This window comes from Molothrus ater, chromosome 19, assembly GCF_012460135.2.
Source record: "Molothrus ater isolate BHLD 08-10-18 breed brown headed cowbird chromosome 19, BPBGC_Mater_1.1, whole genome shotgun sequence".
Taxonomy (NCBI): domain Eukaryota; kingdom Metazoa; phylum Chordata; class Aves; order Passeriformes; family Icteridae; genus Molothrus; species Molothrus ater.
This window is the reverse complement of record NC_050496.2, coordinates 938,784-1,222,581: the sequence shown is the minus strand read 5'-3', so window position 1 is coordinate 1,222,581 and position 283,798 is coordinate 938,784. Positions and strand designations below refer to the sequence as shown.

The following is a 283,798-nucleotide window of genomic DNA, read 5'->3' as shown; positions in this document are numbered from 1 at the left end:
TAGAGACACTGAGCTGGTTTGGTGGAGGCAGCATGGCTCCTGAGCCTGGCCTCTCGTAATGGGAGAAGTTCAAAGGGAAAGGAGAAGCCCAGAAGCATCCAGAGGATGTCAGTGGCCAGGCAGCCTCTGTGCTCCCACAGAGCCAATGTCTTCATAAAATAGACTCAGAGAGGAAAACACAGCAGAAAAACCCAATTATCAAACTGCAAACCACAGCCAGAGCTCCAGACTGGAGCTTTCCCAGTGCATGGAAATGAAACAAAAGGAAAAAGGCTTTGTACAGGTACAGGCACCCAGAGACACACACCTGGCCTGGGTTTGGGTCTGCATCATGGGACCATTGACCCTGCACAAGGACAAGATCCAGGTGTTGTCCCTGCTCAGGAGTGACCCCAAACCCAGCCAGGTGCAGGGTTGGTGTGAAACAGAACCAGTCCTAGGAACTTGTCTGAGGTCACAGGGGAGGTGCCCCTGCCCGTGGCAGGGGGTGGAACGAGAGGATCTTTAAGGTTCCTTCCAACCCCGTCCATTCTGTGATTCTGGGATTTTATGGCTGCACCTTTTTTGGTTTTTGTTAGTTCAGTCTGACCTGTATTCTGTGCAGTGAGAGGGACAGGGCACTTCAGAGGAGAGCCTCAGAAACCACCAGGATTAAACAACTCAAAGCAGGGCAAAGAGCAGCTGAAAGGCACCCGAGTGAGTCTGAGCAGAGCGAAAAAAGACAGAGCATAAAAACACATCAATGCAAAGAGACTGGAAGCAGGAGCAGCATCCAAGGAAGAAAAGCTCCTGCAGAGTCCCTGTGGCCAGGAGTGTTCACAGCACTCCCTCCCTGCCCTGGGGACCACGGGGTTTGATCCTTTGGCTCCAGCAGCAGAGAGCAGAGCTGAAGGAGCTGCCTGTGATCCCTGTCTCAAACACCAGGGCTGGAGAGAGGCACTGCTCACAACCTTCCCAGCTGAAAGCAGCTCCCTCTAGCAGCCCCTCAGCGAGCACAGGGCCCTGGGCTGTGGGGGATGCAGCCTGAGGAACACAAACCCTGCTGCATTTCGAGCTGTGTTTCTCACACAGAGCAGCAGCTCCTTGGATCTGGGAGCAGACACATCCATTGCCTCTGGTCCCTGCTGGAGTTCAGAGCCAAGGAGCAGAAACAAGCAGGAGTGGATCAATTAAACTCTGGTCTCTACATGGGCAAAGGATGTTCATTTCTAAAAGCTGGCAGTTATCACTCCCAGAGCAGGAGATGCAGGGGCTGAAGGGAAGAGCAGCACGGACCCCTTCCCTCTTTGCAGCAGCACAGATGCTGTGGGAGGAGGGTGAAGTGAAGCACAGCACGGAGCCTGTTTCCCTTCTCCCCTCCCCACCCCTCAGCCACGCTCCATGCAGGGCCAGATAAGGCCTCTCAGCAGCACACAGAGCTGCTTTGCTGGGAAAAATCCCTGTGCAGCTTCCCAGGAGAGCAGCTGGGCTCCCGCCAGTGCCCCAGGGCCAGCTCTGCCCCCGTGTCCCTCTGGCCCCAGCTGACCAGTGGGATGCACTGGGGATGCTTCAGTCCAGTTCCAATCTCTGCATCCCCAGCTCAGTGGCTGCTGCTGAGGCTAAGCAGGGGTCGTGGAGCAGGGCTGCATCTGTGAATTATTTGTGTTCAGTAGTGTGGGGATGCAGGGTCGTGGCCATGGAGTGAGAACACTCTGTGTCACCCCTTTGTGCTGCGGAAAAACTCACCCAGCTTTGAAAGAACCAGCTGATATTCCCTGCTCAGAGATTCCCTAACTCACCCCCAGACCGAAAGTAAAACAAATGCCTCTAAAATTTCACTTAAGAAATGCTGAAGAAAAGAAAACAATCCTGGCAATGAGACAAAACCAAACCATTCTCAGCAATGCACGAGGGAGCATCAGCACACACAAAACTGCTGGGTGTGAGTCTCAGAAACCAGCCCCAGCTTCCACCTGGAGCCCAGCAAAGTTCTGGCTGTGTAACCCCCAAAGCAAGAGGCAGTTCTGTACAGCCAGGCTCAAAGATCCTACACTTGCCAAAAAAATAAAAAAATAAAATTCAGTTCCATTGAAAACATTACAAGCGTTTCTGGACAATAGGAATATTTCAGCTCCTGGTTTTCAAAGCACTTCCACTTAACTGCTGTTAGAAAGGCCTGAATCAGTGCTTGTGAGCCCAGAATCACAGCAGTGCCTTGCTTTAAAGGGACGTGGCAGTGCCTGGAAACTGGAGCTGATTCCAGCTCGGAGCTGCACACGCACAGCCAGCCCTTCACTGGCAGCTCTCCTGGGGATCTGCAAACCCTCCTTCCACCAAAAGACATTGCAGGAGCCCTGCCTCCCTCAAAATGTTCTCTCTCAGTGAGTTCAGGAGGATTTTCTATACCAGCTGGATGAGGAATGGGCAGAGGGATAACATCCACACACGGCACTGCTCTGTGAGCATTTACAAGGCAATAAAATTTCCAGTGTGATCCTGCTCGTGGGGAGGTGCAGGGAAGTTCTCACTGATCTTCCCTGCCTGTGGGATACGAGCCCAAGAGGCTTTTTCCAGCCCCTGTAGCAAGTTGTGCTCATGCTGCTGCTCTGCTCCTCCCAGAGGATGCACACTGAGGTTTGATGCACTCGCCACCACTACAGAGAATTATTGTGGATGTCACACTTCACTCCAGCCGACACGACCTCAAACAGACAGAAATATCTGACCCCAACCTGCTTTCCTCCTTCCCTGTTCCTCCCCAGCAGCTGTCAGAGACAAAGACAAACCATTCCTCTCCTGGTATTTACATTCTGCTGAGAGCACCCAGAGCATTCAGCCCAGTGCAGGAGATGCGCTTCAAAATATTTAAACCCTCGTGTGATGTTGATCAAGTTCAGGTAACACAGCTCTGAAAGGTATAATCTTTTACCAGCTACCATATTATAGAAGTCAATCAACTCCTTAAAATGCTCTGGAAGTCAAGCTTCCTGAGCACTCAATCTGCCATTCATACTTCTACACACAGGTGAATCATTTCAGCAGAACTTATCTAAATAAAGCAAAGCAAGCATCAAAGAAATGAAAACATCAGGAAGAATCCAGACAAGTCTGGCAACACTGGCTCTGATTTCCAAGGGTGAAGGATCCAACCCTGCAGAAGGCTGGAGCTGGAGCAGAAGTAACATATGGACATCCAACCCAGATTTCCAAATTTAGTGTGAAGATAAGGCCCGGGCAAAGTTGCCTTGAAGCCAGAAGAGCTGGGCAGCTGGGGAACCATCCCTTCATTAACAAAACACGATTTTCTGGCTAAGCCACTTGCAGGACCCCTGCCTCTACACAGCTGTGTGTAGTTTTTAACACTGTGGAGTTAAATTCTTGCAGGGACCAGGGGCAGGTGGGATTTGGAATGGAATATGAGGGCCAGACCCTCAGCAAATGTAAACCTCACCCTCACAGTGTGTCCTCACTGCAGGGAGGAGTCTAAATAAAAAACATAACCCCAAATAAATAAAAACTGCGTCACTCATCTCTTTTTCCTCCTAAAAAACTAATATTTCTCCCCCGAGTCTCTGTTGGTTGCAGCCGAAGTTCAGCCTTAAAAATATGGTCGATGATTTCAGGAGTTCTGATTAAAAATCTTCACTAAAATCATTTTTAGCAGGCATTATCTGCTAGAGTTGAGGACTTTCCCCCTGATGCCAGCACTGCTCTTTTAAAGAAGCCTCTCACCAGTTTTTATGTTCAGACACAGGCAGCTCTCGCATTCGCGGCACGCAAGCAGCACTCATCATTTGGAGGGACTTTTTCATCATAAAATAAAAATGAACTGAGAGAGAACACGCATTTGTCCAGGAGGAGGATTGCTACAGCCACCCGAGCTTTTGCTGTGCAGCAGGATCGTGTGTGCCACAGAAAGCTCCTGTCCTTACAGCAACGAGGGGGCAGCGAGCCCGCAGGGATGGGCAGGGACGGGCTGAGACTGAGACCAGAGGGATCTAAGAGGGACCGAGTGGAAAAGGGAAAGGACAGAGCTCTGCCACCACCAGAGCGTCCCCACACAGCCCCAGCGGCCCCGGGGGGAAGGCACCACTAGGGGGGCTCTGATCCATCCCCTCTGCACATCCCAAACTTCCCCCGGGGGTTCTGATCCCTCCCCATCCCCTCTGCATATCCCAAACTTCCCCCGGGGGTTCTGATCCCTCCCCATCCCCTCTGCACATCCGAAACTTCCCCCGGGGGTTCTGATCCCTCCCCATCCCCTCTGCACATCCCAAACTTCCCCCTGGCTGGGCAGGACAGGGCAGGACAGGACAGGGCAGGGCAGGACAGGGCAGGGCAGGGAAGGGCAGGGCAGGGCAGGGCAGGACAGGACAGGGCAGGACAGGGCAGGGCAGGACAGAACCCGCGGGGTCAGAGTGGCTCTGCTGTGCTGGGGGAGCTCTGGGGAGGCTGGAGGGGAGATGGGGGGTCTGGGGGCTGCTGAGGATCCCGGGGGTAGGGAGGGAGTGCCGGGGGCAGGAGGGGGTGCCGGGGGCGGCTCCGCGTGGAGCTCCGGGACGGACTCTGGACAGAGCGGAGAGCGGGGCAGCGCGGGGCTGTCCGGGAACACTCCGGGAATTATCCGGGAGCTGTCCGGGAACACTCCGGGAATTATTCGGGAGCCGTCCGGGAACAGCCCGGGAATTATCGGGGCGCTGTCCCGGAGCTCTCCGTGCATTATCCAGAGCTCTCCCGGAGCTGTCCCGGAGCTCTCCCGGAGCTGTCCCGGAGCTGTCCCGGAGCTCTCCCGGAGCTCTCCCGGAGCTGTCCCGGAGCTCTCCCGGAGCTCTCCCGGAGCTGTCCCGGAGCTCTCCCGGAGCTCTCCCGGAGCTGTCCGCGGAGCCGGTGCTGAAGGCGCGGCAGGAGAGCACAAACGCGGCCGCGGGAGGAGCCACGGGGCACCAGGACGGGCCCCGGGGTGGGCAGTGGGATGGCCAGAGGGGTGCGGGTGGCCCTGGTGGCACCGTGGGGAGGAGGAACTCCAGGGCAGAGGACGGGAAGGGAAAATCCTTTGTCCAAGGGAACCCTTGACAGCCCTCGCAAAGGGAAAACCCTCGGATAAATGACTCAAGGGGGACCCACCGAAGCGGCAGCACAAAGGGAAATCGTTTGGCCGGGCGGCACAGCCGTCAGAGAGCCATGGCACTGGGGAAACCCTTGGAAGGGCTGGCGGGGGAAACTCATGGAGAGCCAGAGCAAAGCGCAGAGACCCGAGTGGGTGCTTCACAGGGAGACTCCTCGGGCAGAGAGCTCGGCAGGAGAACCCCTGGGCAGCAGTGTAAAAACCGAGCCCTTGGACAGCAAAACCAAAGGGGGAATCCCCGGAGGAGCCATGCCCCGGGAAACTCTCGGGAGGCTGCACAGCTGGGAACTCAGAGAGCCCTCGGGTGGGCAGCTCCAGGGTTTCTAGCTTGACAGCACGCTGTCTTCCAGGGCGAGTGGCCGCAATTTCTCACTAGAGAAACCCTGAGCAGACTCTGCCAAGGGGGAGGCTCAGCGAGGGGGAGCAGGGGAAGGAGTGAATGCTCGCGAAAGTACCTGTGAATGTTCATCTCCCGGGGCGGGCGCCGCGCCTTGTCGTAGGCCACCTTGGCAAAGACGCCGGCGATGAGCACGAAGGCGATGGCCCCGCACGAGATGTACACGGTGGCGTTGGTGCTGTCCTTGTCCGGGTCGTACTTGTTGGCGTCCCCGTCGCCGCCGTCGCCGCCGTCGGCGGGCAGGGCGCCGCTGGCCGTGGTGGGGTGGGCCCACTCGGGGCTCTTGTAGTTGCGGCACAGGCTCTGGTTGAGCTTCTCGGCGCGCTTGTTGCAGCAGAAGCGGTAGAAGCAGGTGCCGCAGCAGTAGCGGAAGCCCGTCAGGCTGTTGTTGCACTCGAACTCCTTGTCCCACTGCCCGCTCACGTCGTAGTACCCCCAGCACGTCTCGTGGGCCGGGGCCGAGCCCCCGCCTCCGGGGGCCGCCTTGCCGCCCCCCGCGCCCTTGCCGCGCCCGGGCAGCGCCGTGGGGGCGGCGGCCCCCGGGCCCGCCAGCGTCTGGTTCAGGAGCTCCCTGCCCGGCTTCGGGGTCCGCCGCGCCGCCGCCGCCCCCTGGGTCCGGTTGCCCTTGGCGCGGGGGGGCCCGGCCGCCTGCGCGGGCAGCGGCAGCAGCGGCAGCAGGGCCAGGAGCTGCAGGGAGAGCAGGAGCAGCGGCAGCAGCAGCAGGTGCCGCGGCCCCATGGCGAGGGGCGAGGCGCGGGGGGCTCGGGGGGCGGGCAGGGGCGGGGGGGGGCTCAGCGGCGCTGCCCCATGGAGCGGGGCGGGCGCGGGGGGCGCGGCCGGGGGTCCCGCTCTCGGCTCCTCAGCGGCGGCCGCCCGGCGCCGGGCGCTTCACGCTCATGCCGGCGGGCGGCGGAGCCCGGCGGAGCGCGGCTGGAGGCGGCGGGGTCCCGGCGCTGCTCCGGAGAGGGGCTGCGAGAGACGGGGAGAGGGTGAGAGCTCGGCGCGCCCCGCGCAGCCCGGCCCGCCCCCGCCCGCCCGCCCCGTGCCCACGGCCTTACCATGCCGGAGCGAGCGGGACTGCAGCGGGGCCGCGGGGCTGCCCGCGCTCCCAGCCCAGCCGGGGGCGGAGCGGAGCCGAGCCGAGCCGAGCCGGGAGCCGGGGAAGGACCGCCCACCGCTGCCGGGCCGCTCCTGACATCACCGGGACCGCGCCGCGCTCCGCCGGCACCCCGGCACCGCTCCGCCCGCAGCCCGGCACCGCTCCGCCCGCACGGGCAGCGCCCGCAGCCCGCAGCGCCCGCCCGGGGCAGCGCCCGAGCGAGGGGCGATCCGCAGGGAGACGGGAAGGGGCTGGGGCCGGCGGTACGGGTAGGGGTGTGAGAGGGGTGTGAGAGCTGGTGCGCGTCCCCCGGGATGTGGTCCTGGCGGGAATGCGGTGAGTGACACTGGAGCTGTCCCCCGGGATGTGGTCCTGGTAGGAATGTGGTGGGTGACACTGGAGCTGTCCCCTGGGATGTGGTCCTGGTAGGAATGTGGTGGGTGACACTGGAGCTGTCCCCCGGGGGATGTGGTCCTGGTGGGAATACGATGAGTGACACTGGAGCTGTCCCCCGGGATGTGGTCCTGGCAGGGATGTGGTCCCTAAAGGTGTGTGTGAGGTGAGGACCCCCTACCTGTCCGCGGAGGTGTGGTCCCTGTGGTCCCTGCGGGAATGTGGTCCCTGTAGGTGTGTGTGACCCTGTCCCTGTGCCGGGGCAGTGCCCACAGCAGAGCCTGGTGCTGGGCACACCTTGTCCCCAGGGCTGTCCAGCCGTGCTGCCCCCCAGGCCATGCTGTCCCCTGTGCCCTGCCAGCCCTGCACAGGACAAGCCTCTCCCAGGCTTCCCAGGACTGCTGCTCCAGCCTGGAGCTGTTGGCACCTCCCTGGGAAGGTGCACTGGGCCCTGCTGGGTGCCAGCCCCTGCTCCCTGATGTGCTCGGTGTGGACAGAGAGCAGCACTCCCATCCCAGCCCCACACACTCCCCACTCCTTCCAGCTCTTCCCGCTCCAGGAGAGCTCTGGGGTGCTGCAGGGGAGGGCTGGCCCTGCCCTGGGCTACCCAGTGACCCGGGCACAGCCACCACAGGTTTGTTCTGACCAAGATCCCTTCAGGCACAGCAGCTTTCACTGCTGTGAGCCACGCAGGCAGAATTCCCTCAAAGCCCTGGTGCTTCCTCCGTGTCCCCCTGCAAACCCTACTAAAGCCTCCACAAACATTTCCTGAAGGAGCCAAGGTGCTGGCAGCTCTGAGGACACACAGAGGACAGCGAGGAATCCCAGCAAGGAGCAGCACATGGAGCTGGGAGCTGAGGGGATCCCTGCAGCTGCAGACAGGCAGTTTTCAGGAGAGCAGTGCAGGAGGAAGGGAGAACCACCCCTAAAAATCCCTTCTTGCACCCTGTGGGAATCATCTCCTCAAGCTACCGAGGTGTGAGTGCCCACAGCTCCTTTGATAACTCCCTTAGGAGAGCCCACAGGCTGTGGGGCTGGCAAAGAAAGCTTTGGCTGTGCCATCTGAAGCTGCTCTGGTGCTGGGGAGCACCTGGGGAATTGGAAAATCCCTTCATTGCTTGCTCACAGAAGGAAGGGCTGCTCCCCTTCCGTGGCTGCTGAGAACTGCGGGTGAGGGAGGTGCCCAGGTGAATCCACACCATGGGCAGTGGCAAAGGGAGGCAGCCCGAAGCCAGCGTGGCCACCCAGGGTGAGTCTGAGCTGGTTTGATTAATTCATGCACCCCTCTGAACCCCAACACCCTGAGCCCAGCTCCTCCGGGGATAATTCCCCTGGCATGAGTGACTCCAAACCCTGACACCAAAGGCTGCAAAGCAGATTTGACTGATGCAGGGAGGCCATCTCCAAACTGAGAACCTTCCACGAGTCCTCATCCAATTCACCACAGAAACATCCTCAGCCCTGGGTTGCCTTGGAACTCTGTCTGTGCTTCTGCAAGGCTTTGCAGAGTGTGGGAGGCACCCAGATGGAACAACGCAGCTCCTTCCCTCACCTGGCTGACCCCTGCACACAGGAGTGGGGTCTCTGCAGTGGGGTCTGCTCAGGGGAGAGAGCTGCCACTCAAAAACTCAGCATCCTGATGCAGGCAGTCCTTGGGGGACAGATCCAATGGTTTGAGGCAGAAACAAGTGGCAGAGCTCTGTCCTTACACCAAACATTACAAGGGCACAGGCAGTGCCTGGTGAAACACTGAGGGTCAGGTTTTCTGCCCCATATTTGGGGGTATTTGGGGGCTGAGATTGGCTTTTCCCCCATGCCTGAACCAGCTGAGCCTTGGACTCCTGGTGCTCCTCTGTGCCACCACAGCTTTATCACACCGAGGGGACGATGAAACCCCACCCAGATGCCTCTGCCTCCTCCTGCTGCTCAATTTATCAACGCCAGAGCAAGCTAAAGAAGGACAGAGCTTCCCGGGATGCCCGGTATAATCCCACTGCCTTGCCTGGGGCCAAAATACCAGAGAGAAGAAGCTGAAGCAAATGTGAAAAGAAGGAAAGAGTCCCTATAGAGCAGCGTCGGATTTCTGGGACCTGCCCGGGGTTTGGAGCCGCGTTTCTGGCTGTGGGAGGGAAGGACAGAGGTTGAGATGCTTGTGGGTGAAATGCCTGCGCTGCACCCCCCCCAAGCCGTGTGACAGCGGCTCGGTGACAGCTCCGTCCCCACCTGCTGTCACTCCAAAACCTCCCGCACTTCCTCTTTCATCTCCCGTCCCATCCTGCCCGGGTTGTTTTCGGCAGCCTGACTGTTCCAGAGCTGTTTTCGTGTTTCTCTCCTCTGCCGGCTGCTTTCATCTCCGAGCCGGAGCAGCCGCGGCTGCAGGCGGGGAAGGGAAGCGCAGGTCCACGAAGTCCCGGAATGCGATTCCTCCCCAGCACCCCTCCCTCAGCGCCCTGTCCCGCCCCTCCTCGGCCTCGGGTGACTTTGAGAGGAGTTTCTGACGACTCCGATGTGCTCAAAAGCTGATTCCTCCTCGCCAGGGGATTCAGCTGTGACCGTGAATCTTCATTAAAATGAGCCCAGCACTTCGGACCTAATTTTTCTTCTAAAATTAATGTAGCTACAAAAAGCTCCTGATAGGAGTTTGGGGGGTTATTTCTGCGGAGCTGGGTTCCTTCTTGCCTCAGTAGGGATGGGTGGATCCCGGGTTTGTTGCAGGAGGGAGGCTGCTTGTTCCAGGTGCCGAACAGGCTGAGCAGCAAGCAGGGAAATGCCAGGGGGACAAGCAGGCACAGGGGTGGCAGAGCCTCACACAGGCAGGGCCAGACGTGCTCAGCCTCTCCCGCAGCTCCTGAGCAGCTGCCTCAAAGGACAGGACAAGAAACCAGAGCCAGACAGGGACACCTCACCAGCTTTTCATGGTTGGGTTGTTCTCTGCTGCCTGAGAGGATGCTGTGGTTTGTGTGGTTTTGTACAATTGGAGGAGCTGGGATTCTCCTCCCCCATGGGAATGCCTCATTTCTCTCTCCCTGTTCCCACAGCCCAGTGCAGTGGCTGTCCCAGCTCTGTCCTGAGCTGTCACCTGCCCCTGGCTCCTGTTCTGCCTCACCCAGGGGCAGGGGGCTGCCAGGCTGTGCCCACCTGTGCAGGAAAGGTGCCACCAGCCCACCTGGGAGAGGTGCAGGGACTTCCCTGAGGTGTCCCCAGCGTTGGGGACAGGCATGGCAGCACTGCCCTCCCTTCAAACGGGGCCATCTGCAAGCAGAAGATGAAGAAACTTCTACAGCAAATGAGAAGTTCCTCATTATTTATCCAGCTCTGCTCATGGAGAAGCCTTTAGAAAGTGCTTTTACCACTGCAATGCTGCAAAACCCCAAATTTTCCTAATACCCAACCTAAATTTCCCTTTTTTTTTAGTTTGAAGCCATTCCCCCTTGTCCTGTCAGTCCAGCCTTATAAATCACCTCTCCATTTTTCTTGCTGGCTCCTTCCTGATATTAAAATCAGAAAAAAAAAAAAAAAAAGCCAGAAAATCCAGCACAGGGGAAACCCTCCAAACATTCTCTGCAAACTGTGGCACCCCTGGGGATGCAGGGAGAAAGAGGGGATTGGAGAGACCTCAGTGGGTTTCTCGTGCACTGTTTTCCTGTGTGATGGCTCCTCCAGGCCTGCCAGTCTGGCAAAGATCCTTTGATCTGCTTTGCTTCCTCCTTTGCCACCGCAAATGTGGGGCTTCTCCAGGGTTCCTCGGCAGCACACACCTGAGGGCTCACACCATAAAGATGGTAAAGACACAGGAGTTTTCCAGCAGAGCTCCTCCCTCAGCCCCCGTGCCAGGCAGGCAGATTTGGCCAGGAAACAAAGGAGTCCCTCAGGCATGGCAGGGATTTCAGAGAGGGCCACATCCACTCCCAGGCTCCCTGAGTCCCTCTGTTTCCCTTTACAGGGGAATTTTAAACCTTTTCTAAAGCCCCAGGGACGAGCCAGTTCTTCCCAGCAGCTCACGGGCCAGGTGAATGACTGGAAAAGGGGAGGACTCAGAAGTCCCTTGAATAGAGCTGAGAGCTCTCTGAAATCAAGATATTTTTCAAGGCTGAGAGGGAGACCAAAGAAAGCAGAACCCCAGGCTTGCACAATCGAGAAAAGAGTGTGGGATGGAGCACGGTGTGCACGGCAGGCCAGAGCAATCCCTGCCAGGGGCAGGAACAATCGCAGATCCTGAGCAGGGGGCAGTGGGAGGAACAGCTCTGGGGCTGAGGCAGGCTCTGCTCAGGCAGGGTGCCCTTGGCTTAATGGGGATTATTTTCCTTAGGTCTTTGTGCTGCTGCCAATTCACTCCCCTGAGCAGACAAAGGAGAACTTCAGGAGCCCAATTGCTGCTGCCTGCAGCCAGCACAGCGCCCAGGAGAGGAGAAAGGAGCATCCCAGATGGGCAAGGAGCAGCTTCTGCCAGGGCTCCTGGCCCTGTGCACTCCAAACTTCTTCAGAAAACGGGGAAATTACAGGAGAAATGATCATAAATTATCATAAAACCATGGGATGGTTTGGATTGGAAGAGATGTTAAAGCACATCTCACAAGCAGCACACAGTGGGTAAAGGGGGGGACACCAAGTGACACCAGTGACACCAAGTGACACCAGTGACACCCAGCTGGGCAAGGAGCAGCTTCTGCCAGGACTCCTGGCCTTGTGCACTCCAAACTTCTTCAGAAAATGGGGAAATTACAGGAGAAATTATCATAAATTATGATAAATTATCATAAAACCACGGGATGGTTTGGGTTGGAAGGGACATTAAAGCCCATCCCATGAGCAGCACACAGTGGGTAAAGGGGGGGACACCAGTGACACCAAGTGACACCAAGTGACACCAGTGACACCAGTGACACCAGTGACACCAGCGACACCCAGCTGGGCAAGGAGCAGGTTCTGCCAGGGCTCCTGGCCCTGTGCACTCCAAACTTCAGAAAATGGGGCAATTACAGCAGAAATTATCATAAAACCATGGGATGGTTTGGGTTGGGAGGGACATTAAACCCACCCCACGAGCAGCACACAGTGGGTGAAGGGGGGACACCGAGTGACAGCCCCAAATCCAGAGCTGGAGGCCCAGCACCCCCAGCATGTGAAGGATTTTCTTTGCAGGGCTGTGTGCAGGTGGCATTGCAAGCACCCCTCCCTCCAGCAGCTCCCTGGTTCCCTCTGCAAGGCCTTCCACAGGATTTCTCCTGTTTCTCCTGGCAGCGGGGAAGGAGGTGCTGGGACCCCAGGCTGCTCTCCCTGTGCCTGGGAAACCATTAGCAAACATGCCTGGCTCTGAGACTTCCCATCCCGTTCTTATTAATTCTCCCTTTGCAATAATCCTCAATATGCTTCGTTTACATTCAACGAGCAAGAGGGGAGCACTGCCTTAGTTAATTTAACTCCCACAAATTCCCATCTCTGCTGGGGAGAGATTGTGCTTCCTAGCAGATAAAGCAGCTTCTTCATATTTCAAAAGGTTAGAGATTAGATCTGCTTACTGCTATGCTTTTATTAAAATTCCTATTTACATTTTTTTCCCCACCTTGATACAATTACAGAAAAGGCAGAGAGGAAACGTTTGAGCCAGAGCAATCCCTGAGCACTGGAATATCCCTGGGTGTCCATGGGTGTGGCAGGGGAGAGCCCTGTTTGCTGTCCCTGCAGGTGGACAGCTCCTCCTCCTCATCCTCCTCTTCCTCCTGCTCCACGTGCTGGGGGGTCAGAAGTAGCACAAAACCCGACCACAAAGCCTGACTGAATTCCTCAGGCCTGTAGCAAGAGGGAAGTTGAACAAGAAGGCTCCAGGGTGTCATTACTGTGACCTTTCAGGACCTGAAGGGACTCCAGGAGAGCTGGAGAGGGACTGGAGACAAGGGATGGAGGGACAGGAGCCAGGGAATGGCTTCAGAATGACACAGGGCAGGCATGGATGGGATCTTGGGGATTGGGAATTGTGCCCTGGCAGGGTGGGCAGGAGCTGGGATGGAATTCCCAGAGCAGCTGGGGCTGCCCATGGATCCCAAGGCCAGGCTGGACACTGGGGCTGGGAGCACCTGGGACAGGGGAAGGTGTCCCTGGGGCAGGGGAAGGTGTCCCTGGGGCAGGGGAAGGTGTCCCTGGGGAAATGGAAGGTGTCCCTGGGGCAGGGGAAGGTGTCCTTGGGACAGGGGGAGGTGTCCCTGACCAGGGCAGGGGTGAGGTGAGATGATTGAGATGATTGAGATGATTGAGATGAGATGAGATGAGATGAGATGAGATGAGATGAGATGAGATGAGATGAGATATGAGGTGAGATGAGATGAGATATGAGGAGAGGCTCTGATGCCCTGGACAGGTCCTGCTGTCAGTGAGCAGTGACACCAGCCCTGGCTGTCCAACAGCAGCTCAGGTTTCTCCCCACCACCTGTTAACCCCCAGGACCGAGGGAATCCATCAGGAGAAAAGTGGGTGCTTGGCACAGACATTTTCTGAGGTGTCCTGAGGTTTGCTCTGCCATGCAGAGCCAGCAGGAAAACAAAACCACCTGAGCGTGGCAGGCTCCAAAAAGAAGCATTTATTGAATGCTGTGTTGGTGGGGAACTCGAGCCACAGGAAATATAGACAGGTTTAAAAGGCTGTCAGACAAATCCACCCCAAATAACACCCCCAGGGCTCTCAGACACTGCTGCAGCTCCTGTCTGAGGAGATCTCTGAGGCTCAGCCTGCCTGGAGCCTGCAGGCACATGAGGAGCTGTGGATCCCTGCTCTCCTCCTCCTCTTTCCCTAAGAACTGCAGCTGCAGGATGTAGAAATCCCAGGGTTTCCTTGGGCCCAGGGCTCTCCAGGCCTCAAGGCCAGGGCGTTTTGTGCTCCAGAGGCAGGACAGGTACATCCAGGGGTTTGCAGGATTCCTTTCCTCCTGTGACATGAGGGACATCGAGCTTTGAAAGGGGCAGGAACCACCTGAGAGCTGAGTTGGGACCTCTTTTCTGTGAATTCTGTGCTTCTGTGATCCTGTGAATTCTGTGAATTCTGTGATTTTGTGAATTCTGTGATCCTGCAAATTCTGTGAATTCTGTGATCCTGTGAATTCTGTGAATTCTGTGAATTCTGTGAATTCTGTGATTCTGTGAATTCTGTGATCCTGTGAATTCTGTGAATTCAGTGAATTCTGTGAATTCTGTGATTCTGTGAATTCTGTGATCCTGTGCATTCTGTGAATTCTGTGATTTTGTGCATTCTGTGGCTCTGTGCTCAGTCCCTGGGCCCCGCTGGCCCTGCCCTCCCTCTCTGAGCAGCATCAACCCACAGCCAGACCCTGAGGCAGCCAACACCGCCTGCACTGAGGGCTTAGCAGGAGCATCTCTGAGCTGGGGGTGCTCCCTGGGGCGAGCAGGGGCTGGGCACAAGAGCCCATCTGGCAAAGCCTGGCCCAGGTGAGCTCAGCTTTGCAGTGAGGTGCCAGTGGAGACAATCCCAGGCCTGACAAACCCAGGACAGAGCACAGTGCAGGAAAACTGAGGCACTGGCAGCTCTGAGGTGTTGATGTAACACCAGAGTGGAGCTCGTGAGTATTTCTGCCCTTGTGCTGCTTGATTTAATTACCAGAGAACGGAAAATGTGGCTCGAGAGGGGTAATTACAGAATGAGGGTGAATTGCTTGGGGGTAAAAAACATAAAATATTCCCCAGGGAGTTCTGGGGAGCCCTGTGTGATGCCAGGGCTGCTCCACCATGAAGGAGAGGGGTAATTACAGAGTGAGGGCTGATTGCTCGGGGGTAAAAACATAAAATATTCCCCAGGGAGTTCTGGGGAGCCCTGTGTGATGCCCAGCAGTGCCAGGGCTGCGCCCACCAGGCTGGGCTGAGCAGCCAAAAGGCTCCTTCACCCCAGGTCTCACCATTTTTCCCACTCTGTCACCTGCAGGATGAAGCTGTGACCTCTGCTGACAAATCCCGTTCCAGTGTCCCCCTGAGGCCCTGCTGGGGGACACTGCCCACTCCTGGGGCTTTCAGCCAGCAGGGAAAAGAGGCTGTTGGTAAATGTTACAAAACACAAGAGCCATTGGAGTAAATCTTTGCTGTGCTGGAGTGATCAGCTGTGGGACGAGTTCCAGGGACAAAATGCCACCAGCACAGGCAATGTGTTTCTGCTCTTCTCGGAAGAGCAAGCACGGAGCTCTCTTCCCACCCCAAAAATAACCAGCTGGATTTTTCAGGATGCACAAGCAATGGGTCTTTTCTGGCTTTACTAACCCCAGGATAACCATGGTCTCCAGATCTTCATTTTTCTCCAGCAAAGCCACCAAAAACCCACAGATGTTTAAAGTCCTCCCTTAAACTGCCAGGACATTCTTTGTGCTCCACCCTTTCCCCACCTCATTCCCTGCCCTCCTTTTATTTTCCTATTTATTAATTAACAAACAGGATTCATTATTTAATCAATTTATTAGGATTTTAAAAACTTTATTAATAAAATAATACTTATATTATTTATATTAAATAATAATATAAAACCACAACATAGAAATATAATATTAAAATAAATCTAAACATAAATATGCTATTTATATTAATAATTTTTATTGATCTAAATATTAATAATAAAATATAATATAAACACAACAATATAATATAAAACACAACATGATATAATATTAAAATAAATCTAAACATAACTATAAATATACTATTTATATTAATACATTTTATTGATCTAAATATTAATAATAAAATATAAATCATAAGGATTTTATTATTTAATTATTATCTATTACTTTATTTTCCTATTTACGTTTTTAGGAGACGCCTGAAACTCCCCGGGCTGCTCTGGGGCGCAGCAGAGGTGGTAGTTTGGTTCATGAATCCCATTTGCCGGCAGTGGCGTGCCAGCAGCCTGTCCCCAGCTCTGTGTCACAGCTGCTGTGGCCCTGGGCTGCAGGGACACGTGGAGAGGGGCAGGTGTGGCAGCACAACCCCAGTGCTGCTGCTGCTGCTGGGGGGAAAGGGCACAGGGGAGGCAGGGCTGGGGCAATGAAACCTCTTCTTCCTCTTTTTCCTCTTTTTCCTCTTTTCCCTCTTCTTCCTCTTCTTCCTCTTTTTCCACTCTGCGTTGCATACAAGATAAATAATAAAAGAAAAATAAAGATAATAATAAAAAAAAAAGATAATAAAGATAATAATAACAAAAAAAAAGGCCTCAGAAAATACGGATTAGGCTCCAGCATCTCCCCACATGCCCTGCCCCTGTTCCAGCCCTCGACATTCAGCCATTAATGAGTCCTTGTTGTTATTATTTACTCATCAGGCCTTTATTAGTGACACGCAGCCCGGTTCTCTCACACTTGCTTTGTTCTTTGGTGAGATTTGATGGGGCTGTTGGTTCCCTTGTTTACAGCCCTGCTGTAATCCCGGCCCCTCCCTCGGTGTTTAGTGAAGGGATTTACTCCAAATTGTTCGCCGGGATTTTCTCCTCCAGCTGAGGGATAAGAAGGGTTTGGAGCTGTTTCATTCCAGTCGTTCGTACTAATTGATATTTTAGATCAAATGGAGGAGACTTCACTGGCCTAAGTGGCTGTTAGTGAGTCAGCGGCTCCTCTTGGAGGAATGGAACCCATGGATTTTGTCACAGACACAAAAAGGGACGTTTTGAGTTCAAACAACAAATCCTCAGTGCAGCCATGAGCCCCAGGGAGATGGGGGTGAGCTCTTACACCCCTGTGGGAGACACCAGCCCTCCCTGGGCTCCCAGCAGTGTGCCGAGGTCACTGTCCCCAGGTGATGATGTCCCCAGAGGTGTCACCGTCCAGGAGTCCTCGGCAGCTCCCAGGAAATCCAACAGAAGCTGAACCACACACAGCAAAAAAAGGATCAACCCCTGCTCCTCTGGGCTCCACAGCAAAGCCAAACATTCCCCTGGGCACAGCATCCCAGTGGGATTGTCCTGTGAGCACAGCATCCCAGTGGGACTGTCCCCTTCCCCTGGGCACAGCAACCCACTGGGACTGTCCTGTGAGCACAGCATCCCACTGGGACTGTCCTCTGGGCACAGCATCCCACTGGGACTGTCCCCTCCCTGGGCACGGCATCCCACTGGGACTGTCCCCTCCCTGAGCACAGCATCCCACTGGGACTGTCCCCTCCCTGGGTACAGCATCCCACTGGGACTGTCCTGTGAGCACAGCATCCCAGTGGGACTGTCCCCTCCCTGGGCACAGCATCCCACTGGGACTGTCCTGTGAGCACAGCATCCCACTGGGACTGTCCCCTCCCCTGAGCACAGCATCCCACTGGGACTGTCCCCTTCCCCTGGGCACAGCATCCCACTGGGACTGTCCCCTCACCTGGGCACAGCATCCCACTGGGACTGTCCCCTCCCCTGGGCACAGCATCCCACTGGGACTGTCCCCTTCCCCTGGGCACAGCATCCCACTGGGACTGTCCCCTTCCCCTGAGCACAGCATCCCACTGGGACTGTCCCCTCCCTGAGCACAGCATCCCACAGGGACTGTCCCCTCCCCTGAGCCAGCACAGCTGCACTCCCCCTCCCTGCACCCTGCAGCTCGTGGCTCCCCCAGCTCTGGACATGGAAGGACACCTCTGGACAGATGTCACCCCAGGCTCTGGACAGATGTCACCCCAGGCTCTGGACACCTGCAGCCAAGTGCCAGCCCAGGCCTGGAATAAGGAGTGGACCCAGCCAAGTGACAGAGGCAGTGCCAGCCCAGAGCAGGGCTCCGTGTGCTGCTGAGTAAATGCCTGCACTAAGAATAGCTCCTTCCAGCCTTGCTGCTCACCCACCTTATCCTGCTCCAATTACCTGCCTTAATTTACTCCAGCTGTTCCTCCAGAGCTCCATGATCTATTTTCCACCCCCTCCTGGTTCCTGCCTGATTTCCCTGTGTATTTTACCATTCCCCACTGGTTCGTGGCTGGAAGTGCCTCTCCTGGCAGGAAGGCTGCTCCCAGCCTCGCTGTGTTCCTGTCCCTCCCGCTCTCAGCAGGCTCTGCAGCACATCCAGCTGCTGGCAGCATCCCTGCACAGGGCATTCATGCCAGGGAGCACTTGTTTCTGAATGAAACTTCTTGTCCTGAGCCGTTCCTGTCTCTCTCAGCAGACGGGTTTGAGGAGGAAAGCCGCAGTCTGAGCTCCTGGTGCTCCGCTGGAAGCCTGGCTCAGCTGTTATTTCCCAAATCAGGGGAATTTCTCCTCTCCCAGTCCAGTCTGGGTGGGAATCCTTGTTCCCACAGCAGGGCCATGGCACCGTGGCTGTCACTTGGAGGGGCAAGGCCAGCCAATGGTGCTGTTCCCTAATTTTATCTTTGGAGAAGGAAAAAACAGTGATGGGGACAGATTTTGGTAGAGCTGGAGCTGCAGAGCTGCTCTGCTCCAGGGATGAATCCCAGCACGGATCTGATCTCCTGCCCCCTCCACAAACCCTTCACTGCCAGGCCCAGGAGCAGGAGGAGATAAAACAATGAGATTGCAGCTGGGAGAGGCTGAGAGAAGGGTGGGAGCAGGAGGGGATGGAGTGGGATTGGGTGGAGCAGATGGGATGAGGGTGGGGTGCAATCCCGTGGGAAAGGGATGGGATGGGATTGGGTGGGACAGGAGCAGAGTAGAACATATGAGAGTGAGAGTGGGAGGGACGGGGAGGGAGCAGGTGGCAGCAGGATGGGACTGGGTGTGACTGGGTGAGATGGGAATGGGACTGGTTGGGATCAGAGTGGGATGAGATCAGGGATGGGACTGGCGTGAGATAGGGTGGGATCAGGGGCGATGGTTGGGATCAGGGATGGGATCAAGGGTGATGGGATGGGATCAGAGATGGGATCAGGGATGGGATCAGAGATGGGATCAGGGGTGATGGTTTGGGATCAGGGATGGGATCGGTGGGGATCAGGGATGGGATCGGGGCGATGGTTGGGGTCAGGGATGGGATCAGGGATGGGATCGGGGCGATGGTTGGGGTCAGGGATGGGTCAGGGAGGATGGGTTGGGATCCGGGTTGGGATGGGCGCTCCCGGAGCAGCGCCCGGAGGCGGCGGCCCGCGGCCAGCACCGCTAGGGGGCAGTAACGCACTGCCCGCGGCACCGGGCGGCACCGAACAGCACCGAACGGCACTGACTGGGACCGAACGGCGCCGAACGGGACCGACCGGGACCGACCGGGACCGAACGGCACTGACTGGGACCGACCGGCACCGACCGGCACCGACCGGGACCGAACGGCGCCGAACGGGACCGACCGGGACCGACCGGGACCGAACGGCACCGACCGGGACTGAACGGCACCGAACGGCACCGAACGGCACTGCCCAGCTGGCACGGGCAGATGCAGAAATCTTTATTCCTTCAACGGCATCTGCTCCACCTCAGAGCCCAACTCCCCGGGCGGTGCAACAGCTCCTCCTCCACAAGGAGACTCTGGGCTCGTGTTGATCCAGAGCACGGAGAAATGGGAATTTCTGACGCAAACCGGGTTATTTGGGACCGTCCTACCCAGCTCTGCAGGCTGGAGACGCGGCTCGCTGCAGAGCTGGCAGCTCCCTGACAAGCAGCCAAGGGATTACTGCTTCCCTTCCTGCTGAAGCTCCCGGGGCTTTGCTCCCTCTCCATCCCTCCTCTCGGGAGTGCACACACTCCGTGCCTTTCATCTGCTGCTGGCAGGGTGCTCCAGGTGCCTGGAGAACAGCAGGGAGGGCTTGGGAATGGGTCCCACGTGGGCAGGGCCCTCCTTGTCCATCCCACTGCCCACCCCTCTGCCCCCATACAGGGAATCATCCCCAGCCTGCCGGGGCTGTTCTCCTTGGGAATGCTCCTTTCCCTCAGCTGGATGAGGTGTGCTCCCATCCTGTCCTTGGGCTGAGGCTCTGGCACCTGCCCAGGAAGGCACAGCCACGGCTGCAGGTGGAGGGAACTGTGGGTTCCAAGCTGGAGGAAAGCCCTCCCAAACCCTGGCGCTCAGGGCGCTGCAAACGGAGCAGAACCGCCTTGGGTGGATGAGGACACTGAGCCAAAGGGGTCCAAAGTCCTCCTGGAGGCTCTGCCTGCAGGCTCCTGCTCGGGGACACCCTCTCTGAGCCATCTGGATTAAAGCTCTGCACGAGCCCTGAGCCAGAAGGAAAAGGACATTTCCTCCTCATGGCAGCAGAGCCAGCAGTGGTCCCAGCCCTGCACTGACCTTGTCCTGTGCCTCCCATCACTCCCAGACCTGTGCCCCACACAGAAAGGCAGAGCTGGTGCTTTGTCACAGCCATTCCACACCTGCGAAGAGGTGACGAGGGCCTGGTGACCCCCTCAGCACCTGGGTCAGCTCCTCACTGAAATCAGGGCACGGAGGCACGAGCAGAGGTTTCAACAAACAAGAATTTCAATCTGAGGGAAAAGGGTGGGCAGCAGGGAGGGGAGGGGAGGGGAGATTCTGCCCCACCTGCACTGACCCCACCTGCAGAGCTGCCCCAGCACAGGCAGGAGCTGGAGCTGCTGCAGAGCCCAGGGAGGCTCCAGGATGATGCCAGGGATGGAGCAGCTCTGCTGGCAGGAGAGGCTGGCACAGCTGGCATTGCTCACCTGGGCAGGGGAAGCTTTGGGGTGAGCTCAGGGTGGCCTTGCAGGGCCTGAAGGAGCTGCAGGAAAGATGGAGAGAGAGAATTGCCAAGGGCTGAGGACAGGACCCAGAGAATGGCTTCAGAGTGACCCAGGGCAGGGCTGGATGGGAGATTGGGAATGAGGAATTGTTCCCTGGCAGGGATGGATGGGCTATTGGGAATTGGGAATTGTGCCCTGGCAGGGATGGATGGGATATTGAGAATGGGGAATTGCTCCCTGTGAGGGTGGGCAGGCCCTGGCACAGGTGCCCAGAGCAGCTGGGGCTGCCCCTGGATCCCTGGCAGTGCCCAAGGCCAGGCTGGACAGGGCTGGGAGCACCTGGGACAGGGGAAGGTGTCCCTGGGGCAGTGGGAGGTGTCCCTGCCATGCCTTTAAGGACAATCTTTAATGTCCCTTCCCACCCAGGACATTCAGAGATTTATGTATTCATGTTCAGTGAAAGCCCCACAGCAGCAGCAGCAGCTCAGGGGGCTCGTGCCCTGCAGGGGAGGCCTGGGGGCTCCCTCCTGGTGCCCCTGGCCTGGGATGTGCTCTGGGAGAGCATCACAAGGAGCTTTGGGAGCCTGCACAGCTTTGGGAGCGAGCAAAGGAATCCCAGCCTGAGCTAATCCAGCCTCTGGTCAATATTGGAGTTTTGCTCAGCAGGTATTTTAAACCCCCACACTCCAAATATTCACTTCCCAAACCTTAAAGACTTTAAAACGACAGGAAAATACACTTACCTGGGGAAAAGAGCCACGAGAAAGGTCACTGGTGTTTAAAAGGCACCAGTCACTGTTTTGTTTAACTCTTAAAGGATCGTTTATGAACACACTGGAGGAACCTGGATTTGCCAGGGCTTGTTTGCTTACACAAAGGATTTTCTGTGGATTCCTCCAGCTGCACAGGCTTTAACCTGTTCCTGCCTGGGCTCTGGCTGTCCAGCCTTCACCAAAGGCTCCAGCCACAGACTCACCCATTTTTCCTGGCTTTTCCAGGCTCTGAGCCTGCTGGTGGGGAGGAATTCTCAGTGCTGCAGGGCACAGAAGAGCAGATCCTGTTTCTGGAAGGACACCAGAACAGTGGCTTGTGTCTCACTGGGATTAAAAACGTCAATTTTACAATAATCCATGAAGAAAACAGCCTTTTTTAACTTCTAGCTTTCCTGGATTTTTCCTTCTGTGCTCCTTAGGGTGCAGTGCCACTTCCCCAAAGCTCCCGTCACCCCTGAGGGTGCTCAGAGCTCTGCAGCCACCACTCCCAGGTGCTGGCCACATCTGCCAGCCTGCCCTGGGCACTGTCACTCGTGGGTGACTGCATCCCTGCCCGAGCAGCCAGGCAGAGCATTTCCACATCAGCAGCTGCACTGCCAGCACAGCCACAGCCACTGCACGCCTTGCCTGGGCTCTGGGACACAGGGATGTGTCCTTTCTTCATGGCAGGGGCATTTCCTGCTGTTCTTGTGAGGGACATGTCCTTTCTTCATGGCAGGGACATTTCCTGCTCTTCTTGTGAGGGACATGTCCTTTCTTCATGGCAGGGACATTTCTTGCTCTTCTTGTGAGGGACATGTCCTTTCTTCATGTAAGGAACATTTCCTTCTCTTTGTGTGAGGGACATTTCCCTCTCCTCGTGTCAGGGACATTTCCTTTCTTCATGGCAGGGACATATCCTGCTGTTCTTGTGAGGGACATTTCCTGCTCCTTATGTGAGGGACGTGTCCTTTCTTCATGGCAGGGACATTTCCTGCTCCTTGTGTGAGGGACATTTCCTTCTCTTCATGGCAGGGACATTTCCTGCTGTTCTTGTGTGAGGGACATGTCCTTTCTTCATGTAAGGAACATTTCCTTCTCCTTGTGTCAGGGACATTTCCTTTCTTCATGTGACAGACATTGCCTTTCTTCATGTGAGGGACATTTCCTTTCTTCATGTGAGGGACATGTCCTTCTCTTTATGTGAGGAATGTTTTCTTTTCTTTGTGCCAGGGACATCTCCTGCTCTTCCTGCAAGGGACATTTCCCTCTCTTTGTGTTCCTTTCTTCATGGCAGGGACATTTCCTTCTCCTCATGTCAGGGCTATTTCCCTCTCCTCATGGAGAGCAGAGAAAGGACTGCCTGGACCAAAGCACCTTTCCTTTTCCCTTTCCCTTTTCCCCTTTCCCCTTTCCCCTTTCCCTTTTCCCTTTTCCCTTTTCCCTTTTCCCTTTTCCCTTTTCCTTTTCCCTTTTCCCTTTCCCTTTCCCTTTCCCCTTTTCCCTTTCCCCTTTCCCCTTTTCCCTTTCCCCTTTTCCCTTTCCCCTTTCCCCTTTCCCTTTTCCCTTTTCCCTTTTCCCTTTTCCCTTTTCCCTTTTCCCTTTTCCCTTTCCCTTTTCCCTTTTCCCTTTTCCCTTTTCCCTTTCCCTTTTCCCTTTTCCCTTTCCCTTTTCCCTTTTCCCTTTTCCCTTTTCCCTCTCCCCTTTCCCTTTTCCCTTTTCCCTTTTCCCTTTTCCCTTTTCCCTTTCCCTTTTCCCTTTTCCCTTTTCCCTTTTCCCTTTCCCTTTTCCCTTTCCCTTCCCTCCCCAGCCTCCCTTCCAGCCCATGTTTGCCCCCAAGGGCCTGGGATAAAGGCTCAGCCCATCAGGCTGGGCTCCTCCTGGGGCTGGGGGCAGTGCCAGGGGCTTTGTGCCAGGCTTCAGCTCCTTTGTCATCCTTGGAAAACTCTGGGAGAAGCAGTAATCAGTGCCCAGGAGAATGAGGAATGGGCTGGGCCAGGCCAGGAGAATCAGAAATGAGAATGAGGAATGGGCTGGGCCAGGTGAGGCAATTTCTGCTGGGATTCTGGGCTATGAATGGGAGCTCTCTCCACCCCTTAGCAAAGCACGAGGGGTGCACAAATATTTCCACTTTTCATCCCAGAGGCAGCTTTTCCTCTCCTTTAGTGGAGCTTTGGGGTGAGCTCAGGGTGGCCTTGCAGGGCCTGAAGGAGCTGCAGGAAAGATGGAGAGAGAGAATTGCCAAGGGCTGGGTTAGGGTTAGGGCCCAGAGAATGGCTTCAGAGTGACCCAGGGCAGGGCTGGATGGGAGATTGGGAATGGGGAATTGTTCCCTGGCAGGGCTGGATGGGATATTGGGAATGAGGAATTGTGCCCTGGCAGGGCTGGATGGGATATTGGAAATTGGGAATTGGGAATTGTGCCCTGGCAGGGCTGGATGGGATATTGGAAATTGAGAATTGGGAATTGTTCCCTGGCAGGGTGGGCAGCCCTGGCACAGCTGTGGCTGCCCCTGCATCCCTGGCAGTGCCATCATAACCCAGAGTCCAGGCTGGGGATGCTGTTCCTTGGGGATTTGGCTCCTGGTGCTGACGCTGCTCCTGCACCACCCAGCAGAGCCCTGAGCTGGAAATGTCAATATTCCCTGGAAGATTGGGAATTTCAGAGCTTCCCATGGCACAGCCCGGCCCTCAGCTCCCTCCTCCTCCTCCTCCTCTGCCACTCTTGGATCTTTGGGCTGAAATTTTCCACCTCGGGGTTCTGGCAGAGGCTGAAGCATTCTTCTGTGTCTCATCCACACAACTCTGCTATTTCTGAGCCTGAGCTGGAGACAAAAGGCCTCATTTTGATAAGACAAGGAACACTGGAGACTCATTCTTTGAATAATTCCAGCTCTTCTGTGCTTTGGAGCACAGAAATTTCACAGGAAGCTGAGATCTTTCTTTCATTTTTTTCTATGAGAGGAAAGCGTTGAGCTGAGTGTTCTCCAAGGAGCTGCTGTTTTGCAGCTGGACCTTCCCTGCCTGGAGGCAAACACACACACACCTCTGGTAGTGCCCAGCATATTCATTCCCCTCCTGCTCCTCCCTGAATTCATGCAGCACACCCTTCCTGCATTTGATGATCCCTGGGGTTTTTCCAGCTCCAGCAGGAGAGTGTGGGGCTCTTTTCTGCTCCCTGAATTGGATCCCTGCTGCTCAGGGTGCAGGAGCCTGAAAGGAAGGAGGGAATCCTGTCCCTGGTGGAGAGGAGAGCAGATTTGGGGTTTTTAACCAAAACAGGATGCAGGGAGTGAGGGCAGGGGGAGCCAGGGGAGCTCTGACTGCAGCTCCTCTGCTGAGGGACAGGATGAGGTGACAGAGTCAGGGGGAGCCCCTGGTTGGCAGTGCCAGCCCTGGGACCAGGCTGAGCAGGGATGGAGCAGCAGGGAGGTGGGAAATGCTCTGGATTTACAGCCCTTGGCTCCAGGCCCCAGCTCTGCCCTTCCCCAGGAGCTGGGGGACAGGACAGGGACCCCAGGGACACCAGAGACACCAGGGACATCAGAGACACCAGGGACATCAGAGACACCAGGGACCCCTGGGACCCCAGGGACACCAGGGACCCCAGGGACACCAGAGACACCAGGGACCACAGGGACACCAGGGACATCAGAGACACCAGGGACCTCAGGGACCTCAGGGACATCAGGGACCCCAGGGACTCCAGAGACACCAGGGACCACAGGGACCCCAGGGACACCAGGGGCATCAGGGACCTCAGGGACATCAGGGACACCAGGGACACCAGGGACACCGGAGACCCCAGGGACCCCAGGGACCCCAGGGACATCAGGGACCTCAGGGACATCAGGGACCACAGGGACATCAGGGACACCAGGGACCCCAGGGACCCCAGGGACATCAGGGACCACAGGGACCCCAGGGACCCCAGGGACCCCAGAGACATCAGGGACCCCAGGGACACCAGGGACACCAGGGACATCAGGGACACCAGAGCTTCTGAGGACATCTCTGAAGGGGAGAGAATCAGGGCAGCAGTGCCTCCACAGCTCTGAGGAGGTGCAGACTCCCCAAAGTGTGGGAAGCCTGGCTGGATCTGCAGAGACTGAGGTGCCCAACGCCTGGGGAATGCTCAGGAAGCAGGGGAGGTGCCCAGGGATGTCTGTAGGAAATATCCCCCATCCCTGGGTGTCACAGCCCTGATCCTGGCGCTGCCAGCCCAGCAGAGCACACCCCAGCACATGCCACACCTCAGGCTCCTCATTCCTTGGCCGCTGTCCCTGATCCCAGCAGGGCTCTGTGGCTCCCAAAGAGATGCTCAAACAGCATTTCCCTGTCCCCGTGCTGGGCTGACAGGTGGCACCCCCCTGTCCTGTCCCTGCTCCAATCCCTGCCCCTGCCCTTGTTCTGGCCCTGTCCTGTCCCAATCCCTGTCCCTGTCCTTGTCCTGTCCCTGCTCCAATCCCTGTCCCTGCCCTTGTCCTGTCCCTGCCCTTGTCCTGTCCCTGCCCTTGTTCTGTCCCTGTCCTGTCCCAATCCCTGTCCCTGTCCTTGTTCTGTCCCTGTTCCAATCCCTGTCCCTGCCCTTGTTCTGTCCCTGTCCAGTCCCAATCCCTCTCTCTGTCCCTCTCCCTGTCCCTCTCTTGTCCCTGTCCCTTTCCTGTCCCAATCTCTGTCCCTGTCCCCATCCCTCTCCCTGTCCCTGTCCTTGTCCCTGTCCCTGTCCTTGTTCTGTCCCTGTCCTTGTTCTGTCCCTGTCCCCATCCCATCCCTGTCCCTTTCCTATCCCTGTCCTGTCCTTCTCCCTGTCCCTGTTATTGTCCCTGTCCCCATCCCTGTCCCTTTCCTGTCCCAATCCCTGTCCCTGTCCCTCTCCTGTCCCTGTCCCCCTCCTGTCCTAATCTCTGTCCCTGTCCCCATCCCATCCCTGTCCCTTTCCTATCCCTGTCATTGTCCCTGTCCCTGTCCCTTTCCTGTCCCAATTCCTGTCCTGTCCCATCCCTCTCCCTTTCCTATCCCTATCCTGACCTTCTCCCTGTCCCAGTCATTGTCCTTGTCCCATCCCTGTCCCTGTCCTGTCCCTGTGCCTGTCCTGGCCCATCATGGAGCACCTTTCTCTCCCCACTCTGGCCTGGGGTTTCTCCCCCAGCACAGCTCTGCAGTTCCAGGCTGCTGGAAATTCCTCTTTATTTCCATCACTGGTGCCAGCCCCACTGCCCTTCATCCCCAGAGAGTGCCTCTTATTGCTTCATCATAAGGCCTGTCAAAATTTTGCCAACAAGAAAAGAAAAATTGGATTTTCAGCTGCATTTTTTTTAGCAGATACTGTCAGGTTTCTAAAGGAAAAAAAAAAAAAAAAAACCAACCAAACAACCCAGAGAAAACTCAAAGAAGATTTTCTTTTTACTGAGCATAACAAAAGTACATGGAGCTATATGAAAATACTGGATGGATTTATATTATATGATTTTTTAGGGATAAATGGCTGGATTCCAGCTGAACTGTCAGACCCTAAAGGTCTGTGATCTCCACTGGGGTGGGGATTGAAAATGGAGCCCACTCATCCCACACCTCTGTGATGAGCAAACCCCACCTGGAGAAGGAATTTTGGGGGGAAAGGGGCGGAAATCCTAAAGGCTGAGCATAGCAAAAGTGTGTGTGAGTGTTTGTGGAGGGGACAAAGGAGGAGGGAGCAGCCACAGGGGAAGGGAGAGTGAGGAGGGGAGGAAATCAGGGTGGGAATGTAGAGAAAATCAGGGTGGGAATGTAGAGGAAATGAAGGTGGGAATGTAGAGGAAATCAGGGTAGGAATGTAGAGGAAATCAGAGTGGGAATGTAGAGAAAATCAAGGTGGGGATGTGGAGAAAATCAGGGTGGGAATGTAGAGGAAATCAGGGTAGGAATGTAGAGAAAATCAAGGTGGGAATGTAGAGGAAATCAAGGGTGGGAATGTAGAGAAAATCAGAGTGGGAATGTAGAGAAAATTAAGGTGGGAATGTAGAGAAATTCAGGGTGGGAATGTAGAGGAAATCAAGGTGGGAATGTAGAGGAAATCAAGGTGGGAATGTAGAGGAAATCAAGGGTGGGAATGTAGAGAAAACCAGGGCGCACTGAAAATAAAACCACACTCACTGGCTAAAATGCTGTGCAAAGGTGAGGCTGGGGACAGGCTGAGTGCTTGGCCTCTCCTTGATAAATCCCTTTCAGCAGCAGCAGCAGCAGCAGCTCTCTCCTGCAAGGAGCCCTGCTCAGCTGGGCAGGGAGGAGAGGCTGAGCGGCCCCCACAGCTCTCAGGGTGACCCCGAGATTTGTCAGAGTCTCTTTTCCATCCTGGCAACTGAAGAAGGAGCCAGGATTCTTCTGTTGTGCTTTCCAAGGTTGTTTATTTGCCGTTATCTATGACATTCTTTCTCTGACCTGCTGAGGTCTGTCTGGCAGGTCAGGTCTGTGGCACAGTGACTGCCTTCAGTCATAAATATATGCTAAAAACAATGTGTACTTCATTAACAATCATTTTCCAATACTTATCACCTATGGTAGACAGTCTGTCTCTACTTTAAACCAATCCAAAAGTGCCAACATCACCCAGAAGATGGAGGACAAGAAGAAGGACAGGATATGCCCAAACCCCTCCATCTTGGCTTCTGAACCCCCATTCTAAAAACTCAAAATTCTACTTTTCTATCTGGTTACAAACTAATTATCATTCTACTTAAACTTTCGTGGCTTGTCAGTCCTCATATAAGGTTGGTAATTGTTTTTTCCAAGGGCTAAAATCAAAGGCACAGGGGTTTTTGACTCCGTGCCCCCTGTCAGGGTCTGGAGTCCTCCAGGGCAGCCAGAGGAATTTCCTGGGTTCTGACATCAGGGCTTCCCTTACTGGGCTCCTCTGACACCAGTTATTGAAGCATTTTCACCCCAGCCGTGGCTCAGGAGCCCTTCAGAGCCCTGGCTGCAGACAAAACCTGAGACACACTTGGCAAAAGGAGCAAAAAGGAGCAGGAGGTGGAAGGGAAATTAGAAACGTGGAAATGTAATAACTTTCCATTATGCAAATTTGATTTAATCAGAGATGAAGTTGAAGTGCAATAAAAACATACTTTCATTAAGTTTATGACTTTCAGACTCCATAATCCCCCAGAAATGTCAATTATAATGTTACCATAGTGATCCATGGCTCCAACATCCAAGGGATCAGATTTCCCACTGAAGATGGGCCAGGACCTGGTTTCTTAGCTCCTGAAACTGGTGAGGGCCACTGACAAATGTTTTTCTTTAGCTTGGATGAGTTTTAAAAGTTAAGCCCAGCTCAAAGCATCTGAGGGAGTGATGGGATCACCCTCCTGGCCATGGTGGATGTACCAGGCAGGGATTTCAGTCCCTGCTGCTGGGGCTCCGTTGCAGTTGTGCAGTCCCTGAAAGGAGCAGCCCAGGAGGGGCAGAGCAGGGGTGGGAGGATCAGGAGGGTCTGAGCTGCAGCCTCGGCCACCAGGACCTGGAAGGGGCCACAGGGAAGCTGGAGAGGGACCTTTCATCAGGAACTGGAGTGCCAGGGATGCCTTGGGAAGGCTGAGCTGGAGCAGAGGCTGGGCAGAGCTCCAGAATAAAGCAGGGATTTATTCAAAGCATCTCCTCCATGGATCCACCTTGGGCAGCACCAGAACCCAGCCAGGGCTGCACCCAAGATGAACCAAAATGGTCACAAAATGAACCCAAAATGAACCAAAATGGTCCCAAAATGCACGGCCGGGCACGGGCTCTGTCACTGGGATCAGTTCTGCTCCATTTGCATCTTGCAGTTCATTGTCCCATTCCAGCTTTAGCCCCTGCAGTCCCATCCTTGTTTTTCTCTCTCCAGCCCACGGGGTTTGTGCTCCTGGGCTGAGATTTGGATCATTTGTCCTTGGTGCCCAGCTGGAGCAGGAATTGTTTTGTGTCCCTGCTCTGTGCACAGAGCTCACCATCCCTCACCATGAAGCTCAGAACTGCACAGTAAAGCAGCACAGAGTCTGAAAAATATAAAAACTAAAATCTGAGCCATCAACAGGACCCAGGGAATGGCTTCAGATGAAAGAGAGGAAATTCAGGTGGAATATTAGGGAGAAATCCTGCCCTGGCAGGGTGGGCAGTCCCTGGCACAGGTGCCCAGAGCAGCTGGGGCTGCCCCTGCATCCCTGGCAGTGCCCAAGGCCAGGCTGGACAGGGCTGGGAGCACCTGGGACAGTGGGAGGTGACCCTGGGACAGGGGAAGGTGTCCCTGCCATGGCAGGGGTGGCACTGGAGGGGCTTTGAGATCCCTTCCCACAAACCTGCCCTGGGATTCTGGGATTCTGGGATTCTGGGGTTCTCCAAGCACTGCCCCTGTGACAGGAGTTTTCTCCTCCATCCCTGCAGGGCTCCGTGAACGCTGCATTTCCCAGCCCCTGTAAAGGCTGTGGTTTTATACAGACACGGGGAGCAGGGCATTGTCTGCTGGATTAGGGCCTTGATATTCCTAATCACAGCCTGCCTCATCCTCTTGGAGTGCTCAGAGCCCTATTCAGTGGCATTCAGTGCCTTCTCTGGTGCTATTTCAGATGCAGAATAATTAGCACCACGCAGGAAAAGCAACAAAGCCATGAATGGTATTTAGAGACAATTATCCCACCGAACCATTCCTTACTATTATAAATGGAGCTTATTAGCACCAAATTGTTTCCATAGGAAGCAGCATCAGCAATAAGAAGAATGGCTGCAGGCTGGCGCTGCAGCACGGGAGGCAGCACAAAGGAGCTGCCCCTCTCCTCCTGCCTGCAGGGCACAGGCAGGGACAGACCCATGGTTTGGGGAGGCAGACCATCGTCTGGGCACTGCCAGCCCCTGCCACAGCCCTTGCACAGCATGGTGGAGCTGCTCCCTGAGCTGGAGAGGGCTGGCAGCACTGGGGGCAACAGGGCTGCAGTGGGCATGGGAAGTGGGGGCGCTCACCTGGGGAAGGGAGGGCTCAGGGACAATTTAGAGACATTTTCAGGGACAATTTAGAGCCATTTTCAGGGGTTAAAGGGGCTCCAAGAGATGTGGAGAGGCACTTTGGGCAAGGCCTTGGCGTAGCAGGACAAGGAGAATGGCTCCAGATAGAAAGAGGAGAAATTTAGGTTGGATATTGGGAAGGAATTCTTCCCTAATACTAACGCTAAGACACAACCCAACCAACCATAAATCTCATCCTTAACCTAAATTTAATGTTAATTCTAATCCTAACCTTAATCTTAACCCTAACCTTCATCCAAACATTAAACCTAACCTTGAATTTAATCCTAACCCTAACCTTAGTCCTAACCCTAACCTTAACCCTAACCCTAATCTTAATCCTAACCCTAACCTTAGTCCTAACTCTAACCTTAATCCTAACCCTAACCTTTACCCTAACCCTAACCTTAACTGCCCCTGGCTGCCTGGGCAGGCTCTGCAGGCCCTGGAGCTGGAATCCCAGAGTTTCTCGGGGAGATTTAAAGCTCCAGCCCCACAAACCACAGCCCCACAATCACTCAGGCACGGCCTCCCTGTGGTAGCCCTGCAGATTTGTGACAGCATTTACTCCACACTCCCCTCCTCCTCCTCCCCCTCCTCCTCCTCCTCCTCCTCCCTGCTGATTTACTGTGTGTTTGCTCCTCCACCACTCCAGATTTGTGGGGAATTCCCTCCCCTGGCCATAAAGCAGCACTGGTGCCATTTCCAAAGCATGACCCACGCTGGTGAGAGGCCACAGGCACAGCAGGAAAATCAGCTCAGTGTGAAAATCTCAGGTGTCTGTGCAGGAGAACATCCATTTCCCTTCCCTGGAAACCTGATTGCCCTCTTTTTATCAGGACATGATAACAGCACCAAGCTCTACAGAGCTGGAAAGACTCTGGGCGAGTCTCCCCCTTTGGCTTCTGAGGGTTTGGGATTCTCTGCAGGGCCTGCCCCGTGCCAGCAGGGATTTCCCTGTCAGCCCCTCAGCTTTCCCACTGGGATGGGCCAAGTGCTCAGGGCTGCCTCGCTGAGTGCTTTGAGATGTGTTCAGCAATTAGGGCCATTCATGAGTGACAATTTTGGGCCATTTCTGGGGCAGATCAGGGGCTGTCACCCCGTGTCCCTCACCGCCTGAGCCAGCTCAGGGATCAGCAGCTTCCCGCAGGAAATCCTTTGCTCCATCAGCTGCACGTTAACATTTGCCATCCCTTGGAGCTCTGCAGATGAAGAAACATCTTCGGGCAGGGGCACAGGGAGTCAGGCCAATTACTGGTGCCTCGGTGAGAGAGGGGGAAGGAGCTCCACGGGTGGCCAAGGCTCCCCCGGCGATGGAGCAGAGCCCTCGTGAGCAGCCCTGGATTAATTAGCGCTGAGCAGCAGCAGCCAGAGACACTCCGGCAGTGAATGTCATTTCCAAAGTAGGGCAGGAAGGTAACTGGGCACTAATTGCCCTGTGTTCACTGCAGGGAAGGACAGGGCTGCCAGTGCAGCCTCCTGTGGGCACCCCAGGCAAGGCCACTGTGGTGGCGTTCACTGGGGTCTGAGCATGAGGGGAGAGACGAGGATCTGACTCCGTGTTTCACAAGGCTGATTTATTATTTTAGGATATATATTACATTAAAACTATACTAAAAGAATAGAAGAAATGATTTCATCAGAAGGCTGGCTAAGAAAAGAAAAGCAAAGAAAGAATGATAACAAAGGTTTGTGTCGGGCTCTGTGTTCGAGCCAGCTGGGCTGTGATTGGCCATTAATTAGAAACAACCACATGAGCCCAATCCCAGCTGCACCTGTTGCATTCCACAGCAGCAGATAACCATTGGTTCCATTTTGTTCCTGAGGCCTCTCAGCTTCTCAGGAGGAAAAGTCCTAAGGAAAGGATTTTTCATGAAAAGATGTCTGGGACAGGCCACCAAGGGTTAACGTGGGCTGTGGGGAGCAGGGGTGGCTGCTGTCCCACAGGAACAGCCCATCCTCAGCCCAGAGCAGCTCTGCTGGTGGCAGAGCACAGCACAGAGCCCTGCACATCTGTCACACGTGCTGTCTCCTCGTGGCTCTGCGGGGCTGCTGTAAATAATGCTCAGAAACACCGTGGCCAAGGGAAGGCTCCCCTCAGCCTCTGCTGTCTGTGACCACGCACAGGTGGAGCTGCTGGAGGAGTCGGAGCTGTCTGCAGAGCCCTGCCAGGCTGGGGGGTGTGGGAGTGCGGCCTGGCAGGGCTCTGTGACATTTGGGATGGCTGCCATCCATCCCCGTGTGTCCCCAGCGCCCTCGTGGTGCAGCACGTGGGAGGTTTTCCCACGAGAAATCTGGGCAGGGGATTCCTTCCAAAGGGGGCTGGCAGGGGCAGCCCAGGGAGAGAAAACCCGCGGGGATGGGCACCAGGGCTCCTGCAGGCAGGAATGGCCCTGCCAGGGCCCCTGCAGCTGCCTGAGCTGGGCTCGGGGACAGGCTGGGGAACAGCCACAGGGTGGATGTCACAGCCTGGTCAGAAAAAGGGAAAGCCAGGTCAGCTTGCCCAGGAACTGGTCTGGGAAGTTTCGGGGAGGCAGAGAGAAAGAATGGTAAACAAATGGTAAATGGGTCTTGGCTGAAGGGCACAGGAGCCATGGACAGCCAGAGATGGACTGGAGATAAACTACAGATAAACCAGCATAAAACATAGATAACCAGAGATAAACCAGCATAAAACCATAGATAAACCAGAGATAGACCAGCATAAAACATAGATAACCAGAGATAAACCAGCATAAAACCATAGATAAACCAGAGATAGACCAGCATAAAACATAGATAACCAGAGATAAACCAGCATAAAACCATAGATAAACCAGAGATAGATAAAACATAGATAAACCATAGATAAAACATAGATAAACCAGAGATAACCAGAGATAAACCAGAGATAAACCAGCATAAAACCATAGGTAACCAGAGATAAACCAGAGATAGACCAGCATAAAACACAGATAACCAGAGATAACCAGAGATAAACCAGCATAAAACCATAGATAAACCAGAGACAGACCACAATAAAACATAGATAAACCAGAGATAACCAGAGATAAACTGTCGATAACCAGAGATAAACTATAGATAACCAGAGATAAGCCATAGAGAGCCATAAACCATAGATAAACCAGTGATAAGCCACAGACAAATCATAGATAAGCCATAGATAAATCATAATAAAACCATAAATAAACCAGAGAGAACCATAGATAAACCACAGATAAATCATAGATAAATCATAATAAAACCATAAATAAATCAGAGAGAGCCATAGATAAACCAGAGATGAACCATAAATAAACCATAGATAAACCACAGATAACCCATAAAAAAGCCATAGAGAAACCATAAATAAAGCACAGATAAGCCATAAATAAAGCACAGATAAACCATAGGTAATCCATAACGTTCTGCTGAGGAATTTCCTGTCAGACACTCTTCCAGGGGATGATGTGATTCCAATACCTGTTTCCACTTCTCTGAAAAGACACTCCACTTTCCCTTGGGCTTGCAGGGGGATATTTGACCTATATCAGATGATTTCATTGCTTTATTCAGACTGGAGAGCTTTGGATCAAATTAATTCCGAATCCTGTCAAACAGAATTTCTCTGCTGCTCAGTGTCTGACAGGAGCTGCTCTGTGCCGAGTCCCCAGCTCCTCCTCTGGGGATCCTGATGGGGTTTTCAGGAGAAAGGGAAAAGGTTTGCAGCCCCATGGAACAGGAATTTACTTGAAGCCAATGGGATGATTTTTTCCATGGGCAAGTGTGGCATTTTCCAGCTTTAGGAGTTGTCACGGACACATTTGATGAAAAATCCTTTTGTTAGGATTTTTCCTCCTGAGAAGCTGAGAGGCCTCAGGAACAAAATGGAACCAATGGTTATCTGCTGCTGTGGAATGCAACAGGTGCAGCTGGGATTGGGCTCATGTGGTTGTTTCTAATTAATGACCAATCACAGTCCAGCTGGCTCAGACTCTGGTCAGTCACAAGATTTTATTCTCATTCCTTTCTATTCCTTTCAAGCCTTATGATGAAAACCTTTCTTCTATTCTTCTAGTATAGTTTTAATATATCATTTTCTTTTAGTATAATATATATCATAAAATAATAAATCAGCCTTCCGAAACATGGAGTCAAGATTCTCATCTCTTCCCTTGTTGGGGTTGCCTGCAAATTCCACAAGGAGTGGCATTATTGTCATCTGGCAAAGGATGCTCTGCCATTGTCAGGGTGTGGAGAGGTGATAATTTACAGACACACAAAAATAGCAGGAGGTTACCCTGGGCATGGATATTGCTGAGAACCAACACAGGGAATTTCAGGCTGCCTCAGGAAGGGAATTGGAGCTCTAATCCTTCCCAGTGTGGAGCCTCAAATCTTTTCTCCTGGCAGGTTTGTGAAGGTCTTTGGTGAAATCTCCCAGGAATCAGTGAAAATGCAGCTTTTACTTCTGACTGAGAGGCTAAAAAGCAGCTGGGAGCCAGAAACCCAACCTTGGGCTGCTGTGGGTTTGTGCTGCACCCTGAGCACGCCCAGGCTGGGCTGTCTGCAGGTCTGGGCCTGGGTCCTGGGCTCTGATCCTTCCCTGTGGAGGCACCAGAGCACTCAGAGCCACCAGGAGAGAGCTCAGCCTCCTGCAGGTGCCCTCTGGGACCGTCCTCCCTTCATTGGAGATGGGGAAATGGGACCCAGCTCTGCTCAAAGCACTGAACCATCTCTGTGGCACACCTGGGCAAGATCCCAGCTCAGCCAGGAGCTCATCAGGTGTTGGGTTTGTGTGTTAGAGTCAGGTCTAACCCCTGGATTTTCTCTGCCAAATCAAACTTTGGTGCTGTGCTCACCTCAGGCATTCCATGCAGCTGGAACATACTGGAATAAAAGACCTGAAACTCTTGGGGTCCTGCAGCCCCATTGCAGACCGGTCCTTGAAGCTCCAAATGAAATTTCAGGATGCCAGAGCCCCCTGTGATGACTTCCAGGATTGATTTCCTGGCTTTGATTTGCAGGGATGGAGGGAGCAGCATCCAGGTGGGTTTTTTTTCTGTTTGATTTAATGTCAGTGTGTCAGGAACTGATCCCAGCTGAATTACAATCAAGCACAAACGAGGGTGTCTAGACAGGGGTTTGCATAATTGAACAACAAAACTTCCCCTAATTGGCTGCTGGTTTGAGCACAGAGCCACGAGGAAGGACAGGCACAAAGAGCCCCTTCCTGCAGGAGTGACCCTGCACAGAGAAAAACCCTGGAGGAGGAGCAGAACCTCGGGAGAGGTGACAGGAGGGACAGCAGGGAGCTGGAGAGGTGACACGAGCTGTGTTGTTGGAGCTCCGTGCATCCCTCCGGGTGTCCAGAGTGGCCTAGGACCCCACCTGGGGGCTCAGAGACCCTGGCACAGAGCCCAGAGCACCTGGGGATTTGATTGTGACCCCTGGAGCGAGTTACCAGCTTTGTATGAGGGCATGAAAGTCACAGAGGTTTGAATGGTGTAATAACAAAATGATCACAGGGTGAAAATGGAGATTTTAGGATTTTGGGTATGGGGGTTATGGGGACAAGATGGAGGAACTTGGGCATGTCCAGCCTTTCCTCTTCTTCTCCTTCTTCTTCTCCTTCTTCTTCTTCTTCTTCTCCTTCTTCTCCGTCTCCTTCTCCTTCTTCTTCTTCTCCTTCTTCTTCTTCTCCTTCTTCTCCTTCTCCTTCTTCTCCTTCTTCTTCTTCTTCTCCTTCTCCTTCTTCTTCTCCATTTTCTGCAGTGCTGTTGGCACTTTGGGGTTGGTTTAGAGTAGAAGTGCACTGTCTAACACAGGTGATGGGTATTGGGAACTCAGTGTCAATATGTTATATGTAGTTTGTAGTATAAAAGGACAACACCACCTCAGGGGCAGTCAGAGTGCCTGGAACTGCCATGCTGAGCAGATCTCAGCTGGGCAGAAAGAAAATTTTATAGATAAGAATGAATAAACAACCTCAAGATGGAAAAGTGAAGAGTCCAAACTCGTTCTTCAGCTGCACGGGCCAAAGCAGAGACACCCTGCACATCTCGGGGCTGCAATTACCAACAGCAGCCCGAGGCTGTGTCCCTGCAGGGTGTCCCATGAAACAGGGGGAATCTCTGTCCTGGCTGTGACACGGCCCCTGCCCATCCCTGCTCCAAGGAGGACACAGCTCCCTGCTTTCCTCCCTCGTGGAGGGAGGGGACAGGGCCCAGACAAGCAAAGAAATAAACCCCACACACATTTAACAGTGTAAAACCAACCTCAGCTGCCAGAGGAGCCTGATAATTAGCTTAACGAGATTTCTTGGAATGAGAAAATATTACTTATTTCATTAGCTGCATGATAATTGTGCTTCGGGATGAATCGAGAGATGAATCTGAGAATTAAGATGTAAAAAAATAAAAAATAACCACTGCCAGAAAGGCATTTTAACCCAGCAGCCAGGTCAGGTTTCATATCCAGGGATATTGTGGGGAAGGAATGACAAGGAGCACCTGGAATGGGAATTTTAATTCCTTGACAAATGTGGAGAGCTTGTCCCCATGTCCCTGGGGGTCCCCAGAACAAGGACTTCTGCTGTCAGAGCTGAGCATGGGAAACCCAAAGTGTGGGAGGGTCACCTTGGGTTTTTTTAAGATTTCCTAAGCCTTCTGATGTCGACATTCTTGTAGTGAACTTTCTCGCACACTTTCTGTAAATAACTCATTGTTTTGCATTCTTTTATGGAGGAGGAGAAATTTGATGGACTGTTGGTTTGTGCAGTGTCATTGGAGAGGTGGCACTGTCACCCTCCAATCCACTGTCACTTTTGGAAATCTATAAATGTTGGAGTCAGAAAATGAAATTCCCTTTTTTCCTTCACCTTGAGAACAGCAGTGTGTGCTTGTGTCCTTTCGTGTCCTACAGTGACAAGGGAGCACCTGGAGCAGAATTCCTGGGATTTCAGCAGCCCAGAATTCCTGGGATTTCTGCTGGGCACACCCCGTGGGCAGGGCTGGCCCAACAGAGCCCTTGGGACCTGAGATGCCAGGGAGTGTCCAGAGGGTCAGAGCCCTCCATGAGTGGATTTTTGGGGATGGGATCACTTTTTGGACACTGCAGAGCAGCAGGAGCTGCCAGGTTTGGGATGCAGCTGGTGGGCAGGCAGAGTGTGGTGAATAATGGGAAAATTACTGCCTGAATAATGGGCATTTTGGATGAATAATCCCTTGGCAATTAATCCGGGATCTGCTGGAGCTGCGTGCGTGTGCTGGGGAAGGGCTGAGGAGTCTGCAGCTCCAGATCCAAGCTTTGCTCAACAAAGCCTAACAAAGCCCAGATGGCTGGTGAATAGAAAAGGTTTTCATCCTGTGGAAAAAATGCAAACGTGGAATCGAGCTGGGAGTGGGAAAGGGAGTGACAATAACCCCAACGATCCCAGTTCACTCTGCAGTGGGGCTGGAAGGAAAAATGCAAACAAACAAGGTCAGGAGCAGCTCTGGGACCAAGCAGAGGGTGCAGAACATCAGCAGAGTGTGAAACAGGGGAGCAGTGATGATCTGTGCCTCTGCACCACAACTCACACCTGTCCCTCTGTCCCTACACTTGTCCCTCTGTGCCACTCCTGTCCCTCTGTGCCACAGCTCTCCCTCTGTGCCACACCTGTCCCTCTGTCCCACACCTGTCCTTCCGTCCCTACACTTGTCCCTCTGTCCTACACCTGTCCCTCTGTGCCACTCCTGTCCCTCTGTGCCACAGCTCTCCCTCTGTGCCACTCCTGTCCCTCTGTCCCACACCTGTCCCTCTGTGCCACACCTGTCCCTCTGTCCTACACCTGTCCCTCCGTCCCTCTGTCCCACACCTGTCCTTCTGTCCCACACCTGTCCCTCTGTCCCACACCTGTCCTTCTGTCCCACACCTGTCCCTCTGTCCTACACCTGCCCCTCTGTGCCACACCTGTCCCTCTGTCCCACACCTGTCCTTCTGTCCCTACACTTGTCCCTCTGTCCCACACCTGTCTCTCTGTCCCACACCTGTCCCCCTGTCCTACACTTGTCCCTCTGTCCCACACCTGTCCCTCTGTCCCACACCTGTCCCTCTGTCCTACACTTGTCCCTCTGTCCCACACCTGTCTGTCCCACACCTGTCCCTCTGTCCTACACTTGTCCCTCTGTCCCACACCTGTCCCTCTGTCCCACCCCTGTCCCCCTGCTGGGTTTTTAAACCTTCCCCACATTCCTGTGAGCTGCCCCAAGCCCAGCTGAGGAAATCTCCTTGTGCTTGGGCCAAGGGAAGCAGGAGCTGTGTGGGAACCAGGCCTCCCCACCGTGTGGGTGTCTCCTGAAGTGGCTCCGTGTTTGGGCACCGCTCAAACCCCTCTCCAGGCCACAAATAAAGCCAAATTCTGTTTCTGTTTGCCTGGTGTCACAGCGCAGCTCAGCATGGGGGTGACATCAGGGGACATGAGCTGATTTCTGTCCACATCTCCTCCCTCAACCAAAACCTTCTGCCAAGTTTATTTCTGCTCTGAATCTTCCATTCTGGATGTGCCTCCAGCACAAGCCCCGTGCAAGCTCTGAGCTCCTCAGCCCACAGGATCCCACAGCTGAGCACAGGAGCCAGGGCACAATTCCAGATATCCTGGACGTGAGAGCCCCCAGTTCTGCAGGGAGTGTCTGCACCCATGGCTCCGTTTCTGTGCTCTGGGCAGGCAGGGATGAGCTCCCCCCTCTGCATCTGCAGTGAGCTGCTCTGGGTAATGCACACTTGGAAATTGAGAGGCAGCAGCTGCCGGGTTTCTTTGGTCCCCTGAGCTCCCAGCTTGTTTAATAAAGTTGTGTTTTTGTGAGCAGCACAGCCGATGGTGAAGGTGAGCTTAAAGGGAAAAGTGCCTGTGAGCAGAACTGATTAAATGTCAGGAAATACGAAGCACCCTGAGACCCAAGCGACAGAGCCACCCGATGAAAAATCCACAAAGAGATTTTAATTAGAATTTATTACAACAGGCAAAAATAAACATCTAAAAAGTCAAGATTAAATCCTTCAATCAATACAGAACTTCACAAAGAGAGAGAACTCTTCCTCATTTCCAGCATCAGCACAATCCCTTCTCTGAAGGCCCCTGGAAACAGAAAGACGAAGGAAAAAGGGTTGATGCAGCAGATTTAACACCCACGTGTAACCAAATATCCTCACCCCACCAGGGTGTCCTGGTGTCTATGAGCTCCCAGTTCCACCACAGCCAAGCATTTTCAGTGACTGGCCCAGTTCACAGGACATCCACATCCTGCATCCCATGGCCTGCATCCCATCCATGTCTGCATCCCATCCATGTCCTGCATCCCATCCATGGCCTGCATCCCATGGCCTGCATCCCATCCATGCCCTGCATCCCATCCATTGCCTGCATCCCATCCATGCCCTACATCCCATCCATTGCCTGCATTCCATCCACATCCTGCATCCCATGTCCTGCATCCCATGCCCTGCATCCCATCCATGTCTGCATCCCATCCATGCCCTGCATCCCATGTCCTGCATCCCATGTCCTGCATCCCATCCATGTCCTGCATCCCATCCATGTCCTGCATCCCATGCCCTGCATCCCATCCATGTCCTGCATTCCATCCATTGCCTGCATTCCATCCACATCCTGCATCCCATGTCCTGCATCCCATGCCCTGCATCCCATCCACGTCTGCATCCCATCCATGTCCTGCATCCCATCCATTTCCTGTATCCCATGCCCTGCATCCCATCCATGCCCTGCATCCCATGCCCTGCATCCCATCCACGTCTGCATCCCATCCATGTCCTGCATCCCATGGCCTGCATCCCATCCATGTCTGCATCCCATCCATGTCCTGCATCCCATCCATGCCCTCCATCCCATCCATGCCCTGCATCCCATGCCCTGCATCCCATCCATGTCTGCATCCCATCCATGTCTGCATCCCATCCATGTCCTGCATCCCATGGCCTGCATCCCATCCACATCCTGGATCCTGTAGCCATGATGTTTTCTGAAAAATCCTTTCCTTAGGATGTTTCCTCCTGAGAAGATGAGAGGCCTCAGGAACAAAATGGAACCAATGGTTATCTGCTGCTGTGGGATGCAACAGGTGCATCTGGGATTGGCCTCATGTGGTTGTTTCTAATTAATGGCCAATCACAGCCCAGCTGGCTCAGACTCTGGTCAGACACAGGATTTTGTTATCATTCCGTTCTTTTCCTTTCCTTTCAAGCCTTCTGATGAAATCCTTTCTGCTATTCTTTTAGTATAGTTTTAATATAATATATATATTATAAAATAATAAATCAAGCCTTCTGAAACATGGAATCAGATCCTCGTCTTTTCCTCATCCTGGGAGCCCTGTGAACGCCACCACAGGATCCCACCCATGTCTTGGGCCATGGCAGAGGGACTCTGCTGCTGGGGGCCTGGTGGCCTCTGGTGGCTTCCAGAGCTGGGTCCTGTTTGAGTCAGCTCACAGATGTCAGGAGCAGGCAGGGTTTTCTTGTGGTGAGAAACTCCCCGTGGCATTGGAGAGGCTGATTCCCATCTGGGCACCACAGAATAGTTGTCTGCAACATTTTCCAGGTCCTTTATTTTGCTGGGAAGCAGTGAAATGGATTTTCAGGCAATCCCTCCTTTCACCCGCTGATTCTTTGCTGGTAACATGTATTTAATTCCAGAGCAGCATGTTCCCAGAGTGTCTGGAAGGTAAATGAGAAACTTTTGCTATTCAGAAGGAAAAATAAAATGTCTTTCACAGCTGCTGCCTATTCTTACGATTGTTGCTACTCCAAACAAGTTTGCCTGCAATGTGAAATAAATGTCCTCATTTATAACCCTCGAAAAGAAAAGGAGCAGGTGAAGGCTCCCTAGGAAAGAGAGTGCAGGAACGAGAGGAGCAGCAATTACAGAGAGCAGGGACTGAGCTGCTTTGGGATGATTGTGTATGGGGAAGTGTTAATGGCTGTGAGTGGAACACCTCAGGAAGGGCACAGCCCTGGACATTCCCCCCTGACCTGACCCAAAGGATGCCAGCGGGGATGGAGGGCTCTGAAAGATCATTTTTGGACCTATTGCTTCAAAGGGGAAGCATCAGCATTAAAAACTGGGATGAAAAGTCACATTTAACCCTCAGGTCCCTCCCAGCTCAGCCCATTCCATGACTGTGACCCCTGCTGAGCACAGGGGCAGTTTGGGACGGTCCCAGTGCTGTGTCAGCACTTCCCTGCCTTTCCCAGGGCTGCTCCACAGGGCTGGCAGTGCCCACAGGGACAGCCCCTGCACCTGCTGCTGTAATTGCAGCAGATCTGTGACAATTCCTGCTCAGACCTTCCCCATTCTCCTGTGAATGGAGCATTTTTAATTAACACACCATTTCAAAGGCTGCAAGACTTCCTAAATCAATGCAAATTCTGTGTTTGTACAGGAGGAGGAGGAGGAGGGGGATTTCAGAGCCCACTCTGCGAGGAATGAATTTCATCTCATGGCTGCTTCAGTGCACAGATGTCTGCTCAGGAATGGAGTTCTGGCCATCAAACATTGTCTTTGATGCTGTCAGACAGCTTTGCTGTGTTTGATCCTGATTACCCTGAGCATCCTACCGTGGGCTGGGGTGTAATTAGATGGGAAAGGATCCCAGCAATTTATTCCACATTGCAATTGTCCTGTGAAGTGTTTCTGTGGCTGAAGTTACAGCTCAGCCAGGTTTCAGTCCCCAAACATTGGTGTTTCTGGTGGGTTCTGGGTCTTCTCCCTTGAATCCCTGATCCTGAGCCTGCTCCATGTGCCCCTGCCTGTCGTGGTGGGGCAATTGGATCCTCAGAATTCCCTGAAATGAGCAGAGGAAGAGCAGTTTCTCTGCTAAAATGCAAGTTCTCTGCTAAGCTGCATTACAGAACTGGGTGAGTGTTTGTTGCACTGTCCACAGACAGAGGGAAAATCGTTTGGATTGTTCTTCCTCTCCTTTCTCCTTCCTCCTTTCTCCTTTCTCCATTTTCCTTTCTCCTTTCTCCATTCTCCTTTCTCCTTTCTCCTTTCTCCTTTCTCCTTTCTCCTTTCTCCTTTCTCCTTTCTCCTTTCTCCTTTCCCCTTCCTCCTTCCTCCTTCCTCCTTTCTCCTCTAAAGGCAGTTAAGAAAGAACAGCTCAGACCAGAACCACCAGAGCCTGAGCTCCATGAAGGGATGGCCCTGGCACCCTCCAGGTGCTCCAAGGATTCCAGAGGATCCCTCTGCTGATTCCAGAGGAGCCTCCCACACCCAGCTCTGGGCACTGCAGGCTCCTCACTCACTCCTTCCTGAAGCAGAATTCCAGCCCCAGCTCTGCAGGCCCTCACCTGAGCCAGGCTGGGCCTGGGACGTGGAACAAACCTTGCTCGTGTCACAGAATTATGGAATTGTTGAGGCTGGAATGGAACTTTAGGATTGTCGAGCCCGACCACCCACCCAGCAGCACGTTCACCTCTAAGCCAGGTCCTCAAGTTGTTTTTTGAACATTTCCAGGGATGGCGACTCCACCACTGCCCTGGGCAGCCCATGCCAATGCCTGGCATCCCTCACATGCAGAAATTTCCCCTCATATCCCATCCAAACCTTCCCTGGCTCAGCCTGAGGCCGTTTCCTCCCATCCTGCCGCCGGAGAGAGGAGAGGAGGCTGGCACCCCCTCTCTGCAGCTCCTGCCAGGGACCTGTGGAGCCACATCCAGGGCAGGATGGTCGAGGAGGGCTGCAGCCACCTCAGGTGTGCCCCAGAAACAGAACCATGGCACCCTGGGTGAAGCTGGAGAGGTGGGAGGCTCCAGGCAATGAGTTATGGGCTGGTGCCTCCATCCACTGTAGCTCCTGCTCCAGGAAAGCCCAGAGGGGATGGGAAGGGGCTCTTTGGGGATTTCTTGGCTTGTCCTGAGAGAAAGCTCATGGAAGAGGCCCAGAGTGGGATTGTTGGGGTGTCCTGACCAGGAGCTGGACTCAGTGACCTTGGTGGGCCCCTTCTGACTGGGGATGTTCCACCATGCCAAGGAAAGGATCTCAGGGTGTCTCCAACCCATTCTTCCCCTCAGACAACCTTCAACAGCACATCAGCTCCTCCATGGACCCCAAAAACTTCCAAGGAGTGGCACACACCTTCCCAGAGTCTCCTGCTTCAGGGAAGAGTTTCCTTATTAAAGAGGGGGAAGACACAGAAATATTGGTGTGAAGAGGCTTCCCAAGCACTGCTTAAAGCACTGGGTGAAACCCACTCCAGCCACATCCAGCTGCTCCTCACAGCTGGGACCATAACACCTCATTGCTGCTTTTCCAGCGTGTCCCAGTCAGGCCTTGCCCAAAATGTAGGAATTTGCAGTCCCCTAAGCAGCTCTGGGTGTTTGGAACTGCAGCGAGCAGCTCTGGGTGTTTGGAACTGCACAAAAGCAGCATTGGAGGTGTTCGTTTCATTTTTCTCATCCCCCCCAGTTCTCCGTGAGAGAGAAAATACAGAAAGCAAAGTTCTCCTCACCAGTCTCAGATGAAGGAATGTATTATCCATTAAAAGTCTCAGATCTAATGATTCTGCTTTGTCTGCACCTCTTTGGCTCATCACAATATTGTCATTTATATTTATGAGATTAGAGGGAGATTTAACATGTTATGAACTTCCCAAATCCTCGGATTAAAAAAAAAAAAAAGAGAAAAAAAAGAGTTTTTGTTTTGAGTTTATGAACCAAACAAACCAAGCCAAATATCGAGGGGAGGGGGAAGAAGAGAGAGTTTTGGTGGGCAGAGAAAAGTGGGAAAGGACAGGAATTCCATTCTGGCTTCAGTTTGGGAATGTCTTTCAGGAGGCCAGGTGAACTGCTGGGATCAAATGGAGTGATCTCCTGTGTGGAACAGGGCATGGATGAATATTCTTCCTCACTGGATCATTTCCCCCTGCCTGATGTGTCACCAGGAGCTCCTGGCCTGCTCCTTTACCAGAACTCTCTGCCAAGGAAACTTCCCAGGCCTGTCACACTCTGCTTGGCTTCTTCCCACTCATCCTTTGGCCTTTTTCCAGGTTTTTTGGTAAAAAAGTATCAGAAAAGCCTAACATCTGATGGCACGGGTAACTCAGAGCCAGGCTGGTACAAGGGACAGGAGCACTGAATGTCCCAGCCTCGATTTCCTCACTTACTCATCCACTACATCCTACCAAACCATCCTCTGTGGCTTTGACCAGAAACACCTCCTGAAATCCCAAATCTTGGAGATCCAAAGTCTTGGGTGAAATCCCCAAGGTCTGCCCAAGGTTCTGCCCACCTTCTCCTGGCTGTGCCAGGTCCATCCAGGAAAGTCCCCATGGCTCCTTGGCAGGTCTTCCACACCAGGGCCTGGGACATTTGAAGGGTTCTGAAGGGCTGGTGGCCACAGGATTGAGGGAGAAGACAAATTCTGGGTTCTGGAGCTGGTTGAAATCCCACCACTCACAAAAGTGTCCAGCCAGGCCTGGACCTTGTTCATCCTTGGCCTTCTGTGGGTGCAGAAGCCACAATTCCCCTCCAGAGCTGCGGTTCCCTCTCCTGGGCCCAGCAGTGCCCTCCTGACCATGGCACCTCAAGGACATCTCCACTATCCTCCTTCCAGGCTCTCCCCATCCTGCACTGTGATTCCAGGCTCTCCATGTCCTGCACTGTGATTCCAGGCTCTCCACGTCCTGCACTGTGATTCCTGGCTCTCCATGTCCTGCACTGTGATTCCAGGCTCTCCACATCCTGCACTGTGATTCCAGGCTCTCCACATCCTGTACTGTGACTCCAGGCTCTCCACATCCTGCAGCCCCAGGTCACGGCCCTTTGGATCAGTCTGGAAAAGCACTGGCTCCGTTTCTGGGTCAGAACCTGTGGAAATCAGCATCCTCCACAGCCAGGGCTCTGAAAACTCAGCTCCAGCTGGGAGGGGAGTGACCTTTCCAGAGCAGAAGGATCCTTCTGAAGCTGCCAGGAGAGCATTTTGTTCCTGCACTGCTGAGCCCTCTCACAGAGAGCTCTGGGCTGACTTTTCTCCTTCCCCTACTTCAATTATTTTCTTTACCTTGAAATGACAGCCAGACTTGGAAGAGAAAAGCAAAACAAAAAAGAAAAAGAACTTTTTTAGGCAAAGGATGAAAGAAAACACAGCGGAGTGGTGCAGAGCAGGCCTTGCCTGTGTGACCAGACCTTCCTGAGGTTCTCCAGCCCTTCCTGGAGGGACAGGGAAGGGAAAAAGGAGCCTCTGTGTGACTGGGAATATTCCTCCTCTCCACCTCCATGGGCACACGGACAGTGCTGTCCTCACCTGCAGTGGCTCCACAGGACACGTGGCCCTGCCACACTGACAGCTCTATTTTGCTATTTTGCTCCCACTCTGAGGTGATTTGCAGCCCAAAAAAAAAAAAAAAAAAAAAGTTAAGATGCAAAAGCAAGAAAATTGTGTCAATGGTGTTTGGCTGTGGCCCAAGGCCAGGCACACAGCAGGCGTGGGAGCTCCCTTGGATGTTTGTGCTTGATGAACGCCCACTTGAAACGGCTGAGGAATTTCAATATTTGGACAGATGGCTGCATCCCAAAGCCGAGTTTAAAATACATATGGAGGCTCTTCAGAAATCACAGTCTCTTCCTTTGCTGGGAGTTATTTCTTGGAAGAAAACGTTCTTTGTTTTTTGTTGTTTGAAGGATCACAGTTGGGAACCTCTTCCCACCATGGGCTGCACTGGACCTGGGATCATTTCCTCACTTTGTCCCCCTCCAGGACATTGGGAAGGGCTGTCCTTGGGGTCACTGCCTTTAAAAGAGGGTGGGTTCTGTCTGCAGTCAAGGAGGGCTCTGGTGTCACCAGGTAACAAATCCTGGTGGGTTCATTTCCACAGCTCTCACCCACAGCACCCACAAGGTGCTGCTCTCTCTGCTCATCCCAGCCTGGATAGACCCTGGGGGTTGTCCCCAGCCCAGGCACAGCCCTTTAATGTGGCTGCTGGCAGGATCAAACCTCAAGCAGGTGCCTACAGATCCTATAGATCCTACATATCCCATGGATCCCATGGAGCAGAGCCCTGGATCCAGCCCTCCCTCCCTCCCAAGCAGGGTGGGACCCTCACAAATCACCCACTGCAGACAGAATCTCACTGAGGATGAAGATATTTGCTCTGTTAGCACGGCAAACATGCACTCCAAGTCTTGTTGGAGTGTAAACTGCCTGGAAGCTCTTTTTTCCCAAGGAATGTATTTATTCAATCCCTCTTTGATCATCCAGGGATAGAAGCCTCAGCTGTGTTCTCTGCACATAAAACAACCATTATTTTTGTTGCAGAGACCCAAGCAGGTTGGTTTAGTGACAGTGATTTATGGAGAGCTCCCTTTTTGGAGGCTATAATGTTAATTAATTGTTTCTGGAGGACTTGGATAAAAAGCATATTTACTCCTGCCACAGTCAAATGCTCAATATTTTGTACATTCCCCAAACCCTTCCCATGGATGTCCACAGAACAATGGCCCAGCAAACGAGGCAGCTGCAGGAGGAGATCAGACACGATTGTGAAATGGTCAATTATTTAGATTAATTAATGAGTAATGCCTCTCCATGCATTTTGCATGTCATTTGAATATTCCAAAGCCAGAGCTTTCAGCTGTTTCTGTGCCTCTGGCAGAGCCACATTCCTTGCAGCAATCACAGGGAATGCTGCTCCGCAGAAACTTTGGGATTTCTGTGGGTAGGAGTCCTCGGGAAACCCAGCAGCGTCTCTGAGGAGCAGCAGAGCCTGGTGTTGAAACTGGTTCCAGGCAGAGAAAGCTCTGTAGGTGTCTCAGTGCGTGGGGAGGCGTCCCTCGGGATTGGTTCTGTAAATGCCTGGAACCTGCACTCAGATCCTTATCTGTATTCAGGCACCTCCCTCCCACAAAATTACCAGGGATTATGTGCTTTTAAAAACCCTACCGTGTGCTTATTTGCATTTTTATGTGCCTGGCTGCATTAAAAAAAACCATTCCTGGCAGCCAAGTGGAAGGGAATCCAAGGGGAATCCCCTGGCCTCTGCTCACTCCAGGGCTGGGGACAGACCCATGTGTTGGTGACACTCTGCTGCTCATTTCTGTGCAGCCTTTGGGGTCATGGGCCAGAGATCCAGAGCCCCAGGAGGGTCTGGGCTGGGAGAGAACTCAGGGATCACCCAGTGCCACCCCTGCCATGGCAGGGACACCTCCCACTGTCCCAGGTGCTCCCAGCCCTGTCCTGGCTTTGGGCACTGCCTGGGCTTTGGGGTCCCTTCCAGCCCAAACCATCCTGGATGCAATACTGGCCTCAAAGATGCCTCAGGAAAAAAAGAACTGAGCATTGTTTTCCTTGGGTTTTTATTTTGTTTTTTCATAAATTCACATTGCCAGAATTTCAATCTCATTGTTACACCTGCTCTCACAGCTGCTGATACCTGCTGGTGGCAGAGGCATCTCTCAGTTTATAAAAATGCCAGTTCAGTACATTTCTGCAAAGTATGATTGGCCTGGAATTGAATCTCCTGTTTGTTTGCATTTCCATTTCACTACCAAGCCACTTGGCAAAACTGAGCCCATTTATTTTATGTATTTACTGTCACCACACCTCCGTTTACCTTCCTCCTTCCAAGTGGGGCATGAGAGGGCTCTTCAGTCATTACCCAGGTGCTTTCAGCTCTTTCTGCTGGGTCCTGGGGCAGGAATTCAACCCCTTGCCCTGCTCTGGGAGGGAGGAGGGAGATGCAGGTGCAGTGCTGGGGTGGGGCTGTCCCTGCCTGAGGACAGGAGGTGTCACTGCCATGGCAGGCAGGGATGTGCCTTGTTCAGTTATCTCTGGTGTCATCTGGGAGACAGCAAACACAGCAGGACAGAGAGGAGAAGGAGGGAATGGGAGGAGGATGGAGGTTTAGGGGATGCAGGAGCAGGACAGAGCAGTTCTGGGTATTCGGGAAGAGCCTTGGAGCTGGTTTGCACAGTTCCTTCCTCACGCCTCTCAGCTGCTCCCTTCTGCACTTGGGAGTGCCCCATGGCCACATCCAGGGGTGGAACTCCAACAGGCCTGCCCAAACATCCAGATTGGGTTTTGTCTCTTCAGACTGACACAGTCACTGTGTCCATCCAATGGCCACATCCAGGGGTGGAACTCCAACAGGCCTGCCCAAACCTCCAGAACTGGGTTTTGTCTCTTCAGACTGACACAGACCCTCCTTGCTGTGACTCCAGGGCTGTCCAAACCCTGCAGTTCAGCAGCATTCCCAGGGGGCTGCTCCAAGACCTGGAGAGACACCCTCACCTCCTCTCTCACTGCCCGTTTGTGGATAAGGCTGGGATGAGTCTCAGAGATGCAGCGAGCTCCTGGGGCTGGGGATCCATGGGAACAGCTCATTGCCAAGGGACCAAGCTCCCAGCTCCTGAGGCTGGGGATCCATGGGAACAGCTCATTGCCAAGGGACCAAGCTCCCAGCTCCTGGGGCTGGGGATCCATGGGAACAGCTCATTTCCAAGGGACCAAGCTCCCAGCTCCTGGGGCTGGGGATCCATAGGAACAGCTCATTTCCAAGGGACCAAGCTCAGGTGTTCTGCACATGAAGCAATTCCTTCTCCTCTGCTGACTCATTTCCTTGGGTGAGCGGCACAAGGGCCAGGAGAGCCCTGCCTGCATTGTCAGGGCAGCCCCTTCCAAATGAAGGATTTCTTTTTGCAGCTGACACTTGCTGTGAGCACCTGGAGCTGCCAGAGGGGCTGTCAGGCTGCCAGGGAGCTCAGCCACTCCCCAGTGCTGCCGTCAGACCCTGCCCAAAAGGAGCAGCTCAGGAATAATCAGCCAGATTCATTTCAATCCCTTTTATTCCCTGCAAGGAGAGAGCACAGACAGCTCCAGTTCCCCTGGAGCTGCTGCAGGAGCCCCGGAGACTCTGGATGCTGCTGCTGCTGCTCAGCCTTTCATTTGTGGGGCTGTAATTAAGGACAAATGTGGGGAATTCCTAATGGTGCCTCGATCCTTGAGACCCAGAGATGAGAGAATCTGCATGGCATGGAAGGCAAAAAACTCCTCTGCCAGTGCCAGGGGAGGTGTAGCCCGGTTAAGGGACAGTCCAGGCTGGTTCCCACTGGGCAGAAAGGGGAGCTTTGGGAGGAAATGAATGAAGCTTTGGGAGTGCTCCTGCACCCCTGCCTCACTGGGTCTGGCTGTGGGCTCTGAGCCAGGACCCCCCTCCTGCCTGGGGTGAAACCACAGAACCCTGGAGTACAACACAGGCTTGGGGTTATCCTGGGAAAGGGGATCAGGGGTGGAGCACAGCTCTGATATGGGATGGGCTGGACCTGGATGGGCTGAAATGGGATGGGCTGAACCCATGGATGGGCTGAACCCATGGATGGGCTGAAATGGGATGGACTGAACCCCTGGAGGAGCTGAAATGGGATGGGCTGAACCCCTAGAGGGGCTGAAATGGGATGGGCTGAAATGGGATGGGCTGAACCCCTGGATGGGCTGAACCCCTGGATGGGCTGAAATGGGATGGGCTGAACCCATGGATGGGCTGAAATGGGATGGGCTGGACCCCTGGAGGGGCTGAAATGGGATGGGCTGAACCCCTGGAGGGGCTGAAATGGGATGGGCTGAACCTCTGGATGGGCTGAAATGGGATGGGCTCAACCTTTCTCCCTCTGGAGCCTCACTCAGGGGTTCAAATTTAGGGGAACTGGTTCCTCTCCTCTCCTCACACCACCCTGGCCTGGAGGAATCCATCCAAGGGCTCATCCACAGCCTTGCACCATGGATATGTTTGCCCCACTGAGCTTTTACAGGGTTTTTTAAAGCATTCAGCTCCCTGTAAGTAGTGTCTGTTAATTTCTCATGAATAATGATTAGTCTGTAACTCCAATCAGTCCTTAAGATCCTGCACCTCATCAGGAAGTTAATTACACTTAGTTAGCAATTGCAACAAAAGACGTGCTTCTTGTTGACTCTGCTCCAAATCCTCATTTCTTCTCCTGACAGGCCTTGTCTCATCTCCCTGGGAAGCATCTTGGCCTCCATTTATTTACAAGACTGTCTTTGTTTCAAAGAAATTCTAAAGTGACCTGACAGGGAGAAATCTGAGGAAATTAAGAGGGAGGGCTGGCTGATGGCAAGGAAACAAGCTGAGATTTCCAGTAATAAGTGTCAGCTGGAGCAAGGAGATGTCAGATCAGCTCATTAGAGTGCATGAAAGGCCTTCCTCCCTCCCAGCCTGGCTGCATCCCCAGTTACTCAAGGACTGGCTATGGGATTGCTTTTGATTCCTGATTTTCAGGGGCACTGGAGCACGTGCAGGTTCCCCAGCACAGATCCCTCCTGCCTCAGGCTCCTCCAGGAGCATCAGCACCCTCTGCATCAGCTGCTCCAGGCCCTTTTCCAGCTCCTTTTCATGCCCTGAGGTCTCCAAACACTGGGCCCAAACCCTGGCCGTCACCTCCATCCCTGCCACGTGTCACACACATTTATTGTATAGAAATGAGTGCATTTATTGTATAGAAATGAGTACATTTATTGTATAAAAATAAGTACATTTATTGTATAGAAATGAGTACATTTATTATATAGAAATGAGTAATTTGTTTTATAGAAATGAGTACATTTATTATATAGAAATTAGTGCATTTATTGTATAGAAATAAGTACATTTGTTTTATAGAAACGAGTCACGTTTACTCCTGAGGAGCTGCTGCCACTGTGCTCTCTCTCCAAGCCCACAGCTTAGAAGGAAAGGTTCATTTCAATCCCTTTCATTCCTGTTTGTTCCTGTTTATTCTGTGCCCTTTACAGGTTGGATTCACTGATGCCCTGTAGAGGTGATTCCCTCCCTTGCCCTTTAGAGGTTTCTCACCAAGGTGACTCACATTTCTGCAGGAAATCTGCATTTTTTGGCATTCCCAAGGGATGTGCTACAGGTCTCTGTTTTCCTGTCTGGAATGCTGCTAAAGAGCTCTGGGGGTGATTTATAGCCACCAATGCTCTGCAGTGGTTTTTCTCTTGAGCTAAGGATTATTCTCCCCAGAATCTCCATCTCCAAGTCCTCCTGTGGCTCCTGCAGTTGTTCCTTTCAGCTGTTTGTCTTGCTAGTTCTGATCTTCGTTTCATTTTATTCTTTTATTTGCATCTCATGTGCTGCCACAAGAAGTGCTTTGTCTTCACCTGCCTGGTGACAAAGAAGAGGCAGAGGAAGACCAGATAAAGCCTCCCTTGGTGCTCCTGAGCATTGGAGCTGTCACAGGAGGACTATGGATGCCCTGTCCCAGGGGAGGGGATCTTGTTCTGCAGTGATCCCATCATCCCAGCAGCTTTTTTTGGGAAATGCCACCACAATCCTGCCCCTCCAGCCTCCTGCTCTTCCCAAACCCTGTGGCTGTACCTGGGCCTGGCTCTGGAGCCAAACCCAGCTGTTCCTCCCTCCCAGCCTCCTCCTTCAGTTTGTTTATAAAAATTCTCCGTGGCTTCCACATTCATTAGCAGTTTGCCATCTGCTGTCTTAATAAAGTAATAAATGAGTGTCGTGGTGAGTTTCTTGACGGGCTTGAAAGCTTCATTTGCATAAGTATTTTCATCCATCTCTTCTAATTCTGCTCCCCTTCATCTGCAATGTGTCCTGACTCTTTGTGTTCTTGGAGGTCTCTCCCAAAACGCTGCTAATGCTGGGACAGGTGTTTATAAACAGTAAAAAAAGTCATTGCAGGACCCCAGGTTGGTGTGTCCTCCATGACTTTCAGAGCAGAGCTGCTGCTTTCAGAGAATTGTTCTTATCAAAGTACCAAAAGGCTTCTTGCACCAAAACTGCCCCTTCCCAGGCCCTGGGGCCCCACCAGAGCAGGCTTTGCTTGGGTTTAGAGCAGAGCAGGGGTTGTTCGCTGGGTACTGCTAATTTGAGGTCAGATGTGGGGAAAAAAAGCCCATTTTAGGTGCTGTCATTCCTCCCCCAGGAGGATTTATGGATCAGGGAGGGTTGGTGCAGTCTCACAGCACTTCTGAAGGAGTTAAAGGAGCAGCAGAAGGTGCAGGACTGTTCCCTGCTGGTTTTCTCTCTGCTAATCAATTATTCCTCACTGTGGATGGGCTGCAGGGTTTAAACATTCAGCACAAGGCTCCTCCACACCTGCTCTCGGACAGGAATCAGGTTTTGCAGTCAGGTTTAGCCTCGGTGTGTGAGGGGTGGGTGGGAATCAGGGAACCCACTCTGAGGCTGAAGGAGCTGCACAGGGCAGGCTCCCTCCCTGCACTCTGTTCTAAAAGCTGTTTTCATGGAATCTCCTCAGCTAGGAGGGACCACAGGGTCCCTGTCCCTGCACAGACCCCCCCAGCAGTCCCACCCTGGCGCCCCTGGCAGCTCCTGGAGCTCTGGCAGCCTCGGGGCCCTGCCCATTCCCGTTTTCCTCCTGGTATCCAACACCTGGCAAGGAAATGTGGGACCTGCCAGGATGGGCACACTCAGGGCAGGGGATTCCCTGACCCCCAGCTCATCCCCAGATGCTCCAAACCAACATTTCCCTGCCCTGAGCATGCAGGGGACGGGATCAGAAATGCCATCTCTGCTTTCCCATCCATTAAGGGCTGGGCTCTGGGAGAGCTGACAAATCACAGAGGTTTGCAGTGCACATGGATTTCTGCTGCTTCTGCAAACTCCAGGAGCATAAACAAGGACATTTTTCATCCACTTTAGGAGCACTGAAAGCAACTTTTGATTTTAATTTGAGCTGGGACTTTCCCTGTGACAAAACCTTTGACTCCTGCAGCTCTGGTTCTGCCTGGAAGGGCTCTGGAAAGCTCCATTCAGAACATTCATCCCAGCATATTTTGAATTCCCAGACGTGCCAGGTGGAAGGGTGATGTAGTCAGGAGATAATTGGGCTTGAAGGACTCCCCATTTTCAGGGTTTCAGGCAGCTGCACCTTCGAACCCTCTCAGTCACAAACCACGAGTCAGAGGCATCTCTGCCCTAGTGCCCGGATTGGAACTGGCAGGATTTAATAGAATTGACAGGATTTAATAGAATTTCCTATCACCTCGGGCAAGAACAACTCAGACATCTCAGATATTTGAAAACAATTAATACCCCTGACTGAGGACAGGCTGCTAAAAAGAACAGCTCACAGCAGGGCTGAGATGTTTCACTGCCAGGAGCGCCCTGCAGCCTCCCCCACTCCAGAGGCACTGGCACAAGGATCCAGGTCCCAAATCAACCTGCAATCAACAGCTCTGCTCTCTTTTCCCTGATGAAAATGACACAGGTTGATCTGGCCTGCATTGCTGGCAGTTTCCAGCAGCGAGGCAAAATCCTGGAAGGCGGAAAGAGGCGGTGAAAAGGAAAAGTGATGAAGGCAGGCCAAAAAAATAGAATTGAGAGTTGTCTTTAGGGGAAGGAGTGGCTTGTCCCTGTATTCCCAGAGTCATGGGATCTCCTGATGGAAAGGAGATCGTGAGTTCAGCTCCTGGCCCTGCCCAGACCCCCAACAATCCCACCCTGGGCACTCCTGGCAGCCTCAGGGCCGTGCCCGTTCCCTGGGGAGCCTGGGCAGTGCCAGCACCTCTGGGGGAAGAACCTTGCCCTGAAATCCATCCCAAACACCCCAAGAATCCCACCCTGGGCACCCCTGGCAGCCTCAGGGCTGTGCCCATTCCCTGGGGAGCCTGGGCAGTGCCAGCGCCTCTGGGGGAAAAACCTTTCCCTAAATCCAACATAAATCTCTCCTGGCACAGCTCCAGCCATTCCCTGCACCCTGTCCCTGTCCCAGAGAGCAGAGATCAGGGCTGCCCCCCAGAACTCCATGGATTCCTGCTCAGCACCTGCTGGCAGGGTGGGCAGGCCCTGGCACAGGTGCCCAGAGCAGCTGTGGCTGCCCCTGGATCCCTGGAATGCCCAAGGCCAGGCTGGACAGGGCTGGGAGCAGCCTGGGACAGGGGAAGGTGTCCCTGGGACAGGGGAAGGTGTCCCTGCCATGGATGATCTTTAGGGCCCTTTCCAACCCAAACCTTTGGGATTCAGCTCAGGGGGAAGGCCCCGGCCCCACACCCAGCTCTGGGTCTCTCCCTGTGGGAAGGAGCCAAGGCCAAAAGCAGTGGATGCTCTCCTTTGCCTTCTCCTGGAGCTGTCCTGAGCACACACCCCTCTCCTCTCCCCATTCTGTGTAGAATTTGTCCCCCAAAGCTGCTCCTAGCTGGAGTTTGTGGCAGGCTGAATGCCAGCACCTTTCAGGCAGGACAAACACCACTCTGGTGGGAACAGCCTGCCCAAAAGGAGAGAATAAAGCCCTTTTTTAGGGGGAAAACCTCCCCAGGAGCAGCTGAGGGCTCTTGGTCTGTTCAGCTGGAGCAGAAGAGGCTGAGGGGAGGCTGATCCCAGTTACAGCTTCTCGTGAGGGGGATGCCTTCAGTTTTATCTTTCCTATTTCCCAGGCTCTGCACTGCACTGTAAATAACTCTGAACTGCACAGAAAGTGTCAGCAAGGTCTCCTCCCAGCTCAGGCACACAGAACAATCCTTTTCCAGCCCCAGAACCAAGGACACCGCTGCAGCCTCAGCCCCAAAAAGTGCAAACAGCAGGGAATGGAGGAGAGCAACCTGGGAGGGTGGGACTGCATCACCTGGAGCTGGGATTGGGCACTGAACCCCAGCGTGGAAATGGAGCAGAACTCATCAAAGGGTGAAAACTCCTGACTCTGAGTCCATCCTGGGCCCACCTTGGGTGCAGCCCTGCCTGGGCTCTTGCCCTGCCCAAGGTGCATCCTTTGAAGGTTTTTTTTTTAATAAATCCCCACTTTATTCCTTTAACTCTGCCCAACCTCTGTTCCAGAAGCCTCTCAGGCATCAAGGAGAAGAGCAGGGGCAGGGGAGGGTGGGGGATGACCTTGGCCACGGGCACAGAGCTCCAGGAAAAAAAAAAAAAACCTTTTTGCATTTCAAGGCACGGATTTCCATCTCCTGAAGAAAAGCAGACTCACATCCTGCTGCAAATGGCTGACACGCAGCTTCCAAGGGCTAATGAATTTCCCAAGAACTCATTTGTAAATCCAATAATTAGTTTATGAATAACAATTAATTAAAACTTGGATCCCCCCAAGAAATGTAGCGTGTCATCCTGTCCTGGGTTCTGATTGATCTCCCCACAGGAATATTGCCAAGGCCTGAGACACATCTATGGGAAAAATTAACTGGAATCTGGCACAAAAGCTATATTTTAGTAAAAATTGATTGAAGGGAAATGCAATTATTAATGATTGCCATGTGTAATTGCTGTGATTATGGGGGAAGGACACATCACTCAGACAATTGGCACATCTCAGAGCTCTGCTTGTCACCAGCTCCCTCCAGGCTGGACACAGGGGGGTCCTGGCAGGACACCCCAGCCCAGCCTGTCCCCAGAGGGTCAGGATGGACCTTGGGCAGGGGAATTGAACATCCTGGAGCTCTGCTGGGACTGTCTGCTGCTGTCCTGGGCACAGAGATTGTGTCACCTGGGGGCACCCTGAGCCAAACCACCCTAAAACACGGCCAGACTTCATTGCTCTTGCTTTTACAGGGGGTGAAAGTACCAAAAACCTGAAATTCTCAGGAGAAAAATCCTTTTGAAAGTGGCAAGAGATGCTCCAAAATCTTCCTCCCCCCCTCCCACTGAAGGAAAAACACCGAGCAGGAGGCCCAAGTTCTGCAAAGGAGACAACATTTCACTTGATGTCAATGGCAAATTTTAGTTGACTAAAAATAGTGTTTTAAAGGGAGTCTTCATCCCACTTACAAAGAAGCAGCACCAATCTTGTTTCAATGTGACATGTGCCATTTTGCTTCTGAATTTTTTGGTGCAGCAGCTGAAGCAGAATATTCATTATTTCCCCAATCTCTATGCAACCAAGCGTTAGTTTAAAAATTAAATCTGAGCTAGACCAATACCTTTTGTGTGCTTTTCAGTAGCTGAGATAAACCTAGACCAGCTCACAGCTGTACTTGCTCTGCTTTTTAGTCTGCCACTGAATCTGCCTTTATTATTTTCGAAATGATTTCAGGCTGATTCTGCATTTCTTCCCGCGCTTAAAAAGGAGGTAATTTGGGTTCTTGATTAGTTTTTGTGTACAAAATTTTAAATTATTTTGAGTAAGTGAGGCAATTCCCAAAGAAACAAACAGTAGCAAGTGAGAAGTGGCTGCAGCAGCAGTCAGGCTGTATCCCTGCTGTCTCCTGCAGTGCCCTGGCTCCTGGACAGGCTAAACAAGTCCCTGTGAGGGGTGTCTGATGTTGATCCCATCCTTTGGGGCCTCTTCCACTCAGGATATTCCATAATTCCACGATTCTCTGAGCCAAAGCTCTCCTGTACCCCGGACACTCAGGACATGCCTCTGCTAGCAGGACTATTCACAGGTTTCCTTTCTTTCCTTACAAACTCTTTCGTGCTCACTGCCCTCAGCTTTCTAAAGCCTGAGGATTCTAAAACCTCACAAAAGGCTGAGAGTTCCCATTAAGGCCCAGCTTACAGGAATTTTGTGTCCAGGGCAGAGCCCAGCACTCAGGGATGAGCTCAGAACCAGGGCTGGGGATTGCTCCCAGCAGGACCTGCAGGAAATTGCCCCTGGGAGCCTTTCCTGGCCTTCCCAACCATCACAAACCCAGAAATTCCCAGTTTCCCTCTCCACACAGCAGAAACACTGGCATGATCCAGTCCAGAAAAGCTCTTTAAAGCACTAAAGCAGTTTTAATTCTGCCTTTCAGTAATGATGAGGAACAACATGTTATTGTCAGAAAGTTTCTGAGATCACACACAGCCAGGTTTGAAAGTTTATTTGATCTTCTCCTTATTTTTCTCCCAGTCTTTAAACTTGGTGCTCCTTCCTCCGTGTGAAGAATTCTTTGAACTGCTTGAATAGGACAGGCCATGCCCCCCTCCTCTGATGCCAGTGAAAAACATCACCCCCAGATTCAGCCCCTCTCCGATTGGCTTCCTAATGACCTGGGAGACTGCTGCTCCAGGCAGCTTCCAATTCTCCCCAGTCGGGCTGGAAAACAGGAAAACAAACCCTTATCCATCAAAGGGAGAGAGAGGAACACAAATTATCCACAGGGGTTCCTGGGAGAGCCACCTCAACCAGCCAGGAGGTGAGACCCAGACACAAGAACTCTCTTACCTGGCTTTGCCTGCAGCTCCACAGCCACAGGAAGCTTCTCCCTTCCCAGGAAACTTCTGAGCTGTTTGGGAACAAATCCTGGGGGAAATGGCACAGCCCAGAAATCCAAATAAACCCTGGGTTCTGTCCAAAGGGGTGTGGGCAGCAGGGCCAGGAGGGGATCCTGTCTGTGGGAGACCCCACTGGGACAGTGCCCAGCTCTGGTGTCCCCAGCATCAGGGACAAGGAGATGTGGGGACAATTCCAGAGGAGACCTGGGAGTTGATAAAGGGACTGGAGCACCTTGTTGGGAGGTTGTGAGGGTCCCTAGGACGAGGTGAGAGATGAGAATTGACTCCAAGTTCTTAGAAGACTGATATTATATTATATTATATTATATTATATTATATTATATTATATTATATTATATTATATTATATTATATTATATTATATTATATTATATTATATTATATTATATTATATTATATTATATTATATTATATTATATTATTACATTACATTACATTACATTACATTACATTACATTACATTTATTATATTATTACATTACATTACATTTATTATATTATAATTATATACTAAAACTATACTAAAGAAAGAGAAAGGATACATCACAAAGCTAGAAAGGAATGAATAATAAAAACCTGTGACTGACCAGAGTCCCGACACAGCTGGACTGGGATTGGCCATTAATTTAAAACAATTCACATGCTGGGTAAACAATTCTCCAAATCACATTGCAGAGGAGCAAAACAGGGAGAAGCTGAGGCTTCTCATCTTGCCAGGAGAAGAAATCCTGGCGAAGGGATTTTCCATAAAATCTCACAGTGGCAGCACCTCCCCTGTGGAGCCAGGCTGGGAGAGCTGGGATTGCCCAGCCTGGAGAGGAGAAGGTTGTGGAGAGCCCAGAGCCCCTGCCAGGGGCTGCAGGAGCCCATCAGGAGCTGCTCCTCATCAGGAACTGCAGGGGCAGGACAAAAGAGAAAGGGTTCAGACTGAAAAAGGGAAATTTAGGTCAGATGTATGGAAGAAGAACTGAGGTTTTCACCTGAAGGGGTGTTCATCCTGTTCCTTGTGGATTTTGTGCTTAAATAAATCAATTTCTTATTTCTCTGCGAGAAATCTGGCTTTTCTTTTCCTTTCCCTAAATACCACACATCCTCTATGAGTGCCAAATTAATTGTATGAGCGTTTAGTATTAAATATGTTAATTGGTTTATGATTTTAAATTAATTAAAGAGTGGTCTTCTGGGAAATTTAGCATCTCCTGTCAAACCGCTTTGTTGTTTGTAATGAGTCCAAAATCAAAATATCCCATCATTCTTTAGCTTTCTGCAGAGTTAAAACTCATTGAATTCTATTAATATCTTTATTTTTAATTTAGCCATAGATTTACTTTTTTCCCCCCTCAATAACTGGCTGCAGCTGTTTGGTGCCTTTGTCACCAGAACCGAGGATATATTTGAGTTATTAGTGAGGAATTCTTTGTCCTGCCCCATCTGTCACCTCTTCTTTGCCTGGATGGAGTTTGAGCTGAGGGTTCCCACCTAAATCTGTGTCCTCGAGCCTCTCCAATATTCCTTTGGCAATGAGAAGTTCCTTCCATCCCCTCCATGGCAGATTTCTGAGGGGAGCTGTAGAGGTAAAGCTGAAATCAGCTTTCCATGCTGATTAAAAAGGAGATCCAGTGGCCAGAGGGGTGAAATCTCAACAGAGCAGGTTGAGGAGAGCCCATTCCCGAGGCAGTGGGGCAGGAATATCTTCCCCTCAAAGTTGTGTCTTCCTCCTTGATTTTTTCCCCTGCTTTTGCAACATCTGTGAGGTTAGTTTGGGCATGTTTTGGTCCTTTGGTCCACCTCATTTCCTCCCAGACCATTTTCTTGCAGTCACTAAATCTCTTGATTTTCTGATTTTTTTTGGGGGGGGGTTTCAATTGCATTTCATTTGATGATATCTCCTTTCCAGGGAGGGATCTGTCCACACATTTCATAACAACTCACAGACAAAACAAAATGCTCCTTGAGCTCTGAGCTCTGTCTCATCTGAATATAAATTAGAAACCAAAAAACAAACAGCAGAATGAACTTGAATCCCACAAGTTCTGATCCATGGAAATGGCCCAAGAAACACCCCCAAAAGTGGGAAGGTGGAGAGGGGCCCATCCCAGCCTTGCTCTCAGCTCAGAACCCTGCACAGCCCAGGGCACCCTTTTTCCCACCCAGGCTGGGGTCACCATCCCTGGAAAGGTTCAAGAAAGGTGTGGATGTGGCACTTGAGGAGAGGCTTTAGTGGGGAACATGGTGGGGCTGGGGTGTGGTTGGACTTGATGGTCCTGAAAACCTTTTCCAGCCTCCAGGAGCCTGTGATCATGAAATAGAATATATTTATCAAACATAATATAATATGTTCCTGTCGGCTGTTTATATACAAATATATATATACACACATATATATATATGTATATATATGTGTATATATATTTATTTATATATTTATATATTTATATATTTATTTCTATTTATATATTTATATTATATATTTATATTTATATTTATATTTATATTTATATTTATATATTTATATTATATATATGTTATAAATATATATTTTATATATTTATAACATATGTATATAAAATATACATATAAAAATATATAAATATATAAATACATAAATATATAAATATATAAATATAAATATATTATATTATGCTCCTGTGATTATGATATATAATATATATAATATATATTATATTATGTTCCTGTGAGCTGTTATATATATATTTTTTATACATATATATAATATGTATGTTTTATACATATATATATATATATATATATATATATATATATATATATATATATATATATATAAAATATGTATGCTTTATACATTTTTTTTTTTTTTAATATATATATATATAATGTTCCTGTGATCTCCTTCCTGCTCCTCCCAGCTCCTGCTGCTGGTGCTGCCCCATTCCCTCTCCTCCTGCCTGTCCTACCCCAGCTCCAGGCAGGGCTGGCCCAGGGATCCTCTGGATGCAGCAGGGAGCAGCCAAGCTCCTCTGCACACACAGAAAGCAGTGGGGAAATGAGCAGCTCTTCAGTGAGGAAACAATCTTCTCCTTGCTCTCAGCAGCAGGTGAATACCTCAGAGCTCCACCATCTCCCCGCCCAGGGGATCAGCTCTTCTGGCACAGAACAATTCCCCCTCACGCATGAGATAATGGAAAAATAACAAAAAAAAAAAGAAGAGTTCCCCAGTGGCAGCTTCCTTTGTTCCCTGGTTTATTGTCTGCCCCCAAATGCGAGAGTGTGAGAAGCTCACAGAGCTGGATTTAAATCAGGGAGTGTGTGGTCCACAGACAACATCAGTGCCCATCCTAGTCCAGGATCTCCTCCTCCTCCTCCTCCCATGTTCCAGAGCCAGGCTCAGAGGGGCTCTGGAGATGAGGCTGAGAGGGGATGAAACAAGCACAGGATTGTGGCATTTGCTGGGTCCCCAGAACCAAGGAGGAATTGATGAATCTGACTCCCTGTTCTTAGAAGGCTGATTATTATATGATATTAATTATATTATATTATATCATTTTATCATATTATTCACCCCCAATATGCAAATAGACCAAACTTATAAAAGTGTGAAACCTCTGACCTATTGTCCATTTTGGGTGTAGCCCCTGGGGGGCTTCATCTGCCCAAAATGTACCTGAAGGCCCTTCAATAAATTAACTGCTTTTTATTCCCTTGATTTTGTCTGGCCTCTGCTTTTAGGTAGGTTATGGCTTGAAGGGAGTTTCAGTGAAAATAGCACCAAGAATCTGCCTCTGTGTTGATGCAAACATTCCTGTCAGCCAGCAGTGAGCTGAACCTCATTTCTGAAGCACTTTGCAGCTGCTTAGAATGTGTTTGCACAGGGAAGGGTGCTCAGGGCACATTGGCTGTAAAACCTCCCAGGAATTCGAAGGAATCCATGAAGAAGATGCAACTCAAGCACTTCAAGGCTCAGCCCAGCTCCCTCCATCCCCAGAGGAGGAGGAGATGCTCCAGAGCCAGCCCTGCCCTCTACGGAGAGGCCAATCAGCAGCCAAGGTCACTCCTGCCTCAGCTTTGCTGCATCCCTGGCCAGGTGCCACCCCAGTGTCCCCAAGTGGTGACAAGTGTCCTTGGCCAGAGGGGAAGCACACTTGGCTCCTTGCTCTCGCCAGAGGGGATCCACTGGGAATGAGAGCTCCTGGGGAGCTGGGGAGGAATAAGGAGCAGCTTCCCAGAGAGGTTTCGCTGCTGTGATTGCAGTTAAATCAATCAGATTTAACTGACTTTATGTCATGGACACGCCAAAAAGAGCAAACCACAGCAGAACCCAGCACAGAGGTGAGTGGGGAAAAGCCCAGGATGGGTCAGGCTGGAAGGGAGCACAGCAGGTCCCCTCTGGTGCCACCTCCCTGCTCCAGCAGGGCCATCCCAGAGCACAGGGCAGGGGCAGGGCACCTTCTGTTCCCTCCTGCTTTGGGAGGCTGGGGAAGGTGGTGCTCATCCAGGGCTGCTGCTGGGCATGGTGGATCTCTCTCCCACCCAGGAGCAGCCCAGAACCTCACCAGGCTTTCCATTCAAACACAAAAGCTGGGACACAATGAGGCCTCCTCAGGAAAAGGGATCCAGCTGGGATTTCCTTCTCCACCTGCTGAGGTTCCTGACAGGCACAGACACCTCCACTAATGTCACTGTGATATTTTCTAAAGAATCCCTTCACCAGGACTTCTTCTCCTGGCAAGATGAGAAGCCTCAGCTTCTCCATGTTTTGCTGCTCTGGAATGTGGTCTGGAGATGGTTTACCCAAACATGTGAATTGTTTTTAATTAATAACCAATCACCATCAGCTGTGTCAGACTCTGAGGAGTCAGTCACGAGCTTTCATCATCATTCTTGTGAAGACTTCTGATGTATCCTTCCTCTTTCTTTAGTATAGTGTATAATATAATATAATATAATATAATATAATATAATATAATATAATATAATATAATATAATATAATATAATATAATATAATATAATATAATATAATATATCAGCCTTCTGAGAACATGGAGTCAAATTCTCATCTCTCACCTCATCCTGGGCACCTCAAATGCCTCCCACTCCTTTCTGGCAGGGATAACCCCAGGGATTGGCAGGGATCTCCATGGTTGTGGAGGTCAGATGGTTCCCAAAATCAAGGCATGGCATTGCCAGGGCCCAGCTCAGCCAGGTCAGGCTCCCAGGAGCTCCTCCAGACCCTCCCCATGCCCTGCAGAGCTCCCAGGCCTGGATTAGGAGCTGCAGCACCATCCTGGGATGCACAGAGTGAGTGGAGCTGCTCAGCCTCTCCCTGCAGCGCTCCAATTTTCACCAGTATAACAAATACCAGCTCTCATTTTCACCAGTATAACAAACAACAGCCACCCCTATTTCCCCAGAGCCTGGATAAGCTTTCCCCCTCCACGGCATTACTGTTTTCTCATGGAGCAATTTCTCCCCTGTCTTTTTGCAGTGGCTGAAGTTGTTTTGATGAAATGAAAGTGCTGGATATTGCCAGGGAGGCTCAGGGCTCCTGGATCATCCAAACCCCCTGCAAGGAAGGACACTGAGAGCTGCTGAGAGGTGCAGGGAGCAGGGCTGCACTGAACATCCATCCCTGCACTTCATTAGCTCATGGCCATAAATCCTGTGCCTCAGCTCTCTGCTTTATTGCCATCAAACATTATGGACTCTTTCCAAGCCTAAGCTGTGATGTTGGGAATAATCTGTCCAGCAAGCAATAAAGCAAGGTGCTTTTAAAAAATTTACTCCGTTGCTTCCAACCCTAGAGAAGCAACCTTTCCCTTTCCTGGAATAATTCTGGGGAAAGGGGCTGGAAGTGATGGCTCAGCTCAGGGGTGGGGGGAGGTTTCAGGGCTCTGTGTGTGTCTCCTCTGGTGAGATGCAAAAAGCAGAATTTCTGTTGCCATAGTTACCTGAACTCTTTCTGATCATCAATGGGTTTGTCCTCCTGACACACACCACACTCAGGGGCTGATGGCACCTCTGGAGTGTGGAGTTTTATGGAGAGGAGCCTCAGGCAGGGAGTCCAAGGACACTCAGGGGCCAGGAGGCAAAGGCAGGAGCTGAAATGCAGCTGCAGATCTTTGCTGGGCCCTGAGCACAGCCCTGAGCTCCTGCTCTGGCCTGGTGCCCCCTCACCCACGGCTTTTCCTGCTCCCAGTGCCTCCCCAGCCCTGGCAGTGCCCAAGGCCAGGCTGGACAGGCTGTGGGACACTGGCAGGTGGCCCTGCCCAGGGCAGCAGTGGCCCTGGATGGGCTCTGAGTCCCTCCCAACCCAAAGCCAAGCCCAAAGCCAAACCCCTCTGGGATTCTGTGCAAATGGAACAAGCCCCACTCACCACATCTCTCCAGGCTCAGGTCCATGGCAGGGGTGGCCCTGGAGAATCTCTAAGGTCCCTCCCAATCCCAAACCCAAAGCCAAGCCCAAAGCCAAACCTCTCTGAGATTCTGTGCAAATGGAACAAGCCCCACTCATCACACCTCTCCAGGGCTCAGGTCCATGGCAGAACTGGAGAATCTCTAAGGTCTCTCCCAACCCAAAACCCAAACCCAAAGCCAAACCCCTCTGGGATTCTGTACCCCTCTCATCACACACCACACCAGGGCTCAGGTCCATAGCAGGGGGTGGGACTGGACAATCCCTAAGGTTCCTCCCAACCCAAACCCCTCTGGGATTCTGTGCCCCACTCATCACACACCTCTGCAGGGCTCAGGTCCCATGGCAGAACTGGACAATCTCTAAAGTCCCTCCCAACCCAAACCCCTCTGGGATTCTGTGCAAATGGAGCAACCCCCACTCATCACACGCCTCTCCAGGGCTCAGATCCATGGCAGAGGGTGGGACTGGACAATCCCTAAAGTCTCTGCCAACCCAAACAATTCCATGGCTTTATGATTCTCTTAGCTTGGCCCTCCTTTGATGCTGAAAATGGGTTCCCATTTTCCCACCCCGCTTGGGAAATGCTCTGTCCTCCTCCTTCACAGCAAAGAGCAAATCCCTCCCCTGCTCAGGATGGGGCACAGGCAGCTGAGGGCCTCCAGTGAGGTATTTTTTGGTGAGGTTTTTCCTTTTTTTTGCTGAGGTATTTTTCTCCCCAAATCCATCTCTAAGCTCCGTCTGGAAAAGTGGCACAGAGCACATCATAAATCACATTTTAAATATTCCTGGCTATGCCATCTACAGGGGTCAAGGGAAAGGCTACCAAAGCATTAGCTCTGTCAAGAGCAAATATCACCACCACTAAATCATATTTGTCTTGAGGTTTCTAAAGGGAAAAAAAAAAAAAAACCAACCCTATTTTTGTTGTTGTCTCACCTGGAGTTTTTACAGCAAAACAAGCTAAATTTTGTCATCCAGAAGATAAATTGAGCCCAAAGCCTATTGCAAAGTTCAGCCTGGGAAGGTCTATTTGCCATAAAATTCTGTTCCTTAGTGGAAGTGGTGAATATTTCTTCTTCCCTCAGATTAATGCATCAAGGTAAAAGTCCTCTTTAGCACACACATACACATAATTCTCTTACAGATTATATTAATTCAAGTTTGCAAATTGCCCCCCACAATTGCAAGCTGACTCTGAGGGCACTGAGAGGCCATTTCTGAGCATCTCTGGCATTTACAGAGAGTGAAACTCTCTGAAACTCCTCCTAATCCACAGCTGCATCTGGAGAGAGCTTTGGAAACCCCATTCCCATGTCTGGGCACAGCCAGGGGCTCCTTGAGCATCCAATTACAAACTGACAAATTACAAACAGTTCTGGCAGAGCTGCGGAGGAACCAGCAATTGATCTGGGTTTGATTTCCACCCTTTCCTGTCCTCTGAGTGGGTGGTGAAACCCAAAGGAGCCTCTGGAATTGGGGATGTGGAAGTGAGGGGCTGGAGCAACGGGACAGTTGGGACATTCTTCAAAATATGGCCAAAAACATCCAAAGTTCTGCGTGGACACAGAAAAGCTCCTGCCTGGCAGGAGCAGCCTGAGGGGGGAGGTAACCTCAGCAAAAGCAAAAAAGTTTGGAAAGCTCAGCTTTCTCAGATAAAAAAATGGATAAAATACTAAATATTATAAATATATGAATATAATACTAAATATATAGATATAATACTAAACATTATAAACAATAATTATAAATATTACAATATAATAATACTGTAGATACTAATACTACACTGATATACTAATATCCTAGATAATAATATATATTAATAAAATACTAATGTACTATGTAAGAATAATTGCTAGTTTAAATACAAAGGAAATAAAAAGAATATGAAAGAATAAAAATGAATAAAATGAAATAAATAAAAATAATTTTAAATTAAAAGAGATGAAAAGAAATGGAAATAAAAGAAAATTTTAAAAATAAAATTAATATAAAAGAAAAATAAATAAAAATAAAATAAAATAAATATAAAATAAAATAAATATAAAATGAAAATAAATAAGAAATTTAAAAATATAAGGACATTTTCCCTTCTCCTCAAGGGCTTTCCAGGGAAGCAAACCCTGGGAAGAGCTGAAGGGGTCAGTGGTGGTGCCAGCAGCAAGGTGTTCAATAAATACCTGGTTTTATCCTCCTAATCTCACCTAGCCTGTGTTTCAGGTGGCCACTCCAAGGCAGCCCTGGCCACTGGCACAGAAGCTCCCGTTTGCTCCCTGTGCCGCCGCTCCCTGGCGAAGGAGCTGATTTAAATAAGAACATCTATCTTGGAAATTGTGTGTATCAAACAATCCATCAGGGGCAGGCTGCAAAGCTCCCCAAATCTGTAATTATGGTGTCACAGCTGATTGTGATGAAAGTGGAGCTGTCAGGGAGGCATTTGGGAGACAAACACACTGCTCCCAGCAGCTCTCCCAGGAGTGCTCACAAAGCTCTGCTGCCATATGGGCCCTGATTAATAGCCCAGCCTATATGTAAATATTTAGCTGTTTATGAAGCAACAGGATCCAATTACCTTTCATCCCATCCCTCTCCTCGTGACAGAGCACAAAGCTGAATTTCTGCTTGGCTTTTTTTTTTTTTTCCCCTTGGAAAAAGATAAAAAATAAAAAGATAAAAAGTGCCCCGGCGAGTCCCATTCCAGGGCTGATATTGAAGCCATCCTTCTCTGCAGCGAGGTGGCACCAGCTGAGCCCGGGCAGCTGCACTCCTGGGGCATTCACACGCTCTGAAATAATCCCTGCAGCCAGGAGTGCGCTCCTGGGAAGCTGAGAAACCTCAGAGAAAAGGGAACCAATTCTTGTCTCATTTGCTTCTCCTGTGCTGTGCTCATGTGGAATGTGTTTGGAGATTGTTCACCCAGAGGTGATTGTTCCATTGCATTCTGCTGGGAGTTGTTTTCACTCTTTGGCCAGTCAGGGCCAAGCTGTGTCAGGACTCTGGAAAGGGTCAGGAGTTTTTCATTATTATCTTTTTAGCCTTCTGTAATTATCCTTTCTGTATTCTTTAATATAGTATAACAATATATAATTTAATATAATGTGGTATCATAATATATGGTATCTTTAATATAATATAGTATCATCAAGTAATAAATGAGCCTTCTGAGAACATGGAGTCAGATTCATCATTCCTGCCTTTGTCAGGAGAGCAAACACAACACACCCTGGGCTCTGTCATCCCTGGAATGTCCCTCTCCAAGGAAAGGGACCCTGGCACTCAGCCCCTGGTGGCTGTCACTGCGAGAGTGGCCAGGAGCAGAGCTCCTGCTGCTCCATCATCCCTGCTGGAGCAGAGCTTTCCTCAGGAACCCTGGGGTTTTGGGATGATCCTTCTGCTCCATCATCCCTGCTGGAGCAGAGCTTTTGGGATGATCCTGCTCCATCATCCACACTGGAGCAGAGCTTTCCTCAGGAACCCGGGGGTTTTGGGATGATCTTTCTGCTCCATCATCCCTGCTGGAGCAGAGCTTTCCTAAGGAACCCTGGGGTTTGGGGATGTTCCTTCTGCTCCATCATCCCTGCTGGAGCAGAGCTTTCCTCAGCAGTCCTGGGGTTTGGGGATGTTCCTTCTGCTCCATCATCCCTGCTGAAGCAGAGCTTTCCTCAGCAGTCCTGGGGTTTGGGGATGTTCCTTCTGCTCCATCATCCCTGCTGGAGCAGAGCTTTCCTCAGCAGCCCTGGGGTTTTGGGATGATCCTTCAAGCTCACAGCTGCTGGGGAAGAGCATCCTGAGCACTGCACAGTCCCCAAGGCACAAACCAGGCTTTTGTGGCTCTCAGAGCAGCAGGGCCATGTGGGAGCTCAGCTTTGGGAGGGTGAGAGAGGAGAAAAATGAGCCTCCACAATTATTTCATTTCTTGAAAACAATTGTGTGACTTTCCTGGCAAGGTCAACGTTTTAGACAGTGTTCTCCTTTCTTTTTCCTCTCCATTCCACACTCCAGCCTTCTCCACCCTCTCTTCAGGGCTGCAGCTCCTCCCCTCCTCCAGGAGATGCTGGAACCCACGATGGGTGAGTGTCTGGACCAGCAGGCTTCTCCAGCCCCCAGCTCTGAGGCCATCTCAATCCTCTGTCCCAGGCACAGGGATTCAAGGCCTGAGCTTCCCGAGGATGCAAATGGGGAGAGAGGCCAGGCTGTTCATGATCAGGAACAGCTCAGCCAGATGTTCATCCAGCCTGTGTCTGTTTGCATTGCCAGCTCTTTGCCTGCATCCTCTCAGCCAGCTCCAAGTCCATCCATTTGAACAGGGCAAAGCCATCCTGGGTGTGAGTTATTCCTGAAGATAAGTGACTACAAGTTGGGCTCTCTGCTCCAAGGCATTCTCCTGATAAATAAGCAACAACAGCATCAAAGCTTCACTGCAGGCTCCCAAGGAAGTGAAATGCAGAATGTTTTCCCAGATCCCCATAATTCAAAAATACCCTGTCCAATTCCACACTCCCTCATGGAGACAAAGCACTCTGCTCTGGGCTGAGCCCAGACATGAAAAATAAGAAGCAGGTTGGAGCTGCCATTGGAAATTTAGAGGAATGATGCATTGAAAATTAACTTACAGGGGGTTCTTCTACCCCTGACAGTGGCTGTGGAGCACTTTGGGGTCACCTGAGGAGGGACATGGCCACAGAGCTGGACATTGTTTTACTGCAGGTAGAGCCAGAAGGAATTCACCTCTGTTCAGCAGCCACCAGGCTCCTGCTTCCTCAGATCCAACCCTGCTTAAGCCTTTTGTTCCCAGAACAAGCTCAAAAATGGAGATATTTCAAACAAAATCTATCAAATAAATAATATTTCAAATACGGAAAAGACGTAGGAATTAGCACATAAAACTCAAAAGGATGAGGGATGTGGGGGCAGCAGCAAGCAGCCCAAGCTTTTCCCATCGTGCAGGTGTCCATGAGTGAATCCAGGCTCTGTGGGACTCCCAGGCACACATCTGGGATTATTCCCCTGCTGTCATTCCAGCCCATCCTATTCCTGCATTTCTTGTCCCTCAGCCCTGCCAGGACCTCTCTGCCCTGGGGGTGCTGGGACAGATGAACAAATTGGTGACACCAAAGGAGGGTGACATGTCCAAAGGAGGGGCACCAAGGTGGGGAAGGGTCTGGAGGGGCCACAGGAGGGGTGGCTGAGGCACCTCCAGTGCTGGGGACAGCTCTGGGACACTCAGGACAGGAAGGACATGGAGGGGCTGGAGCGTGCCCAGGGAAGGGAATGGAGCTGGGAAGGGTCTGGAGCACCAGGAGGGGCTGAGGGAGCTGGGCAGGGGCTCAGTCCGGAGAAAAGGAGGCTCAGGGGGGCCCTTGTGGCTCTGCACAGCTCCTGACAGGAGGGGACAGCCAGGGGGGGTCACCTTGGGTTTTTTTAAGATTTTCTAAGCCTTCTGATGTTGACATTCTTGTAGTGAACTTTCTCACACACTTTCTGTAAGTAACTCATTGTTTTGCATTCCTTTATAGAGGAGTAGAGGAGGAGAGAGCTGATGGACTGTTGGTTTGTCCAGTGTCATTGGAGAGGTGGCACTGCCACCCTCCAACCCACTGTCACTTTTGGGAATCTATAAATGTTGGAGTCAGAAAATGAAATTCCCTTTTCCTTCACCTTGAGAACAGCAGTGTGTGCTTGTGTCCTTTTGTGTCCTATAGTGACAAGGGGGGTCAGGCTCTGCTCCAGGAAACAGGGACAGGAGCAGAGGGAACGGCCCCAGGCTGGGCCAGGGCAGCTCAGGGTGGGCACAGCAGGAATTTCCCCATGGAAAGGGGGCTCAGGGATTGGAAATGCCCAGGGAGGGTTGGAGTGCCCATCCCTGGAGTGCCCAGGGAATTCCTGGAGGTGGCACTGAGTGCTCTGGGCTGGGGACAAGGTGGGGACAGCCTGGGCTCGATGGGCTGGGAGGGACACCCAGGAATGATCCTGGAATTCCTGGGAGCAGGAAAATGCATCAAGGGGGAGCAGCAGAGCTCTACCACCAGGGAAGGTCAATCACACCTGCTCTATCCAAGGGGATGCAGGAGTTTTCTCCTAAGATATTCTCTCTGAGAAAAAAGAAATGAATCAGGCAGGATCACACATAAAGAAACAGTGATGACAAGCAGAAAATTGCAGAGCTTTGGAAAGTTATGGCCAGATAGAAACCATCCAGCATGGAAGTCTTTAGGTGACCTAACCCAGCTGCTGCTAATGTTCCACAGTAATAAACAGGAGCCACTTCCCTGGCTCCTCTCCTCTGGGATTCTCCACTGCAACACTGGTTGGTACTCGAATGCCATCGTTTATAGCAAAGCTGGTGTCTGATATCACAAACACAGGGACATTATTACAGAGCTCACCCTGCAGCAGGATATGAATCAGAGTTAACCTTAGCACACACCAACTATTTACTTTGGAAAACACAAAGATATTATTTCATAAATCAGAAATTGTTCCCTTGGCCCTTGAAGGACGCTTCAAGGCAGAGTTGTAATTACAAAGCACATCCTGGGGTGCCACAGCAGTTGGATCCAAGGCTGCCCTGGGGCTCCCAGCTCAGCTGAGCCTGAGGCCCCTGGATGGGGATGCCTGGTTCCACTCACTGCTGTCCTGCAGTGACGGGGCACTGGTGATCACTGAGGGGCTGGGGAATGGAATGAGGTGGCTCAGAGCTGTTGGTCAGTGAGCTTTGAGCAGCCTCCCTCGTGAGCTGGGGCTTCCAAATGTGAGACAATCCCCAGATTCCTGCTCCAGACCCTTCCCTGTGCATTGCTCACAGCAGAGGGGACAGAGAATGGCTTTGTGTCATCACACCCCTGTGCCCAGGGCTGCCCTGGGGGGCTGAGCTGGAGCAGAGGCTGGGCAGAGTTACAGAATAAAGCAGGGATTTATTCAAAGCATCTCCTCCATGGAGCCACCTTGGGCAGCACAAGAGCCCAGCCAGGGCTGCACCCAAGGTGAACCAAAAGGGTCCCAAAATGAACCCAAGATGAACCAAAATGGTCCCAAAATGAACCCAAGATGAATCAAAATGGCCCCAAAATGCACGACCAGGCACGGGGTCTCTCCCTTTGAGTTCTGCTCCATTTGCATCTTGCAGTTCATTGTCCCATTCCAGCTTTAGCCCATCCAGTCCCATCCTTGTTTTTCTCTCTCCAGCCCACGGTGTTTGTGCTCCTGGGCTGAGATTTGGATCATTTGTCCTTGGTGCCCAGCTGGAGCAGGGATTGTTTTGTCTCCCTGCTCTGTGCAGAGATCTCACTCAACATGAAGCTCAGAACTGCTCACTAAGGAAGCACAGAATCTAAAAAATATAAACACCAAAGCTTAAGGCATCAGCAGTGTCAGTCCCACGGCAGGCACAGCCAGACCCTTCCTGCCTGGCCTGAGAACTTCCCAAGCACCTGTCCCCTCCCATGGAAATGGCCCTGCCAGCGCCCTCCAGGACCATCGCTCTCGCAGGGGAGGTGACCAACAGGGCCAGTTCTGGGACAAGGACACAGCAGCCTTTGGGAGAAGGTGAAGAGCCTGGCCAGGGACCGGCCTGGAGCAGAGGAGCTCTCCCAGTCAGCATTCAGCCCTGAATCCCCCTGGATTGCTCCTCCTGAGAGGGAACCAGCCAGGTGCTCACCACAGCGCCTTGGAATTCCCCCTTGGAGCTGTCCCTTGGAATTCCCCCTTGGAACTGTCCCTTGGCATTGCCCCTTGGCACAGCCGCAGTTCTGTCTGGGAATCACTCCCCAGTGATGCAGAAATGGGAATTTAGCCCCCAAAGCCCAGAGCAGGGTTATCCAAAAGCCCAGGCTGGCAAGGTTACCCAAACCAGGTGCACAGCCCTGGGCAGGAGATGCCCCTGAGATGCCCAGACCTGCACTGGGCATGGTCACCTCAGAGCCACGGTGCAATCCTTCCCCAGGAGCTCCTGCCAGCCTCTCCTTGTGCCACTGGGAACATCCCAGAGGAGCCAGTGGTGCTGGCAAGCTGAACCTGTGTCCCTCTGCAGCAGGGCCCTCCTGGGGCTCCCCTGGTGACACAGGACAAGCCACCAAACTGCCCTGTGTCCCCAGGGGACATCAGCCCTGGAGTCAGGGCTCCATCCTTTCTGGGTCTGCATTTTAAACTGATTTTCTGCTGCTCTCCACATTTTTCCTGTTGCTTTTTATGGTTGGAAGTACTCAGTTCCAGGCTCTGCATGTTAATTCCTCCCTGCCACACTCTCCCCGCTCCCGTGCCCCTGGCCAGAAGATCCCAAGGTACAAATCTTTTGTTTCCCAGAGAATACTCCCTGGTAGAAGCTCATCTTTATTTATCAGCTGTTGTGTCAGCAAGCCTTTAAAAACCCAGCTGATCTCCCTCGCTTGCTCGCTGCAAATCAAAAGAGCCTGCGGGAAATCGGGTAGAACAACCATTAGATGAAATAAAAGCTGCCCCTCCACCTCCTGTGCTCCCCTAATCCTCTTCCCAGCGAGTGCAATGCCCCCCGTGCCAATCCAGGGGACACGGGGGCTGCGGGATCGGGGGCTGGAATTACAGCAGCTCCTCTGCAGGATCCCTGAGCAACGCCGTTTATTGTCCTTGAAATACACAGGGCAGGAGACTTTTTCTCCCTTTAATGCCTTTATTAAAAGTGATCAGCTCAAGGTTGGGAAGCTCGGCGGGCCCGCGGCTTCTCCGTCCGCGCTCCCAGGGTGAGGAGGAGGAGGAGAGGAGGAGGAACACGTGGGTGACTCGGAGGAGGAATGTGCAGCTTTGTCCACTACAGGGCAGAGCTGGGGGTCCCATCCTCGCAGAGCTGGGGCTCCCATCCTCAGTCTCATCCTTGCAGAGCTGGGGCTCCCATCCTCAGTCTCATCCTCGCAGAGCTGGGGGTCCCATCCTCGGTCCCATCCTCACAGAGCTGGGGGTCCCATCCTCAGTCCCATCCTTGCAGAGCTGGGGCTCCCATCCTCGGTCCCATCCTCAGTCCCATCCTCGCAGAGCTGGGGGTCCCATCCTCGGTCCCATCCTCAGTCCCATCCTTGCAGAGCTGGGGCTCCCATGCTCGGTCCCATCCTCATGAGAGCAGTGGGTGTAGCCCCGTGTTTTCTACCCCTGGCCCGCCGTCCAGGGTCTTGGCCTCATCTGAAGTCTTCTTTGCCTAGGGCGAGGGGCAACAAAGGTTCTCAGCATCTCTGCAGGCTTGGTACTCTGTTCTTCACGTCCAGACATCACTCTGATCTCTTAATTCTGTATTGGCTCGTTGTTTTTGGGGTTAAGTTAAGTTTGGTGGGGTTGCTCCCCATGGCATGCTGGTCTCGAGGCTGTTTTGCATTCTCTCTGATCCTCCCCTCGTGTCCCCTCCTCTCACTGTCCAAGGAGGACAACTTAGCCCCAGGCAGGGCCTTACCAATCCCAGATGCACCTGTTGCATTCCACAGCAGCAGATAATCAATGTTTACATTTTGTTCCTGAGGCCTCTCAGCTTCTCAGGAGGAAAAAATCCTAAGGAAAGGATTTTCCATAAAAAGATGTCTGCGACAGCCAAGAAATTTTTTCAAGGCCTCAGCAGCTCCCTCTGTGCCAAGTAAAGTTCATGCTTCCCCAGCTGGGCACCTCGGGCAGTGGCTGTGAGCAGTGCTGGCCGTGGGACACAGCTCTCCTCGGCTCCAGCACCAGCAGCAACAGCTCCGCACTTTCTTTTGCTTTGTTTGGTTTGGTTTTGTTTTGTTTTGTTTTCAAAAGCAACCTCTGGTGCTGCCATCCCAGCTCCTTGCACAGATGAGATTTTATTTGTGTGAAATGACTCCTGGGGGTTTGTTATCATTGCTCAGGTCTGGGAGATTTATTATAAAACAATTTCTCCAGAAACTGTGACCAATGAAAATTTCCATTCTATGTATTTCAATGTGAGAATGCTGGTGGGAAGAATCCAAGCAAAATATTTCTTTAGTTTTTCTCTTTTCCTCTAAATCCTAAACTGGAGAAATCCAGGTTTTTTTCAACTGGAAAATGAGAGTGTTTGCCTCGACTTCTGTGCCCATGACAATGTGAAGAAATATTTATTGCAGGGAGAGAGCAACAGCCCCTCCACAGTGCAAAGGGATTTATTGGGAAGTTTCCTTGTCATGAGGGAAAACGTTGTTATGTTATTTCTTTATTTCTTCAGCTGCTCTCCCTGTTTTTCTGTTGCTTCCGTGGTTTTCTCACAGAGGGAAACACAGAGGAGGCAACGCAGAAATGGAACTTTTCTGTTTGAAAACAGAGCTGGCAAAAAAAAACAAAAAGGGAAAACCCTGGGTTGGTTTCAAGCTGCTGCCTGGAAACTTAAATGCAGAGCAAATGACAATTTTGTCTCACTTAGAAATTTCCCTGGGGAAAAACTCCCAGCTCTCACTCTGCTCTGCTTTTTGAGCTTTCCAGATCTCTAAAACCTCCCTTGACGAGTTGCTCCTGGAGGGGTTTTCATAATCCTGCTGGTGAATTGTCCCTGTCACACGGCAGAGCCACCAACAAAGGGCAGGGAGTGACTCCTGGCACATCCCACCCACGGCTTGTTTCAAACCCTTTGGACCAGAGATTGCTTTTAATGAAACCTTCCACCCTCACACACATGAAATGCAGCAAATTAAGGTTTTGGAAGTGAAAGAACAGCTCCCAAACCCTGCCAAAGCCAGGCTGGCAGAGCAGCACCGATGGAGTCCGGGGGTGCAAAGGGGAAGGACCCCCTTGTCTCTTGCCCCTGATATCCCCAAATCTGAACATTTTTATCCCAACTCTGGATTCTGCCTCTTTTTCTGGCTTTGTTGGGATTTCCTGGTGATGAGGTGGGTGAGAAATTATTCCCCTTTTCCCCCGGGACCCTGGCTGAGGTGCCAAATCCTCATTTCCACCCCAGCTTAGTGAAATCTGAGTTGGTCTCTTGTCCATCCCTGGTTCCACAAAGCTGGTTTTACGCAGCCTGCAAGAAGAGCTGGGCACTGCTGGGAAATTTGCTGCTGATAGTGGGGATTTTAGGAAACACTGGGGCTGAAAATGGAGAATTGCAGATGGATTTGATCAGGGGAAATGGCATCTGAAATCCTGGGTAAATAACAGGGAGGGAAGGAACCCCAGAGCTCCTGAGCCAAGTCCTTCCCTTGTCCCCCTCTTTGCTATCAGTCTGCAATTCAGGCAGGTTTTGAACAAGAGGCTAGAAATTACTCTTTAACAGGTTTTTAATTGCTTCATGAATCCATGCATCATTTCAGAACTCACAACATTTCACAGCAAACAGTTCAACACTTTCATTAACTAGAAGCTGAATGGGAAATGCATCTTTTTCTTTTCCCCCTATCTTGCAGTGTTACAGATTATTCCTTCTTGGTTTGGGGTTATAAAAACCAGGCTATTAATGCCCTTTTCATCCCTTTGGTGCCACTTGCAGCCTTCAGGATTGTCATTGTATCTCCCAGGGTATTTTTCCTGATGGAACAGTTCCCTTCAGTTCCATTCCCCCTGTGGAGATCACAGTTCCCTTTGGAACATCCTCCTTGCTGTTCCCTCTGGATTTCCAGCTCTGCACCTGACTCTGCTGCAAGTTTTTGGATAATCCATTGCTTCAATCAAATCACCCTCCTGCAGAACCTCAGCTCCTCCTTTAAAGAGCACTAATGGGTGTGCAAGGCAGCCCTTGCCCTGATAAATGCCATGCCAAATCCTTCACTTTTATCATATTTATCCCTGAGCCTGCTACTTCCAAACCCCAGCGAGGATTTCAAAGTGCTCATTCCATTAATTTGAGACAGTTCCTCCAATTCTTAACCCATAAAGAAAAGTTCCACTGGCAGAATCCTCCTCAGTTCCTCCCCAGCAAACATCAATGGGAAGAATTCATCTGGACTTTCTGCTCCAGCCTTATCTTCCTTGAGCTTTTCCGTTCCTGTCTGACTCATTCAGTGGCCTTGGAGCCTCTCTGGCAGCGTTCCTGCTGCTGCTGCTGCTGTGCTTCAGGAGGATTTGTTGGTATTTCTTGTACAGTTAGCAAGTTGTTCCTCGAAATATTTCCTGGCCTGTCTTGTGATGATTTCCCAAGGATCTTGCCAGAGCTGATGTTCCTCCCTCGTTCCCCTTTTAGACACAACACGCAGCTGAGGACTCGCAGGGAGTTAATGCTGTGTGACAGGAGTCACAGCAGGGGGAAACACAGCAGAAATGTGTCACAGCCTCCCTCAGAACCTGCACTGGAGGTGGGACCTGCCACAGCTGTCCCTGTGTCACTGTGGGGACGTGGGTGGGCAGTGGCACTTCCTGCCCATGGCGGGGGGATTTGAGCTGGGTTGGAGCTTTAAGGTCCCTTCCAACCAAACCATTCCCTGATCCCATGATTCCGGGGTGCTGTGGTTGATTCCATGACACTGACATCTCAGGTATTGTGCAGATCAGTTCCAGAAGTGCTCCAGGTTTGGGCTTGGCCCCCCCACAGAAGCTGAGGCACAGAACAAAACCTTCCAGCCCCAAGAGTGGCAGCTGAGGTGGATGTGGCAGCAAGAGCTCGTTCTTTGGGGAGCAGGCTAATTTCAGAGCTCTTCAGACAGTAAATGAGGTGCTCTTCTAGGAAGAGATAACCAGCAAAATGACAGCATTTCCTAGAAGACAGAGAAATGCAAATAATCTTGGCACTGCACACGGCGCAGGCAATCCACCTTCCCTCTGCACTGCAGAGCCACGTGGAGATGTTCATTCACACCTGGTTCTGCTGCACTAACATTTTCTTCTCTTCTCCTGTTCCCTGTGGTTTGATTTTCCCACTTTCTGTGCCCCACCAAGACCTGCCCTGGGCCTTGAGGATCACACTCACACTGTGCTCATTTCCAGGCTCTGTGTGCCTCCCCAGCCCGGGCTCTGAGCTGTGTTTTATTCAATATTTATGTTTCTCTGAGACGTGAGAGGTCACTGAGCCTGACAGAGATGAAGCCCCTGCCTGTGGGAGGGGGGTTCTGCTGCAGCATCAGCAGAAAGTAAATGAGCTCCCAAATGAGGGTTCAGAGAGCTCTGGCTGTCGTGTCCATTCAGCTCTGGACTCTGCTCGTGCCTTCTTCCTTCCAGGGAGGAAGAGCTGCTGCCAGTGTCTGCTCAGCACAGGCTGGGGCTGGAGCAGAGCACTGGGGGTGGATCAGTGTTTGCTGCAGCTGCAGAGAGGCTCTCCTGCCCTTTCCTGCCCTTTCCTGCTGATCTGAGCAGCTCAGGAGCAGAGCCCTTGCCCAGAGCAGCAGAGGAAAGGTGAACCCTCCCTTTGCCACCTGGGCTGTCCCCCAGCTCAGCCCTCCCTGCAGCACTTTGAGCAGCTGGACAGGCAAATCCTGCGTTTCTTCCCCTGCCTGCTCCCTGCCAGGACCCGGGAGGTGCAATGAGACCTCCAAGGTCACAGGAGGGGAAAGGGGCTGATCTCAGCTCCCCCTCCCCAGCCCTGGCTGCCTCCAGGCTGCTCACAGCGTGTTCAAAAGGAGTCACGAGCACCCTGAGGAGCCGTGCTGGCAAACTGAGCACGGGAAAAGGGCAGATATGAGACAGGATAAACGTCTGTGAGCAGGGGCCCTGCAGGAACAAACATCTGCTTGCCTGGGGTGGGAACGGTTCCCCTGAGCCGTGGCAGAGCCAGAGGGGCTCAGTTCCCACAGGGGTTTGGTGCCTTTTTGGGAGCCCTGGGGCGAGCAGGGCAGGAGCCCGGGCTGGCAGGGGGGGCAGGAGGAGCAGCAGGATGTGCCCAGATGGCAGCAGCTGCCTCCCAGCTGGCTGAGCCCCTCCTGCAGGGATGGGAGCTGGCACCAAATCCTTCCTGAGCTGCTGGCATCCACCTGGAGCCCAGATGAGAGCTGGGCTTTGCTAGGCTGGGCTGGCTGGCTGAGCCCCTCCTGCAGGGATGGGAGCTGGGCTTTGCTGAGCTGGGCTTTGCTGAGCTGGGCTTTGCCAGGCCGGGCTGGGCTGGCTGATGCCCTGCTCCTGGGCTTTGCTGAGCTGGGCTTTGCTGAGCTGGGCTGGCTGAGCTGGGCTGGTTGATTCCCTGCTCCTGGGGTCCCTTCCCAAGCTCTGGCCAGGCTCTCACACCTCCCCAGCTCCCACAGCTCCTCCCTCTCTGTGGTCCTGGCTCCACAGTGCTCCACAAAATCTGCTGCTCGTGGGGACTCCAGCACCAGCAAGGGATGGAGAGAGTTCCCATGGATCCATGGATTTGAAGCCTTGCAAATATCCCAGGGGCTGGAATTTCTCTGCTTTCTCTCATTCTGGAGTTGTGTCTGTGCTTTCCTGCCCTGACTGCATCTCCCCGTTGGTGCTGCTGCCTGTGCAGGGTTTGTTTCCCATCCAGAGCTGGGAAATGCTCCCCATTCATTCCTCTGGAGCAGCTGCAGAGCAGCCCCTGGACAGAATTCCTGCCACCTCCTTCCAGGAGCTCTGCTCCTTTTGAACGATAAACCACCCTCTCCATGGGCTCTGTTCTGTGAGGAACACTCCTTGATCCAGCTCAGATTTATCCCATTTCCCATTGGAAAAGCCAGCTACTCCTCAGCCTCTTTTCTCACAAGAATAAGTCCCAAATTAACAAGGTTAAGCATTTGTTTTAATTAAAAAAAAAAAAAAAAATAGGAGAAGCCCCTTGCAGAAGAAGCACAATCTGCTGCTCTCACCACAATTTCCCCTTTTCCCAGGGGTGGGTGAACAGGAGGTGCTTTACAGGGGGATTTTACACCCAAAAGGGCTCTTTGTTATTATTATTTTATAATATTATTGTACAAATAATAGAAATAATAATAGAAAATATTATTATTATTATTATTATTATTATTAACTGATATAAATGCTTGATTATTCTTTTACAGGGGGATAGTGTCACTGCACTTGAGCAGGGCAACCCCATATTTTTCCTTTTCCCAAACCTGCAGAGAGCCCAGCTAAAGGCCTGCAGGGAGCTGCACGAGGCTCTGATCTGCTGGAGAACATTCCTGAGGCTGCAAACCAGATTTTGCAGTGCAAAACTTCCCCCAAAATGAGCAGGATTGGTAGATTTATTTTTAATTCTACATTTCTTTGAAGCTGCATTTTTATTTTTTTTTAATCTTTTCATCCCCCATTTACTCTGCTAGCAAGGAGTATTTCCATATTTTCTCCCCCTTTTGCCTTTTCCAAATTCTGGCTGTTTTGTGGTGGCAGAGTGACAAGAGAGCTTTGAAACTACACAGCTCTGCCAGTGCTGGCAAAATTCAGCAGGAAAATAGAGCAGTGGAAATAAAAGTTGCAAAGAGGTGGGTGGAAAAAACAAGCATTTTGTGCTGCTTTAAAATGTAAAAAACTTCTCTAAGGAAAAACCCTCCAACAGGGGATTTGAAGGCACTGAACACTGCGAAAGAAAAATCACCTGAGCAAATTTTAAATTAAATTAATTTTAAACTTTATACATTTAAAATTAAATTAATTTTAAAAATTAAAGAAAATAAAATTAAATTTAAATAATTTTAAATTAAAATATTTTTTAAAACTCAATTAATTTAATTTTAAATTTTTTATTTTAATTTCCTGAGCAAATATTAATTTTTGACCAGTTTTCCTAATCTCTGAGGCATCCAGCAGCACCAGTGGCTCAGGAATTGATCTTTTTTTTATGCCTGGTGGAAAAAAACAAGCATTTTGTCCTTCTTTAAAATGTAAAAAACTTCTCTAAGGAAAAACCCTCCAACAGGTGATTTGAAGGCACTGAACACTGCGAAAGAAAAATCACCTGAGCAAATTTTAAATTAAGTTAATTTTAAAATTTATAAATTAAATTTTATATATATTATATATATTTTTATATATATATATATATATAAAATATATATTTTTTATATTATAAATGAGCACCAGTGGCTCAGGAATTGATCTTTTTTAATGCCTGGTGGAAAAAAACAAGCATTTTGTCCTTCTTTAAAATGTAAAAAACTTCTCTAAGGAAAAACCCTCCAACAAGTGATTTGAAGGCACTGAACACTGCGAAAGAAAAATCACCTGAGCAAAATTTAAATTAAATTAATTTTAAAATTTATAACTTAAAATTTTATATATATATTTATATTTTTTTTAATATTATAAATGAGCACCAGTGGCTCAGGAATTGATCTTTTTTAATGCCTGGTGGAAAAAATAAGCATTTTGTCCTTCTTTAAAATGTAAAAAACTTCTCTAAGGAAAAACTCTCCAACAGGTGATTTGAAGGCACTGAACATTGCGAAAGAAAAATCACCTGAGCAAAATTTAAATTAAATTAATTTTAAAATTTATAAATTAAATTTTATATATATTTTATATATAATATATATTAATATATATTATATATATTACATATTAATATATATATATAATATATTATATATATTATATAATATATATTATATATATTATATATTATATATGTTATATATATAATATATATTATATATTAATATATATAATATATAATATATATTATATATATTATATATATAATTTATATATATATATAAATAAATTTTTTTTAATTATAAATGAGCACCAGTGGCTCAGGAATCGATCTTTTATTTTCTGGGGGCTCTTCAGCTGCTCCCGTTCCCTGAGAGCCCCATCCCCGCTGGCAGCGCCCCCCAGGCTGCGACCCCAGGGCCCCCGCAGCCCCTTGGTTCCCCTGGGAGCTGACAGGGATGTTTGCAGCTCCCAGTGAGGCTGTGCCTCGCATCCCTGCTCCCTCAGCCTGGCTGCTGCTGGCATCTGCCACAGAAAAACCTGTTCCCTTTTGATCCTCTGCCGCAGCAGCATCAAAACAAGGCAGGCACAAGAGGCAGGAGTTTTTAGTCAGCACCCTGTTCAAAGCTTTTCCTTCCCGAGGGGGGAAAAAAGGAGCAGAGAAAATGTGCAGACAAGGAATAACAAAGAGAACTGCTGTTATAACACATGCCCAAGCTGGCAATAATTAGCATGAACTCCGTGATTCACACAAGGCTGATCAATAATTTTTATTAAGAAAGACATCGCTTTTATGGACAGTTATGACACAGGTGGAGTTGATTGGTTCTTTAATTAAAGCACCATCACCACTGGCTAATTAAGAAACCACCCTTGGTAAGCAGATCTCCATAGCACGTTGCACATGAGCACAATATCGGGTGCAGCAGGATAAAATAAGAATTGTTTCTCATTCCCTCTGATCTCACAGCCTTCCTCAGGACAATACCTGGCAAAGTTTTGTTTCTCTCTGTGAGTTTCAGATTCCCAGTGGTACAATCAGGGCTCACCAACCCCAAAACTCTGCTAGGTGAGTGCTGTGTGGGTTCCTGCTGGATTTGCCAGGCAATCCAAGCAGAGGTGCTGGTGACAGCCCCCTTTGGGTGATGGGGACAGCTCTGGAGGCCATTCCTCCCTTGCAGCAGCTCTGCTGTTGGTTTGCTCCATCCTGCAGCTCAGCTGAGCCCAGGGCAGCCAAGAATGGTTGTGATTCCCCAGGATTTCACTTGCTGAACTCAGAACTCTAATTCTCCTCCCAGCAGAGAGCTGCTGCCACAGGAAACAGACCCTGAAGAGGCAGCAGCATCCTGGAGGCCACCAAACGATGGAGAAAGGCATCTGTGGAAGGGCTGAGGAGGCTCAGCTCCAGCTGAGATTGAGGGATGGGCAGAGATGGAGGAGCTCCCTGCAGAGCCCCGTAAGGATCTCTCCCAAAGGAGTGAGAATTGCCTACTTGCAGAAACTCCCATCACCCCAGTGAAGAGGCTTGGCTGGGGTTAGGGAAAGGCATGGAAATAGCAGATAGGTGGGAAATACCTGACAATATCTGCTGTAAAGGCATGGAAATAGCAGATGGCTGGAAAATACCTGACAATAAAGCTGTGACCCCAGAAGGGTCCCCCTGCACCGAGATCTCTGGGGGTGAAGTGTCTCTTGCCCGTGTCACACTGGGCACAGGGTGACACTGGGGCTCCAGGAGCATCCCAGGCCAGAAGGAAGGAGGATCTGTCTGACCAGGTGATCCCAAACCCTTGTTTTCTGTGCTCTGAAAGGTTTTGCCTTGGGAAGACTCTGGCAGGGAAGAAGAGGCACAAAGGAAGGAGGGAACAGTAATGACAGAACCATGGAAGGGTTTGGGCTGGAAGGGACATTAAAGCTCATCCAGTGCCACCCCTGCAATGGCAGGGACACCTCCCAATGTCCCAGGGACACCTCCCACTGTCCCAGGGACACCTTCCCCTGTCCCAGGCTGCTCCCAGTCCTGTCCAGCCTGGCCTTGGGCACTGCCAGGGACCCAGGGGCAGCCCCAGCTGCTCTGGGCACCTGTGCCAGGGCCTGCCCACCCTTATCTAATAAAACCCTTCCTTATAGCTAAATCTCTTCTCTTTCAGACAAGAATTCTTCTCCTGGCATTCTCCAGAACTCTGCCTGTGGAGCCACTGAGCATCCCCTGCCCCAGGCTCCATTCTGCTCTGGAAATCCAGGGATCTGCCCTGCCAGGAGAGCAGAGCAGAGCAGAGCAGGGAATCCTCTCCTCCAGGCAGGGCTGGGCTCAGCCATTCCCTGGAGGAAGGAGGCCGAGCAGCAGTGACTGCTGAGCAGCCCAGCCATGGGGCTCCCTCTGTGCTTCCCATGCCCTCCCGAGCTGCCTTGGGGCTTGTTCTGCTCAGGAGCCTTTGGCAGCCCTGTTATTTTGTGCCCTGCATGTGTCACTCTTTATAAGCTGGATCTGCTCCGTGTTGAGATAGACACTGATAAATGCTGTAATCACATGGGGCTGTCTGAGCAGAGACGTTTGAAACCACTTTTTTTCCTCCTTTTATTTCCTTTATTTATTTTTTTTTTCCTCTTAGTGTCACATCTTGTACTGTTTCAGCTTTCCCTTTTACAGCCTCATTCCTTCTCTGGAAACATCTGCTGAGGGAGAAACCAGGGGGGATGAGGGTGCTTTGTAAGGCACACGTGGCTCTGAGGACAGGGACCATGGTTAAGGTTAACCATGGTTAAGGTTAACCATGGTTAAGGTTAATCATGTTTAAGGTTAATCATGTTTAAGGTTAACCATGGTTAAGGTCAATCATGTTTAAGGTTAACCATGGTTAAGGTTAATCGTGTTTAAGGTTAACCATGGTTAAGGTTAATCATGGTTAAGGTCAGTCATGTTTAAGGTTAATCATGGTTAAGGTCAATCATGTTTAAGGTTAACCATGGTTAAGGTTAACCATGTTTAAGGTTTACCATGGTTAAGGTTAACCATGGTTAAGGTTAACCATGTTTAAGGTTAACCATGTTAAGGGTTCAGGGTCCCTTCCAAGCCAAACTCTGCTCCTGTAACTCTGCCTTGTGCTCCTGGCCTCCCTCCACTGCCAGGGAAGCAGGATTTGGCTCCTGGGCTGTGGCCACCCCTGTGTGCTCTCCCCAGCCCAGCTTGGGCTCCTGCAGAGGATCAGGCTGAAAAATGGATTTAAAATAATGGATAATCCAGGAGAAAGGAGCCCCAGCCTCCTCCCTGCCCTCAGGGGCTCAGGGCAGGCCCTGGCACACCCTGATCCCTGCCAGCCTGGCCGGGCTGCTCTGGAGCCTTCAGCACCCTGCATCTCCTCATCCTCCCCTGCTTTGCTTTCCTTTGGGAGACGCCAGAGCCCTGTGAGGAACGGCCCAAGTGACTTAGGGACCCCTGGGTGGGATGAGGAGCAGCTCTCCCTCCTCCTGCTCTGCCAGGCTTATCTGCAGCCTCCTATAGACATTCCCAGGTCCTGTTTGAGTTTCCAGAGCTGCCTGTCCCTCCTGGACACCAGCCCCTCAGGAATCCTGGGGGTTCTGTCCTCAGCATGAACCTGGTGAATGTGATTTGGGCGCATTCCAGAGGTGCCTGTCTGTGATTTATCTCCCTGTGCCTGCCCAGGCACTCAACCCAACCCAGAGCCACTTGAGCTCCATTTCCCACTTGCTGTGCACGACCTTTCAGGAGAGGGAAATGCTTTCCCATTATCTGCTTAAAGGCATCTTTATTTTGCCATTGTATTTCTCAGCCATTTTCCTGTAAATCTCAATAAAACAGCCGGGGTTACTGCAAGAGCTGTTTTAACAATGAAAGCAGCTTTGCCCTAAAAGTTGCATTCAGCCTAATGAAGATCTATCTGCCACAGCACAAAACTCAGGGAAATAATGAGGGGAAATAGGTTTGGTGAGCACATCCTTCACTCTGAGAGCAGCCAGGAGCTCCCCTGCCTGTTGTGAAGGAAGAGAGGAACATTTTGTGCCCTTTGGCTTGCAGTCAGTAAATAATGAGAAGCAGGCAGCTGCTGAAGGTTTGCCCAGCCCGAGCTGCTGCTAAGAGCCAGGGCTGAGGCAGAATCACAGGTCAGAGCTGAGCCCTGCAGAAATGCCAGGGCAGGGGGCACCTTTGTGTGCATTAGAAATGTCAGCAGCTCTCTGATGTTGGCTGGGCCTCACTCAAAGGCTTTGTGGGACGTTCTGGCCAAGTGGGAAGCAGCTGAAACCCAGCAGAGCCTTTCTCCTGCTGAGGGATCAGTGCTGGGAGCTCGCAGAGTGAAGGCAGCACTGAACTTGCACGGCCCAGGAGTTCCTGGGGGCTGCCTCAACACCCACAGGACAGAATGCTCAGCACTCAACAGCACTCACAGCACACATACCACAGAATGCTCAGTGCACACAGAGCACGCTGCTCACACTGCTCACACTGCTCACACTGCTCAGCACTCACACCACACACTGCACACATACCACAGACTGCTCAGTGCACACAGAGCACGCTGCTCACACTGCTCACACTGCTCACACTGCTCACACTGCTCAGCACGCACAGCACTCACAGCACACATACCACAGAATGCTCAGCACACACAGCACACGCTGCTCACACTGCTCAGCACTCACACCACACACAGCACACACAGCACACACAGCACACACTGCTCAGTGCATGCTGCTCACACTGCTCACATTGCTCAGTTCACACTGCTCACACTGCTCACACTGCTCACCACTTGTACCACACACACCATGGACTGCTCAGCACTCACACCTCACACAGCACACACTGCTCACACAGCACAGCACACACTGCTCACGCTCCTCATCTCATACAGCACACACAGCACACACAGCACACACTGCTCACACAGCACAGCACACACTGCTCACACTCCTCACCTCATACAGCACACACAGCACACACAGCACACACTGCTCACACTGCTCACAATCCTCACCTCATACAGCACACACAGCACACACTGCTCACACTCCTCACCTCATACAGCACACACAGCACACACTGCTCACACAGCACACACTGCTCACACTGCTCACACAGCACACACTGCTCACACTGCTCACACAGCACAGCACACACAGCACACACTGCTCACACTCCTCACCTCATACAGCACACACTGCTCACACAGCACACACTGCTCACACTGCTCACACAGCACACACTGCTCACACTCCTCACCTCACACAGCACACACTGCTCACACAGCACAGCACACACTGCTCACACTCCTCACCTCACACAGCACACACTGCTCACACAGCACAGCACACACTGCTCACACTCCTCACCTCACACAGCACACACTGCTCACACAGCACAGCACACACTGCTCACACTCCTCACCTCACACAGCTCACACTGCTCACACAGCACACACAACTCACACTGCTCAGACACACTGCTCAGCACTCACACCTCACACAGCACACACATCCCACCCCATCCCCATGCTCAGGGCCCTCAACAGGAAGGGCACAGCCTGGGAGAGGCCATTCTGCAGCCCCGTCCTTCACTCCCTCCCTGTTCCACGAGCTCCCAGCACTAATAGCACATGCTCCAAGCACACTTCCCTGCTTTTCTCCCTGCTCACAGCCAGCATTTCCATTTCCTCTCCCATTTGGGAAGGCAGAATGACAGCACAGACCAGGACTGCTTTAACAAAAGTGTTGGCGAGGCAGCGCTGGAGCCCATTAAGCGAGAGCTTGGCTCTCATGCTAATTTTCATTTTAATAAAGAACAAATGGGCTGAGCTGCCACACAAAAGCGTGGAGCTGCTCTGAAAGGAGCAGGAAGGGAGCTGGGAGCAGCACAGCCCTGCTGTGTTATTAGGTTTTGGGGATGGAAAACTCCTACAAATCATTTGTGGCCGTTGTCTAAATGGAACGCGCAGGGAATAATTTGGAGCAGGGAAGCATTAAGAAAGTAAAGGATCCACTTCTGCCCTCGTTTGCTCAGCTTAAACACCTTGCTTTGTTTGCTGCCCTTGTTAGAGAAATTGTGCCTTGGTTAAACTTAAAATATGAGTGTGATTATGGAACCCAAATATAAACCAATACAGAGCAGAAAAACACTATTCATAGGCACGGAGAGCAGGAGCTTTACATAATTTCCATAGTGTGTCATGCATTTCTAGGAAGGAGAAAAAGGTCTTGAAAAGAAGCAGCTGACAGGGAAATCATTATGAGAGATTTCTATGCTCACAGGGTAGCCCTAAATGAGAATAATGTTGCTCTGGAAAATAACACTTGCAAAGTTATTTGGGCCTGAAGTTCCCCATGGGCTCCTGGGTGCTTTGCAGAAGCGCTGAATCAGGGCAGAGGAGGCAAAACATTTGCTCAGGAGCCACGCAGGGAAATTAGCGCTTCTGGCTCCCAGCATGGCCTGCAAGGCTGCAGGAGAGGATCCTGAATCCCCCTGCATCCCCCTGAACCCCCTGAATCCTCCTGCATCCCCTGCATCCCCTGCATCCCCTGCATCCCCTTCATTCCCTGCATCCCCTGCATCCCCTGCATCCTCCTGCATCCCCCTGCATTCCCTGCATCCCCTGAATCCCCCTGCATCCCCTGAATCCTCCTGCATCCTCCTGCATCCTCCTGAACCCCCTGAATCCTCCTGCATCCTCCTGCATTCCCTGCATCCCCTGAATCCCCCTGCATCCCCCTGAATCCCCCTGCATCCCCTGCATCCCCTGCATCCCCCGCATCCTCCTGCATCCTCTGCATCCTCTGCATCCTCTGCATCCTCTGCATCCCCTGCATCCCCTGCATCCTCCTGCATCCCCCTGCATCCCCCTGCATCCCCTGCATCCCCTGCATCCCCTGCATCCCCTGCATCCCCTGCATCCCCTGCATCCCCTGAATCCTCCTGCATCCCCTGCATCCCCTGCATCCCCTGCATCCTCCTGCATCCCCTGCATCCCCTGTATCCCCTGTATCCCCTGCATCCCCTGAATCCTCTGCATCCTCTGCATCCCCTGCATCCCCTGCATCCTCTGCATCCCCTGCATCCCCCGCATCCTCCTGCATTCCCCTGCATCCTCCTCCATCCCCCTGAATCCTCCTGCATACCCCTGTATCCCCTGTATCCTCTGCATCCCCTGCATCTTCCTGCATCCTCCTGAATCCCCTGCATCCTCCTGAATCCCCTGCATCCTCCTGTATCCCCTGCATCCCCCTGCATCCTGGGCTTGTCTGGAAGCAGGGAGCAATCCGTGGGGGCAGGAGCAATTTTTGGGGACAAGGGCAATTCATGGGGACAGGAACAATCCATGGGGACAGGAGCAATCCATGGGGACAAGATTAATCCATAGGGACAGGATCAATTCATAGGAACTGAAGCAATCCATGGGGACAGGAGCATCCTCCTGCCCCTTCCATGGGGCTGAGCTGTGTCTTAGCCCCGGGGCATGGGCAGGGTGTGAGCCAGAGCTGTCAGCGCGGTTGAACAAGCCCGAAAGAGAGAATGGGACAAATGGATCCGTCCCTGGTCCTGCCAGGCTCTTCTGGCAGAGCTGGGGAAGCACCAGCAGCCCTGAGGCCATGTCCAAGCCCCAGTGCGCTGGCACTGCCTCTGCTTGATCCTCCAAAAATTGAGTCAGGCTTTAAAGCCAAACTTTGGAGCCATCTAAACTCAACCAGGATAGAGAGAGTGCTCAGGAATGTGGAGAAACTCAGGCCCTCATCAGCTGGGCCTGTTTCTTTAAGCAAAACTTCAAATCTGGTGCTAAACGCTCACTCCATGCTTTCATTTATTTATTTATGCTTTTAATTCTCTCCTCGATGCCGGGAAACATATTTGCATTTCATTAAAATGTATTTTCCCCACTTAGTTCTGCATTCTTTCCTGGCAAATGTTGCCTTTTTGTCGTTTTCCCCAGGCCTGGAGCAGGCTCAGCCTGGTGCAGCTGCTTTGCTTGAGCAGCCCCTGGAGCCTCAGGCTGGTTCCTGCTCCTCCTGGATCCCGGAGTCCTTGGATCCCCAGCTCATGGTGGAGCACCAGGGCACACAGAGCAGCTCGTGGGTGCAGAAATCTGAAGGATGTGGGCAGGTCCTGGGTCTGCAGCCCTGCCAGAGGGGCTGGGGGTGGCACTTAGCAGGGCTGGGGCACATCAGTGCCATCAGTGCCAGCTTTTCCAGCCTTCTGGGGTCTCCCTTCTTCTATTCTTTAGTGTCGTTTTGGTACAGCATTTTTAATATAATATCATAATGTAGTATCGTAATATAACATAACATAATATAATATAATATAATATAATATAATATAATATAATATAATATAACATAACATAACATAACATAACATAACATAACATAACAATATAATATAATATAATATAATATAATATAATATAATATAATATAATATAATATAATATAATATAATATAATATAATATAATATAATATAATATAATATAATATAACATAATATAACATAATATAATATAACACAATATAATATAACATAATATAATATAACATTATAATATAATATAATATGATATAATAGAATACAATACAACATAACATAACATAACATAACATAACATAATATAATATAATATAATATAATATAATATAATATGATATAATAGAATACAATACAATATAACATAATATAATATAAGATAATATAATATAATGTAATGTAATATAATATAATATAATATAATATAATATAATATAATATAATATAATATAATATAATATAATATAATATATACAATTAATATATAATAAATCAGCTTTCTGAAATATGGAGTCAAGATTCTCATCTCTCACCTCGTCCTGGGGACCCTCAAACACCACCCCAGGCAGACAGAGCCAGGGACAGAGCTTTGGGCACCACAAGGGGGGGTCAGTGTCCCCAGCCCAGCATCCCCAGCATCCCCAGGGGTCGCTGCTCTGTCCCTGCAGGGAGCCCCAGGCAGCTCCATCCCACACAAAAGGGACAATTGGGACAGGATGGGGCTCCCAGGCTCCACTGAACCCTCACTGCTGGGGCTGGCAGGTGATTCCCAGTCCCCAGGGAGCCCAAAGGAGGCAGCTCCATCCCACAGGATGGCAGCGACTCCACTGCAGGAATGCAAATAAATCCCCTTTTCTTCCTGCTAATTTGTTTCCGTGCAGAATAAATTGAATATGTAATTTCATTTTCTCTCTTGGAGCATTAACAACCTTGGAATTGTTGGGATTCACAATGAAGACAACAAACAAGTAATTACTGACGAGCTGATATGGCTGTGGAGAGGAGAATGCCATTGATTTTAATTCTCGGCAGCCCTGTTTACTCTCCCCTTGCATTAGGCATAATAAAGTGCTACAGTGGATTATGTTCTGCTGTAAAACAGTTCTTATCAGCCTCCACAAACTGCTCCTCACCAGGGGACAGCCCTGCACCAGCCACCCCTCACCAGCATCCCCTGGGCAGCCTCTCCACCCTCACAGGGAGCAATTCCCTCCTAATATTTCATTTCAATCTCTTCCCTTTCCATTTAAAACCATTCTCCTTTTCCCACCACTCCAGGCCCTTGTCTGAATTCCCTCTCCAGCTCTCTGCAAACCCCTTGGGGTTCTGGAAGGGGCTCCAAGACTGAGCTCCCCTGTGCTAGGCCATGAGCAAACTGCTAATTGAGAAATATTAATTTCAGCAGCCAGCAGCACAAACCCCCTGACAGAGGCTCAGGAGGTGAAGTTTGCCCTGTGCTGTCCCCTCCCTGTACAAATCCAGGGCACCGCAGGGAATATTTCTGTGTCTGCTCTGGGGTGCCCTGAGCCCCAGGGCAGCACTGACTCTGACCCTCATCCATGGAGAAAGTTTCCTGAACTCCAGAATAGACTGGAACCCACAAAATTGTGCAATAGATTATAGAGAGCAGTGCAGGTGAATCACCTGGTGAGAAATTGAGGTTTTGGGGTTTTTAGTGTGCTGTGGATGGCAGCAAGATGGAGGGCACAGGGTGTCATCCTGGGTTTCATCTTCTTCATGCTGCTTCTTCCTCCTTCTCCATGGCTTTGGGTGGCATTTTGTAATTGGGCAGAAAAGTCCCCAATGGGGGCTCTGTGGGATCAGATATTGGGTTAAAAGGGAAAATGATCCAGGTGTCAGCTCTTAATTGGATAATTTAGCTTTAAAAGACCTTGGAACCAGAGATTGTGGCCATTTTGTGCCTTCTAATGGAAAGCTGCAGAACTCAGGGTTGTGAGGCTGTTTCACTGGTAATAAATAAGAAACCCCTGAGTCCCAACATGAAATCCTGTCTCAGGTGCCTTCAGTCCTGACCCAGAAGAACCCACAATGGTTCCCCCACAGCTCCCAGGGCTGGGCAGGACGTGCTGCCCCTTCCAGAGGCACAGGGATGCTCTGAGTTTACCACCTTCAGCCCAGGGAGGCTTTGGCTCCTTCTCCTCGTGTGCCTGGGGGCACAGCCCCAAGGAAGGTGCTAGAAACCCCTCCTGTCCCTGTTTCCATTGCCTCCCCACCACCTCTGGGGGTGTCCCTGCAAGGAATCCTTGGAGTTTCATTAAAATGGGCCTTTTCCCATGTCTGTGCTGCTTTCTGAGCTCCACCTTCCCCTCTATGAGATCCCTGATGCTCTGCCTTAAACTGGCTCCTGGTGTTCAGGCAGAGCTCACCAGCTCTCAGAATGATCTTTCTGAGCCTAATTAATTATTTAAAGAAGTTTAAATGGTGAGTGATCTTTAAAGAAGGCATTGTCTCATCTCAATTATCTTTTCAGAGGTTTCTCTGCTCTCCCTGAGTTGGGTGAGAGCCTTGCTTAAGCACTGGCAGGTAACTAATTCCCCAATTAATAGAACTAATGTTTACTCAGGGATGAATTCCTATTTTAGCAGCACTTGCAGCATCAGTGACCTTGCTAAACTCCCACTCTGAGTGTTTCTCTCACAGGACACAGACACACGGATTTTATTACACAAATATTCCTCTTTATTACAAGATATTCCCAAATTAACCTCTTGCAAGAGGCTTCTCATTTGATAAAGAGCACAGGTTGCTGCACTGAGGAAAAGCCATTAACATCTAATTAAAGACCAGAATTATCCAATAGGATTTCTTGGTATCTCCTCCAAAACTTTTTCTTCCTCTTCAACTCCCAAACGGCGTGAAAAATGAAGGGTGAAAAGTCCCAAGAAATAAATGATAATAAAAGAAATATAAGGAGTATATAAAATATTTTATATATAGATATAAAATATATAAATAAATATTAAACATATCTAAATATATTTATATAAATAATATATAAATATTATAAATAATAAAATAAATCCTCTCAGGATGAAATCTGCAGCCTCTCATGAGCAGGTTCACGTGAAAGCATTGGGATTGGGAATTTTTAATTGACAACTGGGAATTGGGATTTTTGGGTGAGAGAAGCTCTGCTGGCACAGCTCAGGGATTCTGAACCAAATTTATTTCCTCTCACTCCTTACAACTTCCTAAAATCCATTTCCTGCAGGCTCTTTCCCATTCAGCTTCGGGGCTGTGGGAGGTGAGGTGATGCTGGCCAGAATTTTGCTGTTAATTTATAAGCTGGAAAATGCTGCATCCCCATTTTTCATAACCTGGAAAATGCTCCATGCCCAGTTTTTGGGAAGCACAAAGCCCTGCCTCGGGGCAGCCACTGCCATTAAAGGGCTCTGGAAATGCTCTGGGCTGTGCAGACCCTCAGCCCCATCCCAGGGGAGGGAGCTCTGCCCCAAACCAGCCATTTTTGGGTAAATTTTTCATGCAGACCGAGTTTAAATAGACTTTTCCCTGCATATACTTAATTTAAAGTTCATTTAACAATGCTAGTTTGGTGTATTTTGATTGAATTTTAATTGGTATTCAAGCGAGCTTGAGACTAATTGTCAATTAAAAATGCATAACTGGATGTGAAACAAATTTCCAAAGTAAAAATCCCAATAAATTCATGTTAAGCTCTATAACTGCTTAAATATACACTCATAAAATGTTTGTATCATGGCAGGGCTATGGAGTGGAAGATTTCCTGATGGTTTTTACTCACACCCCCTAAAAGTTACAGAATTGAGGAGGGAAATGATGATTATCCTTGACTCAAGGACCTCCAGAGCTTCTCACTGCAAAGGATTTGATTTTTTCCCTGCTGCAGGGAAAGATCTGGGATGCTCAGAGCTCCTGTTCCATCAGAGCATCTTCAGCCCATGAGGGAATGCAGAATAATTTTTGATATTGCTACAAACCAGGTATTAAAGAAAGCACAACTAACTCCAAACTGAAATGATGTAGGAAAACAGGCTCTGGAAGGAGCAGCTCTGTGGTCAGTCTGGTGATATGAGGAAAAATCAATGTTTTTGCTGTTCCAGAAGGTGCTGATCCCTCCTTCCCTCAGCTGGGCTCTGTTCATCCTGCAACGAGCTGTTCTGCCAGCCCAGCATGATGAAATACTGTGCCACCCCTCTGTAGATATCATTACCAAGCTATTTTGTATATCATTAAAAATAGAAGAGCTCAGGTTAGTCAGATGAGACCTACTTTCCCTGAGGTTGTTGACTGGTGTTATTTTAGTCCCATTTTGACAGAATCCCATCCCAGCGTTCCCATGATGGGGTCAAACCCCCCCAGCCCCTCTGGACTGGGCAGGGCTTTAACCCCCCCTGACCCTCAGGGGTGTCCCCAAGGGAACCAGCCCTGTCTGGGCTCCCTGGCACAGCTCTCTCGATGCTTGCAATGTAAATATTTTCCCTGCTGACAAACATTGTTTAACATCATCCTTCCCTGTCAAAGGGCTGGAAAAATAATTCATCCTCCTCATGTACTATTCACCTCGCTTCTTCCCAAATTCAGCACGGATTGATTTCTTTATGTTCATCAAGATTTATGCCTTTTTTATCCCTTTGTTGTGCCAGGCACAGCTTTTCCCAGGTGCTCCAGCGTGACAGCGATCCCCAGTTCATAACTTCCAACATGCCTTAATTGCCACCAGTGTTTCTGGGGCTTTATTTTCTGTTTTATCTCACCTGTGTGGCTGCTGTCTGTGCTTCCTTCCTGCATTCCATAGTTAGATCATCAGGGAAGGGAGGGGAAAATGGGAGAGGCTGGACACAGTTAAAGGAATGAAGTGGGGATTTATTAAAAAAAAAACCTTCAAAGGATGCACCTTGGGCAGTGCAAGAGCCCAGGCAGGGCTGCACCCAAGGTGGGCCCAGGATGGACTCAGAGTCAGGAGTTTTCACCCTTTGATGAGTTCTGCTCCATTTCCACGCTGGGGTTCAGTGCCCAATCCCAGCTCCAGGTGATGCAGTCCCACCCTCCCAGGTTGCTCTCCTCCATTCCCTGCTGTTTGCACTTTTTGGGGCTGAGGCTGCAGCGGTGTCCTTGGTTCTGGGGCTGGAAAAGGATTGTTCTGTGTGCCTGAGCTGGGAGGAGACCTTGCTGACACTTTCTGTGCAGTTCAGAGTTATTTACCAGTGCAGTGCAGAGCCTGGGAAATAGGAAAGGTAAAACTGAAGGCTCAGAGCAAGCTGGTGATGCACATCCCGTGGTGCAGGTGAGGCAGGGGCAGTGGGCAGGCCCTGGCTGGATCCAGCTGTGCCAGCTGCTGCCCTGCCAAGGGGTGGCACTGGGCTGTGCCTGTCCCTGTCCCTGTGCCTGTCCCTGTCCCTCACATGGCCTTGGTGGCTCCCAGGAGCAGCTGCCATCACTGCCCCCATTGCCATCGCTGCCCTCGCTGCCATCATTGCCATCACTGCCATCACTGCCATCACTGCTCTTACTGCCATCACTGCCATCACTGCCCTCACTGCCATCACTGCCATCGCTGCTTTCATTGCCATCACTGCCATCGCTGCCCTCACTGCTCTCACTGCCCCCATTGCCATCACTGCTTTCATTGCCATCACTGCCATCGCTGCCCTCACTGCCCTCACTGCCCTCACTGCCATCACTGCCCTCACTGCCATCACTGCCTTCACTGCCCTCATTGCCATCACTGCCTTCACTGCCCTCATTGCCATCACTGCCTTCACTGCCCTCATTGCCATCGCTGCCTTCATTGCCCTCGCTGCCCTCACTGCCTTCACTGCCCTCATTGCCATCGCTGCCTTCATTGCCCTCGCTGCCCTCACTGCCTTCACTGCCCTCATTGCCATCGCTGCCTTCATTGCCCTCGCTGCCATCACTGCCATCACTGCCCTCGCTGCCTTCATTGCCCTCACTGCCATCGCTGCCATCACTGCCATCACTGCCATCACTGCCATCACTGCCATCACTGCCATCGCTGCCCTCGCTGCCCTCGCTGCTCTCACTGCTCTCACTGCCATCACTGCCATCACTGCCATCGCTGCCATCGCTGCCCTCATTGCCTCACTGCCATCGCTGCCATCGCTGCCCTCATTGCCTCACTGCCCTCACCATGAGCAGCAGAACAAGACTGAGGAATGCCAGAGCGTGGCAGGAGCTGGCTGAGGACAGCAGCTGTGTCCTGGGGCAGGTTCAGTCACACATTCTGCCCAGCCCCAGCTCCCAGGGATGGGAAATGAACCATTTCCCTCCTCCCTGGCGGGAGACACTGCTGAGAGAACAAGCAGAGCCCAAGGAGCAGAGGGAAGCAGGAATGGTTTCCACACAAGCATTTAAAAAGCATCTTTTTTTTCTCCCCCTGAAAATGAAACAAAAAGCTGCAAGTTTGCAGCCAGCTGGGAACAGCACAGCCAGGAAGGAGCTGGAAGAGGTACCTGGAGATCTGTTCTGCTCCCACCTCACACAGGTGATCATCCATGCCCCTCCAGCATTTCCCTCTGTTTTCTTGGGATACCACTGGTGGGAAGGGCAGTGGTCCATGAATTCTTCACAACTCTCTCCACTCAGGGGAGAACCACCAGCCCTGACAGCACTGACAGCAGAAGTTTTCATGTTTCAACACAGGAATAACAATCCAGAGATTATGCAGATGGGTGAGCTGTGTTCATGACTTTTAAATCTGACTTAAAACCAGTTAAACTGAAATCTTGAGCAGCCTTTGGGAAAAGGAACATCTGACAAACCCACAAAGCGTTGCTGATGCTGAGGGGGGTTTGGGGCAACTCCTTTAAAGGCATCCCTGGATGAAAAGAGCCACCAGCTTTGAGTAAACACACAAACCAAATCCCTCAGGAGCGGCAGTGCCCAGCTGGAAATCTGCTGGAAATTCAGGCACACCACGAGTTTCCCAGGGCTGTGGAAGCCCAGCTCAGCTCTGACTTCCCAAGCACAAGGGAGGTCAGGGACATGGAGAGCTGTGGTGTGACCAGAGCAGGCTGTGCTGAGGCTGCAGCTGGCAAAAAGGGAATGGGAATGGGAATGAATGGGCTGGGATTGCCTGCTGGGAAAGGAGGGACAAGAGCTGCCCTTTGGAGTGCTTCCACTCACAAGCACTTGCAATACTCCCTGGCAAGGTCAAAAGCCCAGGTGTGCCTCTCCAGTGCCCTCCTCCCCACCCCTGTGAGCTGCACTCAGCTGCTGAAGGACCCTCCTGGGCCCAGGGAGCACCAATTATCCCATGGACAGGAATAATCCAGGCAGTGCAGCCACCCCAGGCCATCCCAAGGACACCAACCAAGGTCTCCCTGGACTCCTCAGGGACTCCCTGGGCCTCTCCTGCCCAGGTGGGAGATGTTGGGAGCACAGGGCAGGAATGAGCCTGCACACAGCTCTGGGTGATTCCCTCACCTGCTCCCCCGTGCTCCAGGATTGCTCCAAACCCAGCTCTCAAGGGATTTAAATAAGGATGGAGGAAGGCCACCGGTGCCTAGGTTTATGTCACAGACATCTTTCCATGAAAATCCTTTCCTTGGGATTTTTCCTCCTGAGAAGCTGAGAGGCCTCAGGAACAAAATGTAACCAATGGTTATCTGCTGCTGTGGAATGCAACAGGTGCAGCTGGGATTGGGCTCATGTGGATGTTTCTAATTAATGGCCAATCACAGCCCAGCTGGCTCGGACTCTCTGTCCGACACACAAATCTTTGTTATTCATTCTTTCTTTTTCTATTCTTAGCCAGCCTTCTGATGAAATCCTTTCTTCTATTCTTTTAGTATAGTTTTAATGTAATATATATCCTAAAATAATAAATCAGCCTTGTGAAACACGGAGTCAGATCCTCGTCTGTTCCCTCATCCTCAGACCCCTGCAAACACCATCACAGGCTTAGGCATGAACTCAGATTTTAGGTGAACTCAGCCTGTTTCCTTTAGCTGCTGCTGAATTTCACCAGTGGGAGAGTGGGACACCAATCTGGTGGCCTGGGGTTTTGGAAAAAAACAAAAAACCATGAAAATCCAAGGGCTCAGAGAGAGGTGGCACTTCCTCATCCTCATTGCCAGTCTGCCAGTGCAAATTATTTTCTCCTGGCTGCAGCTTTTGGGGCAGAAAAACCATCATGGACAAAAGATTGGCATCTCCCAAAGCCTCTGGCCAGGGCAGCGTGGAGCCCAAAGGCATAAAGTGAATTTTGGTCAGCCCTGGGCTGGATTGGCTGCACCAGAGGAAGGGACAGGGACAGGGACAGGGGAGAGTGATGGGTCCCCCAGCAGGGGATGAGGAGGGTCTGGCCAGGAGAGCCAGGCCAGGCCCACTCTGGGAATATTTCACCTTCCTGCCTCCTCCTCACCGGGGAAACAAAAGAGATACAGATGCTGGGCCATAAATTCTAAAGCAATTCTGCTGAGAACCTCCTTTTGAATTTAGAGGCAAATTCTTCATATAAATGGATTGAGAAATTCTCCCTCTGAAGTCATCCATCTCCTAATAGGACACCCTGACAGCAGCTGAGTCAATCCAGTGTCCGCTGTTGATTTGAGGCTGTTCATCCAAGGCTGACATGACATTTCTTTTGTTGACAGAGCTCATATGTTACAGCAGCCTGTCCTTCATATTTCTCTGTCTTTCACTGCTTCAGCAGCTGCACACCAGGAGAAACTGCTGCATTTACTTATTGCTTCAAGGTCCATTTCCTAGACATTCCCTCCTGCAGCAAAGGGCAGCGCTCGTGTGTGAAGTCCTGGATTCCAGCTGGAGAAGGATTTGCCCTGGAGATGATTCTTCAAAGGCCAATGCAGAAAATTCTCCAAAGAGCTGAAGCACTTGATTTTCATGTCAGGAGCAGATACCTAATAATGATATTATTCAGTGCCTTTCATCCCAAAGGATTCTTCTCCAAAGTTAGGCTTTGACAAGGACATCTACCAGTGGCTCTGGATGAGCACAGGCAGAGCTTCATGCACCATGGCATCTCCCAGAAGGAACAAGACAGCTGATTTGAACTTTGTCACACCAAATTCCGAGCCTGGGATGGCTGGGATGAGCATTCCAGCAGACAGCTCTGCTCTGGGAGCGTGATGGAATCTTCCTCACTGGCAGCAGATCCCATTTGGGCACGAAATGCAGCTGTCCTGGGAGCCCAGAATGGAACAAAGCCTGGACAATGAACCCCAGTGTGGAAATGGACCAAAAAGGGTGAAAGCTCCTGACTCTGAGTCCATCCTGGGTGCAGCCCTGGCTGGGCTCTTGCACTGCCCAAGGTGGATCCTTGGAGAACTTTTAATAAATCCCCATTTTATTCCTTTAACGCAGCCTCTGCTCCAGGAGCCTCTCCAGCCATCGTGTCCAGCAGAGCTTGGGGCTGAAGGTCACCCCAGGGCTGCAGCAATGTGAGGGATTGTCCATGGCTCTGCTGAAGGGCACAAAATCCCCCATGCCCCCGTCTGGACCCCGTCCTGTCCCCTGACCCCACACAGCACCAGGCGTTAGCTCAGGTACAGCCCAAAAACACCAACAATTGGAGCTGTGAGACCCCTGCTCTCCACGCAGAGCTGGCTCTGCAGGAAACTGCTCTGCTGGAAGCCCTGGCCTCACATCCCTGCCCTGCCGGGCACCTGGGCCAGCCCAGGGGTGCCCAGGAGCCCCAGGGCTGGCACAGTGTCCCAGTGTCCCATCCAGGTGTGTCACAGTGTCACAGTGCCCAGGAGCCCCAGGGGTGTCACAGTGTCCCATCCAGGTGTGTCACAGTGTCCCAGCCCCAGGGGTGCCCCAGCCCCAGGTGTGTCACAGTGCCCAGGAGCCCCAGGTGTGTCACAGTGTCACATCCAGGTGTGTCACAGTGTCCCAGTGTCCCATCCAGGTGTGTCACAGTGTCCCAGTGTCACATCCCAGGTGTGTCACAGTGCCCAGGAGCCCCAGGGTTGTCACAGTGTCCCATCCAGGTGTGTCCCAGTGTCCCATCCCAGGTGTGTCACAGTGTCACAGTGCCCAGGAGCCCCAGGTGTGTCACAGTGCCCCAGCCCCAGGTGTGTCACAGTGTCACAGTGCCCAGGAGCCCCAGGGGTGTCACAGTGTCCCATCCAGGTGTGTCACAGTGCCCCAGCCCCAGGTGTGTCACAGTGCCCAGGAGCCCCAGGTGTGTCACAGTGTCACATCCCAGGTGTGTCACAGTGTCCCATCCAGGGGTGTCACAGCTCTGCTCCCTCTCCTGCAGGAGAGCAGCTCTCTCTCCTTGCTGCTCTGTTGCTCTTTGCCTCCTGAAGTTTTATTAAAGACTTACAAGGGATTTTCTGCACAGCTGCCCAACCAATGCCCTTCACAGCACATCTCCAGCCCTTTAAATATTCACCAGCCTGGGGCTGCTGCTTAATTGAATTTCCCCTAAGGATGAATCAGTTCTTCTGCATCTCCTGCAGCCAAGGTGCAAATTAAGTACAAAGCTGGGCTGGGAGACCAAGGAAGCAATTCCCCTTTGGGCAGTGGCCTCACCCCGGCTGGGATCACACCTCCAGCATCCTCCCTCTCCCTGCACAGCCTGAAAATCACGGATCCATGGAGTCATTCATGCCAGGATGGGCTGCCAGGGGTGCCCAGTGCACGCCCTGCTCAGGAGGGGACTCCAGCAAGGACAGAGGAGGCTGCTCCGGGTCTGGAGTTTCAGTAGCCAAGAATGGAGATCCCACCTTTCCTTCAAGGCTGGCTGTGAAATTCTCATTTTCTCACACATTCAGTGAGATTTCTGCCTCCAAAGGAGGCAGCTCATCCCACAGCTCCCTCAGGAGCCTGAGGCTGTCCCCCAGCACAGCCCCCAGAGCAGACACAGCAGCTCAGCTGTGACCTCAGAGCGCCCAGCAGAGGGGACACATCCCCTCCCTTGCCCTGCTCCCTGCCCAGCTGCCCTCCAGACACACCTGAGATGTCACCAGGAGTGACCCTGGTTGAAATAGGGGTCTCCTCCAGCCAGGTCTCATCAGCTCTCAGAGATCTATTTCACACCCAAGACAGCTCAGCTACCTCAGAAGGCAGAAAATCAGCAGGATGGCTTCTGTGGCAGTGTTGGAAGCAAAATAACAAAACTCTTTACAAAGAAAAACCGAGCCAAGTGCAAGAAGTCCTCCTGCCCCTGGTAAAACACCTCACAAGAGTGATTTGTTTCTTTGTTGTCTTACTTTTCTAGTAAATTGCTCAAGAAGGACTTTTTAGCTTCTGTCCAATTAGCTATCCTTAAAGATAAAGACTTTGAGATAGAGTCCCCTAGGTCCTATAAAATGTCTTTTCACCTCATTGAAGAAAAAAACTTCTAAGCTTATTTCCTTTTCAAAAAAAAAACAAAAACCCCAAAAATAGTTTTGTCACTCCGTCAACAAGAAACGCGTCCCTATAACTGCTCATACACGTCCCTATAACTGCTCATACACGTTCCTATAACTGCTCATACACGTCCCTATAACTGCTCATACACGTCCCTATAACTGCTCATACACGTCCCTATAAGTGCTCATACACGTCCCTATAACTGCTCATACACATTCCTATAACTGCTCACTGCCCCAAATGCAGAATCATCTCAGCCCTGCTTCCCTCCTGAGCACAGCAATGGGCAGAGCAGCCAGGACAGCAGGACAAATCCCACAACTAGCAGCCAGGAGAGCAGGACAACCTCCAGAGCTGTCTCAGCCTCCTCTGCTGCTCACATCCCATTTCCTTTCCCATTTCCAGAATCACCTCAGCCCTGCTTCTCTCCTGAGCACAGCAATGGGCAGAGGTGCACTGGGAACAGCCAGGAGAGCAGGACAAACTCCAGAGCTGTCCCAGCCTCCCTGCTGCTCACATCCCATTTCCTGGAGGTCCTGGGCACTGCAGAGAAGCTCTCCTGTACAGACGTCTGAGCTGCCCCATTTTCTCCTTGGCCAGGAGCTGATGTCCCACTGGGCAGCAGGAGGAGGAGGAGGAGGAGGAAAGGAGGTCAGTGGCCTGAGCTTTTGGGTCACGAGCCCACGGGGAGCCTCAGCACAGGGACAGGGACAGGAAGAGATGGAGGAGCAAAGTCAGGATTTTATTCTGAGGTGCCTTTGCCCAAGTTCGCGCCAAAGTCAATAGAAGAGATTTTATTTAAGAGTAAATGGGAGACAAAGCATAGGAAGAAAGAGGAAGAGAGGGGAAGGAAAGACAGTGAGAGAGATAAGGCAGGAGCTGTCAGCACCCACAGCTGCTCCTTCTTCACCCTGCAGAGCAGCTCTGGCCCTGCCTGCCAGGGGCTCAGGGCCCAGCTCTGCTGTCTGCAGTGTAATTGCTTTTCCCACCACCTGTGACCATGGTGCTGCCTGGAACAGGAGATCAACCACCCCAGAAATTGCTCTCCACTGTTCCTGGCACCAGCTCCTGTCATTGGCCTTCTCTGCCAACTGGAAAATTAATGCTGGCAGGGACGCCAGTGTCTGAAGGCATCGGGCTCTTCCTCACTGCCGGGATTTCTGGCAGGGAGGGACAAAGCAGGGGAATGGGCTCAGCTCTGGCCCCTCCTTGCCTGGTGCTGCCGTGTCCCAGCTCTGCCCTCTCTGATTTGAGAGCAAGCCCCAGCCCTGGCAGCTCCTGTGGGTGCTTTTGGGCAGCCCAGGGCTGAATTTACACCTGGGGGTGACAGTGACACTGCCCCACACCCTGGGGAAGCCAACGCTGTCATCCAGGGGGGATCTGGGGTGTCAGAGTTCAGCACATCCCTCTGGCTGTCCTGGGGTGCCCAAACCCTGCCAGGGGGCTCAGAGACCCTGGCACAGAGCCCAGAACACCTGGGGGTTTGATTATGACCCATGGAGCAAATTACCAACCTTACATGAGGATCTGCAGGCCACAAAAGTCTAAGTAGAATAATAATTAGTTGGTCACAGGGTGAAAAATGGATTTTTTGGGGTTTTTAGAATGGGGGTTCAGGGGGCAAGATGGAGGGATCTGGGCATGTCCAGCCTTTCTCCTTCTTCTTCTTGGCCTCCATCTTCTGCTGTGATGGTGGCACTTTTGGATTGGTTTAGAGTAGAAGCTCACTGTCTAACACAGGTGATAGCAATTGGAAAGTAATTGTAAATATTGTACAGGTAATTTTTAGTATAAAAAGACAACACTGCCCCAGGGGCAGGCAGAGTGCCTCTGTCTGTCCTGCTGAGCAGGTCAGGAGAAAGAATTTTATAAATAAAAAACAATAACCAACCTTGAGGCCGAGAACTGAAGAGTTCTGACTCCTTCTGTGACCACCAGGCTGGGAAAAAGAGACTTTGTGACACATGCCAGGGTCACTGTGAGCAGCTGCATCCCCTCCTGGGGACAGCCAGGGCAGGTTCCTCTGCAGGCAGAGGCGACCCCTGTGCCCTCCCTGAGGGTCTGAGCCCTGCTGAGGAGCAGCCACAGCCCAGAGCTGCCCCCAGATGAGAAAATGCCCTTTGTTCAGGCAGCACAGCCCTGCACAGAGCACAGGGACAGCTCTGTCCCTGTCCCCACGGATGGGACACAGCAGGAGAGGAGAGTCAGGGGTTCAGGGGTGGAGGGCAGAGCACCAAGAGCTCCTGAGGAGCTTGTGCAGAGCTGCTCAAGTAGGACAGCAGGGCCTGGCCCTCTGCAGGGACACAGCTGCGGGGGTGAGGATGAAAGGAAGGCCAGGGCTCGGTGGGACACAGATGAACATTCAGTTCAGCTCCTTTAGAGCAGCCCTGGGCAGCAGGAGGGGGCTGTGCATCCTTCCAGCAGCTCCTCATCCTCTGCCCTGCATCCTCTGCTCCTCATCCTCTGCTCTTCATTCCCTGCTCCTCATCCTCTGCCCTGCATCCTCATCCTGTCCTCTTCTCTCCATCCTCTGCCCTGCATCCTCTCTCCCCATCCTCTGCTCTGCATCCTCATCCTGTTCCCTGTTCTGCATCCTCTTCTCTGCAACCTCTGCTCTGCTCCCCATCCTCAGCTCTTCATTCCTTGCTCCTCATTCCCTGCTCCCCCCATCCTCTGCCCTGCATCCTCATCCTGTCCTCTGCTCTGCAACCTCTGCTCCCCATCCTCTCCTCCTCATTCCTTGCTCCTCATCCTCTGCTCCCCATCCTCATCCTGTTCTCTACTCTCTGTCCTCTGCTCTGCATCCCCTTCTCTCCATCCCCTGCTCTGCTCCCCATTCTCTGTTCCCCATCTCCTGGTCTGCTCTGCATCCCCTCCTCCTCATCCTCTGCTCCTCATTCTCCCCATCCCCTGCCCTGCATCCTCTGCTCTGCCCTCCATCCTCTCCTCTCCATCCTCTTCTCTTCATTCCCCTGCTCCTCATCCTCTCGTCTGCTCTCTGTCCTCTTCTCTTCATCCTCTCCTCTACACCCCATCCTCTGCTCTGCATCCCCTTCTCTCCATCCTCGGTTCCCCATCCCCTTCTCCCCATCCTCATCCTCTCCACCCCCTGCTTTTCTCCCCACCCTTTGCTCCCAGCTGTCCATGCCTACTTTGAGCAGCGCTGGCACCAGGATCAGCCCAAGGGATGCTGCAGGGAAGCTGGGCTGTGCAGGAGGGGTTGCAATCCTTTACATTCGATCTTCCAGCCAATTTTACACCCAAATTATCACCTTCCTCCAGTCTGTGCGGCACCACTCTGCTGCAAGGTCACCTTGGAGATGTTGTTGCTCCAGGGAAGGGAGGAAAATCTCAGAGTTCTGCCCTCAAGGGCTGAGGTTTCTCCTGTGGTGGTTTGATCTGGGCAGCTCCATTCTGGATGGACCCAGAGTCACTTCTCAGCTGGTTCCTGGCTCTGGAGCCCCAGGATCACAGGAGATGCCTCTCTCCAGGGCAGGGTTTGTGTCCTGGCTGCTGCAGAGGCCAAGCAGGGCTCCAAAGCCAGCAGGAAACCTTTGAGGACTGAGTTCAGCACCTTCACCTTGTCCTTGCCAAAGGAGAGCAGGAAGGGTTTGAGGAGAGCACAGCTCCCACAGGGGAGCTGAGCCAGCCTGGAAAACCCTTCCAAAGCCGGAGCCTGATTTCCAGAGGTCTTGTTCTTCCCAAGGAAGAAGTGGCCTGAAGAAAACAGAAGCGGCTCAGCATGAAAGTTTGCAGCAGAATTTCTTCTCACTTGATGTTTTGCAGCACTGAATTTGTTTCTTCATTAAAATACAGCTTTATTCAGAAACCAAACTGATTTCTGCAGCTTCACTTGCTTTTTCTGCATCTCTCTGCCGAGCCCAGAATGAATAAACTCTGCTGATGGAAACCAGCTGGGGTCTAAAACACAAGCTGGGCTCGCTGCTTCTGGGAGCTTCAGTGCAGGCTCTCCCCTATTGGGACAGCACAGGGAACTGGCTCCAAAAGGACAGATATTCCTTGGGAACCAGAAATCCTGGGCAGGGGCTGCTCCCACTCTACGTGGCTCCCACCCGAATTCCCTCCCAAACCACCCCTCGGGTCGGGGGCCTTGGAATCTGAATTCAAAGAGCCTGCTGCTCTCCCTCCTTCCACACCCCCTCCCCAGGGCTTGAAAGCTTAAGCTGGGCTTAACTGGAGGTGTTGTGAGTTGAATTGCTGAGTAAACTGGAAAAGGTGCCCAGCGTTGTGCTGGGAGCAGCTGCACTCTGAGCAGCCCCCACCAGACAGTGGCTGCACCCTTGGATTTCCAAAGCCCCCATCTGGGGCTTGATTCCCGTATTTCCACCAGAATGGACGTTTTTTACCCTGCCTTGGAGCAGCCCAGCCCAATTTTGGTGCCAAGGCTCCCCCTGCAGTCGCTGGAGAAGCACAGGGAGCAGATCCAGCCATACAAATACTGCTGGGAGGAAGGAGTGACCCTGGCAAGGAGCTGAGGCTCTCCCCAGAGGCCCCAGGGCAGCCCAGACCCTCCAGGAATACGAAGGGGGAATTTCTAGGAGAATTTCTGGGAATTCTGATCTCTTCCCTGCATGGAAATGGGGCTAAACATGAAGTAAATGAAGAAATTTTGGATTGAGGTGCTGCATTTCCCTCTCCTCCTCCACCTTGAACGAGACATCCCAGCCCCTTCCTCTCCCATCACTGCCTGCCCTGCACTCCCAGGGGCCACTTTGCAGCTCAGCTCCTGAGAAATTCTGTGCCACAGAGCCAAGGGCAAGGTCAGCCCTCCCCTGTTTGCAGGCGTCCGTCAGTCCTGCAGACAGAAGGACAGCAGGGATGGGTTTGGAACCCTGGGGATGGGTTTGGAACCCTGGGGATGGCAGGGATGGGGTTGGAACCCTGGGGATGGCAGGGATGGGTTTGGAACCCTGGGGACGGCAGGGATGGGGTTGGAACCCTGGGGATGGCAGGGATGGGGTTTGGAACCCTGGGGATGGGTTTGGAACGCTGTGGATTGCAGGGATGGGTTTGGAACGCTGGGGATGGGTTTGGAACCCTGGGGATGGCAGGGATGGGGTTTGGAACCCTGGGGATTGCGGGGATGGGTTTGGAACGCTGGGGATTGCAGGGATGGGGTTTGGAACGCTGGGGATTGCAGGGATGGGGTTTGGAAACCTGGGGATGGGTTTGGAACGCTGGGGATTGCAGGGATGGGTTTGGAACGCTGGGGATTGCAGGGATGGGGTTTGGAACCCTGGGGATGGCAGGGATGGGTTTGGAACCCTGGGGATGGCAGGGCAGCCATCCCAGCTGGGCCAGCAGGAACAGGGCAGGGAGTGCAGGAAAGGAAAAATAAAGGGGAAATGAGATGAAGGCAAAGGGGCTTTGCAAAGGCAGGAAGGGGAAAAAAGGGGAAAGTGAAAAGGAGGAAAATGGGGGGAAAATGGGGGGAAAAGGGGAAAAAAGGGGGGAAAAGGGGAAAGTGAAAAGGGGGGAAAGGGGAGAGTGAAAAGGGGACAAAAGGGGGGGACGAGTGGGGGAAGTGGGGAAAAGGAAAAGGGTTTTTTCCAGTGATTCTCTGCAAAACCAAGGCAATATTCCCAAGGAAAGTGTTTCCTTTGAAGAGCACACCCTTGCTGAGGAGCATTCCAAGCAGGGTTTCCATCTGAGACCCAACAGAAAACTCCTCACATACCAGAGCTGTGCCCAGACCTGGCTCCTGCCCCTCTGCCCCCCTTCTCTCAGCTCTGCTGCCTTTCTTCCCTTGACTCCCCTCTGTACCCCTGTCCTGCAGGACCCAAATCCCAGAATCCAAAATCCACACCCAAATCCCCCTCCTGCAGCTGCCAGGACCTTTGAGGAGCCCCCAGAACCCCTGGCACACTCTCACAGAGCCCAGCTCACAGCTCCACTGCTTTTCTTCCTTCCCCACAGAGATTTTGCCTTCCTGGGTGAGAGCCCAGGTGCTGTGCAGAGGCTGCAGGTCAGGGTGATGGGAGGGAAAGCCAGGCTGCCATGAGCCTCTGCTGACACTCACCTGGAGCAGAGCCCTCTGCAAGACATTTTCAGCCCTTGAAGATGGTTCAGCAGAGGGGTGAACAGATTTGCCCCTGAATCCCCATTGTTCTAAACCATTTTTGACAGAATGCTCCTTTCCAGCTGAGCAGCTGCCTTCAAGTGAGGAGGAAGACACTTTGCAGTGCTCCCTGATAAAAGGATTAAAGCATTCCTTAACAGAATCTGCACTTTTCATCCAAATTTCCACGTGGAACCCAAACAAAAGGCCAGAGACCTGCCCTGTGTTGCTGCCCATCCTTTTGGCCTTTTTATCCCTCCCTGTTTGCTTTTCTCAGCGTTCTGCCTGTCGGGTTTAGGGCACCTCGTTGTGCGCACGTGAGTTTGGCTGGTTTAAAATTCCTCTTCTGACAGCACCCAGGGTTCAGCTGCTCCCCTGATTAGTGCCTGGCTGCAGTGGAGAGAACCCTTGTGGAGGAGCACTGCCCTTCCACCCCTGGGATCTCATTTCTCCTTGCTCTGCCTGGCAGGGAATTCACAACAGAGGGAGGCTTAATCCTGCTGGCCCTGCCAATCTCAGCTGCCATCTCCCTGCAAGGAAAACAGAGCCTGGTGCTGCTCAGAGAGAGATTTATCTTTAGCAGCAACATTCTGCTGAGGATGACGTGGTGAAAGCCTGGAACAGCTCAATTTGGGAGGGTTTGAGCCCTCCTGAGGGCAGGGGCTGCTGGAGCATCCCTGTGGGAGGATCTTGTGGCAGAGCTGCTGAAATCAGCCCCTGGTTTTGGCTGCTCACGCTCCTTGGTGATGCTCTCGTTTACTTTTCATTAGTTTGTTAGGCAAATCTCCTTTCAAGTGTTTTCATTCTCACCAGGCACCGAATAACACAAAGCAAACAGGGGAGGTGGTGAGAGCAGAGGCACAGAAATTCCTGTCAGCCCCGTGCTCCCGGCAGAAGTGAGAGGAATGGGGGATTTGTCTTTCCAAACCAGCTGTGGGTCTGCCGGTGGATAAAACCAGCGCTGGGAGATAAAAGAAGCAATGGGAAATATTCCACTGATTGATGAATGGAAAAATATTTGCTCTTACAAATAAACTTTAGGGTTGCTGATAAATTAAATTGGACATTGAAAGATGAAAGAAACAATGGGGAAAACCCTAAATTCCATAAACATTAAAAATGAAAAGGGAGGGTTATACATTAGAGGGGAATCTCTGGGATCAGGTGTTTGGGGAAGTCTGAACCTCTCAAGTACCTCAGAAATGGGGAAAGAGAGAAGGGAAATGCGGCTGGGAAATTGGGATAAGAAGGAAGCTGAGTCCTCCAAAAATCTGAGAGACCCCAGGGGAATGGCCCATGGCCTCTCCCTTTATTCAAATGAAGTAAAAAGGACTCCTCTGGCTCCTTTTTGGGCATAAACCTCTGGTGTTTGTGGGTTAATTTTCCTGACAGAAGGAGCTCTGCGTGTCCCAGAAGAGAGCTACAGATCTGACAGAGCAGCTGAAAATTCAGCAGCCGAGTTTTGTTCTCTCAGAATGGAAATCCAGAGCCCGGCGCCGTTGGCCAAGCGAAGATCCCCACCTAGAGAACAGCAGGGACAGGGCAGCTTCCCGGGAATGGCCGGGAAATGGGAACGGGAGGGAAAATCCCACGGGCAGAGCGAGCCTGGGGCTGGGATGCGCGCCCTGAGCCCATCCCCGTGCGGGACACGCGGCGGCACCGAGGGACCGCGCCCGGGCTCGGCTTAACCCGCTGTGACCCGGCTTGGACCGCGCTTAAACCCTGCTGTGAGCCGGCTTGGACCGCGCTTAAACCCTGCTGTGACCCGGCTTGGACCGCGCTCAAACCTTGCTGTGACCCGGCTTACACCGCGCTTAAACCCTGCTGTGACCCGGCTTGGACCGCGCTCAAACCTTGCTGTGACCCGGCTGAGACCGCGCTTAAACCCTGCTGTGAGCCGGCTGAGACCGCGCTTAAACCCTGCTGTGATCCGGCTGAGACCGCGCTTAAACCCTGCTGTGAGCCGGTTTAGACCGTGCTTAAACCCTGCTGTGACCCGGCTTGGACCGCGCTTAAACCCTGCTGTGACCCGGCTGAGACCGCGCTTAAACCCCGCAGTGATCCGGCTTAAACTCCGCTGTGCCCCGATTTAAATCCCGATTAAAGCCCGCTGCGACCCGGTTTAAACCCCGTTTAAACCCCGCTGTGACCCGTCTTAAACCGCGCCTCAACCCCACTGCGACCCCGCTTAAAGCCCGCTGTGATCCGGCTTAAACCACGCTTAAATCCTGCTTAAAGCCCACTGTGCCCCAACTTAAACCATGCTGTGACCCCATTGCAACCCGGCTTAAACTCCACTGCGACCCGGTTTAAATCCCGATTTAAACCCGCTGTGACCCGGCTTAATCCGCACTTAAACCCCGCTCTGTGCGCCCCGACCCTTCCCCGAGGCGGGCCCGGCTCCGCGTTAATTAAAGCCCAGCCAATTAGGCTAATGGCACGCTAATGACGCCCCGGGGCCGGCATTACCTGTTCTGCAGCGAGCAGGAGATAATTGTAATTTCCTGGACTGCTCAGAAACACATAAAGTTTATGGGTAATCTTATTAAAGCTTTCATACAGTGGGAAACTTTCTATTATGAGCTGGGAGAGAATTAATGGCCTTTCTTTTGTGGCTGGCACACAATTCAACCCCCGGGGTGGGGGCGTTTCTGTTTCATCTCCAACACGTGATTTGCACTTTATTGAAAGCGTTCCCTCTGCCTCGGGGTTGTGCCTCCCTCCATCGTGCCAAGGGGGTGAGCAGCCCCCAGCCCTGCCCGGCTCTTTGTGCCCAACGTGGTCCTGCAATAAAAGGTTTCCAGGGGGAGGTTTTGAAGGTTTCCAGCAGCAGCTCCTCAAGGGATGGATCACCTTGGGGTTACTGGACTGTGGGCAGGCGGAATCCGAAAAGGGGAAAACCGAAAAGGGAAAATCCAGAAAAGGGGAAAACCAAATAAAAAGGGGAAAACCAAAAAGGCAGAATCCGAAAAGGAGAAAACCAAAAAGGGGAAAACCAAAAAGGTGGAATCCGAAAAGGGGAAATCCAAAAAGACGGAATCCGAAAAGGCGGAATCCGAAAAGGCGGAATCCGAAAAGGGGAAATCCAGAAAAGGGGAAAACCAAAAAGGCAGAATCCAAAAAGGGGAAATCCAAAAAGGCGGAATCCAAAAAGGTGGAATCCGAAAAAGGGAAAATCCAAAAAAGGGGAAAACCAAACAAAAAGGGGAAAACCAAAAAGGCAGAATCCAAAAAAGGAGAAAACCAAAAAGGGGAAAACCAAAAAGGCGGAATCCGAAAAGGAGAAAACCAAAAAGGCGGAATCCGAAAAGGGGAAATCCAAAAAGGCGGAATCCGATAAAGGGGAAAACCAAACAAAAAAGGGAAAACCAAAAAGGCGGAATCTGAAAAGGGGAAATCCAAAAAGGGGAAAACCAAAAAGGCGGAATCCGAAAAGGGGAAAACCAAAAATGTGGAATCCAAAACGCTGAAAACCAAAAAGGCGGAAACCAAAAAGAGGAAAACCAAAATGGTGGAAATCGAAAAGGGGGAAACCAAAAAGGTGGAAACCAAAAAAGAGGAAAACCAAAATGGTGAAAAGCAAAAAGGTGGAATCCAAAAAATGCTTCTCACAAATGGCCATGGGGACACTTTGGGGACATTTCAAATGGAGGCTGCACATCTTGGCAGAGGTGCCTGGAGGTCACAGCTCTCCAAATCTCCAAACTGATGTTCAGCCCTGGGCTGGAGGAAGGCCAGGCAGGTTGTTCCCAGCGTGGGCCAGGCTGGGATCACAGGGCAAGACCAAGATAAAACCTGGAGTTCAACCTTCAGCCAAATCCCACCATTCCCACTAAACCACACCATGAAATGCTACATCCAACTTCCCAAAATTGGGGTTTGAACACTTCCAAGTGCTGGGAGCCTGTGCTGACACCTTCAGAGAAGGAATTTCATAGAATCGTGGAATGGTTTGGGTTGGGAGGGCCCTTAAATCCCATCCAGTGCCACCCCCTGGCAGGGCAGGTTCAGGTGGGATATCAGGAAAAAGTCAGGCCAGGTTGGACAGGGCTTGGGGCAACCTGGTCTGTGGGAGATGCTCATGGGATGGGATCCATGGGATGGGAATGGGAAACAGGATCTGCTGGGCCTGACAGCAGATCGTCGTGTCCCTGAATGTGGCTCAGGGCTGTTCTCTCCTCCTGCCTCTCAGCTCTTCCACACAATTTAATTTGCAGGATAAAACTTGGGAGTTCACCCTCTGAATAAATCCCAGCCTTCTCCTGTGGCCAGCCCTGGATCCTGCTGATTTCCAAGCCTTGTCCAGGTGTATTGATTCTCCCAGCAGTGAAAACACTGGCACATAAACGCAGATTGCAGCCAAAGGGAAGCAGCTGCATTCAGAGCACATGGAATAAAGGAGATTTATTCCAAGGCAGAGGGGTGTTTATTCCTGCCATGACCTCAGTGCTGCTGGTGACCTTGAGGCAGTGCCTTAGCAGGGACAGCCAGCACTTTAATAAGTGACTTCAGCAGAGGCAGAACAAACAGGGAAAATGCTCCAGGGCCTGATCCTGTCCAAGCCCACACAGCAAAATGAGCACCCTCCCCCTGGCCAGGCTCATTCCTGCCCGGTGATTTCCATTGTTGTTCTGTTTTCGTGTGGCAATAAATGAGTTAATTACCAAAAGCCAAGTGCTGATTAACAGGTACAGCCAGGCTGGGACAGCAGAGCTCCTGCCCAGGGATGCTGCAGGGCCCTGGGGCTGCCAGCAGTGGGACAGGAAACACAATAAAAACAATAAACTCTGGAAAAACAATAAACTGCCCCCACCTTTGCCAAAGTGAAATGACAGATAGTGCTACCAATGTCAGGCCTATTTAATGAGGGGTAATTAACCCACTCATCACAAGGCCATGGCATACACCAGCTGGAAATGTTCCAGTTAATGCTATGTGATATTTCCACCTGATTTTTAAGAATTTAATTGATGTCTCAATTATGGAAGATACCTGTATTAACCCCATTCCCACACAGCCCCTGTCACTGCTGTGACTCCCAGAGGCCTGTGGGGCTCCCCCTGCCAGTCCTCACTGTGCTCCTTCCTTTCTCCTTGGAGGCAGCTCCTGCCCATCCTGGCTGGGCCAGAGCTGGGCGAGAGGATTAGGAAAAACCCAGGATCAGGGAAGCTTTTGTTAATCCCAGAACAGAGTCCAGGCTTCCTCTCATGCAGCAGGTCCACTTCAGATCAGAATCCCAGAATCATTAGGTTGGGAAAGAGCTCCAAGGCCATCGAGTCCACCCTGATCCCCACCCTGTCCCCAGCCCAGAGCACTCAGTGCCACCTCCAGGTGGGTGACACCTCCAGGGATGGGCATTCCAAACCTCCCTGGGCATTTCCAATCCCTGAGCCCCCTTTCCATGGGGAAATTCCTGCTGTGCCCACCCTGAGCTGCCCTGGCCCAGCCTGAGGCCGTTCCCTCTGCTCCTGTCCCTGTTCCCTGGAGCAGAGCCCGACCTGGGGCTGTCCCCTCCTGTCAGGAGCTGGGCAGAGCCAGAATTGCCCCTGATCCCCCTTTTCTGCAGGCTGAACAACCAGACCAAGGAATAAATTAAGCAATCAGAGACAGGTGTGGGAGGGGCAGCTTGGATGGATCACGGAATCCTGGAATCCCAGAATGGTTTGGGTTGGAAATGACCTTAAAGATCCTCCTGTGCCACCCTCTGCCTTGGGCAGGGACACCTTCCCCTAGCCCAGGTTGTTCCAGCTGAATATCCCATTCCTCTGCCTTTCCAACCCCTTCTCTTGTCAAAAACCAGGACTGACCCTGGTTTGGGCTGTGTCCCTGGCCTGGGGGGACTCAGCACACCCCAGTCTGGCAGATCTCCCCACCAAGCCTAAGAACACCACAACTGCCACCAGAATTAAAAATGCAGAGAGGGAAAAGAGCCTGCAGCCAGCAGGGAGGGTATTTACAGCTCCTCATGTACAGCAGATACAATGGGGCCTTTTGGGGAGCTGGAATGGGCCCAGTTCTGCTCCCTCATGGGGCAATCTGCACATCCCAGCCCATCCCAGCCCTGCTGAGAGACACAGGAACAGCCTGAGGGGCTGGGGAGCGAGGAGAAGTGAGAGGTTTTATGGTCTGGGGGAGCTCAGGTAGCTGGGAATGATGAACATCATGCTGCTCCCCACTTCCCTGAGCCCACACAGCCCCTCCCTTCCCCTGCCCTGCCCTGGAAGGCTTTAATTGCCACCACTCAGAAGCAGCTCGAGGCAAGAACCCATGACCCAGGTCTCACAGGTTGTCCCAGCTGATCAATTAACTCCAAAAGGTCGTTCTGAGCAGCTGTGAACAAAGTGCAAGCACATGGAAAAGGGATTATTGCTTCCTGAACATCTCAGCCTGTTCCCTTCTGATGTGAACTGGATATTAAATCCACAGATGAGCTAAATGAGTTAATCGTGGCCAATGTCATTACCAGCAGCAGCAGAGGAATCAAAGATGATTAGCCACTTGTCATAAAGTCTGAGCACAGAGGACAGAGAGAATTAATTTGTCCCACTGACCTGCTTTTGGTTTCCACAGGCGCCTGATGGATGTGTGCTGGAAATGCAGGAAATAAACAGGGAGAAAAGGCAATCCAAGATGATAAACCAGCTGAAATTTGTGGGAAATGGGGAACTTGGGAGTGATGTTCTAGGAAAGCAGGAAAGGGTGGAGATGGGGAGGCAGAGCTTTGCCAACCAGCTCTCTCCTAACCTGAATTATCCTGAGGCTGTTCCTGCTCTCCCCTTTGGGAATCACATCCCAGCCAGGCTCTCCAGCAGCCCTGAGTCCCTTTTGTCACTGGCTGGGGTCTCTGTACAAATCATGAACAGGACAGGGCTGCTGTGGAACCCACCTTGAGCTGTTGGATTTTCCAGCCTCAGCCTCATTCCATGGCTATGACAATGGGAAGATGCCAGCAGCTCACATCCCAGGCAGCAGACACAGAACTCAATGTCACAACTCACTTTATGAGTTTTGTGACCAATCACACAAAGCAAAAGCACATTGACAGTAGTTCCATCCAACCACTGTAAGCACAGGTACCTTTGGTTAAACAATGCTTGCTTATTTCAAATACAATACCTGTTTGTGAGCCTTCAAACACAATGCACAGAGCTCCATTCTTGAGCTTAGAACTCCCCAATATCTCACTGGATAAACTTTTCTGCAGCTTGGGGAGTTATTCCAGACAAGCATTAATACACAGACCATTGTTCTGTTAAACATTGTTCGTCGTTACTTTTCTATTTAAATAATTTTTCTGCTGCCCAATCTCATGGCTGCTGCTTAGCTCCAATCCCAGTTCTGCTGTCTCTGAGGCTGCCTTTTGCAGCTTTCCCAAACCCCTCTGATTTTATGGATTCCCACCCCTTTGGGGAAGTGGGATGCTCGGATGCTCTCCCACAGAGAGCACCCCATGGATCAGCAGGGTTGGAGACCTTGTCCCTCCCCAGCCCTGCCTGCGCCTGCCTTTCCCTTCCTTGACACAGCCAATTTCCCAGAGGAGATGGATGGAGCCTCCAGCAGCACTGTGTGTTTAATATCTGCCATTTATCACCCACCCTTTCACCCCGGTGAGAGGAGTGTGTGCCTGCACAATAAACATGCAAAAAGCCCCCTTGCGTTTGGTTAATCCTCTGATGGCCATCAATAAACCTCAGGGGCCTGGGAGTGACTCGGGGACAATTGTAATTGTAATTCTCCCTGAATTAATATTTATTTATATTTATCTATAGTATTAATATTCTTATAATTAAATAATTTAATAATTAATTAATTTTATAACTAAATATATTTATCTATAGTATTAATATTTATTTATATTTATCTTAGCATTAATATTTTTATAACTACTTAATTTAATAATTAATTAATTTTATAGCTGAATATATTTATCTATAGTATTAATATTTATTTATATTTATCTATAGCATTAATATTCTTATAACTAATTAATTTAATAATTAATTAATTTTATAGCTGAATATATTTATCTATAGTATTAATATTTATTTATATTTATATATAGCATTAATATTCTTATAACTAATTAATTTAATAATTAATTAATTTTATAGCTAAATATATTTATCTATAGTATTAGTATTCTTATATTTATCTATATTATTAATATTTTATAATTGAATAATTTAATAATAGATTAATTTTATCATTACATAATTTTAAAAGTTTATAATTGATATTTTTATTATTATTGTTGTTGTTGTTGCTCAGCTCTTCCCCATCCCTTCCCTCTGCAAAGTGTGTCAGCCTGCAGCAGCTGCTGTTGTGGTGGCTGACAGAGCAGGAGGAGCTGTGCTGGTTCCATCCCTGCTGTCTGGGGCAGGGAAGCATCAAAGGGAATCAGCCACGGCTGCTGTGACAGAGCCCTGTCCCACAGGCCAGGTCCCAGAGCTGCCACCTGCTCCAGAAACAAAGTGGGACCAAGGCTGGGACAGCAGCACAGGGGGCGTTTCTCCAAACCCCCCCAGACCTTGGGAAAGAGATCCAGGATCATTGTGTTCAACCTTGGACCCACTGCCACCTTGTCACCAAGTGCCATCTCTGCAGGGCCACAGCTCCAGGGTCAGCAGGGTCACAATCCCAGGGTCACCAGGGACACAATCCCAGGGTCACCAGGGACACAGTTCCAGTGCCACCAGGGTCACAATCCCAGGGTCACCAGGGACACAATTCCAGGGTCACCAGGGACACAATCCCAGGGTCACCAGGGACACGATTCCAGGGCCAGCAGGGACACAGTTCCAGGGTCACCAGGGACACAGTTCCAGTGCCACCAGGGTCACAATCCCAGGGTCACCAGGGACACAATCCCAGGGTCAGCAGGGTCACAATCCCAGGGTCACCAGGGACACAGTTCCAGGGTCACCAGGGACACAATCCCAGGGTCACCAGGGTCACAATCCCAGGGTCACCAGGGACACAGTTCCAGTGCCAGCAGGGACACAGTTCCAGTGCCAGCAGGGACACCATTCCATCAAATTCTATCCAGCCATGCATTTGGCCAGCAGAACATCCCTGAGAGTTTTCAGAAATCAGCAGAAACAGTTTGTGCAAAGCCCACCTCTCGTTAGCAGCCAATTTCCTTTATAGAGTCTGAAGGTTCATTGTCACCACGTGTCTGGTGACACTTCTGGAGGCCTTGCTTGGAGCCACCACCACTCAGGACCTGCCCAGGGATGTGCCAGGGGCTCCCTGACAGCTCTGCCTGAGCCTGTCCTCTGCCAGTAAATAAGCAAGTGGATCCTGTCACTGAACCTTGTTCAATTACTGTTTTCTATCAAGAAATACTCTGCTAATTCTCCTTTCAGAGTGAGGTGTCACCACACCACCCCTTCACAAAGCAGACAGGGCCCAGCTTGACCCAGACACTTTCCCCATGCCAGCCTGGCCCAGGTAAAACCATTTTCTCCCCATGAGTCACCAGCCTCTGCTGCTCTCTGTCTCCTCCTCATTGCCACTCCGGGGCCAGCCCCATTTCTGCCACACAAACACAGCTGGCTTTCTTAAGCACTGCTCAATATTTCATACAGAGACTTCTCAACATCACAGACTATTCCCAACTGTCTCTTTAATCACGAACAATCCACTGAAGAAGCCTAAAATAGTGCTTTTTATGTTCCTTATTAGAAGGAGGGGACGGAGTTTTGTGGAAGGGGAGGATGAGTAATGAGGTTGGGCTGGGCTGTTTGGGCAAGCAGCACAGAACTGCTGTGAAATCTCCTGCTCTGGAAACCTTCCTGGCAACTCTCAGCAGTTTTCTTCCTACCTGAGCCAGGCACAGATTGCAAAGTGCAGGCAAAGACAGAGCAGGGGTTTATTTGCAGAGAGAAGCATGAATCACCTCTCCCTAAATGCTGCACTGGCTGCAGGAGCCCTCCATGTGCTGCTGCCTGGGTTTCCATCTGCACAGGGAGCAGAGCAGCTGCCGAGCTGTGCCAGGCAGGCTGGGAACCAGGGCTGGCCCTGCCCTGACCCCCAGCCCTGCCTGCCCAGCTTGCCAGGATCCCTTTTATTATTTTATTTTATTTTATTTTATAAAAATCCTGACATATTTTATAAAAATCCTGTCCCTAGGATTTTTCTCCTGAGAAGAAGCCTCAGCAAATAAATGTAAATGATAATTGTCTGATATGGCTGTGGAATGTGGTCTGGAGATGGTTCACCAGCATCTTTGATTGGTTGCATGTGAATTGTTTTTAATTAATGGCCAATCCCAGCCAGATGTGTCGGACTCTCTGAGTCTGTCACGAGATTTTATGATTCATTCCTTTCCAGCCTTCTGATGTCTCCTTTCTCTTTCTTCAGTGTAGTTTTAATATATCAATATAATGTAATATAATATAATATAATATAATATAATATAATATAATATAATATAATATAATATAATATAATATAATATAATATAATATAATATATTTATCTGAGTGTTGAAATAATATAATATTTAATAATTATATAATTATACTTATAATTATAATTAAATAATTATATAATAAAATATTATATATTTATAATTATAATTGTATATAATATAAGTATATTTATATAATAAATATATATATATTTATTTTCAGTCTTCTGAAACATGGAGTCAAGATTCTCATCTCTTCCCTCGTCCAGGGGACCCTCAAACACCACCGCATTCTTTCATTTCCCAGGGCAGATTTTGCCCCAAACCAGCCCTGCCTCGCTCTGTGGGATCAAGAGCCACCCCCTGGCCAGGCACTCCTTCCAAAAGTGTGACAAAAGCTGCAGAACCCAGAATATCTGAGCCTTTTTGAGGTCACAGCTGCCACAGAGATGTGTCAGGGGGCAGGAGGAGGTTCCAGAGCTGTGGACCCAGGGCTGGGGGTTTGGCGGCACAAAGGAGAAGCCCCTGACATCTGGACAGGCTGAAATTCCTTCTCACCCTGATCCTGTTCTCTCTTGCACAGAGAAGCTGCAGGAGGACACACGGGGGTCACTGGCACAGGGCAGGGAGTCTGAGATAACTTTGTGTGAGGAAGGAGGAAAAAACCTCTCCAGGGATTACAATAAATTGCCATCTTCTTTTCCCAAGGGCTCCCATGAAACACTTGAAAAAAGTGACCTCATTAATTAATGAGATGGGTTAAGGCTCTCTCCACATACTCTACTTAATTGCAATTCTGTCATTCCCAGTGAATTCTTAAAGCCATATTGATTATTCAAAGCTCTGTCCAATCAATAAAACAATAAAGCATGCATGCTTAAAAAAGTGATTAAAGAGATAAATACAGGAGACACTTGAAGGCAGCCACATCCTCCTGCAGCTGAGAGCAAGCAATGGCAGATCTGTGGCAGTATCCTCACCTACATTTATTTTAATCCCTAATCCCCGTACAGAGCAGCTCCAAACAGAAACCATCCCAAACTCTGGTGCTCCCAGTGCTGCCTTGGCTGCTCCCTCGTGCGTGGGCAGGGTGGGAGAGGTTGTGGGTGAGGGAGGTTGGCTGTTGTGCTGTTGTGAGGGTCCCCAGGACGAGGTGAGAGATGGGAATTTGACTCCAAGTCCTCAGAGGGCTGATATTAGCCTTGATTTCTTCAGCAAGAAATCCCCAGTTGCCACTTTGGCCCAGCCTTCTTCTCCTTTAGAGACATAAATGATTTGTGTTTGTACAACTTATCATGAGTTTGGAGCTAAGAGATCCCCAGGGCCTCCCACAGAAAGGATCCAAGGTAAGGGCTTGAGGCTTGGGGAGAGGAGGAAAAACATTTCTAGGCTTGGGGTGAGTTTTTTATTCTTCCTTTTTGGTATTTTTTATTGAAAACATTGTGATTTAACAAGTACAGTCATTGTTGAACATAAATAAATAATGTGGAGAACTGGGACATGCGAATCTCTGTGATTGCATAAATATTCAAGCTGCAAAAGAAACATAAGATTTCAAAGGTGCAAAGCTAATTATGGAGTTGTTATCTCTCCCCCTGTAGTAATTCAAACATAAAGAACAGCTCCCCGTGGGCTGCTGGGACCACGTGGCAGGGCTGAAACGCTGAACCTGGAGGATGCAGCACCTGGCCCAGCTCAGCTCCTCTCCCCCTCTCAGCTCGGCCAGACTGAGGGCACAGCCTGGAGCTGTCCCCAAGGTCCCCATGGGGCTGGCAGGGCAGTGGCACCTCCGCCTTGCTCTGCTTGAAGCCCTCCTGCTGCACCTGGGGCCACGAGGGACAATGTGACACTGGGGACAGACTCACCCTGCCATGAGGGTCCCACTCTGGGGTGTTCCTGCAGCTCCTCTGGGACATTGCCATTAAATCTGTCCCCTGCTGTGACCGTGTTCACAGGGTCTGAGGATGAGGGAAGAGATGAGGATCTGACTCCATGTTTCACAAGGCTGATTTATTATTTTATGATATATATTATATTAAGACTATACTAAAAGAATAGAAGAAAGGATTTCATCAGAAGGCTGGCTGAGAATAGAAAAAGGAATGATAACAAAGGTTTGTGGCTCGGGCTCTCTGTCCGAGCCAGCTGGGCTGTGATTGACCATTAATTAGAAACAACCACATGAGCCCAATCCCAGCTGCACCTGTTGCATTCCACAGCAGCAGATAACCATTGGTTACATTTGGTTCCTGAGGCCTCTCAGCTTCTCAGGAGGAAAAATCCCAAGGAAAGGATTTTCCATAAAATGTGTCTGTGACACTCTGCCACCTCCCCTGCACGTTCCTGCCAGCATGGGAGTGGCAGGCACACGATGTCCCCAGTCCCCTGCATCCTCCCACAGCTGGAGGTGACTCTGTGCTGGGGAAGCTCCTGTGGGCTGGGAGATCCTTCAGGTCCCCTTGCTGCTCTGCAAAGTCTTTAAAAGGAGCCCAAAGCTCACAGGATCACAGAATTATTGAGGCTGGGAGGGACCTCTGGGGCTCATCCAGTCCTGCCCAGGCAGGGCCACCAGAGCAGGGGACACAGGAACACATCCAGGGGGGACTGGAATGTCTCCAGACAGGGACACTCCAGGCCTCCCTGGGCAGCTGTTCCAGGGATCTTCCGCCCCCATGGAGAGAAGTTCTTCCTCGTGTTGAGGTGGAAATTCTTGTGCTTTGGTTCATGGCCATTGCTCCTTGTCACTGGCAGCCCTGAACAGTCTGGCCCCATGCTCTGACACCGCCTGTCAGAGATGTTTGTGTGGGATGATGGGGTCCCCTCTCACCCTTCCCTCCTCCACACTGACCAGGCCCAGCTCCCACAGTCTCCCCTCATCAGAGAGAATCTCCAGACCCCAAACCATCCTTGTGATCCCACTGGACCCTCTCCAGCAGCTCCTTGTCTTTGTTCTGTGCCAGAACTGGACACAGAAACTCATCCAAGTTTTAGTGCCAGCCCCTTTGTCCCAGGATTTCTTCATTATTATCCCCACAGCCAAGCAAAAAAAAAAAAAAAAAAAAGCCAAAAAAAAAAAAAAAAAAAAACAAAAAAAAAAAAAACCACCAAAAAAAAAAAACCACAAAAAATAAAACCCACAATAAATTTCCTTTACCATGGGACAGCTGGGGGAGGGATGCAGGGAAACCTTGGGATGGGGTTGCTGCTCCAGCAAAGCCCACAGCACTGCAGGTGCAGCAGTCCTGGGGAGAGGGGCAGAGGGTCTGGAGAAAGATTTTGGAATCCAGATTCCCCTGCCAGAGCCCTGAGATGGGCGCAGCACTCCAGGTTTGGGATCTGGGATTTGGGATTGAGGATTTTGCTGTCCTGCAGCATCATCCTACAGGGCAACAGCACCATCTGCTGCTCCTGGGGCCGCGCTGGGCTCTGCTCCCTCTGCTGCCGGCTCGGCTCCACCCGCGGCCCTGCTGGCACCTCCGGGCAGCTCCGGGCACCTGCAGCAGCCCCGCTCCGAGTGCCCGCGCGGTGGCAGCAGGGACCGAGCAAGGGACAGCGCAGGGAGAGCGCAGGGACCGGGCAGGGACAGCGCAGGGACAGGGCAGGGACAGAGCAGGGACAGCGCAGGGAGAGCGCAGGGACAGCGCAGGAACCGGGCAGGGACAGAGCAGGGACAGGGCAGGGAGAGCGCAGGGACAGGGCAGACACAGAGCAGGGACAGGCAGGAACAGAGCAGGGACAGAGCAGGGACAGGGCAGGGACAGAGCAGGGACCGGGCAGGGACAGCGCAGGGACAGCGCAGGGACAGCGCAGGGAGAGCGCAGGGACAGCGCAGGGACAGCGCAGGGACAGAGCAGGGACAGGGCAGGGACAGGGCAGGGACAGAGCAGGGACCGGGCAGGGACAGGGCAGGGACAGCACAGGGAGAGCGCAGGGACAGCGCAGGGACAGCGCAGGGACAGGGCAGGGACAGGGCAGGGACAGAGCAGGGACAGGGCAGGGACAGGGCAGGGACAGAGCAGGGACAGCGCAGGGACAGGGCAGGGACAGGGCAGGGACAGAGCAGGGACAGGGCAGGGACAGGGCAGGGACAGGGCAGGGACAGCGCAGGGACAGGGCAGGGACAGGGCAGGGACAGAGCAGGGACCGGGCAGGGACAGCGCAGGGACAGGGCAGGGACAGCGCAGGGACAGGGCAGGGACAGGGCAGGGACAGGGCAGACACAGAGCAGGGACAGCGCAAGGACAGCGGGGACGTGGGGCTGGAGCCGGTCATGGGGTGCGGGGGGTCCCGGGGGCTGAGCCTGCCCGGGGAGGGATGGAGGGATGCAGCCCCAGCGCCTGCCTGTACCCACCGGGAGGGATCCCCCATTCATCCCGGGAGGGATCCCCCTTTTACCGGGAGAGATCCCCCTTAATTCCAGTAGGGATCCCCCTTTTACCGGGAGAGATCCCCCTTAATTCCAGGAGGGATCCCCCCTTAATTCCAGGAGGGATCCCCCACCTATCCCAGCAGGGATGCCCCTTTCATCCCACACACCCAGCCCTCGGATGCCCCCACGGGACAGACAGCAGTACAGGGGACAGACAGCAGGACAGGGGACAGACAGCTCTGGAGAATCTTTTCATGTGTCCCAAGAGATGCTCCTGGACACCCCAAACACCTGTTCCTTTGGCTGCTGGTTCCCAGAGGGATGGGCAGTGCTCACCTGGCTGCACCAGGGCCGCTGTGCCCAGGTAACCCATCCACAGGTGAGGGCAGAGCAGGGAGGGCAGCCTGAGCTCTCCCCACGCTGCCCTGGCCCAGCTGGGAGCCTCCTGCCCCTTCCCAAGGGCTCCCCAGCCTGTCCCAGCGCCACCCCTGCTGGCACAGCTCTGCACAGGGCTGAGCTGAGGTCCCTCAGCCAGGGTCCTGTGAGCTGCCCTCACCTGGATGAGGAGCTGTCCCCTCCTGCTGACCCTCTGCACCCTCCCCTTCCCCTCCCAGCCCCTTGTGCTGCCTCTGTGCCCAGCCTTGACCCCCATGTGGGTCATGCACGAGCTCCACAGCCTCTGTCCCACCCCATCCCAGGTCTGTAGTGCAGCTTAGATTTGGGTTTTCACTGCCCCAGCCCAGCGAGGCCCCTCAGGGGTGGAGGTTCCAGCCCTGGACAGCAGCAATGGCACTGCTGGGCCCTTCCCTGCTCCAGGCAGGCCCTCACTGCTGTGAGAGGGGGTTGAGGTTTGCCTGGGGGCTCCTGGAAGGAAGCAGTGTTTCCAGAACCACCTCCCTGTTCCCATCCTCCTCGCTGTAATGGACTCAGGATGTTAATTAATAGATAATTGCTAATACCTCGCATCCCTCTAATGCCTCTGATGAGCTTCAAAGCACTTTGCAGTCTCTGGCTACGATTCCATGCTCTGAGAGGGCAGAAATTGCACTTCAGAGATGTTTCAGGAACTCGCTGATGATCCAAGGCTGGATCAGCACCAAGCCCCAGCTCTGGGCTCCATCTCCAGGCCCTGCCCTGCCTCCCAGCACAGCCTCCCCTGCGGCCCTCCCAGCCCGGAGCCAGGGCAGGAGCACAAGGGGTTAAAGCCTGTCCTGATGGGCGGGTGAGATCATCGGAGCTGGGATGCTCCATTGTTTATTAGAGTCGGCAGAGCCCGGCAGGCACCACCCAGAGGGATGAGGGGCTTGGGGTGAGCCTGCCCGTGGAGAAGGGGCCTCCTGCTGCAGCCATCCCTCCCTGCTCACCGCGTGAGTACCAGGGGTGCCCCAGCGTCCAGCAGGGTGAGGTGGGGTCATCCTCCCCTGAGCCCCACGAAGGCTCAGCAGGTGCTCCTTGGTCCCTGAGGTGCTCTGGGCCAGCCCTGGCAGTGCTGGGAGCTGCTCCTGAGGGATGCAGGCACCAGCCCAGCCCTGCTGCCCTCCACCAGCAAGGGGACTGTGCCTCTGGCTCCATCCCAGAGGGTCTGGGGGGTTGGTGGGGTTTGTAGGGGAGGTGAGATCCTCTGACACCCTGCAGGGTCTCAGGGCAGCAGCAGCCAGTGTGCAGGGACAGCGCCCATGGAGCCACTGCCAGCCCGCTCCTGGCTCCAAGGGGAGCAGGGGCACAGGGGCAGGAATGGGGCTCAGCACCCACCCCTGGCATCCACAGCCTCCCTGTCCCCTCCTAAGCTGAGCCCAGCAGAGCCCAGCAGCTGGGGCTGCTCGGAGCTGCTGCTGCTGCTGGGGTCACTCAGTGCATGGCCAGGGACTGGCAGTGCCAGCAGCCACCTGCAGCCAGCACCCCCAGGGACAGCAGGGACAGCAGGGACAGCAGAGGCACAGCCTGGGCAGTGGCACAGTGTGGGCAGTGGCACAGTGTGGGCAGGGGCACAGTGTGAGCAGTGGCACAGTTTGGGCAGTGGCACAGTGTGGGCAGGGGCACAGTGTGGGCAGTGGCACAGCCTGGGCAGTGGCACAGCCTGGGCAGTGGCACCGTGTGGGCAGTGGCACAGCGTGGGCAGTGGCACAGTGTGGGCAGTGGCACGGCCTGGGCAGTGGCACAGTGTGGGCAGTGGCACAGTGTGGGCAGTGGCACAGCCTGGGCAGTGGCACAGTGTGGGCAGTGGCACAGCCTGGGCAGTGGCACAGCCTGGGCAGAGACACAGTGGGGGCTGTGGCACAGTGTGGGGAGTGGCACAGTGTGGGCAGTGGCACAGTGGGGGCAGTGGCACAGTGTGAGCAGTGGCACAGTGTGAGCAGTGGCACAGCCTGGGCAGTGGCACAGTGTGGGCAGTGGCACAGTGTGGGCAGTGGCACAGTGTGGGCAGTGGCACAGCCTGGGCAGTGGCACAGTGTGGGCAGTGGCACAGCCTGGGCAGTGGCACAGCCTGGGCAGTGGCACAGCCTGGGCAGTGGCACAGTGTGAGCAGTGGCACAGTGTGGGCAGTGGCACAGTGTGAGCAGTGGCACAGTGTGAGCAGTGGCACAGTGTGGGCAGTGGCACAGCCTGGGCAGTGGCACAGCCTGGGCAGTGGCACAGTGTGAGCAGTGGCACAGTGTGGGCAGTGGCACAGTGTGAGCAGTGGCACAGTGTGGGCAGTGGCACAGTGTGGGCAGTGGCACTCAGTCTCTGGGGCTTTGGTGCTGTTTCCCTCGGGGGGGTTGGGTCCTGTGCCCCCAGGCACCTCCCATGGGCAGTGTCCCAGGCAGAGGGGGCTGTGGGGCTGCTCTGCATGGGGGCTTCATCTTCATCTTCACCTTCACCTTCATCTTCACCTTCACCTTCACCTTCACCTTCACCTTCACCTTCACCTTCCTGGGTTTCCTGGGCACCCCAGCCAGGCTGGGTCCCTGAATGTTCCTCTCTCTCCCTGGAACTGACTGAGAGCCGCTCTTGATTCAATTTGGCCAGCACGAACAGAAAAAGTTTCTGCTGAGTTTGGGCAGGTCCCTGAGCGCAGCAGCCTCCTCCCCTCCCGTCCCATGGGCACTCAGGTCCCCCAGAGCAGCAAAGCCCTTCTGCTGGCACACACAGAGCCTCTGCCGTGCCCTGGGGGCTCTGGACTGACACTGAACACCAGGACCAGAGCAAGAGTCCAACTGAGACACTCCAGAGCAGCAGGGAAATCTTTTCCTCCATCCCCCAGGGTTTTGTTTCACCCCCAGCTGGGACCCAGGGAGGATCTGGTCCCTGTTGGGGTGACAGGCTGGGCACATCTCCTGCTGAAGGACAAACCCACCCTCTGGGTCCCAGCCCAGGCTCTGCAGGGCACTGGAGCTGATCTTTGCAGACCCTCAGGAGCCATCCAGAGGCCACTGGGAGCCCCAGAGAGCCCTGAGGCCATGGGAAGGGTCTGGGGTCCCTGTCTGGGGCAGGGTCTCAGTGTCCCACAGCCAGCTGGGGGAGCCTGGGCACAGCTGAGTGCAGGTGATGGAGCTGCCACACTCCCAGTGCCACCAGTCTGGTGTGCCAGCAGAGCAGAGCTCACCTTGTGCCCTGGCAGGGTCTGGCCCTCAGGCCAGGCCTGGGCTGGGCTCTGCTCCTCCCCAGCAGGGATCAGGGTGAGCCCCATCCATGGAGTGCAGAGCTCACTTGGGGCTCTCCTCAACGTTTTCTCCTCCATGACCCCAGATGGGTTCCCAGAGGGATTGGGGGGCTGCAGCCCCAGCCCAGGATCCCCCAAGGTGGGCTCAAGAACACCCCCAACACCATCACAGACACCACCACAACCTCCTTCCTAATCAGTTTAATCTCCATAACAATCTACATCCACCCCTGAACAGAGAGCCTGACCTCCTTCTGAGAATGAAAATTCATTATAAACTTCAAAACTCCCCCCAAGATTTCCCGGTTCAGGAGCCAAACCTCAGCACACAAAGCACTGGGAGAGCAAAGGGAGGAGAAGCCCAGGAGGGTCTCCCTGAGGGAGAGGGGAAGGAGAGACCCCAGCAGTGAGAGCTGCCCAGGGCTCCAGAACACCAGATGTGAAATCTGAGACGAGCTCTGGAGGCGTTTTCAAGACAGCAAAGAGTCATCTGCTGATTGTCTGCTTCCAACAATGGCTAAAAATCCGGGAGAAACCCGATAGCACTCTCCTGCCAGGCTGCTCAGGGCATGCAGAGCACATCTGTGATGGGCTGCGCAGGGAGCAGGGGCACGGCAGCAGCTGGAATTGCATTAGCTCTCCCGGGAGCTGCAGATCCTCCCTCCAGGCAGGGAGTGAAATCCTTCGTCAGCCAGCAGTGGGCAAAAGGTGGCTGAAAACCAGGCTCTGCCAGGAAGTGCTGGGAAAACGAGCAGGGGCTGGGAATTGTGGTGAGGGGGGTGGTTCTGCCAGGAAATAAAAGGGGGAATAAATCCTCTCTGGTGGAAAGGCAGAGCTGAAAGGCAGCTCTGGCTCCTGCAGAATCCTGGCGTTAATGCTGTGCACACAGAGGGGCAGAGCTGCCGCCCTGGGTGCACAATCAGGGTGGCAGCACACAGGGAATGGGATGCCTGAAAGATGGAACAGCACACAGAGTTTTAGGCTGCTGAGGTGTGGGATTATTCCAGAGAACAAAGCAAAGCTCCTTGCACAAAACCCAATTAAAATTAGATGGTGGCTTGGTCATAAAACCTGTCTGTGATGCACCTTAGGAGGGCAAAGACAAGAAATGCCAGGATGAAATCTCAGGGAATGCTGGAGTGCTCTGAGTGGGGCGGGTGGTGGCACCTGGAATTGCTCAGGATTCGGGCACCTCCCTGCAGAGCTGCAGCTGGGGGGCTCAGGGTGGGCACAGCAGCAATTCCCCCATGGAAAGGGGGCTCAGGGATTGGAAATGCCCAGGAAGGGTTGCAGTGCCCATCCCTGGAGTGCCCAGGGAATTCCTGGAGGTGGCACCGAGTGCTCTGGGCTGGGGACGGGGTGGGGATGGGGCACAGCTGGGACTCCAGGGGCTCAGAGGGCTTTTCCAGCCTAAAGGACTCTGGGATTCTGGGGTTCTCTATCAGAAATGTGTCCCTTGCCCTGCCTCTGTTTTTACTTTTCTACAGAGAGCAGTGAGAACTCCAGACAGGAGAGTTTTAAATCCTCTCCACTGCTCTTGGCTTTTGTTTGGGGCTTGTTTGTCCAAGCCTGGCAGAAACATCTTGAAACAACCCAAAAGATGTCAGTACCACCAGCTCTGCAGCAGTGGCTGTGCTGGGGGAACCAAACGGTAAAATTACTGTAAAATAATTATAAAATTACTGTAAAATAACTGTAAAATTACTCTGCCTCTCCTCAGAGTAACCACGGAGCTGGCAGGGACACAGGTGAAGGAGGGAGGGAGGGAGGGAGGTGCTGGCTGGCACCCATCCATCAGCATCCCCAGGTGGGCACTGAGCCCAGCTCTGGGCAGGTTTCCTCCAGCCCCTGGAGCTGTGCCAGCCCTGCAGCCTCAGCCTGGCTGCCCTGAGGTGGAATTTGTTCCCACATGGATCAGCAGCCCCAGGACAGGGCTCTGGGGTCACCTCCTGCCCACCTGGGAGCGCAGCCAGCCTGGCACCACCCGTGAGGGGGCAGCTCCTGCAGAGCCAGCCCTGCTGAGCAGAGCAAACACAGCCCCGAGGGGCTCATGGGGCTCTGGGTCCCTGCTCTGGGTCAAAGCCCAGGTTTGTGTGGTGTGACCACGTTCACAGGGGTTCTGGGATGAGGGAGGAGATGAGGATCTGACTCCACGTTTCACAAGGCTGGTTTATTATTATATATATTACATTAAAACTATACTAAAAGAATAGAAGAAAAGGTTTCATCAGAAGGCTGGCTAAGAATAGAATAGAATAAGAATGATAACAAAGGTTTGTGGCTCGGGCTCTCTGTCCGAGCCAGCTGGGCTGTGATTGGCCATTAATTAGAAACAACCACATGAGCCCAATCCCAGATGCACCTGTTGCATTCCACAGCAGCAGATAACCATTGGTTACATTTGGTTCCTGAGGCCTCTCAGCTTCTCAGGAGGAAAAATCCCAAGGAAAGGATTTTCCATAAAAGATGTCTGTGACAGTGTGGTGCTTGGGGAGAGCTGTGCTTGGCACTGCAGTGCTGGAACTGCAGCGGTGGCACTGCCCATACTTCTGCCCATCCCTCTGCAGGATCCCCCTGCCTGTTCCACTCTTTCATGGCTGTGATGCTCCCCTTTCCCTGCAGTGACCCCAAAGCCTCCTGCACCTCCCTCTGGGCTGTGCTCACTGATGACAAAGGCCAGCTCCCTCATCCTCCATCCCTTGCCCTGCTCTGCTTTCTCTTTTGTCCCTGCCAGGTGTCCAAAGAGGAGTTTTTAGGGTTTAAAATGTAACACAGTGTGGTAATGTAATGATTCTTATAGGCTGTATGGAAATGCTATAGGATTTGTATATTGTAATAGGTTGGTTAGTGAGAATCAGAATATTCAACACAGAAGGTTTATGGTATTGTAACGGGAACGTCACTCTCTTACCCTTTTACCCTCTTACCCTCTCATCCCCTCTACCCCTCTCTTCTCTCAGGCCTGCTCTGAGCTGTGCCTGGCAGCCCCCAGCAGGGCCCTTTGCAATAAACCAAAAGTTCCAAGACCAGAAGAAGATTTATTGTATTGTAATGGGAACCTCGCTCTCCCATCCTCTTTACCCCTCTCTTTATCTCTCTCTCCCTCTCCCAGGCCTGCCCTGAGCTGTGGCTGGCAGCTCCCAGCAGCTCCCAGGCCCTTTGCAATGAACCCCAAGCTCCTAGACCAGAAAATTCATTGTATTGTAACGGGAACCTCTCCCTCTGATCCTCTCTTTTACTCTCTCATTCTCTCTTTACCACGTCCTTGCCTTCTTTCTCTGTACCTCTCCCTGTCTCAGGCCTGCTCTGAGCTGTGCCTGGCAGCTCCCAGCAGCTCCCAGACCCTTTGCAATGAACCCCAAGTTCCCAGCCCTGGCCTCAGAGATCTCTCATCTCCACCCATCCCAACCATCCTACCCCTGGGTCACTCCTACACCTGGGGACCCCCAGAGGAGCTGCAGCTCCCTCCATCCCTCACCCTGCTGTGCTTTGTCCTTTGTCCCTGCAGGTGTCCTGCTGCCAGCACCATGGAGGTGCCCGCCAGGAGCCCGGATGGCAGCGAGCAGTGTCCCCAGGGCCGGGAGCTGATGGCCAGCAGCACGGGCAGCACGCTGTGCATGAGCTCCTCCCGCAGCGAGTCCGTGTGGACCGGCAGCACCCCCAGGAGCAGGTGGGACATTTACCGCAAACCCCTGGTCGTGGTGGCCGTGGGAGTCGCCATCTTCCTCTTCGGGGTGGTCATCACCAGCCTGGCCTGCTTCCTCAAGGAGCACAAGAAGGTTTACAAGATGTCTGGCCCGGCTTTCCTGTCCCTGGGACTGATGCTCCTGGTGTGCGGCCTGGTGTGGATCCCCATCATCCGCAAGAAGCAGAAGCAGAGGCAGAAGTCCCAGTTCCTGCAGAGCCTCAAGTCCTTCTTCTTCAACCGCTGAGGGCAGCCAGGAGCTCCTCCAGGAGGTTCCCTGCCCTCCTCCAGCCCGTGTTGGTCAGCCTTGAGAACAAACACTTTCTTGTACTCCCCAGAGGATTTCACCCCCGTCAGCGGCTTCCCTCCAGTGTGAAAATGAACTTTGTACTTCATCCAAGTCATCCCAAGGAAAAAGGAGCAGGAATTTCAGGCTGAGCCCAGCAAGGCAGGTCCGAGGTCTCTGCATCATCCCCCTGTCCAAAGAGTGACCCAAGAGCACAAAGTGGGTAAAGCACAGCCCCAGAGGAGCCTGGGCTGAAACAAAACCCCAGAGGAACCCAGATCCCCCAGGAGGCTCTGCAGGATCCACCAGCAGAGGGGAGAGGGGCCACAATTCCTTCCAGCTCCCTGATTTGCCAGAGAGACTGGAGGGTCTGCACAGCAGCAGGAGACACAGCAGAGGCAGAGGGACACAGACCCTGCAGAGGGGCACAGACCCTGCAGAGGGACACAGACCCTGCAGAGGGTCCCAGATCCTGCAGAGGGTCCCAAATCCTGCAGAGGGGCACAGACCCTGCAGAGGGTCCCAGACCCTACTGCTCCAGGCACCTGAGGCACCTGGCAGGGCAGGGACCAGGGAAATGTGTCTGGGCATGGCCTGAGCTGTGGGAGCTCAGGGCTGATGCCCTCCCCACACTCAGCCTCCCCCTGGCCCTCCCTGCTGAGCTCCCCCATTTCTGCCACACCAACACCTCTGCCTGAAGCTGTGCCCCAAGGGCCCTGAAGGCTGAGCCTTCGTGTGTCCCCAGCCTGGCTGGCAGGGAGCTCGGGCTCTCCCTGGCACTGGTGCCAGTCTGTGAGCAGGGCTGTGTGCCTGCAGATCCCCTTCATCCCCTCCCTGATCTGCGTGGGCGGAGCTGGAGGTGGCATATCCCATCCTGGCAGCTGGCACAGCTGACTTAGGAGTGTTTGAGCACACAAATCCCTTTGCCGCAGGCTCAGCCTGGCCCTGAACTTCGTTTCCTGGCTGGAGCAGACACCCCTGGGCAGGCAGCGCCAGCTTGGCTGTGCCAGGCCTGGCAGGGACCCAGCAGAGCTCTTTGTTCCTCTGCCACCCCTCGTGCCGTGCCACGCTCGGTGCCTGTTTGCAATCCCGCCCTGGCACAGCTCCCAGCCCCTGCTCCTGCGGCTGCCACGGGCAGGGATCCTCCCCAAAACTCCTGCTGGCACCAGGATTCAGGATGGGAGACCAGGGAGAAGGCGGAGGGCAGCCCCAGGTGCCGGCTGGTGCAGGGGTGGGCACAGGAGAGCCCGGGAGCTGCCCGGGGTGGAGATGGGTCCTGCTGCACAGAGCAGTGCCCAGCCAGGGCTGCCTGCCCACAGGGCTGCTCCAGGACTGCCAGGAGCACAGAGGGAGCTCCTGCTGCCCCTGGCCAAGGAGGGGGCACCCAGTGAAATGGCAGTGGGATAAAACGTCACCGAGGGTTTCATTGGATTCCAGACTTTATTTATAATGTGAGGTTTCATTAAAGGAAAACGTTCCCAAGGGAGCTGCACGTGGCTGCTCTGGTGTCACATCTCTGCTGGGTGGACAGGGTGGGGTGACAGGGTCTGGGGTGGTGGGGCACCCACTGGCAGGGGGGGCTGGCCAGGACAGGGGCAGGACAAGGAGTGTCCCGGGGTTTCTGCTGCTCAGGGGGATCCTGAGCTGTGTCCCAAAGTCTCTTTCCCCAGCCAGATGCTCGAAGAAGGAGTCAGGGCTCTTCTGGTCTCGTTATCAAGGTTGTTTCTTGTGTCTTATCTATAAAATTCTTTCTCCTGCCCTGCCAAGGTTCATTCAGCAGGACAGACAGAGGCACCGCCTGGGGTGGTGTTATCTTTTATGCTAAGAACTATGTGTACAATATTTACAATCACTTCCCAATTGCTATCACCTGTGTTAGACAGTGAACTTCTACTCTAAACCAATCCAAAAGTGCCACCATCACAGCAGAAGATGGAGGCCAAGAAGAAGAAGGAGAAAGGCTGGACATGCCCAGATCCCTCCATCTTGCCCCCCCGAATCCCCATTCTAAAAACACAAAAAAATCTATTTTTCACCCTGTGACAAACTAATTATTATTCTACTTAGACTTCTGTGGCTTGCAGATCCTCATATAAGGTTGGTAACTTTTTCCATGGGCCATAATCAAAGGCAATGGGGTCCAGGGTCTCTGAGCCCCCTGGCTGGGGTTTGGCCATCCAGGACAGCCACAGGGATGTCCTGAATTCCAACAGGATCGGGGCTGGGGCTGCTCTGGGGGCTGGGTGAGGGCTGGGGGACACCTCTGTGCTGGCAAGAGGATGGAGCCTGCAGGGAAAAGGAAACAGCCAAGGACCTGCAGAGCCTGTGAGGAGAGGATTCATCAGATGGAGCTCAGGATTTGCTGCCCAGATCTGTGGTGGGACAGGGAGGCAAAGGGACAGGAATGTTAGGGGAAAATCAGATTTATAGGGGGGAGATAACTGAGGGGAAACCCAGATTAACAGAGGGGAGGTAACTGGGGGAAAAATCAGGTTAACAGCAGGGGGATAACTGAGGGGAAAGTCAGATTAACAGGTAGGAGATAACTGAGGGAAAGCCAGATTAACAGCAGGGGGATAACTGCAGGTGAAAGTGCAGGAGCAAAGTGGGAATTCCTCCTTGGTAGCACAGGGTATAAATGCCTGACCACTGCCAGGGAAGGAGGGAATTTTGCATTGGAGTTCCCAAGGATGGGAACTGCATCTTTTTCTTGAAGTGAGCTGGAGCCTGAGGGCTCCTCACAAGGGTTTCTTAAGGAGCTGTGGCATAAAATTCACGCCCTGCTGTGGCCCAGCAAAGCCCCACAGGGCTGCTGGGAGATGAATTTCTGCCTCTGTGTTGTGGCAGCAGTGAACCTTCACCTCCTTGGGATGTGGGAGGCTGCAGACAGGGAGTATCCATGGATTTAAATGGTTTTATGGCCAACAGATTAAAAAAAGGGACAGTAGAAACAAGAGAGAATGTGCCATTTAACCTCCATAACCTAACAGTGGTGGGGGCTGAGAAGTCCATGAGGAGCAGGTCCCAGGAGAGCTCACCTGCCATGGCTGGGCAGGGCTGGGCTGGACGGACCTTGGGCCAGCCCATGGGCAAATTCCCCCCTTAGGGCTGCTCCCCTGCCCCTCCAGACCCTGTTTGCAGCTCCCCTGCCCCTCCAGACCCTGTTTGCTGCTCCCCTGCCCCTCCAGACCCTGTTTGGTGCTCCCCTGCCCCTCCAGACCCTGTTTGCTGCTCCCCTGCCCCTCCAAACCCTGTTTGGCTGCTCCCATTCCCCTCCAGACCCTGTTTGCTGCTCCCCTGCACCTCCAGACCATGTTTGCTGCTCCCATGCACCTCCAAACCCCTTTTTGGCTGCTCCCTGCTGTTCCTCTTCACTCCCACTGAAGCCTCTTTGGATCCTGCTGCGATGCTTTGGACCAGACCAAAGAAAAACACGTTCAGAGAAAAGATCAGGTTTTCCAGCAAACATAATCATGTCTCACTGAAGCAAGCTCAGACATGGTCTGCCAGCTTCCCCCGTGCTATAAAAAGAACAGGAAATCCATTACAAAGTCATTATCTCTGCAGAGCAGCTGAAAGAGGAAATATTGCCCTGCATCTCAAAGGTCGGGCAGCAAACCCGCCCGGCAGGCTGGGCTGGAGCACGCCCTGCTCCAGGTGCCTGAGCTGCCTCATTCCTGGGCTTCCACTGCACCAAAGCTGCCCAAAGGGGGGCACAGCCCTGGGGCAGACCCCTCTCTGAGGATCTCACATCCTGCCCGAGTTCCAGCACCTAAAGTGGTTCAAAGAGGGCTGGAGGGGGACTGGGGACAGGGCATGGGGGACAGCACACAGGGAATGGTTCTCACTGACCCAGGGCAGGGCTGGATGGGAGATGGGAATTGGGAATTGTTCCCTGGCAGGGCTGGATGGGATATTGGGAATTGGGAATTGTTCCCTGGCAGGGCTGGATGGGAGATGGGAATTGGGAATTGTTCCCTGGCAGGGATGGATGGGATATTAAGAATTGGGAATTGTTCCCTGGCAGGGCTGGATGGGGTATTGGGAATTGGGAATTGTTCCCTGGCAGGGCTAGATGGGATATTGGGAATTGGGAATTGTTCCCTGGCAGGGCTAGATGGGATATTGGGAATTGGGAATTGTTCCCTGGCAGGGCTGGATGGGATATTGGGAATTGGGAATTGTTCCCTGGCAGGGATGGATGGGAGATTGGGAATTGGGAATTGTTCCCTGGCAGGGATGGATGGGATATTGGGAATTGAGAATTGTTCCCTGGCAGGGTGGGCAGGCCCTGGCACAGGGTGCCCATCCCTGGATCCCTGGCAGTGCCCAAGGCCAGGTTGGACACTGGGGCTGGGAGCACCTGGGACAGTGGGAGGTGTCCCTGGGACAGTGGGAGGTGTCCCTGGGACAGTGGGAGGTGTCCCTGCCATGGCAGGGGTGGATTTGATGATCTCTAAAGTCCCTTCCAGCCCAAACCATCCCATGATTCCAGGATCTCAGGCACATTCACCCTTGGGGCAACCAGGTTTGTGCAGCTGCTGGGATAAATCCTTGAGGTGTGGAAGGGAGCAGGTGACCACTGGTGGCTGTGATCACACCTTCTCATCCCTGAGACCTTCCAGAGCTCCCTCCTGACACCGCTGAGACCTTCCAGACCTTTCCTGGAAACAGCCTCGGGCTGCTGAGGGCTGGTAGCCCAGATTGCCCTGGGATGCTGCAGGGCTGGCTCCATGCCTGAGCCACCCGGGCATCAGGTGAGATCCCAGCAGGAGGAGCTGCACTCGCCCATCCCTCCCCAAAATCCAGCAGCTCTCCCTGCCCTCAGTGAGAGCAAACCCTGCAGGGGGCTCCCAGTGCCCACAGTGAGTTTGAAACCCTAAAAACCCCTCCCTGTTTCCAGCCTGGATGTTGGGCACATGGAAGGCGGGCACAGAACAGCTTTGTCCTGGTGCCCAGGGCAAGGAGCTGCTCAGGGAGCAGAGGGTTTGCTCAGGGCTGTGTGTGTGTGTTTGGGAGTGGCAGAGGGAGAAGGCTGGGATAAAGTTGGGATAAGGCTGGGGTAAGGCTGGGAGACAAGAGGGATAAGGTTGGGAGGCAGGAGGGAGAAGGTTGGGAGAAGGGTGGGATAAAATTGGGACGAAGTTGGGATAAGGTTGGGATAAAGTTGGGATAAAGTTGGGATGAGGTTGGGAGACAGGAGCACAGCTGGGCAGGGCAGATTTGCACCCCTGGGACAGACTTGGACATGAAACAGCTACACCTGGGTGGGCACAGAGCACTGGGATTGGCTCCCATGGAACCCCCCAGGGCAGATTTGCACCTTTGGGACAGACTTGGATGTCAAACAGCTGCACCTGGGTGGGCACAGAGCACTGGGGTGGGCTCCCACAGAACCCCCCCAGGACAGATTTGCACCTTTGGGACAGACTGGACATGAAGCAGCTGCACCTGGGTGGGCACAGAGCACTGGGGTGGGCTCCCACAGAACCCCCCAGGACAGATTTGCACCCCTGGGACAGACTTGGATGTCAAACAGCTGCACCTGGGTGGGCACAGAGCACCTGGGTTGGCTCCAGGACCGCCCAGGCTGTGCTGCCCAGGGGCCGGGCAGGGGCAGGGCCCCGAAAGGGTTAAGGCTGTGTCGTGCGCTGGCTCCCGATTGTTCTGCAAGGTGTGTTGTGACATTCGCACTTCCTCCTGGCAGCGGGAGGCAGCCCCGGGAGCCGGGCAGGGCAGGGATGCTGCTCCCGCCGCCCTGAGGCGCTGCCCGGGCACCATGGGCACCCGGCGGGGGCTGCGGGGGCACTGCCCGGCCATCGCCCTGCTGGGGCTGATCTGCGACGCCCTGGGGCTCCTCTTCCTCCTCCTGGGCATCTTCGCTCCCCTCAGCTTCTGGGACTTCTTCGTTTACGGGGGGGCCCTGCTGCTGGCCTTCAGCCTCGTCTTCTGGGTCTTCTGGTACACCTTCAACATCGAGGTGCCCCTCGGGGAGCTGCCGTGCAGCTGAGCCCGGCCACGGGGGGAGACTGGTCCTGGCAGGAGCCAAAGCATCAGCAGAACGTGGAGAGCACCCCCGGCCACGGGGCGAGATTGGTCCTGGCAGGAGCCAAAGCATCGCTCAAAATGTGGAGAGCACCCCCAGCCACAGAAGGAGATTGGTCCTGTGCTCCTGGCAGGACCCAGACATCACTCAGAACGTGGCCAGCACCCCCAGCCATGGTGGGATCTTGGTCCTGTGCTCCTGGCAGGACCCAAAACATCATCAGAACGTGGCCAGCACCCCCAGCCATGGTGGGATCTTGGTCCTGTGCTCCTGGCAGGACCCAGACATCACTCAGAACGTGGCCAGCACCCCCAGCCATGGTGGGATCTTGGTCCTGTGCTCCTGGCAGGACCCAGACATCACTCAGAACGTGGACAGCATCCCCAGCCATGGTGGGATCTTGGTCCCGTGCTCCTGGCAGGACCCAAAGCATCACCAGAACGTGGCCAGCACCCCCAGCCATGGTGGGATCTTGGTCCTGTGCTCCTGGCAGGACTCAAACACCGCTCAGAACGTGGAGACCACTCCCAGCCATGGTGGGATCTTGGTCCTGTGCTCCTGGCAGGACTCAAACACCGCTCAGAACGTGGACAGCATCCCCAGCCATGGTGGGATCTTGGTCCTGTGCTTCTGGCAGGACTCAAACACCGCTCAGAACGTGGAGACCACTCCCAGCCATGGTGGGATCTTGGTCCTGGCAGGACCCAAAGCATCACCAGAACGTGCAGAGCAGCCCCAGCCAGGGTGGGAGTCTGGTCTGGTGCACCTGGCAGGACCCAAAGCTTCGCTCAGGGTGTGCAGAGCCCCCAGAAGAGACCCAAGGAGGGACCTGCGGGTCCTCACAGCAGCAGGGACCCGATGGAGCCTCGGGGGAAAGGTACCCACAGCTCGGGGGGCTTGGCTGGTGTGGGGATGCAGAGCTCCTGGCACAGCCCCCTGCTGCTGCCAGCAGCTCTCTGGAGCTGGGCAGGGTTTGGAGTGCTCTGGGGTGGATTAATGGTGGGCAGGAGGCTGGCTGGATGAGATGGGTTAATTCTGGGACGGGGCTTGCTGCACTTTGGAGTTGCTGCTGTCTGGGGTGGGATTCCTCAGTGCCTCCCATCAGATGCTGCTGGGACAGGAGGGTCCTGCAGAGCTGCTGATCTCCCGTGACAGCTTTGTGCTCCAGGGGGACAAGGAGCACGAGCCACCCCTCACACCCTGGGGACAAGGGGCATGAACCACCCTGGCCTCACACCCTGGGGACAAGGGGCACGAGATACCCCTGGCCACACACCCTGGGGACAAGGGGCATGAACCACCCTGGCCACACACCCTGGGGACAAGGAGCACGAGATACCCCTGGCCACACACCCTGGGGACAAGGAACATGATCCAGCCCTGGCCTCACACCCTGGGGACAAGGATGCACAAGCCACACACCTTGGGGACAAGGGGAACAAGATACCCCTGGCCACACACCTTGGGGACAAGGAGCACGAGCCACCCCTCGCTTTACACCCTGGGGACAAGGAGCACGAGATACCCCTGGCCTCACACCCTGGGGACAAGGATACACAAGCCACACACCTTGGGGACAAGGAACATGAGCCAGCCCTCGCTTTACACCCTGGGGACAAGGAACATGAGATACCCTGGCCACACACCCTTGGGGACAAGGAGCAGGAGCCAGCCCTGGCCACACACCCTGGGCAAACAGGGAGGGCCAGAAGGAAAATCCAGGCTGTGCCTCAGCACCAGAACCTCAGTGTGAGGTGTGAGGAGCACAGCCAGCTGCTCCTGTGTGCCCCCATCACACCCTGAGTGCTGCCTGGAGGCCTTTCCCACCAGGGAATGTCACCAGCAGTGCAAATCCAAGTGAAAGCTGTGTCACCAAGGCCCTGCTGTGACGTGCTGCAGGAGCCCAGTGACAAATGCTGAGCACACAGAAATGGGTACAAGGTACCAGGCCTGAACATTGGCTCTGAGATTAAGCCTTGTTAATCTCAGCCTTGGCTGGAACATGCCTGGCTGGTTTGGCTGCCACCCAAGGGGCAGAAAGGTCAGGTCCTGCCTGGTCCTGCAGCATGGGGAGCACAGAGCATCAGCACAGCCTGGGAACCTCAGAGGGCTCTGTTTGAGCATCAGCACAGCCTGGGAACCTCAGAGGGCTCTGTTTGAGCATCAGCACAGCCTGGGAACCTCAGAGGGCTCTGTCTGAGCATCAGCACAGCCTGGGAACCTCAGGGGGCTCTGTTTGAGCATCAGCACAGCCTGGGAACCTCAGAGGGCTCTGTCTGAGCATCAGCACAGCCTGGGAACCTCAGAGGGCTCCCCTTGGGCTGAGCTGGGAGCAGCAGCACCAAAGCTTGGGGGAGCTGCAGATGTGTGAGTGATGGACAGCACTGCAGGGATGGTGTCCTCCTTCCTGCCAGCACCCCAGGCATGTTCTCCTGTGAAATCAGGGAAATCAGGGAAATCAGAGAAATCAGTCAGTGAAACAAGGGAAATCAGTGAAAGCAGTGAAATCAGGGAAATCAGGGAAATCAGAGAAATCAGGGAAATCAGTGAAACAAGGGAAATAAGGGAAATCAGTGAAATAAGGAGCAGCCCCACAGTGCTTGGAGATGCTGGTGGCAAAGGAGGTGACAGCAGGAGGATGCCCCAGCCAGAGCCAGCTGTGCCCCCACAGCCAAGGAGGATGGGTTTGAGCAGAGAATGAGGCAGAGAGGAGGCAGAGATGGAGACACATCCCCACTGCCACCAGGGTGGGTGTCAGAGCACACCCTCACCATCAGCACCTGAGCCAGGCCAGTGCCAGGCAGGGACAGTTCCAGTGCCATGGCCCAGCTGAGACCCACAACAGGGACAGTTCCAGTGCCACATCCCAGCTGTGACCCACACCAGGGACAGTTCCAGTGCCATGGCCCAGCTGTGACCCACACAGGGACAGTTCCAGTGCCACATCCCAGCTGTGACCCACACCAGGGACAGTTCCAGTGCCATGGCCCAGCTGTGACCCACAACAGGGACAGTTCCAGTGCCATGGCCCAGCTGTGACCCACACAGGGACAGTTCCAGTGCCACATCCCAGCTGAGACCCACACAGGGACAGTTCCAGTGCCATGGCCCAGCTGTGACCCACACAGGGACAGTTCCAGTGCCATGGCCCAGCTGTGACCCACACAGGGACAGTTCCAGTGCCATGGCCCAGCTGTGACCCACACAGGACAGTTCCAGTGCCATGGCCCAGCTGTGACCCACACAGGGACAGTTCCAGTGCCACATCCCAGCTGTGACCCACACCAGGGACATTACCTTAAACAGTTCCCTAGAAAGCCTCCCACAGCCAGTGAGATTCTTTTTATTATTTTCTTATTTTTCCCTTGGTTTCCCCTCTTGCTGGCAGTGCTCACGGGGCTCAGAGCCAGGTTTTGCTGGGGTGGGGCTGCCCTGTGGCTGTCCCTGTTCCACAGCCCAGGATGCCCAGCCAGGAGCTCAGCTTTGCCCCCAGCAGCTCCCAGGGTGTTTTTCCACCCTGTGCCCTTGGCACTCGGTCCTTCAGCCGTTTCCTTGATGTGCCTGGGGATAAGAACCCGGGACAAGCCTCAGTGGGATCCTGCAGCTGCACAGGAGGAAGGGCAGCAGGAGCCCACACCCTCCTTTATTTGCTCAGGGGTTTTTGATTGCTGGTGCAGCCTGTAAATCCCAGCTCAGGGCTCTGTCACCGTCCCAGCTCTGTCCCCTGCCGTGACAAAGGGACGGGCAGGACCTGGTTATCGCCGGCTGGGGTCTGTGTACAAATCACAAATGGGATGGGACTGCTGGGAACAGCCTTGAGCTGTTGGATTTTCCAGCCTCAGCCTCATTCCATGTCTATGACAATGGGAAGATGCCAGCAGCTCACATCCCAGGCAGCAGACACAGAACTCAATGTCACAACTCACTTTATGAGTTTTGTGACCAATCCCACAAAGCAAAAGCACATTGACAGTAGTTCCATCCAACCACTGTAAGCACAGGTACCTTTGGTTAAACAATGCTTGCTTATTTCAAATACAATACCTGCTTGTGAGCCTTCAAACACAATGCACAGAGTTCCATCACTGAGCTTAGAACTCCCTAATATCTCACTGGATAAACTTTTCTGCAGCTCAGGGAGTTATTCCAGACAAGCATTAATACACAGACCATTGTTCTATTTGTCCTTTTCTACTTTTTACATCATTTTTCTGCTGCCCAATCTCATGGCTGCTGCTCAGCTCCAATCCCAGTTCTGCTGTTTCTGAGGCTGCCCTTTGCAGCTTTCCCAACCCCTCTGATTTTGTGGATTCCCACTCTGGTGGCTTCAGCATCCCTCATGCCCAGGCAGGAGCAACCAGCCAGGCCCAGAGGAAAAAAGAGAAAACCTCTCACCTGTGTGTGTGCCCATGGCAGGGACTGTGAGATTCCTGCTGCCCCTGTCCCACCCAGCACCCCCAGAGCAGCAGCTCTGATGGTCCCCAGTGCCCTTCCCTCCCCAGGGACACAGCCCCTTCCCTCCCCTGCTGTCCCAGGTGCCTCAGGCTGGGGCAGAGCCCCCTCCTGACAGCCCCAGGGGTGGGTGAGCCCCCCATGCTCCCTGTCCCCCTGTGTGGGCAGCACTGAGAGCACTGGCCCGGCCCCAGGGAGATATTGACTCAAGGGCTTCTCTTCCCCTCTGGGTTTTTGTGGTTTTGGGCTGTTGGCTGCAGCCTGGGGGCTGTTGCAGATCCTTGGGCTTGGCACAGCCCCGTGGCCATGGCACAGAGCCCGGGTGAGCACTGGGAACCAGCAGCTCCCTCTGCTCCCTGACCAGTCTGTGCCCCCCAGTCACACCAGTGGCACCCAAAGCCCTGCAGCGCTTCCTGCGCTGATGCTGCAGCCCCAAAATGCTGGGGGGGGCTCCAGGAGTCCCCTCCTGTGGCCTGGACCTGCTCTCAGCTCTCTGGGCTCCTTCCCGCTCTGCCCCTGCTGTGGATCCCTCCCTGGGCACCAGGACAGGCACCAGGGGCAGCACCAGCAGTGCCAGGGTTTGCCCATGAGTCTGGAACTTCCAGGGAGGGAAACTGGTCCTGTTGGGCCCAAATGTCACCAGCCTCACTCATAGCTGGAGCTGGGCTGGTCCTGAGTATCCCTGGGCATCCCTTGGCACCCCAGAGCCTGCTGGGGCCTGGCTGGGCTCTGTCTGCTGGGACAGGGAGCCCTGAGTCCCAGAAGTTTGATTCCACACCTCTTTATTGAGGAGAATTTCAATTTCTTAGCTATTGCCAGGGTGTTTTAAAAGCATTCACGTCTCTTCTCACTCTGTGTATAGGGAGAGAGGAAAGGACAGCAGAGGATGCCAGGAGGGAGCAGAGGAAGAAGAGCAGCCCCACACAAGGACTCTGCTGTGCTGCTCTGGCACAGCCAGCACAGAAGGAGCTGTGTCACTCTGCTGGGCTGGGGACACTGGCACAGCCACTCAGGACAGAGCCTGAGGGATGGACAGAGCCTGAAAGATGGACACAGTCTGAAAGATGGACATTCTCTGAAGGATGGACACCCCCTGAGGGATGAACAGACCCTGAAGGATGGACAGACCCTGGAGGATGGACAGATGCTGGAGGATGGACGTTTCCCGAAGGATGGACACCCTCTGAAGGATGGACACCCTCTGAAGGATGGACACCCCCTGGAGGATGGACTTTTCCTGAAGGATGGACATTTCCCAAAGGATAGACACACTCTGAAGGATGGACACCCCCTGAGGGATGGACAGACCCTGGAGGATGGACATTTCCTGAAGGATGGACACCCCCTGAAGGATGGACACTCTCTGGAGGATGGACACCCCCTGAAGGATGGACACTCTCTGGAGGATGGACAGACCCTGGAGGATGGACACCCCCTGAGGATGAACAGCCCCTGGAGGATGGACAGACCCTGGAGGATGGACAGACCCTGAAGGATGGACAGCCCCTGGAGGATGGACATTTCCTGAAGGATGGACAGACCCTGGAGGATGGACAGACCCTGGAGGATGGACACCCCCTGGAGGATGGACACCCCCTGAGGATGGACAGACCCTGAAGGATGGACAGACCCTGAAGGATGGACACCCCCTGGAGGATGGACACCCCCTGAGGATGAACAGCCCCTGGAGGATGGACAGACCCTGGAGGATGGACATTTCCTGAAGGATGGACAGCCCCTGGAGGATGGACACTCTCTGGAGGATGGACACCCCCTGGAGGATGGACAGCCCCTGAAGGATGGATAGCCCCTGAAGGATGGATAGCCCCTGAAGGATGGACACTCTCTGGAGGATGGACAGACCCTGAAGGATGGATAGCCCCTGAAGGATGGACACTCTCTGGAGGATGGACAGACCCTGGAGGATGGACAGACCCTGAAGGATGGACAGCCCCTGAAGGATGGACAGACCCTGAAGGATGGACACCCCCTGAGGATGATCAGCCCCTGAAGGATGGACAGACCCTGGAGGATGGACACGCCCTGGAGGATGGACACCCCCTGAGGATGATCAGCCCTTTTGCCCCCTCTCCCATCAGCCTGCACTCACCCCCTGCCCGCTGCTGGCCCGGCCTGGTGGCAGCAGAGCCTCTTGCCCCTGTCCTGAGCAGGGTCACAGAGCCACAGGGACGGGCTGACAGCTCTGCCACCCTTCCTGCAGGGCTGGCATGGCCCAGCAGGGCTGCCAGCTGCACACACTGCCCCAGTGCCAGGCTGGGACCTGCTCTGGGCAGTGATGGGAGAGCCAGACAGCAAAACCAGCGGGACAGAGGATTCCCTGAGCGAAATGCAGCTCTGGAGGGGCCAGGTCTGCTCACCCAGGGTCCCAGGCACCCTCCAAGGGAACACTCAGAGACCTCAGTGCTGAGAGCCGCTGGAGCTGAGCAGAGCTGCCAGGCCAGGAGAGCATTCAGAGCCTCAGCTGCCACCCCAGGGGTGGCTCAGCACGGGAAGGCCCCATGGCCTCTCCCTTTATTTGAATAAAGCCAAAAAGGGCTCCTCACTCTCCTTTTTGCACATAAACCTCTGATGTTTGTGGATTGATTTTCCTGACATGGGCAAACAGGGCTGCCCCTGCTGCCCCCAGAGCTGCCTTTGCCCAGGGGGTTCAGAGGGACCCCCCCGACCTGGTAGGGGACCCCAAACTCCTCCTGCTGCCCCCTCAGCCGCCGTGGGGTGGGGGACGAGCAGGATCTGCACATCCTGGAGGAACAGGTTCTGCCAGCCCCTGCCCTGTGTGTCCCCCACCCCGAGCAGGGGGTGCCCGGTCCCAGCCCCGGCCCCGGCTGGTTCCAGCCCAGCCCAGGCACAGGGATGGGCTCCGAGCTGGGATTTAACCCTTCCCAGCCCTGGCCGAGGGGCGCAGCTCAGCTTTGTCCCCTGCCAACAGCCACAGGGACAGAAATCAGCCCCTCACCAGGGGACAGCTCCAGCCCCACCCCTGTCCCCATAATCCCTCATTTTGGGATGCCCAGCACAGCCCAGCCCCATCCCCATCCCATCCCCATTCCCATCCCCATCCCATCCCATCCCATCCCATCCCCATCCCCATTCCCATCCCATCCCATCCCATCCCATCCCATCCCATCCCCATCCCATCCCATCCCATCCCATCCCATCCCATCCCATCCCATCCCATCCCATCCCCAGCTGGCTCTGCAGGGCAGAGCAGGAGCTCACAGGAGCTCAATAATTGATCAATAATAGTTCAATAATTGATGTCCAGGCCTGGCTGATGGATCTGGGGCTCTCTGGGGCTGCTCCCTAATGGAGCTGCAGCCCTGCCTGCCCAGCGAGCACTCCTGGGCTGCTCAATTCCCACTCCTGCCATCCTGTGCCATCAAAGTGCCACCTCCTGCTGCTAATGATGCATGACACAGCCTTTGCTGGGGCTGGGAGCTGCTGCCACCCTGCAGAGCTGGGCTGGGGCAGGCCAGGGCAGTGGCACACGCTGGCACCTGCCAGGAGGGTGATGGAGCAGCCACAGCCCAGCTGAGACCAGCCCAGGAGGAGCATGGCACAGCTGGGGCACAGCTGGGGCACAGCTGGGGCTAAATAGAGCCCAGCTGTGGGCAGAGGGGGGGCAGGAGGTGGCAGGGGACACCTGGGGATGTCCCAGCCCCAGCCCAGGGTGCAGGCTGTGCTCTCTGCCTGCAGGGAGTGTCCCTGGCCCTGCAGCCGGTGCCAGGAGCTGGGATCTGTGTGCACAGCCCTGGCTCCCTCCCCACAGCCCCATTAGGCAATAATCGATGATAATTGACAGGCAATCATTGCCCTAATGGGCTCTGCGGGTCACCTGGCCATGCACACACTGCTCGTGGCCTTGGGTGACCCCTGGCTGCTGTGCCCAGCCTGGACACTGGGCAGGGCCAGGGCTCCAGTGTCACCTGTGAGACAGGGGTGGCACAGCCAGGGGCAGGGCTGGGCCAGCTCAGCACCGAGGGGACTCTGATGGGCGCCCCAGGGAGGGCTGGGAGCCAAGGGACATTTGGGGTGCAGCAGCAGTGGCACAGGGGGGCACCCAGGGCAGCCAGGATGTGGCCAGGAAGCTGCAGCAGCTCCAGGTGACATGCCAGGCAGAGCTGGGTGTGGGGAGCCTGGGCCAGGGCTGCACAGGAGCAGGGATCAGGCAGATGTGAGGATGAAATGTTCCCCTGGCAGGGTGGGCAGCCCTGGCACAGGTGCCCAGAGCAGCTGGGGCTGCCCCTGGATCCCTGGCAGTGCCCCAGGCCAGGCTTGGAGCACCTGGGACAGTGGGAGGTGTCCCAGGGGTGGCACTGGGTGGGTTTCAGGGTCCCTGGGTCCCAGGGCCTGGCTCTGCTCCAGCAGCACGGCAGCAGGGCAGCCTTTGCAGCTGCACAGGAGATCTGGAGCAGCTCCCCACATCCAGGAGGACTCCAAACAGCAGGGACATCCCTGGGGAACACTGGGACACAAGGCCTGGGCTGGGGACAGCGAGGATATGGGGACAGCGAGGATGTGGGCACAGTGAGGACACGGGGACAGGGAGGATATGGGGACAGCGAGGATGTGGGGACAGTGAGGATGTGGGGACAGCGAGGACGTGGGGACAGTGAGGACATGGGGACAGTGAGGACATGGGGATAGTGAGGACGTGGGGACAGTGAGGAGATGGGGACAGCGAGGATGTGGGGACAGTGAGGAGATGGGGACAGTGAGGACATGGGGACAGTGAGGACATGGGGACAGCGAGGACGTGGGGACAGTGAGGATGTGGGGACAGTGAGGATGTGAGGAGAGTGAGGACGTGGGGACAGCAAGGACATGGGGACAGCAAGGACGTGGGGACAATGAGGAGATGGGAACAACAAGGACATGGAGACAGCAAGGATGTGGGGACAGCAAGGACGTGAGGACAGTGAGGACATGGGGACAGCAAGGACACAGGGACATCGAGGACACAGGGACATCGAGGACACAGGGACAGTGGCCCTGGGCACCAGGCAGCACTGTCAGCTCAGGAGCTGCCAGGGGCACAGGAGGTGCCATCCCTGCATGTCTGGCCCAGCATTTCCCGGGATGTCCCCAGCTCCTGTCCCTGCCCGCCATCCTTGGCCAAGCAGTGCCACCCTGTGGCAAACACCCTCCTGTCCTCCCTGGGTGTCCCCTGTGCCCGTGCCCGTGCCTGGCACAGCACCAGACACCCCCAGCCCCTCCCAGTGCCCCACTGCAGCTCTCCCCATCCCCGCTGCCCTCCCAAACATCTCCAGGGCTCTGTGCCTGCAGGGAGTGCCCTGTGCCACCCTGTGCCACCTCCCACACGGGGGCTGCTGCCCTGGCACCTGCACTGATTGCCCAGGCACAATTAATGACAGGGTTTGTGTTAAATAATGAGGCAGGCACACGTCAGGACAGGTCACCATTTCTTATGAAACAGCATTTCCATCATTTCCATTCCAGCGCGGTGTCTCAGGCACTGCTCCCACGGGGCCGGGGCCAGGGCACCCCAGGTTTGGGTGGGGACACTGGGACAGGGCTGGGGCAGTGCAGGAACCTCCCGGGGAGCAGGGGGCCAGCAGGGCAGCGTCCCCAGCTGTGACCCCAGGGCTGGCAGGGGACACCATCGGCTCCCCTGCCCCACAGTGCTCTCCCACCCCAGCCCCTCCTTGTCCTGATTTGTTACCCTGAAAGCCCTGTCTGGTCCCAAAAACATCCTGCTGGCACTGCTGGCACTGCTGGCACTGCTGGCTGTGGTTGTCACTCCCTCAGGAGCATGGGAACCCTGGGCCAGCCCTGTGCCCTGCTGCCACCTCCCATGGGGGACAGGCAGGGACGTCCTGCTCACGTTGGGGGGACAGTGAGGGATGTCCTGCTCATGTTGGGGGGACAGTGAGGGATGTCCTGCTCACACTGGGGGGACAGTAGGGGATGTCCTGCTCACACTGGGGGGACAGTAGGGGATGTCCTGCTCACTTTGGGATGTCCTGCTTGCATTGAGGTGACAGTGAGGGACAGTCTGCTCACTTTGGAGTGACAGTGAGGGAATCATGCTCCCATTGCGGGGACAGTGAGGGACAGTCTGCTCACTTTGGGGTGACAGTGAGGGACATCCTGCTCACATTGGGGGGACAGTGAGGGACAGTCTGCTCACTTTGGGGGGATAGTGAGGGACATCCCGCTCACATTGAGGTGACAGTGAGGGAATCCTGCTCACATTGGGAGGACAGTGAGGGAATCCTGCTCACATTGGGGGGACAGTGAGGGATGTCCTGCTCACATTGGGGGGACAGTGAGGGATGTCCTGCTCACACTGGGGGGACAGTAGGGGATGTCCTGCTCACTTTGGGATGTCCTGCTCACATTGGGGTGACAGTGAGGGACAGTCTGCTCACTTTGGGGGCATAGTGAGGGACATCCCGCTCACATTGAGGTGACAGTGAGGGAATCCTGCACACGCTGGGGTGCCCATGAAGTCACCCACATTCCCGGGTGACAGAGTGAGAGCAGCACCCACGGGGCCAGGGACTGGGTCAGGAGGACAAAGGTGACGAAGGCGCAGACTGGGCTGGGGACAAGTGCCATGAGTGGCCCCAGCCCCAGCAGGGGTGTCCAGCAATGCCCTTCTCCCTCCCCTGAGAGCAGCCTCAGAGCTTCCCAAACGCAGCTGTGCCCCCCTGCTGCCCTCCCTGGGCTGGGGGCTGGCACTGGGGTCCCCTCAGGTGGCACCAGTCCCAAAGAGAGCAAAGCCAGGAGGATTTTGGGGCTGAGCAGTGCCCAGCCTGTCTGGCACGGGTGAAAATGAGCCCCTGGCTGTCAGACCTCAGGAGTGGGGTACAGGGACAAGGAAATGTCACTGTGCCACGGGGCTCTAGCAAGGAGAGCAGGGTGAGACCCCAAATCTGCCCCCTTGTGATGGCCAGAACTTGGGCTTGCCCCCAGCCCCTGTCCCTGGTGCCCCTGGCAGGAAGGGAGCTGTGCCAATGGGAGTATGGGCACACCCTGGGGAGCTCAGAGAGAGAGGGCACGGCTGGCACTGCCTGTGGGGCCAGCTGGGCCCCCCTCCCAGCCCATGGCCCTGCAGGGAGGCTGAGAGGGGAAGGGGAGCCCAGCAGGGCCAGCATTGCCCTCTCCATCCTCGGGTTTCCCTGCCCTCATGCCCAGCGGCTGCAGGCTCTGGTTTCTCCATCCCACGGTGCTCCTTTCTCCAGGAGCTTTCAGAGAGGGGCTCCATCCCGGGATTTCTCCAGGAGCTTTCAGAGAGGGGCTCCATCCCGGGATTTCTCCAGGAGCTTTCAGAGAGGAGCTCCATCCCGGGATTTCTCCAGGAGCTTTCAGAGAGGGGCTTCATCCCACAGTGTTCCTTTCTCCAGGAGCTTTCAGAGAGGGGCTCCATTCCATGGTGTTCCTTTCTCCAGGAGCTTTCAGAGAGGGGCTGTGTCTCGGCTCCATCTCGGCTGTGTCCCCGCACCAGCGACACTGCCCCGGTGTCCCAGCTGTGCTACAAGTCCCTCCTGACCAGCAGCAGCCAGGGCAGCACGGCGGCCAGCATGGCCACGGTCAGCACCAGCATCACGGCCAGGGCCATGGGGGACTGGCAGCACTGCAGCCCCAGCGCCAGGCTGGACGAGCCCGAGCCCGAGCCCGAGCCCGAGCCTGCGCTGGCCGTGTCCCCCCCGGAGCCGCCGGGCAGCCCCGAGGCGCAGCGCTGGGCGGCCAGCAGGGGCATGCCGTGATCGCTGATGACAAAGATGTGAGCCTCCCGTGCCAGCCCCGCTCCGGGGGCAACCCGCCCCAGGCTCTGCTCCGGCAGCACGAAGTGGCTGGGGACCACCAGAGTGTTGGGGGGCTCGCTCCTGGCCAGCTGGGACAGGGAGGATGGGGACAGGGGCACCTCCAGGGTGTTGGGGGACTCGTTCTTGGCCAGCTGGGACAGGGAGGATGGGGACAGGGACACCTCCAGCATGTGGCTGGGCTCGCTCTTGGCCAGCTGGGACAGGGAGGATGGGGACAATGGCACCTCCAGAGTGTTGGGAGGCTCGTTCTTGGACAGCTGGGACAGTGGCACCTCCAGGGTGTTGGGGGCCTCACTCTTGGACAGCTGGGAGAGGGAGGATGGGGACAGGGACACCTCCAGGGTGTTGGTGGCCTCGCTCCTGGCCAGCTGTGCCAGGGGCACCTGCAGCACGCGGGGGTCGGTGGCCCTGGGCAGCCACAGAACCTTCTTCCTGCTGAGGAAGGTGACGAAGCGGCACACGGGGCACACGATGCTGCTCTGGACGTGCCCGCCCAGCTTGGCCGACAGCAGGCACTTCACCAGGCAGTCGTGGCAGAAGGTGTGGCCGCAGCTGAGCCGGCGGTGCGTGGCCTCCAGGGGCTGGAACCGCTCGTAGCACACGGGGCACTCGGCCGGGGCAGCCTCATTGCTGGGGAGGGGCTCGGACATCCCTGCTGTGCTGGCCGAGGAGGGGCACAAGGGGTTAATCAGGCTCGGGTGGCAGCGATCGGCACTGAGCATGTCTTCAGCTCTGCTCCTCCCTGCCCTCCAGGCACTGCCCACCCTGCCAGGGAACAATTCCTCATTCCCAATATCCCATCCAGCCCTGCCAGGGCACAATTCCCAATTCCCAATATCCCATTCAGCCCTGCCAGGGAACAATTCCTCATTCCCAATATCCCATTCAGCCCTGCCAGGGAACAATTCCTCATTCCCAATATCCCATTCAGCCCTGCCAGGGAACAATTCCCAATTCCCAATATCCCATCCAGCCCTGCCCTGGGTCAGTCTGAAGCCATTCCCTGGGTCCTGTCCCCAGTCCTTGGCAATTCCTCATGGGGTGGGATGGGTGCCCACCATGGCCTGGCCACTCTCAGGGTGGGATGGGTGCCCACCATGGCCTGGCCACTCTCAGCACGGTGCAGCCCCTGGGCAGGGATGGAGGGAGGATCCCAGCCCCAGAGCCCTGCAGGGCAAAAATCCCTGGCTGCCAAAGCCCAGGGGCAGGGGCTGAGCCCCTGCACAGAGCCCTGCCTGCTCTGCAGAAATTGCAGACACAGACTGTGCCATTGCAGACACAGACTGTGCCACTCCAGACTCACCCTGTGCCATTCCAGGCTCACACTCTGTCACCTGTGTCTCTGTGCTCAGCTGCTGGCAGCTGGGAATTCCCATCCCAGGCTGGAACCTGCCAAGGACAGGGAGCTGCTCCCATCCCAGAGACCTCCAAGGGGCCTGGGGGAGCCTGGAGCAGCCAGACTGGTGGAGCAGGGAGGTGACATGGCCAGGGAGGTGACACAGCCAGGGCAGGCAGCAGACACCCACACCAGGCTCCTTCCAGGCTGCTGGGGGATGGCCCAGGCTGGTGGCCAGGCCATGGTGGCCAGGCTGTGCTGGTGGCCAGGCTGTGCTGGTGGCCAGGCCATGGTGGTGACCAGGCCATGGTGGCCAGGCCATGGTGGCCAGGCCATGGTGGTGGCCAGGCCATGGTGGCCAGGCCATGGTGGCCAGGCCATGGTGACCAGGCTGTGCTGGTGGCCAGGCCATGGTGGTGGCCAGGCCATGGCATCTCCAGGCTGTGCTGGTGGCCAGGCCACGGTGGTGACCAGGCCATGGTGGCCAGGCTGTGCTGGTGACCAGGCCGTGCTGGTGGCCAGGCCATGGTGGTGGCCAGGCCATGGTGGTGACCAGACTGTGCTGGTGGCCAGGCCATGGTGGTGGCCAGGCCATGGTGGCCAGGCCATGGTGGCCAGGCCATGGTGGTGACCAGGCCATGGTGGTGGCCAGGCCATGGTGGTGGCCAGGCCGTGCTTGTGGCCAGGCCATGGTGGTGGCCAGGCCATGGTGTCCAGGCCATGGGCATGCTCAGGCTGGAGCTGGGTGCAGCCAGCCTGTGCCAGGGTTAGTCAGAGAGGAGGGAGGCAGAGCCAGCCCAGCCCAGCCCAGCCCCAGAGCAGTGAGGGGTGCTGCCATGGGGCTGAAGCCCTGCCCTGCCTCTCCCCGGGCACGAAGGGAGAGGGCACGGAGGAGAAGGGAGAGGGGACAGCTCCCTCAGCCCTCAGAGCAGCTCAGGAGCCTGACCTTCCTCAAGCTGCAGGTGTTTCCAGCCCTGGTGGCATTTCCAGCCCCCGCCCAGCCCGCTCCCCTGTTCTCACACCCGGCTGTGCCATGGCCACCCTCCCAGCCGGTCTGGGGTTCTGCCAGCCCTGGCCAGGCTGCCCTCCTCCTGCAGGGCTGTCACCCACGGCCACAGGGACAGCAGGACCCCCCCCCCGCTCCTGGCACGGAACAGAGCCAGGCTCCTGCCCTGGCTCAGGAGGGATCTGGGGCTGCTCCCCTCCCTCCCTCCCTCACCCCGTGCCCCTAAATCCCCCCCTTACCTGCTGTGGGGTCCCAGGGCAGCGGCCCCTCCATGCACGGCTGTGCCCAGGCACGGGGCTGGCCCGGGACAGCTCCGGGACACCCTGGGGACACCCCTGGGACACCGGGTGCCGGCTGCGTCTGAGGAGGGCGCGTTGTGCAAAGGCTGGAGCGGGGACAGGGCAGGGACGAGCTGGGACAGGGAGGGACAAGCAGGGACAGGGAGGGACAAGCAGGGGCAGCTCCCGCGGAGTGAATGCGGAGGAACCCGTTCGCCTTTAAAGGGCTCCGCTGGCCCGCTTGGCCCGGGAGTGGGCGAGGAGCCGGCGTCAGGCGCGGGGGCAGGGACAGGGATGGGACAGGGACAGGACAGGAGGCACGGTCCTGCCGTCCCCGTGTGATCCTGCGGGGTCAGGGACAGGGACAGGGACAGGACAGGAGGCACGGTCCTGCCGTCCCCGTGTGATGTTGCGGGGACAGGGACAGGGACAGGGACAGGACAGGAGGCACAGTCCTGCCGTCCCCGAGTGATGCTGCGGGGTCAGGGACAGGGACAGGGACAGGACAGGAGGCACGGTCCTGCCGTCCCCGTGTGATGCTGCGGGGTCAGGGACAGGGACAGGGACAGGGACAGGGACAAGGACAAGGACAGGAGGCACGGTCCTGACATCCCCGTGTGATGCTGCGGGGTCAGGGACAGGGACAGGGACAGGGACAGGGACAGGGACAGGGACAGGAGGCACAGTCCTGCCGTCCCCGTGTGATGCTGTGGGGACAGGGACAGGGACAAGGACAAGGACAGGAGGCACGGTCCTGCCATCCCCGAGTGATGCTGCGGGGTCAGCCCAAGGAATCCGGCACCGAAGGGGTGCCGGGAGCCTCTGGGGCTGCAGCGCGGGCTGAGCTGCACATCCTGCAGCGGCTCCTGCACCGGGGCTGGGCTCTCACCCCGCTGCCCATCCCTCACCCTGCCCTCAGCCCCCACAAGCTTATCCATCTCCCCCCACGCTTGCTTTGCTTGAATTAGAGCGGGAAAATCATCGTTTTCTTTCTTTCTGGGGTGTCCATTCTGCTCCTCAGGCACCTGGCAGGATGGACCCCATCACGAGGAGACCACTTGAGCCAAGGCAGCCTAAAATGCACAAGGGCAGCTCCTCGTTCGGGCTCTCCTCGCTGGTTTCTGCGGTGCCCAGGAGATGGTGCTCTCGGCTGTGCTTTGGCACCAGGAGCGCACGCCGGCAGCACCGAGGGCAGGCCGGGGTGCCAGGGTGCGGGGGGACAATGCCCACCAGCCGGGGAGCTGCCCCTTCCCCCCGGGATCAGGGGATCTGCTCTTCCCCTGCCATTCCATGGGGTGAACGCTTGTCCCACACAAGGAACAGCTGGGAGTGACCCCAAACCTCTGACCCCAAACCTGTGACCCCAAACCTGTGACCCCAAACCTGTGACACCAAACCTGTGACACCAAACCTGTGACCCCAACCCTGTGACACCAAACCTGTGACCCCAACCCTGTGACCCCAACCCTGTGACACCAAACCTGTAACCCCAAATCTGTGACCCCAAACCCTGTGACCCCAAACCCTGTGACCCCAAACACTGTGACCCCAAACACTGTGACCCCAAACACTGTGACCCCAAACCCTGCTCTGGTCTCTGCTCCCCTCCAGAGGCTGCAGAGGGACCAGGGTGGTGGCACAGCCCTGCCCTGGCCCTGCCTCCCTGCTGGTGCCACCAAACCCCCGGGAATGACCCCGAGCCTTATTCTGACACCAAATGGGGGGGATTTGATCCATCCCCCTCGTGCAGAGCCACTCAGCCCCCGCTCCCGTGCCTGGGAGAGCAGCTCCAGGGGCTCCTTCACCACTTACTGCCCACCAAAGGTGCTGTGTTCCCCCCAAAGGTGCTGTGTTCCCCCAAAGGTTCCCTCCCCATCACCACCGGCTGTGGCGAGGGTATCAGATTTACTCACCCCCCGCTCATTCCCCACCCGTTTTGCTGCTGTCCGTGTGTCTGTCCGGCCGCTCCGGGAGGGTTCGGGGGGCAGCAGGAGCCGCTTTGTGCTGTCGCTAATGCTGAGTGACTGCTCCTTTGTGCTGCCGCGTGGGAACAGCCCCGCGCACAATGCGGGACAGCGGGGCCGCCCCGCCGCAAACACCCCTCGAAACCGCGCTTAACCAGGCGGGGACCCCTGGGAAAAACAGCCCCCAGCGCCCGGCCTTTGTCACCAACCGGCTGGGAAAGGTGGCTTTGGTGGCACTGCTGGCATCCCTGCCTGCTGCTGGGACAGGAGGCACCGGGAGCACAGGGTGGGGTTAAAGGATCCCAGAGGAGAGAAGAGAAGAGAAGAGAAGAGAAGAGAAGAGAAGAGAAGAGAAGAGAAGAGAAGAGAAGAGAAGAGAAGAGAAGAGAAGAGAAGAGAAGAGAAGAGAAGAGAAGAGAAGAGAAGAGAAGAGAAGAGAAGAGAAGAGAAGAGAAGAGAAGAGAAGAGAAGAGAAGAGAAGAGAAGAGAAGAGAGAAACCAGGGCTGTGCTGCTCCGTGGGTCGGGGGTAGGTTAATTCCTTGGGTAATTAATTTAGGGTTGAATGGACGCAGCCTTGGCTGTTCTGGAAAGGAGAGCCCCTCGTTCTCAGAGCTCATTTCCAGCTGCCTCCCAAGCCAGGATTTGTGTTCTGATTGCAGATCCAGCATGGGGCATTATCCAGCAGAGCGAGGCACCCCAAACCTCCTGGTGTGGGGCAGCACTGACCCCTTGTTCCCACGGACAAACAGCCAGGGGTGCAGACAGATGTGCAGACAGAGCCCTCTGACCCCCAGAGCTCCCCAGTGCAACCTCAGCTTGGCTCATTCCCCCTCAGGGACACTTCTGTCCCCTCGGAGGGGCTGCTCTGCCATTAAAGAGTGAGGAAAAGGCTGCACCAGGACCATGTGGGACACTCCATGCAGGACATTTCCTGCTGGCTTCTGCAGTGCTCAGGATCCTGGGAAAGGAGATATTCTCCCAGATGGGCCTCCAGATTCTGCACAGTCACCTCGATGTCCCTCCCTGCCCTCCAGAGAGGGTGACAGCGAGCCAAGGGCACGGTCAGAGGGAGGGAGAAGGTGACAGCTGGGTGGGTTGGTCCAGGCTGTGGCAGCACCAGCATCATCTGGGAGCAGAGAGCACAGGGAAGGTGTCCTGGGAACAAGGCTGGGAGCAGAGAGCACAGGGAAGGTGTCCTGGGAACAAGGCTGGGAGCAGAGAGCACAGGGAAGGTGTGCTGGGAGCAGAGAGCACAGGGAAGGTGGCCTGGGAACAAGGCTGTGCTCCCAGGAGGGATGAGGTGGCTCCAAGGGCGGTTTGTCACCAAGGGAGGTTTGTCACTGCTCCCAGGACGCTGTGGCTTCCCCTGCCTCTGATTCAGGTGTCTCGGGGCCGTGCAGTGCTGCACGTCCTGCCCGCTGCTCTGACGTGGCTCAGCAGCATTTGTGGCCTTGTGCAGCACCCAGGTGACACCGGGTGACCCAGAAAGGCCCGTGCAGGGCTCAGGGGACAGCGAGGCTGGCTGGACACCCGGCTGGGGACAGGTGTGTGCCCTTCATCCTCGGGCTGTCTGCAGCAATCCATGGGAAATGCAGCACGGATAACCCCATGCACGGATGGGTGGGAGGAGGTTCTGGGGACAGAGGTGGCCGTGGTGGCATTGTGCCCAGCGGCTGTCCCAGGTGCGGTGCACCTGTCCCAGGTGTCCTTCTGCCGAGGGAAGCACAGGGGCATCCCGGCTGCCCCGCCCGCCGCTAATGACAGCCCGCACGCTAATTACAGGGCAGGAAATGAAACACGAAGCCGGCCGGAGTATCGGGGCAGTGCCGGGGAGCTGCGGGGCACGGCCCGCCCGGGAGCCCTGCGGAGGAACCCGAGCAGCCCGGGGACTGCGGGGACAGCGGTGGGGCAGCCCCCGGAGGGACACGCTGTGCCCAGAAAACGGGAAGGAGGAAGGCACGATGGACAGGGACGGCCGTGGTGGCTGTCAGCTCTCCTGGGCTCAGCTCGGGGCCAGCGGGGGTCCCTGGGGAGCTCCAAAAACCTCAGAGTTCCCTGCTCCGGGGACAGACTCCGTGTGCGGGGGGCGAGGCAGCGGGCGGGAGGAAGGAGGAGGAGCTGCCCCTGCCGGCCCCAGAGATCCCCGGAGGGAGGGAGGTCCTGGGATCGCGAGGGATGGATGTCCTGAGCCCCGAGGGATGGATGTGCTGAGCCCCGAGGGATGGATGTGCTGAACACTGAGGGATGGATGTCCTGAGCCCCGAGGGATGGATGTTCTGAGCCCCGAGGGATGGATGTCCTGAACCCCGAGGGATGGATGTTCTGAACCCCGAGGGATGGATGTCCTGAGCCCGAGGCAGGGATGGATGTCCTGAGCCCCGAGGGATGGATGTCCTGAACCCCGAGGGATGGATGTCCTGAACCCCGAGGGATGGATGTCCTGAACCCCGAGGGATGGATGTCCTGAGCCCCGAGGGATGGATGTCCTGAACCCCGAGGGATGGATGTCCTGAACCCCGAGGGATGGATGTCCTGAGCCCCGAGGGATGGATGTCCTGAACCCCGAGGGATGGATGTCCTGAACCCCGAGGGATGGATGTCCTGAGCCCCGAGGGATGGATGTCCTGAGCCCCGAGGGATGGATGTGCTGAACACTGAGGGATGGATGTGCTGACCCCCGAGGGATGGATGTCCTGAGCCCCGAGGGATGGATGTCCTGGGATCGTGAGGGATGGATGTCCTGAGCCCCGAGGGATGGATGTGCTGAACACTGAGGGATGGATGTGCTGAACACTGAGGGATGGATGTCCTGAGCCCCGAGGGATGGATGTCCTGAACCCCGAGGGATGGATGTCCTGAACCCCGAGGGATGGATGTCCTGAGCCCGAGGCAGGGACGATGTCCATGCCCGTGTCTGGGTGAGCCCCTGCCGGGGTCACCGGAGCAGAGCGGCGGAGGACGGGCAGGGGGCAGCTCGCGAAGGCCGCAAAGGGAGGAGGGCGGGACCGCCTCACCCCGGGGACTGCCGGTGGGACGGGGGCGAGCGGGGCGGGGCGGATCCCCTCGCCGTGCTTGACGGGGGCAGGGGGCGAACGGGACGAGAACCAGCGGCGGCACCGGCACACCGGGAGCGGGCACCGGGGAGCGACACCGGGGACCGGTGCGGGGAGTTGCACCAGGGAGCGGCCCCGGGGAACGGCACCGGGGAGCGGCACCGGGGAGCGACACTGGAAGCGGCACCGGGAACCGGCACCGGGGAACGGCACCGGGGAGCGACACAGGGGAGCGACACCGGAAGCGGCACCGGGAACCGGCACCGGGGAGCGGCACCGGGGAGCGGCACCGCCCAGGCCACGCCCCCGCCACCCCGGCCCCGCCCCTCATGTGACGACAGCGCCCCCGCCCCCGCCGGCTCTTGCATCACGCGCCGGCCTCGCCCCCCAGTCCCCGGATGAGGCGGCCCCGGCGGGCGCGCGCGGCGGCGGCTGTGACAGGGGATGCGCTCCGGTGAGCGGCGGGGCCGGGCCCGGCCCGGGGCTCCCCGGGCGGCCCCAGCGAGCGGGGCCCGGCGCGGCGGGCGGGGGGCGCGGGGCGGGCGGGGAGGGGGCCGGGGGTGCTGCGGGCCCCGCTCCGTGCCGCGATTGGCTGGAAATTGACAACGGGGCAGGGCCCGCCCTCGGGCCGCGCCATTGGCTGCGGGCGCGGCGGCGCCGCCTCCCATTGGCCGCGGGCGGTGTCAGTCACGGCGCGGCCCCGCTCGGCCGCCGCCCTGGCCGGTTCCCGGTCCCTCCGCCGGGAGCGGCGCCGGCCCGGCCGCGCCGGGGCTCGGGGCTCGGAGCTGCCCCGGGCCCTGCCCGCCGGGGCTCGGAGCTGTCCCGGCTCCTGTCCGCCGCTCGGCCGGCCTCGGGGCCCTGCCTGGGCGTTTTCCCGTCACCGGCAGCGAGCTGGACGCGTGGTTTGCGTCTATTCTCGTAAAATCCCCGATCGATCATGTGCCCAGGGCGCAGCGTCTTTTTCAGGAAGAAATTCCTCCCGGAATTGGTGCTGGGATGCTGGAGGGGAAGGGAGGAGGTGATGGAGTCATCCCCGCGGGGGTGCTGGGGACAGGCCGGGGGAGCTCAGTGCCGCCTGGCTGACATGGGTGTTTGTCCGTCATTCCGTCCGTCATTCCGTCCGTCATTCCGCCAGGGTTTCTCTGCGGGGTTGGTATCCTCCCCGAGAGCCCCGTGTGCTGTGCCTGAACGTGCCCTCCCGGGTGACGAGCGTGACCCGAATTGCAGCAGACGGGCTGGAAGGATGCGCTGGGAGGAGAGCAGCGACATCCCCGAGCCAGCCCTGCTCTCCCAGCGGCACAGAGCCCCGTGCTCCCACCGGCACAGAGCCCTGCTCTCCCACTCACATCCCTGTCCTTCCCGAGGGATGCTGAGCTCTGCTCCCACCAGCACATCCCTGTCCTGCTGTCCCTGGCACGTCCCTGTCCTTCCCAGGGATCAGATCTCTGTTCTCCCCCTGGCACGTCCCTGTCCTTCCCAGGGATCAGATCTCTGTTCTCCCCCTGGCACGTCCCTGTCCTTCCCAGGGATCAGATCTCTGTTCTCCCCCTGGCACATCCCTGTCCCCAGGGGGAGCAGAGCAGGGCTGAGCTCTCCCACCCACAGCCAGCTCTGCGCTGGGAGTGACTCAGGGCTTCTCTCTTCCCCCTGCCTTGACTTGCTCACAAGTGCAGGGGTTTGGCTGCCTGTGGCATTTGTTGCCTGAGAGGTGGTTAAATACAAGAAACTGCTGTAGAAGATAATACTGGATACTTCAGATACTTTTCTTTCTTCCTTTACATTTTTTTTCCAATCCCCCCTCAATAAACAATGCCTTGTTGAGGAAGGAATTGTTCCTGCTGAGGGCTGGTGGCCTTTCCAAGGTCAGTGTTTTGTTAGAGATATCAGTAACTGTAAGAGGAAGAAGCTGTCCCAAGGCAGAAAAGAGTCTGGGAAGATTTTGGGTATTTTGGAAGGGGCTGCCCAGGAAGGTGGTGGTTCATGGAGCTCCTGGATGTGGCACTCGCTGCTCTGGTCTGGTTGACAAGGTGGTGATTAGTCAGAGGTTGACTTGATGATCTCAGAGGTCTTTTCCAACCTCAATGATTCTGTGCTTCTATATTTCTTTATTTAAATGTCAGTTTGGTGTGTTGGCAGTGTGGCTGCACAGACAGGCTGGGTGATGGTGCCAGTTAACTGTGGCTGCACAGGATGTGGCAGAGTGGGTAAAGAGTGTGGGTCTGGGATTAATAGTGTTAGATCTGCTCTGGAGGAGATCCCCTGTCCTGTTTCCTGGCTGGGCTGTGCATTTCTGTGTTGTTGTAGATGTGGAGGCAGAGTCCTGGTGAGAAGGTTTAATAATTTAATTAAACTTGTCATTGGGAGTCCCAGAAGTGAAGGAAGAGGCAGTGTTTGAGTCAGTGTTTGTCAGCCTTCCTCCCTCTTCAGGGGAAAGCCCTCCCTTTTTCCCCCTGACTCTTTAGAGTTTGCAGATACGTCAGATAATTCCTCATTTGGTGGAGAAGGACAGAGAAGAGAAAGGAAAATAAGAAAGTGGAGAGAAAGCACGAGACTGATGATGTCTGTGACCTTGGTGTCACAGGGAATCTTGTCTCTGCTGCTGGCAGCAGGCTGCCAAGAAGTACAGGAACAAAGCACAGTTAATGCCCTCAGCCCATTGCATTGGTTTTTTGAGGTGCCAGGAAAGTCAGACTGCAGAAAGGAAATGGTATTTTTGCAGCCCTTGATGTTTGTGACACCGCAAACATCATCAAGGTAAACTGGGGAGTGTGTTCACAAGCTGCCTGCCCTGCTGGGCTGCCCTGACCCCAGGCAAAGCCAGAGCCAGCAGAGCAGATTTTTCATGATGTGCTCGTGTCCCTCCAGGGCTCTTCTGTCCCCACGGCTCAGTGGAAGGTTGTGCTGGTTCCTTCTCCTGATCAACACAGAGTTTGGGGGGATACTTTTAATATTCTGTTTAATATTCTGTTTACTATTCTGTTCAGAGTCCCTCTCTGCTGGGGGCTGCTCTGGGATCCATTTTGGGGGGTATTTTTCAAATCCATTTTACCCCCCAGCACCGGTAGAACTTCAGGGCTGTAAAAGCAACAGAATTCATTTTGGCAGAAATCCTGCTGAATGTTTTTCCCTTGGAATTTCTGCTGGTCACTGTGTGGTGTCCAGAACCATGTCACCCTCTGGCCACTGCCTTCCAAGGAGGTGTTGTCATTGTGGTTTGGATTGCTGGGGTAGCAGGGAGGCCCAGGGGACCTGGAGCTGTCCCTGGTGCAGGCTGTGTGTGCCACAACCTCCCGGTAAAGCCATTGCTGCTGCCTGGGATGATGCCCTGGTGTTCCTCAAGGCCTGAACTGAAAGCAGCAGCGCTGTGAGGGTGGAGGTGGCTGGGTGGTCTCTGAGGGGTGCCAGCTGCCAGCCTGCTGTGGGTGGGTGTCGGGGTCTCTCGCTGGTCACAGGGACCCCAAGAATGTTAAAAGTCTCTTTTCCCAGCCTGGCACTTGAAGGAGTCAGGGCTCTTCATTTCTCGGTCTCAAGGTTGTTTATTGTGTCTTATCTATAAAATTCTTTCTCCTGCCCTGCCCAGGTCCATGCAGGAGGACAGACAGAGGCACTGTGCCTGCCCCTGGGCAGGGTTATGTCTTTATACTAAAAACTACCTGTACAATGTTTACAATTACTTTCCAATTGCCATCACCAGTGTTAGACAGTGAGCTTCTCCTCTAAACCAATCCAAAAGTGCCACCATCACAGCAGAAGATGGAGGCCAAGAAGGAGAAAGGCTGGACATGCCCAGATCCCTCCATCTTGCCCCCTGAACCCCCATTCTAAAAACCCCAAAATCTACTTTTCCACCCCGTGATAACTTCACTATCATTCTATTTAATTTGTCGTGGCTCCAGATCTTCATCCAAGGTTGGTAATTTGCTCCACAGGTCATAATCAAACCCCCAGGTATTCTGGGCTCTGTGCCAGGGTCTCTGAGCCCCCTGGCAGGGTTTGGGCACTCCAGGACAGCCAGAGGGATGTGCTGGGCTCTGACAGGTGAGGGTCAGAGCAGCTCCTGCTGCCCACCACACCTCACCAGCCTGCCCAGGAGGGAGCAGAGGCTGGGGCAGGGACAAGCAAATCCCTTTCACAGGCTGAATTTCCTTCTCAGTTTGCTGTTTGCTCCTGTCTGTGTGGATTCATCCCTCTGGAGTTCCTGGGTACAGAGCTGGGAGCAAAGTGTCCCCGTGCTCAGGCCAGGGTGTTCTGGGACAGGGACATCTCCAGGAGCCTTTCCTTCACCTCTGCAGGTACTGGGCCTGCAGCAGGAGCACCAAACTCTCCTTTTTTAGTCACTTCAGTGAGGTTACTTGGGAAGGAGCAGAGGTCAAATGTCTGAAACTTCCTATGTTTGTGAAAGCAATAAATGTTTTTAAATAGAAAATTCTGATACTTTTGGTATTTGTAGGTTGATTTCTGAGAAGAGGCTCTTTGTATCAGTGCCTTTCTTCTGGTTTCAAGGCCTCTAACCCAGTGCTGGCTCACTCTTCAAGGGTTTTCCTGTGACTGGATATCAAATATTCACCAGACAGATGAGTCCTGGCCATGTGGTGCAGAGCAGACATGTTATATTTGATTAATGAGGCTTGTTGAGATAACAAGGCTCTGCTGTGTGGTGCTTGCTTTATCTTAAAGGCTTTTCTGAATTTGGCACCAAGTTCTGCAGGTAGGGTTGGTTATCTCCTGCCTCCTGTGCTGCCCAAATTGGACATGCAGGATTTATTATTGCAGCAGAGCGAGGAGCGTTGTGCTGACGCTGTGCTCGCTGACTTTCTTCTCTTGCTGACAGCTCCCGTGCTGCTGGTGTAAGAGGGAAGGAGGCATTTGTTGTGGTTCACTCGAGAACATTCAGTTCAGAAATAGAACTGCAGGGGAAGGTTCACTTCCCAGAGGTTCAGTTTCATCCCAGCCGTGGATGCAGGCACACATCCAGGCACGGATGGAAATCCGCCGGCTCCTGTTCCAGCAGGGGCAGAACAAGCCCAAATTGATTGGTGAAATCTGATCTGTGCCTTCTGCTTGTTTGTTTTCCATCCTGGAATAAGACAGTGCACGTTTGCCCTGAGTTTTGGCTGAAGGGCTCTGGTTACCTTGCTGTGAGTCTTGGTTGGGTTTGTGGGGAGAAAGTCAAGAGCTTCAGGAGCTGGAGGTTACCTGTTGGTCCTCGTGGTTTGAGAAGGTGAAGAATGATGCAAACAAGATTTCTCCTGCTTTTCTGCCCATGAATCAGCAAAAAGGAGGGAGAGGAAGGAGAGCTGGCTGTGGACAGTCCTTGCTGCTGTGCGGGGCAGCTCTGGATGGTGCCAGCCCTCGGTGACGGCGGCGTCATTGCCTCGGAGAGGGGGGACTGGCAGCCAGCAGGCATTTGGACACTCTGTGATAGCCAGGGTGGGTTGTTATCTCGGGAGCTGAAGGCCACATGTGAGCTTGGCAGAACTTCTTGATCAAGTCCTGTTTGAGCTGGTTGCTTGTTCAATTCCAAAGGTCAGTGGACATTTGTGATGCCTTGAAGGGAGGGGGGATCAGCCAAGCGTGGCTGGGGGAGTTCAGCCCTGTGGTTGGTCCTGTTTGAGTGGCCTTGCTTTCCTTCTGCTTAAATTTTCATGTTTGGTGTCTGAAAATCTTGGGCAAAGGGGATTGCGAGGAAGAAAGCAGAAAAATAGGCAGAAAAGCAACCTGTTCATGAAGATCAAATAATATTCATTCTCTTTATAGGGCAGTATTTATTTGGTGATCTCAGAGGTCTTTTCCAACCTCAATGATTCTGTGCTTCTAGATCTCTTTATTTAAATGTCAGTTTGGTGTGTTGGCAGTGTGGCTGCACAGACAGGCTGGGTGATGGTGCCAGTTAACTGTGGCTGCACAGGATGTGGCAGAGTGGGTAAAGAGTGTGGGTCTGGGATTAATAGTGTTAGATCTGCTCTGGAGGAGATCCCCTGTCCTGTTTCCTGGCTGGGCTGTGCATTTCTGTGTTGTTGTAGATGTGGAGGGTTTAAATGGGAGGGTGTGAGGCAATTAAAATCAGGAAGAATTCATTCTGCAGCCGCTTGGGATGCTGCAGGTACATCCGGGGTGAATTGCAGTGCTCAAAGTCATCCCTGCCGTGACGTGCGAGGGACTGGGTGACTTTGAGAGCAGGGAGGAGTGGATTCCCCTCTGTGGGAAGGGGTGGGTCCCAGCTGAGAGTCGTGTTGGATTTCAGGCTGAGTGTTTTGGTCTTGGATTTCACCCCGAGCTTGGCTGCAGTCACATGGAGAGCCTGGGGAGCTTGTTTAAGGTACTGTGTTACACTTCAAGCTGTGTTTGTGCTTTCATGCCTTAGCTGGAAGGTGGCTCCAGAGACGTTTGGGGTTGGCCTTGAATGCAAGATTGCTTAAATTACTTGGAAAATCCTGTCTGCATGTTAGTTTGGGTATTTTTGGTGCATTCTTGAGCCTCTGGCTCTCGTGATATCTGCAGGATACTGCTCCTCTCATTTTAAGGATGCTTTCGAGGTGGGAAAACAGATTTGTCCTGTACAAACCCCTCTGGGTTTAGACAAGTTCTTAACCTCCAGACTGTGTTTTTTTAGACTCATTGCAGCGGGGAGAAGTTCTTTCCTTTTCTCAGGGGAGAGTTGCTGGGTCCTGCTGACTTTGTCGGGGGGGTTTGAGAGGAGCCCCCTGGTTTGAAGGTAGTTCTTGTCTGGGAGCAGCTTTGGAGCTGGAGCTGTGCCCACGGAGCTGTGTTTTCCCAGGGCACTGTGTGAATGCTAAGCTGTGTTGGAATGAATTTGAGGGGGCAGCAGCATAAGCCTGCTCTCATTTTCCCTGGAAGACGCTGCTGCATTGTCTTGTCTGCTCCCTGAAAGCCTCAGTGTTGTTTGTCAAAGGCTGGATTCTGCAAGTGCCACGTATGCAAAGAAGCCCTGAATAGGAAGGACTGGCCGTGCTGGTTCTCAGCTCCTGACAGAATTCCCAGGGCCAGGACAACAGGCAGCGGGCTGAGGCAAAGCAGTTTTTGTTAAACTCTTGGTATTCCGTGGGCATCCGCTCTCCCACACGTGGGATCTGTGGAGTTGTCTGGCCGTGCTCTGGTAACTCCTGGGATTTGCTCTCTGCTTGCACAATCCATCTTTTTGTGGATGCTTCTGAGGGAATGGGCAGAGGTTGGCAGAGTGAAGGATTTTCCCATGGCCACCACGTGTGTGCTGGGAGCAGGTCTGGAAGGGTCAGCATCCCCCAGCTCCCAGGTTGGTATTTTGGCTGTGGAGCACCGTGTTTGCAGGGTGGCTGTGTGCTTTAATCCCTTTGTCCTGCCCCTCATGGGAATACAAAAAGCAGGATGAAATAGAAATAAAATAATAAAGAATACGAAAGGCGGGATAAAATAGAAATAAAATATTAAAGAACACGAAAAGCGGGATAAAATAGAAATAAAATAATAAAGAATACAAAAAGTGGGGTAAAATAGAAATAAAATAATAAAGAACACGAAAAGCGGGATAAAATAGAAATAAAATAATAAAGAACACGAAAAGCGGGATAAAATAGAAATAAAATAATAAAGAATATGAAAAGCGGGATAAAATAGAAATAAAATAATAAAGAATACGAAAAGCGGGATAAAATAGAAATAAAATAATAAAGAATATGAAAAGCGGGATAAAATAGAAATAAAATAATAAGGAATACGAAAAGCGGGATAAAATAGAAATAAAATAATAAAGAATATGAAAAGCGGGATAAAATAGAAATAAAATAATAAGGAATACGAAAAGCGGGATAAAATAGAAATAAAATAATAAAGAATACGAAAAGCAGGATAAAATAGAAATAAAATAATAAAGAAGACAGAAAGCAGGATGTGGGTGCTGGAGCTCAGCAGTGCACGCTGGCATTGGCACCTGCAGCAGGGATTCATGCAGAGCAGTCAGCAGATCCCAAATCCCTGCTGGTGGCATTAGGGGTGCTGAGACACACGGAGCAGGGGCAGTCAGGAGCCACCACCCCCCTCACCAAGCAGGATGAGAGAGCTGGGGAAGGTCTGGCAGGGTTGGGAAGGGAGAATTCCTGCCCGGAATTCCTGAGGCAGCGCTGGGCTGAATCTCCTCCCTCCAGTGTGTGGAAGGAGAAGGTGCTGGACGAGGAGTGGGGGGCAAAGACACCTCCTGTCCTTGGGAGCCCCAGGCAGCCCCTCCTGGTCTTGCTGTGCCTGCAGGGATCCCTCAGATGTTGATTTCCAAGGGTGTGCCCCATGTGAGCAGACAGGAAGGAGTCTTGTGCCTTATCTCAGCTACTTCTAGGAAATGATGTAAGACACTTCCTTGTACAAACTTTTCTCTAGCCACATCCTGAATTTTACTGACAGCCTGCTTGGCTGCTCACCTTTTGAGCCCAGCTCCTCCTGAGCTGTGGGAGCTGAGCCTGTGTTGTGCTTTATCTGGTTTATTCTGGGGTGAGTGTGCTCCCTGCTGCTCTGAGCCCCTCTGGCTTAGAGCCGGTCAGGGAAAGCTTGGAGGGGTTTGTGGAAGGGTTGGATCAGTGTTGACAAATGCTGGGGACAGCAGCCAGCAGTGACCTGTCCTGGCAGTGGGAACCTCTGCCCAGGAGCTGCTGGGCACCCCTGAGCTGTGCCAGGAGCTGCTGGGCACCCCTGAGCTGTGCCAGGTGTCTGCTCCAACACTCCAGGAGCTGCTGGGCACCCCTGAGCTGTGCCAGGTGTCTGCTCTGTGCTCCCACCGTGGAACTGCAGCAGTTGGGGCAGGAATACTGAACTCCACATCCACAGCTTCTGCACAGGGCTCGGGATCTGTCCCTGTGGAGTGACTGAGCTGCCTTGGTAACGGCTGATGCAAGTGCTCCCAAAGAAAATCCAGTCTGAAATTGGTGATGGGAGTGGCTCCACAGGTACTTCTCATTTCCTCAGTGCAGGAGGGGAAGCCCCATCCCTTCTCCTGAGCCATGACATGTTTGCTTGTGCAGCAAAGCTGTGCAGTTAAATAAACCCAGTGTGAGACTGGAGGTGGTTTTGAGGTGCTTGGCACTCTGTGGATCAGTTTGCTCTTGGCTGGTGGCAGCTGCAGGCTCAGCTGGAGAGCCAGTGTGCCACTTCTGCCTGGCTGTGCTTGGCCTGGCTGCCCTCTGATGAAAGCAGGGGATTGTTCTGGCCCACTTTGAGGTGTCAGAAATGTGGGTCACTGAGATACAGAGCACATTAGTGTGACTATTTTAGCCTGAGGGGACAGGCTTGGCTGGGAAGTGACGGCTGTTAGAGTCAGGACTTTTAGGTCAGCTCTCCTGATCAATGGAACTGGTGCAGGCGTTGTTCACAGCCTCTGCCTGCAGCTTGGCTTCACCCCGTTCTTTTTCAGGGTGGTGAGGACAGAATTTGAGGCTTGGCTTTTTGAGGAGAAAAGAAAATGCCCTAAAGAGCTGTGGGATTGCTTGGGGAGGGCTCAGCAATGGTGCATCTCCTGGCTGGGGTCTGAGCATTCTCCTGGTCCTGCTCTGCATTTTACCTCCTCCATCACCTCTGAGACCTGGCGTGTGCTGAGGCCGCTGATGTGTCCCCTAGACCACAGAAAACCATAAAAACCCCACCAAAGGTATGTTGGGGTGTGTTTCCTGTGCTGGCTGATAGCCTGGGGAGGTCCAAGAAAGCAGGATCCTCATGGAGAGGGGACCTCCAGTGCCTCGCTGTGGGAGACTTCTCTGAACACTCCTCTGTGACATGACCATGTCATTTCTGGGACAGGCTGATCTTCCTTGTGGCTGGCTGATAATTCCTGTTACCTGCACGTGACACAAGTGGGAGTCAGCCAGGACTCGCTGCAGGAGGAATAAGTTGGGTTTTGATGTGCACACAGAGCTGTTTGTGCTTACCTCACTTGCAGTGCTCATCCTCCTTCCCTGCTCACCTTGCAGCTCTAAAAGCAGCCTCAGTGCAGTCACTGTGTGGTGGCAGGAGGCAAAATCTCTTCAGAACATTTAATGGAGTGAAGTGGAAAGTGATAGAGCTGTAAATTTGAGTGTGTGAGCAGCTGTGGGCCTGACAGGGCTTGTGGTGTGGGAATGTTTCATCACTCAGGGTCACTAATTGTGGTGATGTTCACAGGGGTTTTAGGATGAGGGAAGAGATGAGGATCTGACTCCATGTTTCGCAAGGCTGATTTATTATTTTATGATATATATTATATTAAAACTATACTAAAAGAATAGAAGAAAGGATTTCATCAGAAGGCTGGCTAAGAACAGAAAAAGAAATGATACCAAAGGTTTGTGGCTGACTGAGACAGTTTGGACAGCTGGGCTGTGATTGGCCATTAATTAGAAACAACCACATGAGACCAATCACAGATGTACTTGTTGTATTTTATAGCAGCAGATAACCATTGGTTACATGTTGGTTTTGAGGTCTCTCAGCTTCTCAGGAGAAAAAATCCTAAGGAAAGGATTTTCCATAAAAGATGTCTGTGACATTGTGGCACCACTGGAGTTTTGGTGGCAGCTACAAAACACAACCAGACCTCCTGCTCTCATTCCAGGCTGCTCCAGGAGCCCTTGCAGAGGCTGGCAAAGTCCTGGGGCTCCCTGGGGCAGCTCTGAGTGCTGGGTGAGCCCTGGCAGGGCTGGCACCTGGCTCTGGGTGCCAATCCTGGTGCCTGGAAAGCCCAGGACTGAGCAGAGGTTTTGGGGTGATCTGCCTGGGTTTGAACTGAGTGTATCCCTGTGTTTGTGTCCTGCAGGTCGTGTTGATCATGGACAGTGAAGAAATCCCTACTTTTTCGAGTCCAAAGGAGGAAACTGCCTATTGGAAAGAGCTTTCCTTGAAGTACAAGCAAAGGTATTGTGGATTTGCAAGCTGAATGTGGTTCTTAATGACCAGGATTTGGATCTTAATGATGGCTGTTAAATCTGTTCCTCTGCAAGGCCACACCAAGATGGTTATTAGATACTTCAGAGAAAACCTGTGAGAAGAGAATTCTCTGGAAAGGACTTCCAGCTTTAAAATTTCCATCTCTGTGGGAGCTGAGTGTTCTTGCCCAGTGTCACCATGCCAAGAACTGCAGGCTATGTTTTGAGCATGTTTGAGCAAGAGCAGAGCCTTTTCATGATCATGTGCACCTTGGTGTAATTAAAGTGCTGCCTTGAGTGGGATCCTGATGTTTTATCACAAGAAGGCGCCTTTGGGCTTGCCTTGTATCGTTCCAGCTCCCTCAAGCTTCTTGTAGTGGAGTTACTGGTATGAAAGGTGCCTGATTTGATGTCTGCTGCATTTTATCCAAGTGTTCCGTACTCCTGGTCCTGCCTGTGCCCGTGGTTTGCATCATTTCCAGGGCTTTGGCGCCCAAAGTGCCAGGAGAAGCTGCAGCTGCTCTCTGGAGCAGTGCTGTGCATCTGGGGGGGGTGGGCTGAGGTTTATTTGGAGTTAAATCCCTCTCAATCCCAAAGAGCCCAAGCTCCAAGTGGGGTTTCTTGTTTGGTTTGGGGTTTTTTGGGAGGGACACGTTGGGAATGTGGAGGGGCCTGTCCGTGTGGAGAGCCCTGAGCTGTTCTTGTGGGTCAGGAATTCCATCTGAGGCACCACTGGATGTGCTGTTGCCCAAAGCCTCGGTGGTTTCCTCTGCTGCTTGCTCAGGGCTCAGCTATTACGTGTGCTAAAGATGCAAATTTAATAAGCCAAGTATGTGGGGTGGCTACTTCTGGTATTTAATAACTCACAGTGGAATGAGGTAGGCATGTCCTGCCCTCCTGACTCTGCATGATTTTTACTAACTTGAATTTTCCAGCTGGTGCAGAGGTGCAGAAACTGTTGTTCTCTCTTCAGCTGCTGACCAAAATCTGGTTAAATGTTTGCTTAATTCATTGTCTGTTCCATGAAGTCTGCCAGCAGTGACAGCTAATGGAGCACAAAGTGCTTCTCAGGCTCCCTTGAATCCTGTAAATAGCTTTGACTCCACACAGGCATTCCAGGTGGCTGCTGGGTTTGATGTAAGAGAATTAATTTCCCTCAATCGCTTAGCTTAATGCAATTTCTCTATTTTCCCATTTTTCTTTTTCCCCTTAGAGGCCTATGGATGACACTTGAGTGCTTTAAAACTCGTGGTTTTCAGCTTTTCCTTTGAGAAGAGCTGCAGTTTTGTTGTAGCTTGGGCGATGCTGGCTCTCCCACTGATGCAGTGCTCTCCTTGCAGCTTCCAGGAGGCTCGTGAAGAGCTGGCTGAGTTCCAGGAGGGAAGCAGGGAATTAGAAGCTGAGTTAGAGGCACAGCTAGTGCAAGCTGAGCAGAGGAACAGAGACTTGCAAGCAGATAACCAAAGACTGAAATATGAAGTGGAAACATTAAAGGTAGGTTTGCTCTGTGGTTGTGCTGCTTTTCCTTTCAGCTCATCTTGGATCTCTTCTTGGATTGTCTGGGCTGCTTTTGGGCACTGAATATCCAAATGAAAAAGGAGTTGTCTGGTTAAGATCCACACTGAAGCATGGCATGGCCCCCAAATAAGGCCAGGGACATTTCTGGCAGAATTTTTCTCGTTCACGTCACGAAACTTGGAGTTTGTGCTGCTTTGAATTCCCCAGGCTGTGCCAAGGAGGAGCTTTATTTGTTCCACAGGGAGCAGCAGCATAGCAACAGGGCACAGCACAGGGGCTTGGTCAGGCCTTTCCTTGCACACCAGTCTTGCTGCCCTCGGGGCCTCCCTGGTTTCATGAGACCCCAAAGAAAGCAGAAATGGGGTGATTTGTGCCCATTTTCAGGGAGCCTCCACGTCCATTCACAGCCTTACCTGTGGAGCCAGGAATTGCTGAAGGATCTGCATGTGCACAGGGGGGCTCTCAGTTGATGCCTCTGTGCTAACAAGTTCTTGCCTCCTTGAAATCTTGAAAAAGCATCCTTTTGGGCAGTCTTGGCTCATTTAGTGAAGGCAGAGGTTAGAAATTCACTCAGTGGAAGGAGGGTTTAAGGGATTGCCTGGTGTCTCCAGTCCCAGCTGTACTTGCAGTGTCAGGATGTGTTTTAGGAGCTCAGGAGTTTCTCCATAGGCTCTCAGAGGGTTTTTGGCAGTGAATTCCTCACAGAGGATGAGTCTGTGGGCCTGGAGGCTTTGTGACAGATCTCAGTGGCCCATTTTAGCCAATGGACACATCAGAAGAATTTCTGCAGTGGGGGTGGGTCCTGGCAGGGCAGGGGCACAGAGGGCACAGAGGGGAGCCTGGCAGGGCACAGAGGGCACACAGGGGAGGCTGGCAGGGCACACAGGGGAGCCTGGCAGGGCACAGAGGGGAGGCTGGCAGGGCACACAGGGGAGCCTGGCAGGGCACAGAGGGCACACAGGGGAGGCTGGCAGGGCACACAGGGGAGCCTGGCAGGGCACAGAGGGGAGGCTGGCAGGGCACACAGGGGAGCCTGGCAGGGCACAGAGGGCACAGAGGGGAGCCTGGCAGGGCACAGAGGGCACACAGGGGAGGCTGGCAGGGCACACAGGGCACACAGGGGAGCCTGGCAGGGCACAGAGGGCACACAGGGGAGCCTGGCAGGGCACAGAGGGCATACAGGGGAGCCTGGCAGGGCACACAGGGGAGGCTGGCAGGGCACAGAGGGGAGGCTGGCAGGGCACACAGGGCACACAGGGGAGCCTGGCAGGGCACAGAGGGGAGGCTGGCAGGGCACAGAGGGCACACAGGGGAGCCTGGCAGGGCACACAGGGCACACAGGGGAGCCTGGCAGGGCACAGAGGGCACACAGGGGAGCCTGGCAGGGCACTTGGATTTCTCGCTGCCCTCCTGGAGCAGCTGTCAGGTCAGTGCAGGCTGAGGGGAGCAGATGCAGGGCTGCAGCCCCAAGAGGCAGCTGTGCCATTCTGCACTGGGGCCAGCTCTGAGGCTCACAGCCTGCTCCCTTTCCCTCTCCAGTTTCTGCTCTGAATTACCAGCACTCCCAAACCAGCATTCTGCACACAGAGTGACTCTTTTTTTGTCCCCTTTTCGTGCTGATGGCCTGGCCAGTGCCAGCAGCTGATGTTTATCTCCCTGCCCTTTGTTTCAGGAGAAACTGGAGCACCAGTATGCCCAGAGTTACAAGCAGGTGTCGTTGTTGGAGGACGACCTGAGCCAGACCAGGGCCATCAAAGACCAGCTGCACAAATACGTGAGGGAGCTGGAGCAGGCCAACGATGACCTGGAACGTGCCAAGAGGTGAAGGCTGCAAACCCCCTCTTCCCTTCAAGTTTGCACCACAAAGATCTTTTCTTTGCTACTCAGCTCGAGCGTTTCATTGCTCCTTAAAGGGAAAACATCAAAAAAAACCCAAACACCCTCAAGATTTTGGATTCCTTGAGCAGTGCAGTTGCCCCTCACCAGCAGCTGGTTCCTGCTGCAGCAGGAGGGGCAGAACCAGTGCCCAGAGCCAGCCAGGCCCCTGCACTGCCCCTGGTATTTGTGACTGATATTTGTGGTGCTGCTGCCTCAGAGCCCCTTTGAAGTCAGAGTCTCCTGCTTTCCATAGTCCTGTTCAATCAGCCAGGCCAGAGCAGTGTCCTGGTGCCTTCAGAGCAGCTGGAGGGAGCAGCCCTGCCCTTCCCAAGTGCTGGAATGAGCAGGCTGCTGCTGGCAACACCCAGTTTGGGAGGAGGTCATGCTTCCCTTCTGCTGAGTGGGAATGCTGCCATGGATTCAGGGAGAGCAGCAATGAGCCTCTGGCCATCTGGAGAAAAGGTCTGAGAGCTGAGCCCTGTTTGCACAAGGCTCTTTAAGCTCATGACTGACTTTTGGCACTGGTTTTGGGAGGAATTGTGTCTGAGGTAATGTCCCAGTGCTCTGCTGCCCACCTGGCTGGGCTGTGCCTGTGCAGAGCCCTGAGAGCACAGCCCCACCTGAGCTGGGGTGGGGCAATGTTCCTCACCCAGGGTCGCCAAATGTTGAATCTGCAGGCAACCATGACATGGGAAGAGATGAGAATCTCAACTTCATGTGTCAGAAGGCTGAAATATTATATTATATTATATTATATTATATTATATTATATTATATTATATTATATTATATTATATTATATTATATTATATTATATTATATTATATTATATTATATTATATTATATTATATTATATTATATTATATTATATTATATTATATTATATTATATTATATTATATTGTATTGATATATTAAAACTAAACTAAAAGAATAGGTGAAAGGATTTCATCAGAAGGCTTGAAAGGAATAGAAAGGAATGGAATGAATAATAAAATCTTGTGACTGCTCACAGCCTCAGCACAGGTGGCTGTCATTGGTCATCAAGTAAAAACAATTTCACATGCTGGGTGAACAATTCTCCAAATCACATTCCAAAGCAGCAAAACATGGAGAAGCTGAAGCTTCCCAGCCTCTCAGGAGAAAAGATCCTAATGAAAGGATGTTTCAGAAAATATGTCTGTGACACTGGGGCACTGATTAATGCTCAGCTTTGGAACATGGCTGGGGAGGAAGGAGCTCTGGGCTGGCTCCTTCCCACATCCTTGGTAGCTCTCTGAGAGCCAGATGCTATCGTGTTCTTCTCATCCTTTTCTCCTGCTCCTTTGAGGACTCCTTTCTCAGAAGCATTTGCATGGCTTTCAGATGCTTCCCTTGAACACAGCCCTGCTAACATTTTCCTTCTGTTATGCTTCTGAATAAGCTTTTATGCTGGCTGAGCTGAAGAACCTAATATTCTGGATTTTGTTTCTAGGGCAACAATAGTTTCATTGGAGGACTTTGAACAAAGGCTGAACCAAGCTATTGAGAGAAATGCATTTTTAGAAAGTGAACTGGATGACAAGGAGTCATTGCTGGTCTCTGTGCAGAGATTAAAGGATGAAGCAAGAGGTATGGCTGGTCTGGTTGGTTCTGGCTCCTGGTGCAGGGCTGGGTTGCTAAAGAGATGTGCAGCAAGCAGAGCTCATGTTTCTAGAAAGCCTCACATGATGAGACTTGAACTGCATGCTTCAGGGTTTACTGACAGTGTGTTCTTTGTATGTCCAGTGTAGCCAAAAAGGAAAATATCCTCATTTAGGGCAGAATTAATAATTGGTGAATTCAGGATTTTTAACACAAAAATACTCAGTTCCACAGACATAAGAGAATTGAGGAAGTTGCTTCAGAAGTTCCTCTTGCTGTGGGTTTACAGGAAGGGAGAGCACAGGAAATGACAGGGAAACACTGGATAAATGATCAAATAACTCTTAAAAGAAGTCTCCTATGTTCCTTCTAAGCCCCTTGCAGATTGCCTTGAATATATTATTTAAGATGTTCTGGTAAAGGCTGGTAAAGGTGTTCAGACCTGTGGGAGATGTTTGGGATGGTGTCCTGGGATAAGAGCAGGAATTGGGGATTCCCCAGTGGATTTCACATTGAGGATGCTGGGGAAGCATTTTTACTGGTGCTGTAAACTGGTTTCTCTAACAGTGGAGGTTTCTGCTCATAAGCCAGCCAATGATGGCTTTAGAGGTTGGTGGTTTGCAGCTTTGTTCCCTAAATGAAGCTTTCTAAAATATTTCCTCATTTAAGGCCTGGAGCTGCCTGACAGCAGGCTGGGATTTTTGGTTGCTGTTCTCCTTTTGAACCTTTTTGAAGCAAATCTGTGCCCCGGAAATCAGGAGCTTTATTGGAAGCACAGGGATTTTGAAATAAATGTGAAGAAAGAAATTTTCTGAGGAAGTCTATGTATTGTAATGTGAGATTGGGGCAATAAAACTGGAAAAATCAGCAAAACCCAGGAGACTGTTTTCTAGAACACTGGAACAATCAGCAAAACAGACATCTTGTTTCTTAGATGAGTCATTTGGACATTTTTAGCATTTTGAGTTATTCCCCCTGGCAGCAAGCAGGAACAGTAGCCTCTAAAAGAACTGGTACTGTCCAACTCCAGTATGACATTTCTGATTGAACAGCCTCAGGTCCTCTTCTGGGAGCCCAGACAGATTTTCACTTCAGCTCTGCTGTTTTACCTAAAATCAGCTCTAAGTATTTGTTACAGCCTAAAAGCTGTGATGTGCAGGTAATTTTGCTTTTGTACCAGACTGAGGCAAGGAATAGGAGATGTGTGAAAATGAAGCAGCTCTGCCCAAAAAGGAACAACTCACTTGGAATGTTTGTTTGCACCTTTCTGAGGATTTGAGAGATCCATTGCTGGGCTGTGCTGGCTGTCCCTGGTAGCAAAAAGCTGTGGAAAGGGAGGGGATAAGCTGCAGTCTGGGGAGGAGGTGAGAGTAAAGCCAGGCTTTTCTAAGGCCCAGTCCTTTCCCTGGCCTTTGGACTGCTCTGTTACTTGTCAGGGTATCAAGAAATTGGGTGCAACCCTTGGATTATTAACTGGGAGGAGAATGTAGGGAATGGGAAGCACAGGAACAGGTCCCTGCTCTGTTCTCCCAAGCTGGGTTTGAGCAGGAGCTGGGCTCAGCAGCAGCAGCAGCAGCAGCTCCTCTTTGTGTCCAGCTGCAGTCTTGGGAACGTGGAGCTCACACTGCAAAGGGGGAGAAATCCTGATGTAAATCAGCTGCCCCCATGCCAGGGACAGGAGCTGTGTGGGGCAGGCAGGGCTGTTTGCTCTGGGATGATGGGGTGGCACAGTGGGACAATGGGGTGGGATGATGGGGTGGGATGATGGGATGGGATGGGACAATGGGATGGGATAATGGGGTGGGATGTTGGGGTGGGATAATGGGATGGGACTATGGGATTGGGCTGTTCTTAAGGGTGTCCCCACTCCTGGAGGAACCAGCAGCAGGCACTAACCCAGGATTGGTGGGAATTTGCTGCTGCTGCCCCTCCCAAATGAACAGAGAGAGTGTTTGTGAGAGAATCAATCACTGATGTGGGATTTTGCGGGGTTTTTTCCTTCTCTCAACCCTCAGACCTGCGGCAGGAGCTGGCTGTGAGGGAAAGGCAGCAGGAGGTGACACGGAAATCAGCACCCAGCTCCCCCACTCTGGACTGTGAGAAGATGGACTCAGCTGTCCAGGCCTCTCTCTCCTTGCCAGCCACACCCGTTGGAAAAGGATCAGAAAATAGTTTTCCCTCCCCAAAAGGTACCATGCATAGCAATGGGGTCTGCTTGTGCTCCTTAAGGCACCAGAGGTGGGTGGGGTGTGGGTCTCACACCCTCGCAGGTGTGTGTTTGATCCCAGGGCAGCAGCAGTGCATTTCAGGAGTAAATAGCCTGGCAGAGGACAGGGAAGCTTGGGCACTGCCTCTGGGGGCAGGCAGGGTTTGCACCCTGCACTGGGGCCCTGCAGACATTTGGGAATGCAGGGGGGTGCAGGGACTGATAATTCTGCTCCACGTGCAGCAGCAGTGGTGGGTGAGCAGGCTCAGGAATGTGGAGTCTCTGGCACCACAGTGACTTCTCAGGGGTCCTGTTTCCTGTGTGGGGCAGTGGGATCTGAGCCCAACCCCTTTCCCATCTGGAGGCTCTGGGCAGTCCCAGGGATTAACAGTGGGTGTTTCAGAGGCAGCTCTGGCTGCTGGGATGGATTGCAGTCAGTAGCCTTGCAGATGGAGAGGGCATGAACTCTGCTGGGGGGGCTGATGGCAGCCAGGGCAGGAATTAAGCTTTATCATCCTCACTGCCTGGTGATCCTGCAGTTACTGTGGGTAATTGTATGAAATATCTGCAGCAAGACTGTAGATATGTTTGGGGTTTGTTTTTAATGTAGAAGCTGATTTATTTAAATTTTTGAAAAGCCTGGGCTGTGGAGGAGTGAAGTAATGAGAGGTGTCTGTGTTTGCAGCTATACCAAATGGGTTTGGAACCAGCCCACTCACTCCTTCAGCTCGAATATCTGCACTCAACATCGTGGGAGATCTGCTACGCAAAGTGGGGGTGAGTGCTGAGCTCTGCCTCTCCCTGGGGCTCCTGTCCCTGTGCTCCCTCACAGCACAGCCTGGGTCCTGCTGGGTACCTCTGGAGCAGCCAACTCATCCATTCACTGCTTAGGAGTTGGCAATGCTTTATTTTTTAAAATTATTTCGGTTTTTAAAGCCTGATCCTATGGTTCTGAATCCAGTTTGGAGTGACAAAATTCATATTTGGAATAAAAAAATTTTCAAGTGCTGGGTTAGACACTGCCAGCTTGTTCTTACCTTAACTGGGCCTGCAGCTTCCTCTGCCTGGGCTGCAGAGCTGGAGCTCAGGCCCTGGGTGAGCAGGAGCTGGGATCTCCCTGCCAGGGTGGGACAGCTCCTCTCCCATGGAGATCTGCCACAGACACTGAAAGAAAAACCAGCCTGGAAACCTTTGGTAAGAAAGCGAGAAAATAAATGAGGAGAAAGCCAAATGCTCCCATCTGTGCCTGGTGGGGAAGTGAAATGCATGAGCCTTTAAAGGGATTACACTGTCAGCAGAGAAGAACTGCTCTAAACATCTGCTGCAGTGCTGCTCGGGAGCCAGGCTCTCCCCCTGGAAGCAGAAATTACTTTTGAGCTGCCAGGAGCTGCTCTGAGCTGTGGAGCTCAGGGCAGCTGTGGCTGGCTCTGCCCTGTCCCCTGGAGCCAGGCTGAGCTGCCCACAGCTCACACAGTTGTTTCAGCAGGCTTGGACATGAAAAACGCCCTGGCAGCTCCCCTGGGAGCTCAGGCCTGGTTTGAAAGGGCAGCAGGACAGCTGGGGTTAGCAGTGACACGTTTCACAGGGGATCATTGTGAGCAAGAGTCTGCCGGGGATTTGGGGAGCTTAGTGCCGATCCCTGTGATTACTCTGCCAGGACAGGAAATGCCAAATAAGCAAGCTGCTCTCCCAGCCTGCCTGAGCCACGCTGGCACAGGGCTCTGGAGCACTCTGGGGCTGCTCAGTCATTTGGGGCTGTGCCCCATCCCAGGCTTTGCACTCCTGTCTCTGCAGGAGCTTTCCCCTCTGCTTCCCTGCCTGCAGCTGAGGCAGGGCTCAGGTCCCTGCCTGTGGCCAGGGGACAATCTGTGACACCCAGAGTTAGGTTAAATAAACTTCCAGGGATTCCACAGGGCTCACTCACCTGTGGCAGTGCCCTCTCAATGCAATATTCTGTGCAGAGCAGGAGCAAGCCCCACGTTTGGGGAGATGGATTTCAGGCCCCAGTGCAGGAATTTGCAACGTTCTGAAGGCTGTAATGAGTGAGGGCTGTGTGTTACACTACATGGATCTCCAGGATAAGGTGGATATTCAGCCTCTGATGGGGGCAGAAAGGGCAGGTGATGCTCTGGACTAAAGGACAGAATCAGGATGTTGCTCCTCCTTCCAGGAGTCACTGGCACTTTACATGGGGGAGGAAAAAAACCTCACCAGGCCTGTTTGGAAGGGTGGTAGTAAAACTTTAGAAACTGACTTTATTTTGCAAGTCAGGATTAAGAAAGACATTCCAGGAGGCATCGTCCTGGTGAAAAAAAACCAAATTTTCATGTGCCCAGTCCCTCTCAAAGCTTGAGGATTCTGCTTTAGGCTCTCAGTGCTCTGATCAGCTCAAGGCAGCTGCTGAGGCAGAAAGTTTGGGTAACTTCTGCTAGGATTTGGCTTCCTTATCTTGGGTAATTATTTCAGAGTTCATCTGTTCTCAAATCTGAGCCCTCGTGGAGCTGAGTAATGTCTGGCAGTCTGCATCAGCATCTGTGTGTTTCCTTTGTGGTGGGGTGACGAGGAAATGACAGCTTTGTTCCCATTTTATTGCCAAGGGTGATCACACCGGAGTCCTGATCGTGGCAGCCTGGGGCCCGTGAGCAGCAAAAGGCTCCCTCTTCATGGTGTCACTTCTTTAACACTGTTCTTTCCTCCCCTTTCACAGGCCTTAGAATCCAAATTAGCTGCTTGCAGGAACTTCGCAAAGGACCAGGCATCACGGAAATCCTACATTTCAGGGAACGTCAGCAGCGCCGTGCTGAGCAGCAACGGCACCAAGTACCCACACCCAGGGCACACGTCCTTCTTTGACAAGGGGTGAGTGAGTCAGGCCCTGCTGTGCCCTCAGGGAGCCCTTTGGGGCCCTGCTCATGGCCCCTGCTCAGCCCCCACAGCTCTGCTCTAGGGGGAGCAGCTCGTGGAGCGAGGGCTGCAGGGATTTCTGCGAAGCGGAGAGAAAAGCAGGTGTGGGGTGGCAGTGCCAGTCCTGCCCCATCTCCTGGTGCCTGTGCCAACCCCAGGCAGTGGGGAATGGACTCTCTGAGGGCATCTGCCCCATCTCCTGGTGCCTGTGCCACCCCAGGCTGTGGGGAATGAGCCCTCTGAGGGCATCTGCCCCATCTCCTGGTGGCTGTGCCAATCCAGGCAGTGAGGAATGGACCCTCTGAGGGCATCTGTCCCATCTCCTGGTGGCTGTGCCACCCCCAGGCTGTGGGGAATGGACCCTCTGAGGAAATCTGCCCCATCTCCTGGTGCCTGTGCCAACCCCAGGCAGTGAGCAATGAGTGCCAATGAGCCCTGTGAGGGCATCTGCCCCATCTCCTGGTGGCTGTGCCAACCCAGGCAGTGAGGAATGGACCCTCTGAGGGCATCTGCCCCATCTCCTGTGGCTGTGCCACCCCAGGCAGTGGGGAATGGACCCTCTGAGGGCATCTGCCCCATCTCCTGGTGGCTGTGCCACCCCAGGCAGTGAGCAATGAGTGCCAAGGAGCCCTGTGAGGGCATCTCGGGGCAGAGGAGGGGGTGCCCAAGCTGCAGGCCTGCTCTGGGGAGGGGCACAAGCACAGCTGCAGATTCCCCCCAGAGCTGAGGGCAGGCAGGGACGTTCCCTGGAAGGAGGGAGGGAGGGAGTCCTGGTGCTCACACCCCCTCCAGGAGGGGAGGATGAACCATTGGTGCTGGAGTTTGGCTCCTCCTTGCTGTGGGCCAGCCTCGGAGCTGGGATTGCTGGCCTGGGAACAAGGGCTCGGTGTGTGCCGTGCTCAGAGCTCCCTCTGGGATGCTGGCAGTGCTGCTGCAGGAGGGACTCCCCAGTTCCTCACTGCTCAGGGCCACAGAGGTGGAAAGCACGGAGTTCTCCAGTGGTGCTGAGGGCAAACAGCCTCCATGCTCCCTGCATGTTAAACCTCAGTGCAGTTCAGTGCTGGTACTCAGCACTTCCTCAATCCTGCGTTTATTTTAGAGAATGAAACCAGCTGGTTCCAACGTGGAAGTGCCAGAGCAGCCAGCTGAGCTCCCCACATCCCTCCTCAGTGGGGCTGGGAGGGGAGCAGGGCCTGGGAGCTTCTGCAGCCACTGCAGGGGTTTGGAAAGGAAGGATTGAGAGCCTTGACTCAGGTGCAGATCGGCCTCTGGGGCTGTGTGTGCTGCAGGGCTGGGCTGTGCCTCCCCAGCAGTGCCCCTGCAGGGAGCAGGAGGTGCTGGGCAGGGGTTCTGGCAGCTCCTGGCAGGCAGCAGGGCTGTACTGAGGTGTGCTGGGACAATTAGCTGAGTCTCTCTGCCGTGGGGGTCGCTTTTAATTATGCAGATTGTGATCAGGCTCCTTGGCAGGGCTGGGGAAGCCTGGAGGGAAATGCTGAGGGTGGGAGGGGACAGGACCAGGGCTGGAAGTGTTCATGTGCTTATCTGTGAGTGGCCAGAGGTGCTGCACGGCCCCCCTGTCCTGTCCTTGTCCCCTCAGCCCCTGGGCTCTCCCAGGCTGTCCCCTGAGGCACTCTGGGCCCAGCAGGGGCTGGCAGTGCCGTGCTGAGCTCCAGGGCTGCTGGGGAAAGCCTGGCTGGGCCCTGGCAGCTGCACTGGGGGAGCAGCCCTGCCCCAGGTGTGAGTGTGACCCTGCCCCAGGTGTGAGTGTGACCCTGCCCCAGGTGTGAGTGTGACCCTGACCAGGTGTGAGTGTGACCCTGCTCCAGGTGTGAGTGTGACCCTGCCCGAGGTGTGAGTGTAACCCTGCCCCAGGTGTGACCCTGCCCCAGGTGTGAGTGTGACCCTGCCCCAGGTGTAACCCTGCCCCAGGTGTGAGTGCGACCCTGACCCAGGTGTAACCCTGCCCCAGGTGTGAGTGCGACCCTGCCCCAGGTGTGGGTGTAACCCTGACCAGGTGTGAGTGTGACCCTGCCCCAGGTGTGAGTGTGACCCTGCCCCAGGTGTGAGTGTGACCCTGCCCCAGGTATGAGTGTAACCCTGCTCCAGGTGTGAGTGTGACCCTGCCCCAGCTGTGAGTGCAGCCCTGCCCCAGGTGTGAGTGTAACCCTGCCCCAGGTGTGAGTGTGACCCTGCCCCAGGTGTGAGTGTGACCCTGCCCCAGGTGTGAGTGCAGCCCTGCCCACTCTGCAGTCAGTGCCCCAGGAGCAGCTGGTGGCAGGGTGCTGGGTTGGGCACAGATAACTCAGCCACACCTTTACAGCTCTGTTTGCTTTCCTCCTCTGCCATTTCATTGAAATATTTGAGGTGCCTCCAGCTCTTGTCAAGCCCCTGCTTTAGGGGAGGCCTGGAGCACAGCAGGGCTTGCCCCAGAGCTTGGCTGCAGACCTGGGGGAGTCAGGGCTACCTGCTTGTTAAAAACTCAGCAGTGTCTGGTGTAAGATCACTTTCCTGCAGATTTGTCCCTTCAGGAGCATGCAGGTTCTGTCCAGATGCCAGGGAATGGCATGTGCTCACAGCTGATGTTCATTCTTGGCTGGTTTTGTGAATCCCTCGGGCTTTGTTTTAATGAAGGAGCTGAAGTTCAGTGTGAGAAGTGCCTGTGCTCACAGCCAGCAGTCAGAGGTGCCTGCACTGGTACCCCCAGCCCTGACCAGAATGCCAGGCTGGGAAATGTGGGTTTTCCCAGTCCCTGACCCATTGAGAGGTTTCCTGGGAGAGGGGAGCTGTGTGTGCTGTGCTGCCCCTGCAGAGCAGCCTCACTGTGCAGAGCTCACTCAGCAGAGCTTTGCTGAGCCTTGCTTGGGCACCTCTGCTTGGCCCCAGCTGCTCTGTGCTCAGCAATGTCATTTTTGTGTGCATAAACTTTCCCTTTCTCTCCACTAGGCGTGAGAAGGTCATGTTCCCCACCTTGGTCATGGGTAAATGAATTCATTTGCACTGATTGGCTGCATGTGGTGTAACCTGGGGCTTGGGGCAGGGCTGGGGCTCTGCTAACTGCACGAGGGAGTTGGTAGTGCCACACTAATGGGCCCTGATCAAAGCCTGAGTGCAATTGCTCTTTCTCCTGACTTGAAGTAAACCTCTCTGCTGCTGTGACCTGTTGCAAACATAAGCCTGAGTGCTGCTTGCTTTGTTCAATTCTGTTTAACACTTTCGATAAGTGCATGTTTCTGGTGGCACTGGTCACAGCAGGGGCGCAGGGCAAGCGTGGTTTCATGGATGGAGCTCATGTGGAAGGTTTGGGATTTTCCTTCAGCATTTTGTGGCTCTTGACCTGCTGATGTGCAGTGGTGTGGTTGTGGCTGGCAGGAAAGCAAACAAGGGCCCAGGGCGATGGCCAGGGCTGGAGCAGGGAGGGGACAGTGTGGCTGGGGACAGCAGTGTCCCTGCTCAGTGGCACTGTCCCTGCCCAGCACAGAGGGGCAGCTGGAAGCACCTGGGGCAGTTGCAGGTGCCCAGGTGTGCTTTGGCAGCTCCATTTCCCCTCAGGCCAGGCTGGTCAGCTCCAGGAAAATCTTCCAGCCAGGATTTGTTGGATACTTAGAGCTGAGGAGCCTTGGGCATGAGGTGCTAAGTACAAAATACAGCTTGAGATACGGATTAATGAGTCCAAATTAGTAATCAGGGCAGAGAGGGGTTGGACATGGACACCAAGCCCATGGCACTGCAGGGACTGGCAGCCAGAGCCACAAACATCCCTGAGGAACCGGTGCAGGGCCATTTCCAGCAGGGAGTGCTGCTCCTGGCTGGCAGGAGCTCCCAGGAGCTGTGGAGAAGCTGCTGGACCCCCAGGCTGCTGTCCCACACCCTGGGGAGGCAGGAGCTGCACAGCTCCAGCGGGGTGCTGGGGCAGGGGAGCCTCTGCAGCCTGGGGTGCAGCACTGGGAGCCTCCGCTGCAGCCCAGTGGGGATTGAGGGGCACAGAGCCAGCTGTGCTGGGCTGGGACACTGCTGACAGTGTGAGAGTGTGTGTGAGTGTGTGTGTGAGTGTGTGAGTGTGTGTGTGAGTGTGAGTGTGTGTGTGTGTGTGAGTGTATGAGTGTGAGTGTGTGTGAGTGTGTGTGAGTGTGAGTGTGTGAGTGAGAGTGTGTCTGTGTGTCTGTGTGTGTGTGTCTGTGTGTGAGTGTGAGTGAGAGTGTGTCTGTGTGTGTCTGTGTGTGTGTGTGAGTGTGTGTGTGTGTGTGTGTGAGTGTGTGTGTGTGTGTGTGAGAGTGTGTGAGAGTGTGTGAGAGTGTGTGAGAGAGTGTGTGTGTGAGTGTGTCTGTGTGTGTGTGAGAGAGAGTGTGAGTGTGTGAGTGTGTGTGTGAGTGTGAGTGTGAGTGTGTGTGAGTGTGTGTGTGAGAGAGAGTGTGTGTGTGTGTGAGTGTGTGTGTGTGAGTGTGTGTGTGAGTGTGTGTGTGTGTGTGTGTGAGTGTGAGTGTGTGTGTGTGAGTGTGAGTGTCCCCTCCTGGGCACAGGGACATGGGGCTGGGACACTGCTGATTGTGTTTATGTGTGTGTGTGTGTGAGAGTGTGTCTGTGTGTCTGTGTGTCTGTGTGTCTGTGTGTCTGTGTGTCTGTGTGTGTGTGTGTGTGTTTATGTGTGTGTGAGTGTGAGTGAGAGTGTGTCTGTGTGTCTGTGTGTCTTTGTGTGTGTGTGTCCCTTCTGTCCACAGGGACACGAGTGCCCTGGCTCTGGGCACAGGGACACGGCTCTAACAGGGTGTGCCAGGCCAGGGACAGGTGGGGATGCCCTGAGGGCTGCCCTGACCCTGCCCAGCCCCTGGTGAGCCCAGCAGGCTCAGGCTCTGTGGCCGCTCGTCCCCTGGCACAGTCACCTCAGCCAGGCCGTGCCAGCTCCAGCGCTGGCACGGGCACCGGGCCGGGCCCGTCCTGCCCTGCTGGCAGGGATGGAGGAGGGCAGGAGGGAGGAGCAGGGTCCCTGAGTGCCTGTCCCGGCTGCTGCTCCCCTAACGGGCTGTCTCTTGTCCCCAGGGCAGTGAATGGCTTTGACCAAGGGCCCCCCGGCCTGGGGGGCTCCCGCCCGTCCTCGGCGCCGGGAATGCTCCCCCTGAGCGTATGAGCCCCCGGGGCTTGGACTTGGATGCTTTTCTCAGCCCACCTCGAGAAGAACTGCTCCTGATTCCTCCCCATTGCCACCCCATTGCTGGAACATGGCCCTGAGAGGAGAGCCCGAGCCCTCCATGTCCTGTCAATACAGTTTGTTTTCTGCTCTCGCTGTAGTGGACGTTCTGTGCCCCGGCCCCACCAGCTGCCGCCTCTGCTGTGCTTGGGGACACCGAGTCCTGCTGTGCTTGGGGACACCGAGTCCTGCTGTGCTTGGGGACACCGAGTCCTGCTCTGTCTGGGGGCCAGGCCCAGCTCGCCCCCTTGGCTTTCCCTCTCCTCTCACTTAGGTCTGACAGAGCCTTGTCCCCTCCTCTGCCAGGCTCCCCTGCCCTGTCCCCTGCCAGGCCCTGCAGCTGCTGCTCTCAGACCTCATGGAAGTGCCCTGGGGTGCCGGTGGTGGCCCTGGGGCCGTTGGCACTCGGGATCAGCCCCAGGCGCTGTCTCAGGAGCAGCTGCGGCCGGGGCAGCCAGAGCAGGGCTGGGTGAGCAGCTCCAGCCTGGCCAGGCCGGCTCCATGCCCAGGCTCTGTGCTCATCCCAGCCCTCCCTCCAGCTGGGCCTGGCACGGCTGGGCTGTTCTCCCTGCAGCAGGGGGGGCAGTGCCAGGGGCTGTGCCCTCAGGTGTGCCCAGGGCTGCCCCACAGCTGCCTGGCCCTGCTGGCCTCCGTCCCTCACCCATGGGAGCTTTAGGGAGCTGCTGTTCCCCTGGCCCCAGGAGCCCCTGCCACCACCCCGTGCTGTAGGACTGGACTGTGCAGCCTCACCTGCGGGCTGCTCTGACGCTTTGGGGCGACTGAACCTTGTGGGTCTTTCAGGCAACACATTTGTGTGGTTTCTCTGTCCATGTGCCTCAGAGTCAGTGGATTTTTATTCTGATCCAGCAAATGGAGCCAGGGTTGGAGCTGAGGGTTCAGCAGTCGTCGGTCAGGGGCTCTGCAGCTCCCAGGTGGTTGAGTTACAGATGCTGAGAAAAAAAAAACCCCACTGGCCCAGCAGTGGAGGTGGGATTGTCCCTTTGCCATTAGGGTTTGTATGGTCCTTCCTTCCTGTGCATCCTCTGCTGCATTTGACTGTTTACATTTGTTTTATTGTACATAGATTTGTAAACATAATACCTTTGCCTGAGGTCTTTGTACATAACTTGGGCTTTGTAGCTTTATTTATTCAGCCTCTCTCTGGCATGTTTCCATAGGATGTACCGTTCCACCCTGGTGCCACTGACATGATGTGGTTTCAAAAGAATGAAAACAAATGAGAGTAATCTTCCAAAAATAAAGTTCTTTTAATGTGGAATCAGTGGATTTTGCAGAACCAGTGGCTGTGGCTCTTACTTTGTCCAGCAGGGTTCTCTGCCAGCCCTGGGGAGGGGGGGGCAGTGTTCAGGCAGTGCCACATTATCCCACACCCCTTCCCTTGGGATTGGTGCTCAGTTTGGGCACTGCTGGGGCCATCCCAGCCTCTGCTGCTGGGTACGTGTTGGAAGCCTCCAGCTGAGCCTTCCGGGGGATTTTTACTTCCTTAGAGCAGCTGGAAGGAGTTTCCTGTGCACAGGAGCCGGGCTGGGGCCCTTCCCAGGCTGCTCCATCCCCTCCCTTCCCAGGCTGCTCCATCCCTCCCTTCCCCTTCCCAGGCTGCTCCATCCCTCCCTTCCCAGGCTGCTCCATCCCTCCCTTCCCGTGCTGCTCCATCCCTTCCCCTTCCCGGGCTGCTCCATCCCCTCCGTGCCCGGGTCCCACTGTCCATCCCCGGGGCTGTGCCCGTGTCCTGCCCCTGTCCCGGGGGCCCTGGGGCTGTGCCCGTGTCCAGCTCTGAGGTTGTGCCCATGTCCTGCCCCTGTCCATCCCCGGGGCTGTGCCCGTGTCCTGCCCCTGTCCTGGGTACCCTGGGGCTGTGCCCATGTCCTGCCCCTGTCCATCCCCGGGGCTGTGCCCGTGTCCTGCCCCTGTCCATCCCCGGGGCTGTGCCCGTGTCCTGCCCCTGTCCCGGGGGCTCTGGGGCTGTGCCCGTGTCCAGCTCTGAGGTTGTGACCATGTCCTGCCCGTGTCCATGCCCAGGGCTGTGCCCCTGTCCTGGGGGCCCTGCCCTACCCCAGGCAGCCCATCCCATTCCTCTGGAGCTCCTGCCAGAGCCTCAGCCCCAGCCCAGCGGGGTCACCCTCCCCATGGGCACCCCCTCTCCCTCCTCCCCTCCCATCCGTCCCACCCTGGTCCCAGACCCAGCCAAAACCTCCCACCCTGGCCTCCAGCTCCTGCAGCTCCCTGGCCTTTCCTGCCCAGCTCCAGGGCAGGCTCTGCACGCCAAGACCCCAAAATATGGGATGTAACTGCTGAGGAGCAGGCAGGAGCCCAGAGCCTGTGCCACAGCTCAGAGTTTCTTTGTGCTCCAGCTGGGCCCTGCCAGTGGCATTCAAAGGCAAAGGCTCAGCTCGGACCAAGCCAGTGATGCTGTATTTAGGTCAAAATAAAAGGAAAAAAAAAAAAAAAAAACAAAAGCAAGCAAACAAAAGAGGAAGAAGGGAAAAGGCAGCTTCCAGTCATATCTCGTTTATTAAGGTCTATGCCAGCCTCGGGAGAGCTCTTCCAGTAAGTAAACAGAGCAGGCGGCCGCATCTATAATGAATAAATTTATTGTCTTACAAAAATCATTGTCTAGAAATATGGGTATACAAGAAAACAAGATATTTGCAGTCAGACGCCTGGTGGTCAACAGCCAGTTTGATTAAAAATATCCAAACACACACAACAAAACCTTTGCGACAGATGTTAAAGCTTTTAACCAAAAAGGGAAATCCATGGGTTTTGAGCATGTGGCAGAAGAAGTTTCCTAGTTAACACTGATTCATTGTCACTAATATCAATAATACCACTTGGACTAGAGAGGTACATGATATGAAGCACAGTCAAAATTAATACATTAAATCATTGTTATATAGGCAAATTATATATGTAACGTTGTCTTAGTACTGTAGTGTCTAAGGCACTTTCTGTAATGTCAGTTTTCAGCTATTTAAACAAAAAGAACGCTAACTACTCACTGTAATACTGCTCAAAATAAAAAAACAACAACAAAACAACAACAAAAAAAAAAAAGGATTCACATCCACTGGCATGTTAACTGTAGGCAGGCAACATCCATCCATCCAGGGCGGGAGCCCCGGCCCCACAGGACCCGGGGCCTCCCAGGGCCTGGCTCGGCCTCACATTAATAAATTAGTTGTGCCTGTGCTGTGTGTTTATTTCCCACTGGTGTTCACATTGTCCCAGCCCGGGCGGCTGCAGGGCTCTGGGCTGTGCGGGGACGGGACCCACCTCGGTGTGCCTGGACTGCATGGACACGAACGGATGGAGCTGAGAACACTTCAAATGGGATTGCAGGATAAAAACGGACACTACTCACTCATCCCTACACTTCCCTCTAACACTTCCCAAGGCCGTTTTTCACAGTTCACTCAGGGGTCGTGTGCGGATCACAACAATTGGGAGAAAAGAAAGAAACGGGAGCGGTTTGGTCTTCACTGATCCGAGAGGCTGCGGCCAGCCCGGAGCCTGAAGGATGCTGCTGGACACAAGGCATGCACAGCCACGGCAAGGGGTCTGTCCTGGCCCCCCACCCGCTGGGAATGACGCTTCTGGATTGATAAAAAAAAGTTTCATCCTTCACATGATGCTTTATAAAATGGCTTTACAATGAGTATCTGGAAAAGAGATGCACTGAACAGAGACGATCCCGGTTGTTTACTATATATAAAAAAGCAGTTGTACCTATATCTGAAGCAGGGTACAGTGTGGTGAGGCTGGAGAGCCTTAAGACATGGTTGACCTATGATAAGGAACCTTGTAGCACATGCCGAGGGTCGTAAGGCAGCTTTCCGGCCACAAGGCAGTTCCGAGGGCAGGGCAGGGCGCTCCTGCGGGGCGCTCCTGCGGGGCTGGAAAGGTCTCTGCATGCAGGCGGGGCCGGGGCTACTCGGCGGGGGCTGGCGGAGCCTCGTTCACGTCGCTGCCTTTGCTCTCGGCGTCGTCGTCCGACAGCTCCAGCGAGGCGCCCTCGATGTGCAGCTGCCGCCGGCCCGAGCGGCTCGAGGAGAAGGTGATGGGTCCCCCCCTCCTGCGAACGGAGAGCAGCGCTGGGAGCGGCTCCTGCAGCGCCCGGGCCCGCCCAGGAGCACGGCAGGGGCTGGGCTGGGCTGGGGGCATCTCAAAGCTCAGCCCATCCCACCCCTGCCAAGGCAGGGACACCTTCCCCTGTCCCAGGGACACCTCCCACTGTCCCAGGGACACCTCCCACTGTCCCAGGGACACCTTCCCCTGTCCCAGGGACACCTCCCACTGTCCCAGGCCGCTCCAGGTTCTGTCCAGCCTGGCCTTGGGCACTGCCAGGGATCCAGGGGCAGCCCCAGCTGCTCTGGGCACCTGTGCCAGGGAAGGACTCCTTCCCCATATCCCATCCATCCCTGCAGCTGTCAGGAGTATCCCCATGGAATATCCTTGTTCTCCTCGCCAGGCTCCCATTTGAGCCATCCCCTAACCCCAGCAGCTCCCCAGCTGGATGTGCCCCAGGGGTCTCTGTGGGCTCAGGTCAATCCCAGTCCCAGGGTTCCAGGGGCACTGACCTTAGCCTGTTTTTGAGGGTGCTGACCTCCCTGCTCAGCCCCTCGTTGGCCTCCGTGGCATCGTCCAGCTCGCGCTGCAGCTTGCGCCGCGAGGCGTTGGCGCGCGTGGCCTCCTCCTCTGCCTCCTCCAGCTGCCGCTTCAGCTGCTTCATCCTGGCATTGGCCTTCTCCATCTGCAACCAAACCAGCACTCGGGGTCACCCCAGAGCTGCAGCCGGACTGGGGATGCAGCACAGCCCTCACTGGGGATGCAGCACAGCCCTCACTGGGGATGGAGCACAGCCCTCACTGGGGATGGAGCACAGCCCTCACTGGGGATGGAGCACAGCCCTCACTGGGGATGGAACACAGCCCTCACTGGGGATCCAGCACAGCCCTCACTGGGGATCCAGCACAGCCCTCACTGGGGATGCAGCACAGCCCTCACTGGGGATGCAGCACAGCCCTCACTGGGGATCCAGCACAGCCCTCACTGGGGATGCAGCACAGCCCTCACTGGGGATGGAGCACAGCCCTCACTGGGGATCCAGCACAGCCCTCACTGGGGATGCAGCACAGCCCTCACTGGGGATCCAGCACAGCCCTCACTGGGGATGGAGCACAGCCCTCACTGGGGATCCAGCACAGCCCTCACTGGGGATGGAGCACAGCCCTCACTGGGGATCCAGCACAGCCCTCACTGGGGATGGAGCACAGCCCTCACTGGGGATCCAGCACAGCCCTCACTGGGGATGGAGCACAGCCCTCACTGGGGATGCAGCACAGCCCTCACTGGGGATGCAGCACAGCCCTCACTGGGGATCCAGCACAGCCTTGTGCAGGCTCCAGCCTGGACCCTGGAACACCACAGAGCCTGGGAGAGCCCATCCCAGCAGAGCTCACACACACACACACACACACAGAATCCCTGCTGGTTTAATCACCCCTCTAATTCCCCGTCCATTACAGTTCCTCTTCACCAGCCCTTCGCACCCCAGGAGGTTTCACTGAGCCCCCACCCACCTGCTCCTTGTACTGGTCCGCGTGGCGCCGCTCGTCCTCCACCTGCATGAACACCTCCTTCAGCTTCTTCTCCGTGCGCCTCACCAGCTTGTTGGCAGCTGCCCTTTCCCTGCAACAGCCCAAAACCAGCGCTGGTGCCACTGCCCAAGGGCTGGGAGCACCTGATCTGCCCCCCTAAAGTGTAACTGGTACAGAGCTCTGAACATGCCAGACACAGCAATGCAACTGCTGCGTGTGCTGGGGCTGGCTGGGATGCAGGGATGAAGGGATGCAGGGATGCAGGGATGTAGGAATGTAGGGATGCAGGGATGCAAGGATGCAGGGATGAAGGGATGAAGGGATGTAGGAATGTAGGAATGTAGGGATGCAAGGATGCAGGAGTACAGGGATGCAAGGATGAAGGGATGCAGGGATACAAGGATAGAGGGATAAAGGGATGCAGCTCTCAGAGCACAAAGCCTTGACCCTGGGGCAATGTGAGCATGGCACAAAGAGGACTCAGAGGGTGCCTTCACAAGGAGATTGGACAGAGCAGCTTTAAAGTTGCTGTTTAACCACGGACACAATCCTGCTGCAGAGCCCAGAGCACAGAAAGGACAGAGGTGGTGGTAGGACAAGCCCCACCCGCAAACGGGGAGGAACCAGCTAAAGAAGTGAATTTTAAGAATAGGATTGCAAAGATAGATGGATAATTCCCTGCAGAAAGACTTCTGGAGAGCACAGGATGTCCCACATAAGCTGTTCCTCTAACCAAGCACCCAGGGGACATTTCACCTTGTCCCAGGAAACTCCTGCAGCTCCTTGTGGCTCTGGGACATAAACACCTTACAGAGTTCATGCAGCTGGCAGGAAGCAAATCCATTCTGGAACTCCCAGCCCCAGTTACTCTACAGCTGCCTTGTTAAAGTTTATCCCTTGAACAGGAGTCTCCAGACAATACACCCAAGGCCCTTCAGAAACATCCATGGAACTTCAGCCATTCAACCCACACAGACAACCAGGTCTTTTCCCCTTACTTGGCTTCCTGCTCGAGCTGTTCTTCAAGCTGTGCAATCTTGGCTTCTAGAGTAGAAATTGTTGCCTTGAATTTGGACTTGACAGAGCCCTCCAGCTCCTGCAGCTTGGCCTTGAGCTCCTTGTTCTGCCTCTCCAGCTGCTGCCGCGCGTTCTCGCTCTTCTGGGCCGCGCTGCGCTCGCCGGCCAGCTCCGAGTTGAGCGTGTCCACCTGCAGGGAGGTGCCACAGACACATTGTCTGAAAATCCTTTCCTTAAGATTTTTCCTCCTGAGAAGCTGAGAGGCCTCAGGAACAAAATGTACCCAATGGTTATCTGCTGCTGTGGAATGCAACAGGTGCATCTGGGATTGGGCTCATGTGGTTGTTTCTGATTAATGGCCAATCACAGCCCAGCTGGATCAGACTCTGTCTGAGACACAAACCTTTGTTTTCTTTCTTTCCTTTTTCTATTCTTAGCCAGCCTTCTGATGAAATCCTTTCTTCTACTCTTTTAGTATAGTTTTAATATAATATATATCATAAAATAATAAATCAGCCTTGTGAAACATGGAGTCAGATCCTCGTCTCTTCCCTCATCCTAAAACCCCTGTGGACACGGTCACAGGGAGGGACAGGGGTCACTCTGTGCACGTCACAGCCAGCAGCAGCTGCCCTGGGCTCACCTGCAGCGTGGTCTTTCGGAAGCGCTCGTTGAGCAGCTCCATGTTGCTCTGCTCCTCCTCCAGCTCCTCCTCCAGCTGGGCAATCCGAGCCTCCAGCCGGCGCTTCTCGTCCAGCAGGGCTGACCTGCACAGGGGAAGGGGTCAGGGGTGTCCAGAGCCAGCAGAGCTCCTGGGGAGGTCACTTAGCATCAGGGCATCTCCTGAGCTGGAAGGGACCCACAGGGATCCAGCTCCTGTCCCTGCACAGACGCCCCAACGCTCCCACCCTGGCAGCACAAACGCTCCTGGAGCTCTGGCAGCCTCGGGGCCGTTCTCTGGGAGCCTGGGCAGTGCCCGGCACCCTCCGGGGGAGGGACCTTTCCCTGAGCTCCATCCTGGCCCAGCTCAGGCCCTTCCCTGCCCCAGCCCCGCCTGACTCACTTCCCAGAGGCGCTGTTGGCGATCTCGTCCGCCAGCTCGTCGCGCTCCTGCTCCGCGTGCCGCCGCGCGCGCTCCGACGCCGCAAACTCCTGCCGGGGGGGAAAGAGTCAGGGCAGCCCCAGGAGCCCCCCAGCCTCTGGGACACAGCCTCCAACAGCCCCTGGGAGATGCTGTGAACTGGGATATCCCCGGGGTTTGATGGATAAGGCAGCAGGACACGTCAGGTGGATGCTCCCTCACTGCCCTGGGACTGCAGGGCAGTTACTTCTCCCTGCCCCTGAAATGTTCCCCACCCAAAGCAAAGGGAAAAAAAATCTGTGAAAATCAGTAACTCCCAAACCCTCAGCAACAGGAGAAACCACTGTGCCCCATGCTCTCATAGACACAGTCAGTGTAAAGTAGGTGCTATATTAAGCAAATGTTTTAGGTTGTCACAGAGTTCTCAGCATGAAGACAAGAAGAGAATAAAAATTAAAAAGCTTCAGCACAACAGCATACACAACACTGAACCTCAGATTATACATCTGCTTTAAGTGGCAGAAACACTCAGGCATTTCTTAAGGACAATGAAATGCTCTGCAAGTGCCACGCTGAGGTCTGAAGGCCACCCTAGTCCACCTGGAGAAGCTCCAGGCAGTGCCAGGTTATCTGTGAAGGCTCCAAGGGAAGTGTGGTGAGTCTGGGCAACTGCTGCAAGCCTTGCCCTGCAGCTGAAGCAGACAGGAGAGGCACAGGGACAAGAAAAATCACTTGGATTTCCACCTCACCTCTTGGAGCTGGAGTATTTCTGCTTCAAGACTTTTGAGCTTCTTCTCACTCTCTTTGGACTGGGCAAAGATCTCGTCCCTGGATGCTCGGGCCTCTTCCAGCTCCCGCTGGTAGTCCTTCATCTGAGCCTGCAGGTGGAGAGCAGGGTGAGGCACGGCCAGGCTGCACCAGGACAATCACAAGATCCATTCCAGCTCTGGGCATTTCAGCCTCTAAGAGATAAGGCTGTTCTCCCAAAGTGGCTTCATTCCACTGAAAGGCATTTCCAGTTCTTCTGTATTCTAAAATTTCATTCTCTCATCTTTCCACCCCTCAATGCCTGGTCAGAAATGTCACATTCCAAGACTTCAAGCAGTCCACTGAATTACAGAGTGGAATCTTAGAATGACCTGAGCTGGGAGGGCCCTTAATTATCATCAAGTGCCACCCTTGCCATGGCAGGGACACCTTCCAGTAGCTCAGGTTGCTCCAAGCCCTGTCCAGCCTGGCCCTGGGCACTGCCAGGGATGTGGAAGGTGGTTTTGTGGCAGGGGAGTGTGGAACAAGATTAGCTTCAGCGTCTTTTCCAACCCAAACCATCCTGTGATTCTATAAAGGGATGAGTTTTGCCTAGAGGATAAATCCAGGTTGGGCACTCTCAGACCCATCAGTGGAGTCTGATTCTCCCCCTGGCCTCAGCTGCAGCTGCACTGAATGGCAGCAGCCCCTGGGCAGCCCCCAGGACAGACCCCAGCTCCCTGACCAGCTGTGCCTACCTGGAGCTTCCTGAGCTGTTTGATGGCTTCATCCCGAGCCTTGTTTGCAGCCTCAATCTGCCCCTCCAGGTCCTTCAGGTCCATCTCCAGTTTCTTCTTGGCTGCCACGGCCAGGGCGCGCTGCTTGCGCTCGTCCTCCAGCTCTGCCTCCAGCTCCCGCACCTGGCACGGGGGCAGCGCCAGCATCAGCACCAGACAGGGCCAGGCTGGCACCCAGGGCACCCAGGGCAGGGCACAGGGCAAGGCCAGGTCCCCAATGGATCAGAGATCTGTGCACTGAGCACAAGGGAAATCCCAGGAAGGGACTCAGCTTCTGGAGCTTTCCATCTCAGCCTCCTGCCCACCCCTGCCATCCACCCCAGGGATGGCTCCAGGGCAGATGGAGCTAACTCTGATGCAAAATAAGAAGCAGAATCACCTCATTGTCTCCAGACAACAATGAAGCCATTCCCTTTGAACAGCCTGTTACTGGCACTTATACACCAACAACTTCTCTTCCCAAAATAAAACAAAACAAGAATGTGTGAGCAGCCAGGCACCATGGGCTGAGCCAAACCTATGCAAAAGCAAACTGAGCCAGAAATGCCACAGGTGCCACAGGTTACCAGCATGAAAGAATATTCTGTTTTGAAGCAAATCTCCCTCCCAGTGCAAGGTCAGGAGCTCTTGTCCAGTCCAGGTAACAGCAACTTTGTCCCCTAAAGGCATTTCTTGAGGCTCTTCTGATTTCTGTGTTCCCAGAATTCTCAAGTCTGGAAACTTGGAAGCTCTGCCATGATTTGCATTTAGGAAACCGTTAAAAATCTATCTCAGCATCCGTGGATTTGTTCCTGGACATCAAATAGGATGGGCTTGAAAATGCAGCTGAGGTATCCCTGTCCTGGGAACACACTCAGGCAGCAACAACCAAACTCCTGGAGTGGCTTTGGAGGCCACCATCACCACCTGACCCTGCCTGGGGACAGTGGGCACCCCCAGCCAGAACTATTTATGGTTTGTAAAAATGCTGTGGGTTTGGGGTTTCCACTGGACGGAGTCTTTAAGCAAAAGGGTTTATTTTTCTGGAAGCACAGAGGCCCAGAATTGTGCTCAAAGCCCTTCCTCCCCTCCTGCCTACAACACAGAGTAAAACACACGTACTTGTTTCACCAGCATCCTCTTCTTCTCCTCGTTCTGCTCATCTCTGGCTTGCAGATCTCTGTCAAACTGGGCCTTCATGGCCTGCATGTTCACCTCCAGACGGAGCTTGGCATCTTCTGTGGCCTGCAGTTCATCCTCCAGCTCCTCCAGCTGAGTCCTCATCTCCTCCACCTGCTGCTCCAGGGTTCTCTTGGACTTCTCCAGCTCGTGGACCTGCAGCACAAACTCTGCTCAGAGCTGTCCCAGCAGCAGCTCTGAGAGCAGGGAGGGCAGTGGCTGCCCCTGGGCCCTTTGCCTCAGCTGGGAGCAGGGGGGAGGACACTGAGGGGTCACAGCTCTGCTCTGCCTTTGGTCCAACGTGTCCTGCAACTCAGCTTGACCAAAGGCAACAGAAATCCCCATTATCCCTCATTTACACACAATAAATACACCCAGCAACACAAAAATGGGGAGTGGCTGCCCTGATCTGTCACAGCTGCAACACAAAACCAGCTCTGGCTGATTGCAGTTCCAGCCCACTGACCCAAAAGTACAAAACTGGTATCTGGGGTCTCCATGAGGGTGAGAATACAGCTTTTGAAGATGTTAACAATTATGCTGGGCATTAATTCCTCCTGCATTCTGGGTGAGCTGCAGAAAGCTCTGCTCTGGTGCACAGCCATGGAGCCATGATACTTTATGAAAACTCCTTTTGCCAGGATTTTCCTCCTGAGAAGATGAGAGGCCTCAGGAACAAAATGGAACCAATGGTTATCTGCTGCTGTGGGATGCAACAGGTGCAGCTGGGATTGGGCTCATGTGGTTGTTTCTAATTAATGGCAAATCACAGCCCAGCTGGCTCAGACTCTCTGTCCGAGTCACAAGATTTTATTCTCATTCTTTTCCTTTCCTTTCAAGCCTTCTGATGAAATCCTTTCTTCTATTCTTTTAGTATAGTTGTAATATAATGTATATATAATAAAATAGTAAATCAGCCTTCTGAAACATGGAGTCAAGACTCTCCCCTCTTCCTTTGTCCTGGGACCCCTGTGAACAGCAGCACACAGCCCCTTCTCCAGCAGGGAGATTTCCCTGCTATTCCACAGCCTGTGGAACCATACTCACATTTTTGCCCACATCATCTTTGGAGCTCATCAAGTCTTCCATATCTGCACGCAGCTGCTTGTTCTGCCTCTCAAATTCCTCCTTGGCTTCCAGGGCCTCCTCCAGGGCCCTGGCCAGGGACAGGGCTTTGGTTTCCTTCTCCCTGGCCTCTGCCTCAGCACGGTCCCGCTCCTCTGCATACCTGGCAGAAATGTTCTTTTCTTCTGCCAGCATCTGGACATGAGAAACAATGAATCCATCTCCTGAGCTCCACAGCCAGGTCCTCCCTGCCTCAGGTGTTCTACCCAGGAAGAGGTTCATGCTCTGAGTTTAACTGGCCCTCAGGAGCTGAGATCAAAGTGCCAGTAAGGGAACAGCTACAGCTGCTCTGGGATGAGAGGAGGAAAGCAAGCCACTCATCAAGACTCGAGTTTCATACCGCTCCCATCTATCAGATCCTTTTTTAGTCTGCCTTGAGGGATTGCAATAAAACTCTAAAGGTTTTGTTCCAGCACAATTCTCTTTTCCTACATGAAGAGCTGATCACTTGCTCTAGCAAGCCTCAGGGATGGCATTTGGCTCACAGAACTGGGGGTGACAGGCTGCTCCTAGCAAAGGCCAGCTGCTCACAGATTTACCAATAACCAAGCACAGCAGCCAGGCCCTCCTTCCCACAAGGCTCAGCAGCAATAACGAGGTGCCACTGAAAACCCCTGGAAAGCCAGGCAGGTGGCAGGAGGCTGCAGTACCTGATCAAACTTCTTCTGCTTCTTCTCCAGGTTGGAGACGATCTGGCGCTGGTGGTCCAGGTCCACCATCAGGTCATCCAGCTCCTGCTGCAGGCGGTTCTTGGTCTTCTCCAGCTTGTCATAGGCCAGAGCCTTCTCCTCCAGGCGCTGGCTCAGGGACTCCATGTCCTTCAGCAGCTTCTTCTTGGTCTCCTCCAGCCCCTCAATGGTTCCCAAGTCATCATCCACCTTCTTCTTGGCCTCGGCCAACTGGAATTCAACAAGAGCGAGTGGAGTCCCTTAGAGCATCCCCAGAGGGAGCACAGGGGCAGAGTGCAGCAGCAGGAGCAGTTCCTGCAAGCTAAGGGAACACAAACCTGGCAGTTCCCAGGCTCTCAGAGGCCCCAGCCCTGCCCATCACAGGTCAGGGCACACAGAATAATTACTGCAGTGGGAACCTGGCTCCAAAATCTGCTCCAGCACCGTGGAAGTGCCAGGATGTGTCCCCCAAAGCTCTGGGACACAGCTTGGGACAGCTCCTCACACAGGGGCTGCCACTCCCAGCAGCCTACCTGGGCCTGCAGGGCCAGCATCTGCTTCTCCAGGTTCTTCCTGGCCTCCTCCTCCTCCTCCTGCTGCTCCTGCAGGTTGTTCTTCTCCTCCTCCAGCTGCCTGATCCTGCTGCTGAGGTTGAGCTTCTGGCGGGTCTCCTCCTGGAGCAGCTCCTGGGACACAGCACGGGCAGGGCTGAGTGTGCTCCCAAACCCCCACAGGGGGACCCCCAGGTTTAGCTTCCCTCAGATTTGGGGACAGGGACATGCTTTATGAAGACATCTGTTGTTTGGGTTCTCAAAAGGCCACTGACCATTCATTTTGGGCACACTTAAACCTTCATAAAGCAGATTTCTGGTCAGGGAACCCCTGCCAGAGTCTGTTCCAGAAATTAAGGGATGATACTTTCCCATCTTTCAAGGGACTAGCCCAGAAGTCACCTCCAAAATGTATTTTTTCTTTTTTCAGATAAGCACAGAGCACCTATTAAAAACCACCTGGGAAGAACATGGAGCAACGAATCCTGCAATGGCAGCATGCTTCCAGGTTTTCTGCATTGTTTAAATATAAAGGTCACCTTAAAGGTGGAAACTTCTGTCATAACAAAGTAATGGAAGGGGTAACCCACATCCTGCTCCCTAGAAACCCCTCCAGTTGTGGTTAACATTATCCACAGTTAAGTGGCCACCATTAGAACTTTAATACAGGCAAGGTAAAATGTATTGAAGTGATGAATATCTGCAGAAAGCCGCATTTTCTTAATTAAGAACCAAAACCTGACAGTTTGAACTCGAGCTGTAAGAATTTGAAGCTGTCAGCAGAAGACTGTTGTTCCTCATATATCCCAAGGATATTGACATTAAATTCTGCCTGGAAAGGGTTTTTTATTTGATTCTTATCTCCCTCAGAGACAAAGACATAAACCAGAACCACAAACTCTCAGGAAGTGAAGCTCAGGTAATGAAAACTTGGTTCCCCACGTGGCTGAGCCATCCCAATCCATCCCATTTCCCCGGGCTGAACAGGAAATTCAGCTTCTGCCCAGGGGACTTCCCAAAGCATGAATGAAAATGTGTTTTCTGTCAGCAGCAGCACCTCCCTGAGGAGCAGAGCTCCATGGCCAGCCCAGCTCTGCTGCACACACACCTGTGTATCCTGGAGCTGGGATTCCAGGCTGGCTGCATCCTTGGCGAACTTGATCCCTTTCTTCTCTGCCTCCTCCAGCAGACTGGAGACATTGTCCAGCTCATTCTGCAAGGCAAGCAGCACAGAGGTGAGGGCTCAGCCCAAACCCCACTGGGGCTGGAGCTGCACAGCACAGAACCCCAGCAAACTCCAGGCACAGAGCCCAACAGAGGGAGGCAGCAAGCTCAAACCACTGAGGTCTGGCCACAGAAAAGGAAACTGAATGTCAGTCCTGAAGTGCAGTACCAAAACCAGAGCCAGGCTATTGAGCTCTGATATTCAGCACTTTGCTCTGAGCCCTGCATTCACACTTTCATGCCATTTTTAATTCCAGGACCAGATATTTCATGCAAGCATTAATTCAGGGATCATCAGGGTGGCAGCTGGGTCTGAAGCATCACTGCAAGAGAAAAGGGCACTGCCAGGTGCCAGCTCATTGTTTTGGGCTACACTGCTTTCATATACCCTGAGAGACAGCCTGAAAGCTTCCCCCAGAGAGCTGGGCCATTCCTGCTGGAAGTGCTCCCTGCATTTACCTGAAGCCCTCATTGCTGGGCTCAGCGTCAGCCATGGCTGCATTTTGCCTCTGCTCCATTTCCCACAAGAATGGGGCTGTGCTTGCACCCCCTCCCTGCCAGGCTCCCAGCCTGCAGCACCAAACCAAACCCGAGGCCACCACCAAGTTTTGTTCATCCCTATGGAAAAGCTGAGCCCAATCTGCTCAGTTCCCAGCCAAGGCAAACCCTCCAAAGCCACTGCAACTCTCACACAGCCCAGGACTGATGTCACACTGCCCAGGACTGATGTCACATGGACCAGGACTGATGTCACACAGCCCAGGACTGATGTCACACTGCCCAGGACTGATGTCACACAGCCCAGGACTGATGTCACACAGCCCAGGACTGATGTCAGAGCAGCCCAGGAATGATGTCACACAGTTCAGAATTGATGTCACACTGCCCAGGATTGATGTCACACAGACCAGGACTGATGTCACACAGCCCAGGACTGATGTCACACAGTTCAGGAATGATGTCACACAGCCCAGGAATGATGTCACACAGTTCAGGACTGATGTCACACAGCCCAGGACTGATGTCACATAGACCAGGACTGATGTCACACAGCCCAGGACTGATGTCACACAGTCAGGACTGATGTCACACAGCCCAGGACTGATGTCACACAGTTCAGGACTGATGTCACACAGCCCAGGACTGATGTCACACAGTTCAGGACTGATGTCACACAGTCAGATTGATGTCACACAGTCAGAACTGATGTCACACAGACCAGAATGATGTCAGAGCAGCCCTTTGAGGCCTCCCAGGTCCCTGAGAGCCCTTGCTGAGTTCACCTCCCACACCAGGCCATTTCTGCACATGGTTTTCCAGGATTTTAGCACTTCCAGAGCCTTACCTGCAGCTTATTTGCCTTCTCAGCCAGCTCCACCCTGAGCCTCTCCCCTTCTGACACCTTTGCAGTCAGCTCCTGCACCTGAGCATCGAGTTTCTTCCTCTTGTGCTCAGACTCTGCCTTGACCTGCTGCAGCACCTTCACCTCACAGGCCAGCTCCTTGTTGTCAGACTCCAAGCCTTGCTTGTTCTTTTCAAGGTTTGCTTTGAACTGGGGAAGACAAAAGGGCAGAAGTTCAGCTCTGTGGTGCAGGTGACTGTTTCCAGCTACAGACGATTGTGCAGATCGGTTTCCACGCTCAGAGAGAAGGCAGGAGCCCAGCAGTGTGTGAGACGCTGCTGTGGAACATTCTGGGTGCCAGCAAAGGCTGGGGAACCCAGGCTGCTCTGCCCCAGGTGAGGGTGAGGAGCAGCAGGGCAGGACTGGGATGGCAGCCCTGGAAATGACTGTTTTGGTAGCACTGCAAGGAGGAAGGAATGTGCCCATTAACAGCTCAGCATGGCTCATCTCACAGAAATAAAGGGAAGATATGAACCAAGGCTGCCCTGATTTGAGTGGGCAGAGCAGCCTGGAAGTGCAGAACAAAGCAATTCTCAGCACTGCACTGACATTTGTCAGAAGCCTTTCCCAAAGCAATCCCTGGCACAGGGATGTTTAAGTGTCATTTCTGCTACATCCCCAGAGCTGACACCATCTTGTCACAGGAGCTTTGTTTCAGATTGCAGGGTATCTTTCCATCTTTTCATGCTCTTATTGAGAGTATTTATTGAATAAGGAGCAGAAGACATGCAGAAGATTTTCAGGTGAATAAAGCTGGTGAAAATCATAGTTTAACTGCTACATCTGCCACTTAATTTAGAATACTAAGGAAGCTTGTGCAGTATTCACAATACATGAAAACATCACCACAGGATAGGAACTGCCCACACACACGTTTGTGAATCACCCCAGGTGTAATTTCAAAAACCAGACACTTCTTTTTTTTGGAATAATTCTCCTTCTGAACAAGACCAGGAGCTGTGATCCACCTGTGCCTCCTGCTGCTGGTCACACAGCACTGAGGACACTGTCAAACCAACATGAGAAATCTCAGCAGCTGGGGTGGATTTTTAGAGGCCAGCTGAGCTCTGTGGCGATGGAAAGCTCAGCTCAGGTCTCCTGGAAGGAACCATGCTGCCCATGGTAATTATAACAACCCCTGAAGCACAAAGCTCCTTTTCCTCTCACCCTTTTGGCCTGTTCAAGCTGCTCAGAGAGCTCCTCCAGGGCAGTGGCATGCCTCTGCCTGATCTCCTGGATCTGGGCTTCGTGGTTTTTGGTTTCCTCCTCAATTGCTTTCTTCAGTTCAGCCACCTCCTGCTCTCTCTTTGTCCTGGAGGAAGCACAAAGGGTCACCCAAGAATCAGCATTTCAGCTTTTATAAATCACAGCTGAATTTCAGTGCTGCTTTCTTACACAGACCCTGACCCTACCTCAGCTCTTGCTGTGCTGCAGTGGTGTCCAAAGTATCTTCCAGTTCAGTTTTCAAGGCCTCCAGCTCTTCACTCAGATCCCTTTTCTGCTTTTCTGCCTTGTTCCTCGATGCCTTCTCAGACTCCAGATCCTCCTGGAGCTCTGCAATCTGAGCCTGCAGCTCCCTGATCACCTTCAGGGCATTGTTCTTCTGCACTGCCTCCTCATCCCCCCTGTCAAACAGGCACCACACTTACTGGGGCTGCACCTCCTCAGACCCTCCTGCTTAAATGAGCTACAAACACAGCTGAACTCTGCCACTGGAACAAAATAAATATCAACATTTATAGAATGGCTGGCTTGGAGCTTTAAACATCTCAAACTCCCACCCTTCATGGGCTGGGACACCTTCCACCATCCCAGGTTGCTCCAAGCCCTGTCCAGCCTGGACACCTGCAGGGATGGATGAAAGGTACCACAGATGAAACCAAGGTGCACTACCAGGATTGTCAAGCTTTTGTTTACAGTCAGGTATTCCAATTCTGTAGATCTCAACACTGCCCCAGAAATGTTCCATCTGTAAAATTTTCTCTTCCTGCAAAATTATACTTAAAAACTCCAGGTGGCGTTCAGCACAACATGGGACTGCAGGAGTATCACACAAACCCAGATAAAGTCTGTGCTGCCCAGCACTTTGTTTATACCCACTGAGAAATACACATTTTTCCCTTCTGAGGCCGAATTTGGGAGATTAAAAAAGCTCCCAGAGCCCAAACACTGTTACACCACATGAAACTTCTCCTTTGCACAGGTTTGCAGAGCCAAGATGCTGAGGGATCCCTGAATCTCTGTGAATTTTCCATTTCTGTGCTCAGCACAGGGCTCCAGGGCTGGCTGCTGTTGCAGGATCCCAGCCCTGACTGTGGCCAGGGGAAATTCACTTTGGGGGAGCAGCTTTGGCCCACTCTGACCTGGCCACAGCAGCCTGCAGCTCCTCCTCCTTCTTGGCCAGCTGGATCTTCAGCTCCTCAATCTGCGCTTGCAGCTCAGCTATTTGGTCCTGCAGGTCTGTAGTTTCCCCATCCAGTTTTCTTTTCGCTTTTTCCAGCTCCTGGCGGGTCTTCTCCTCCTTTTTCAGGCGTTCTAAAGGAAGCACAGAATTAAATTCCTGTGGAATTGTCCCTCTTGTCACCCTCAGGGACTCTGGGGTGGCAGGAAGGGTGGGAAGTTTAATTTATGCTGCCTCAGTTCTTTCTCCAGCCTGCAGGAAAATGAAATAGCAAAGGAGAACTGCATGACTTAGTCAGAAAGTCAGGGAAAGTCTCTGACAACTGTGAATAGTTTGAGATGAGGCAACAGAAACATCTTGGTAGAAAATAAGGAGTGGGATCTGACAGAGCAGCTTGAGCTGTTAGGCCAGATAATCCCAGACATCAGCACCCAAAAAAGAAGATAAACTGTGGGCTGGAACAATTGCATGGCTTTGGGAGGGCCAGGCCAGACTCTAAAAATCTGCTGGAAAATGGCATAGCTTAAAGTAAACTGGAATAAACCATTTTACAAGAGTCTGTGCAGTTTAATCACACCCCATCCATTTTTAGGAAAACCCTGCAGCCCTGAGAGCTCCCTCCCTCCCAGGGATTTATGGAGCAGCTGGGGCAGTCAGCCCTGAGGAGCATTTTGGGACAGGCACCCCCAGCAAGGCACAGCAACCTCAGCTGTCACTGGGACATTTTCTGAAAAATCCCTTTGCGGGATTTCTTCTTCTGGGAAGCTGAGAAGCCTCAGAGAAAAATGTAAATAATAATGATCTGATTGCTTCTCCTGTGTTTGGCTGCTTTGGAATGTGGTCTGGACATTGCTTACCAACAGGTGCATGTTTGATTGGTTTCATGTAAATTGTTTTTACTTAATGACCAATCACCACCAGCTGTGTCAGATTCTGAAGAGTCAGTTGTGAGATTTTATTATTCATTCTTGTTCAGCCTTCTGATGTATCCTTTCTCTTTCTTTAGTATAGTTTTAGTACAGATATTATATTATATTATATTATATTATATTATATTATATTATATTATATTATATTATATTATATTATATTATATTATATTATATTATATTATATTATATTATATTATATTATATTATATTATATTATATTATATTATATTCACAGCCTCAGCCCAGTTCTAAGGGCATCAATGGCACAAATGTACAATTCTGAGGGACAGCAGGAGTTCATTCCCTTGTTCAATCCCTTGTGGCTCCTCAGTGCAGATTTCCCTCACAGCCTTCCCAAAGCTCCTTCTGGACAGGATGGAAAGGGAGCCCTGCTCAGGAACCACCTCAGGGCCACCCTGGGCTGTTTGGGGTTTTCCAGACAACCTAAGGTAACTCTGCTTTTCTCCAAGCAGTTTCACATTCCCAAAGATTTGTGCTTTCCCCTCTGTTTTTACATGAAGTTCCTGGTGAGTGACACTGACAGCAGTGTCACAAGACTCAATTTTGTAATTGAGAGAGTTCCCAGCAAACTGAATTAATTTTTTTTTCCCCAAATATCAGTGCCTAGCAGTGCCAAGACTCTAGCAGAGAGACATTAATGGCTTCTTGAGTCATCTCCAAGAGTAAATATCATTTTACTCTGCTTTCCTAGCCAAGACATTGCATGCCTTAAATATAAGCTTTAATTTCCCCTTCTAAGGCCATCAGTCTTGGACTGGCTCTGTAACCAAACACATCTGTCAAGTTCCTAGTCCTGATTTAAGCACAGAGCTACTCCAGCATTATTTTCCAGTGAGTAAAGCTTACTTAGACCCACCTTTAAGTCTCTGGATGCAACAGTTAAAGACAAGGCTCATCAATCACTGCTCCCCCTGCCAGCTCAACACCTGCCTGCACAGATAAGGTAAAGCTCTGACCTCCTTCCAGAAGCACATCAGCCTCAAAATATGCACCAAGACAGGTCCCAACACTCCAAGTGCAAGAACCATTCCCAAATTAGGGCTCAGAGAACAACTTTCTCTGTTATTTTGCAACTTTGACTTGGCAGCTCATTAATGTTGTGCAGTATCTATAGTAATTAAAATAAAACAGCACAAAATCAAGAAGGGTTGCATATGGGGCAGGTTTAACTTGTGACAACACTGGCAAAACAACCAGGAATAAATGGCTAAAGGAATGGAACCATTTTAGGTGGAATCATGGAATGGTTTGGGTCATAGGAGACCTTAAAGCTCAGATCATTCCTTGGGCAGGACACCTTCCACCAGAGCAGGCTGCTCAATAAAATAAAACACTATAAAATAAAATATATCTCTAAATATAATGAAGATAAATAATAAGAAAAGCAAAACAATTGAGATTTGCTTATTGAAACACAACCCTGGAAGCCTAAAGAGTGCCTGCTGCCATTCCTGCAGGAACACGCTGCTGTGGAGTGAGAGGGAAGTGGGAGAAGCTTCCAGGAGCCAGGATGTTTTCCCTTGGTGCTAATGGACACAGGCAAGAGCAGGAATTCCTGTGTCTACAAAGGACATGGATTCTCAAAACTGAAACCCTGACGAGTTGAGCAGGAGAGAGACTGAGCAGGCAGGGGCAGCAAGCCCTGCCAGACACAGGTTTCCCCAGGAGCAGCAGCTGTGGCTCTGCCCAGCAGACCCTGTCCAGGGGATCCACCCCCCCTGGCTGCCCCCAGGCCATTCCAGACCTTCCAAATCAGTGATCATCATCTCCTGCTTGTTCTTCAGCTTGGCCAAGTTTTTGGCTTTTTCTTCTTCTTCAGCCAGCTGAGAAGAGCACTCAGCAATCCTATCTTCCATCAGCTTCTTTTCCTGGGGAGGAGAGAGGGGAGGGAAAATAACTTTAAAATAACTTCAACACAGCTTCCACAGTCCCTGAGCAGTGGAAATAGAGGAATGTACAGAACCCACAGAGGCTGTCAGACAGCACAAGCTTCTATTACACATTTTATTTCTAACACAGATTTTATTTCAAGTGATTGTCAGTATCAAGGATCAACTGGAACTGTTTGGAACCATGAACACTTATTTTCCAAGAGAGACCTGAAATTCAGCACACCTGGCTTTAGGACAGCACTGGAAATCTGTTTGCAGAGAACAATGGCAGCTACAAACCATTTTTCCAGCTCTAAGATTTGGGAGAGCCATGAAACTGGGAAGAGTGCATGACAAACTCCCTCTGGAATGCCAGCCAAGCTCATCCCCAGTGTCTCACACCCAAAGGCTCCTCCACCCTGCACACTGCTCCCACCTTCAGAAATTTGGAATTTTGGTCCTCCAACAGCAGGATCTCCTCCTCCATCTTCTTGATCTTTGCTTCAGCTGTCACTTTTTCAAGCTGCAGCTTCTGCCGAGCTCCCTCCTCCTCATCGAGCTGCTCCTCCAGGTCCTGGAACAGAGACAGCTGCATCTGAGCATTTTCCAGGTTATCCAGGTGGTAACTTGGGTTTTGTTAACTTAGTGACAAAGATGGGTTATTTTGAAAAGCCTCTTGCCCTAACACACAGCAAACCCCCATTTGCTTTGCTAGATTCATTCACAGGATCAATGATCAGGTGAGCAATGAAGGGCCATGGGATGCACATGGAATTTTTGATGCTCTGGATTCCAGCTTTGGGTGAAATGTGCTCTCTAGGGAAAACAAACTCACTGCCACAGGCTTCACCTTCCTAATTCCAACTATAAAATAAAAAATCTGTAATTAATGACAGCCAGTCAGACCAGGCTGATTGGTCAGAGGCTTCCCAGCACACTGCACCTGAATGGGGCACCTGGTGGAAAACCACCAGGATCTGAGAAGAGATTCCACAGGAAACACCCCTCCTTATTTCAGTACCACAGCTGAGCCAGTCCACTTATTGACACAAAGAGCTAAAAAGCAATAATGCCCTGTGCTCCTGAGGGTTTAAACATGATTCATTTAAATATGATTAATAGACATTTTTAAATTGCATCAAAAGCTGTGAGAAGTGGAGTTTATTCCTCTTCAATTACTTTTAATATTTTTAAAGGCAGGTAAGTTCTCAGCTACTCCCTTTTTCAGGGCCACCATCATTTAAAAGAAAGCATCTAAATAATCTGATTTTCAAAAACACCTCAAATCAAGTAAGCTGGAGGAAATGACATTGTCTTAGTGAAGTCAAAGGAGTCATTTCCTTCATGATGTTCCCTGGATTTCAGTCCAAAAGGAACATTTCTCTCACAAGTTACACCATGAGAAGAGAAGAGAGAAGAGAAGAGAAATCATTTTATTCCACTTAGGAGCCAAATTCCTCTGTCCTGCAGAGAAGCTGAGGGAGCTTCCCCATCCCACTTCCCACCTCCAGTCACTGAGAGCCATACCTGGATGTGGCCCTGCATCTTCTTCTTCTCATTCTGCAATATTTGGTTTCTTTCCTCCTCCTCCTCAACCCTGGACTCCAGATCATGGAGAATTTCTTCCAACTCTTGCTTTTTGGCAGCCAGGCGAGCCCTCATCTCCTCAGCCTCTGCAAAGAGCTCTGTCTCAGCCTGGAGCTGCTCTGCAAGGATGTTCTTCTCCTCCAGCACCTGCAAATACAAAAGGCAGCGAAGCTTTAAAAATGGCACTTCAGAGACTCTGGTCAGAGATTACACCTGTGACAGCCACAGAGCTACTTCAAGGCCATGCTGTGCTCCAGTTCCTGCCTCCCCTGTCCACATCCCAAACCCAGAGGCTTTAGGAGCAGCCCAGAGGACCCCAGCTCAGAATCCAGCAGCATTTCCTGCAGAGTGGCAGGGCAGTGCCATGGGCTGATCCTGGCACTTCTGGCCAGTCCCAGGCCCCATCCCTGAGGATGCCACTTGTCACTGGAATGGAGGCACTGCCTGCCAGCCCTGGGGTGCCCCCACCCACTGAGGTGCATCCATCAGCTCCTTGTCTCTCCAGGTGACACTGGAACTGCTCTCCCTTTATTCACCAATATTTGGCAGCACAGAAAGCCACCAAAGATCTGCAGAGCTGCCCCAAGTGTTTGCCCACAGCCTGCCCAGCCCAGGCACAGAATGACACTGCCACTGAATTTCTCCTGTAAACCAGGGAAGGCCACAAAATCAGGTTTTGTTTTGGTAAGATGTTTCTGCATCCCTATTCCACATTCCAGGGCTGTATCTTCCCATTCCACACTCCAGCAGCGTGGGAATCAGCTCACCTGACCCTCTTAGGCTCCCTCACATGGGACACAGCACAATCCCTGTCCTGCCTATCAAAAGCTGATCTTGGACACAAACCTGTTGATGTTTCCTTTCCATTTCCTCAAGCTCTGCCTCCACTTTTGTCTGTTTTTCTTTCACCTTCATCAGCTCCTCGTCCTTGGCTTGAAGCTCTTCTTCCTGACGAGTGACCTGCAGAAGAGGCTTCACCTGCACAGGGGGGACATGAAGATGTGAGAGCCTGCACTCAGCTATTTACAGGTGAATCAAACAGAAAAGACAGAACAGAAGGAACCTTGGTGAAGACTCTCCACCACTGCCAGTGCCTCAGCTTCAAGTATGCAGCACAATTCCTCTGCAGGATTTTCAATGCACTCAGCTGCTGCTGCTTCTTTGCAAAGGCCCTGAATACAGCAAAAAGTTAAATAAATAAATGTGTTAAATACAGCTGACCATCATTTAATTTTCAGGTTACCCAACCCTACAACACTTACAGACCATAAATAGGCTTATTTATAAGTTTCAGTAACTACACTGAATTTATGAGTTCTTGCTCCTATAGTGTCAGAGCAGGAGCTGCATTCACCATTTCCAATAATTAAAAACGCTGTTTGCTCTTACTCTCAACAGGCTTTTTTTCTTAAAAGGACAAAATCAGGATGGATTAGCTACTTTAATTTTTCAAAAGCAGCTTTCCAACAAACTTCCAGGAACCTCCAGTGGGACAGGAGGAGAGAAAATGAATTTGCAGCCACTGTAAAGGGCTGTGTGTGCCACAAAGGGAAGAGCAGGGAAAGGAGATATTGTTAAGGAATGAAGGTGCAAATTCTCCCCAGGCAAAAATCCTCTTAATACCCAGGATACAATTACAGTTCCTCAGGCAACACACTCAGAAAATCTCTCCTGAAATTCAAGTTTTAATGCACAGCTCCCCATCAGAGGAGCCAAGGGAAGATCCAGTGCCAGAGTACACTCACTTCCTGGCCAGGTATCCCCTGCACACTGCCTGGAAGAAGATGATGATGTCTGTGATCTTCAGGTCCCTCTCTTCCTCCAGGTGTGCCAGGACTCCAGCTCGGAAGAAGATCTTGCTCTGTCCAATTCTGTACAAGTTGGGGTCCAGCTCCAAGGCTCTGATCTGAACAGACAGGCAAGGGTGTTGTTGTTACACCAAGAAAAGGACAATTATGGGGAATTTTCCAATGTTTAGACAATATTTAGCAATGAACACTTACCATACGCTCACAGGCTTGCTTACCATCCATGAAACCTTTGGGAATTGCATTGGGAGTGAGGATCTCATACCTGGAAGGCAAATGAAAAAACACCTTTACACTCAGCAATGAACAGTGTGATTTATAGTATAAACTTAGTGATTTATAGCATAAACTTAGTGATTTATAGTATAAACTACAGTGACCAAGTGCACAGTTAGGGAATTCCTCCAGGAAGCTTTTCCAGCAGCCAATTTTGGATTGTTTCCCTTGCCTACTGCCTTCAGAATAAGCTGCAGTAGGTAAACACACGAAATTCAAGGCCTCACAACCAGGTTTTGATTCCCTTTGAGCTGTGCTGGGAGAGAAGGGAGGAATGTGGGGTCTCTGATTATTTAATAAGGAACTCAAAAGGCTCCTAAGAACAGAAAAGGCTGTTGCTGCTGCTGTTACCTCTGCCTGAATTCCTGGAACACGATCCTGTTAGGGAATCCCTGCCGACAAATCCTTATTCCTTCCAAAACCCCATTGCAGCGGAGCTGATCTAGAACCAGGTGTGGGTCCAGTTTTCCAGCCTGGAGAAAACAAAACACGGATTATTTTAACTGGTCTTAGTGGCAAACTGTACTTTCAGTTTTGCAGACTGGAGAAAACAAAACACAGATTCTTTTAATAGGTATTAAATTAATTATTAAATTAGTTATAAAATTAATTTCTATTATTAAATTATAAAGTAAATAAATTAAATAATAAATTAAATAGATTAAATAAAGTAAAAAATTGAATTATATTATTAAATTAATTATTACAGTGGCAAACTATACGTTCAGTTTTCTAGCCTGGACAAAATAAAAAACAGATTCTTTTAACTGGCATTAAATCAATTATTAAATTAATTATAAAATTAATTTATATTATTAAATTATAAATTATAAATGAAATAAATTAAATTATAAGTTAAATAAATTATAAAATAAAAAATTAAATTATATTATTAAATTAATTATTACAGTGGCAAACTATACGTTCAGTTTTCTAGCCTGGACAAAATAAAACACAGATTCTTTTAATTGGCATTAAATTAATTATTAAATTAATTATAAAATTAATTTATATTATTAAATTATAAAATTAAATAAATTAAATTATAAATTAAATAAATTAAATTAATTAAATAAAGTAAAAAATTAAATTATATTATTAAATTAATTGTTACAGTGGCAAACTACTTTCCGTTTTCTAGCCTGGACAAAATAAAACACAGATTCTTTTAATTGGCATTAAATTAATTATTAAATTAATTATAAAATTAATTTATATTATTAAATTATAAATTAAATAAATTATAAAGTAAAAAATTAAATCATGTTATTAAATTGATTATTACAGTGGCAAAGTGCACTCTCAGTTGCTCAGGCCAGAAGGCAGCTGGGTGAGTCAGGGGACAGGCAGGGAGCTCTGAGCAGACATTGCCCAGGGTGTGTGACAGCCCTGAGCGGAGAGGGAAGGCCCGGGCAGGGCGCAGGGCTCGGGGCAGGTGGGAGCAAGGAGAAGCAGGCAGCAGCAGTGGCCTGCAGCCCTACCCTCTTCTCGTGGTTGGGGATGATGCAGCGCACGAAGTTGGGGTTGGTGTTGCGCAGCGTGGCCATCAGCTTGGTCAGGGACTCCTTGTAGAGCTGGCCCACGGTGCGGAACATGCCCTTCTTGGTCTTGTAGGCTGAGCCAAAGGCCGTCTCCGTGATGCCCGTCACCTGGTCCAGCCCCACGATGCGATCCACTGCGGGGGACAAGAGGCAAGGGCTGGGCAGGGTGGCCCTGGTGGCCCTGGTGGCACGGGAGCAGCAGCAGAAGCCGGGGACAGCGCTGGCGGGCGAGGCAGCGCAGCGGGACCGCGACACAAGCTCGGGGACCAACAGCCACAGACTCATCCAGCACAGGAGTGCAGCTTCAGGAGGCACAGGCTGAAACATCCAGCTCTTTGCCTGCAGTTCTACATGACCAGGAGAGCTGCTTTCTGTGGTTCAATCCCTTCATAGAGAGGTAAGTGCCAGCTCACGGGCAGCTCTCTATCCGAGTCCTTACACTGCACAGTGCTCATGGGTTGAACATTTGGAATTACACATCTGTGCATGAAAAGTCACTTAGGACAATGAGATAGCTTAAACCTGGGTTTAGTTCATCTTTCAACAGAAATTTCCAGAAGAGTTGGAAATAGTGTTATTTCAGTGGCAAGAGGGGAAAAAGTATCTGCCAGACTTGTGCTCAGCTGCTATTTGGGAAAGTTCTTCCCATTTTTTAAATACACCTGCAAAGATCTCCCTGCCCAAAAGACAAGTTTCCAACCAGGAAAACTCCACACCAAAGCACTTCCAAGCTGCCTTTACTAAAGCTTCACAGTAGAGATTTGTCTTTGATTTTTTGGAACATTTTGGGTAAGGATCTCAAGGGTTTGTTTTCAGAAGCACAAATAGAAATGTGAGTGCCATTATTAAAACCTTGAAGGTGATTCCACATGCATGTCAAGGGTTGTTAAACAGTTCACCAAAAGATACACAGGTGGTTTAACACCTCAGTAATTACAGCTGGTGCTTCTCAGGACTGAGCAAATCCCAGCATTTGTGGGTTCTCCATGAAATCCAAGCTGGGCAGCCAGAAACAAGAATCTATTTGGAAGCTACAGCTTCACTTTTGTCACATTATCTTCAAATTCATTCAAACCAAAGCAGAGGGAATTGTGCTTTGCTACCAGAATTATCTGACAAGTAAGGGACACTATTTAACTTCTTCCCAATATTCAACTGGTCAAAGGTCTATTAAAAAAAAAAGGAAATTTAAAAGCAGAGAAACACAGGGCAGCAAATTTGAATAATCAGTTTTAAGTCTTGTCTGTAGAGCAGAGCCTGGATCCTCCACAGGGTTTTGAACACAAGAATTAAACTTATTAAAGTTGGAGAAGTAAGTCACTGATAAGGTGTTTATAAGGTCAAATCCCAAATATTTGTTTTGAAGCAGAATTCAGTCCCAAATCAGACATGGGACAGAGACTACAGGAGTCAGTTTTATAGGGGATGAAATGATTGTCAATATTAGGAACCTGCAGCCACCAGGACCCACTGAGGACTGCAACCACTCAGCTTTATTTCACCTTGTACTTCCTACAACTTGGCACACAGATCTGATCCTGCCCAGTTTTGTGCTCAGCTCTAGGAGGGTGATTTACATTTCAAACAGGGTGACTGGAGTTAAATGTGAGCTCTGCCTATAGGTTAAAGCATGAACTGCATGACTGGGCCACCACCCCTGGCTGGAGCCCCTGGATCAAAGCTCTGCAGGAATTCCTTTAGGAACACCCCTGGTTTCCTCAGGGATGGGATCTATCAGGAGTGGTGAGAGATAAACCCAAAATCTGAGGGCACAACCTTCACATCCATGTGTTTCTAAACTTGGGGAGAGGAATCCAAGAAGGATGAGGAAGTTGAACTGAATATCTAAACTGTCTTCAAAAACATTCCAAGTGCATTTATTGATTTCTCAATACCCCTAAAAACATCTGCAGCTTATATAAATATTACAATTAATAGGCTTTTAAATGAAAGGACAATTCCAACAAGGCTGGAAGAAGTTTATTTCACTTTCTACCCCCACTAAAACTGCAGCACTCATCCTGATACTTCAAAACATTCTTGAGCTCTCCTCCCAAAAGGACACAGCCACGTCCTAAAACATCCCAGAGTTTTGTCAATGTTGGACTGCAGAAAGAAGCTTGATAGTGTTCCAAAGCTTTTGCATTCTCTCAAATGCTTGCAGCTACCAGAATTGTCACTTTTAGAGGCAATTCTACATCTCCTCATGGAACCAGGAAGCAACAAACCTTTTCATCTGCAATGCAAAACTGGAGATGCTTTGTGTGTGTGCAGCAGCAGCTGGACAGGAATGCACTGGGGGCCCCAGGGGGGCTGGGGGGGTTTTACCTAAATTCAGCATGAAATGAGAAGTTCATGCAAGCCTACGAGCAAAAATGGTTCTCCTGGAGGTACAACAGCCCTGCCTTTAGTAGGCCTAGTGTTTTATATCCATTCACCTGGTGGCTCATGAAGACCAGAAATATTGTCATAGAAACAGGCTCTCTGAATATTCTGAATCTCTAAGGCAGAGAAACAGCAGAAACACAAAGACAGAAGAGCAGATACACAAGACACTTGAGTTAGTAAAAACAACAGGTTCATCAATTGCAAACACACTTCACTGTGCCACAACATATCCCATGCACATTTCAATGGTCTGTGGGAACAGGGTGTGAGGATTTGGACCAAAACACAATTGTGCTCTGTGTGTGTCCTCCAAGGGAAAGGGGCAGATCCCCAACCAAAAAGTTCTTTACAGATTCATTTAAGCTGCTCTCTGTGGCTGCCCAAGGAGGGAAACTCAGCATTAACCTCCAGCACCACCTAAATCACAAGCTTCATTTCCTCCTCAAGCAGCAAACTGCAGGGTTTATACCCTGTGACATGTAAATACACACTAACCAGCAGACTGTGGTGTTAAAAAGCAGAATAGAAAAGTCCCTGCTAAGTATTTATGTGGCTGTTTCTGCTTTTGGAGTCATTTGGTGCAAGTACTGATAAATACTTCCAGGTGATGGGCAGGTAACCTGGCTGAGCAGCAGTGTGCAGCTAAAACAGGATTTGATTTTAATCTCAGCCCTTCTACAGCTGCTATTGCAATGAATTTGAGAGATGTGGGTTTCCAGAGTACCACCCACCACTGCACAGGAAATAACTGTGCTGGTGCTCACAGACACAGTGTTTACAATGCTTTACCAACAGCAAGAACCACCCCAGCTGTTCACACTCAGGGCTCCACTGCAGCAAGCCCCAGCCAAGGGTTCTGGACAAGATTCCACATGAAATTGGACACAGAGAAACAAGTAAAAAGTGAGTATCAGTTCCAGTAATGAACATGAGAAGCAGCTACTCAGAAATGGTACATGTGCAAGGGACCAGAGGTGCAACTCAGCTTCCTTGGTGGACTTTGGGCACTAAGTAAGAGAGAAAATGCTGTAGGGATTCACAATGGAGAAGTGGAGGGTGAGGAAGGAACAGGCATTAAAAAACCACCCCAAACAACTCATCCAGGCAAGGTGAAATCACCAACAATCTGTGCTCAGAGCTCTCTTACCATCCTTCCAAAGCTCAGCCACGAATTTGTCAGAGGACTGGTGCAGGAGCGTGGCCACGTTGTCGTTCAGGGGGTCCATGTTCTTCATCAGCCACTCATCTGCCTTGTAGTCCACCTGCAGGGCAGCCAAGGGCTCAGGCTCAGAGCAAAACCAGCTCCAGGTGTCCATTTCTCAGCATCAAACACCAGAGCTGCTTCCCTCTCACTGCCCAAGCTCAGGATCACCAAGGCTGGCAAAGCCCTCCAGGCTCAGATCCAGCCCTGCCTGGTGCTCACATTTGCTGGCTGAGCCTCCTTAGGACAGCTCAAAGTTTGTCATGCTTTTGGAAGAATAAGTGGGGGTTTTCTTTAAAATTCAGCAATCTGACTGCTCTCTTACCGACAGCTGGGTGGGTGTTTATTTGCTGCCCAGTTTATTGCCAAAATAAGTTTCGTTTGTGAAGATGTAAAACCAGCTCTAGGATAGTCACCAATTACTTTATCTAAATTACTGGAGAGTAAATTAAGGATGTGCTGCAGCATGATTTTTTTTTAATTTCTCTACAGTATTTACATTTAAACACTTGGTCCTATACAGAAAGCAAAGTTCTTATCTTTAAAGGGCCAAATCTGTGGTTTCCAAATAAACCCCAGCTCAGCAGCTAAAAAATCATTGATACCAACCTGGGCTTCATCACAACCCAGGGAGCCCTAAAATTCCCTTATTCCCTACAGAGATTCCCTAAAATCTCTGTAGACCAGCATGGTTCTGCTCCAACCAAGGCAGAAGTTGTCTGTTTTTGCATCCAGGCTTTGGAAGGAAAGCAGAGAACTTTCCCCAAACCAACCTTTCCAAACTAGAATTTAATGTTGAGCCCTTACCTTCCCTGCATAGTGAATAATGCAGAAGTCTGCTTTGTCCTTCAGTTGCCTTGGCTTTTGGAATTTGGAATGAGTTCCTTGCTCTTGGACCAATTTCTCCACAAATGTCTTGTCAGTAGCTTTAGGGAACCAGCATTCTTCATCCAGCAATGCCAACACACCAGGAGGATTTGCCTGAAAAGCAGTTTGAGAGTGTGCTCATGTTTTATATATGTATATATATAATTATTTTTTTTTCAAAGTTTAATATTTCCAGTGCACCACTGAACATCACAGTAAGGGTAGTCCCAAATGTTCCAAGCCTAATTTCAGTACAACAAGCTGTGGGGGAGTCCAGGTCAAGAAGGATGTCATAGCTGATTCAAACAAACTCATTCCAATACCCATGGGGACACCACTGAGCCGGTCCATGCTGACCAGAGCCTTGCTTTCTCAGGATTTATACTTAAAAGGTTCTGAGGGAATGCAAAGTTCACCCATTGGGTGAGAGATGTTTCAATGTACCTGGCATCACACTTACAGAACAACTGGGAGGGCACTGAGGTTTGATTTGAAGTTAATAAATAACTTGAGGTGTTTTAGGGTATTCACCTCAACATGTGCACACTGAGGGCAGCCACGCTTGTCCCCTGAGGCCTTTTGGAGGAGATTTTACCTTCCAAGGAGGCAGAACTTTCTCAGTTCCACACACCAAGTGCAGACCTTTGATAACTGAAACTAGATTTCTCTTTTCCCATAGGGAAACAGGAATGCAGCTTTTCTGCTGGTCAGGATGCACAGCAGCAGCACTGGGAGCTCTCCTGCACCCCAGGATACACAGAAATGGGCAGGAGAGTACCTGCACTGGCCCAGGTTTCATTTAAAAGGCTCTGACATGGACAGAACAAACTTTCTGGAGTCTCTGTTCTCCCCATCTGCTCCTCCTGCTCCTCAGCTTCCACGGATTGAGCAGCCAGAGGAGGATGTTAAAAACCACAGTGACTAAAACCACTTCTAAGATCCTGTTTTCCTATTTGCAAGGCAATTTTCTGAGGGGAAACTCTATTCTACATGAAGTTTCAGGAATTTTGTTATTGATGTCCAATGAAGGAAGTCTACCAGAAGTCTTGGGAAAACTTTCTACCTGAGTCCCAAAGCTCCTACACCACGATGGCACAGTTTAATGACACTGACAGAATTAATGACTTCATTAGTACCAGGGAAAAAGGTATAAAAATAGCAGCTTCATATCTTGAGCTCAGTGTTTTACACTGACATAAGGGCAAAATCCCCTCTGGATAAATCCTTTTATTAACAATACACGGTATTTTAGATTTGAACTTCAGCATTCCTGTTAATTCCCTTTTAATGACAGCTCCACAAAGAAATGTCTCATTTGCAGGCAGCAAAAGACACAGTCAGCACTCCAAGCTCTTCTCCTCAGAGCATTATTCATGTGCAAACTTACAGGTCTTTCAATTAAGTCAATGCAAGGCTGCAGATCCAGGCCAAAATCGATGAAGTTCCACTCGATGCCCTCTCGCTGATATTCCTCTTGCTCCAGGATAAACATGGTGTGGTTGAACAACTGCTGCAGCTTCTCGTTGGTGTAGTTAATGCAGAGCTGCTCAAAGGAGTTCAGCTGCAAAACAACAGCAGTGTTCAAGAATGAGTCAGTGACAAGACACCACAGATCTGGGAGGCAAAAATTTGACTTTATAAGGAAATTCTCCAAAACTTCGCAGAGTTCGAATGTAACGCAAAGAAAACTGGAAAGCAATTCTACCAATCTCCAGGACATAAATTATAGTAGGAACAATTAAATTATAGTAGGAACAATTAAATTATAGTAAGAACAACTATCACACATAAAGAAGGATTAAATATTAAATTATGATTTTCTGGCACTGTAACTTTGGGCTGTCAAAGCCTTTGTACACCTAAACAAATCCCTCGTGTAACCTCAGACCACGCTGCCTTCGGTGCCTCTGCAGCTGTCCTGACCCCACAGAAACAGGAAAAGGAAACCCTGAGCAGGGACATCTCCCTGTACCTCAAAGATCTCGAAGCCAGCAATGTCCAGGATGCCAATGAAGGAGGCTCCCTGGCGCTTGGTCCTGTCCAGGGCTTTGTTGATGCGGTGCACGAGCCAGCGGAACAGGCGCTCGTAGGTGGCCTTTGCCAAGGCTTCCACTGCAAAGTCCGCCTGCAAACCCAAACAGGAACATTTATTTACCCTGGAAAAGCCATCAAAAGCACACAGACATGGATGTTATCACAAATAACTCGGTGAAGGAAGAAGCTGGATGGAGTTAATACCAGTGAGGAATGAAAACAAGCAGTAGGAACAGCTTGGAGTTTGATCAATGTTAAGAAAAATTTCTTTCTAAACTGTTCCATAAAAACAAAAGGTCTCCAAGTATTTGATAATGTCACAACATGAAAGGATGAAACCAGGAGAAAATCAAGGAAATGGAAAGGTTTCTTCCGTTCTACAAATGATTTTTACCATATAAGAACATTTCACAAAGACAGTAAAGCTTTAACAGAGCAGCAAATGCTGAAAGCCAATTGTCTCTGTTAGGAGCTAATGAGGACAAGGCAGCTTCCCTCAGCCTTTAAAGGTCTTTAAAGCACCTTTTAAGGCTCACCTGTTCTTTGGTCTGAGCTTTCTGGGCCTTTCAGAGCTCACCTGTTCTTTGGTCTGGGCTCTGTGGACCTTTCAGAGCTCACCTGTTCTTTGGTCTGGGCTCTGTGGACCTTTCAGAGCTCACCTGTTCTTTGGTCTGGGCTCTGTGGACCTTTCAGAGCTCACCTGTTCTTTGGTCTGGGCTTTGTGGACCTTTCAGAGCTCACCTGTTCTTTGGTCTGGGCTTTGTGGACCTTTCAGAGCTCACCTGTTCTTTGGTCTGGGCTTTCTGCACGTAGTCCCGGCCCACCTTGATGCGGGGGGTGAGGATGGCGCGGGTGAACTCCATGACGTTCATTCCCAGCAGGTGGCAGAGCTTCTGTGCGACTGCGAGGGACACACGGACACGGGGACAGAGGGACAGAGGGGCAGAGGGACACAGGGACAGAGGGGACACGGGGACAGGGGACAGAGGGACACAGGGAGCACTGAGACCCTGCCCTGCTGTGTCCCCAAGGCTGGCAGAGCTCTCCACAGGGACACAGCTGGACGTGCCTGGGGAGCAGGGAAAGGCTGGAGTTCATCAGGAGCCAGCTCATTAACAGCTCATTTAGCTGCTCTGAAAGGGAATACATCCCTTTTCCGATGCCCAGGAAAAAAGGACAGCATGGGGACATCACACATCAAATCCACCATCCTAAAGGTGCCTGAAAACCTGGCTCAGGGCAGGCAGCTGTGCCAGCCCAAAGCAGGGCTGTGCCACCTTGCCAGGGAGCTGAGCACTCCCCAGGACAGGCTGGCACAGTGGGAGGGGTCCCTTCTGGAATGGGATAACCTTTAACCCAAACCAGCCTGGGATTCCAATATTTCACACAGAACAGCAGCACAGGCAGCAGTGCACTCCAACAGCAGGAGCCTCCTGGTGTCATTTCATTATTTAAATGTGCATTACCCACACCAGCCCTACAGGCTCCTGCTGCATCAGTCCCTCCCCTGAACACGAGGCCCAGGAGCTCGGGTGGCTGTGATTCCACACTTCTAAAAATGACAGTGACACTGAGGGTATTTTTAGATCCAGGGAAGTGTTGCCCTTTAGCAGGAAGCTCTCCACACCACCCAGTAAGAACTTGGCCCCTTATCTTTATCATCTGATAGCTTCTTTTACTGTCAAAATGAAAATAAAAAGCTGGATTTTTTCAAATAGCATTGGAAAACAGATGTTCATACTAATATAGGAGAGTTTCTGCTGCATTATTTTTTTCTTTAGTATTAAGAAAACTATTATTGCTCTTTAATGTTGAGATTCTCTGTCTGGCCATATGTTCACTAGAAGGGTTCATGACCTGACACACAAGCAGTGAGATCAGGGGAGTGTCACAAACTGAGCACTCCTTCACTTGAGCCACAAACAGGAGCATTTCTGGGCTCTGAGCAAACAAATCTGCACCAGCACATCAGATAAAACTCACAACCTCAGGGGCCAAGCAGGAAGTGCTCTCAGGATCATTAAAATAAACAAATAAAACAAGGACTTGAAAGTATTAAGTAGCCAGGGGATGTTGTAAAGGATATTGCAGTGCAAGGAAGGAGGGTCCCAGAGCACCCCAAATACCACACTCAGCTCCTTGCATAACCCAGGGACATGGAGTTTATTGTCCCAGCCTTTCCAGTCAGTCATAAACTGTGCTTCAGGTGAGAATGATCCAAATAAACCCGAGCAGGTGAGATCCCAGCCAATGATCCCAATAAACCACATCAGGTGAGAATGATCCCAGTAAACCACAGCAGATGAGATCCCAGACAATGATCCCAATAAACCACAGCAGATGAGATCCCAGCCAATGATCCCAATAAACCACAGCAGGTGAGATGCCAGCCAATGAACCCAATAAACCACAGCAGGGATGATCCCAGCCAATGATCCCAATAAACCACAGCAGATGAGATCCCAGCCAATGATCCCAATAAACCACAGCAGGTGAGATCCCAGCCAATGAACCCAATAAACCACAGCAGGGATGATCCCAGCCAATGATCCCAATAAACCACAGCAGGTGAGATCCCAGCCAATGATCCCAATAAACCACAGCAGATGAGATCCCAGCCAATGATCCCAATAAACCACAGCAGGGATGATCCCAGCCAATGATCCCAATAAACCACAGCAGGTGAGAATGATCCCAATAAACCACAGCAGGAGTGATCCCAACCAATGATCCCAATAAACCACAGCAGGTGAGATCCCAGCCAATGATCCCAATAAACCACAGCAGGTGAGAACGATCCAAATAAACCACAGCAGGAGTGATCCCAGCCAATGATCCCAATAAACCACAGCAGGGGTGATCCCAGCCAATGATCCAGAGCAGGTGGTAGAAGAGACCTCAAGTATCACCCAGTTCACCCCCTGCCACAGGCAGGGCACCTCCTTGTTTGTTTGTAATGAGAAAGGACAATTGAAAAGGTGGGACTGGAGAAAACCGTGATGTCCTGAGCCATGTTTTATTACTGCTGCGGTTTGGACAGAAAGTTCTGAATTAATTACAAAGCCAAGATACTGAGGAGCTCCTATCAGAGGTGAACATGAACTTTATGAGGTTGCTTTGAACTTCTGCCCTCCCGGCTGCAAGGTCCCTTCCCAGCCTGGTGAGCATGAATTGACTCTCCAAGCACAGCTCCTCCATCCTCCTGAGCCACAAAGGCTCTGTGGCTGCTCTGATAGCTGTACTTGAGCCCAGGATTTGTTTATCTACATTCACCATCTCCAGGGGAGAATTTGGTTCCCAGGTTCTTTGAATGGGTTCCCATCTCAGTGCCCACACAAACTCCTCCCACCCACACAGGCAGTGCCTGGCTGTGTCACACCCAGGCTCTGAGCAAGGGGAGTCCCTGCAGGGACACTGATTTCTGCAGAGGATGCAGGGAAACCCTCACAATGGGATGTGACAAGAAAAGAGAGATCAGTTACCCTCAATTCCTCCAGAAAGATGCAGTAACTTAGACCATATACCAAATTCTTAAATATAAGAGAGCAGAATATGCTTTGTGATCTGAGCTTTTCATCCTTTTGGCTTTAGAAGTCAGAATTTTGGATCCAGAACTATAAATATCCAGAGTATCAATGTATTTATAGCCAGTGTTGTAATTCAGAATTGATGTCTAAAAACCAGTGGTAATGCAACTACAGACAGCCAAGAAGCATCTCTGTCTTTCCACCCTACACCTTCCACAAGGACCATGACCTGGGTGGGTTCTCTAAACCAGGAAAAGCCCAAAAAATTAACCCCACACCCATCTTTTCTCCCCATTGCAACACAAAGTGCCAAAAGCCAGGTCAGTAACTACTGACCTCTAACCTGGGCAGCACCACTGCCCTCAGAAAGGACAATTTTGGGCTTTACAAGTGACCCAGGAGCTCAGGAATTTGGGGCAGTTACAGGATGAGACCAGACAAGAAGCTGAGCTCAGCAGCTCCTGGGAATGGGGGTTCCTCTGCCCCTCTCCAAAATGCCTCTCTTGAGAACATTTCAAAGGCTGGCACTGCAGCCTTCAATAAAAACCTCAAATGTGCCTCTCAGCAGCTCGTTGGGTTTTTTTGGGGGGGGTGGGGGAAGAAATGTATCCTTCCAAAAGCTGATTGCATTGCAGGCACTGATAAATTCAGTGTCAGCCACGCTGCCAGGACACTCCAGAAGCGAGCCTGCTCTAAATGCAGCATTCCTGTCCTCAGCCACTGCACCAGGGAAGTTGTGCTTGGCTCCAGGGCTCTTATCATTGGCAACAAAACTGCTCTCAGCAACCAAAGCAAACAAACTGATTTAAGCATGAACTTCTTGCTAGGGCTTAAATCTTTGGAGAGAGCAATAAACAAGATTACAACCAAAATACTTGTTCCAAGCTTAGCAGCAATGCAAACAGCATCAATTCCCCTGATGGACATTTGCATTTGTCTGCAGCAGGAGATGGAAAGGGAGAGGTTTAGGAATTGTTTGTTGGTGCCATCAGCCCAGGCCCCTCCCAAGGATGCTCAGCACTGCTCTGTGCTTGCCAAGATTGCCCTGGACAGGGCAGGCAGAGAGCTCAGCACAAGCCCAAGGACACCCCCAGACATGGGAACTCACCAGTGTTCTCTGGCATGGAGGCCTGGTCTGTGTTCCTCTCCTTCTTAAAGGAAATGTTTCCAAACTGCAGCACTGAGGACACCACTTTCAGCATGGCTGTGATAACAAGACATTGCATCAGTTCCATGGCACAGGGCTCAGCTGAACACACTTTCCTCCTGTTTCTTGTGTCACTCTCCTTCCAGATTGCAAGGAGAAAGAAGTTCAGGGAGGAAATACAGTTTGTACTGTGCTTTTTGGGCAAATGGCTTGAATTCAACTCCAGTTGGAGTTAAGCAAACATTTTCTTCAGGCTGTCAGAGACACTGAAGCAACATTAAACTTGGTGACACTAAATTAGCAGAGTGTGTGTGTGAGAGAGAGAGGGAAAAGGACCCTGGAAATTCCAGAGGCTCCATAACTTACACAGGATCTCATCGTGTGAGAAGCCCATGATATGCATGGCTTCCATTGTCTCCTGGAAGTTGTCCTTGTCTTGTTGCCCAGGGATGGGGATGTAGCCATTAGATAAAAATCTGTAATTGTTAAATCCCTCGAGCAGCAGGTCAGCTGTGTTGGGGGAAGGGGAGGAGACAGAAAAATAAGCTCAGCAATGCTGTTCACACCCACCCGTGCTCTGTTCTCACTCAATTCCCCAGCTCTGCTTTAGGAAACCAGTCCCTCAGAAATGGCTACAAGCCAGGAGAGCAGCTTCTGAAACCCTAAAAATACCCTAAAAATACAAGTCCACCTCCCAAGCTGAGGCCAGACTGAGACTCTCCCTGCAGCAACCTCCACAAGCTCTTCAATGCATTACACCAGCCCCAGAACATTAACCAGATCCATCTCAAATCCTCATCTGGAATATCCTGAAAGGAAATCTCTACTGAAAGCTACCAGACCCAGGCAGAAATGGAGCTGGGGATTGATGATCCCATCAAGGATGTGAGCACCACCTTATCTCCTACAGGAGGAGTGGACCAGTTCTCTGAAGTCTGTATCTTTATGAGCTCCAGTTATCACAGCCCACCAGGAATTCCCAAGGAGGGAAAAAAAACCCAAACAGAGCTGAGATAACCACCCCAGCACTGCCATGGCTTGAAGACAGCCCAGGGTTTCACTGGGTTTGGGTTAAATTTCTCTGTAGGCTGGAGGAGATGGGACTGATTGTTTCCATCTGGGAACTCTGCACTCCAGTCCAGGGATTCCCAAACTGGGCTTTGGCAGGGAGGAGACACTGCCTTGGAATGGCAGAGTGGCTCCCCAGCACGTCTGATAAAACCCAGTGTCACAGACATATTTTCTGAAACATCCTTTCATTAGGATCTTTTCTCCTGAGAGGCTGGGAAGCTTCAGCTTCTCCATCTTTTGCTGCTTTGGAATGTGATTTGGAGAACTGTTGACCCAGCATGTGGAATTGTTTTTACTTGATGACCAATGACAGCCACCTGTGTCGAGGCTGTGAGCAGTCACAAGATTTTATTATCATTCTTTTCCTTTCTTTTCCTTTCAAGCCTTCTGATGAAATCTTTTCTTCTATTCTTTTACTATACTTTTAATATAACATATATCATAAAATAATAAATCAGCCTTCTGAAACATGGAGTCAAGATTCTCATCTCTTCCCTAGTCCTGGGACCCCTGTGAACAGCACCACACCCCAGCAGTGACTGCAGGGCAAAGCTACCCAGCCTCTCCCTTAATGCTCACCACTCACAACCACAGAACCACTCAAACCCACCCTGTACCCCTGAAACAACCAATGCAGCACCCAGTGGGTGTCAGATGGACACTCCCAGCTTACATTTGAGGTGTTCTCCTGCTCCAGCCAGGAGCTGGTAGAAGATGTGGAACGTGCGCTCGTCCTTGGCCTGACGCACGGCTCGAGACTTCTCCAGCAGGTCTGGGGTCACCTGGAGTCAAGGGCCACCTGCAATCCCAGCTTCACCCTGCTTCAAAACCTACTGAGAGCCCCAAAGCAGGCCAGGGAACCAGCCTGAGACCAAAGAGAATTACAGGAGTGATGCCCAGAGCAGCTGGGGCTGTGCCTGGATCCCTGGCAGTGCCCAGGGCCAGGCTGGACACTGGGGCTGGGAGCACCTGGGACAGTGAGAGGTGTCCCTATAGCAGTGAGAGGTGTCCCTGGGGCAGGAGGAGGTGTCCCTGGGGCAGGAGGAGGTGACCCTGGGACAGGGGAAGGTGTCCCTGGGGCAGTGAGAGGTGTCCCTGGGGCAGTGAGAGGTGACCCTGGGACAGTGGAACTATCCCTGGGACAGGGGAAGATGTCCCTGGGGCAGTGAGAGGTGTCCCTGGGGCAGGGGGAGGTGACCCTGGGGCAGTGAGAGGTGACCCTGGGACAGTGAGAGGTGACCCTGGGGCAGTGAGAGGTGACCCTGGGACAGTGGAACTATCCCTGGGACAGGGGAAGGTGTCCCTGGGGCAGTGAGAGGTGACCCTGGGACAGTGAGAGGTGTCCCTGCCATGGCAGGATGGGCACTGAGGTCCCTTCCACCCCAAACCAGGCTGGCATTCTGTGACTGGACCAGGTCCAACATGGACTTTAGTGACTGAGTAAGAGATTTCCAGCTGGTAGAAACCCACTGTTCATCCCAGCCAGCTCCTGACATTTCTACACTCCCATCCCTGCTTCCCCTGCTCCTTGCAACCACCACTGTCTGCCATGGCCCAGCTGCACTTTTGGTGAGGGGGAGCTCCATCCTTCTCCATCATCACTTCCATTGAGGTCCTAGCTGAACTCCTAATCCCAAAAAGCAGCAGCTGCTGAACTCACAAGTCCTTTACTATCCCAAGTGCATTTGCCATTCCCTCCAAGCATTGCCTTTTTCCATAACAATCCACACTGCCTTTCAACAGCTCCCAAATTCAATTCCTGCAGCAGGTAGTGCCTGATTAGCTGCCATGAGCTGTAATCTTATTTCATTTCTTTATTTCTTGATATCCCGTATTGTAAAGCAAATGTAGGACAGGGATTTGAAATGACAGTGGCAAGGATGGGTTCCTGTGATGAAGAAGAAATTCCCCAAGAGTTAAATCCTCCTGGTTTTCACAAAGCTCTGGGCAAAACAATTCATCTGGACTTTCCTAAAGGCTGCCTTCATTCCTGTGCTGTGGTGAATGAAAAAAACCCACTTATCATTGCAGCATATTTTGAATAACTATAGATCTTTCCCAGCCTTATTGGGAAATCACATTTTCTGACAATTCCAAACACTTAAATGTTCGGATCGAGCAGTTTCAAAACACAGGAACCAAATGGAAACTTAACTACAGCATTGTTTATGATCAATATTCACTTAATGTTGTTTAGCAAGACTCCCAGCTCCATCCTTTTATGACCACTCCACTGCTATTCTCCCAGAAAACTCAAAATTACACAATGCATTTTTAACACAGAGAAAACAACTTCAGGGAAGGGCTTTCAGTGCCAGTGTTTCGACTTGGTTTTCCACTCATAAACAAGAACAACTCTTAGAGCTAAAACTGAATTCCCTTTGGTATTAATTACAATTAATCAAGCATAGTAGGAGTCCTTGTGTCACTGAACCTTCGTGGCAGCCAGAAGAGCTGGGCTCTGTCCTGGATCAGGAGCTGCTCTCCAGGCAGGGGCTGCTCCTGGCACCACACAGAGGCTCAGCTCCTCCTCAGGAAGGCATTGGGGATTTTCAGAAACGTTCCCAGCACAAGCACATTTCACATGGTTTCCCTTTCTAACACAGCCTGGCTTGAAGGCCAGCCTGAAAACCCTGCAGGTTCCAGGGGGTGGGATTTGGGAGTTTAGGATTTCTGAGCACACAGAAGCTGCTGAATCTGTGATATTTGAGCAGTTATTTTGAAACAAAGGGAGAGATGGATGCTGTCAAAGGAATGTCCAAGTGTGGCAACCTCTCACTGCATTCCAATGAATTCTAGGGTTAAAAGCAAAACAAAGCAGGGCAGCTGCATTTTGCAAGATGTGGCAGGAAAAAGGATACAGGTCTCAATGTTGGCCCCAACAATGTAACCAGTGACATCAAAGTTAATCCTGATGAATTTGCCCTGCAAAGGAAAGAAGATTTTTTCATAATTACTTTTTTTTTTTTTTAAATGAAGACAATGTTGTCCATACCAGAGATAACCCAAATGCACTCATGGCTCAAGGATTTCCCAGGTTCAGAGGGAACCTTTCCCCTTCCATGGGCTCACTCCAAGGGAGCACACAAACACACTCCAGGGATGGGGGAGCTCCTAGGGCAGACTTATTTATTTGTAGTATTATTTCTTTGTATTTATTTGTGATCCAAACCCCTCTGAAGGTGAGACTCCATTTTCCCTGAGCACACACTCTGAGGTGGGGGGCAATGATGGGATTCCTTCCAGGTGTGCACATTTCTGGGGCATTTTCTGGTGCCTGAAGGGCCCCAGCTCCTCAACCTCCGGTGCTGCCTGGCCCAAAGGATTTCTCCCTCCTTTCCCAAAAGGCCTCCACGGCCCCTCTAAGGGCTCAATTCTGTTGACACCACCACAGCACTGAGGCCAGGGCTTTGGAAAAGCCATATCAGAGGGAAGCATTCAGTGCTGCCACATCAATCCAGCAAGGCCACTCTCCTGGCCAATACAAACCAGAGACTGATCCCCTGGAACACAAGAGAACTGCCTTTGGGACAAGAGAAAATGGGGGAAAATAAAATCCATTGGCCATTGGGCTTCTCTGAGTCCTGCCTGGGTTACCAGGAGCAGGGCAAGGCTGAAGCACCTCTCACTCCGTGGCAGGACAGAGATTTTTAAATCAGGTTGGAAAATGGCTGTTAAAGATGATTTTTTTTCTGCATGAGATGAGACCATCTGCAATGAATTATCCTGGTTCCTTTATGAAAACAGAGCTGGAGCCATCAGAGTGATTATGTTCATGATGGAAATGCAGAGCTCAAAATAACACAAACCAGATGCTAACATCTTTTAGGGGAAGAAGTTTCTCATTAAATTAGTACAGCCTCTGATGGATTCAAGACAGGTAACAAAGTGGAATCACTGTGCAGTGAAACCTGTTGATGTTATAAATCCTGTACCCAGCTCCTATAAGCATCAGGAAACATTATAAATAACAGGGCTGGAAAATTACAAAAGCTGAATTTCCACAGAACTGTGCTCTCCCTTCTCAGCTGAAGGGGCTGATGGATTTAGTCATACAGTTTTCCAGAGTTCTTATCATGGAGTTGAGTTCATGCATTATAAATCCAAGCAACTGTTGAAATGTCAAAGGCAGACAAGAAATCTTTCATTTGTTCTGTAAATTGTAGTGCTGTTCTTGCAAGCAAAATGATTTAATACCTCCTGAGCACTTTTGAAGTTGTACTAAAAACATCTTCCCCCTGAAATAAGAGATGGCTTTTTTGGTTTTTTTTTTTTTTTGCCTTCAAAGGAGAGGAAGTTCTAAGAAGTGGTAAAAAGCTATTTATTCATCCTGAGTTCCACCACAATTTTTAAAACAATGGAACCCATCAGAAGTGGTTATCAGCCACCAAAACACTGTGAACAGCAGGCAGGGACCCAACAAAAACATGGAGCAGCTACAGCAGTGCCTGCCACCTGGGCTAGGTCACACAGTGGCCTTTTGACTTTCCTGCAGTACATCAGGACGTTGAGATGGGGTTTTATGTGTGCTTTTGCAGAAACTCAGGATGTTCTCCCCAAGCCAAGCACTGGATAAAGTCACAGCTCTGCACAGGAAGGCTGCAGGCTTTGCCAGTGCCATGGGGTGCCCAGGCCTTGGCACCTGACAGCAAGCCAGCAGCATTTGTGCACACAGGCCCAGCCCAGCTCTGTTTGATAGACTGTGAGCTGCTGTCAGCTCAGGGGTGGCTGGAGTCAGAATAAAATCACTGTGCCAAGAGCCAGTGAGGAGGTGCCTTCAGTGAGCCCAAAAAGCAGAAGGCATTGTAGGAGAACCTGGACTCATGGAGGAAGGGGAGAGAGAAATCTCCTGATACAATCAGAGAACACCTGGCACAGGGAATTCCTGCAGCAGCAGCAGGGATCAGGGCACAGCTCTGGGATCAGGGCACAGGCTCTGAGATCAGGGCACAGGCTCTGGGATCAGGGCACAGGCTCTGGGATCATGGGCACAGGCTCTGCAGGGATCAGGGCACAGGCTCTGGGATCATGGGCACAGCTCTGGGATCAGGGCAAAGGCTCTGGGATCAGGGCACAGGCTCTGGGATCATGGGCACAGGCTCTGGGATCAGGGCACAGGCTCTGGGATCAGGGCAAAGGCTCTGGGATCAGGGCACAGGCTCTGGGATCATGGGCACAGGCTCTGGGATCAGGGCACAGGCTCTGCAGGGATCAGGGCACAGGCTCTGGGATCAGGGCACAGCTCTGGGATCAGGGCACAGGCTCTGGGATCAGGGCACAGGCTCTGCAGGGATCAGGGCACAGGCTCTGGGATCAGGGCACAGCTCTGGGATCAGGGCACAGGCTCTGCAGGGATCAGGGCACAGCTCTGGGATCAGGGCACAGGCTCTGGGATCAGGGCACAGCTCTGGGATCAGGGCAAAGCCTCTGGGATCATGGGCACAGCTCTGGGATCAGGGCAAAGGCTCTGGGATCAGGGCACAGCTCTGGAATCAGGGCACAGGCTCTGCAGGGATCAGGGCACAGGCTCTGCAGGGATCAGGGCACAGGCTCTGCAGGGATCATGGGCACAGCTCTGGGATCATGGGCACAGGCTCTGGGATCAGGGCACAGCTCTGGAATCAGGGCACAGGCTCTGCAGGGATCAGGGCAAAGGCTCTGGGGTCAGGAGGCTCTGCAGGGATCAGGAAGCTCTGCAGGGATCAGGGCAAAGGCTCTGGGGTCAGGAGGCTCTGCAGGGGTCAGGAGGCTCTGCAGGGATCAGGGCACTCACAAAGCGGGAGGAGTTGTCGTTCTTCACGGTCTTGGCGTTGCCAAAGGACTCCAGGATGGGGTTGGCCTGCAGCAGCTGCCTCTCCAGCTCCCCCTGCAAACCACAGAGACACAAACACAACGGGTTTACCCAGAGCACAGGGCCCAGGTGCTCTGCCTCTCCTGCAGTCACCTCCCCTGGTGTGGCAGGGCCACCACCTCCACAGGGGCATCCTCATCCTCCCCTCACTCCCAAACCTGCAGCTGCCTCCATCCAGGGCTGAACGTGGCTGGATTTTGGGTGGTGTTTGTTTATCAAAACACAAACAGAGACACACACACACAGACAGAGCAGGGACCAGACAGGACTTGATGGATGTTGAAAGTCACTGAATATGGGAAAGAAAATTCACATTTAGGGCTAATGAAATCAGGCACAGACCTTTGAGTGCTTAACTGATTTAAGGTTTTAGGTTTAAACTTTGTGCTGGCAATACAGCTATCTCAGAACACCTATTTCCAAACTCAGAAATACTTATTTTCAAACCTACTTTCAGGTGAGTGAAACTCCCCTTCAGTCAGCCAGACTGAAACTCATCTCATTGCATCACCTCTGACCTGGCCACACCAGAGCTGAGCAACACCAATTACAAACACTGCTTTCCAATTGCTCAATCCAGCCAGCATTGCTCAGGGTGCTTAATGCATTTGTTAAATGCTTCTGTCAGCTCTGGCCAATGAGTTTAGAATTTGAAGTACTTATCTCAAGGAAATTGCACAACAGCTTTTACAAGTTCTGTCCGTGAGGAGGTCTGGTAACAAAAAAAGTCTGTGCTGCTTCCAAGAGCCCAGGAGGCACAAATGTACACAGGAAAATATATTGTCTTCTTGCTCTGAAGGATGGTGTGGGGAAAAAAAAAATAAGTGAAGCTGTCTGGAATGTAGTCTCCAATCCGACATCTGTGTTCATGAACCTGCTTTTTCCAATTATTTATAGTCTTGGTGAATAAAGGCCCAGACCAAGCATCAAAGAACAGGAAGCATTAAGTCTCTTAAGGCTTCCACGCAGGGTCAATTCTTAGACAGGAATTTTTAAAATTCACTACTTAACACCTAAAAGATTTGATTTGTATATTGAAATATATTTCAAGCTCTCCTGGAAATAAATGGCTGCACCTTCTCTTATGTGACCTCAAGTTATCTGCTCAGAAGTTGCTTACTTCCAAATGTGCTCCCTTTGGGACAACACATTCCCTAAATGCTGGGGTGGGTAAAGAAGGAATAAATACAGAGGGAATAAATGTGAGTCCTGGCCCAGAGCAGAGCCAGCAGTGCCATGGCAGGGCTGCCAAGGTGACAGCCTAAAAGCACTTTTAAACTGACAAAAAACTGCAACTGGAGAGAAACTGGATGCCTGTTACAGCCACTCTGTGCTGTTGTATTCTCCAAATTCCCCAAGGAAAAGCCTCAGAGCCTGGAATGCTCCCACATGCCCTCCCCTCTCCCAGCTGCTGTGGGCACACCAAGATCCAGGGCAGCATTCCCTCAGCACTGCTCCTCTCCTGGGACAAACCCCAGTGTGCCCAGCCAGGCAGGGAGTGTGGCACAGCTGGCATGTCCAAATTCTGCAAGGTTTCGGAAAAGAAATGCCCTGAGTGCCCAGTGGGTGCTGCATGGCATGGCTGTGTGCCACCAGCACCGGGAGGGCACAGCAGGCCGGGACAAACCTGGGACAAAGCAGCAGAGGATGTGGATAAACACATTTAGCCATTAAATAAATGCTCTGGCTGCTCCTTGCTGCCATCACCCCGAGGGGCTGAGGGTGAGCACCACGGGAACCAGCAGAGCTCAGTGCTGCACACACAGACCTGTCACAGCCCTCACGGGGCAAAAGGCTCCTGATCTGGGGCTTTCCTCTCTCCAGGCACTGCTTTCAGCCAAACCCAGCCCTCTCTGGGGAGGGCTCAGGGTTTCACACAGACACTGAACTCCAGCTTGGCCTCGGGGCACAGCCCCTGCACGGCATCTCCCCAGAACTCCTTGGAAAAAGCAGAATGGGAGCTGTGGGAGAAGTGAGGGCATGCAATGGCTCATGCAGCACCACGGACACAAGGCCAGGGACTGTCTCAGCTCCAGAGAAAGCAGCAGCAGCCCAGGGTCTGGCTCTGGGGAGGCCTGGGGCAGGCAGGGAAGCTCCATGCTACTCACATACAGCAGGGATCCACTCTGCACTTCCAAGTGACATTGAAACACAGATGGCAATGATTCCATGCCTTATGCAGCATCAACAGCCTGGGATTAGCATTTTCCACAGCCACAGTTAAAATGTTCACCAACAAAAGTCTCATGTCCACCCTGGCACCCAGCTCCAAGCAAGAGGAGGGCTCAACCAAACACCACTCTGTCTGTTTTTGGACTTGACAAAGATTTGAGTAAAAACCCTTGGAAGTGACTGATGTGTGCAAGGAGGGAGGATTCAGTTGCTCCCTGGGAATGTCTGCAGCTTCTGAACAGGAGAGCACAGCCCCACAGCTGGGTCTGACTGCACCACACACTCCCAGGGCACCACAGCTGCTTTCTGACCCCAACAGATCTCACCTGAAGGTTCCTTTACTATCTCCCTTTGCACTGGATTTACACTGCACTCATCAGCTCCAGAGAAATGCAAGGGGGACTCACCCAGCTGAATTAACCCTTCAGTTTCCATGGCTGGTCATTCCCTGGGGAGCTGGGACAAAGCTTTAAAAGCTCACAGGCATCACTTACCAGCTCAGGTCAGAGCGGGGCATTTCTCCTGTGGCAGCAATTGTTTATCCCTCCCCACAGTCCTGCCCTCAGCTTCCACCTGAGCCTCCTCCAGCTGAGCTCCACCTGGAGCCCTGCAATTCCTTCTCTCCCCCAGAAACTGGGATCAGACAGAGCAGGGGATCAGGAGCGTGGCATGGGCAGGGATGTGCCCAGCACATGGGCAGGGATGTGCCCAGCACTCTGCCAGCCTGGGCACTGACAGCAGCTGGAGCTCAAGGGAGCAAACGTCACTCAGATCCCACTCTGCTCACACCACCTGTCCTCCAAAGTCTGGGGAAATCCTTCATTTCTCAAGGCTTTTGGTTATGGCAGGCCTTTCACGCTTGAGATCAAAGTCTTCACTGGTGATTTGCAAAGCTATAAAAGTATTCAGACAAAGCACTTAATCAAAAGAATTTGGTAGCTTCCATTAATCAAATCTTTTATTTAGTGCTTTGTTTAATATTTAAAAAGCGTTCTGCACTCTCTCAGCAGCACATTACCCAGTATACACAAAGTAATTTGGAGAGAGGGCAAACCTTTCATTTCGGGCTCAAAAGTGTTAAAATCCTTTGCAATAAGAAAGTGGTTAAAATCCTTTGCAATGCTGAGAAACCCATGAGCTGCTCACTCTCCCCTCTCTCCAAGCCAGTTAAGTATTTCCAAAATTCTCTACTAGCTGTGTGCTCCTTCAAAGTTTCCCACATTATCAGCACAAAGAGAAGAATATACATCAGTTCTCCTACATAACTTGAAAAGCATTAAAAAAAACCACTTGCCTGGTGTTTGACGGGTTTGGGAGATTCGGGCTGTTCATTGCAAACAAACAAATGATAAGTTAGCAAGCAGGCATTCCAGCTGCATGTCACATCCCACATTAGCACTGTCAGCACCTTTAACCACACTCACTTCACAGAGAGTTCCACAGAGAGTTCCACAGACACTGCCCAGATTTCAGAGCAGGGTTCCCGGCACGTGCCGCACGCTGCACCCCGTGTCTGCGCAAGGGTTAATGAAAGCCAGCATGGCACAGGGCCCTTGAGAGCCAGGGAGAGGCAGGAGCTGCATCGTTTGGGCACTGCTTCCAAAATTAACCCCGCCTGAGTCGCTTTGTGCCCAGCCCTGGGCACTGTGGGGTGGCTGGGCTCAGAGGTGATCACTGGCACCAGGATATTCTCTGAAAAATCCTCTGTGCCCAGGACTTTCTCCTGGGAAGCTGAGAGGCCTCAGAAAAGAACAAAACCAATAATTATCTGATTGTTTGGCAATGGGGTCTGGAGGTTGTTTACCAACAGGTGCAGCTTTGATTGGTTCCATGTGAATTGTTTTTAATTAATGACCAATCACCATCAGCTGTGTCGGACTTTGAGGAGTCAGTCACAAACTTTCATTGTCATTCTTGTTCAGCCTTCTAATGTTTCCTTTCTATACAGTTTAGTATAGTTTTAGTATAGCATTCTTGAATATAACATATCACAAAATAATAAATCAGCCTTCTGAGCACACGGAGTCAGATTCTCATCCCCACCTTGTGTCCTAGGGACCTCACAACACCACAATCACTGTCCTTGAGCACTCCCAGAGGGGTGGAACAGCTCAAGGGGAGCCACACAAAGCAGTCAGGGGGCTGGATTTGCACCCCACTGCAAGTATCTCAAAATGCCAACCCACACTCGAGACAAGACCTTTGCTTCTTTCTTTCAAGCAGCGCCACGAGCAGCAGCACAACCCTGCACTGGACACTTGGCCAGCAAGAAGGACAGAGGGAACATGAAGGTAACAAAGTAAAACAAAAACCCTTCAAAATTCAAATCTGCACAGCTTCAGAAGAAATCTTCAATTCCATTCTCTCTTCCTTGGCTCAGCCTGGGAGTTTAATAATCTTAAGCTTCATATCTGAGAGCCTGAGGCAAAGTGTTGTGGAGAAACACACACAACATGAGATTTTATAGCAGCCAAATGTACTCCCTCTGTCTGTGACTCTTATTTATATCAGTGCAGGATGGCAGATTTGGACAGAGGGCTGTCAGGCAGCTGGCAGAGGTCTGGCTTGCTCAGGTGGGTGAAGTGAATTTTCAAATTGCCAAGGAGAGACCCACCCCTCCTGCAATCATGGGGCAGGACAGGAACACCTCAGGATTCAGAGGAGGTTCATTTGTTTGTATTTACAAAAGATGAATTGCACTCCTGGGTGTCCATTCTTGCCCTACCAGAGACACCACTGAGCACCACCAGGCACAGATTGAACTTCTCTGTGTTTAAATGAGGGCAGTTAAAGCCCACTTGGGAAACCCAGGGGAGCTTTAGCCTGAGTGAGCCTGCCTGAGGTCCTGTCCTTCAAAGACTAATTCTGTTTCTTTAGAAATTAATAAAACAAGTTAAGCAATTTAGCATTTCAGCTACCAAGGCAAAGGCAGCCACTGAAAGCAATCATGAATCTGAAAGTACCAGCAATGAGTTCTGAAGTCTAAAATAGCACCAACATGAGAGCTGGGTTTAGTGAAAACAGAGGCAGTTTGGGCTGAGAACACTTTGGGGAAAGCTTAAAGCCCCTTCCAGGGCCTAAAGGGGCTGGGGAGGGACTGGGGACAAGGCATGGAGGGACAGGACACAGGGAATGGCTTCAGTGACAGAGGGCAGGGCTGGATGGGATACTGGGAATTGGGAATTGTGAAGGTTGAAGATTGCCCAGAGCAGCTGGGGCTGCCCCTGGATCCCTGGCAGTGCCCAAGGCCAGGCTGGACACTGGGGCTGGGAGCACCTGGGACAGTGGGAGGTGTCCCTGGGACAGGGGAGGTGTCCCTGCCATGGCAGGGGTGGCACTGGATAATCTTTAGCATCCCCTCCAACCCAACCCAACCCATTCTGGGATTCTGTGATCTGCACTCCATGTAAAGGTTTCCCCTGATGGAGATGGACACCCTGCCTTACCTCCAGCCCTCAGAGCAGCTCCTGTTCCAGCCCTGCCCAGCAGCTCTCCCTCCCCAGCCTCCATTCCCACTTCTAGAGCTGCTGCAGCCTCAGCTGGCCCTGCCAAGCCCCACAGGTACTGAGGTTCCTCAGCCACCTCTCCTCCTCCCCACACTTTGAGTGCAGTGCCCAGGACACCACCTTGGGATCGGCCAGGCAATGAGATTCCCACACTCACAACCCAGGAATCCTGACTGAAATTCAGGCTGGAATTCACTCCAGCCCTGTGTCACTGACCCCATTTCCAAACCCGTGTGCTCGGGGCTGTGCAGGACTCTGTCAGCTCTAAGGAAAGAGGGACTTGGGGGCTGTGGTGGTGCAGAAAAGCCTCCTGGAGAAGCAGCTGGGTGGCAGCCATTGGGCAGAGCCCTCAGAAAAGCTGAACACGTCCCCTCCATCCCAGCTGGAGGAGGCACCTGGTGAGCCCCTGTGTGCTCTGAGGTGTCACTGGGGCTCCTCTGCTCTGCTCTGTTTTTACAGCACTGGGTCAGGCAAATCACACTTAACCCCCTAGCCTTAGCATGCAAATTGCTTTGTTTAAAAAAATAATCAATGAGGCATTCAAAGAGGCTCAGAAACACACATGGCACTGATAACCATCTGCAACAGGATGGCTGCAGACAGACTGCAAGCCATGGTTGATTTAACAAGCCTATTTAGCATCTTCTTGTGCACAGGGCAATGCACAGGTTGCACACACTGTGGATCACCACCAGCCCTCTACAGCTTTCTAATGAATATGCAAATAGGCTAAATTAGGGCTGCTTCTGTTCCCCATTCCCACCCTTCCTACCTTCCCTGTGGCACCTGTGAGGGTTGGACATTCTTTGTTGCCAATATATGAACACAAACTAATGGCTGCACAACAAGGGACACTCATCTGTATTTTCAAAATTAGTTTGGTGACAAACACTCTGCATTTTTCATGGACACATGGCAAATCCAGTGCCCACTGTGGTACTGCATTGAATAAAGGGCACAGTCCCAGACTTTTATTCAGGACACTCCCTGTTCTTTTTGTTCACATCCCAGCTTCCCCCTTTCTTCCCTGTGCCTTCACAGGCTCCCTGAGAAGTTGCATCATCTCCATCCCTCAAGATTTTGAAAACTCAGCTTTTGTGGGGATTGGGCAATGCAATCTCACTTTGAAGGGAGGCACATTTTAAAAGGACAAGAGGCTTCCAGAAGTGTCTGAGGTGTTCCAAGCTGTATATTTAGAAATACTTGGTGCAAGCCCTGCACAATTCCCTTCTCTCCAAAAGCCTGCTGGCAATTTTGCTTCTGTAGAAATTGAAAAAACAATTTTTTGGGTTTGTCCAGGGCTGCACAGTGGCAAAGCCAAGAACATGCACAACTGCAAACCTCCCAGAAAATCCCTTGTGCTGGATGATGTCCCAGTGTCACCAGAGTCACAACATGAGTGCAAGTGACACTCCAAGGATGCTCCAGTGGGAATGGGGTGCTGGGCAAAGGCCGGGCTGATCTCAGAGGTCTTGGCTGTAATTCTGTAAGCCTCCAACTCTGTAATTCCATAAATTAATGCACTTTGAAGGTTCCAGCCACCACAGACACCAGGATTACTACTGGAAAACCATTTGTGATTACAGCAAGGCACTGTTTGGAGCAAAGCTCAATTAAAACTTCACTGCAAACGTATCCAAGTACCCCTAACAATGAATATTCAAACCCATTCCTGGTTTTTAAAAGCAAAGAATCACTCAAAATTCACTGCAAATGTTGAAGCCTGGCAGGAAATCTGAAGAAAGTTCTACATAAACCAGAGCTGGTTTCAAGCTACCAAAAAAGCCAATATTCTCTATATAAAAGTATATACTCACTTGTTTATAGTGTAATAAAATCTGAGCTTTTAATTAGATGCTGGCTCCTAGATATAGCAACTCTAGAGCAGTTTTTAAGCTGGATGATTTTTCCTATCTACAAGTTAATTTTTGCAAGCACAGAAAGCTTGTTCACAAATATAATACCAAAAACTGCATCTAGTGGGAACTAAATTCGGTTACAATTGCCTGGGTTTATTGAATCTTTTTGGAAAATGGGGTTTATTGCATCAGAAAGCTTTGCTTTTATTTGTATAAAGCCTTTAATTTCACAACAGAAATTAGACAGCTGACATGGACTAGAAATTTTGATGTAACTGCTCATTTCAGCCACTGCTAAAGAGAAAATAATGGTTGAGACAAAATTACACAGATCATATTACAGTTTAATAAAATAAAGTAATTTTTTCAAATGCAAAGATGGTAATTTTCAAAAAGAGCAACCAAGAAATGAGAAAATACCCCAACTTACAGGAATATTATGGTCCTTTCTTCCTTTATGGGAGGAAGCAACATGAGCAAGGTACTGAATGACCTTCTTGGTGTTCTCCGTCTTCCCAGCACCAGATTCACCTCTGCAAAACAGGGCAGACATTTCCTTCAAAATCCACCTTCAGCAGCAGGAATCCTTTGTTTACAGCCCCTCACCCGTCCCATGGGTGGCTCTGGCTGTGCACAGAGCAAAAGCCAAAAGCAGGGATGCTGCAGGGAACCACAAGGTATTTGTTTAAAACCCCTCCTTCAGCATCTCCTGAGCTCTAAGGTGTTGATACAAGGTGTGACATCAGTTTCATTAAGAGCTTTTGGCTTTGTGCCTGAAGCCCTTGGACACGAAACACTTGTGCCCTGCCTGGATCACTGCAGACAGGGTTTTTCAGGGTGCAGATACATTTTTATTTTTAAATCGTGAGATACACACACACACACACTTTTACACTTAGCACCATTTTAATACTCCAGGGTTTGGTTATGGAATTGCCAAGTTAAGGGAAACACTCAGCAGCTTTAGGAGCCAGAAACAGAGTGCAGTAAAACACACCTTAAACAAGAGATTCTTTTCTTTCCACTGCTCACTTCAGAGTCTTTGCTAGGTTAAAAATATATTTAAGGTCACAGGGCTACATGAAAGCATGAAGAAATGAGTTTATCAGTGCAGAGTTCACAGATCAATAAAGATAGCAAATGCACATTTCATTCTTAAGCCAGAGGGGATTTAAAGCAGAGCATGTTTAGACAGAATTTATGGAGAGGTTTACAGGAGATATTCAAAGCAGGAAATGTGACCAGGTTCATGTCCCTGCAATCACAAACGAGGTTACTGCAGCTCTAAAAATGCCAGTTTGGGGTTTTCCCCCTAACCTAGGGCTGATCTTCAGACAAACACAGGCCCAGAGGGATTCAGGGGTGCCTTAGGCAGGGCTCAAGCAGTGCAAGGCACTGAAGGAAGATTTCCAGGGAGACAGAGACTGCCCTGAGCAGCTCTGAAGTGTGGGAAGCTAAAAAGGGATTTATGATGGGGATTTGCATGGAAAGAGTGGAAGCACTCCTGCCATTCAACAGTTGTTCAAAAATTAACAGTTTGGAAGCCAGCTCCTTTGTGAGAATGACAAGCACACATTTTCCCTGCCCACTTATTTCTCCTCTAAACTACTTATAATGGAAATGTTCATTTAGCAGGGGAATTTAGGCACATTCTTGTGCAGCCTTTTTCATCATACACCCCAGTTTCTAGCTAATCTGCACTTGCTTAGGGATTCAGCACCTCCAGAGCTGCACTTGTTGATCAGATAAGAGCTGAGGAGCATCCCTGTCCTCACCCTGCACTCAGCAGCTGCAGAGGGGAGCTCAGAGAGCACCTGGGATTTCAATTCTGCAGATACAGGAGGGATATTGACACTGGCCCAGATTTTCAAGATTCAAACACTCTCATTGCTCCTCACCTTCCAAAACTCTAAAATCCCAGAAACCCCACGGGGAATGGCCCTAAGAGAGGGTACTCTCTTAGGGTCCCTGGATTATTGATGGCATCTGCTCCTGGCCAAAACCCAGCCAAGGGTCCCTGGATCACTGATGGCATCTGCTCCTGGCCAAAACCCAACCAAGGGTCCCTGGATCACTGATGGCATCTGCTCCTGCCTAAACCCAACCAAGGGTCCCTGGATCACTGATGGCATCTGCTCCTGACCTAAACCCAGCCAAGGGTCCCTGGATCACTGATGGCATCTGCTCCTGCCTAAACCTCACCAAGTGTCCCTGGATCACTGATGGCATCTGTTCCTGGCCAAAACCTCACCAAGGGTCCCTGGATCACTGATGGCATCTGTTCCTGGCCAAAACCTCACCAAGGGTCCCTGGATTATTGATGGCATCTGCTCCTGCCTAAACCTCACCAAGGGTCCCTGGATCACTGATGGCATCTGTTCCAGGCCAAAACCTCACCAAGGGTCCCTGGATCACTGATGGCATCTGCTCCTGACCAAAACCCAACCAAGGGTCCCTGGATTATTGATGGCATCTGTTCCTGGCTAAACCTCACCAAGGGTCCCTGGATCACCGATGGCATCTGCTCCTGCCTAAACCCATCCAAAGGTCCCTGGATCACTGATGGCATCTGTTCCTGCCTAAACCCAGCCAAGGGTCCCTGGATCACTGATGGCATCTGCTCCTGGCCAAAACCCAGCGAAGGGTCCCTGGATCACTGATGGCATCTGCTCCTTGGAAACAGCTCCATCAGTAAGGCTAAAACCACCTGGGTTCCATTCTTCCTCACAATCAGAAAACAGCAGAGAATGTGAAGCTAAGAAAGCTCTGCCCTCCATTCCCCAAAGCTTGCAGGGAGACAGGGGAGTTCCCTGCAGACTTGTTGGCTGGGCTGGCTTTGCTCAGTGCCTGGAAAAGCCTGGAAGGTGCTACCTGAAAAGCTGGTTGCAAAGGAGATTACTCTGAGAATTGGCTAATGGATAACTGGGTTTCCTTTTTGCCAAGATACCATCACCATGGAACCCTGAAACTGGGTGCACTTTGGGACAAGTGGACAGGTGGAACAACACCCTGTGACTTAATGAAAAATCCCATTTCCACCCAGCCCAGAGTCCCCACAAACAAGGCAAATGTGAATGCTGATAAGCAGAAAAAAAGCCCCAAACCATCAGGTGCCAATTCTTGCTTCTCAAGTCTTTATTTCTCATTTCCCTTTCACTGCAGTGTTTATATTAACATAATTCATGACCATGAGCAATAATAAAAGCAGCTTTGCCTGTTTCTGGATGTGTATTAAAAAATGCTAATGCTAAAACCATTCCAGCAGGTAAGAGAAGTAAGAAGCACAGCAAAATATACATTTACATTTTAAAACAATTCAATTTGTTCTTATTGTCAGCAGAGCTTGGGAATGCACTATTAGCTGTGCCTGTAAAGCTAGAGAAATAATCTTTTCTGTCAAATCACAAGAAGAAAGTTTATTACATTTTAGAGGAGAAAAATCTCCTGTAACACATGCAGTGCAGAGAAGCTGCTACAATAAATACAGCTCAGATGTCAGCTCTGGAAAAGGGCAGCACAGGGCTGGAGGAGTCAGCACAAGCACAGGAAAGGCAGCAGCTTGAAACACATTCCTTGTGTTAAAAACCCTCTAAATCTATCAGAGGGGTATTTTAGAGAGAGTCTTTGTGCAAGAGCTCATTGAAAAGCAGCACCAGAGGATGTTATCATCCCAGTCCTGCTCTCCCTGGAGCTTACAGGAATGCCAAATATTTCCTGCAGCATCGTGGCAAATAGCTCTGCTGCCACATACTATGAAAGAATTAGAAGATTTAGGATAAAGTCCTTTGCATTTACAGGAATAATGACATCTGCATACTTTGGTTCTTTCCCAGGAGTGCCAACACACGGATTACAAAAATAAATTAAAATCTTCTACCTCTATCAACCTGCCCAAAAAAGGTAAAGTCTGAGTAACACCATGTACAGTATTTATGGAATGGGGATGGAATCACAGAGCTAAAGCTTGACTTTTTCTAAACCTTGTTTTAATACAACTCAATCTGTTGCCATAAATTAAACAACTAAAGCCCTGGGCCGAGAAGCAGCCTCACCTCAGCCAGTGGGAGCTCTGCTAAATGATTTCACCTCCTTCATTCCAGGCTGGCAGAATCACAAACTCAGCCCCAGCCACGGGCCATGCCAAACTGAGCTCCCAAGGAGCAAACCCTCCTTGGCTCCAGCTGGCAGCACAAGGTTACTCCATCCTCCGACTGAGGGATCTCTCCCTTGGAAGCCACCTTCAGGGACAGGTCAAACAAAGTCTGCCAGTGGCTGGGGAATTCATGCAGGATCCCATGTCCAAGAGCTCTTCCCTGGAGCGGCAAAGCTCCTGCTTTGAAGCAGCTTCATGCACATTTAAAAGAGGAAAAGTTTAGGCAGCATGAGCACTTGAAAGTTGAACATGGTTTTGAATTCATTGCATGTAAAGCTGGAGTGTCATTTTCAGCAAAGCCCAGAACTCTCCAGGCAAATTCATCCCAGCTCCAATTTGCTTAGGAAAATGCAGGCACTGACTGAACCAGCTGCAGCTCTTTCCCTGGGCAGCCTGAGCCCAAACCTTGCACAAGAAGCATTTCCACCTCTGGATGGGCTCTCACTGGAGAACAGGCAGGTCCCAGAGGGGAGGACTCCCAGCAAAGAGCAGGGATGGAGCTGCTCCTCCCAGGAACAGCTCCCACTGGCAGGTGTTATCCCAGGAACAGGTCAGCGCCCCTTCCTAGGGGTCTGGTCCAGGAGGAAACACCATTTCTGAAGGAAAGAGCAGTGGAGCAGCTGCTTTCCTTACTGCCAGGCAGGTCTGAAGCATTCCCACACCTTGTGACAGTGACAGCACCCAGCACGGCAGGGCCACCACCCCTCCCTGGGCTGGGAAATGCCTTGTGGGCTGCAGGGAAATCACAGGAGCTTCAAGCTGTTTGCTGAAGGCCACTGGCCCCTCTCCAGCTGCCTTCCCAGAGAGCCATGAACTCCATCCCACAAGGTGCCATGAGCAGCACAGCACACAGGGACACACACCCAAAGAAAGCCTTGCAGCTCCAAGGGCCATGAGCAGCACAGGGACACAAACCCAAAGAAAGCTTTGCAGCTCCAAGGGCCATGAGCAGCACAGGACACAGGGACACAAATCCACACATCCAAAGAAAGCCCTGCAGCTCCAAGGGCAATGAGCAGCACAGCACACAGGGACATAAACCCACACACCCAAAGAAAGCCCTGCAGTCCAAGGCAGGCTGTGCTTTATCTCCCTGCCTGGGCACAGTCTCCAGACTAACAATATTCCTGAAGATGTGGAATGTGTTAGCATGGCCACAAGCAGTTGGAGATCATCTCTGTGATTTAAATTCCTGGAAAACTAACCCAAACAAAGTCAGGATTTTATATTTTGGATGGCTGGGTCACTCAAACCCTTCCTCTGGCCCAGGAATTTCAGTCAGGACAAGCCCTGGGAGGAGAAGGTGATGAGGCAGCACTGGGTCCTCCTGTGAAGAAGTGGCACCTGGGCAAGGTCCCAGCACACAGAACCCACCCTGCTGCTGCTCACAGCCAGCAACACCTCCTGCCGTGGAAGCAGCCACTCACAGAAGGCCCCAGACCATGGAAATATGGAAATATGCACTTAAATTGTTTGGAGGAGAAAGTAACTGCCTATGTAAGAGCCCCAACAATGGCCTTTTGTCCTCATGACAACAGCAGTGGCAAAGAACAGAGGAGACACTTATTCTCAGGCACAACTGAGCACATCATCTGCCAGTTACAAATTAACAGATATTTACAGACAAAGCCTGTAATTAAAGGGTGCCTTAATCACCTGCCTTATTTTCTGAGAGAGGTATAACTGATAGTTTGGAGAACAGTCATTAATTGGCTTTACTATTGACGTGGCTGCTCTGGAGCTGCTTCCCTTCCCTCCTGATGCTCCCCATCCTCTCCACAGCACTTGCCATGGGAATGCTCCCAGCTGGAGCCCAGCCAGGGGTTGTATACAGAAATGTTTGGTATTTGCTGCTGCTGGCCTTTAATAAGCAGCCTCTATTCCCTGCACAGCCCATCACTCCCACGGAAGGCAGCTCAGATTAGATATCCTTGTAGGGCTGCAAGCATCTGCTGGACACCTCTTTATCAGGCCAGGCCCAGCTCTGGGAATGCCAGAGCTCTGTGCTAAGAGTCTCCAGAACACACTGGTGTGTTTGAAAGTGCAGTGCAGCACATTTTCAGAGCTGACTTTCTTCAGTGCTTCCCAAATTCCCAATTACCACAACACAAATTTCTTCATCCTGGTCATCATCAGCCTGGCATGCTCAGTGAGCAGAGAAACACCAAAACTTCACAAAACAGCAGCTGCAGCTTCTCCAAGGGAAAAACATAAAAAAACCCCAACACCCTGAGAAGCTCTTCAGCCCAGCTTCACATCCCACAGAAAGAGGAAAACGTGCAGGAAGGTCTGGGAATGCTGCAGTGTTGGCATCACATCTCTGCACAAACCACTGATGGATGCTGAGTCAACACAGGCTGAAAGCCACTGCTTCTAGACACAAATATATCACTTATATGATATATATATGTCACTTCTAAGCTAGAAGGAACGTGAAGTTTCTGGAATTACACATATTTTCCTTTCTTTTCAGCAAACTAAGAATTTACAGAGAGAAGGTCCAACATAAACTCTCATTTGCAGTCCCATCAAGGGGGAATGATGAGATGGGAGTTGGTTGAGTCCAGCTCCCCAGAAAAGTGCTGGTGGTGAGGGCTGCTCGTTTGCTTTTCATTGCAAAGCTGGATGAACCAAACTCCAGAGCAGAGGAGAGCTCCAGCAGCCTTCCTCACCATCTGTTAGTGGTTAGCAGGCCAAGATTAAACCATCCAGCCTCAAAGCTAAAAAGAAATTCTCACCATTGCTGTTTGTTCAGCTCCTCCCATCTCCTCTCCAGCCAGGCAATAACCTGGCTTTCACCCATGGATTGTCCAGTGGATCTGGGAGCTATAGCTGTTCCTGTCTCTAAAAACCCAAATTAGGGTTTTTCAGTTGGTGAAAGGCCAAAGGGCACAGAAGAAATCCCATCCCTGCTCCTGAGGAAATCAGGGGGATGCCATGGAGCAGCAGAGGCTGCTGGATATGGCTCACTCTGAGAAAAGCCCATCCATAATAAGAATTTCATCAAGAAGTTCCTTCTACAGCTTTCATCCCTGGCCTCAGCAGTCCCCAGCTCACACAAGCAGATGGGGAAGGGGAGAAGAACAGAACTGAAGACCAGAGTGTGCAAAGGTTCCCAAGGTCAGTACAAAGGGATCAGACACTCACTAGGCCAGAACCCAAGGAAGGCATCAGGAAAACTGCAGAGACAATCTGTGAGGAACAAGAACCCAAGGGCTTGTCACAGCAGCAGCCCTAAACCCAGGAATTCCCCCAAAAGCAGCACTCCTGGCTGTCAAGGAGAAAAGGGGCTGGATCCAGAGACCTGCTAAAGTGTCCTTAAATAGCATTGCTGGAGAAGGGACTGCCCCTCCTCTAAAGGCCATGGAAGGTAAAAACCCAGGAAACTTCACCAACAGAGGCAGGGAGGAGAGGGGAAGGTAAAAACCCAGGAAACTTCAACAACAGAGGCAGGGAGGAGAGGGGAAGGTAAAAACCCAGGAAACTTCACCAGCAGAGGCAGGGAGGAGAGGGGAAGTAGCAAAGCAAGGGGAGAGGTGAAGGTGCAGAGCAGGGGCAGAATTGAAGGTGCAGAGCAGGGGCAGAACTGAAGGTGCAGAGCAGGGGCAGAACTGAAGGTGCAGAGCAGGGGCAGAACTGAAGGTGCAGAGCAGGGGCAGAATTGAAGGTGCAGAGCAGGGGCAGAATTGAAGGTGCAGGGCAGGCAGACCCTCAGCAAGCCGTGGCACAGCTCTGTCCCAGACAATTGCTGCCCAGCAGCTGGAGACAGGGCAATGACAGGCACACCACAACTGTCCACTCAGCTCAGGGCACCGCTCACAAGGTGGTTTTTCACCATTAGCTACCCTGAACCACTCCTACTGGAGAAATGAGAAATTATTCTGAGGGCTCCCAGCCTTAGTAAACAGCAGGGTCAATCAGGTGATCCAGGTCCTGAGACAGCAAGTTTGGGATGAGGAGATGACTCTTATGAAGTGCCACAGGAGTTTCTGAAAGCACCTCCGGGGTGGTTAGCACTCTGCTTGCACTTTATTTACTGCTGCCTTAGTCCAGGACCTGCAAAACCAGTGCCATGAAGGGGAACACACAATTTAAATTTACCTCATCACCAGGAGCAGCAATGAAGGGCAGTCCTGCACCCTTTGCCACTCCTGATACAACCATGGGATCCCTTCCCACCCAAGGGAGCTCCCCACGGCCCTGCCCCACTCCCAAGGAGGATTTAATCCCCCAGAATCCCAGTTTGTAATGCAGACCTACAAAAGAATTAGGCTCTCCCAAGAGGTGGCATTCTCCCAAGGCCTGGCTGTGAGGATGTGTGTCCCTCCTCATCCTCATCACCTGAGCTCCAGCTGCTCTGCAAGGCAGAGCCAAGCCCAGCCAAGGGGGAAGCCAGCACAAGATGCACAAACTCCACACTCTGTACCTGACACAAACAGGGATCAATTGTCCACTCAGTGCAGGTGGATCAAAAGCTCACAGGGACCGTAGAGGGGAGGTAATGACAAAGTTGAAGGCAGGAGAGCTTAGAGGCTCTCCAATTTGTACATGATCAGATTGGACATTCACCAAATCCTGCAGCACTGCCATTCCAACCCTGTGGGCTTGGCTGACCATGCAAAAGAGAGGAAAGTTCATGGGCAGACACAGAACATGAAGCTACTTCAAAACATTCACCTGGGGCAAGCACACACTGGCAAGGCATCCACAAACACAGGGAACAAAGCCTTTCTCCTCAGCCTGGGATCCCACCCCTGCTTTGAGGGCTGCTTTGTGCATGGCACAGAGTCCTGCTAGGAGCAGGAACCACAGACCTAGCCAAGCCTGAGTTAACCAGATCAGCCTTTATCTGAAGCACACAACTCTTTCTGCTCCTGTGTCCTCAGGCCCTGGGAATCCTGCATTCATGGTATCCATGGCTGGAAAAGGCCAGGCTTGAAAGGATCCAGCCTCAGTCTTGTACAGACTCTGGGAGTGAAGGCACTTCTGTAGGGAGCACAAGATGGAGATCTGAATCCCCTGTGTCAGGAAGGGAGCTGAGCCCAGGCCTGCCTGCAGCAGCCAGTGTCCCAGGGAGTGCTCCAGGCAGCAGGGTCCCCCCAGAGCACACCCCCAACACCAGGGCACCAAGCACTGGAGCTGCCCCTGTGCCTCAGACCCTGCATTTGCTGTGTCCCACGCTGCAGACAGAGCCACAGGGAGGTTTCCAGCCCAGACCTGACCCCCAGGCTGGCACAGGGAGTGCTGGCCCAGGGCAGCAGCACCCTGAGCAGAGCTGGGGCCGGGCCAGCCTGGCTCCCTGAGCCCAGGGAATCCTTATCTCCCTGCTGACACTCCCTGCAGCAGCACAGGAAGCTGCAGGAACACACAGTCCATGGGGGAGAGGGCAGGAAGCTGCTCACCCCTGCCAGCTGCACTGCGGGCACTGAGAGCCTCACACCCCCCTTGTGCTCTGCCTTCCCAAGCAGGGAAACCTCAGCCACAGCCACAGGATTGCCCAGGTGAAAAGGGAGCCTTGGTGACCCCCTCCTCAGAGCTCCCTGGAGGCACGCCCAGAGCTGGGCTGCTGCTGCTGCTCAGGGTCTCCAGACCCATTTTTGGGTCTTGTCTTCCCCAGACCTTTCCCCCCGAGCAGTCACAGCACAGCAGTGCAGAGATGAACTTCTTAAAGCTTCTGGGTTGGGTGCAGAGCTCCTCACTGACGTTTTTAAATCACATTTCTTAAGCAGAACACGCCTAGGAAACTCAATAACATGGATTACAGTATTAAAAGACTATATTCCCATATTAAATATCACTTCATGCTACATCTTTTCCCACTGCCTGTCAAGACTGAAGACCAATCTTTGCCTCCCACAGCTGTATCAAAGCCCCTCTCACAACACAGATCCCCCAAAGTGCCAAATGAAAAAGGATCACTCACGTGCAGAGAATTGATTGGTCCTCACGGTCTGCAAAACAAGAACAAACATGGTTATAGGGCTTTGCTTACACTGCTCTGTAAGCTGAAAAACAGCTCCTTTTAACTGAGCATTTCTAGCATTCATCTTTTCAGTTTAACAATTCGAAGGACACTCTGAAGCAATTTTAATAACGTCCCCATTTCACATGCACACACCCCTCAAACAACAGCTTGGAAGCTCCTCAAAGTCCTGACATTTCAGATAATTGGTTAAATTTAATAATCATCCACAACAAGGCTTTTAACTATATTTTCAGATGAAGTGGCCCTAACCCTTCTTATTCTGAATGCAGTAAGAATGAAACCCTTACATGAGGAGAAAAGCAGTTTCAGGCACACAACACTGACAAGCACACACTTGGAAAGAGCACTGCCATCTCCAGCAAACAAGTGCTTTCCTCCCCAGCATTTTGTTCTCTTTTTTAAATGAACATGCAGGCCTGAAGAGCTCCCACAATTCAGCTTATTCATGAAAGCCTTGTCTAAAGGACACCCAGGGAAAGCAAAATGCTGCAGCACTTGCTCAGCACTTTGTGCTGCACTCACGACCTTTGGGAGGAACTCCTGAAGGTCAGGCGCAGCCTGCAAGGGCTATTTCATCATGCCAGGAGCTTCACAGAGTGTATTTCAGCACCATATTAAAAACTCTATCATCAAAACATGGGAATACACCTGCAGCAAGAGAACATTTCAGCTGAAGCCTTTCAGAGCAGGCAGGTGCCAGCACAGGCTGAGCCACAGATGCCACCCCTGGCAAGCTCCAGAGTGCATTAACACCAAGGATGACAAAAAATGGAGCTGCTTTCTGACTGAAAAATGCTAAAAACATGCAGTCAGCTGTACTTGGAGCCTGTTGTTCAGAAATACCAAGGACCAGGGGTGCTGGCCTGGCCTCTGTGCAGAGCAGCTGCACTGGCTGTGCCTCACCAGGTGAACCCTGCAGCCTGTGGCTGTGTCCTGCAAGCAGCTGAGAGCTCCAAACATCCCTCCTAAGGGTAGCAAACAGCAGAATGAGCGCAGGAGAACTGAACAATGTTAGTTCAGATTATTGAAAGTGGGAGAGAAAAACTCCAAGTGTTGGAGACCCTCCTGACAAGGCTGCAGGGATGCTCCTGGATCATTCCCTACAGCTGCAAGACCAAAGAAAGGAATGGGAAGCCTGGGACAGCAGGAAATGAAAGATGAGAGGGGGACAAAAGCAGTGGGAGTATGACAAGAGAAACATTAGTAAAACATTTATGTTCTTCTGGGTTGGATATTGGGCAGCAGGTCCTGCAAGACCTGTCCAAAAGAAGTTTCTGGTGGCAGGAGCAGGGCAGGGCTCAGGTGCAGCTGGGGTCCTGCAGAGCCAGGAGTGCAGCTCTGAGCCTGGGCTGCTCCCAGGGCAGTGACTCTGTGTCGCAGACATCTTTCATGAAAAATCCTTTCTTAGGATTTTTCCTTGTGAGAAGCTGCAGTTTCAGCAACCAAAAGTAACCAATGGTTATCTGCTGCTGTGGAATGCAACAGGTAGACCTGGGATTGGTCTCCTGTGGATGCTTGGATTTACTGACCACTCATGGCAGAGCTGGCTCTTGCTCTCTGTCTGAGACACAGATCTTTGTTATTCATTCTTGTCTATTCTTAGCTTAGCTAGCTTCTGAAGAAACCTTTTCCTTTCTATTTCTTTTTAGTATAGTCTTAATGTAACATATATCATAAAATAATAAATCAAGCCTTCTGATCATAGAGTCAACATTCTTGTCTCTTCTTCATCCTGAAAACCCCTGTGACCGTGGTCACAACTCTGCAGCAGCTCTGGCCAGCACGGGCTCAAGGTGACCAGGACAGCACAGACCATTTGTTCTTGCAGGAGAAACAACTGAATGAAAGCCAGGCTGGGACTGTGAATGGAGCTGAAAGTCAGAACTTCTTAGCTTCAGTATTTACTGAGGCATTTCTTTAAAGTGACAGGTTGATTTTCCCCTTCCTTACTTCCCAGAAATAACTTCACCCTAATTTTGGCACTGTAGCTGGGCCATTACCTCAAAAAACACAGCCCCCTCTAAACCAGACCTCTTCAGTTTAGCACTTCAAAAAAGTTAACACAGCTAGATTTGCCTTGAAGTTTAATTTACTTAAGGACAGTGCGAGTTTATCAATGCTTTGTGTCGTGACATTTGTTACCTGTGCATTCACCATGCAATGCCACTGTGCCACAACACCCAAGGCACACTATAAATGAATCACCTTACCCAACTCAATTTTAAGAAAACCTACAAGCCCAGAAAGTTGCACTTGTTTGCCAGAAGCTCCAGCAAGCGCAGAGAGCAGTGTGTGCCTGCAGCCCTGATCTCAGGGCTCTCCCCAGGCAGCAGGGCCAGCACAGGAGCCCTGCCCAGAGCAGCTCCCAGGCACCCAGGCTCGCCCTGCCTGGCTGAGCTCCAGCCACCCTGCACCACACTGATATTTAAAGCACTGCAGAGGCCCAGATCCCCCCCACCAACTGACTGGGGATGAATGGGAGGAGGCATCTGGAGCTTCCCTGAGTGAAGTGCCCAGCCAGAAAAGCATTTTTGGAATTCTCACTCATTCACAGACCTAGGAAAACAATTCCACAGGTGCCTTACCTGCTTTGGGCTTTAACCTCTCTCTGATTGCAATTCTTACCAAACAGTGGCTTTTATACAGACACTGACTGTCTCACAATCCCTTCTTTAATGAAACAAGTGTGCCAGGGTGAAAAGTTAAAATCTGCTTTCCCAGCTCAGGCTGGAGGGAAAGCAATGGGCCAGCACACACGCACCCAGCAGGACAGCAGGCAGAGGAAAATGGTTCTGATTTGCAGGTTATCATTGGTCCTTCCTCAAACCCAAGCACAGAATTCCTGTGGATCATCCACTCTGGCACAGCCTTTCCTTTCCCTGTCCAGAGCAGTGATCAAACGCCACCCCCTTTGCTGGAGCTGACATTTAAAAACTCCTGCTGTTTTGGGAGGTGGAGGAGGCAAGTTCTTTGGCATTTCTCAAACAGGAGAAATCAAAACCATTGGCTTTCTAAAAGGAGCCCTGTGCAGGGAGCAGAGAGAGGGCTCCTGTTTATTTGTGGGTGGTGTTCCATGCCCAGGTGCCACTCAGCCCAGCCCAGGAAAAGCTCCCTGGCTCCTGTTTGTTGTGGATGCAGCTCCAAGGAGCTGCTGTGTGTGTGCCCTGTGCTCTAGGTGAACAGGCTCAGATATCAATCTACCCAAGGTCATTTAAAAACTGCATTCCTGACAAGGTCTGTGAAAACAGGGCAGTGCCTGGGGGACAGGGACCTTCCCAGCAGCACAGATTTGCTGCTGCCAGAGCTCTCCCAGGCCTGCTCCATGAACGCCACATGACAAGGAGAGCACACGGGTGTCCCCAACCTGCCACTCCTCAACTCCAAGCTCCCAGTTATTGTCTTTTTTCTATTTTCCTGCTGGGCTGATAAACACGGGAAGAGATCTGGTTACAGAGATGAAGCATGCCTTTATAATTTGTGTTTGCCTTTAAAATGTTGCCTGGTTACTCCCTAAACTATCATCAAACACTTAGCACTGTGACAGTGACTCCCAACAAACACCTCTGCCCAGAGCCAGCAGCAAGAGTGACAGGCACAAGTTGGTTTGCTGGGCACCTACCAGGCCAAACGTGCCCTGACACACTGGTGAGCACCAGGAGAGTTATTCTGCATTATCATCTCTGGTTATCCCACATTTCACCTCCCTGGCAGCTCAGTCCCTCCTCAGTGCAGCTCTGCAGCTTCCCAAAGCCAGGGCAGGAATAAATCAGCAGGAATAAATAGATAAATAAAGCCAGCCTGCAGGAATAAACCAGCACTGTGTCCCCAGTGACCCATCCAACACTCCAGGGAACTCTGCAGGGAGCAGGACGCTTGCTAATAACACAAAAATGATATTTCGAGTTTTAACGCCTAAATTTCACCAAGTTTAAAGTTTTAAAGAAGCTGAACCTGCACATGCCAAGGCACCTGATGTGACACACTCAGCAGTGCTGGGCAGTGTCACTGTCACCCTCCTCGGCAGGGCTCAGGTGACTGCAGGATGGAAACACCACAGGTATCTCCAAGAAAGGTGAGCAGGCTCATTGCACGACCCTTCCAGCAGCTGAAATTCTCTGGGACACTCCAGGAGAAGCCATCTCTCTTGGTGCACCTTCAGGCTGCATCCATTTTCTTTCTTCTTGCCTTGTCATCACCAGCTCATTCATATCTTGGTGGGGTTTTACATCCAACCCTTATTGCTTTGAAACTGTCAAACAATGGACCCACAGAAATTCTCATTCTTTGTCCTAAAAGGTGTAACATGAATTGATACCAATTCAGATGCAGCCTACTCCTCGTGGGTATCCAGTGGCTGTAAGTCCTAGAATAACAATATTTACCAGCTTTGCTCCATCAGTGCTCAGACACTTTTCTCTCAGAGCACTGAACCTGCTCAGCCATCACTCCATGGGCAATTACATCAACCCTGTCCCAAAGGCCACTCCACAGGCAGGGCTGCCCTCAATCCCTCAGCAGCTGCCAGCCCTGTGCTCACCTGGTGCTCCCCACAGAGCCTGACACAGCACAGACACACCAGAGCCTCCTGCACTTCCCCTGCTGCCTGACAACTGCCAGCTGCAGCTTTAACAAACAGCATTTCCCTCCTGCCCCTACTGCAGGGCATCTCCAGGGCTGGGGGGATCAAACACCCCCTCAGTGTGGGGTGGAGCATTGATGGAAACACTCCAGGTGTCCCTGCTATTTGGGAAGGTAAAATAACCACAGCTTTTATCAAAAAGGAAAATAAAAGGCTTTTCCTGGGCTGGGCTGAGTGGCACCTGGGCATGAAACACCAAACACAAATAAACAGGAGCCCTCTCTCTGCTCCCTGCACAGGGCTCCTTTTAGAAAGCCAATGGTTTTGATTTCTCCTGTTTGAGAAATGCCAAAGAACTTGCCTCCTCCACCTCCCAAAACAGCAGGAATTTTCTTTACGTCAGCTCCAGCAAAGGGGGTGGCATTTGATCACTGCTCTGGACAGGGAAAGGAAAGGCTGTGCCAGAGTGGATGATCCACAGGAATTCTGTGCTTGGGTTTGAGGAAGGACCAATGATAACCTGCAAATCAGAACCATTTTCCTCTGCCTGCTGTCCTGCTGGGTGCACGTGTGGCTCTGTCCCTTCCTGAGATAAATGACAAGAGCCACGCTCCAGGTCTGGGCTGGCTGAGCACATGAGGTTAATAATTAGCAGGGACACATAGCAGAGGTCACCCAAAGCCCAGCCCTGGCTCACCCTGCACTTGTTCCAGTGACCCACAGCATCCAAACAGGGATTGTTTGCCTGTCCCAGCACAGGAGGTGGCCACACTGGTTATCCCTCACCCAGCACAGCCCAGCCTGGGGGGACTGGGCCCAGCTGGGAACTGAGACTGGTTTAGAAATCACAAATCACGAGAGAGGCATTTGCAACATTAGCTCGAAATTCCCCAAATTCCTGAGGAGAAAAGTGTGACGTGCTCAGCCTGGCAGCCAGGGCTGAGTCAGCAGAGAGGACAAAACAAACAGGACTCTGTCCTGCCCACTGCAGCATTCCCCACCACTGCAGCCACAACTGGCACTTGGTTTGACTTTTTAGCCCTAATTAAGTCGGAAAAACCTCAAATATGGTTTAGTTTTCACTGTCAGTCTCTCGCTCCCTTTATTAATGATCATTAATGAAGCTTTAGCAGAATTAATTCAGAAATTACAGCAGAGCTGCTGTGTTTGTGAGCAGCAGTTCATGGGTAACATGCTGCTCACCCCACAAATCCCAGCAGGTCTGGGGAGATTGATCTGCTGTAATTGAGGAGATGAGCACAGCACACAAGGCAGCTGCAGTCTGGAGGAAGCCAGGGAAGCTCCCTGGGCTGGGTGGGTGCTCCTGATGCCCACAGTGCCCAGCTCTGGCCCAGCTCAGTGCCCTGGGGCTCACAGGGGGTTTCAGCAGCTCAGCTGAAGGGCAGTGACAATGCACAGGGAAAAGCTGCCCTGACACCCACAGAGCCACCAGCACAGAGGGGAGCAGATCCTGCCTCCCTCCAGCCCTTCATGCACCTGAGGGGCTCTCCCAGGAGAAATGAAAATCCACACAGGCCATCCCCACACTTACATTTCAGCCCTTTTTTGCATTCTGCTTAGCACTGACCCAAGATTAGTAGGAGCTGGCAAGCCAGAGGCTGGACAGGGTTTATTTGGACTGCAGAGCCTCAGCACAGCAGTGGCTTCCATTCTCCATCAGCCCTGCTTAAGTTGTTCTACTTCCCACATAGAATAATTCTGTTTAGACAAAGATTACACTGTCCACTGAGACAATGACTCAAGGAGGCCCTTTAGCTTTAAGATCTGCCATGTAAGCTCACTCATTTAACTTTTGCTCTTCTCCTTTCCAAACAAACAACCAAGCACCAACCACTCAACAAACGGGGCTGGCAACTCTCACTGCAGTGACCTCCTTGCCAAGCTGCTTGATCCTGCCTGAACTGCACAGCCTGGAGGGACAGCAAGTGGGACAGCAAGTGGGACAGCAAGTGGGACAGCAGGGCCATGCCACACACAGGGCACAGATCACCCCGAAAGCAAGGCCAGGCACAGACACTCATGGCAGCCACCAAACCCTCCTGCAGTTTCCTGTTCATGCACTCCTGCAGTTTCCTGATCCACGTGTTCCTCTCCATGTGTCCCTGCAGTTTCCTGATCCATGTGTTCCTCTCCATGTATTCCTGCAGTTTCCTGATCCATGCACTCCTGTCCATGTGTCCCTGCAGTTTCCTGATCCATGTGTTCCTCTCCATGTGTCCCTGCAGTTTCCTGATCCATGCACTCCTGTCCATGTATTCCTGCAGTTTCCTGATCCATGTGTCCCTGCAGTTTCCTGATCCATGTGTCCCTGCAGTTTCCTGATCCATGCACTCCTGTTCATGTATTCCTGCAGTTTCCTGATCCATGCACTCCTGTTCATGTATTCCTGCAGTTTCCTGATCCATGTGTTCCTCTCCATGTGTCCCTGCAGTTTCCTGATCCATGCACTCCTGTCCATGTGTCCCTGCAGTTTCCTGATCCATGTGTTCCTCTCCATGTGTCCCTGCAGTTTCCTGATCCATGCACTCCTGTCCATGTATTCCTGCAGTTTCCTGATCCATGTACTCCTGTTCATGTGTCCCTGCAGTTTCCTGATTCATGTGTTCCTCTCCATGTGTCCCTGCAGTTTCCTGATCCATGCACTCCTGTCCATGTGTCCCTGCAGTTTCCTGATCCATGTGTTCCTCTCCATGTGTCCCTGCAGTTTCCTGATCCATGCACTCCTGTCCATGTATTCCTGCAGTTTCCTGATCCATGTGTTCCTTCCTGTTCATGTGTTCCTTATCCAGGCTTTAAGCCCCCATTACATCCTGAGGCACAGACTATCAGAATTTAGCTATGGTGTTAAAAAGTTTGCTTCTTTTTGCTGTTTTGGACATGTTATCTGCAAATTTCAAGCAATGACTCTGTTCCTGCATAGGAAGAGATGGGTGGAGGAGGCTCCCTATCCCCTGTGCCACTTCAGATTCAGACTTCTGTTACATCTGACCTGAATTGTCATTTCCTTACTGAAGTTTTGTTCATTCTGCTTGTTCTTTCAGTGTCTCCTGTTCCATTTCCTCTCTGCCCAAAGCAGGGCTGTACAAAGTGCACATTAAATCACAGAATGGTTTGGGTTGGAAGGAACTGTAGAGATCCTCCAGCTCCACCCCAGCCATGGCAGGGACACCTTCCACTGTCCCAGGCTGCTCCCAGCCCTGTCCAGCCTGGCCTTGGGCACTGCCAGCCCCAGCTGCTCTGGGCACCCTGTGCCAGGGCCTCCCCACCCTCCCAGGGAACAATCCCTTCCTAATCTCTAATTTAAACTCCTGCTTTGGCAGTTTACATCCATTCCCCCATGTCACTCCATCCTTCGTCCCTCTCCAGCTCTCCTGGAGCCCCTTGAGGCACTGGAAGGGGCTCTGAGGCCTCCCCAGAGCTTTTTCTTCTCCAGGTCCTCAGAGCATCATCCTGGAGCTTCCCCTGGCCTGGCTCCAGCAGCTCCAGGTCCTGCCTGAGCTGGAGGCAGCTCTGCAGGTGGGCTCTCACCTGTGTTTGTGCTTGGCATGTACTTCAAGTCTGTATATTCTAAAAGTATTACATTATTATAGATTGATTGTATGCATTATGACAATAGAAAGAAAGTGTTTCTTAGATGGATCCCTTTTCCACTCACTCCTCACACTCTCTACCTGATTTACAACCACTGCTGCATTTAAATGTCCCCAGACCCCTCATCCCTTCAGCTCCTGCTGAAGCAGCAGCAGCTCCAGCATTACCAAGGGAATTCATCTTTCCCAAGATGTTTATGCACAAAAAGCACAGAGGAATGCAGGTTCCAGGCTTTGCAACTCCCAAACCATTAAAGCACAAAACAATGGGCAAGATTGACCAATCTTTAACCACTTCTCTGCCCATGAGGGCCTCTCCTCACACTGCTTACAGCCCCCTTGGTTAGGATTGTTATCAAACTCCTCTTGCAAAGCTGATCATGAGCACAGGGGTCCCCAGATTCTGAGCAGGACCCTCAGAGATGGCTCCAGCAGCTCCCACCTGGCTGCTCTGCTGCCAAACGTTTTTGTGCAGCACAGTCCATCAACTATTCCACCTCTGAGATTAAGGATTTGGTTCTTGCAGATTTTCTGTTTTCAGCATTTTCCATTTACTAACCCTTCAGAGAATTATTTCCTGCTATTTTCCTCAAATTTTCCACAAGAAATTCCCTGAGCAACTTCACAGCAGACACACATCAAGAGGTAGACACCTATTTTTTCCTGCTTTTTCTTCTGCATTTTCCTTCTCCACACCATCTGACGGCTTTGAAAAAGCCCAAGAACAGGATGAATTTGAATGGCCCAGGGTGATCAGAAAGCCATGAGCTTTTATTCACCTTCTTCTCTGAAACAGATGCACAACACCTTGCAAGCCTGAGTCCTTGAGGAAGGCTCCAAAGCCTGCCAGGAACACCTGAGACATCACACCTGGACAAGTGAGAGGAGATGCACCAAGACAGAAACTGGAAGTTGTGCTGCTGATGTGGGGCTGGGGTCCTGGACAAGGAGCAGGGCAAGGAGCAGAGCAAGGAGGTCCCAGACAAGGAGCAGGACAGCAGGACAAGGAGCAGGACAGCAGGACAAGGGGGTCCCAGACAAGGAGCAGGACAGAGCAGCCCTCACCTCTCCCCACTGGCCAAGCGATAAACCCTGCTCTGCTGCTTCCTTGCCAAAAACCAACAAATTTAAGAGGAAGGGGGAGGAAAAAGGAGCTGCAGCAAGCGCTGGCAGTGGCAGTTGTGGCATAGCTGCACTCCCAGCTCAGCAGCCCAGGAATGCAGGCAGGGCTGACAAACCCCAGCTTTGTGCCCAGCACGGCTCTCACGCTGCTCCCGAGATTAGAGCACATTGGAGGTTTTGTTACATCAAGGCATTGCTGCTTGTGCCTGTCATCCCAGGCTTGGGCCAAGCAGGAGCAAATTATCCATTTCACAACTACCTAGAAATAAAAGGAGTTTAATTGAAAGGAAAGCTTCGGTGCAGGAGCAGGTGCTGACTGAGTGATCACACAAAATGATTCATCTCATGAATGATTTCCCAAGTTGGGTGCACTTAGCCTTGAATTCCTGTCTCTAGGCACAGTCACAATTCAAAGGCCAGCTTGCATAGCAAGTTTTAAAATTAAAGTCATCTCTGCTTGCTCAGAATATCAACCAAAAAAGCCCATGGAAGTGGCTCATCTACTGCAGCACTGCACTTGAGAAGGGGAAGAAAACCGAGGAAACCAAAAATTCCTCATGTAACAATTGTCACCCTTGTGACATTTGTAAATACAACAAAGTTACTGAAATTACATAAAAAAAATGTCAACTTCCAAGCAATTAAGCCTTCAGAGAGAGCTGTGCACTGCAAGTATCATCATTCCTAATTAAGTGCCCAGCCTTGAGCTGAACAATAAACAGGGATCCAGTCACATTTTGACACAGAGAAGGACAAAGGTCAGCAGAGCACTAAAACTTTTCCAACAATAACAAAAAAGGTTCAAAATGCAGTTTCTAGAAGTAGATTGTGTAAGCTCAGTGGGTACCTGTACTGGTGCCAGTCACAGCTGGCCAAGCAAGGTGCAATGATTTCCATCCTGACAGCTCCCAGCCCCTGAATCCCACAGGTTTGATACCAACAGCCAGAACACAAAGGTGAGGGGAAGGAGATGAAATATTGCAAACCAAGTTCAGCTGACAGAAGTATTTATCATTTTGCTCCAAATTCAAAAATAATGAGGCAGGAGACTTCCAGCATGATGGATTTCAGTTTTTTCTACTTTGCCTCTTGCTTCAGGAATCTCCCTGCACTCAGCCAGGCATGTGACACCCCTGGAGGTGTACAAGCAATCTGGATGTTAATGGCATTGTCACCTGAGTATTTATATTCCACACCTGCCTGAGTGGACCAAGTGAAAGCCCAGAATTCTCAATGTAACCATAAAGGGACCTGTAAATCCTTCACATGGCATTTACCAAGCAGCCAGTTCTGCTGGGATCATCATCCTGCACTCTGTAACTCCTTAAAAGGCCTTGGGGATCCTTTTGGGAAGTCAAGATGTAATGAAAATACCAAGAACATTAATGGCACATTTATCAGGTTCCATCTGCTCCTCACAACAGAAAACATCAACCATCACTCCCAACTTTTCCAGTCTCAGAGCAATTTTTCCCTCTTCCATTTGAAGATTTAATAGACCTTTAAAAGAAAAAAAGTCTTATTTTAGTTTCAGTTCTTTTCTTCCATAGCTGGGGGTGGATATGCCCCCAAGGGAAGACTTAAATCAAGATTTACTACAAATATAGCTCAAGAAGATGCTTTGGAGAGAGAAGCATTGCACCTGTAGGCAGTCCTGGCTTCTCCAACACCAAGTGTTGCCTTCCCCTCTGAGGCAGTTTCCGATAAACCTTCTCTGCAACAGGATTAAAGGCAGGCCTAAAATATCAGTGCTAATTTGGTGCTCATCAAGATGTCCTCAGGGAAACAGGATAAAAAGGAGAGACTAAGCATAATTATACAAGAGTAATATTGACAGGCAAGCTGGGCTTTAGCAACAAAAAGTCAGTAAGTTTTCCTTAGTTTTTCCTCCGAAGCACTTGTAGGTCACTGAATAAAGAGGCACAATAAAACAAAGCCACACTTCCTCCAGAAATCCAGTGGGAAAACTGGAAGGGAAGAGGGAAAAGAGAAAGTCAGCTGTGGAAAAAGCACTAGAGGAAAATTTTTGAGTGCTGCTTTTGCACAATTAAATCTCCCTTGCTGGTAAAATATTGTCACAGCCCTACCAGCCCTAGAAAATTCATTTTCTCAAAGAAAATCCTGCTCTGTGGCAAATTTTCAGGGCCCATCACTTTGAGCAGGACTGAAGAACAGTAGCAAGGCTTGCAAATTGTATAAGCAAGCAGAATTAAGGCCAACATTGTCCCAGGGATTAGGACAGCCACTCCTTATGACCATGTCAGCAGTGCTGTGTGGGGCCAGCCCAGCCCCACCCCACGGCTGGGCTCTGCTCCAGCCCATCACCCCTGGCCACGGGTACTCCCTGCTTCACCTCCTCCTCAGGGAAATGAAGGGAAAGTGCAGGAGAAATCCACCAAACCACCTGTGAAGTAACACCCTACTACCACAGCACTTTGAAAAATAATTACTGGGGGAAAGAGAGGGGAAATCCAGTCTGGAAAGCTGAATTGCAGGTTATTATCTGCTGCGGTCAGGCCCTGGGTAATGAGGCTTTTCCTGAAGAGAAACCCTGACTGGCATAACTAGAATGCAGCCCAGGTCCTGCCTGTCTCCAACAGGAGCTCCTTCAGCTCCATCTTGAATGGCACTGCTGCAGCAAGGGCAGCACTCAGCAGACCCTGCACTCCTGAGTTTGCTTCTCCCTGCAGAACCTGCCCCAAACCCCTGCTCCCTCTCAGCTGCCCCATTCACTGGGAACACCCAGCCATGGGGAGCAATCCTGCACCTCCCAGAAACCCTTCTGTGTGCCTGGGGCATCCATCCCCTCCAACCTGGGCTCTCAGACCCATGCTGCGTGTCACAGCTCTCCCCCAACCCCTGCCCTCTGTCCTTGACATTTCCAGCCCACTCCTCCCTCCCCAGAGGGCACAGGCAGGGCTGGCCTGGGCAGACAGGGGGGCAGGAGGTCCCCCCAAATAGGAAATTCTTCAGGGGGTCAAGGACAGAGTAGGGTTTGATGGCTGGCAGGCAGCAATGCTTCCACACAGACTCTTCCACCACAGCACACATGGAGAACTGCAGGGATTCCTCTGTGCCCCCAGTTCAGGAACACTCAGAGTGTTCCAGCAATGTTTAAAACAAGGAATAACTATGGAGATGCACATACACCAGTTCTGCTGACCAGAAAACCCTTTGCTTTCATAATCTTAAACAAAAAACAAGGAATAACTATGGAGATGCACATACACCAGTTCTGCTGACCAGAAAACCCTTTGCTTTCATAATCTTAAACAAAAAACAAGGAATAACTATGGAGATGCACATACACCAGTTCTGCTGACCAGAAAACCCTTTGCTTTCATAATCTTAAATAAAAATCTCCATTTTCTTATTTAAGCACAAATATTAAACACACAAAACCTCAGCAAAGCAGAAACTGGAAGCTGAGCTGTGAGTCTCCATGCTCTGAATTAGAGGCATGAAAGCACTGAGAACCTGAGTAACACTTTACTCACTGTGCCCAATTCTCAGCACAGTAAAATTGTGGTTTCAGGAATCAGCTTGCTCAGAGTCACAGCTCAGGTCCAGGTGTCCTGTTAATCACAGTAAACAGCTCACAAACACCTGGAAATGAGTAGTTTGTGATTAGCTGCAAGGAAAATAAACATGATTATACTGCACAAAATACCACTGAACAGGCCAGGAAAATCCAGCCAACCACTTTCATTAATCTAGATTAGTGGCCAGGATATTTCTATTAGGGGAAGGTCATATTCTCCAAAGGAATTGCATTCCTATGGTTTCAATTTCAGGTTTGAATCCTAATAATTAAACTTCAGACATCAAACACTGAAACACAGCAGCCATTCCTATCAAAAGGAACCTGTGGATTTGCTGCAGCAGTATGACTTCAACAATCCTGGAAAATCTCCTCTCTCAGGCACCCCAGCTACGTGCACAGAACAGCCAGGAACTGCACAGCAACACTTTTACAAGCATGTGTCAGTAACTTATCAGCAACAGCACCCTGGCCAAGGATTCTGCTGTACATAAATGCTTGCAGACGCCTCTGATGATTAATCTGAAGAGTTTTGATTAGCCCAGCTAATGGTTACAGACATACTTCTACCAGGCAAAACTTCCTGACACATATTTTCTGTTTCACTGAAGACTGAGCGCTGACTAAAACACAAGGCAGAGTTAGAAGAAATGAGAGACATTTTGCACATTGTGTTCAATACTTGATAGGGAAAACCCATCCTCACCAAGCCCTGGGCACACTCAGTAGCTGACCTTGTGTTGCCACTGATAACCAGAAACAAACTGAATAATGTGCTACTGTTAAGACAAATATTATTTGGTGCTCTAATGACTACAAAACCTTGCTTGTTGTAACTGCAAGTTTTATTTACACGGAGACAAAGTTCCCTGAGTGTCTCTCTGGAAGCACAGAGGCAGCAGGGGCGGTGGCAGAGCCCCCCACTCCACCTGGCACAAACACTCACTGCTCCCCCTCACCAGCACTCATGCCTGGGCTGGAGGTTTTTATTTATCCCTGCAATGCAGCTGTGCAGACAGATCATCAATGGGAAATTCACCAACTCCTGCAGATGCTGCCTAAAACAAACAGGGAGTGGCTCCATGCAGGTGAAGGGCACTAGAAACACAGATTTAGTTACCCTTAAACAAGTTATTCCCTAAATAAGGGATCCCATTGCATGGGTTTCATCTACTCTTATTCCAAGCTATGCCTTCCTTAGTTCAGATGAGAACTCAGGCTATCAAAACCAAAAAGAAAGCAAGCACAGAGAGATTCAATACAAAATATAAACCTCCATGCATCAGAAGGAAAGAAAAGAGGACTGTAACCAAACATACATCACCATGTGCATTTTTTTTTAATTCCACCTTCCAAAAATAGTAACATTTGTGCATGTAGCAAGATCTCCAGAGATACAAATGAGTTCCAGCAGGGTATGTGAGCAAATATATGGAGCACCCGGAGTGTGGTGACTGCTGACATTGACTTACTTTATTAGAGGACATTTGGCTCAAGGACATTTCAGTGCATTCATGAGACCATTTCAAGAAGTGCTTTCAGACTGGGAAGCATTTAATCACAATCCACTTGAGACTGCTGCAATAAACTCCTTAAAATAAATCTTAAGGTTTGCCCTGCCATTATTCCACATGCACTTATTAGGGGTGCTCTGATCTGAGCTGTTAGAGGCTGTTGCTCTGGTCGAGAAGTCAGAGTTTCTTTCACAAAAACACATGAAAACAGAGCCCCAGGAATCCACTGGGAAGCAGAACAACTCCTGGTGGCCCCAGTTTGCTGCTTTTCCCCCTGCCTGTCCCTGCATCACCTCTCTGCTGGCACAGCCCTGCTGAGGTGAAAGGACACTCAGCAACCTGCAGTCGATTATTAAGCAGCCCTGAAGACAAAGTCACAATTCAAGAAACAAAGACTTGTGTGATGTATTTAAAGAGTCTAAAAACCCAAAAGTTAACATTTAAATGGTTTAACCTGGCAGCAGAAGCAGCTTTCCCTCAGTTTGGGTGAAGTAGGTCCAACAGCTCTTCCCCTCCTTCCGGCCCAAACTCAGCTACAGCACAGCACACAGCAAGGTGTGCAGGGCTGGCTCCTGGTTACACACACACCATGCTGCTGTCCCCACACCTCCAGCAGCCCCCTAAATACGAATCAGTACTGGAATGAGCTGTGCTCCCAAAATCCCGTGGCAGGAATGCAACTGTGCGAGATGAACAGCACATGCTCGTTTCTGTCACATCAGATTCCGTTTTCATGTTTGTCCAGCACAGCCTTAAAGCCAAAATTCAAACCATGAGCCCTCCATGAACCCACTCTATTCTGCTACAAGACACACATCAGTTAGGAGAAAAAGAAATTCCTCCAGGTTAAATATTTCCCTGACCCCTTTTTGAACTCAAACCCCCATTGTTCCATTGTCACCTCGGATTATTTGGCAGCTGCCAAACACCAACACTTTCACAGCACTGCCTTTTCAACCCCACTCTTTCACTCCTCCTTCATCCAGAGCCAGTGCACAACATCTCTGGCCGTGCAACTTGGCTCTTTTTTCTGGGGAACAAAGTATTTCTGACCCAACTCCCAGAGCAGCAATGGCCCAGCACAGCTGTGCTGCTGCATCTCAGCGAGTTACCAACCTGGTTCTCTCCCCTCTTTAAAACCCTGATTGCACACGGCAAACCCCAGCTGCGGGGACACTGAGGAGTGGCCAGGCAGTGTCCAAGCCCAGACTGCTCCTTACCTTGCAGCATGCACCTGTAGGCAGACTCGGAGATGGCGTAAATGTGCGGTGGCATCTCGTGGCGCTTCTTCCCTCTGTACATCTCAATAATGTTCTCTGAATAAATGGGGAGGTTCTTGTAAGGATTTATGACTACACAGAACAGCCCTGAATAGGTCTGGGAAAAGAAAAAAATAACAAAAATTTCTGTTAGTAAACAGTATTGAAATAAAGTCATAAAGAACAGAAAGGCTTTACACGGGTTCTAGAATATTTATCTTAACACAAAATTGAGGTGCTTTTTGTAGAGCAACTCAAAGTACATGCTATATTCAAATTATTGGTTTCTAGCTCTCTTAAAAGGCTCTTTAATTACCTGCATAAAAAGTAATTTAAAGATAATAAGGCTAGGTAAATTTGAAGAGGAGTATCTGATCTCTTTCCCACAGACATTTAAATCTCTCTTCCGTTTGCCAGGTTCCAGCTCTATGGACACCTTTTGATGTTCACCTCCTTCAGTAAAATGTGCATTCCAAGTTAGTTTCATTTTGAAGGAACTGATCATATCCATTGCTCTGGTAAATAATCAAGATGAAGGAAGAGCCTCTGTCAAAGCACCATCATTTCTGCTTTGCTGTCCTGTCTCATAACTGTCCATCCTTCCTGCCACCAGCCCTTTCCATGCCACAGAGGGCTCATTCCCTCCCCTGCACGTGTTTCACACCCTCCCTGCAGAGCTGACACTGCACAGAAGTGGACAAGCGGAGTATGAAGGAATCAGCACAAGTTGGACATTGCTGATTTCACTGGGACATTTCTGATCAGCCAAAATGCCCCAAGTTATTCCTGCAGTTATTCCTGAGGAATCATGACAGAACAGCCCTGGCAGAAGGAGCCCAGGCAGCCACTGACACTGGGTTAGGAGGAAGACAGAGGAGCCTGGCCTGGCTCAGGATCAGAGGCTCTGACACTGCTCCCTGCACACAGCACAGCTCCCCCCTTCCTGGGCAGTCCCTGCCCAAGGAATCTGCTGGGCCCAGCCCTTCCAGCAGCAACCACACCTGACTGCTCTGAAGAAAGCAGAATATCCAATCTCTCCATTCACTGACTGCTCTGAAGAAAGCAGAATATCCAATCTGTCCATTCACTGACTGCTCTGAAGAAAGCAGAATATCCAATCTGTCCATTCACTGACTGCTCTGAAGAAAGCAAAATATCCAATCTCTCCATTCACTGCTGTCTCCTCACATGCTCAGTTCCTTTTGGTCATTACTGAAATTCCCATCTTTACCAGCTCAGGAAGGGAGCAAGAGAGACCAGGTTTGGCAGAAATAGGAAATACCCTCCTGAATGTCAGGAAAACCACATTTCTTACCTCTGCAGGTTGAGAGGAGAAAAAGGATGGGGAGAACAAACAGAAAGCTTTAACAGCTGTTGAGAGCCCAGAGTACTGAGCAGGTCACTCAGGATATAACATTTGTCCATTTCAAAAAGCATTTCTGCTGCATTGGTATGAACACAGCAGCTGATGGTCCCAATCTGCCTCTTTTTTCTTTTGTAAGTATAAAAGATTTGATCTGGAGGAAAAGGTGCCCCCCTGTCCTTTCTACACCTCCAGCAGCTTCTGGCAAGACAGGCAGAAGGTGTTCTCTGAACTGAGTCCAGGAGCACCCTCAGCAAAGAAAAAGAACTTGGTTTTCAGCCAGGTGTCCTGACATGGGGACATCTTATGTCCTTGCAGGAAAATACTCCCTCTGCTTTGGTCAGATCTGCTGGATGATAACTGCAGGGCCTTACCACCCCAACAAGGTATTTATTTCTCAAGAGAAAGGAAACACATCTTATCAGGGCAACCGAGCCAAGCATAAAGAACAACTTATCAGTCATTAACTCAACATAACATGGGGCTCTTGGCAGGTGGGCAGCTCCTCCCCAGCTCCCTTCCTACCACTGTCCCTCCTGACTGACCTGGATAGTGCTGCAGACAAATGGCACCCAGAGCTGGCTGGAAACTGCAGCACCTCCCTGCCCAAACCCATCCCTGCTCCCTGCTGAAGGCAGGGAAGGCAGGACAGGTATTTCAACAGCTTGCTACAGCCATGCAAGGAGCCAATTAACAGCTCAGCAGAGGCACCCCTTCCCAGCACCCTCCCTGTGCCCAGCTGAGGTCACCCACATCCCTCTGCCACCACCAGCAGTGACACTGAGGCTCTGAGAACTGCCACGAGCCTGGCTCCAGCCCAGCCTTCCAGTGAGGGCAACCAGAAGAAGGAAGATGTCAGCACAGAAGCCCAGCTCAGAGCCAGGGAGCAGCACCTCCCCTGTGCTCCTCCAGTGCAGGCACAGCTCAGGAGGGAGCTGGTCACTGCTGAGAGCTGGGAGAGGAGCTCCCAGGGCCAGAGTCCGTCCCAGAGCTGTCCCAGCACAGCCCTGAGCAGTGCAAAGCACCACAGAGTGCTGGGGGAGCAGGGCTCTGCCCTCCAGGAGGGGTCTGGAGGCTCACCCTGCTCTGCCTCTCACCCACTGAGCCTCAGAGTTTGGCCATTCCCCCTGAGGGCTGCTGCTCCTCATCCTCACAGATTGGCCATTCCCCCTGAGGGCTGCTTCTCATCCTCACAGATTGGCCATTCCCTGCAGGGCTGCTGCTCCTCATCCTCACAGATTGGCCATTCCCCTGCTGGGCTGCTCCTCATCCTCACAGATTGGCCATTTCCCTGCAGGGCTGCTCCTCCTCATCCTCACAGATTGGCCATTCCCCTGCAGGGCTGCTCCTCCTCATCCTCACAGATTGGCCATTTCCCTGCAGGGCTGCTCCTCCTCATCCTCACAGATTGGCCATTTCCCTGCTGGGCTGCTCCTCCTCATCCTCACAGATTGGCCATTTCCCTGCAGGGCTGCTGCTCCTCATCCTCACAGATTGGCCATTCCCCTGCAGGGCTGCTCCTCCTCATCCTCACAGATTGGCCATTCCTCTCTTGAGCTGCTGCTGCTCCTCATCCTCACAGATTGGCCATTCCCCTGCAGGGCTGCTGCTCCTCCTCATCCTCACAGATTGGCCATTCCCCCTGAGGGCTGCTCCTCATCCTCACAGATTGGCCATTCCCCTGCAGGGCTCCTCCTCATCCTCACAGATTGGCCATTCCTCTCTTGAGCTGCTGCTCCTCATCCTCACAGATTGGCCATTTCCCTCTTGGGCTGCTGCTCCTCATCCTCACAGACTGGCCATTCCCCTGCAGGGCTGCTCCTCATCCTCACAGTTTGGCCATTTCCCTGCAGGGCTGCTGCTCCTCACCTGAGCCAGGACAGAGCTCCCAAGGCAGGGGCTGGCTGAGCTCTCAGGGAATTATTGCAAACCCACCTGCATTGGTGACCCCTTCCCAACACAACACCTCAACTTCTCTGCAGGTTCATCCAGAACTCTGACTTTGTTTTGGCATTTTATGTTCCCAAAGGAAAGTTCTTGTTTTTCCCCCAAAATCACTGCCCTTGCCCAGACATAAATTGATCTGGTAAATAATTAAAAAAAAATCTTAAGTGCTGGGATAAAACAGTTCTTTGAAGATTATCCTTCTCTCCTCCCTCCAGTTGCTTTGGCATCTTCAGTTCATTTCCCCAGCACAGACATGGAGTAAATGTTACTATTTTAGCTACATAAAGAATTAATAACCTAGAAAAACAAACTTAACAAACCTCTATTGATAACACCTAACCTGGAAGCCTGTCCAGCTATCTCCTGAAGCAGCAGTTGATGGACCTGTGAACCTGGAAGGAATGGAATAAGCAAAGCCCAACATAACCACACCAGAGAAGGCCAACAAATACCTGGGCAACTGAAAAGGGTTAATTGAAGAAGCTCTGTATTGAGCAGGCCCAAATTAGAAGTTACGAAGCACAAAATTCTACATTTTGCTAGTGCTGGAGTTCATTTATTTGAAACTTAATCTAAAGGAGCCGTTTTTATCCCAGACCATTCCCTCTGTGCCATGGCAGCTCTTTGCATGCAGCACCCTGAACTCCAACACCCTGATTTCCTGAATGTGTTACCACTTAATTCTCCTGCTGTTTCCCTGCAGAATTTCAAAATGAGACCTTTCCCAAACCAGCACCACCCTGCACAGCCTTCATTTGTTCACAGGAAGATGGAACTGAATTTTCCCAATTTCCTGACTGTCATCTACTGCAGCAAGCAATATATGAACATATTGGTGGGCTGGCTTCATGGCTTGGCAGGCACAGAAACACAGAAAGGATGCTTTTAATGAGCCAAATTTAATTGGGAGGGAGCAAATGGTACCAAAATCTTCCACAGCTGTTTTATAACTGCAAGTCTCACAGTGAATCACCGTGCCTAAAAAAGCAGGAAAGGCCTTTGTGCATGGAAACCAAACACATGAAAAGGAGACACTGCTTAAAACCCCTCAAAAAAGCTTCTTGGTGAGCAGCCCCAGGAGGAATTATCAGGAATACACACACATCTGTTTAACAAATGGACACCCACTGAATGAACTCTATCCTGTGGACTCTGATGGAATTGTCAGGTGGGAATGAGAGCTGGGATCAGCTGGTGAGCTCCAGTACAGCCCAGGCTGGATGGAGAACCTGCAGCCTTCATTCATTTTTCAGCTGACAGGGGTGGATGAGCACATTAAGAACTGAAAGGCAAGCAAAGATGCTGATTCACCTTGAGCTGATGGATCAGCTGTTGGAACACATTCCTGTTCCTGCCTCAGGAACACACAGCACCAAGCCAGCACAGGACAGCCTGGAATGCACTCTGCAGGCAGGGCTCCAGACACAAGCAGTAAAGGAGAGCTCTGACTGAGAGCTGGGTTATACAAGCTCCCCTCCAGGACACTAAATGTGCAGTTTGAAGGTTTCCAGATGCTTCCAGCCTGTATCCAGTAGTTCATCATGCAGTAATTTGGGTTCTGGTAAGCTGTCCCGACCTGCAGAGCTCAGGATCCTGGCACTGGCCTGTTCCAAACCCCACTCCATCCCTGCAGCCTGGCAAACAGGGGGAGTTATTGCCAGGTGGAAGCAGCTCTCCTCTGCCAGGCCATGCAGAGGCCTCCTCAAAGCAGCACTGAGGGACACCAGCACCATGCAGGCACAGCTGGGCACTGTAACCACCAGTGTGGTGATCCAACAATCACCCCAAACACGGGCTCAACATCTATCTGCAGCTCTTCAAATATAGAAAGTGACAGACCCACTCTATCACTACATAAACCATTAAGCTGAAGTAAGCATTTAGACAGCTCTCATTATCAGCTGAAACAGAAAGCAGCCATTCCCAGCCCAGCACTGCATGCCTTAAGCACTGTCCCATAACTAAGGGAGTGGAGCTCACTCTCCAGTTGATAAATTGCCCCAACAGAGCATTTTCTTTGCCTGGTTTTCACCTCCTGAGGTTACAGACTCACACTCCAAGCTGAGTTCCCTGAGCTAGACATGGTTTTCTCACACCTTCTCACCTCTTCTCCCTGAAATTACCCAAGCCAAGGCTTAAAGAAGGGCAGGGACTCCCCAGCCCCAGAGGGGATGAAGGTGAGGCTGTGCCCTGGGGTGGACACAGCACTGGAATCAAAGGGTGCTCAACAAGGGCAAGGATCAGCCTGGGAAGCTCAGGTCAGAGAGCCTGGGGATCACAGCCTCAGGTTTACTGAGGGCAGCCCAGCAGGAGAGTGAGAAAGGGAAGGAACCCAACACAGCCAGCAGGCAGGAATGGAAAAGCTCAGCCCACACCATGGATAATTCATCCCTGGATGTTCTGCACAGCTGGGGCTGAGCAGAGGCTCAGCAGGGCTGAGTTTCCACACTCACAGCCCTCAGGTGATGTGTCCAGAGAACCCCCAGCCCTGCCCTGCCCTGCCAGCTCCTCCTCTCACACAGACACACTCAGGGTCACAGCCTGGCCTCAAACTGCCCCTGCAACTGCTCAGAGCTAAAACATGAGCTGAGCTTGCAGCAGGGCCACAGGGGAGTTAAAATCCTCCCAGCAGGCTCCTGGAGAGCTCATGTCAGAGCCTGACTGCCCCACAGGCAGCCCTGGGCAGCTCTGGCCCAGGCTCAGGGCTGGAGGGGTGTCCTGGGCACAGTGCAGCCACCTGAGCACCTGCACAGGAGAGAGCAGAGCAAACTGCTGCTCCTTTTTACACCCTAACCCACCCTACTTACAGAAACACAGCTTGACAAGAACAAGCCCTTTTTCGTACCTCTGCTTACCTGATTCACTTCCTCAGACACTTCTAACCCTGCACACAGCTCCCTCAACTTGATCACATTTATGAGTCTTCCAAAAATCAGAGTCAACATAAAAAAAAAGGGTTCTTGTGCCAAAGCAGCTCCACCAGTGAACCCCAACACTTCTTCTGCCACGTGCTGGGTTATCAGATCCAGTGACTGACTTGTGGTAGGGAAAAGAATTAAGTAACAAACTCCATTTCTTGCAGGTTTCTTTTAATACCAATCTTTGCCACTCAGCAACCTGAAACATTCCCAACTGGACCAGCAGGAAAATTAAAGCAATTAGAACACAGATGCTTATATAATAGCAGAGATTGTTCTAGGTTACACTCAGGCCTCACAGGAGGCAGCAGCTTAACAGAAGGAACAGCTTAAAGACAGCTCCTCCAGTGCAGGGCTGTAAGAGCTGCCACCCACAGCAGGCTCTGGAGCTGGGGACTGTGCCACAGCTCCCATTCCTTCCCTCTGCTACTCCAATAAAACAGAAAGTACATTCAGAAGTGAAATAACAGGGCTGCAGACCCATTACAGAGGTAACAGTTGCAATTATCAACAAACACCTGCTGCAGTGCTTTACTTGCACAACACTGAGCACGTTTTCTACTTCACTGGTGCAAAGACAGCCCAGCAGCCCTGTGCCAGGAGAGCAGAACCAGCAGGAGGCTTCCAGGAACTCAAAGCCTCACACAAACAGCTCCCAACGCTTTTTCAAAAGTCTTGGCTTTAAAAAAAACCACGGGGGAGTGAGCAGGGAAGATAATGCACAGTTCACTGGAGCTTGGGGGACTCTGAAGCTGAATCTAAGCCTTTCCCCAAGCTTTGCTGTCCTTCCTCAAGAACAGCAAAACTCCAACCTGACTCACCCCACAGCACACACACCGTGGGTACCTGAGCCCCCCAGGGCTCCCCAATCCCCCAGCAGTCACAAGGGACCATCTGGACACTGGCATGGAGTCACACGTGTGAGAAATCCTGCTCATTTCAACCCTTCTGGCTGAACAGGGCAGGAAGCAGAAAAGGAGAAGCTGCAATGATCTCTGGGGGTATCACAAAGCCACACAAGCACCTGGGGGCAAGGGCTTATCCAGGAAAGCTGGGCCTACCACAGATGTGGCAGCAGCAATGGTTTTAAAATAAATCACTGTAAAGCACATGGAATTTGGGATACCTTGGGTTTTACTGCAGCTTAATTACACCCTGTGTTTGAGTGAGCAATTCCTTCATCCCACTGCAGTGGCAACTTCTGAGTGCACAAGTCAGACTTGTGGCCCTGCCAGAGCATCAGAAAAGGCAAATTCAGACTCCAAATTCACAGACCCACTGAGTGGGAAATGTGCATTTACCCCAGGCTGCTCCATGTTCACCTGCACTCACCAGTCAGGCCATTAACACCCAGGTGTTGGAGTCCCTGCAAAATCAGAGCCTTGTGGCAAACCTGCACAGCCATGAGAGACCCACTGGCTTTGACAGGATATTTCTGTCCACAAGAAGTACATAAGGTGATTTTTCTAAATTTAAAATACATTTTTCAAAGTGGGATTAAAGAGTCTTTCTTGCCATCAAAAGAGTTTTAAATTGCTGGGTAAAACATCACCCAATGTCTATCACAGCTTGTGACAAAGAATTAAGTGTGGTCCTGAAATTGCAGCATGCGGGGCTGAGGGACCCTCACCCTCCACCCTTCCAGTGGATTGCATTTCTCCATTTCATTCTCTGACTCAAAGGCTTCTTCCCCCATGAAATCTTATTCTGCACACTCAACCTGAGCACAAACCAAGCTCTAGGGCTGCTCTCTAGAAGCCTCCACAGTGGCATTTTACATGCAGGCCTTATAAGAATAAAGGTGTTTCCTCAGCCAGGGTGCAGACCTCAGTGAGCCAAAACCTCTGACCAGAACTGCTCCTTTCTTAAAGCAACACCCCCAGAAAGTCACCTGGAGCTCAGTTCACGGGATAAGGATATTCAGGAAGCCCCATAAAACCAGTCTGAGCAAAATCATCTTTATTCCCAATGTTCAGAGGGCCTCCCAGGCCTGTGGGTATTCCTCCTGGGTGCCCTCCCAGTGAGCCACCTCCAGCTCCTGATCTGCAGCTGAGGGATGTCACTAATGCAGCCTGAAGCCAGGATTAAAGCTGGCCACTCCAAAGCAGGGCAGCCCCAGCAGTTCAGTTTTGAGCTGGAGAATCAACACCCACAAGCATTCACAGGAAGCAAAACCCACTCCAGCAGGATATGAAGATCAATTTAGGGCATTAGTGACTCAAATGATAGGTAAGAAACATTGATATCCCTCAAAAAGCACAGGATTTGGGGAAGTTCAGCCACAAAACACAAGGAAAGTGAAAACTCCAAGCAAAGGCAGAACAATGAAAAAACAGCTAAACTACCTGCTGTAGGTGGCTGCACCTTCACAGAACCAGCACTAAAACTCCAAGTAAACCTTGTGGCAACCCATGCAACAGATGATGGTAAAGTGGAGCAAGCAATTAAAGTTATTTCATCTCCAAATCAAACTGGGATCACCATAACTGACACTCCAGCCACCTTTCCAGCATCCTTGTACAAGTCCTGCTCCTCTCCGGGTTCTGCCTTGAGCAGAGCCCAGAGGGACAGGACCAAGCAGTCACACCACAGACAAGCCCTGACCTTCCATGTTCTCCACTCTGTTCACCTCCCCCAGCTCAGCAGTGGTGCTCAGAGCCTGAGATCAGCACACTTGGCAGGCAGCAGAGATGCTGCAAGTTCCAGAAACTGCTGGCCACCCCTACTTGGATGTTACATGAAACTCTTGGAGGGAGCATCAGTGCCCAGGTCACCGTGGGCCTTAGTCAGCCTCCTGTTCCTGGACACAGATCACAGCCAGATGACTGCAGCCACCCAAAGCTCGCTCCTTTCCTTTCTAGGGACTGGAAGCAAACGTGTGTCCAGTCTACTTCACTCCACATTCTTGCATCTTGCACTTCCTAGAAAGGCAACACTCCACGCTGCCTGTTGGGAAATTCCAGGAGACCCGATCAGATTCACCACCTGCACCTCAGCTGCTTGAGACCAACACCAAAATACACAATTTTCATTTGGTTATTATGGGAGTACAATCTGAAAATCCAACCAGAGCTTTAACCAGCTCCTGTCAGCACGGCCAAAGCAGCAGAACTCACTTGAGCTCAGCTCACCTGGGCTCTTTTCCTTACACCAGGCAAACAGGAATGTGGGCAATGGCTCTGGGCTGTGCCAGCAGCAGCAGTGCCACGTTCATGAAGTTCAGGGGTGCCCCACAGAGCCCCCGAGAGCTCGAGCTCCTGCAGTGTCCCCCTGGCTGTGAACCCCTGCAGCATCCAGTCCTCCACACACCCCACAGTGCCCTTCTGCACACCTTCACCAAGTCAGCCAGCTTTCATTTCAGCCCAGGAGCCAATTCTTACAGCTGCACTGAACCAGGGCTCTCGGGCAGAGCAGCATCCCCCAGCAGTGTCCCTGTAACTCAGCAAAGCCCAACAAATGCTGGAGCTTTCTCAGCCCAACCAAGCTCTCCCAGCTTGGGCAAGGAGATCACCAACTCCACTTGCACTGACCCCAGGCCTGGCAGAGCATCACCCAGCCCAGGAACAAGCTCCAGTGTGCCCCAGCAGAGCAGGATGAACCCTTTGGGAAGGGAACAAGGTCAGGCACCTGCAGGGCCTCTCCAACTCCACTTGCACGAGCAGCCAGGCTCCCACAAAGGGGGACTGTCACACCCACAGTGGCACCCCCACAAACACCTGGGCCTGCCTTAGCAGGCCCTGCACTAGAGCTTGCTGTGACATTCAAGGCCTGCAGGTTTTTAACCTCCATCATGAAATAGGGCTGTAATAATTGTAATGAATTTTCTAACAGCCATAATTAGGATTGATACACAGACTGGAAACTTTTGACCTATCAACCTGTTTACTTTTTGTTTTCAATCCATTAATTATGCAATTAGTTTCCTTCTGCAGGAATCATTCCAGAAGTATTTTTCACCCAGCTCTGCTATGAGCACCTTGGTGTAAGGCCTTGGAGGAGGAAGCTGACAAAGATACACAAATACAAAAAACCACTTTGTAGTTGTACATGATTTTTAATAAGTCCAAATACTATCAAGGGTCAAGCTAAAAATGTACCCCCTAATCCCCAGATGGAGGGGAAAATGAGCCAACTATCAGGACTAAATAAAGTGGATTTAAGCTTTAAGTGTTTATAAAAAGTGAAGCAAGCATTTAAGCAGATGTTCCAGTGTCTTTTGAGACAGAAAGTCTCCTTGTAGCTGTTCCTGACTCCCTGACCCAACAAGTCCCTGTGCAGCCAGCCTGCCAAGAGAGCAGGAGCTGCTCCTGACTGCAGGCACAGACCTGGGACAGAGCCCAAGGGAGGAGCGGGGTCAGACACAGCACCAAGGGCGCTGTGATTCCCAGCTCCAGAGCAAGATGCTGATAAGCCAGATGTTCAATCAGTGCTTCAAAACCACTGGAAAAAAACAAGCTTTATCTTATTGGTTTATTTTAAGCACTTGAACACATCCCTTCCTGGCCACTAGGCTGATATTCAGTTCCAAAAAGACATTTTGCACTCCCAGTACTCCCAAACTTCATATTTTAAATACCAGCAGAGCCTCTTATTGCCATTTTTAACATGCAGCAAGTTAAAACAAGAGATGTGCTCATTCACATGAGCAGTTAACCTCAGCAATCCAGCAAAGTGAGCGTTTGTCACCTCCCTCAGCACAAGGAAGCCACTTGCCACTGCTCAGTGGATCAGTTCAGCATGAGGCAAGTGCTCCAAGGAGCAGCACAGCAGAGCCCCCCCAGCTGCCATGGCACACTCTGTGGCTGAAAGATGCTCACAGAAGTGTAGTATTTGTTTTACGACAGAGCTCTTGACCTGTACACAGCACAGAAAAAGACTTTGGACTCATGCAAATGCTGGGGATACAAAGTATTTAGGCTGCCAAAATCAAAGCCAAGACCCACTCTGACAGCAGCGATGGCAATCAGGTGAGGCCAGCTGAATTAGCACCCAGAATGGATCCCATAATTGCTACTTACATAGATGAGCCCAGAGTAATAGCGATCCTTTAAATTATGCAATACAGAGGCTTCATTTAAACAGGTTAATTCTGCCATGTCTTCCACTTTGGAGAACTTGGGAGGATTCATCTTCTGAACATCGTCTTTGTTGACGAGCGCCTTCTTCCCGTTCTCCGCCAGTTCAACCAACACCTCGTCCCCCTTCTCCTCCTTGATGCTGGCTGCCTCGAAGCCATGGCGCTCCGAGGGGATCCACACCAGCTTCTTGGCAGTCCAGTCAGCCTGGGTGGCAGGGTTGTAGATGACAGCCCTGTCCACGAAGAGGTAGCGCTCCGGATCCTCCTGGCCCGACCTCTGCGCCATCCCGGCAAGAGAAGGGCTCTGCTCCCAGTCACCCTGCAGGCAGAGAGGGAGAAGCAAGGAGCACGTTACACACAGCCTCACGAGCCAGTGATGCAGCACCAGCTCCTGCTCCAGCACCAGCTCCTGCTCCAGCACCAGCTCCTGCTCCTGCCCTGGGAGAAGCAGCACCAGGCATCGCTCCCAGCCTGGAGGAGCCGCTGCACAACCAACACCCTGCTCACACACCTGTGCCACACAAAAGCTCAGTCACCTGTCAAGTGCCACCCAAACCCAGGGCAGACAAAGCTCAGTCACCTGTCAAGTGCCACCCAAACCCAGGGCAGGGCAGCCAGCAGGGATCCAGCTGTGCAGCTGCAAGGGAGAGACATCACAGCAAGAGCTGTGGGCAGGAAGAAACACACACCTGTGTGCTGGGCTTAGATAAGGAATGAGAGCAAACAGAGCAGGAGCTTGGCACTAAACTCAGCGGTGATGGAACAGTGAAAAACAAAAATACAGAGATAGATACAAACCCATAAATCTGCTCAGTGGATTCTGCTGCAAAAACCAAAAGGCGGCAAGGATGAGTTTTAAAAATGTGGATTTTCAGCTACAGAAAAGAACTTGGGACACTTGGGGTTTCTGCAAGCCATCCAGGCAGCTAAACCTTGCTCATATTCTCTCTGAAAAGCTTTGCATTTCCACAGCCTGCTCCCGTTCTCAGTCCTGAGTGCTGACATCACCATATTCCAAAAAATGTCTCCAGATCTCAAGTTTACCTCCAGGCTCAAAACACTGCAAGGAATGATGCTGGATTTTCCAACAGCTCCACGGGTAATTTGAAGCAGAGAGAAAAACCACTGACTGACAAGAGCCCCTGCACACTCATTTTACCTGGCTGCCTCTACCCAAGAGAGGCCCCTGCCATCACAGCCAGGATTCCTGGAGCTGGCAGATCCAGCTGCCCACAGGGCACCAAGGAAAAGCCCGACCCCTGGTCCTCAGGACTTGAAACGTCTTGGTTTGTAACACACACCACCTTCCCTGCTGAAGAACCCCAAGAACATTGGCTACGGAATCCTTTCCCAGCAGGTAAGCCAAAGGCCAGCTTGGGAACAAAGCCAGGGAGGTTCCCAAACTGCATTTGTCACCTTTCCCACTATGGCACGCGCCCTGATGGAAGTTCTGCAACCCAACCCTCCCGAGAAGAACGTGTAATTAAACAGGATAATCGCGTCTCCAGCTAAGGCAGAGAGATTTGTTACATTGTCCAACTTTAGTGCAAAGCAAGCCTGAAGTCACTGAGCCCTTCAGAGGTGTGAGGAGCAGATCCCTTAGCACAGATGGCTTAATTCAAATCAAGAGATGATGACTCAACATTTAAAGTATTTTAGAAGAGCCTCTCAGAGAAAATTTCCATGAACAAAGATGGAATCGTCGAGGGCACACCTCTAAGCGATAGCTGGACTCCTCCGCCAGGAAATTGACGGTTTAGTCAACGAATGCAATGAATGCCCCATTTGGCTGGGGAAAGCGACAGATGAAATAGAGGAGCTTTGAAAGCCACGGGAGGAAGGTGACTGTCCCCACCGTGCCAGGCTCCAGCCCAAGGTCTAACAAAGCCCTGGAACGGCAGTGCCACCCCGGCGTGCCAATGGCCCTCGGTGTCAGGTCCTGAGCGCTGCGGGCAGGTGAGACACAGCCCGAGGCAGCCAGCACTCCGCTTCTACACACCAAGGGGCACCGGAACCTGAAGGTCAAATAAAGCTCATACAACGACATGAACCATCATTGCACCCAAGGGAATTAAAGGGTGAAGACGGAGATGAATGCATTCATAGAGGAGGGCACGCACCGGTCACACTCCAGCGGTGTGAGTGACTGGAGAGCAGCTCTGAGCTAAACCCAAACCTCGGGGAGCACAAACACCTTCAGGGTCATTCTCCCAGCCGGGCTCCCAGCCCCACAAAGCCCAGCACAAAAGACCCTCCGCAGAAGCAAGGCAAGCTGCAGCTCACCCTAGCCAGGGCTGCTCCGCTAACAATGGCATTCAAATGAAACACACAAATGAGCACATTTATCATGCAGGAATCCAGCACTCCCAACAGACGACGTGCGAATAAAGGCAAAAAGAAAAAAAAAAATCCAAAGAAAAACCTCAGACACGTTGTGAACAAAAGGGGGGCGGGGGGCGCGGCGGGGCAGGGCCGGCGGGGCAGCCCCGGGCCCGAGCAGCGCCCCAGGGCCGCGGCCGCGCTGCCGCTCGCCGGGCCCGAAGGACAAAGAGGCGGCCGCGGCTTGGCCCGGCGGCGCCCGCAGCGGCCGCGGCCCCGCGCCCCCCGCCCGGGGCCCGCGGGGAAGGCAGAAAATGGCCGAAAACAGCCGGGAACGGCCCCCTCCTCTCGCGGCCGGGGCCGGCACCGGCAGCGGGGGGGAGGGCGGCGCGGGCGGGCGGCCCAACAAGGGGGTCTTTGTGTGCCGGGCCCGCCGCCCCCGCCACACCCCCGCCGCGGGCGGGCCCCGCCGAGCCGCCCCCCTCCCGGTGCCGCGGCCCCGCCGCCAGCCCCGCCGGCTCACCTGTGCAGCGCCGGCCGCCGCCCGCCCGCCGCCCGCCGGCTCCGCCGCGCCCGCTCCGCCCCGCGCCCGCCGCGCTCCTTTAGCGCCGCGCCGGCCCCGCCGCCCCCCGCCGCACCGCCCGCCCCCGCCGCCGCGCGCCGCGCGTCCATTGGTCCGCAACCGCGTCCGTCAGCGGCTTCGCGCGCTCCCATTGGTCCGCGCCGCGGCCGCTCTCCGGCCACAGCCATAGCAACCTCCGCACGCCGTGGGCCGGCCCGCCCCCGCGCCGCGCCCCGCCCCCTCGGCGCCCATTGGCTCTCGTCACCCCGCAGCGCCGCACTGATTGGGCGGTTGCCACGCCCGTCACGGCGGGCCCCGCCCCGCGCTGCAGCACGGCCGGCGGGGGCGCGTCCCCGGTGCTGCGGCGAGCGGCGGGAGCGCGCCTCCCCCGCACCCGCCCGCGCGCCCCCGCCGCCCGTCCATGTCCGCGTCCCAGGCACCGCCACCGCCAGTGCGGCCGGGATCGGAGCCGGGCTGTGCAGAGCCCCGGCCCGCTCCCCACGCGGCCCGTCCCGCAGAGCCGGCCGCAGCCCTCGGTGACCGCCCCCGGGTCACTCCCGGACGGTCGCAGACACGCCGTGTGCCGGCCGAGTGTCCCCAGGCTGCCTCTGCAGCGCTCGGGCCCCGTGCCCGGCCCGGCTCCCGTTCTCCGCTCCTGAGCCGTGTCCCCGGGGCTCCGGAGCCCTCGCCCGCCGGGCAGCGCCGGTCGCGGCTCGGCCGGGATGCGGAGCGGCGGCGGGAGCTGAGCCTCCGAGCGGCCCGGGGCTCGCTGCGCTCTGCCAGGGATGGATCCCGCGGGGACCCGCGCTCCCGTCCATCCCGGACACCTTCCCCGCTCCATGGCCTTTCCAGAGCCTTCCTCCCTGGCCGAGCCTCCCGGGGCCCGCCCGGTGCCTGCAGCCCGGGGTGGGCACGGCCCCGGCCCGAAGCACGGCCGTGGAGCCCCGGGGCTGCTGCCCCGAGCGAGGGGCTCAGCGTTAAAGCCTTTTGAGTGGAAGGAATTTGTGTTGGATCCTCCGGGCTGCGAGCGGGGCGAGGAGCGGGGAGATGCGGCGGGAGGGAGCATCAGAGCTGGAATCTGGGGGATCCCGGGCAGGGCTGGGGACAGCAGCCGGGATGTGTCCCCTTGTCCCCGTGCTTGGGAAGCAGGACTGTCTGTGAGCTGGAACAGAAGTGTTTCAAATCACACCTGCCTCTGCAATCCAACTTAAAATTTTGGATGGGTTGCAGGGTTCAGAAGGAGGCAATCAACCAAATGTGGGGTGCCAGGCTCCTGGCACAGGGTTGGGGTCACCCCAAAGGAGGCAATCAACCAAATGTGGGGTGCCAGGCTCCTGGCACAGGGCTGGGGATCACTGGCTCACCCCAAAGGAGGCAGCCAGGTGAAGGTGGGGTGCCAGGCTCACCCCAGCCCATCACTGCACACAGATCAGCCCTGCACAGCTCCTGGCGCCCGGGTTTCTCTGAAAGCCTCCCTGGTAATTACCATTGCAGTGGGAGGTCTTGCACGTCCTGTTTCTCCGAAAATTCAGGGTGTTGACTCGCAGGCAGATGAAAGCCCAAAGGCTCAACTGGTTCCTCCCCTGGTTAGGCTGTGCAAGGGCTGTGCCACTCCCGGGCAGCCCAGCTCCAGCTCCAGCTCGGTGGCCACTGCCCCGAGCAGCCCCAGGCACCGAGTGAGGCAACCCCACGTGGATTTGGGTTGCCTAAATACGGGCATGTCCCAGGATCTCCACGTTTCCCTGGCTCAGCCATCAGGTCTCCGTGAGATGAGGCACTCAGGCTGTGCTCACAGAGCAACAGCCGCTCCCTGGCAGTGCCAGAACTTGCCAATGGAGAAGCCTGATGAGTTCTGTGCTCCTTTTGGAAAGATCACGGGCACCAGGAGCAGCACCTGGAGCAGCACCTGGAGCAGCACCATCACCTGTGGTCACCCCTCAAGGCAGGTAAGGCCTGGGCATGGAGCAGCATCCAAACCCCGACACCCTCACTGCCCAGGGCAGCACCTCCACATCTCCCTGCTTCCAGAAAACTTCCATTTTTACACATTCAGCACCATTTAAAAGAGAAATAGAAACACCACCCAGAAAACATTAATCTAGGCACAAGCTGTTTGAGGAGTTTAGTTTCTTCTAGGAAATTATTTCCATGGAAAATCCTTGAGGATCCTGTAGATGCCATGTGGAGCGTGTCAGCGTATAGCATTGGGTTATTATTTTTATCACACAATTATTTTTATCCAAGCTCCTGTTAGGAAGGAATTCTCCAAATCCACTCAATGCCTTTAACCCATGGAGGGAAAGATAATATTTCTGTCCAACCCAGGAGATTGGAAAGAGGAGAGGCTGGAGAAAGCAGAGAGAAACAAGATAATATTTCTGTCCAACCCAGGAGATTGGAAAGAGGAGAGGCTGGAGAAAGCAGAGAGAAACATCTTCCATACAGGATTTTATTTAAATAGAAACTCAGCTGGTCATTAATCCTAAAATTGGCCCTGTACCTTTACAGAGAAGTCTCTTGCTACTGTGGCTACCAGGGCAAGCTTGAGGCCAAGCCTGTCCCAGGGGTGTTCCAGAGCTGGGACCAGGTGGGTCAATAAGAACCACGTGAGCCTGAAGCAGCACCTGGTATGTTTGAAACAACACAGAGAATTTGAGCAAAAAATGCTCCATTTGTTCCTAATGTGGAGCTCTTGCTGCTGGTGGCATGTCCTGTGCAGCTCCTTTCCTCACTGGGTGATGTTCCCCTCCCTCCCCAGGCCCCCTGGGACAGCACCAGGCAGGACAAACCTCTGCAAGGGACAGACACCCCTGGTACCCCAGCGCTGCTTGTGCTGCCCCGTGTCCCTGCAGAGTCCACAAATAAGCCAAAAACTCTCCTTCCTTGGCTGCTTGGCACTTTTGGTGCCTCCCTTTCTGTCTGTGGGAGATTTCGGGTGTATCTCCAAGAGTTACAGACCTGGGTCTGGCCCCCAGGAGCCCCTGCAGAGCAGAACTCCTCAGGATTTCTGGGTCACATTTGTCCCCCATAACTCCAAGCCCTGAGCAATTCTGAGCCAGGGTTTAGATTATTTAAATGCAGGGGTCTCATGCACAGAATGAGGTTCGAGCCTAGTGGCGACAAGGGGACACCTAAATAAAATCCATTTGAATTCATTTCCCAGTTGAAATCCTGAGCTGCTGTGACTTTGGGTGGCCACAGGGAAGAGATGTCACCGTGCCCATGGCAGAGCTGAGGTCACACCTGAGGCACACAGCGCCGAGATCCTTCAAAGGAAGGTGGAGGAAAAGGCAGAACTGCTCCTGTACAAACTGCCTGCTTTGTTGTGTGGGATCAAAACAGAGAGGTGTAGGGATAAAAGATAAATTATTCCACGAGAAAATTGCTTTATAATAAACATTTCTATGTGAGAGGCATGAAAGGAATGGGAAATTCAAGCCTCATGCTTGATGCTTGAGTTTCAAAGCTTTCTGAGCTGTACTAAATGGCAGTCAGATGAGGTTAACATCTATTTCTTGCAGCAGACTGTCCTCCAGGGCCACACCACTTATTTCACCTCGTGTGTCAATAGGAAACGTTCCCAAACAGGAGGGATCAGCACCAAACACCAGCTCCATTGTCTCACCCAGCATATATTTCAGTCCTGGAGAGTTTTAAAAGTTCTCTAAATCAGGAATGGAAAGTGTGCTCCTTGCTCTCCAGAGGGGATTGCACAAGGGCTGGCTGGCCAGGCTGCAGTGCCCCTGATGTCACAGCAGCAGAAATAGCCCCTCTGCAGGCTGAGAGGGGTGGATTTGGGGTTTGCATTGCTCCCAGCACACCTGGCAGCCAAGGCATTCCATGGAGTACCCCGAGCCTCCTGGAGCTGGAAGGGCTGGAGCTGAGGACAGGCTGAGACCCATCCCACACACACAGTCACACAACCACAGAATCACAGAATTCACAGAATCACAGTATTCACAGGATCACAGAATTCACAGGATCACAGTATTCACAGGATCACAGAATCACTGGGTTGGAAGAGACCTTCAAGGCCATCAAGTCCAGCCCAGCCCCAACACCTGAACTCAACCCTGGCCCCCAGTGCCACATCCAGGCTTTGTTAAACACACCCAGGGGTGGGGACTCCACCACCTCCCCGGGCAGCCATTCCAGAACTTTGTCACCCTTTCTGTAAAACACTTTTTCCTAATATCCAACCTCTATTTCCCTTGGTGCAGCTCGAGGCTGTGTGCTCTGGTTGTGTCAGTGCTGCTGCAGAAAGAGCCCAGCCCCAGCTGAGCACAGGCACCTTTCAGGAGCTGTGAGAGTGATGGGGGCAGCCCTGAGTCTCCTTTTCTCCAGGCTGAGCTCCCCCAGCTCCCTCAGTGGCTCCTCACAGGGTTTGTGCTCCCAGCCCCTCTCCAGCCTTGTTCCCCTCCTCTGGATGTGCTCCAGCCCCTCCATCCCAAACTGAGGGCCCAGAGCTGGGCACAGCACTCGGGCTGTGCCCTCACCAGTGCCGAGCACAGGGGAGGAATCCCTGCCCTGCTCCTGCTGCCACAGCAGCCCTGACCCAGGCCAGCAGCACCAGGATCCCAGACCATGCTGGATCAACCTCTGGGTGTGCAGGGGGACCTGTGCTCAGCTGCTCCTGGCTTCCTCCTCTCCACCCATCACTGGCAAGGAGTGGAAGCTGGGAAGGCAGAGCAGGATTTTCACAGCCTGCCTTCCACTCTCAGCATGAGGGTTTGGCATGCAGGGCTCTTCCCTCAAGGAAAAGGAGGGATCACTCTCAAATCTCAGCTTAAACCCTTGCAGAAATCTGAACCTCCCTTCTCCCCTCGGAGCAGGAATTTGTCAGATCTGCCCTCCCTGCCCTGCTCACCACGCCCTGGGATGGGAAATGTCCCGTAAAACCACGTGTGCAGGTTTGGGAAGCTGCCCTGGTACCTGTGTCTGACTGAGGGCCTTCAATTCTCACCCCAAGTACACCAGCCTGCGCTGCTGAAGCACTCCTCCCTTGCAATGCTGTTTTTAAGGGAAATTATTTACTTATGACACAGTGGAAAGGCCAGAAGGAAGGTTCATTGGGCATCTTAGAATCAGAGGGTGAATCAAGCTGGAATGAACATCACAAGATCACCTAGTTCAAGCTAGGTAGAGTTTTGCAGACTTAGATAAAGAAAATGGTGGAAGTGTCCCATGGACCCGCTTGCAAAGGGCACATTTCCCCAGGGATCCCAGCCTTGCCCAGAGCTGGCCTTTACTCAGCACAACTGCAGGATTAGGTGTGTGGATGCCAGCAGCACGAGCCTGTCATGCAGAATTCTCCAATGGGAAAGATTCCCTTCCTCACATTGTGCCTGTGGGCTTTGTTTGTATTTTCATTTGCCACAGACAGGGCTTAGTCCTGGTCCAGCACCCCCTACCCTGGCTGGGAGCCCCATCTATCCCCTGTCCCTCTGCCCACACTGCTGGGGGAGCTAAATGCTCCATGAAATGGGGAAATAATGCCCCATCCAGTGGGGAAATAATGCTCCATGGAATGGGGAAATAATGCCCCATCCAATGGGGAAATAATGCCCCATCCAATGGGGAAATAATGCTCCATGAAATGGGGAAATATTGCCCCATCCAATGGGGAAATAATGCTCCATGAAATGGGGAAATAATGCCCCATCCAATGGGGAAATAGTGCCCCATCCAATGGGGAAATAGTGCCCCATCCAATGAGGAAATAATGCCCCATCCAATGGGGAAATAATGCTCCATGAAATGGGGAAATAATGCACCATCCAATGGGGAAATAGTGCCCCATCCAATGGGGAAATAATGCCTCATCCAATGGGGAAATAATGCCCCATCCAATGGGGAAATATTGCCCCGTCCAATGGGGAAATAATGCTCCATGAAATGGGGAAATAGTGCCCCATCCAATGGGGAAATAATGCCCCATCCAATGGGGAAATAATGCCCCATTTGTACCCAGGCAATCCCAGCAGGATTCTCTGACATTTGTCACACAAAAACACCAAAGTGGTGCCAAGGCACACGAGCCCCCTGCACGGCCCTTGGGCTGCCCTGGTGGAACAGGATGGGACCTCTCTGCCAACCAAGCCTCTCCTGTACATCCCAGCTGCTCTTCCAGTGCCCACATGTGCCAAAAAGGAGAAAAAGCCTTCAGAGCCCCCTCTGAGGAGCAGACAGCCAAGAACTGATGAGGACAGCATCCAAAAGAGGAGAACCTTCCAGCAGGAGTAGAGATCTGATGGCTGCTGGGTTGCCTTGGGAGCCTGGGCCCCATTCCTAAAGACAAATAATGCATTTGGGATGTCTCCTGGCCTCGTGAGAAGGTGTGAGCTCCTCAGGGCCCCCCTGAGAAGGCAAGGACATTGCCCAGAGCACCAGCAGCTGTGTCCAGGGCCAGCAGCAACCTCAGCTCCTCCTGACCTGAGACCTGACCACAAGAGCTTGTGTCTGCCTAAAAATCCCCAGAGGAGCATTCCCAAGCCCTGCCTCGTGTTTGGGCAGGGGCACAGGTGCTGCCAGCTGCCCTGACCCTGCACAACCCTCTCACACTTCAAAGTGTGTGTTTGCCCTGCCAGGCTCCAGCCCCGCACCCCTGGCCAGCCCCAGTGCCCTGCAAGGGGCAAGTGATGGCGTGCAGGGTTTGCCCAGGCAATTCCAGTGTGCTGGGGGTTTTCCCAGCTCCCGTTAGGCTCTGCACTCTTTAATTGGAGCTGATTTACGGCATTTTTATTGCTGCAGACAGCCAGCAGTTGGCACAGCAGGCAGCTTTAATATTACTTCTGCATTTTGTTATTGAATCGCCAGCTTGGAAGGCAACAGTGGGGCTTTTTATAGCTGCAGCCTGGCAGCACAGCTCCTGCCTGGCTCTGGAGAGCTCAGGGTGCCCCTGGGGGCCAGCAGGAGCACAGCCAGCTGACCACAGCACACCCGCGCCCCAGTTTGTGCGAGCAGCTCAGGGACACAGCCCTGCTCCAGCTCCTGCTCCTGCTCCACGGCACTGCCCAGCCCCTCCCTGGGGCTCATCGTGCCTTTACTGGCCCGCAGGGCTGGCCTCGAGGTTCTTACCTGGAGATTTGCTCCCTCCCAGAGTGCAAAACACAGCCTCTGCTGTGGAACACGGGGTACAGGCCAGGCTGCACCTCAAGCAGCTCAGGACAGGAGGCAGAGCAGCTGCTGCCACCCTCCTGTGTGCAGCAGAGGCTGTGACAGGCACGGTGGCCTTGGAGTGTGGCTTTTGCTGCAGCTCACGCTCTCCATCCAGGGAATCACTGCCTTTCAGTCTCACAGGTGTGCAGGATCTGTGTCCTGGTCCAGCTCCCCTCTGTGAGGCGTGTGATAAAGTGTGCCTGGAAGGGATCAAGGTGGTCTCTGTTATCAATCCATCACACACAGTTTGTTTTAGCGTGTTCTGGAGGAGCCCATTCACTTTCACAAGTCTCCTCTGTGGTTATTCATCTTGGGCTTGAAAGCAGCAGGGTCCAAGCTGCACACACAGGTTAATGCCAGCTGGGGAAGCCCTGTCCCGCAGAGCCCAGCAGCTGAGGGCAGTGCCTGCGAGCTGGAGATCAGTTCTGCCTGGGGAATGTCCCTACAGGGGAGTGTCCCTGCAGTCCCGTTTCTGCTCCCAGCCCTGTGGCAGCACCCGGCTCTGTGTGGAGCAGGGAGTTCCCTTGGCAGCCCGCAGGCACCGTCTCATTCAGTCTCACTCAATGGGATTTAATGATTGACTGAACCCTGCCGGTTAATTACCCAGCCAATACTCAGCTATCAGCCTCGGTGAGTTTGTAACTCATACACCCAGCCCTGGCCGGGCTGGGCCATCGATCCCAGCAGATCCCAGTTTATCCCAGCAGAGAGATGCCCTGGGGCAGTGAGGATGAGCAGGGTGAGGAGCACTTAACCCTGGCACAGCCCACACAGCCCATGGCCCACAGCTCACAGGGGAAAGGCTCATGGCACTGCACAGGCCCTGTGCCAAGGGGAAGAGGAGCTGGCACATCCCTGTGGGGGTGAGGCCGTGTCCCTGTTGTGCCCTGAGCACTGGGTCCTGCTGGCAGTGTCTGTCCTCTCCACACCCCGGGAATGTGCTCTGCAGCTTTTCCCTGTCGCCAGGCACAGCCCTCAAAGGATCTCAGCATCATCAGGGCTGGAAGGGACCCCTGGAGAGCCCCCAGTCCAGGCCCTGCCAGGCAGGGTCCCCCTGGGCAGGTGGCACAGGAACTCACCCAGGTGAGGCTCCAGTGCCTTTGCTGGTGCAGTGAGCTGTGCCCAGCCGGCAGAAGGGGACCTGCAGCAGCTGCCTGGGCTGGCTGGGCAAAGCCTCAGCCTCCCCTGCACACAGTCCAGCCCTGGCAAAGGGCTGCAGCAGAGCACCCCCTCACCAACCCTAGCAGGGACAGCTCAGCCACAGGAGGACTTCTCGAGTATTTTCAGTGCTTCCTCCCACCCTGAAAATGGCGCTGTTGGTGGAAAATGCAGATGCTACCATGGGAGGAGTGGGAGAAAACCACAGCCCAGAGCCCGGAGCTGTTGGGTAGCACAGAGGGGGGTGCAGAAATGCAGAGTGCAGCTCCTGCAGCGTGGCATTGGGGTGAAAGGGCAGAGCACAGGAGCCAGAGCACAGCATGGGCATCCCACCCCTCTCACCAGCAGAACCTGATCCCCATGGTCATTCCCCAGCTCCTCTGGGAACATTTTCATGTCCCTGTCCCTGTCCCTGTGAGCATCTCCCCATTCCACGAGCACTGCCCTGCTCCCACGCAGGCAGCATTCCCAAATCCCACCTTGGCATGGGCACAGCCTGTGCCAGCAGCATGGAGAAGCTCACATGCTGCTCAATAACTGCTCCAGACAGAGGAGGGCAGAGCACCACAGAGGCCATGCTCAGCTGAGCTTCAGGATGACAAGACAAAGGTGATTTGCAAATGATTCAATGATCGAGTTTTCAATTGGACTCGTGCCTTTCCTCACCTGTTTAAGATGGATGAGATGGGTCTGAGCCTCTGGAAGGGCTGTTTGTAAAACAAACAACCAGGCTGTGAATTATCCTGGATGTTAGCCTTGGCTGGAGGGCACTGCAGGAGGGTCTGCTGCTCCTCAGGGATGAGCCCTGCTGGGTTCAGGTGCTGCTCCTGGCGCTGGGATTTGTGTATCAGCACAGCAGAGGCTGCTCCCAGCTCTGTGCAAGCCCTCCAGAGCCCAGTGGCACCAGTCTGATGAGCCTGTCAGGCACAGGATCTGAAGGGCATCTGCAGATGGAGCCATGGGACCTCCCCTACCTCTGCTGAAGGATCCTGGGGCTGCATTTTTAACAGACTCCCTTCCTGTGCGTGCATTTACACCCCGGGGTTTAAAGAGGCTGAAATGAATGTGTCTTTGGTAGCTCAGCTCTTTGTCATGGTTTATTTATTAATTATTTCTTAGCTGTCATTTTATATGTGTGCTGTTACTCAATCACCAGCAGGGTGGAAGCTAAACCTGACTCTAGAGAGAATAAAATGCCCTTTTCCTGTGTTGTTTTCTACTGGAACAGCCTCTGCAGGTGCTGCTGTGCCTGAAGGGCAGAGAGTCAAGGGATTTTTCAGTGTTAAATCATGTGGAAATCAGCATAGAGGGGGAGTGTTCATACAGGGGCTGTGCTTGAGTAGTGCTGAGCAATGATGGGTTTGCTTGGTGCAAAGAACACCAAAGGAGATGAAACAGCACAGGAGGAACCAGCAGAGCTTTGAGGTGAAGGAATCCCTAATTCCAGCCCTGCAGCAAAGCAGGGAGGAACCACTGACAGAAACCACTGGGCCACTGCACCCAGGGGCCACTCTCGGCTCTGGGGGCATGGAAATACCCGGGGGGAGCAAAGCCACTGGTTCAGGGTGTGTAAAGGGGTAACTGTGCCACATCCAGGCAACTCCTGAGCATTTCAAAGGAGGGCAGCCCATGCTGGGGGAGCAGAGCTCGTGACTCACAGCAGGACACGCAGCCAGTGGGGGTTTCATATACACATCCTTGTCAGGAATTTCATTTTCCATAGGGCTCTTTCCCCTCCATCCTCCCGTTTCAATTTAAATTCCCTGTCAGGGTCCCAAAAGAGGCCAATCTTCACCCCCAGCTGAACGTCTGCAGGACCTGTAATGAGTTAGGGCTGAACTGCTGCCAGCCCTTCTGGTAACGTTTAGAGAGGCCCTGGCTCCCGGCCAGACCCAGCGCTGGAGGAGAGAAAGGCAGAGCTTGACAGGAGTGAAGACATTGCAGGATGTCTGGGAGACAATCCCAGCCCCTCAGGATCACAGCCCCTGCAGCCCCTTTCCCATCCCAGGCAGGATCAGAGCCCCTGCAGCCCCTTTCCCATCCCAGGCAGGATCAGAGCCCCTGCAGCCCCTTTCCCATCCCGGGCAGGATCAGAGCCCCTGCAGCCCCTTTCCCATCCCGGGCAGGATCAGAGCCCCTGCAGCCCCTTTCCCATCCTGGGCAGGATCAGAGCCTCTGCAGCCCCTTTCCCATCCCACCCTGGGCAGGATCAGAACCCCTGCAGCCCCTTTCCCATCCTGGGCAGGATCAGAGCCCCTGCAGCCCCTTTCCCATCCTGGGCAGGATCACGGCCCCTGCAGCCCCTTTCCCATCCCGGGCAGGATCACAGCCCCTGCAGCCCCTTTCCCATCCCACCTGGATAGGATCAGAGCCCCTGCAGCCCCTTTCCCATCCCGGGCAGGATCACAGCCCCTGCAGCCCCTTTCCTATCCCAGGCAGGATCAGAGCCCCTGCAGCCCCTTTCCCATCCCGGGCAGGATCAGAGCCCCTGCAGCCCCTTTCCCATCCCGGGCAGGATCAGAGCCCCTGCAGCCCCTTTCCCATCCCGGGCAGGATCACAGCCCCTGCAGCCCCTTTCCCATCCCACCTGGATAGGATCAGAGCCCCTGCAGCCCCTTTCCCATCCCGGGCAGGATCACAGCCCCTGCAGCCCCTTTCCTATCCCACCTGGATAGGATCAGAGCCCCTGCAGCCCCTTTCCCATCCCGGGCAGGATCACAGCCCCTGCAGCCCCTTTCCCATCCTGGGCAGGATCAGAGCCCCTGCAGCCCCTTTCCCAGCATCTGCAGCCTGGCCCTGCAGGCACAGCGTGCCTGGGGCTGCTCCAACCCTATCCCTGTGGCTTTTCCTGTGCCCCATCCGAGGTGTTCCCTCGGGACCTGCTCCTCCCGGGCTCTGGGGACAGCAGGAGGTCCTGTGGCAGCACCTGGTGTGTCCCAGCTCCTCCTCAGCCTGTCCTGGCAGGAATGCAGCAGCTGGCAGCTGCCCCAAGCAGTTTTACCCTGCTGTAGTGCCCGCTCTCACTCCTCCTTCCCTGCTGGAGAACCTGGCGACAATGTGGGAAGATAAAGGGCCGCTGCCAGAGAGGGGATAAATATTTGTGATTTTCCGTCAGCCTGGAAGAGGCACCCAGAATCACGGGCGGGCCGCAATTAAAGCGGAATGCGATGTGATCAACGCCGGCTCTGCCGAGCTCAGCCACCCGCGGAGCCGCGGCTGCGGAGGGGTTAACGGTGCTGTCACCGGGGTTAACGGTGCCGTCACCGGGGATCCCTGCGGCTGCGGAGGGGTTAACGGTGCTGTCACCGGGGTTAACGGTGCCGTCACCGGGGATCCCCGCGGCTGCGGAGGGGTTAACGGTGCTGTCACCGGAGTTAACGGTGCTGTCACCGGGGATCCCCGCGGCTGCGGAGGGGTTAACGGTGCTGTCACCGGCGTTAACGGTGCTGTCACCGCGGTTAACGGTGCTGTCACCGGGGATCCCCGCGGCTGCGGAGGGGTTAACGGTGCTGTCACCGGGGTTAACGGTGCTGTCACCGGGGTTAACGGTGCCGTCACCGGGGATCCCTGCGGCTGCAGAGGGGTTAACGGTGCTGTCACCGGGGTTAACGGTGCTGTCACCGGGGATCCCTGCGGCTGCGGAGGGGTTAACGGTGCTGT

General features: G+C 52.4%; 5 protein-coding genes across 11 annotated transcripts in view; 2 read left to right on the top strand and 3 right to left on the bottom strand.

Moving 5' to 3' along the window:
• SHISA6 (shisa family member 6) overlaps positions 1-6,616 on the bottom strand; it is a 198,837-nt gene extending 192,221 nt beyond the window's left edge. For all 5 annotated transcript variants that reach the window (XR_008508718.1, XR_008508717.1, XR_008508716.1 and 2 more), the window contains exons 1-2: positions 6,560-6,616; positions 5,560-6,470 (exon numbers count right to left, since the gene is read on the bottom strand). Coding sequence is in view for 2 of the 5 variants with exons in the window: in XM_054516860.1 (XP_054372835.1) it covers positions 5,560-6,239 (680 nt within the window). In the remaining 3 variants the exon portion in view is untranslated. The remainder of the gene's footprint in view (positions 1-5,559; positions 6,471-6,559) is intronic.
• Positions 6,617-121,980: 115,364 nt separating this feature from the next.
• Positions 121,981-129,777, top strand: PIRT (phosphoinositide interacting regulator of transient receptor potential channels). The gene is made up of 2 exons (XM_036394655.1): positions 121,981-122,038; positions 127,823-129,777. Exon 2 carries the CDS (start codon positions 127,842-127,844, stop codon positions 128,244-128,246), a length of 405 nt encoding a protein of 134 aa, XP_036250548.1. The 5' UTR covers positions 121,981-122,038; positions 127,823-127,841; the 3' UTR covers positions 128,247-129,777.
• A 16,482-nt stretch (positions 129,778-146,259) lies between these two features.
• RNF222 (ring finger protein 222) lies at positions 146,260-147,802 on the bottom strand. The gene has a single exon (XM_036394753.2). The coding sequence runs from the start codon at positions 147,317-147,319 to the stop codon at positions 146,303-146,305; it is 1,017 nt and encodes a 338-aa protein (XP_036250646.2). The 5' UTR covers positions 147,320-147,802; the 3' UTR covers positions 146,260-146,302.
• Positions 147,803-154,581: 6,779 nt separating this feature from the next.
• On the top strand, positions 154,582-181,720 carry NDEL1 (nudE neurodevelopment protein 1 like 1). 2 transcript variants are annotated; one of them, XM_036394636.2, is made up of 10 exons: positions 154,582-154,689; positions 165,004-165,101; positions 166,453-166,606; positions 168,303-168,451; positions 169,983-170,119; positions 172,147-172,320; positions 173,023-173,114; positions 175,045-175,196; positions 178,185-178,219; positions 180,276-181,720. In XM_036394636.2, exons 2-10 carry the CDS (start codon positions 165,016-165,018, stop codon positions 180,281-180,283), a joined length of 987 nt encoding a protein of 328 aa, XP_036250529.1. In that variant the 5' UTR covers positions 154,582-154,689; positions 165,004-165,015; the 3' UTR covers positions 180,284-181,720. The 2 variants fall into 2 exon arrangements, with proteins under 2 accessions (XP_036250529.1, XP_036250528.1); XM_036394635.2 differs by lacking the exon at positions 178,185-178,219.
• Positions 181,721-182,936: 1,216 nt separating this feature from the next.
• MYH10 (myosin heavy chain 10) lies at positions 182,937-271,820 on the bottom strand. 2 transcript variants are annotated; one of them, XM_036394334.2, is made up of 42 exons: positions 271,784-271,820; positions 268,883-269,260; positions 257,598-257,754; positions 241,948-241,975; positions 232,302-232,404; positions 227,801-227,830; positions 224,257-224,349; positions 221,345-221,408; positions 219,157-219,255; positions 217,779-217,922; positions 217,374-217,469; positions 213,521-213,639; positions 212,677-212,829; positions 212,092-212,265; positions 210,645-210,818; positions 209,784-209,898; positions 206,189-206,382; positions 205,059-205,180; positions 204,627-204,696; positions 204,369-204,529; positions 203,687-203,795; positions 203,470-203,601; positions 202,564-202,770; positions 201,473-201,610; positions 200,910-201,033; positions 198,175-198,346; positions 197,224-197,436; positions 196,979-197,123; positions 195,755-195,961; positions 194,294-194,398; positions 193,168-193,320; positions 192,617-192,865; positions 191,889-192,101; positions 190,785-190,997; positions 189,645-189,806; positions 188,889-189,017; positions 188,122-188,210; positions 187,702-187,825; positions 187,040-187,248; positions 186,024-186,132; positions 185,022-185,194; positions 182,937-184,516 (listed from the first exon to the last, which is right to left on the bottom strand). In XM_036394334.2, exons 2-42 carry the CDS (start codon positions 269,225-269,227, stop codon positions 184,372-184,374), a joined length of 5,961 nt encoding a protein of 1,986 aa, XP_036250227.1. In that variant the 5' UTR covers positions 269,228-269,260; positions 271,784-271,820; the 3' UTR covers positions 182,937-184,371. The 2 variants fall into 2 exon arrangements, with proteins under 2 accessions (XP_036250227.1, XP_054372808.1); XM_054516833.1 differs by lacking the exon at positions 227,801-227,830 and having other exon boundaries at positions 271,784-271,819.
• Positions 271,821-283,798: the final 11,978 nt, after the last annotated feature.

Coding starts and splice junctions, on each gene's coding strand:
- PIRT (XM_036394655.1), top strand. CDS start 127,842: ATGGAGGTGCCCGCCAGGAGCCCGGATGGCAGCGAGCAGTGTCCCCAG.
- RNF222 (XM_036394753.2), bottom strand. CDS start 147,319: ATGCTCAGTGCCGATCGCTGCCACCCGAGCCTGATTAACCCCTTGTGC.
- NDEL1 (XM_036394635.2), top strand. CDS start 165,016: ATGGACAGTGAAGAAATCCCTACTTTTTCGAGTCCAAAGGAGGAAACT. Junction 165,102..166,452: donor TCCTTGAAGTACAAGCAAAG/GTATTGTGGATT, acceptor CTCTCCTTGCAG/CTTCCAGGAGGCTCGTGAAG. Junction 173,115..175,044: donor ATCTGCTACGCAAAGTGGGG/GTGAGTGCTGAG, acceptor CCCCTTTCACAG/GCCTTAGAATCCAAATTAGC.
- MYH10 (XM_036394334.2), bottom strand. CDS start 269,227: ATGGCGCAGAGGTCGGGCCAGGAGGATCCGGAGCGCTACCTCTTCGTG. Junction 205,181..206,188: donor TCCCCAACCACGAGAAGAGG/GTAGGGCTGCAG, acceptor TGTTTTCTCCAG/GCTGGAAAACTGGACCCACA. Junction 204,697..205,058: donor TTCCAGGAATTCAGGCAGAG/GTAACAGCAGCA, acceptor TTTGCCTTCCAG/GTATGAGATCCTCACTCCCA.